This window comes from Hemicordylus capensis, chromosome 3 (genome assembly GCF_027244095.1).
Source record: "Hemicordylus capensis ecotype Gifberg chromosome 3, rHemCap1.1.pri, whole genome shotgun sequence".
Classification (NCBI taxonomy): Eukaryota; Metazoa; Chordata; class Lepidosauria; order Squamata; family Cordylidae; genus Hemicordylus; species Hemicordylus capensis.
In genome coordinates, this window is record NC_069659.1 from 264,524,500 (window position 1) to 264,812,857 (window position 288,358).

The 288,358-nt window shown below is 41.4% G+C and overlaps 1 protein-coding gene and 1 long non-coding RNA gene across 8 annotated transcripts; both read left to right on the plus strand.

Moving 5' to 3' along the window:
- The first annotated feature begins 465 nt into the window (after nucleotides 1–465).
- FGFR2 (fibroblast growth factor receptor 2) lies at nucleotides 466–180,405 on the plus strand. Of its 7 annotated transcripts, none has more exons than XM_053307770.1 (18): nucleotides 466–546; nucleotides 45,733–45,990; nucleotides 75,324–75,590; nucleotides 76,587–76,661; nucleotides 86,910–87,079; nucleotides 105,331–105,454; nucleotides 127,751–127,941; nucleotides 130,690–130,834; nucleotides 133,726–133,928; nucleotides 151,381–151,532; nucleotides 157,117–157,238; nucleotides 158,880–158,990; nucleotides 159,783–159,973; nucleotides 169,891–170,013; nucleotides 172,005–172,075; nucleotides 173,561–173,698; nucleotides 175,793–175,898; nucleotides 178,603–180,405. In XM_053307770.1, exons 2-18 carry the CDS (start codon nucleotides 45,816–45,818, stop codon nucleotides 178,765–178,767), a joined length of 2,529 nt encoding a protein of 842 aa, XP_053163745.1. In that variant the 5' UTR covers nucleotides 466–546; nucleotides 45,733–45,815; the 3' UTR covers nucleotides 178,768–180,405. The 7 variants fall into 7 exon arrangements, with proteins under 7 accessions (XP_053163745.1, XP_053163744.1, XP_053163746.1 ...); XM_053307769.1 differs by lacking the exon at nucleotides 466–546 and adding an exon at nucleotides 35,513–36,072; XM_053307771.1 differs by lacking the exon at nucleotides 466–546 and adding an exon at nucleotides 35,513–36,072 and having other exon boundaries at nucleotides 133,726–133,922.
- Nucleotides 180,406–186,906: 6,501 nt separating this feature from the next.
- LOC128350095 (uncharacterized) lies at nucleotides 186,907–187,657 on the plus strand. Its single transcript, XR_008319148.1, has 2 exons — nucleotides 186,907–187,003; nucleotides 187,340–187,657. It is a non-coding gene; the product is annotated as an uncharacterized LOC128350095 (long non-coding RNA).
- The last annotated feature ends 100,701 nt before the right edge of the window (nucleotides 187,658–288,358 follow it).

Genomic DNA, 288,358 nt, shown 5'->3' on the forward strand with positions numbered 1-288,358 from the left:
AGATGATGGTTAGAATTGTGTCTCTTTCTCACTACTGCATCATTTGCATTTAAGGCAACACTGAATGCAAGCACATTCTGCACAAGAATCATAATAGCGATGGTTTTGTAATCTGAAGAAAGAGTTGTATTTTCTGCAGTAGAGATGATTGCATGTTGACGGTTCATAAAATACAATAGATGCATACCAGAAGCGTATATTTAGGAAGACTCTGAGATCTCATAGGCTAAATGAGTAACAACTGTGCATTTATTGTGGGCGGGGGGGGCCCACAGATTATGAGAGAATGTCGTTAGTCTCTGTGATATGCTTTTGCTCTGTGCGTCTTAAGGCACTCAGTGAGTTAACTTTGCATTGTGATATCGTTTTCTGAGTTACAAGTCTCTGCCTCTTTATAAGAATGCCACCCACATGATAGGGGAAAGCTGTCAAGCTGCAACATGCAGGAGGTACTTAGACACACCTATTCAAGCACTGCTTTGCCTACCCTAGTAGTATCTCGTGTTCCTGAATCCTCTGCGTCTTGAGTGTGGAAACAGAGATCAGGTACTGTAGAGTTTATTTTCACATTGTATATAAATGGACTTTCTGTTGCATTCTCTAATGGGCCTCTGGCAGAGCATCTTGACTGAAAAATTCCCTGTGTTTTCTTAGTGGCATTCAGGGAAGGGTGGCGAGAGTGGAGGGAATCATGCATTTGGATGGAACAGAAACAGCTGCTGGCAATCATATGCTGCCGGATGCTTTTGTATTTGGATTCAGTGTTTTAATGTAGAATTGCTGCTTTTTCTGTATACTTGATGTTGTTTACTGAGAAGTGATTAGTGTGAGAATCATGTGGATTTCCCACTGAGCTGGCTGTGTAAGATACTAAGGAAAAGATCCATGTCCAAACACAGGGGTTTGGACATGGAATGGAAGCTCAAAGTATCTAGTTCTCATCCTGGCTTGCTTAGTGCTTATACTTGTTTGGGATATGCCGTTTCTTCTTTATATACTGTAATGTGAGTGAACTCTGGTCTGGTCTGGTGGAGTCAGGACGGAGACTTAGTTGAAGGCTCTATAAAGGCAAAAACTGTGGAGGCCGAGGGCAGCCAGTCACTGCCAACCTTTTACACTCCAGAAACGAGCAATTCAGTTCGGAGCCAAGGCATGGGCTGCCCCTGATAACAGCCAGCAACTAGTCTGCCAACACGCACAGACTAGCAAAGCATGTCTGAAAAATGTCTCACTGAATGTGTTACAGTTCTAAATAAACAGAGTGAATTAGGTGGCAGGATCCTCCCAATGTTTGCTGGAGTATCTCAGGGTTTATTTGACCTTTTAAATCTTGCTTTGGAGAACTCTTTCTCACTGATGAGACAGAGGCCTGAATCTTTGTAATGGGGAAAATAAAACATGCCATTCTAATGAGGATGAGCTTCCTAACCTGGAGTTTATCATGGACCCCTTACTGTATTATAATAGTCACTCTTTCCACGTGGATCCCAGGGTGGAGAACTTACTCAGGTTTCCGTGCTCCAGAAGGAACTGATCTCTGGTTGGCATTTAGCATAAACAAAAACAGTTGATGAATGGCTTTCCTTTATTGAAATTGGATTAACAAGGTCTAACTGAGAGTTGATAAAAATTGATGAGATATATATCCCGTTTAAAAAAAATATATGGATTTTTAAAATTTAATTAAAAAAATTAAATTGATTAAAAAAACAGTTCACAAAGAACCTAGGTCAAAGATATAATCATTAATATTTATCATAACTTCTAATTATATTCTGTGAACATGTTAGCAGCAGTATATGGGGATGAGAGATAACAGACCAAATCAGTCCTGTTCTGCAGGTGGTGTACATGCAGCACAAACACACACACACATACACACACACACACACACACACACACACACACACACAGAGAGTCAAACTCCCCCCACAAAGTGCAAAGACAAACGTCAATGAATGAATAGTGGATTTGGGAGGATGTAGTAGATCCGAGCGAGGAGGAGGAGTTTGGATATAAATGCACGGGATAGGTGGAGAATAGAAAGTAAAACCAAAAGTGAACAGGACATATTCATGCAGTGCTGAGGAAACAGTTTCTGAGTGCATCATCCATTGTAGAAGTCCATAAAGAGACCCCATTTGGGAATATTTTAATGAAGTTCCTGTATCTGTGGATAAGAAAGGCACGTGTGATGCAAACAGTGGAACAAAAAAAAAATGCAAGGCCTGGTTGCCTGAATGAAACAGCATTATGAGAAGTGTGTACCTATCTTCTATAAATGAAACCTACATCTCTCTAAATATGTATTAAGGTTATATTAGACAACAAGAACATACTTTTATAGAAAATGATGATTAAATAGAATCTTCCTGACTAGTGATTTAAATCATTACAATTGAGTCCTTCTGTGAAGCGATTTACATTGTTTAAATTATCCCTAGCCTAATACAGATCAGTACACTTACAACTTCACCCTATCTCACTGCACACCATGACCAGACAGTCCTAAACCACACCCAAAGAGAGAGAAAACTGGACTATTCCATTGCAGACCCTTTAATGGTACATTCAGTATACAACAAGTGTAAGCCTGATTTGGGCTTTAAGAATGTTGTGTGAGCACATGGTTTGAGGCAAAGCCATAACATGCTTTTCAGGCGAATAATCACCATCTCCAGCAGTAGGATCTTGGATAGCCAAGTTTTGAACTATCTTTGCTGAGACCTTGGAGACCCCATTGAAGTTAAGGCTGAGCATAACTCGGTTAACAGTCTGAATCTTTCTATAATCATCATATTTTACTAATAGATGCAGCTTGCATTTTTCTGCAATATTATCTAGATAGTACAGATCCTCCCTCCATGGACTGTTGAAGTATGGAAAGAGGAGCTCCCAAGCCTTCCATTCTGTTGCATGTATGGCTTGTCCCATATTCTGGCTTACGTTTTTGGCTTTCACTGCAGCTTTTCTACTATGGGTACCTGAAAGTTTTGAAACTGGTCATTAGGCTGCCAGTTATGTGGGCTGAGGAATTTTAAAACCTGGAAGCAGAATCAGGAGCTTAGCACCAAACAAAGCTCTGTTAGGGTTTCTTCAATAGGAAGCTTGAAAAGGATTACCATAAACAAGGTCTGCGTGACTTGGGACCAAACACAGCTATCCCTCATGTACTGTGACTTCCCAGATGATCAGTAACCTGCATGTTTTTGTAGTTCCAGGCAGGCAGCAAAACCACACATTTTTATTGAGCGTGTGTGTTGTGTGTGTGTGTGTGTGAGAGAGAGAGTGCAGTTGCATACATTAGAGTTTGTAGGGTCAAAAGTTTTCTAGGTCTGCCATAAACTGAATTTATACAGTGAATGTGATTGGCGAGAAGCTCTATCTAAGAATTTGTTTTCAGAAAAGACATCTTGGCCTGCTGATGACTGGCGAGCTCACACTGCTGAGCAAAGAACAGCAGGGTCAGATGACTGAGGCAACCTTTAGTGAAAACTTGTAATGCATTGTTTCCTTTGAGACTCCCTGAGCCTTTATTGCTCCCTTAAAATGGAATTTGCAGCCCTGAAAGGCAGAGGGATTTATTTTATTGTGAACATATTTTCCTACTGAAAGTGGCCCATATGTTTAAGCATTTGATGAATGCTACAGTACTTAATAGTATTTACTACAATTATCTTTTTTTCCCAGTGTGCAGGGACTGTGTGTGTGTGTGTAGCCACACGTATGCTTTCCATTGTCCAGATGTTAATACTCATGCTGACTGCCCCCAGATGAGGCTTTTCTCCAGAAGACAGGCACCCGCTTAACTATGATTGGGAGCACTGCATTTGTTTTTGCAATTAATTACGCTGCTTTCCGGCAGAGACGGAGATTATGGTAGGTTACATGTGGAAGATTTGGCATAGAGCAGTTGGTAGGGCTAAAAAAAGCCTGATTGTGCAACAGGCAACAATGAATGAAGAGTTAGAACTCTAGGAAGATGAAAGGAAGGAAACACAGGCTGCTGTTCTCCCAGTAGTGGACATCTCTACTGGGGGCAGGTAAAGCTTTAGTATTCAACATTTCGTATTCTCAGACTTTAGACAATCTGAGAAAACTGCCAATATGTGATTGCAGAATCTATGGGTGATACAAACTACTTTGCAATTGACTGTAATTCTGTCACTACTTTTGCCATGGGCCCCCTTCCACAAATGGGCAGTCAAAAGGTCTAGGTGATGCTTTCCAGTCTTCTTTGTTTGACTCTATTAGGTAGGATATTCCCTCCACATTAAGAAATGCCAATCTGAAATTCCCATTGGTCTGGAATAGGCATTGCTTGCCCTGATATACCGGTATTCTCAATGACACCATGGAGATTTTATTGTTGTAAATAATGCCTCTTCTTGGCTTTCTTGTCTAGAATGCCTAGATGGGAGCTTTGATTTTGCACAATGGTTCAGAGTTACCTTCATGGTTCAGGGCTGGAGTGTGTGTGTGTGTGTGGGGGGGGTGGATCTTCTCCCTGGACCTGAAGGTCCAAGGGTCCCTGAGACTGGGATGCAAGACCATTGCCATGAAGAAAAAATAGGGCTAAATTGTAGATCATGCTTGATGATGCTGATGCAATTTCCCCCCCTGTATCAGGCAGTTAAAGAAGCTAGACTCTTATGAGTCCTCCAGCTTTGTTGTGGAGGGAGCTTTTTGTGGACTGGGGAAAGGCCAGGAGTCTCCAGGTTTATACTGGACTTGGAGAAAATATGTTTGGATTGTGGCTTAACTAGTTAAAAATAGAGAGGATGGGTTTTAGCCATGCTAGTAATCATCAGCAATTCTGATGGTTCTACTGTTTGTAACTCTCATTTCTGGTCCTGGTGGCATTGAACTGAGAGTATCATTTTGAGAGACATTACCTATTTCTGACTAAACCACAATTATTGACTAACCACAATATTTTTGACTAACCACAATTACATCCAAAGGACTCTGTTAAAATAGGGACCATCGCACCCAGTTCATTACACAAAACCATACTGAGACAAACACAATTCCTATATATAGCCCAGTGTGCTTCACTGAAGTGTCCCACATAAAGTGTTTGGAGCCGTCCTTAGTCTATCCACAAGGACATGGTACTTAAAAAAAAAAAAAAAAGTGAAACCCACTTTTGCCCTAGTACATGTTGGGCTGGAATTTGAAAGGAATATCTAAGTTATTTTCCACATCAGTAACTGCTGCTTTATATTTTGATAGCTTGCTTCTTGGAGTATTGACTACCTTAATTAAACATAGTGTGTAGTTTGTACTCTGTTTTGTTCAAAAATATTTTTAGTACTTTTATTTATACCTGTAGACTAAACATGAAAAGAAAACAGTTGATTTAGACTGGGTAAGGTAGTCACTGCTGGATTATTAATGATAGTGCTGACTGAAAGACCACCTGAGTCATAAATTGTGAGATTTAATTGGACTGTATATCTGTGAGACTCTTGTTTGAGTGCCTTATGCCTAGGTGGCAAATAAATTGCTTTCTGCATAGTTGGTGCAATTTGTGGCCTACAAGCTGGATGTTGGTTTTTCTTTTCACAGCTTGTTTGATTCACCCACAAAATAATTGCCCTTAAATTTATACATTTCACACTGGCTGATGCTGTGGTTAAAATCAAATGTGAAGTACTATACACTGTAGCAACATGAGTATATAGAACCAGTATATGCTTGAAAAGTAAATTTGTGTGTGTGCTTATGATTTAAAGGATCATTACTGCTTACTATGGGATAACTTAGAAGAGTACTGGCCTCCAATATAACAGATACTTTGTAGAAACTTTTAATAAGTCCCTCTTCTATTACATACGAATACAACAAATATTTATATACCACTTTAAATAAATAAAAAAAATCCCTAGCGGTTTACAAAGATATAAATAAATAAAATGGCTCCCTGTCCCAAAAGGGCTCACAATCTAAAAAAGAAACATAAGATAGACACCAGCAATGCTGTGCTGGGGATGGATAGGGCCTGTTACTCTCCCCATGCTAAATAAAGACAATCACCACTTTAAATAGGTGCCTCTTTGCTCAGTTAGCAGGGGACATAGGCTACATAGGTCTGCAGCCCAGCCTGTCCAAAGCTCAGTTGCAGGACCCTCATTTTGGATCCTCTCCATCTGAGCGCCCATTGCCAATGAAGCAAAACTCACACAGAATAATATTTCAGAGCTTTATTAGCAATTCACCAATGCCAGCAGATAGTAGCAGATAGCAGAACAGCAAAGCAGCATACACAGTTGGCAACAGCAAGATTGAGTTGATCACGCACAGTGAAGTCAAAATACTGGTGGGTAGCCAAAGTCACACCCCAAACTAAGATTGGAAAATGGCAACCCTAACCAGCTCCAGAGGAGCCCTAAAATATTTTACTTAGCATAATAACTCTGCCTCATTTTTGGAAAGTGATTACTTCATCATCATTAAGAAATATCAATATTTATTTATTTATTTATTTATTTGAAACATTTAATATACCGCCCACTCCAAAGACTCTGGGTGGTGTACAATAAGGTAACATTAAAATTACAATCAAATTTTAAAAGATCTAAAGATAACAAGATCTTCTTCATCGTTAAGGAATAACAAGATCTAAAGTTCCCCACCAAAGACTCCTGAGTAAACTTAGCAGTGATGGAATAAGAGGACAGGTTCATGTGTGGATTGGTAACTGGTTGAAGGACAGGAAACAGCGAGGAAGAATAAATGGACAGTTTTCGCAATGGAGATAGGTAGGAAGTGGGGTCCCCAGGGATCATTACTGGGACCAGTGCTCTTTAACTTGTTTATAAATGATCTAGAAGTGGAGTGACCAGCAAAGTGGCCAGATTTGCAGATGACACTTAACTATGGGTAGTGAAATCCACAACGGATTGTGAGGAACTCCAAAAAGATTTCTCCAAACTGGGGTACTGGGCGACAAAATGGCAAATGTGGTTCAATGTAAGCAAGTGTAAAGTGATGCACATTAGGGCAAAAAACACCAACTTCACATATATGCTGATGGGATCTGAGCTGTCGGTGACAGACGAGGAGAGAGATCTTGGGGTCGTGGTGGACAGCTCATGGAAAGTGTCATCTCAGTGCACGGCAGCTGTGAAAAAAGCTAATTCCATGCTAGGAATCATTAGGAGGAAGATTGAAAATAAAAATGCTAATATTATAATGCCCTTATACAAATCTATGGTGCAGCCGCATCTGGAGTACTGTGTACAGCTTTGGTCACCATATCTTAAGAAGGATATTGTAGAACTGGAAAAGGTGCAGATAAGAAGAGGGCAACCAAAATGATCAGGGGCCTGGAGCACCTTCCTTGTGAGGCTAGGCTACAGTATCTGGGGCTCTTTACCTTGGAGAAGAGGTGACTAAGGGGAGACATGATTGAGATGTATAAAATTATCCATGGAGTGGAGAGGGTAGACAGAGAGAATTTTTTCTCCCTCTCTCACAACACCAGAACCAGGGATCACCCCATGAAACTGAAGGTTGGGAAATTTCAGGCCGACAAGCAGAAGTACTTATTCACACAGCACATAATTAATCTATGGAATTCCTTGCATGGGATGTGGTGATGGTCACCAGCTTGGAGAGCTTTAAAAGGGGTTTAGACAGATTCATGGAGGACAGTTCTATTAATGGCTACTAGTCTGATGGCTGTGGGCCATCTCCAGCCTCAGAGGCATGATGCCTCTCAATACCAGTTGCAGGGGAGCAACAGCAGGAGAGTGGACATGCACATACCTCTTGCCTGTGGGCTTCCCAGAGGCATCTGGTGGGCCACTGTGTGAAACAGGATGCTGGACTAGATGGGCCTTATGCCTGATCCAGCAGGGCTGTTCTTAAGTTATTTCTCTATTCTTTTAATGATAGGCGTTTATGCAAAACATGGTTCCATGCATGGTTCCATTCCATGTCTTCCAGATGGACTCTCCTTAGTCTTACCTACACTATATTATATCTATATCCTTACTATGGTATACCTATATTATACTGCCTATACTATAGCCTTGCTATATACAGTATAGCAACCTGGAACATAGGAACATAGGAAACTGCCATATACTGAGTCAGACCCTGGGTCTATCTAGCTCAGTATTGTCTTCACAGACTGGCAGCGGCCTCTCCAAGGTTGCAGGCAGGAATCTCTCTCAGCCCTATCTTGGAGAAGCCAGGGAGGGAACTTGAAACCTTCTGCTCTTCCCAGAGCAGCTTCATCCCCTGAGGGGAATATCTTACAGTGCTCACACATCAAGTCTCCCATTCATATGCAACCAGGGCAGACCCTGCTTAGCTATGGGGACAAGTCATGCTTGCTACCACAATACTAGCTCTCCTCTCTCAACCTGCAATATACAGTACTAGCTGGGCCGGGCTCAAAACATCTGCGCCTCTAGTTCTCCCCGCCTGGCCATTTCCTTCCTCCCCACCCACCTGCCTCCACCACAGTTTCCTCCCAGTCCCCACCCGCTTCCACCACCTACTTCCCACCTGCTTCTGCCGCCATTACCTCCTCTCTCTCCTGCCATCCAGCGCTGTCACCCAGCGCTGTCTCCGAACTCTCGCGAGAGCTGCCATGCATGGGATTAACGACGGGTACGTCTAAGATAGATAGATAGATAGATAGCAACCTTGAAGAAACCTGCACTGGATCCCTCAGAGTTAGCCACTTAGAGACCTGTCTTCAGTCTTCCATGGTTGGGAAAGGTGATTGAGAGAGTGGTGGTCTCTCAGCTCCAGGCAGAATTAGAGGAAACTGATTATCTAGACCCCTTTGAAACTCACTTTTGGCTGGGCTGTGGGGTTGAGACTGCCTTGGTTGGCCTTATAGATGATCTCCAATTGGCTATTGACAGAGGGAGTGTGATTCTGTTGATCCTTTTGGACCTCTCAGTGGCTTTTGATACCATTAACCATGGTATCCTTCTGGGTTGCCTGAGGGAGTTGGGATTGGGTGGCACTTTTTTATAGTGGTTCTTTTCTAGGGATGTACACGGATCATGATTTGTGCACAGATTTGAAGCTTAGCCAGGGCACCTTTTAAAAGTGAGGAGAGCAGGTCGCTACCTGTTCCTTAGCTGCTTGCCGCATCTTCCTGCTGTGGTGGCAGTGTGCCTCCCAGCAAGCCTTGTGTGGTGCTGTTGTGCTGGTACCATGCTGCTGCAGCAGGAAACTGTGGTGAGCAGCTGAGGATCAGGTACTGACCTCCTCTCCTCACTTTTAAAGGTGGCCTGGCTGAGCTTCAAATCTGTGCACAAATCACGATTCATACACATTAATCTCTCTCTGACAGATTCCAGATGGTGTCATTTGGAGACAGTTGCTCTGCAAAGCGAGAGTTAATGTATGGAGACCCACAAGGCTCCATACTGTCTCAAATGCTCTTTAACATCTGCATGATACCATTGGGAGAGATCATTAGGAGATTTGGTGCAGGATGTTATCAATATGCTGATGACACACAAATCTGTTTCTATGCTGATGACGCACAAATCTCCATGTCAGCTTCATCAGGAAATGGCATAACTTCCCCAAATGCCTGCCTGGAGGCGATATTGGGCTGGATGAGGGATAACAAAATGAAATTGAATCCAAATAAGGAGGAGGTACTGACTGTGGGGGATCAGAATTCAAGGGATGGTTTAGGTCTGCCTGTTATGGATGGGGTTATATTCCCCCAGAAAGAACAAGTATATAGTTTGGGAGTGCCCCTGGATCCAAAGCTCTCTTTGTTTTCTCGGGTTGAGGCAATGGCCCGGAGCACTTTTTATCAGCTTTGACTAAGTCAGCTATGCCAATTTCTGGACGACAATGACCTTAAAACGGTGGTACATATGCTGGTAACTTCCAGGCTTGATTACTGTAATGCACTATACGTACAGCTGCCATTGTATGTAGTCCGGAAACTACTTTTGGTGCAGAATGCAGCACCAAGACTGGTCTCTGGGATAACCCGAAGAGACCATACAACACGAATCTTAAAAGAACTTTGTTGGCTGCTGCTGAGTGAAATACAATTGTTGTATTACAATTGTTGGTTATTACCCACAAAGCCCTTAAAGCTTTGGTCCAGGGTATCTAGGAGAGTGCCTCCTTTGTCATGAACCCTCCTACCTATTAAGATCATTTGGGGAAATCCAGTTACAGCTACCACCAGCTTGTTTGGTGGCTACTTTGGACTAGACCTTTGCTCTGGCTGCCCCAGGGCTCTGGAATGTAGTTCCTGTTAAAATCAGGGTTTCTCCATCTCTGGCTGTTTTTAAAAAGACCCTTTTTAAAAGACACACATGTTTTCTCAGGCTTTTAATTAATCTGAATTGGTTTTATATTATAATTGTTTTAATAATTGTATCCTGGTTTTATATTTAACCCTGCTAACTTGGCAAAGAGGCACCTTTTAATGTGGTGATTCTCTTTATTTATCAGGGGGAGTAACTGGCCCTATCCACCCCCAGCACAGCATCCCTCCAGTGACTGTTGCTGGTGTGTGTCTTATGTTTCTTTTTAGATTGTGAGCCCTTTGGGGACAGGGAGCCATTTTGTTTATCTTATTTATTTGTTATGTCTCTGTGTGAACCGCCCTGAGCCATTTTTGGAAGGGTGGTATAGAAATTGAATGAATGAATGAATGAATAAATAAATAAATAAATATTGTATTTTAATTCATGTGCCTGTGCATCGCCTAGGGATGCACATGTCAGGTGGTATAGAGATATGATAAAATAAAATTAAAATGCTTCGGCCCTACTGCAGATGTTGGCCTGCAATTCCCATTGTCCCTGACTATTGGCCACTATGGCCAGGTATGATGGGAATTGTAGTCCAAAAACTGGGTTGATGTTTTGCAGCCCTGGCATATAGTGATACTACCAATACTTTAACTGCACTTATGCTATTCATATGAAGATCCCACATCCAACCACTCTATTTTAGCCTATCAAGTCCCCATAAGCACCCCCACCTAAACAACCCTACTTAACTATTCTTCAGCCTTAGTACTCCTATAGCTCCTAATATTTGGTAATAACTTTTTACAATGGGATTGCAGCTGAAGAACATCGCAGAACAAAAAAGACTATTAACCTTTCAAAGGGCACAAACTGTTTTGAGAGCCATTATGGCTACCCCAACTTCCTATGTTTAGAAAATGCACAGAACTTTCTAACATTCAGGAAGGGGCGTGGGTAATAAAAGTAGGTAAATTGGAGTTATGCTATTTTTATCAAACTACTTACATGAGCTGTAAAAATGCTGTAGGGTACTTTATTAATGCTTCAATAATCATCTCAGAGATCTGAAATTAGATTTCCCCAAATTAGAAATGAATCTCTACTAAGTATTTTCCAATGATTCACCTTCCTAGTGCAACTTTTGGCAACTATACCTTGAGTCTGAATGTAGTACACATCTATTACATAATGTTTGGGGCTCAAATTGATACTGTACAAAGAATGAACATTCAGTACAATTCAGTTTTCAGATTTTCACATTGAAATCAATTTTGGCTTTGTCAGTTAAGCTCACTTTTACTTTGTACAGAACAACATTTTAAGAACTGGATTTGCCTTTATTAGAGCGAAAATCAGTAAAGGTTATTTTGGAAATGTGATGAGTGGATCCTTCTGGCTTCCCTAACAAGAAGTATAATAAATGAATTGTTTATTTTACCCATGGCAAATATGGGATAGATTAACTTCCTTAATTCTATTGTAGCATTGGCCTCCTGCCAAAAACAAGGAGGACATGGATTTTGTAGGACTTTTTGTTGGGATTCTACTATTTAAAATAGCTCAATGGATCTGAATTGTATTTAGATTTAACATTTGCAGTTGTTTGTTTATAAAATATAGGATCCAAGCAGTGTCATAATAATGTCTCAAGGGCCTGTGTTCCATAACTGAAGATTGCTCCTCCCTTTTTTCTTACTGAATTCCTCTCCCCCCCCCATTTTCTTTTGATTGAGTTGCTCCTGCCTCCATCACCAGCAAGCCGCCCGCCTGCCCCCCATCCCCCACATACCTGTCTCCTCCCTCAGCACTATTAAAAAGGATCCATGGCCAGGGGAGCTGTCCGCTTGCCCTCTCAAAGCTGATGAGAGCTAATTACTTCAGCACCTGGTGATATGTGCTGGACAGTCACGACATTAACCCTCAATAATTTTGCCCAAACTAAGAGCAGGTGGATGGCTTCCCTAGCCCCTGATTCCATGCATGCTGATGATTTAATGGTGGTGACAGTGGGTGGTGACAGGTGAGTGGCCCTTGGTGGGCCCCTCTTCTTGCTGGGAGGGCATATTTTTAGAACAGGCTGTCCAATTACAATTATAGCAGTGTATCCAAGTTCTCCTAGTAGCATGTGGAGGCCTTGTGCTAAGAATAGTATGCTTTCAGCATAGCCTAGACTTTTGAAAGGGTGATAGCCAGTGGCTGAGCACATGCTTTGCATGAAGAAAGTTCCAGGTTTGATCCCTTGCATGTCCATGTAGGACTGGGAAAGATGCAGTGATCCCTTGCATGTTCATGTATGACAGTGAAACCCTGGAGAATCACTGCCAGCCAGTGTAGATATTATTGAATTAGATGGACCAATACAGGATGGGGATATAGTTAAGTGGTAGAGCTTCTGCTTTGCATTCAGAAAATCCCAGGTTCAATCCCTGGCATCTCCAGGTAGGGCTGGAGATGGAGAAGACTCCTTGAAAACTTGGAGAGCTGCCAATCAGTAGTCTGTACTGAGCTAGATGTACCAATGGTCTGACAGTATAATGCAGCTTCCCCGTGTTCCTATGGAACAGTCTAACTATTCCCATGTTGTGCCGTTGATTCAGTGTCGACTCCTGGCGACCACAGAGCCCAGTGGTTTTCTTTGGTAGAATACAGGAGGGGTTTACCATTGCCATCTTCCATGCAGTATGAGATTCAGCATCTTCCTATATCGCTGCTGCCTGATATAGGTGTTACCAGCAGGGATTCGATCCAGCGACCTCTTGCTCCCTAGGCAAGTTACTTACCTGCTGTGCTATTAGGTGGTAGGGCTGGGTTATTCCCAGGTAGGGCTCAGTTATTCCCAGTTAGGGCTGGGAATAACCCCTGTCTGAAACCTTGGAAAGCTGCTGCCATCAGTCTAGATCAGTGTTTCTTAACTTTGGGCCCCCAGATGTTGTTGGACTACAACTCCCAGAATCCCCAGACATGGCCTTGGTGGCTGGAGATTCTGTGAGTTGTAGTCCAACAACATCACCTAGACACCTAAACTTCTGTCACCTGATTACTTAAATAACTCTTGGAAAGCATTGTGTTTGAGTCTTTGAACATCAATATGGCAAAAGTGATAATGTGAGATGTGAGCAGACAAGTGGGGGATAAGCACACTCTGTGCACCATGGACTGTGCCTCTAACACACATTTGAAACATCTGGATGGATTATTAGCAGTGTGCTTTAATAGCAGGCCAGAAGGGGTTTTCTCTTGCAGATGTCTGTAGCCTGATATGGGAAAGGTTGATATCACTTGCCACCCAAGCAGTCCCTGTCCTCCATGGATAAGATGGAGTCAAATATCCCACTTGTCAAGATGTTTAATTGCACATTCCTAACTCCTGCAGCCTTGGGCTCTGTAAAGGCAAGGGCGTTTATCTAATCACTATCTAAACCACCACCATCAGATCCTCCTCTGCACACTTACTGTATGTGATTTAGCAGTCCCTTTGAAGCTTTGGAAAGGTTATCTGTGCTCTCTCCAGCAAACTTAGGGTGTGTCCCTGTGAAGGTGCATGTGACAGCAGAGCTGAGCTATGCAGGAATTTCTCCCAGAGGCCATGGTTGCCTCTGTGTTTGGTCTAGGTGCCAACAAGCATGATCACTGGATAAGCATCCAGAAGGGAATTGCAAAAGCCCGCAGACAAAGGACCAGAAACTGCTGCCTTTACTCATACCAATAGCAACATTAAGAATGGGGATTTGCAGTTAACATGGATGTGCTCTTGTGCTTATCATGAAAACTTACTTATGCTATTTTGTACATTCATTTTGGCTGTTGCTTCTTCCATGATAGCCACTGGAATGGACAGATGGCTATAATTGATGGCTCAGTTATGCTTGCATTGCCATTCTATTAGGCAGACAAACAGCTAGGATTGGCATAATGATCCCAAATGGGTACAAAGGCACTCCTGATTCTCTTCTTCTGGAGTAACCCTATTCTAATAATACAGCCTCCTCCTGCCACTCTGGTTCTGCCGTGCCATGCAGGGACACTTGCATGCATCTGGATGGGCCAGTTTACAGTAGCTCCCATACACAAAGAACTAAGTGCTGTTTATTTGGCTTGGAGAAATGAACCCGGTGTCTTGGAGAGTAAAAACTCACGTGCCTGCTAACCTTTCATGCTAATAGCCCCTGTAGTGCTGAATCAGAAGCACACTGGAAGTGTCTAGTATTGGAGAATATACTTTCCTCTCTCCTTTCACGCTCGAAAACCAATTATGCAGGCTGCACAACCTGTGCTGATAGACACAAAGCTTTTGTGGTATCGATTGCGATTCCCATCTATATGTACTGCTGATTTCGGAAGTACATTTTAAAGTGCACTTCTGAAGCTTTTCCAGATTTCCACGCAGGTGCATCCTGAACAGGTCAATCGCTTGCCTGATACTCCCTTGAGCAACTGTTGTCTTACAGCCACTGGAATGTAATTATAGGACTTTCCACCTTGTGCTGCTTGCTGTAAGCAAGTTGTGACTGGAGCTGCAAACTGTAATCAATCAATTGGTGCAGCTGGTGTTTTAATTAGCATTTTAATCAATAATGGCACTTCTCCTGATTAGTTAGTGGGACTTAGAGCAATCATAAACTTTGAAGTTAGTCATGACTATTTAAATTAGTGGTACTTAAGGTAGCAGCTCATGACTAGCTTATTGATTTCAGTAGTGCATAGCCATGACTATGGCTGCATTCACACATAACGCCAAACCACAGGTAGATGAGCTTGAGGTTAATTTTTTTATTCAGATAATGCAAACCAGGGTTATAAAATTTGTTTTTTAAAAAGCCCCACAAACAGTCACATAAAGAGTGGTAATGTGAATTGGCTCAGAATTGCTGGCATATCTTCCCTCTGGAGTTTTGCTCCGTTTCAGACTATGTTAGTGTAACCATCAAATGAATGGGAATGAAATATTGAGAAGCTGTTTAAAAGCTTCTAAAATGCAATTTGTCCGGAGGAAATGGGAGTGAGGGAGAGTCAACAACATCAGGAAGTTCTTGGCAAACCAGCTGTGGTCTACAGATCACAGGATGAGAACCAATAATTTAGAGCAAACAAATAAACAGATAAACCACAGGTTCACCACAGAAACCTCATCCACACCCCCTAGAGATATCAATGTGTCTTACTCTCTCCCTCCCTCCCGCCACTTTCTGCATTTTGTAATCCATACTACATACGTTATCCAGATAGTCTGCTCCATATCTATATAGGAATAAGCATTATAAAGAAAGAAGTATACAGACATGCCTGACAACTCAGAAGACGAAGCTAACATGTATTTCTGGGAATTATTTAATCTCTGTTATCCCTGTATGAAGAAAAGATAAGCCCACATCCATATTAACTGATAGTTTCCATGCTTTTCTATGGAGAAGTATGATGGTATATAGAAAGGATTTCAGAGGACGTCATTTTATCAAAATGGTTCTTTAGCTGAACTTGGAGCATCATGGGGAACCAAATAACGACATTTAGATGTTAAAAAGAGTAAACACATGGCAAGAACTGGATCAGTGGATCAAAAGTCACTGAATCTTGCCCAGTTTAAAAGGTGGCTGATTTTCTCTGAGTTGATAGACCGGTAGCTGAGTTGATGGACCAGTGGAAAACTGATTTGACTATCACTTGATCTTCATCTGCCTACTGACCTTGTAACCATCTGTAATGATGGCACAAAATAGAGAGAGAGAGGAAATGTTGGGAGAACAATCAGTAAAATTAATTTGAGTATGAACAGCACTGGCCAATGATTGTGTGATATGTTTTGAGTACCTACTGCTTATCCATTCTGAAACTAATGCTTCTCTTGTCCAAATTTGTGTTCCATGTGTGGGGGTGAGGAGTGAGTTGTATAACCTCGGTGTAGAACTCTTTGAAATACTTAACCTAACCCTGACTACCCCAGTATCCTTTAATGTTAATAGTTCATTCCTGCCAACTGAGCAAAGAAGCACCTTTTTAAAGTGGCGATTCTCTTTATTGAGCAGGGGGAGAGCAACTGGCCCCATCCAACCCCAGCACAGCATCCCTGGCCGTTGCTGGTGTCTTTCTTGTGTTTCTTTTTAGACTGTGAGCCCTTTGGGGACAGGGATCCATTTGATTGATTGATTAATTCATTAATTAATTTCTGCATGTAAAGCGTTTTGGGAACTTTAGTTGAAAAGTGGTTTATAAATATTCGTTGCATTGTATTGTAACAGTGCTCCCTTGTTTGGACAAAAGCTTCATGTCACCTTTTGTGTTGTGTCTCACTGACTGCTGTCACCTTTATCAGGTGTTTAAAGTTGACATATAATAGAAGATGTAAGTCTGTTTATTCACGAAACAGCTGCAAACTATTTCTTCTCTTCTCTGATGAAATATTCAGCTCTAACCCTCAGTGGACCATCCTATCTGAACTGAAATGTGCTGCAATGTTCTCACTTGGGTGTTACAGTAGTATATATCACATCATCCTGTTTGAAACGTGCAAATTTACTGCTTATTGCTTGGGTCCTGTTTGTTGTCCCTTTGGCATCCCTACCTTCCAGATCTATCCAAGAGAAGAATTATAACATTTAAAACCAGGAAATAATTCCTACCCCCCAGCCTACTTGTATAGTTGCATATTAAGTAACCACTTTGCTTTTCCTTTTTCTCTCTTGTTTTTCATTTCGCCCCTTGTGCTCTTCCTTTTAAGGAATTTGCCATTATGTTCTCCCCTACCTCCACATTGCAACCATTTCTGTTTAAGTCTTATGTCAGCTTCTCTGCTTTCGAGAATGTAATTGGCAGCTTGTTTCTACATGCTGAGTAGGTGGGAAAATTGATTGCTGAATGTAAAGCTTGAGGGAATAAAATTCACAAGCCAGAAATTGTCCTTTTCTCTGCTGCAGCTGCTTAGATTGTATACATGGTTAGTGTGCACCTCCATATTATTCATTTATCTATGTCTAGGACTTTTGGTGAAATACTTATGAGGTTCGCCAATTGCATTGTATCACATTTTATGTTACTTCCCTGTGTATTTTGATTAAATGTTGCATATGACAATATTTTTTCCTTGGAATGTTAACCAAGACATACTTTGCATTCTTGCTGCGGTTTCTTATTTAGAGATAACCGGGCTCTCTAGCCCAGTTTTTTTGTGTGTGAAATGTGCATGGTATTCATAAACATCAAGAAAGCCAGAAGTGCTGCCATAGTTTTGTAGTAGATTTGATATTTGTTTGTGATATAAGGGGCACCCTCTTTACTGAGCAGAGCAGAATACTTCTGTATGTTGACTGAAAATACTAGGGTTTTAAATATACTAACTAGATAGTGGCAGGGGGAGGGGACCCCAACATTCTCAAAGCAAACCACATCCTACACTCTCCTAGAAGATCCCCTGACTGGCAGGAGGAGCTTTTTAGAAAGCAGATGGATGCAATGGAGAGGAAAGGACAGATAGATCCTCCTGCACAAATTCCTTGTGCAAGTCAGGATCCAAGCTGGTGATTGGAGACCATGACTATTCTGTGGCTGTACGTGCTAAAGCTAAAGGCCACTTTGAGAAACACTCTCCCTAGATCCTTTCAGATAAGCATGGAATGAATGTGCATAGGAAGAAAGATGGCGTGGTAGACTCTGCCCTGACCTACACACATTCCGGGGTGCAGACAGGGAAAAAGCTTGAGGAGCAACTCGTAGCTTTCACATGTACTGCTGCTTAGCCAGGTCTTCCCCATCCTTGACTTGTGCATGTAATTTTTCTTACTCAAATTCAGGACTTTATGATTGTGATTATGATTATTTAACATATTTTTATACTGCCCAGAACTCGCGTCTCTGGGCGGTATACAACAGATAAAAACAAAGGTAAAACATTAGTTAAAAACAAAAATGAGAAATTAAAACACAGCAATTTTAAAAAAACAAAAAAACAATATTCTAAAACCAACATTAAAACAATTAAAACAATGAGGCTATTCACACGATGGGGCGAAATCGGGCTAGCGAAGGCTAGCCCGATTTCGCCCCACCGTGTGAACCACAGGGCTTGGTTGCGAGCCCGGTGATTCCTAGGCAGGTAACCCACCTCAGTACCCCTCCCCTAAAACCAGGTTTGCCGAGTGAGTGCTCTGCAAACCTTGTTTTAAAGATTGTGCGTAGCTGTGGTTACTCACGAGGAGACCCCCGGAGGCGAGGCGAAAAGCCACCTCCCGGCTCCGGGGGTCTCCCCAGTATGCCCTGCGCGCTCGCTCAGGGCATACTGGAGCTTCCGGGGGCCACGTGGCCCCCAAGCTCCCCAGCCCCTGCCGGCTCCATCACGGAGCTGGCAATCATGTGGGCAGCCGATCCGGCCACCCAGGGCTCCCTCCCTGCTTGTGTGAGGGAAGAGCGGGCTTAGCCTGCTCTCCCTGCGCACTCTCCAAAACTGGGTCTCACTGATTGTGCGACCTGGCTCAATATCAGTTAAAAGCCTGGGTGAACAGATGTGTCTTTAAAGACTTTTCAAAAAAATTGTCATTTCCTACTGCTGAGTCTGGCTCAATATTTAAACCAGATCAGACTGAGTCTTGGTTCTTTCTTTTTTAGCTACCCGCCACCTGAGCTTTGGGTAATCTGTAGATCCCATGAGCTTCCCCTCTGCTCCCTTGTCCAAGTCATTTATGGAAATGTTGAATAGTACAGGGTCCAGGGTAAGCCCTTTCCAGATATTCTAAACAGTGTAGACAGTGCACAGAGAGCAGATTGAAATTGCAGTGTCTGTCATGCTCCACCCCAATTATTACCTGTCGATCCACTTTGTGTGCCGGATCATGTAGGGTTCCTGATCATGTGTATGCCATCTGCTCTGTGAGCCATCCTCTGTAGGGCACCACAACATGCCTACACAGCCTACATGTGTACACTATAGCTTGTATGTGTGCAGAGCTGATCAAGTTATGGAAGATGGGTGAAATTCTCCATGTATTCATTTGACACAGATTACAATGTTTGATAACGACGGCTGTGTTACAGGGGTCACTGGAAGTGAAAATTGTTGGGAATTCTCTCTGGTAGGAGAAACCCTTTTTCATTATAGCAGAGTGCACAGAGGCATAACACAGTGGAATTTAGTTAGGCATGCATATATGCTGAGAGTAAAGTAACTTGGAACCAGTTCATAGTTTCAAATCAATATAAGTGGTATTTATTAGAGAACTCCATTCTAGACAGGAAAGTGAGGAGATGGGATCTCTAATCTGTCTAGCTCACTGGATGCAGATGGATTCTGCATCTCTGCACACATAGTGCAGGGGAGAGGAGCTTGCATGTTGCAAGGTAGATGGAAGGGAAGAGAAGGGAGAGAAGAAGGAAGTGGCTGGAAGGAAGTCCTTAAGATTAGAAATCTATATATCAAAGGGATAGTGTCAGAGCAGTAGAGAAGGGATGACCAATGTCTTGACCCTCTAGCCCTCTGACTTACTAGTCTGTCCTCCTATGTAATTGAGACAAGAGACAGCGCATAGTCCTTCACTTCCAACAAAAATTACCCACTTTCACCGAGTGAGTTCATGAGTGAACTTCTCTTCCAAGAATGTTACAATTTGTCAGATAATACAGTCCAGTATAATTTTTGCCTTTTGTTTATTTGTATGGCATAACTCCCATGCTCTGTTGGAAACTCCTGTTGAAAATATCTATCCACTACGAAACAGATTTCCTATTTGGGACTACTGTTTCAGAAACATGAATCCAGAGCTCCCATCGTTTTGTGGCACTAGTTTTAGGATTCTTTAGGTGGAGGGCCCTGAAAATTTGTGTGTCCAGTCTGGCCTGAGAGCCAAACGTAAGGTAGCTCAGTGGTGCTGCATCTGCTTTGCATGCAGAAGTTCCTAGATTCAGTCTCCTGACGTCTCTCCAGGTAGGGCTGGGAAAGACTCCTGCCTAAAACCATGGAGAGCTACTGCCAGTAAGGGTAGACGATGTTGAGCTAGATGGACCAATGGCTTGACTTGTTTCTATCACTTGCCCTTGTATTTTCTTTTATACAGAGCATTACAAAGGGCCTGATAAGGATCTGGACAATCTTGTGAAAGGGGTCTGGTTTTGTGGTAGCAAGCACTACTTTCCTAAGACCCTTTCCTAAGCAGGGTCTGCCCTGGTTGCATATGAATGGGAGAGTACATGTGTAAGCACTGTAAGATATTCCCCTTAGGAGATAGAGCTGCACTGGAAAGAACACCTGCATGCTTGTATGCAGAAGGTTCCAAGTTCCCTCCCTGGCATCTCCAAGATAGGGCTGAGAGAGACTCCTGCCTGCAACCTTGGAGAAGCCTCTGCCAGTCTGTACTGTAGACAATACTGAGCTGCAGACAATATATGGCAGCTTCCTATATAACCATTGGCTGCCATGCAACAGTCCAATAAAAATGGCCCCTTCTGAAGCTGCTATTAATCACAAGAGGGAAACTGCCATTGACACCATTGCAGTTTCCTTTTTTCGGAGATCTTGGCCACTAGTGAGTGAGCAGTTTTCATTGGGACTATTATGTGGAACAAAAGGTTAAGCCCCACTTTCCCCCTGGCCATGATTTCAATAATGATCTTCCCCACCCTTCTATGGCTGCTATTTATAATTTTAAAAAAGGGTGGAGATTTGATTAAAGGCATGCTTAGTTTGAATCTTGAGAAACAGCTAATAAAGAAGATTGCTACAGTGTCTCTTTAAACAAACCTGTCCTGTTCTGGTGATGGTTTTCATTCAAATTTTTACTTTCTGCAGGAGTCGTCCCCCCCCATTCTATAAAGCTTAGAAAAAGCTGAAATTATTTATTTTCTTTATTAAAAACTCTGTTTTATGTTATTTGACGTTATATCAATAAAAAAGTGTATAAGACAAGATGCTTATCTTAGCTGGGTAGCTTGTGAATATTCCTCAATATGCATATACAGTTTGCCAGTTTTTAAAAAAATCTACTTGGAGGACAAAGAATTAAAAGCAACAACCAATATAGACTTGATCACTGATGATATATATAGATATAGGCTTGGATTGTAGGTTGCTTGTGATGAATTTGAATACTACTGCAAGACCAACTTAAAATTACATGTTGAAGCCATTTTGGAAGTTGTGTGTTGGTACACCCAATGGGGCCATGAGATTAAGTTCTCATATGATGATCCACTTACCACTAGCAATCTGCAGTGTAGGCAAGGAAATCCGGTCCACCACAACCCACTGTGGGAATTGGCATCTAGTATTTTATGGTCAAAATTGTTATAACATAGTGAAGCTCTTCTCACAATCCGTAAGAAGAGCTTCTGTCGGGTCTGCAGTCCCCACACGACATGATGGAGCTGGCAGGGGCTGCAGGGATTGGGGGCTGCATGGTCCCCAGAAGTTCCAGGATGCCCCGCACAAGTGTGTGGTGAGACCCCTGAGCCCAGGAGGCTGGCTGCAGTTTCCCAGTCATGGGTCTACTAGTGTTTCACCATGCGCCACGGTGACACACGAGCAAATAAATAAGGTTAACGGAGTGCTCGCTCCGTTAACCTCATTTAAGGGGAGAAATATTAGGCAGGCTAGATGCCTTGGAAGCACCGGGCTCATCTGCGAGCCCGGTGGTTCCCACGATCACTGGGAAGCGGGCTTAGCTCCTTTAGCCCGCTTCCTAGTGATTGTGGGAATAGCCTCAGTAACTCTTTAAACAGCTTTGTCACAATTGCTCCAAATCATTTCCCCTCAAATATACCAGTGCTCCAAATCATTTTTCCTCACATATACAAGACTTGGTAATGCAGTACTCTTGCCTACAATGTTATGTTGTATCTCAAGTTGTCAGCTATAACAACCTTATAATACTCTTTTAAAACTGGCCAATGGCATAGATCCAAATGTGTACTTTTGTCATCTTGATCTTATCTGTTGACTAGACTACGGTTGCTGGATTCAGTGCTGGGCATTTTGCCACTAGCAACAGTGGGAAAGAGAACAATGCCTGTAAATTGATGTAAGCATTTTGTATGCCCCACAAATCTATTATAGATTCAGGGCTTGTATGACTCTGTCTTGTGACTTGGCAAGGTATTGGATAGGTTACCATTGGGAAATTCCTTAGTCACAGGCTCTGAACAACTGTTAATGTAGCCAGAAATTGATGCTCTTCTCTTCTGGCACTTGCTCTTTAGATGTAATGATTTACAAATGTAAAAATTACAATGTAAAGATTTTTTTTTTTTTTGGCAAGCGAATTTATATTAATTAGGACTTAAGCCATGTTACCGTCCAATACTGCTCCCTGTAGTCACCTACAGCTTCTACACTCATGAACTGCATTGTTTCTTCATGCTAGTCTAGTGATTAGCACCAAAATGTCTATACTGTATATATATTATCATGTAGAAGTACCAGGGTTTCTGAGAAGCAAGTGCCCGCACAGGGGCGTAGCAAGGTTGGAGTGGGCCCAAAGACAAGATTTTAAAATGTGCCCCCCACCCACTAAAGCTCAGCTCATGAAGTAAAGAAATCTTAAATGAGGCTGAATAGTGGTAACAAAAAGCATAGTAACACATCAGTTTCCGAGGATGAATACGACTGAAGGAAGCCCAGGCGGCTGCGCGGCTGGGGGAGTTAGTCATGTGACTTGCCTCTGGGGGGCCCCCAAGGCAGTGGGCCCCCAGACAACTTTCTCCCCTTGCCCTACTATAGTTACGCCCCTGTGCCCGCACATCCTTTTCACATTTATGCTTTGCTTGGGTCCTTGCTTTACTTAGATGCTTGGAGCCATTGGTGGCTCCTTCTGAGAGGACTTTGTCCCTCAAAGTGCAGGATGCAGTGGCAGCATCAGGTGGAGGGAAATGAGGGGGCACATGGGTTATGTGGGACCTGCATGTTAGATTTCCGAAACAGAAATAGGAGACAGTGAGGGGGCAGTGGACTTTCCTGAAGGGACGTTTGCATCCCATTGCCCCTTCTCTTGAGTCACTGTTGGCAGGATGAGATGTTAATTGGATAATTCCTCTCCTGATAATCCCATCAATGTAACATTACCAGATTTAAAAAGAGATAATATTTGGAACAAAGCAACAGGGGAAGAAAAACCACCCATTCTCCAATACAGTATGATACAATACGGAAAATACTGGGCTTGATTGTATCAGATGGGGCTATTAAGAAATTTGCATCAGCGATGATATAATGCAGAAATTAGACAATATGGGCTGTATCAAATCAGAAACAATTATTGTTTCAATTTGATGCACAGCCCTATAAATCAGATATATTTCAGCAATCAGAAGCAAATCTGACATATCCTTTCCACTAGAGGGCAATGGTATAAACTATTACTAACTGATGGATACTGGGAAGAATGAACACGTTCTACCAGTTTTGTGGCAACTACACTGGTTACCACTTAGCTATTGGGACCAGTATCAGATCCTGGTGTCTACTTCCTTCATGGTCTGGAACTTACATACCTTACAGACTGCCTCTGCCTTTATGCCACTTGCATTCATCAGGCAAGCTCTGCTTAAAGTGCTTTTGCTGGCTGAAGGAGTAGGGCTTTTTAGGAATGACTGCCCTGCTGCGGTTTGCAGCTACTGTTCCTTCTCAGTCTTCTATAAAAGATGTGAAACAGAAGACAATTGATCACTGACTTTGAATTCTCTGATCACAATGTTCTAATAGCTTTAAGCAGTTCACTTTTTATTGTATGTTTATACTCTTCATTTGATATGTATCGATGGATGCTGCTTCCAGCACAGAAAGAAGACTATAAATGTTCTAAAGATGTTTTAAAGAAGGCACAAAAATAAGACTATAAATGTTTTAAACATGTCCTTGCACAATCTCTTCTAAAGCTTTTTTTAACACAACCATCCTCCTAAGCAGAGTCTAATGAAACACATTTGCCTAATGTATCCTAATGTGATAATTGCCTAATCATTGACAAATGGGCCTCCAAATACAGCTCAGCTGCTGGTCTGTGTTATTGCAGGACAGCCCCAGAATTCTGGCACAAGATCTTCTTTACATCATTCCTTTCTCTGGGGTTTAATCTCACAAGACCAGCATGTCTGAACATTGGAATTACTCTTGTATAGATTTCTCTCAAAATCATTTTAGGAGAACCAACTCCACTACAAAATGTTTTCTTCCTATTTATTCTGACCATATCTCAGTTTGCTATTGCACTAGGACAGTGCAAATTAAGTGATCTTATTGTGGAGAAAATCACTATAGTAAACCAAGATGTATTGAATTTAAGTGACAATTTGGATGAAAGATGCAAATCCATGCAGACGTTTTACTTCCTTAATCCTTAGGACTGAGTTAAATGATAGTTCCTGGTATTTATTATTTATTTATTTATTTATTTATTTTTATTTTTACATTTCTATACCGCCTTTCGTTAAAAGAAAACCCCAAGGCGGTTTACAAAAATTAAAACATACAATAAAAAGCAATAAAAACATCAAGCTAAAAACATATAAAACAAGCATAAAAACAAGACAACAGATAAAAACACACAGAAGCAGCAGTAAAAATGATTATGTAAAAGCCTGGGTAAAAAGCCAAGTCTTTTAAAAGTTTCTTTTCTACAAAGAAATACATTATAAGAATGTAGCTTTTCTTATACAGTTTTACATAGTGAGAGAGTGCAAAGTGAGAGAGTGAGTTTTCTATACAGTACTTCTAAATGATCAGCTCAGGTGGCACAACAGGGAAGCAGCTTTCCTAGGGAGCACGAGGCTGTTATTTTGAATCCCTGATGGTGTGCTTCCCAGACTGTGCCTAGTAAATATATATATTTGTAGTCACCTATGTCAGGCAGCAGCAGTATAGGAAGGTGCTGGAGGTGGATGCTCACTTCAGTGACAACCACAAAGGCATCATCTCATACTGTGTGGGAGAAAGGCAATGGTAAACCTCTCCTGTATTCTACAAAGAAAACCACACGGCTCTGTGGTCACCAGGAGTCAACACCGATTCGATGGCACATTCTTTACTTCTAAATGAGAGAGTGGGTTTTGCCATACTTCTAAAGCTCTGCTGTCTCCTCTCTCTTTCATGGCCAAAGATATTTTTCTTAAATGGATTTGGTGTAGTTTTTAATCTACCTTCTTTCACCTGTGTTGCTTTCCATTGTTTCACTTACATTTACTCCCGGATAGGGCCATGGATATCTCAAATAAAATCCTACAATCAAGATTAATCTTTTTACTGACCTTCTCCTGATTTTCACATTTTTCTTCCATAAATTGAACATGGATGTTGCTTTGTTTCCTAGGATGGCAACCTTAAGATAATTCCAACTCCTCTCAAATCCTGTCACTTTTTCTAGAAAAGACTGTTTCTAAGGAATAACCTTTTCTCTCTACACACATTACTCAAATATTTGTCTGTGCTGTGGCTGGCATCTCTTAACTTGACTACTATAAGTTTGCCTTGCTACTCTTCTATCCTGCCATCTCTTTTTCCTGCAAAAATTATCTTTCTATCCTGTCACTATGATCATGTGTCACCCTTTTCATAGATCCCTTCAGTGGTTCTTAGTTAACCACTCTAGTTTCAACCTTCTAGTCTACATTTAAAGTTCTCCAGCTTTGAGTATGACCCAACTTGCATGAATATTTTAATATGGAAGAGTTCTTTAAGTAAAAGAAACTGCAGTCTGCCATGTCTTATTATTTTTGGAAGTGGCAAGCAGTGATTTTGCATAGGGTACATACACAAAACTGCTTTTATCTGGATCACCTTTCCCATACAAAATTGTCATTTTAATAGTTCTACTTATTTTTTATCATCTTTGAGAACTTTAATTTAATTTGCCTTGCTCTTTAGTTTTGAAATATGTGCATTTAATCATGTATTATTATCATGTGATCAAATAATTCCTTCATTCATGTCAGAATGTTTATTTCTGTATTTCAAATCCAGCATACGCAAGCAACGGTTTTGCCCCCAAAGTCTGCACAATCACAAAGCATCCTGATCTAGCCACCATTGGCAAATAGATCTTAAAACATGGGAGAATTCAGTTTTACTTGCTTTCTTTCAATCTCTGTCCCTTTCCCATTTAGTCCATATGCTGAGAGGCACCACTACTGGTTCTTTTGAAAGTTGTAGTGTGAAGGGATATTGGGCTCCTAATTTTCCTTCTTCCCTATTGATGTATCATTACCAGAATGAAAAAGGACGTCTCAAGAGCTTTTTTTAAACAGCGACTACTCAAGACATTTTATAAAGGGGGAAGAAACAGAAAGATAATGGAGCTCAGTTGGAGGTAGAAAGTTGCTGAATGCCTGCCTTGTCCGCCTTTTCTTTTGCTTGAAACCTGGAGCTGTTGTTCCTCTTTCAGTTCGAACTGTCACCTTTAGCTCTTGATGGCTTTACTGCCCTTGCTGCTGAACCTCAACAGATTGGGCTTATTTACCTATTCACACCACACTGTGGAACCTCATTAATAGGCTTATTAGCCACACCATTCACGTGCAGCAGAATTGACAAAAAAGAGCCACTTTTAGAAGGAAAGGGGAATAATAATAATAATTTTACGAAGTGGAGAGATTATTCTTTAATTCAGCATCCTAACAAGTGTGAAAGGCTCTCTGAGCTTCCTGAGATCACTTGAAGCCTAAATATGACACAGCATTATAGGATTTTTTGTTTTGTTTTTTTGTTTTAAATGCCAAGCATGTTTCTGCTGCTCTTCAACTGAGGGGGTTGTTGTGGCCAAGCTTGAAAATTGGCTCATTTAAATGAATAGGGTGCTATTGATAGATGTCTTTTCTTCATGCCAAAGAAAAAATTCTGAAGACTGCTTCCAGATATAAGAAATAAGTGTCCTTATTTTGTCATCTTTGTTGGAAGGTTTTCTTTTTATTTGTGGAGGCTGCAAAGTATTGATGAATAAAGAAAAGATATCGCTGCTTCCTGTGCTTGCCAGTAATTTATGTGAGAATGTGTTAACAATGTTTTCAATGGACAAGGGACACGCTTGAAACTGTGAAATCTGTATCTTGCTAGTGACATGTCAATTTCTGAATTAGAAGATTCAACTGCCTAGGATGTGCAATGGTAGGAAAAACTCCAAATCAAGTAAAAGTTGGTTTTATGATTTATAAAACAAGATGGACATAAAGTAGCTGAAGATAAAAAGCAATTAGAATTATGAATACTTGAAAATAAATGTATGGCACCAGTAAGTCTGCAAATATAGAAAGGCAGAGAATCTAGAATTGGCCTCACTAAAGTTAGTAGCAATTTGAACAGGCTTGAGATAGAGCCAGTGGGTGGGTTCAGATGGCAAGTGGAATCTCGGTTAAAGGTGAGACCTTACTCAGCCAGGGGCGTAGCTAGGGGAGAGGGGACCTGTGTTCACTCCTCTCCTCGGCAGCCTCTCTGAGTGAGGGAGAGAATGAAAAAGATAGGGAGGTGTGGAGCTGGGGGGGGGGCCTCAGGAGCTGGGGGGCCTGGGTTCTTTGAACCCATCCGCTCAATTATAGTTACACCCCTGTACTCAGCTCTGGGGGGGTGTGCTTCCCCTTCCATCCCTGTGTGAGTGCCTACTTCCTTTTTGGTTAGGATATACCAAGATTGGTTGCAATGTCCAAACTCGCCAATCTCTGCTTATTCTAACCTTGAGAAAATCCAAGCCCTGAAACTCACTTGAACATTGATTACCTGGATATATATTTGGTTAAGTGGTGGCAGATATTCAGATTCAAATGGCAGTGGTAAAGCTGGTGAACTTACTCCCATTCTTATGTTAAGCTAAATCTTAGTAAATAAATAAATAATAAATAAATAAACCTTAGTAATATCCTTGAGTAAGGGGTACATGAACTAGGGTTGCCATATTCAAGCTTCCCAAATCTGGGTGGCCTAATTTGCATATTATGCAAAATATTTGGAAACTAATTTGCATTTTATTTATTTATTTGACAGATTTGTATACTTCCCCCTCCTCCTCTGCCCTCCCATGTGATCGGATCCAGAGTAAAATCCGGGCAATCCGGGCGGCACATTCGAAATCTATGTAAATCTGGGTGGAATTTAGCAGCCAGGTGGAGGAGCCAAAATCCGGGGGCTACTCTAAATTCCGGGGGACATGGAAAGGTGAACATGAAAGGATTGTACTAAGCTAAAACAATGACAAAATATGATGGCTGCACGTTCATTTTGTAAGCAAAGATGCCAGTTAACGAACAGATGAATAGAAATGTGTGTTGCTTTATCTACACAAGTTGATACAGTCATTGTTTCTGGAGTGTGGACTTGTGGCTACTATATAGGATGTATAGGGCTTTCTAAGGATGTATACAGTATACATCCTTAGAGAGCCCTGGCAGGGCATGAGGCCCGGGGCAAATCAGCCAGTGAGGGGGCTCCCTTCCAGTTAATTCTAATGGGGGTTAAAAGAGTGGGGGCAGGGGTGGTTGCCCTGCTTGCCTGCAGAGGGATTTGGAAAGAGGTTCTGCAAGTCTTACATTCATGCTAGTTGTGGGCTTTTGCCCCTGCAAAATGTCCCTAATGTATTTCTTTCCCTCACTAGTACATTTTATTTATTTATTTGACATATATATATATATATATATATATATATATATATATATATATATATATACTGCGCCATATTTATATACCACCCACATCTCTGGATGGGTTACATCATTAAAAGGTATTAAAACAAGAATGAAAATGTTAAAGACCGTTTGAAAACAATCTATGCATTCCACATTGCATTTGCATGTGGAAGTTCTATTTCTGGAACATACAAAGCTGCCTTAAACCACTTCATGCCATTGGTCCATCTAGCTCAGTAGTGTCTGTCTGCAGAGGCTCTCTGGGAGTTCCAGGCAGGGTATTTTCCCAGCCTCATGTGGAGATTCCAGGGGTTGAACCGGCGACTTGCTTCATGAAAAGTACATGTTCTGTAACTGAGTGGGCTTCTCCCCCACACAAAGATGCTTATTTGCATCTATTCCAGTACAGTTCTAAGAGATTGGATATGTAAATAAAAAAAGAAATTGCACTGTATCAGTATTGCCCACATTAAATATTCCAACAAAGAAAGAAACGGACACCCCATTATTGTGGTTCACTTACCGTTCATCAAAACTTCTTTAACAAATCTGTCTAAACGTACCCTTCTGGTTAAGCTTCTGAATCTCAACTTGGATAATAGCCCCACAATATCTTTGAAGCCATGCATATTGGAATCTTTGAAAAAGATTCTATATTGGAAGATTTTAAATAGGTTAATAGACATGGTTCCAGAGAATATCTTAGTAAAACTGAAATCTTCACGACACCTTTCACTTAGAATTGAAGTAAACTTCTGAAATTGGGTGGACTGAAGTGGATTTGACAGCTTGTGCAAAAGTGTATTGGTGCAAATACTCCATACAAGCAATTAAAAACAAAAAGGGAAGAAAGGGATGGGTGCCCGGGTAAGAACCCAGAGCTAAAGCTGGGGCACCCCAAGAAAACAACTCTGAGATTTTACAGATACTTGAGGGACTGAAGTGGATTTGACAGCTTGTGCAAAAGCGTATTTGTGCATAAACATATTTAAGGGGAAAACAAGGAAGGCATGCCTGGGGGGAAACCCAGAGCTAAACCCCCCAAACAACCAAGATATATTTTCTTTTTAAAGTAGCATAAAATGAAATATTGCTTTAGAAACACTAGACTTCACTTCAGTAATGGCTTATATTCTGGAAACAACTGGGGGGAAGTATTCATCAAAATGCAATATGATTTAAACTGCTACTTGTTATGTGTATGGAGGGCCACTTGATACCTGTCATAGGAACATAGGAAGCTGCCATTTGCTTAGTCAGTCCATTGGACTATCTAGCTCAGTATTGTCTTCACAGACTGGCAGCAGCTTCTCCAAGTTTGCAGGCAGGAATCTCTCTCAGCCCTATCTTGGAGAAGCCAGGGAAGGAACTTGAGACCTTCTGCTCTTCCCAGAGTGGCTCCATACCCTGAGGGGAATATCTTACAGTGCTCACACTTCCACTCTCCCATTCATATGCAACCAGGGTGGACCCTGCTTAGCTAAGGGGACAAGTCATGTTTGCTACCAAAAGACCAGCACTCCTCAGAACTGACTCAGTGGCGGGGACAAGGAGTGGAGTTCTGCAACCTTGGTATTATTAAGAACGAGCTTAACCCTCGTTAAGCATCTGCACGCTAATACTTGATTGCTCCCCTCACCCCTTGCCACAGCCCCACTCACCTCAGAGATCTCTCCACCGTCACCTGAACCACACTCCTGCTCCTCTTTACCCATCCGGTTGCTTCCACCCACCCTCACCCCTCCTGCTCACTTGTCCATCCCCTTACTCCATCCACCTTACCCCTCTTGGTCACTGCTGTGGCATTGCTGGCGCCTCTTGTCCAAGCTGCAGACCCCTATCCCCAGAGACCTCCTCACCCTCACTGAGCCCCACTCCTGCTCCTCCCCAAAGGAGCAGCAGCAGCAGCAGTGGTTAACCGGGCCCTTCCTCTCTGACACCACCGCCATGGCCGCTTGTTCCCCTCAGGCTGCTGACAGCCCTGGGTCCATCCCTCACCTTTCCTTCTTTCTCTCTTCCCCTCTGTTCTTTCTCTTTCTCCCTCCTCCACTCACTCTTCCCCTGTCTTTCTTCCCCTCCCTCCCTCTCTCCCCCCCTTTCTGAGTTAACAGATTTTGTTCATCTTTTTTCCTCATCTAATTCACTCCTCCTCCTGAAGGGGCTCTCTTTCATCCCTCACATGACCCTTCTCTAGCAGACCCCTGCCCACTATCATTCCTATCTATCTATCTATCTATCTATCTATCTATCTATCTATCTATCTATCTATCTATCCCCCACCCCTCTCTTCTACAATCAAGAACATCTTCCGACCAGTAACAGTTGCATTCCAACTGACAGGCTCCTCTTCCCTCTCTGCATATGGAATCCCCACTGCTCAGTCACCACAGTGCTTCTGCTCATGAACTCTTGCAAGAGCTTCCACACACAGGATTAGCCGTGTGTGTGTTTTCAAGATCAGTTACATGCCCCTGCTAGTCATACCTTCCATAACCCTCCAGGTTATTCTCTCCATTTTGTTTCTCCCCCATCAACTTTGTGCTGTCACTCAGTTTTGGACTATTATTAACTCCTTTTGTATTTTGTAGTGAATTTGTAGTGAATGCCTAGCCTTTTCACTGCCTTAGTTTTTCTGCTATATTCTTCTCTTTCCTCTCCCCCCACCTTTTGAAAATAATTTTGCTTTTGCTTTGCTAGAATCTTACAAATTAACCTCTTCCTTTGTTAATATATTTCTACAAGATTAATTTCTGCTTCTCTTCACTCTTCTGTATGAACTTTCTGCATTGTTGTTAGCATTTTTCTCTGTTTGATAATATATTTTCAAATATCTCTTTGATTTATTTTAGAAACTCCTATGAGGATCCTCCCCCCCACCCTACACTTCTGATGTTAGTCTTGATTGAACTGATAATGATATGGTACATGGCAATTGACCTTTAAGTGAATACTGTTTCACCTCATTCTCACTGGGTTTGACTGCTTTTAGGTAAAGCATGCAGTCGAGTCAGTGTCGACTCCTGGGTCCCACAGAGCCCTGTGGTTGTCTTTGGTAGAATACAGGAGGGGGTTACCATTGCCATCTCCTGTGCAGTACGAGATGATGCCTTTCAGCATATTTCCTGTATTGCAATATAGATGTTACAAGCGGGGATTAGAACTGGCAACCTCTGGCTTGCTAGTCAAGTCATTTCCCCACTGTGCAATTAGGTGGCTTTTGACTGCCTTTGGAACAGGGTATATGAATACACTTTTATGCTGTTTTTAAAATATGGTTATCCCCTCCCCTTCATTTCTCTAAGTTTTGTTAATCTAAAACTCTGGCTTTTTCTTTTGTAAGCACAGTTTACAAAACCCTGAAAAGAGTTTATCCTTTTAAACTCACATTCCTAACCATTTATTTTCTAACTTCAAATAATTGTGCTCTCCAAAGTTGGACAACTTTGGTTTTTGAACTGCCAATCCAGTATCTTATTTTCTTTCTTTTCTGGTTATTTTTCGGTACCATCTTTTCACTTGGTTTTATAATTTTGCTTTCTCTCCCTTCCACCCCCAATGATCTTTTTAAAAAACACACAAAAAAAACCTTTCCTATGGGCTAGTGTCTGTCTCAAATCAGTGATACCTTTTCTCCTGAGTGTCAGATATGGGTCTTAGTTCAGTCTGCAACCGTCCTTTTTCTCACGAACAATCAGCTGCTTCTCAGACTGTCATTTCCAAACTGTAACCAACACTTTCTCTGCTCACCCCACTGCCTTACCCTTGTCTTGCCCAACTTTTATCATGTCAGAGCTTAACTATAACTCTGTTCCAAGGGGCAAGTATTGCTTATATGCAGCCATTGTCTGTTGCATTTTTGGTTCCCCCTCTTAATTAAAACCAAAACCAGAAAGGCTGTTCTCATGAGCAGCCAAGCCTGGGTTTGGCTGCCCATGAGAACTGCTGGGATCCATGTGCAGTGTCAAAACCCAAAATCCTGTGGCGCAAAACCCAGTGCTGAAGCCCAGCTCTTAGCTGAGGTTAAGGGTGCAAATGCGCCCTTAACCCAGCTGCCGGGATCGTGTGTCAGCACAGGCTTGCAGCTCATGCTGACACAGAGATGGGCACGTCAAGCGTCTGTCCCGCAGTTGTTGTCACCTGGGGGAATATCCCAGTGCACTGTGCTCAGTACACTGTTCACTGTGTGATATTCAGAGGCTGGGGTAACGAGTCCTGGCCTCTGTTGCGCCGCACTGTCAAGCAGTGATCCAAGCAGTGCCGGGGGAAGCAGTGCAGCAGCTCGGGTCGTGTGGGCGCATGTGGCTTGCCTTCTCCCAGATGACCGCCCATCCTCCCGCAGTCACATGGATAGCTCCAAAGTAATCTTATTTTGCATACCTGGGGAATTGCCTGCCCGATTATTCAGAAACTTGTCTGTGGGTAGCCCAGTGTTATGACATTCCTAGGTGGTACAGGGCCACCAAGTTTGCTACTGAAGGGAATGTTGACCTACTGCATGATGAGGGTTGGGGAAAGTATTATTTGTTTTTTTTCTTGCAAAACCTAGTCATGCAAGGTGATTAATGTCCTCTCTATGTATGCAAAGTTGGTTGTGACTCTGCAATTTATGGTGTAATCATCAGATTATAGGCTAACTCTGGAGTACTCCCATTTTATTCCAGTAGCACTCTGAACGATCTTGATCACAATCCAACAGCAAGTTGGACAAGTGTACTTATGACATAAGTGTACTTAAGAATGTTGGTAGATTAGTTCATAGGCCATCATCAGCAACAGCAGTTGTGGCATCAGGAACATCTGCTGGAATGGGCAGAGGACTCCTATATGTAACATTTGTCCCCAGTACCTCTGCCCCTTTTGCCACCAATGTCTTTGAGGGGGAGGAGAGCAGGAGCCACAGCAGTTGGACATAAATCCGGATGATAAAACTCACTCCCGGAGATATTGCAAAAAAATCTGGCTGCTAAACTTAAGTTTTGATAGCCTCAATACTCAATTGGAAAACCCACGATTGATGAGGAATGATTGTACAGCTTTTGTATGACATGCTTTTTTGAATTCCACAAATGTTCCCTAGAACTGGATGCCTTGTGTCTGGCTCCACATTAAAAAATAGCACTGAAAACAAAACAAAACAAAACAAAAAACCAATTTATTGCATGGACTTGTACAGAACAATAAATAGTTATTAACTTTCTGTGCTCAATTTCTTCTCTCATAAAGCAGTCTCTCTTTTCAGCCCCTCAGATATGTTAGAGACGAGAAGAATTTAGAAAAATGTTAGATTCAGTACTGTTTCAGTAGGTCTTGGATGACTGTTTATATACAGGTTGCCATTTGTTACATGGGATTCATAATTGTTTATTTATTTAAAACATTTATATACTGCCCAAAATGCAAGTCTCTGGGCAGTTTACAACAAAATAATAAAAACAGAGAAAAAGATTAAAACATTACAACAATTAAAATTTAAAATGTTAAAACTATTAAAAACACAATTAAAACAATATCTAATTTAAAGCCTAGGTGAACAAATGTGAATTGACTGCTTTTTAAAAAGTTGTAAGAGATGGGGAGGCTCTTATTTCAGCAGGAAGTATGTTCCAAAGCCTCGGGGCAGCAATGGACAAGACCCGTCCCTGAGTAGCCACCAGACAAGCCGGTGGTAAGTGCAGACGAACCTCTCCTGATGTTCTCAGTGGGTGGTGTCGTTCATAGCAAAGAAGGCGTTCTCTTAAATACCCAGGGCCCAAGCTTTTTAGGGCTTTATAGGTCATAACCAAAACCTTGTATTTTGCCCGGAAACTTATCGGCAACCACTGTACATCTTTTAAGATAGGAGTGATATGGTCTGTCCATGATGACCCAGAGACCAACCTGGCTGCTGCATTCTAGACCAACTGCAGTTTCCCGACTACATAAAAAAGCAGCCCCACATAGAGCGCATTGCAGTAATCAAGTCAATTGTTGCTACTGATCCTCTTGCGAAAGATAAAAAATAGTAACTCATGTCCCTTAGAACTCTACAAGATGAATTCCACAACTACACAGAATAGTTCTGTTGACCATTGGGTGAATGGGGGATAATACCACAGCATGAGTGGCTTCCAGTGGGCAATTCCCCGCCACTAGGGATATCCCCACTAGCTTGGGCAGAAATGTCCAAGGGATATCCCCATCAGTGGGCAGAAATGTCATCTGGCAAAAAGGGACTGATCAGCCTAAAAGAATGCTTCCATCCATCCAACTGTATGGGACTTTGGTTTTAGCATCTCCACCCCCTTCCTAGCCCACCAAGGCTGTGACAATCAGCAATATATTAATTGGCTGCAAGTATTAGGTGTAGATGATTATATTTTTGATCAAGTTGATTACTCAAAATTTATTATTGAAAAAAATTTATCAATTTATTATTTTATTTATTATATTAAATAAAATCAGAGCCAAAAACTTTTGCCTGCTGGTTTTGTGGTGCCGCTTGGAGGCGTTTTCCCCCTGAGTGCTTCAGTGAGGCAGCGGCAGGGAGAAAGAGAAGCCGGTCCTCCTACATGCATCTCTGAAGCAAGGGGAAGAGCCTGCGCTACGGAGTTCAACTATTGCTGAACTGCGCTGCTGTGATTGGCAGAGGAACTGTCCAGGAAATGGCTCAGGTTTCAACTTCGGGGGCGTGACCAGGGAAAGGAGGGGGGGGGAAGAGAGAGAAAGGGTTTGTAGAGTTGATAAAGCTTTAGAGTTTGGTTGCAACTGGGATTCTGAATGGATTGGATCTGGACTTCAGGCATCTGTTTATGCCCTGCTTTTTAAAAATATTGTTTTTGGATTTTCCTCTTTTCCCAAGCCTGGATCCTTCGTGATGTGGGGAGGGAAAAGTTTGTGATACACTGGTTTCCGTCTTTTCCCCCTTTTCCTTTTTAAAAGAAGCTTTCATTCCGCGCCGCCCCTCCGCCCCAAGTCTTTTGAACAATTTCACCCCACGTTCTGCAAAGCCTTTGGGGAAGAAAGTGTGGAGGCTGCGGTGATGGGGATCACGACCGCCGATTTCCCCCGTCCGGGTTTGGGGCTTTGGACCGACGTTTTTGAGCGCCTGAATATGGAATAAAGCAGGAGACGACTGTTTTGCTTTTGCAAAGCTGCTGCCCCCCTCCCCTCCTCCGGGGAGCCTGCCTTTGCTTCATCCCGTACACACGCCTGCTGCAAGGGAATAGCAGATCGTTTACTCGGAGCCCTTTCATACAAGGTAATTGGACCAGGCTTGGCTTGCAGTTGGGAGGCGCAGGGCGTGGGGAGGGGGCCTACGGGGGAAGAGAGATTAATCCCCAGCTTTAAAGAAGCTCCAAGATCTGAAAGCGGGAGCGTGCAGAGGTTCCCTGGGCCATCTCTGCCTCGTCTCTCGCCCCCACGGCCAGGCAAATGCTTTGTGCTTTTTGAAGCAACGTGTCCGCCTTGCACGATCAGATTTTGCAACAGTTTGCCGATCTTTGCTTTTCTCTTGTGAAGCTGTTTTCTGAAAACAAGGAGGCACATGGTGTGTGCTTTCTGGAGCCATGATGTCCTGCAACCAGGTACTTCTCCTTTTAAAGGAAGGAAGTTCACTTGGCTCTTAAGTGACATGTGGCCATCACAAAGGTGTCCTAAGCCTTGCCACTCAATATCCGCATGGGTCACATTAGCTAGACCAGGTGTTGTGCTCATAGGGGCCTTCCGTGGATTTAGCTGGTGCTCACGGCTGTGATCAGCCCAACGTGATGAGTTTGGGAGTTTCTTTTAAAAGTGGTTGAACAAGTCTTCACTCTTGTCCCATCTTTGGCACTGTTTTCCTCCTAGCAAACCGCATTTCATTTCTCCTTTAGCAATCCGTTTGGAGACATGATGGTGATGATGGTGTGGTTTATTTTGTGTGGATATCAATACTGCTAAAGGCACCGCGCTCCTTAGTAGATTTATCTGAAGTAAATTCACTTGGTTTCTGTGGAATTTACTTCTAGGTGCTGTGCTTAGGATGCACAACCTTAGTTGCCAACAGATCAAGTTGGGAATTTGGGAGCTTTTGTTTTACTGTTCAAGTAGGAAGCTAAGTTCTGAGCAGTTTAAAAAACAACACCACCACATCCAAGGTTTTAGCAGCCCTTGAATTTGAAAATCCATATATAAATGAACTTTGTCAACTTCAGTATCTTCAGAACAGGTAATGTGCATTTCATCCTCTCCTGTCAAGTATAGTGAAGCCTCTCATCCCAGTAGCCATAATTTGAGCAGACAACTCCTAAAATTGTTTCCAGTGCTAGGTTTAGCCATAAAACATTTGAAATAACAATACGCAAACTGCATTAAGCATGTGCAGAGTGCCTGTTCTTCATCACTGAGCAACCTTAAATGATAGTAGCTTCCAGGGTAGAGACTAGTGTGACTTCTGAACAGATCTGAACCTGACGTTTACACTGATTGCGCCCCTTCAATTATATTTCCAGATAAGACCACGGCCCAATGCCATAAAACAAAATCACCGAGGAATTTTATGGTTGTAACAGGACCCACGTTGTAGAGCTACGATTTAATTGGTGTGACATTAAAGGGCTTTTGTTTGAAGAGTTGGAAAATTTGGGGTGGAGAAGGGGATCTAGTTGCAGGAAGAGTGGAAATCGGGATTTATGAACGTTGATCATGTCAAAACCTGTGTCTGTGTAAATTCTTTCACTCAGAGGTCTATAGAAGGACCTGGTTAGTCAAAAAACAACACATGGAATCCTTTAGTGAATGTTGCAACAAACTCTGTGTATGAAAATAAATGATTTACATGGAGCTTAGTGGAAACGTGATGTAGAAGTAATGCAAACCAAAAGTACAAGACGTTCTTCATCTGGGGAGACATTGTTTGAAGGCTGCCTCTCTTTTTTGGCTGGTGAGTCATAAATTTCCCTCCAAAAAGAGAAATCAGAATAAAAATATATATTAGTATAACTTCCCTTTCAAACAGTGGCCCATTATGTGGTTGGTGTGAAGCGCCATCAACATTTCAAACCTCATTGTTTCCTTTGTACCAAATCCCTGTAAATCTTCTACTTGCCTTTACTCATTTTCATCTGAAAAGCCTGTTTGGTTTGAATAGACTGCAATAAGCAGCCTCTGTAGCTCTCTGGAATGTCAATTAAAATGCAGATTTTCTCTCCCTTCTCTCTCTCTCTCTCTCTCTCTCTCTCTCTCTCTCTCTCTCTCTCTCTCTCTCTCTCTCTTTCTCTGATCCACAGAAGACTTGGAGAAAAAACAGGCTAGTTGGGGGAAAACTGAATGAAAGAAGTTCAAACAATGCAAACTACTGATGCTGCCAGGCTGTTTTCCCGAAAAACCTTCCAGAATTAATGTTTAATTGCTGATCCCTTTGAAGATTGCAGTGTGAAGGAGAGAGGGTCTTTGCTTTCCTCCTGTGATCAGATCTAGTGTCCTGTCACTTAATTGCTATACAGCTAATTTTCTATAAGCTAGCAGAGGACATTGATCCACACTTGCACAGATTTCGCTGTACTCTAAATGCCTAGGGCGGATACGCAGGTCAGGGTATTGATTTGGATGACATAGTCTCTACAAATCACAACCTCCCTGGGGAGCAATAAACATTGTACAAATAACAATGAGGCTAGATTAAAATGAACACTTAGGATTGAATTTAATTACCACCACTCTAGAACAAGTACTACTTGTTTGCAATGTGCCTAAAAAAAATGTGGAGCTACAGCTTGAAGGAATTTGGTATGGCTCCCAACCCAGGCTGGGTTTCCCATGCTTGTCAGTTTGGCAAAGAAATTTGGGCAGGTATGTGAGGAGGTGAAAATTGACTTGATGAGCGGGTGGCAAGGCGAGCCATCAATCATGGAAGCCTGACAACTCCTCCCCAGTATAGGGCTGAGAAGAGAGACAGAGTTCCCTTTCAAGGGGAAAAATAAACACGATGTGTGGCTTTCACTGAGTCTGAGACTCCAGGAGGGATTATGCCATTGTAGTCAGGAAGCCAGTACTGTGAAGGCCAGAAAGCATGCTGGGGCTGTGTTCCAAACATTGCGATAGAGGTACATAATTACCCAGGGCAGGAGGTCTCTCTATAAGATAGTTTAGCAACAACTATAGCAAGTGAGATGGGCAAAGAATTTGGTTCTGGTCCCCCCCCCCCCGCCCGCCCCCGCCACTTTCTAGAGGAGTCTGTCTGCTTTGAGAGATGGGAATGGCAATCCTTCAGGCACAGGGATTCACATTCCTTTGGAAACCATGTAGCGAGGGCTGCTTAATTCAAAGGCTTCTCATTTGCTGATGACACGTAAGGCAAGCATTGTCTTGCTTCCCGTGACTTATGAAGAATAACTTTCTCTGTCAAAAATCAGAGAGTGAAGTTGGACTTGCAGATTACTTGCCTGTGCTCTTGTTGGGGTCAGGTGTATTTAGGTAAAGGTAAAGAGTGCTGTCAAGTCAGTGTCGATTCCTGGCTGCTTAATTCAAAGGCTTCTCATTTGCTGATGACACGTAAGGCAAGCATTGTCTTGCTTCCCGTGACTTATGAAGAATAACTTTCTCTGTCAAAAATCAGAGAGTGAAGTTGGACTTGCAGATTACTTGCCTGTGCTCTTGTTGGGGTCAGGTGTATTTAGGTAAAGGTAAAGAGTGCTGTCAAGTCAGTGTCGATTCCTGGCAACCACAGAGCCTTGTGGTTGTCCTTGGTGGAATACAGGAGGGGTTTACCATTGTCTCCTCCCGAGCAGTATGAAATGTTGCCTTTTAGCATCTTCCTATATCGCTGCTGCCCGATATAGGTGTTTCCTGAAACATATCAGCGGGGAAACATATCAACCGGCAACCTCTGGCTTGCTAATCAAGTCATTTCTCCGCTGCACCATTAGGTGACTGACCAGGTGTGTTTAGATATAGTATATTCATCCCACCTTCATTCATATCCATTGGCAGAACTCTTCATCTCCTGCCCCCAAAGCTTCTATTAGTCTTTGTTGACTGAGATACTTACAAATCATTTGTACCTTCGGAGAACATGTAGCCTGTGATGACCTGTATCATAGTCTGACACTGGTAGATGTGCTGAAGGGTTTATAAGTTCTTTGCAGTTTATGTGTAGGAGAAAGTGTAAACTCTGGCTCTTAGTTGTACACAGCTGTAGAAGTTAAAATAATTTAAAATGACCATATAACAGATATAAAAGTATGTCAATTTCTGGCCGTATATTTCGTCAGTTTCTTTACTATGTTTGTTAGGCCGTGTGATGTTGATTCAGTCTGATTTTCCAGCCTAAAGTACTGAATTAATGATAGACTATGCTAGAAAGTTGTGTTTAGAGCCTCGTGAACCTAATCTTGCTGGTTAAGGTTTAAAGGGAAGGTTTTTTGTGTTGCTTCTTGTTCAGTGTGTAGCATCCAGGATTAAGTGGTAGGCTGGGATGTTTTCTTTCTGCATTTTCTTGATTGTACATGGTGAAAACAGTTTTAATGATGATGCAGTTTTGGCATGGTTTTTCCTCAGATTTTGAATTTGGAAAAGCTGCAGTCTTTTGAATATGATTTCTAAGATTACCTTTCCACTATATGTTGAGATACCTAACATGGACTTCATGATGTGATGTATCACTTCTAGACCATTTTCCTTGAGCAAAGTGCCTTATGTGTGTATCCCACCCACATGTCCTTGTGAATCTATCATGGCATGAAATCTGTCAGACTGTGAGACAGTGACCTTTCTATAGTTCAACAATGAGAATCGGAGTAGGAAAGTAACATGGGTTCTCCAACATCCAAATTCACACAGAATGAAAAAATATTCTTAAAAGTTATCAATAATATGAAGGCAGAGAGCTGAAAAGACAAAAGGAGAATTACTGGATTTACTTTTCTTTCTCAACTGACAGGGCCCTCTACAACTTAGCTACTTAATACAATTAGAACCATCAGTGACTGCTTCAAATGGATAAGAATAATTGTTATGATTTATTTGTCCCCTGATATTTGGGTGCTTTGAAGAACAAAATAAATTTTTATTGGGATCAGTTCTCAAGATACTTCATGAAGGTGAATGCTGTCTACATCCAGGTGAATAGCAAAATTTATATATATTATATATTTACACACACACACACACACACACACACACACACAGTGTGTGTGTATATGATGGTACCTTATTCTATCAAAACACAAGAACGCTTACATACTCTCTTTCTCTATAATGAACACCCTTCATTATATTAATGATCCTGGCTATCCTGATTAAAGGTGGTTTAACCACAGCAGTTTGACCAAGATTGCCTGGGAAATCTACATTCTTTCAACCATCTCCATGGGACTTAGTAATCCTGGTTAAGTCTTAAGCCATGATTACCATGATTGGGTGAATACAACTTTTATTTTTGCAACAATCCTGTGAGATTAGCATGAAAGACATTGTGACTTGGCGAAGTGAGCTAATGACTGAGCAGAGATTTAGTCCAAGTCCAGCACTTTATCCAGTTCACTATACCGGGTCTCCAGAGTTCTCAAAGCATCTAATTATCTCAGTAGACCGTACAACTATACTGTAAGTTAAATCTGTATTAAAGGTAAAGTGTGCCATCAAATCGGTGTTGGCTCCTGGCAACTACAGATCCTGTGGTAGAATACAGGCGGGGTTGACCATTGCCTCCCCCTGCGCAGTATGAGATGATGCCTTTCAACATCTTCCTTTATCATTGCTGCCTGGTTTAGATGTTTCCCATAGTCTGGGAAACATACCAGTGGGGATTCAAACTGGCAACTTCTGGCTTGCTAATCAAGTCATTTCTCCACTGTGTCATTAGGTGGCTGTATTCCTGATTCCATATTACAGATGGCAGACCAAAGCTGAGTCTTGCCCAAGGACACATGTTGAGTTCGGGATTAAGGTCCTGCCTGTGCTTCCAAACATACATATATGTGTGTTTTACATGTAATGTAAATGATGTTAAAGGAACTCAATTTACCTGCTCTGCTCTGCAATCTGATTCTCTTTTATTTCATTTACAGTATTCATGTCAGTCCCTTCTTTCCTATTTTAGATTGTAAGCAGGAACTCTGTCCCTTGTATGGTCTGGGCAGAGCCCACCATATGAAGGTTAAGTCTAATCCAGAGTTAAGTCTAATCCAGCTGTACACTGTAGTCCATCAATTACATATTCCAGAACATCCAGTCTCATTCCAGAACAGAATGGTCCAGAGTTGAAGGCCTCAGACCTAATGCTCCTGAATTGGCCCTTTTTATACACTTACAAACCAAGCAAGGCTAATAGTCATTGGGCTGAGCATGGAGCTGCTCTGCCTTTATCTTTTGTTGCCTGAATGCATGTACCTTGATAAAGAGAAAGCCCGCTCTAATTAATTCTTGGCCTTGGGCCATGCAAACATGGAAGGATTTGTACAGTCCAAAAATAGAACTTGTTTAATGGCGGTAATTTTGTAAGCTGAATCATGATGGGCCTGTTCATGTACACAGTTACATTGTTTGTTTTAAGCAAGCATCATTGATTTTGTGATTAAAGTTGCTCCCTTTTAAACAATGATCAGGAAATCTCTTCAGCCTAAAATCTGCATGCAAAAGTTGTGTGTCATCATGGGTTTCAGTATTTTCTTTTTCTCACCCATTAATTATCTTCATTCTAGTCCCACTGCTGCCGCCTCCGCCTGCTCAGTCAAGAGTGCCATCACTGCCGCTGCCTTTTTCTTCCACCTCTCATGGTTATTTTTATTTATTTATTTATTTATTCGATTTCTATACTGCCCTTCCAAAAAAATGGCTCAGGGTGGTTTACACAGAGAAATAACAAACAAATAAGATGGATCCCTGTCCCCAAAGGGCTCACAATCTAAAAAGTAACATAAGATAGACACCAGCAACAGCCACTGGAAGGATGCTGTGCTGGGGGTGGATAGGGCCAGTTACTTTCCCCCTGCTAAATAAAGAGAATCACCACATTAAAAGGTGCCTCTTTACCAAGTTAGCAGGGGTTAGAATTGGCAGTTTTCCGAGAAGACCTAATTTTGGACTGGCCAATTACAGATACAGGTTTTTCGGGGGGGCGGGGTGGAAATAGAAAAATAAAAATAAAAAATATGGAACTATACAAAGAAGCCATCCAGATGTAAGACCAAATCATGTTTTAGCAATATGGGGACGAGCGGGCATGTGCCTTATTCTTGAATGTTTCCCCTCCCTTTCTCTTTCTCTCCCTCTGCTTGCACACGGATATAGAGGCTTTCAGCCACAGTTTGTGGCTAACCATAGTCTGCCATTTAATCAGAATCCAGAAAACTAAGATTTGCTTACAAATCGGTATTGTGGAATGTGGCTTGAACATGTGGAACCTAGATTTCAGGAATATGCACAAAGGGAGGAAGGAACATGCAAACATGAAATTTGTGCCTGCTTTAACACCAGTCATGGTATGACATTGCATCTGAATGGCTCCACAGTTTCATAGAACTACTGTTCAATAAATATAGAGCAAATATTTTGTACTTTTAAAGATAATATTAAAAACAGAGAAGCGGCTTGTCCATCTCCTAGATTAAAATAGGTATTTTGTAATAGAATGTAGCGTGGTTCTTTGGGCCGGACGGAAGAATCTGCAGGTCTTCATGCTTGATTAATGCTTCCTGATTAAACTCCACATTGTTGATGGTTGTTTAGCAGTGTTTGACTTTGGATTTTAGACTGAAAACTGGGATATCTTGTATATCTCCTTTAAGGAAAACAAGTACAATTAGAAGCCAAACATTTTTCTGGGCGTTTCAAATTTATTTAGGTAGTTGCATATTATATAGCTATCATATAGTTATCACTTATATTGAAAACTAAAAGCACGGAGTACTTTTACAGTCTGTTCTGTTCCCCTTCCATTCATAAGAACATAAGAAAAGTCCCTTTCTTTTCTGGAAAAGATGCAGAAGAGGGCAACCAAACTTAAAGTAATGTAAAGTGTGCCATTGAGTCACAACCACAGAGCTCTGTGGTTGTCTTTGGTAGAATACAGGAGGGGTTTACTATTGCCATTTCACTCACAGTATGAGATGATGCCTTTCTGCATCTTCCTATATCGCTGCTGCCCGATATAGGTGTACCAGGGGGGATTTGAACTGGCAACCTCTTGCTTGATAGTCAAGCATTTTCCTGCTGAGCCATTAGGTGGCTACAGCCAAACCTAACTGGCAACCAAAATGATCAGGGCACCTTCCTTATGAGGCAAGGCTATGACATCTGGGGCTTTTTAGTTTAGAAAAAATGTGACTAAGGGGAGCTATGATAGACGTCTATAAAATTATGCATAAAACCTTTCTCCCTCTCTCACAATGCTAGAACCAGAGGTCATCCCATGAAACTGATTGCCAGGAAATTTAGGACTAACAAATGAAGTACTTTTTCTACACAGCACATAACTAATCTATGGAATTCTCTGCCATGGGATGTGGTGATGGCCTATCAGTGGCTACTAGTCTTGATAGCCTTAGAGGTAGGATGCCTATGAATACCAGTTTCAGGGAAGCAACTGCAGGAGAGAAGATTGCTTCATCTCATGGTTGTGGGCTTCCCAGAGGCACTGGGTAGAACTATGTGAAAAAGGATGCTGGACTAGATCTGCCTTAGGTCTGATCCAGCAGGGCTGTTTTTGCTGGATCAGGCCCAAGGCTGATCCTTGTTTCCCATAGTGACCTTCCAGATGCCTCTAGGAAGCGCACAACCAGGAGAGAAAGGCATGCTCCTTCTCTTGCCGTGTCTCCGATGCAACTGGTATTTGAAGGTATCTGGTCAGGAGGTAGCCTATAGCCATTGAAACTTGTATCCATTGATAGACTTGCCCACCATGAATTTCTCTAAGACCTGCTTTAAGCCATCCAAGCATGTGGCCATCACCACATCCTGTGGCAGAGAATTCCATAAATCAGTTATGCACTATGTGAAGAAGTATTTCCTTTTGTTGGTCCTAAATTTCCTGGCAATCACAACCTCTGGAAAGCACATCCCTATTAACACTATTTTTCAGACTGGGAATTAAGGATGAAAGAGAGAAATGGGCTTTTCTACGCAGTACATTTATTCAAATATACAAGGTAGCAAATTTCTGGCTGGAGGTGCGCAATTGCATGCACTGCATGCCAAAAAAAAAAAAAAAAGCCTTTCTTTCTATACATGGAGTAGTATATGGGAAATCTAGCATATCAGGGCAAAGACTAGGTGGAAACTCTTTTCAGTGGCACCTCAGCTTTCCATGTACAGGAGTTCTATACATTCAGTTCCCTGCCCCATGCTAAAGTGGGGTCCACTAAGAAGTCCACTAGGGCTGTATTAAGGTGTTTCTGTAGGTTTGAGTTCATAGGTCAGTTGGATGGGACTTCATGTCAGATTCCAGTGCAGCTCATTACTTGGGATCATGTTGGCATTTATGTTAGCATTTATGTATTCATGTTGGCATTTATTTACTATTTAACAACTGCAACTGTATTTCTTGCCTTAGACAATCACATTAAAAGTGAACCTAAAACTTAGTTATGTGTAATTCATCACGGTCTCTGCCAGAATGAGGCATTTGTCATAGAAGATAAACTACCCCAATAAACATCACACCATCTTGCTCAGAACATCTTCCTGATGCATCTTTGGTTTCTCCAGCTTTCTTGCTTCACTCAGGCACAAACTCCAGTTCCTGGCCAACTCACTGCTCCTGTCATTTGCATCTCTAGACCAGTTTATGATTCCAGAAAACCCCTTATCTTGGGAGTTTTCAAAATGTGAAACAGGAGTAGCTTTCTCTGCATTGATGATGTAAACAATAACATGCTCAGGAGCTGTTTGAGAAGAACTTAATGTTCACAACATTGACGGTTGTCTTTCTCCTCTCTCTCAGGAGAACCAGTGACTGGGAGTAAGAAGCTACTTATCAAGGCTTAAGGTGCTACCTTCAGTCCATGCTTGAGTAGAGGAGCTCAGATGGGATTAAAGTCCACATGGGGATATGGAAAAGGACCGGGGACTGGCACTGAGAAGATGGTCAGTTGGAATTCATGTTGCCTTATCTGCCTGGTGGTAACCACCATGGCTGGATTTTCATTGGCTCGGCCATCGTACAATTTAGTTGGCGAAGACACCACTTTAGAACCTGAAGGTGAGTCATAGGTTTTGGGTTTAAAATCAGATCAGGTATTTCAGAGAACATTCAATGCTTACATTAAAAAAAACAACCATATATCACAAGCAGCAAAGTGAACTGGTATTGTTGTCATTTGTGTCCATGAGCAGATTTTTTGCTGAAAATATTTCAGCTATATTTTTTGCTGACTTTGGTGTTCTACTAATGGTAATAGAAAGATTATGGTTGTGAATGCATCATGTGCAGCTATTTTGTCTTTACTGCTATGATAGCAAACAGGGTTGAGAACATGATATGGGGGTGTTAATGCTAAGAAAAATCTGATTATGTATGTGACCAAGAATCAATACCTGCAGATATATCAGTGCATAATTGCTTATACACAAGTACTCTATTTTCATTTTAAGTAAGCTTATTCACATGGTTGTTAAGGAGCTATGTACATTGTTGCAAGATGGAGGGCTTAATTAGTTTGACAACTTAAGCCTACAAATAGCTTGATGTATTTTATTTGATCTAGGCTTTGATTCTGGAAGCCCTTCTTGCTCATGTGCTTAACCTTAAACATGAGATCAGTAACACTAATCAAGACTATGTGGGACTTACATTGGGTTATCCATTCTTAAACAATATATTTGTTTCTGTCCTTTTGAAAGAAGAGCAAGAATTTCTGAACCATAACATTTAACAGCTATCTGTTAGACCTTTTCCAAAGTTCAAAATTTCATAAATATAGCTTCTTATATTTTTTATAGCAATACAGTTACAAGTGTAATAAAATTAAAATGATTTTTTCTTGTTGTTTACTTTTAGTCATTTGTGCATATTAATTCTGGTTGGTGTTAGTTTATTAAAGAGGGTACATAACTCAAAATGTTTTGACAACCATTTTATTATTGTTAATGGTTAATGTGGGGTGAAATTTAATTATACCATGAGCTAAATATAGTGCATTTAATTTTAACCTATCTTTTTAAAAAAATGCTGCAATACCATTTTATTGGATTCATAGATGTTTGTGCGATTAGAATGCCCCTCCCCTTCCTTTCTCTCCGGAGTTTATTATTCATTTCCACTTCCTACAAAAATTCCGTAGGCTCTGTTCCTCTTAAGCCCTTAGCCTATTGCTCATGAGCCCATGCAGGTGGCAGGAGCCCAGTGTCCAGGAAAGTCCAGGCCTACTGCTTGACCCCAAGCAGGATCGTCACTGTGCAAAAGGGCTCATAGCTGTAGACTTTCTAGTGCTGCCCAAGACTGCATCTCAACATTCAGGAAGTTCTGCACAGACTTCATGAGTTCTCTGTAGGAGAACTTCATGAGTTCTCTGCCCTCCACCCTGTAAACCACATAACTGATGTATTGCACATGACAAAGGTGAAGGAAGCCTCTAGTGGGTACCACAGCCAGACATAGGGCCCAATTTTGCCCACACACTTACTGTTGTGTAGAGCAATTGCACTTTGTTCTTTTCTATTTGGGCATATGTTTGGTTCCTGCTAGTTTCCCAGTAACTTTCTCTTATTGTTTCAAAGTCACAGAAGACTCCTGCACTACAGGGGTGTGCTGAAATCCAAACAAAATCTGCATGCCTGTTCATGCCAAAGAAAATACAGAAGAATGACAACACTTTATCTTGCTATTATGTTTTGTGCAAATGTGGGTTTTTGCAGCCATAATCGTTTTGTGCTTACATTTTGAGCTGACGTCCGTTTAGGGACATCCCCACTCTCAAGTTCTTCCATCTGCAGTATTTATGAAATTTTGAAGCTATGTTTTTGATTACAGTAAATTTATTGGATGTAAGAATGTTTTTATTATGCTGCATAGAATACAGCCCACCCCCCATGTTCTCCTCCCACCCTCTGTGCCTCACAGTAAGGGGGCTGGTGCATTCTTAATATAGTTGCTGTTATCTTGTAATACAATGAGCTAACACATTTATATTAACTGAACTGTCAAAACAATCTTGTCAAGTGTAATGTTTATGAAACGTGTCCTCTCCCAGATGCTTTGTTAAGGGGATTTGGCCTCACTATATCGTAGAATAACTTGGCGTGTTTCCTCCCCGGCTCACCCCCCCAGTTAATTTGAATACATAATTGATTTTTTTTCTTACTCATTTATATATAAAACTTTCCCCAGAGGTTTATAATCAATTCTCAGTGTTATTTATGTTGATTATCAGGCTGAATTATGCATTCCTAGAAAACATAGAAGTTAAATGTAGTGAACTGACTTTGCTGAGCCATTAGAGCAGTGCTTAAAAAAATTGTGATATGAGATTAAAAGCAGCAGATCCTCATTATGTTTGTGAGGCATTCACTTGCTTGCTTGCTGTGTTGGGAATCTGGAGTCCAGCTCTTTTCAGAGAAGCTGCATTTATATGGCTGTCTCATTGGTTAAAGGAGGGAATTGGTTAAAGTTTTAGATCTAAGTTCTGCGATAAGGTCCAAAGGCAAAAGCTGTTGTTACAAGACAGGTGAGGCTACTGCTGAAAATGGCAGCTCTGTACCCCTCTTTGCTTTTGTAACACATAGTACAATGTAGTATAATTTCTGTGTCCTGAGAAAGGCTGCAGTCTCAGCCAAAGATGTTGACTAAGGTAGCAGTGTAAAAAAGAAGTGTGAAACTCCTCTAGTAGTAGAGGAGAAAGGTATGTGGCAACATCTGGTGTCCTTTAGAGTAGGGAGGGGATGACAAGATTGTGAAGAAATAACTTTATCACTGAGGAAAGCTATCCATCTAAGTTTATCCCTAGCTTGTTTTCAGGGTTTTTGCTGCATCTCCAAGGACTCTCTCTCTTGTAATTCTCATGAACTGAGCCTGCCGTCCTGTTCCCACATGATCAGAGCCCGATCAGGGATCTGCTGCCCGCACATCCACATGAGATGTGTGGTGCATTCACTACAACTCCCAGCATTCCTTTGGCCGGGGTTTATGGGAGTTGTAGTCAACAACATGTGGGAATCCCTGTTAGAGGGAACGCTGGCATAGTGGCGAGCCCAGTGGTGATCGGGCGAGGGGGGAGAAGGAAGCTAGGGACACCCTGTGAGCAGCATGGTGCATGGGAGGCTTCTCACTGCCTGGCTGCTCTTCCTCCTCCCTCTGGCTCTATGACAGAGATGGTTGCTGGCAGACCAGAAGCAGCTGCCAGCAGCGTAGAGCTCCACACAACCACTGAGTGAGGTGGGAGGCATGCGCTTGTCCTCCTACCTCAGTTCGAGCCTGAGCAGTGGATCAGGGCTCCCTAGGGGAGGAGCAGCAGGATCAGGAGCAGTTCTGGGGGTGCAGATGACCAGCTCTCCCTGGCTTGCCCTGTCCTACCCAGGTAGGGCTGGTCATGAGATTGAACTTTCTCTCTTTAAAAAGAGTGGGGAGCTTTAAAATATTGCGTGGAGTTCCTGCTTATGCCGTTTTATTTAATTATTTATTTTATTGTTGAATTGGTTTACCTCCTTCCATTAAAACAATCCCAAGGCAGTTCACACAGAAAAATTAAAACAAGACTATAAAAATTACACAATTAAAATATTAAGCTAGAATATAAAAACATAGATATGACTAAAAAGATTTAAAATACAAGCAGAAGATAACCATACAAAATACAAAGAAGCAGCAGTAGAGACTATCATACAAAAGCCTGGGTAAAAAGCCAAGACCACCTTAAGTGGCGCAGTGGGGAAATACTTGACTAACAGTCAGAAGGTTGCCAGTTCGAATCCCCACTGGTACTATATTGGGCAGCAGTGATATAGGAAGATGCTGAAAGGCATCATCTCATACTGTGCGGGAGCAGGCAATGGTAACCCCTTCCTGTATTCTACTAAAGACAACCACATGGCTCTGTGGATGCCAGGAGTCGAAATCGACTTGACGGCACACTTTACCTTAAAAAGCTAAGATTTAACACACTTATGTTTTTAGACAGCCTCACCTGTCTAAAAACTGTGATGGAGACCGAGGAGTGAATAGCCACTGGGAGAGAGTCTGTGGGCAGCAACAGAGAAGGCCCTGTCCATGTGCATGACAGCTGAGCCTCCCTCATTGTTGGCACTTGGAGCAGAGCACCCTCAGATGAACCCGTCAAGTGGGCAGCAACCCTTGGGAGCAGGTGGTCCCCCAGATATCCAGGGCCCAGACCATTAAGGACTTTAAAGGTCAAAACCAGCACCTTGAATTGGACCCCAAAACTATCATATTTTCTGTGACAGTGCTGCTCTTAGGTATTCTAAAGGTGGATACAGAGCACTCTGTACACTGGGAGTGTGCCACTTAAACATATTGCTCTGTAGCAATGTCCCTTGTTCTTCCTTGATTCAGTGTTTGTCTGCAGAGAGAGTTCCTTTCCATGTTTTGAAACTCTGGTTGTTCAGAGTTCCAGCACACAAGGAGAATGTTGGCCTGTTCATGCATTATGTTCAACACATATACAATCTGTGTACAGTATACACATGTACAGATCTGTAATTCACACATTCAGTGCATGCAGAGTACTAGCTTCTACCTGTACCCTACATTTGAGGGGAGTGGCATCCTGTTTCATTTTTTAAAGAAGAGGACACACTATACCCAGTTTCTTAATGCCTGAAAAAGATAGGCATGTTCCATATTCTGATCATAGGCTTAAAGCATTAGGGACTCCATGCAAAATTTTGTAGTAAAGAAGGAATTCAATCTTTGTGGTCATTAGTAGTATACATGGTTTTAGGGAGGGTTCATTTTGTGAATGGACCTTTTAGGATTGTTTGCTTTTAAAAACACCTTGCTTCTGGAATAAATATTCTGCATAGAATCTGGATCTTATCAACATGAAGTATTGCTGACCCCCCCCCCTCCCGTGGCAGAAATGTCATTTACATACATGAAACAATTTCAGATATGAGAACAGTGGAGAATTACTAGCAGAGAGAAAACAGGCTTCTAAAGCTAATGGTATAGTAAGAGCTTTCATGTAAGAGAAGAGAGGCAAAAGTATAGGATGATAATGAAACTTGTGAAAAACATCATTCTTTATGTACATTTGAAAGTACTACTTTTTCAGTACTTTTTCAGAGTTTTCATTGCTTGTTCTCAGTGGTATGTTGCTCTTTTCCGAGAAGGTTGGAACACCTCTCAACCTCCTCCTAAATCTTGCCTTTTTAGTCAAGAATAGGATGTAAAAATTAATTACCATAACTATTAAATAATCACTCAGATTTTAAAATGTGAATTTTCAAATTTCAAATGTGGTTTGGGTAATAAAAAAAATCACAATTCTTTCTTTATTGCTAAGATTATTTTTCCAGTGCAAATAATTTGTATGCATTACTTAGCTGATAATATATTAATTGAATATCCTCAAAAGTTCATGTAGGCAATACAGTACAGTGTATTGGCTCCAAAATGTATTAAAACAACTGAACATTGATGCACTATAGTGTAATGGTACTCTGTCTGCTAAAGTCAAGACCAGAATCTTGTGACCTTAACTTGTACCAGAATACTATCCACAGCTTTTTAATTGTGAAGCAAAAGCATTTATCAAAGCATACATAAAGGAGAGACTCAAAGAATGACAAGGGAGCCATTTAGCTATCATGTCTGCACACATCTTCAGGAACTTCGGAAAGATTTTCATTTAAAATACCTGACTGAATATGTACTTCCAGGCAGGAATTGTGTACACAGTCCAGTCAATCAGTCGGACGGTTTGATATAATGTTAAATCCTCTATGGCTCCTTATCATAGGACATAATTTTGGTGGGAGTAAATCTTTACACTGCTAAGTATGTTTTGCATGTGCTGATTGCTCCTTGTTCTTTGTTTGCTAGCTTTGACTAAAATTGTATTTTAGTTTTATTTGCACAGTAATTGATGAGACCCCAGACCTGAGAGCAGCCTTCAGGCGCTGTTGTTATACAAATAATAAATCATATTTGCACACTGGCATATGTTTATTGTAAGCATGCCATTGCATCTTGTAGTATCAACGTTGTTGCCAGGTGTACTCCACTACAGCAGCAGTACTATCAACACAGATTGCAGAACCGCAGCATTCTGTTGTGAAGTGCTACAAAGTAGCACGAGTAACTGCAGAGTTTGGTAACATATTGTCAACAAACACATTCCTTTTCGGACTCTACTGGCTATTATTAGAATCCTAAGAATCCAATCTCCATGGTCTCTTTAAAAAAAAAAAAGCTACATAAGCCTGCTTAATTTATTCCAGGTGAACAAGTATGGAAGTTTTAACCAAAGCTTATTTCATTAAGTATTTTTATAGCACTGCAACAATAATATATTGTTGTAATACTTATAGTAGCCTTGTTAGATCAGTGAGAGGCGGAGGTACACCTAGGTAATTTTGAAGCCTGAACCCAAAGGCCTTTGGATGCCCCCCCCCCCCAGTTAAATATCATTTTTCAAATGTAGGTTCTTGAAGGCACTAACCACACCAGCCAGGACAGATTAAAGAGGATTGGGGGGGGGCATGGGGTGTGGAGGCCCTGGACCTTAGCCCCGAAGTCCAGGGGTAAGAGCATCTCTGGTGAGAGGCATTATCTGCCTGTTGCATATTGCGGTCTGAAATTGAGAGTGCTTTACCATCTAATAAGTTCATGGTAAAAGTGAAACTTGAACTAGGGATTTTTTGATTTGTAGTTCCATCTCTTAGCTATTGCACTACTCTGTCTTAATTTTGGGCAACACATGCTTGGAAACAGCTTTTGAGTTTATACGTGTTTAGGACTGCAGAAAATAATCAAAATATGTGATGCCAACATGACCAAAGGATAAGGAATGCAAAGTATTCCTTTTTCCCAGTGCATTGTTGAGGATCATGTTTCTTATTTAGTGCCATGGGTCTATTTCATAATTTTATAATAAAAAAACACAACCCCAAACATTTAGGATTTTCTCTACCAAGAATATGGGTTATTCAGGTTGATCCAAAGAACTAGCTGATGAGAGAGAATTGTTCACATTCTTGCATTCCTAACTTTTTCTCCTGAACAAGCCAAAAGGTTAGATATAGGCAGAGACAACACATTATGTTTGTATGAATTGTCATCAGATTTGTAGAAGATGGCCATCACTGTTGAGAACTATTTTAATTGAGGTTTCTGAAGCATAGCTCTCGATGGAATTAATTGACCTGCATGGCTCATGAAGATTGATGAAAAAGAGAATCACTATTGCTGGAATGTTTCCAGTCTATCGATTGACTAGAATATCTGACCTTGAAGCTACATTCACTTATCCAAAGGAGAAGGGCAGGGTAGGAAAGAACACACTTATTGAGGCTATTCACACACGTGTGCAAAACTGGGTTGAGGGAGCCCAGCCCAGTTTTGCACGGGTGTGTGAACTGCCGGGATTGGACCGATCCCAGTGGCAACATGGCGGCAAACCTGCCTAATTAGCCACTCTCTAAAATGAGCTTAAGGGAGTGAGCGCTCCCTTAACCTCATTTTTTTTTTTGCTTGTGTGGCTGCCACAGCTGCCACACTGTGGGGATCCCCAGGATGCACCACACACTTGCACGATGCATTCTGGTAGTTCTGAGCAGGTCAGCAGCCCAACCCAGATCGCCTGCAGGTAAGGTGAGTGTAACCCACCTTCCCTGCAGCCCACTCTGGAGCCCTTCTTACTGGTTGTGAGGAGAGATTCACTGTCTCTCAGCTACATATGAAGTATGAATGCAGTCAAGTTGACTGCTGGCTGTTTAGGAAATGTTTTAGGGACTAGTTGCCTAACTTGTCCTATCAATTTCAATGGTACTACTTTGAATAATTATCTCCATCATGTCAACCACTAGTCCCTAAAATATTTCCTAAACAGCCAGCAGTCAACTTGATTTTCCATTCATGTCTAACTTGTCCTGTTAATTCCAATGGGACTGCTTTGAGTAATTTTCATGTCAACCACTACTTCTAAATAAAAATTGTATTAATGGCATCATTGGATACCTATATGTTCATCACTATAGCAAATTGCTATACTTGAACCTTGAAAGCCTACTAGTGGATGAACATTTGGCAGAGAAATTATCCTAAGCTTTTTGTTGTATCTTTTCAAGGCTATTGACTTCAAGGTCTGACTATGAGGTCTTTCCCGACCTATGAGACTGCAAACAACTAACAATGGATTCTATTTATTTTGCTTTTGATTTATAACTTCTAAGAATTCCCACAGCCATTTCCTTACTTAAACTAGCCTTGTTAGTAAGCCTCTGCAAACCAAACCAAACCAAACCTGCCCACCAAAAATGTATTTGCTTGTTTAAAAACAACAACAACAACAACAACAACAACAACATTTTTTTGCCTCATCAGCAGTTCTGTGTATTCCTGGTGTCTGGCTGATGCTGGTCATCATCTTGTTTTATTTATTTGTATTTATTTTATTTAATTTATTTATTTATTTATTTATTTATTTATTTTTACATTTCTATACCGCCTTTCATTAAAAGAAAACCCCAAGGCGGTTTACAAAAATTAAAACATACAATAAAAGCAATAAAAACACCAAGCAGTAAAAACACCAAGCTAAAAACATATCAAACAAGCATAAAAACAAGACAACAGATAAAAACACACAAAAGCAGCAGTAAAAAACGATTATGTAAAAGCCTGGGTAAAAAGCCAAGTCTTTAAAAGCTTTCTAAAAGCTGTGATGGAGTCCGAGGAACGAATGGCCACTGGGAGAGCATTCCAGAGTCTAGGAGCAGCAACAGAGAAGGCCCTGTCCCGAGTGCACGACAGCCGGGCCTCCCTCATTGTCGGCACCTGGAGCAGGGCCCCCCCAGATGTCCTAGTTTTAGGCTAGATTATGGCAGCAAATGACCCTGCATCACATCATAGAGTCATTTCCTGCTTTATTCTAACAAGAATAGATGACTGCTGGCACCAACTGGCTGCCAGAAATGCTGTTAAAGCTCCTGCTTCAATGAAAACTTAAAAGACTTCCACAAACACCACCAAATTTTCTTTGAAAATTTCCAGTTGTCATTGGTGACTGGGCAAGTGATTAGAAGCAAGACTGCACTAAACACAGATTTTTAATTCCTAAATCATACCAGTATGGTGAAACCATTTACCATATGCATAACCGAAGTAATGGTACTTTAGTAGGGGTGGAAACAGTGCTTGAATTATAGGGGTAAAGGTGGGCAAGCCTTCAATGAAATCCATAGGCTCCACCCAGTTTTCCCTCTAACAGGGATTCCCAGATGTTGACTACAACTCCCAGAATCCACAGCTGCAATGGCTTTTGTTTGGGGATTATGGGAGTTGTAGTCTACAACATCTGGGGATATCTGTTAGAGGGAACACTGGCTCCACCCCCGATTATCTCTAATTTTTACCAAATCATGCCATCCCCATAGCTGCCAAAGAACAGTAACTAAGGGGCTCTTCACAAAAGATAGGGTGGATACTTCCCCGACCACCTTCTAATTTGATTACTGACTGGAAATTATTTCAGATTCCTGGATGTCATTTCTTTTCAGTGCCTGGATGACCTAGGCATGCAAGATTTCCCCAAATCTTCACTTTTGCATATAGCCAAATACTGTGAGTCATAAAGAACAAACAGTGCACTCAGGGTGTGTACATTTCTTATATTGAACACATTGGTACACAGTCATTCTGTCCAATAGGAAAGTATGTTTTTTAATTCAATAGAAAAATGACCAAATTTTTATCATTTTTAAAAAACATGGAATAGATGTCAAGAGATTATTTTTTACTGTCACATTTGTGTATGAAATATTTCTTCTGAAGAGTTTTTAACATATAGAGAAAATTACTTTTCTTAGATGGCCAAATATTGATCAGACCACATGGGATTGTATTCTGTCATATTTGAATATAGGGAAAATCACTTTGTGGACTATTCCATATGGAGATGAGAATCCAGCTGTTCTCTAGTTATTTATCTAGTTATTTATCATCTCCTGTTATTTTCTGGAAGCAACAGTTGGTAAGTGGGATGCCTTATGTCTCAAGATAGGCTCCTAAACCTGATCTACATTCCTACCATAGAGTGAATCCTAATGAAGTTAACGCTTAATGATGGGAGGCTTGACTGTGCACACATTTGAAAAGCAACTTAGTTGAACTGAATAATTAGTTTAGACATACGTTTGATAAATAGCAAGCTCACTCTTGACCTCCTCTCACCCATGTTGTCTGTTAAGAAACCTGCTGGGCTAGTTAATTTGGTTTCTCTTTGGCATTAAGCACTCTTCTCTCTTTTCAGCTGATGTTCAGACAGCAGCCTGCCAATTTTTGGAAAATGTTATCAATATTTTAAACTTTTATATCATTTTTTCCCCATTTCCTTAAAAATCTCCCCTAGGGACAACTTAGGTTCCTGTCTTATTTACTAATTGTCTTATAACTTGGTTTCAAATTGACTGTTGCCTATTTTGAAAGAGGTAGTAGGTTTATGGTCTAAACTGAAGCATTCAGATGGTCCACAGTTTCTTGGACCTTCTCTCTTGGTGTTTACTTGTAAACGCTACAGAAATATACAAGAGCAAAGGGCAAGTATGAATTTGGAACTAGAAACAATTGTAAATTTAAAATATATTTAAGTGCATATTTTCTCCAGAACAATACTTGTGGATCAAATTTCAGGATTTTATTCAGTAGCTCTTCAAATACTTCTGGCATTTGAGTTCCTGTATGCAAGTTTAGATATTCTATACTACATTTTGAATATATTTATATATATTTTAAATTCAAATTTTGTTTGAGTTCAAGTGTTGAATTTAGGAAACAAGTTACATTCGGTAAATCTGGATGAAATTTGTTTCGAGTCTAACCTTGTTACCTTTATCTGCTGATAATGGCTTTAGATATCCCTAATGAGGGAGTATATCCTAATAACAAAGTTATCCGTAATGAAGGAATAGCCAATAAGGACATTGGCCAATATCTTACTAACTGATATTCACTGATGTCCCCTGGCAACTACGGGTAGGGCTGCCATATGGAAAACAGGATGGGTCTTCTGAACCTTGTAAGAGATGCACAGAAAAGGGGGATTTTAGCAGGTGAAACGTTTCTTTCCCCTAAATAACAAGCTGCACCTGCTGAAATTCTTTCTTCTGTCCTCTTCTTCCATATGGCAGCTTAACAATGGATAAAGGACTAGATCAAAAAAGTCTTCAGTCAAGTGAGCACAATGAGTATAAAACAACAAATGTCCATATAGGAATAGCTGTATGTGTTGTTAAGAAAGCAAAAGCTACTCTTTGGGGACAGCGGACTTGTCTGGCAAGATGCTTTCCTCTCTCTGGACCTGGTGGCCTGTGCTCAGCCTCTTTGGAACCCTTCACTCCTAGTTATTTCCCATGGGCAGGTGATTTAAAATGGGTGTTTTTCTAATTTTAAATAGTTTCTTGTGGCCTGAGAACTTGTAATTAAATTTTGGTCCCATAATAAACTTTTACAGGCAGCTTTAAACTACAAACTGAGAGAAGTAGAGTTTACCATGAAAATGCTAATAGAACCACAGCTTTAAGTGAATTTATGGTTCTATAATAGATGAGGCAATGAACAGTTAAAGTGCTACAGTAAGCACAGCATAACATCTAATATTTTGTAACCTAGTTTTTTAATTTTCCTAGAAATATTTTAATCCCCTTTCCGTACCTCATTTAACTTCAAAAATGTAGTATTTTCTTAAAATAAATGTTTTATTTGGAAATAGATTTATAAAGAGGATGCCTGTGCAACTTTATGTATTGTTAATAGAATTAAAATATCTGATGGGAAATTGCTGTTTGGAAAATGTTAAAGTTAGCAGGAAATGATTTCCAGTTTTGAGGATAGGAGAGCTGGTCTTGTGGTAGCAAGCATGATTTGTCCCCTTAGCCAAGCAAGGTCCACCCTGGTTGCATATGAATGGGAGATTTGATGTGAGAGCACTGTAAGATAATCTGCTCTGGAGCTGCTCTGGGAAGAGCAGAAGATTCCAAGTTCCCTCCCTGGCAGTATCTCCAAGATAGATCTGAGAGAGATTCCTGCCTGCAACCTCGGAGAAGCTGCTGCCAGTCTGTGAAGACAATGCCGAGCTAGATGGACCTATGGTCTGACTCAGTATATGGCAGCTTCCTATGCTCCTATGAATTGATACTGGAACACCCTTTTCATGGCTTGGGAAGTCTTCCAAGTTGTCATGAATTGGATTAATTAAAAGAAATTAGTTGAATGAATCTTGTATAGTGAAAGTTTCAATACAGTACATTCATACATGTTAATTTTGAACTACTTACTTTTTCCATATGTGACAGTACCCCTGAATAAGGAAGGAAGGAACTCTGCTTAGTTTTAAAGCAGCCTTGTCTTTATAATGTTTAGGTTGCATCATTTAAATTACTGGATAAGTGGTTCAATAAAAAAGCCCTTTTTCACAATCAGTAAGAAAGAGCTACAGGATGAGTGTGGCTGGTGGGGGCGGGAGCCTTGAAATGTTAGAAACCCCACAGATGATCTGGGCTGCTGGTCTGGGCGTGGAGATCACGCACCCAGATGTGCAACTGCCCCCTCAAGCAGTGCAGAGGGCCAGGAGCCAGGGAGCATGGCCCTGCCCCCAAGAATTCCCATAATGCACTGTGCAAGTGTGTGGTGCATTATGGGGATTCTTCCAACACCTGCCAGGTGTCCCACAGTCTCCTATCCCCAGCTGCCAGAACCTAAAACAGATGATCCTAAAATTGAGGTGAAGGGAGTGCTTGCTCCCTTAACCTCATTTTGGATGTAGGCTCCAGAGGCGGGCTTGCTGCTCCCAGTAGTTCTCACGTGCAGGAGAAATGGAGCTGGGCTTCCTTAGCCCAGTTTCCCCTGCACATGTGAACAGCCTCTTAGTTTCATAATTAGAAACTAATTTAAGGTTAACTCTGAACTTAGAGAGGTGCGTCTCACGATCGGTGAGACCTGCCTCCAGAGGGTTTGTGGGGAGAGTGGGCTAAGCCCACTCTCTCTGCAGACGATCATTAGCCCTTTCCCAGGCAGCCAGATTCACCACCAACATGACTGCTGGCTCCATTATGGAGCCAGTGGGGGCTAGGGAGTTCGGGGACCGTGTGGCCCTTGGGAGTTCCAACATGCTCTGCGCAAGCGTACAGAGCATGCTGGAGAGACCCCCAAGCCGGGAGGCTGCTTTTTAGTCTCCCGTTTGGGGGTCTCCTCATGAGTTGCCACGATACGGAGCTGTGCCACGGCAACACATGACTGCATAGCCCAAGTTAGCGGAGTGCTCACTCCGCTAACCTGGGCTAAGGGGATGGCTTCCTAAACGGGTAACCCAAGGTGAGGCAACCGGGCTCACCTGTGAGCCCGGTGTTCCTCATGGTCTGCTAAAATCGGGCTGGGCTCCCCTAGCCCGATTTTAGCCGATCGTGAGAATAGCCTCAGAGTCCACACAGTTTTTATACAGCTTCAGTTCGGTTCTCCAAAAGATTCAGCAGGTTTTTGAACAAGCTCAGGAACAAACCAAAAATGATGGTGGCTGAGTCCAGAATGGGCTGCACTGAATCTCTATAAAGTGAGGGTTGTGACAAGATTTAAAGCACAGCATGGCTGAACCTTTTCCTCCTAAAGCTTCATTTTAAAGTTTTGTTTTATTTGTTTTTGCCAACTGCAATGACTTATGATCATGGATCCCCACTGAGCAAACATGACTTTAAAAAGTGATTTTGGGGACAAAAGTACAATGTAAATGCACACACACACACACACACACACCCCTGACCATATAGGTGTGCTTCCCTCTCATCTAGATCTGTAGAGATTCAGCAGCAAACCTGATCCTGGTATGCAGGGGCGTAGCAAGATCGGAGTGGGCCCAGAGACAAGATTTTAAATGGGCCCCCCTTCACTGAAGCTCAGAAAGACATGCTGTTCTGGTAGCTCCAGGTCTTAACACCCACATCAATTTGGGAGGATGAATACAACTGAAGGAAGCCTGGGCGGGTGCACAACTGGGGGAGTCAGTCATGTGACATGCCTTTGGGGGGGGCCCAAGGCAGTAGGCCCCCAGACAACTGTCTCCCCTTGCCCTATTATAGTTACGCCCCTGCTGGTACCGTGGGTCTGCCACTGTCATGTCTGGTTTGGCTCTCAGCAAGGAATATTAATCAATCTTGAAAATCAAATACAGATTTTAGTGTAAATAGTTCCATCTGTAGCTAAGCTGTGGTTTTTGAACTTATCTTTGGCTTTTCTTGTCACTAGCCAGAGCAGTGCTGAACCGGAGAATATATGGACACATTCTGTAGGTTTAAGAATACCATAAACTGCAATAATGCATCCCAGTGTTGGGTAACTGTCTTTTTATTACTGAGTAGGACTCTATTATCATGTAGTTTATAAATACCATTAGCTTTCCGTGAGTTTGTGTACATATGTGGCATGATGGCTAGTACATTTTCAGATGGCTAGTACCTTTTCAGTACATTGAAGTTATGACTAACAGAACTCAGCATAGTAGAGCCATTCACACATTATGTTGTGTGCATGTATAGTATGTTTACAGTTTACATGGACTGTTGATCTGGACATGGAATATCATACACACATGTTCATCATGTGTCTGCAGTACACACAATCTGTACCTCAATTTGAGCAAAACATTATCAAGGTTCAGTTTTAAAATGTGTGCATGTACAGATAACTATATGCAAGTACTGTACAACATAATGAGGCTGTTCACACACAAAACCGAGAGCTGACTAAGGCAGCCAAGACCGCTCTTGGCTGCATTGTGGGAGAGGAGCAGCTCCCACTGTCAGTGAAGCAGCAAACCCACTTAGGAAACCCGCTGCTTAGTCAGGGTTAAGGGCGCCTAGGCATGGGCGCCCTTAAACCTGGGCTAAATTCTCGTGTGTCAGCGCCAGACGGCATAGACAAAGGAGCAGGTTCCCAAAATGCACCACATGCTTGTGCAATGCATTGTGGGAGTTCCAGGGCCCAAGACAACACATCCCAGCCCCCAAACCTCCACAGTTCTGGAGGGCTGTGTCTGACAGCCACAGATAGCCGGGGTCTGTGTCAGCATGGATTGAGGATCGACTGCAGGGAAGATACCAGCAGCCTTCCCCGCCTTCCACCTGGTAGCCCTCTCATTCAAACATGAGAATGGCTCAATATATGAATAGCTCTAGGGACTCTTTGAGGGTATTCTCACGATCACTGGAAAACGTGCTAAGGGAGCTTAGCTTGCTTTCCAGTCACCGTGAGAATCAGCTGGCTCGCAGGTGAGCCTGGTGGTTCCCTGGTGGCTAGCCCGCCAAAGTAGCCCTCCCCTTAGCCCAGGTTAGCGGAGTGAGCGTGGCTTCCTGATGGTGTATTGCCGTGGTGTGGTTACGAGCCGCGGCAACACATGAGGAGACCCATGGCCGGGAGGCTGCAAGCAGCCTCCCCAGGCTTGGGAGTCTCTCCAGCATGCTCCACGCGCTCATGTGGGGCATCCTGGAACCTCCGGGGCCACCTGGCCCCCAATCCCTGCAGCCCCTGCCAGCTCCATGATGGAGCCAGCAGTCATGTGGGTGGCCAATTGGATCCGCTGTCCCCACAGAACCCCCTCTGGTGGGTCTCACTGATTGTGAGACTCACCTCTTTGTTAACTACCTAGGAGGCAAATCTTATCAACATGGTGAATGAACATCTGTCCTTGGTCGTTAGTTTTGGAGAGTAATTGCCTGCATTGACAACAATCCTCCAGTCTTTGCATGGACAACATGACATAAAACCTTTGCAATGCTTTCAGTAGAGTGAATGAGGGTTGCTTTTGACTATGTGAAAATACCTTTATTTGATTCTGAAAGTTTATAGCAGCATTTTGAAGGTGTGTGTGAACATTGCTGTTGAATATAGCAGGTTGGTTGGCTGGGCAAAATATTCTGGGTAAAATATTAAGAGATTTTTGTCCATATTCAAGGAGAAGACATAGTTCTTCCACTAGCAGTGATCATTTTTGTAACCCCATTTGTAAACAGAACCGTAATGAAGGCCATCTACTCCTTTCAACCTCTATAATGTGGTAATGACTAGTAGATTTGTGCATATTGGTCAAGACAATTGGCATATATTTCTGTAGATACTCCCCTGGTTTCATTTGGAACTGGATATCTTCTTTTGTAGTTGCAGAATCTTCTTCTTCTTTTTCCACAATAGGAACTGTGTTGATTGATTTCTGTCCAGTGGGGGGAAAAAGACAACTGTCATTTAGCAGAGTGATCATACTTAGTATTTGTACAGAACCTTTGAGTGTTCAAAGCACTGAAGCACTGAAATACTATAAATAGTATTTTTGAACTGCAAATAGGGAGCTGAGCTGTGACTTACCTAAATCTGTCTAGTGAGGCAGGGTTAGAACTGCGTATTTCCTGATTCATAGCTTAGCGACTATGCTTCACCAGTGAAATAAATATATAAAGGCTGCATTCTCACAAGCAGCTTTGCGGAGCTCAGCAATCCTGGTTAAGTATTTTAACCAGGATCGTTGTGAAGGTAAGAAAACAGCCAATGTAAGCATTGTTGTTTCTATAATTACAATTTCCCCAGGTTATTTAGGATAATTTGTTACAGCTTTTCTGCTGTACATTATTTATCTTGAAGATGTAAATCAGTCAGGAAATAGTTAATGTATTATAATTTCATACTTTATGTTTATTCATAGCTTAAAAGAAATTCATTTTACTCTGGGACTATTAAATCCTATTTTTGCTTATATAATGGACCGGGTCTCATGATCCGTGAGACCCGGTTTTGGGAAGTGCGCGGGAAGAGCGGTCTAAGCCCTCTCTCCCTGCTCATTAGTGGGGAGGGAGCCCTGGGCGGCCAGATCGGCTGCCCACATGATGGCCGGCCCCAAGACGGAGACGGCAGGGGCTGGGGAGTTTGGGGGCTGCGTGGCCCCCGGAAGCCCCAGTATGCCCTGCGCGAGCATACTAGGGAGACCCCTGAGCTGGGAGGCTGCTTTTAAGCCTCCTGGCTGGGGGTCTACTCGCGAGTAGCCACGGTGCGGAGCCGCACCGCAGCTACTCACTAGCAGATAGCCCAGGTTTGCGGAGTGCTCGCTCCACAAACCCGGGCGAAGGGGTGGACTACAGGAGCGGGTTAGCCGCTCCAGAACCACCGGCCTCGTCTGTGAGCCGGGTGGTTCTTACGATCCCAAAAATCGGGCTAGGATTTTCCTAGCCCGATTTTTGGGATCATAAGAATAGCCCCATTGCCTTTAGACTTTCAAATGTTGTTATTCCTCCAGTTCTTCATAGCGAAATGTAAAATTCACCAGAAAACTATCTCTATCATTACTATAACATTTTACCTTTCTGAATATATGGTATTGTTTGCCTTTCGAGAATTAGTGTAGAATGTGACCTGCAGCCAGTACAAATGCCTGTTAGTATTGGCTAGTACAAACAGGCATTAGTAGACTAGGGGCAGAGAGGGATTGATGCAACTGGTGCCAGTCATGACTAGTGACTATAGTTCTGACATCCATAGCAATAGGAATTCACTTCTAGAAGTTCCTGGGCCAATTCAGACTGCATTACCTTTTCATTGATGTCCAATTGAAAATCATAATGGGGCTATTCTGATGATCAGCAAAAATCGGGCTCAGCTGTGAGCCCGGTGGTTCAGAAGTGGGCAACCCGCACAAGAACCCCTGTGTGCCTACTCATGAGTAGACCCCTGGAGGGGAGGTGAAAAGCCGCCTCCCTGCTCTGGGGGTCTCCCCTGTATGCCCTGCGTGCTTGCGCAAGGCATACTGGGGCTTCCGGGGGCCACACGGCCCCCGAGCTCCCCAGCGCCCACCAGCTCCGTCTCAGAGCTGGCAATCATGTGGGAGGCCAATCCGGCCGCCCAGGGCTCCCTCCCTGCTTGTGAGCGGGGCGAGCGGGCTTAGCCCGCTCTTCCTGCTCACCGCCCCAAACCGGGTCTCATGGATTGTGAGACCCGGTTTGTTGATTTCATATGTCAAGTTCCCCATGATAAGCTACGAACCTAGAAATGAAATGGAGGTAGTTCAGATATCATCCAGAGCCATGGTTAAAGCTTGATTCTGCATGATGTCCCCAAACTGCAGAAGCTTGTGCTCTCTGTTCTCTTCCCTACATGAGGTATTAAAGAATTCTAATTCCACTTGTAATTAAAACCAAACCAAGATTGGTTGTGATGTTCAGACCACTCAATCTTGGTTTATTCTAACCAACTTCCTTGAAATAAACCAATATCTGAAATCCCCTTCAAACCTTTGGCTCATATCTTGGTTTATTTCAAGAAAGTGATAAGTTAAAATTAGTCAGTTCTGAAGTCATGGCTGATTTTGCTTTATTTTTCACTGTAATTGGAAGAATTCTTCAATGCTTCATATAGGTGAGGGAGCAGGGAGCACATGTTCCCAAGGTTTGGGAACATCTGGCAGAACCAAGATTTAATCAGGGTTCTGCAGGATGATTGAACTGCCCCTGTTTTTTTGGGGGGGGGGGTTGTGGTTAGAGAGGAGGGAACATGTGCTTCTGAAGCTCAGAGATACACTGTGGGACCAAGGTTTTACTGTGGTTCCTTGTGACATCTGATCTGGCTCAGGATCTCCTACAGCTGGCTTCCTACTACCATCACTAGCAGTGACTGGCATGACTAGTGCTGATCTCCTTCCACTGCCCTGGTCTGGTAACCATGTTACTGAGTTCCGAATGCTGATGTCTGGCTTTTGATAGTTCAGCTTGCTAGCATATCATTGGGCTGGTTACCTACAAAAGCATCTTTATGAAAATACTGGTGCCAAGAACCACCCTTATAATACTAGAAAAAGAAGAGCCCCACTGAACGTATATCTTAGGGCTTGACAAATCCCAGATGCCAGGGAGCCATGGTGCCTAAAAATGTAACCCATGGTGCCTAGACTAGGATATTCAGAGGTTGAGTCATTTAATAAATATTTAATCGTCCCAGGCAGCCCTGTTTTTGTTCTGTTACTTGTAAAAGGGATAAAGAGAAACCCATTTAGCTCCCCTCCACAGTGTCCATGACAAAGTCAGGTAATTGTGTCAAGTGCCCCTTTCCTGGCTCCTAAATTTTGGGACTGTTTCCTAGACCCAAAGAAAATTTGCCAAGACCTGGTATATCTAGTCCATGTTTCCTGTAGTGGTCAAATGCTTCTAGATCTCCACAGCAGGTCATAAAAGCAACAGTCTCGCCATGCTGCTTGCCCTTGCCAGCAGCTGGTTTTCAGAGGAAAAGCACCTCTAAGGATGAAGGTCTCATATGACTAAGCCATTGAAACATTTGGTAGAAGCAATTTGCTATCTTTCTTCCTTTGCAAGACATATGGACTATGGACATTTCTTAGTTGGAGCGCTTGCTCATTTTTCCAGGGGCAAGCTATGTCAGTGTGGGCATCTTAAAATATGATGGTAAGAGATTATCATATCCTGTCCATTCTCTGACACAAGCATACACTGGTCATACTACACTGTGATCTTATCTTGCTACTTATATTGTTGGGACCTGAAGCAAAGCACTCCTTGTCCAGACTACAGCTGCATGTCTGGTGTGGGAGGAGATGCTCACTCTTTCCAGAAGGATCTGTTTATCCTTGTCAGTTACTTTATTTACCTGAATCCAAGACTAATTTTCCCCCAAGTTCTTTGATGTTGGAAATTGGGGGTGATGGTGTCATCTTAAATTTAGTTCCTCTTGGGTAAATATAGGTATAACCTGTATTTAACTGCTTATTTTTTTTAAAGGGAGTTGTCTTAAATTCAGAGTCATCTTCTGTTTCAGTAAATATGGTATGAGGAGTAAGTTATATGCTTGAAGCATACTATCTTAAACTAGTTCTACCTGATGGGCTTGATGTTTGATGGACCACATTATCTTTTCCCTTTGAAATTTTTGCAAATATAGCTGAGTACCAAATGTTTGAATTGAAATGAAGCTACCTAAAGCAGAATCTTAGATTGCCCTTTTTATCTAACTAATGATGCCCTGTGTTATCTATTCCTTATTTCTCGACTCGATGGCACACTTTACCTTTACTTTATTTCCCCATTCCCAGATTTAAGAAATTGATTATAAAGTGATGGAAAGTTTGCTTTTAGCTATCATCCTCAAAGTACAAGTAATGAAATAGTTTTGTTCCCAGGCTCTTTCCTCTTCTGTCCAGCACAAACAAGGATCTTGAATTTATCACACTTTCCTGCTTGTGATTATGATTAAAGTTCCCAGCATACAATTCTGGTATTTTGTCAAAGGAGTTTAAAAAGAGCCAAATTCTTTCCCCTTGCATTGTCCTGCTACTGAACTAAAGTGCTTTTTATTTAGAAGGAAAAACTGCTCACTGCCTTTTGTGGGCCTGTCCTTGGCAGCAGAGGATTCTTATCATCCAAGAGGATGTTTACGATGGGCTTACTGAATATTCATCAGCACAGCTGGAAAAGTGGATACTTTTGCAGAAAGTCCACACATATGGACAATGTGGTTTTGAAGTTTATACTGTGTGTACACACACACACACACACACACGAAAGAGAGCACACCCATTTTGCTAAACTATGCACGCAATGGTTTCTTTAAGATTTTCTTTTCAACTATCAAAGAGCCTGTCAGTGCAACCTGCAGGAAGGGAGAGCTCCAGCACCTCATCCCCACATTCTAGTTCGTTGCCTTTCTTTCCCCTCACCAGGAACCAGCTCCTTGCTACTGCTTTGCAGATTTCCCCTCGTTTAGTTCTGTCCCCCTTGCCTATCTGTTTCTCTTGGTGGGATCAATAGCTTTCTGCAAGTAGCAAGGAAATTTCCTCATTAGGCACCTGGGGCAACTGCTCCTCTTTCAAGCTACCTTGCTCCCTCCAAAGGCTATACGCTGAAGGATGGGAACTTGCCTTTCCCCCTAGGTATGGCATGGCAGCAAAATGTACACACTGAGTACCTGCAACCCTGCAGTTGCTAGGATTTAGCAGAACTGTTTTTCTGTAATGCACGAGAGGGTTTCATTAATGTCTTTCATTAGTGATGCTGCTGGCATCCTTAATTAAGCAAGGCAGGGGGTGTGCAGTTGCTTGTCAGTGCTGCCCCGAACAGGCCATGCATCTGTCTCTGAGTGTGCTGTATGCAGGTGTATGTTGCTTAGTGTGGTGGTTTCTGTCTATTGATCTGGCTAGAATATAACCAAACTATGCAGTTCCTTAACAGGAGTGGTAAACCTTTTTCCACAGTACAATCAATAGAACTGGGTTGTGGAAATCCAGCCTGGCAAGCAAATTTCCTTGATGTTGGTCAGTGAATTGAATTGATTTGAATTTTTTAATAGCCATAGGCCAGCAAATTGGTCAGGGGTGTAGTGAGCCCCCCAGGGGACAAGATCGTGGCAGGGGGTCCCCCTATCTCCCCCAGCCCTTCCCCTGCGTCTGATGTCAGATGCAAGGGGCAGGGCAACCTACATCTCCTGCCACTGCTCCTACCTCCAGGTGGCCACCCCCGATAATGCTGCTGACCCTGCCCCACCACCACTTCTTATCTTGGCCCCCATGGTGGCTGTGGCTGTTCATTTGACTATGACAACACGGGCATGCGACAACCATAGTCGAACTGTGTGGGCATGCAGTTCAGCCAGAGAGATGTGCAGGCCAGCTGGAGAGGCCCAACAGTCAGCGCCCACCGCCACCATGGGTGGTAAACCACAGGCTATCTTTCTCCCTTGAGTAATTTGAATTTTTGCCATAAGTTCAGGATAGAAATCACATGTAGAAGAAACCAGCATCGATAAATGAGATAAGCATAACTGCCAGTAGTGTTATTGCTGGTGTGGTCACTGACCACTGGTTTGGTCAAGGTAACCTGTTCATTTATATATAAATCCATATTTCCTTCCACTTCTTGTTGTTGTTTTTGGTGGGGCTTAAATTGCTTTCATGATGCATCTAGTTTCTGTTGTGAGCAACGCCCCAATTCACTCCTGACGTTGGTGGAAACAAGACTTGGTCACTAGCCAAACAGTGTTCTTTTTGTGATAGCCATGTACTCAGTTCTTTTTGTGATAGCCATGTAGGATTTGGAATCGAAAGGAAACACAACTACCTCTGAAATTCAAATGGACTTTATTAAGGCAATTGGTTACGTAGGCATGGATGAAAGTCAGTCAAGGCAAGCAAGGCAACCAATCAAATTCTCAAGTGTAGTGTAGTCAAATCATTTTGCAGGTAAAATCATTCGTCAGTTAACTTAGGTGTTGCATGCATGTTTTCTCAGTGATTATTCTGGCTAATACAAAACAGCAAAACTAGCTTGGAGAGAGAAAGGAAGGAAGGGGAAGGAAAGGGGGAGGAGGGAAAAACAGACGGAGGGGGATAGCAAAGTGCCGGTTAATAGGAGAGGCTGGGATCAAGGCAAGATTTGCTGTTGGAGAGTCATATAGTAGGTATTGGACATGGGTGGTGCTGGAGTGCGAGGTTGATGGTCAAAGCTCTTCTTATACCTTTTCCAGGTCTCTAATCTGGATCTCCTATCAGAGGGAGATGCTACCATCTTCCTCATGTGTCCAGGAATATCAACAACCTCTCATCACAGGATCTCTCTTATGCCATATATGGGTTGAGGATCCGGGGTGTGAGGGTCATATCTGACACTGTTTACTGGAACAAATAGAACTGTTACTTTCCCATTGTACTCAAAATATTCCTGTCTCCCCAAAAGTGACTGTTCTGTGGTCAGCTGTTTAAGCAGACTTGAGGCACCCTTTTAGTCCCAGGAAATTGTTAGTAAGATAAGATGCACAGAAATTGGCATTCACTTTCATGTGTATATATGATTTACCCCTAAAGTATTTAGGTACCATTACCTATGTGTTACTTCCTAAGGATATCACTTGGTATAACAAAAATGCATAAATATAGAGTGGAGATGGACAAGCTTCTCCCATTCGGTCAAGCCTTGAATAGAGAATAAACAATTTCATTCAGTTTCTTGTGCTCAGCATAGTTAAATTCACACTTCAGTTACTAATTTATCTTTCAATATAGTAGGGCCTATTTGTTGTAGTCCTATGTTCAGGAGCAACAGAGAACAAATCAACTCCTTTTGATGTTTGATTATTGTATCTCCCTTTAGTCTTCTGTACACCTTAAATGGTGCAGCAGGGAAATGCTTGACTAACAAGTAGATTGGAGAGAGAATCCCGCTGGTACTATATCAGGCAGCAGCAATATAGGAAGATGCTGAAAGTCATCATTTCGTACTGTGCAGGAGGAGGCAATGGTAAACCCCTCCTCTATTTTACCAAAAGCAAACCACAAGGCTCTGTGGGTGCCAGGTGTCAATATCAACTTGATGGAACACTTTACCTTAGGGTAGGATGGGTAGTGAGTAGGATGTTTCTGCATCACAGCACCACCATATTTTCAAACTGTACTTTTTTGGTTGCTTGGAATGTGTTGCCAGAAGGGACAGACCCAGGAAGGTAGCACTGCAGCAGCTGTTGCACAAACAAGATTCATATACCTCAAATTTCACTTCTTTCCCAGCCGTGTAATCCTACACAAATAGACTTTGCCTGAACCATGACAGGCCTCACCTACTAGTTTATTATATAAGAACAGAATTATTCTTTTAAATAAAAAAAGATAGAATTTCCTCAGTGTTTGAGATCTGTGTTTACAATATGGATTTTGTTACAACACACATAACATGGCTAGAGATATACGTTTTGGGAGGTATATAAATGTAATAAAATAAAATAAGGCAGCTGTAAATAGTAGCTGACTTCCCAACTAAAGAAGTGATGCTATAGTAGGAGGCAATTCCTAATGCAGGTGGAGGTTCTACTGGAGCCTGCATGAGGGTGAGTGATGATTTTAGCTGATCTTTCCTGTCTTTGGAAGTACTGCCTTTCTGTGCCTTCTGAAAATATACTTGAGGGCTGCATGACCTTCAGGGACATATTTCCAGAAGGTACAGGACACTTCCAAAGGCAGAGAAGTTCAGTTAAAATTGCTCCCCCCATTGCCATCTGCTCCAGTAGTTCGTTAGTTAGTTAGTTAGTTAGTTATTCGATTTCTATACCACCCTTCCAAAAATGGCTCAGGGCGGTTTACACAGAGAAATAATAAATAAAAATAAGATAGAACCCTGTCCCCAAAGGGCTCACAATCTAAAAGAAACATAAGACAGTCACCAGCAACAGTCACTGGAAGTACTGTGCTGGGGGTCGATAGGGCCAGATACTCTCCCCCTGCTAAATAAAGAGAATCACCGCATTAAAAGGTGCCTCTTTGCCAAGTTAGCAGGGGTTAGTAAGAGAGCACTCAATGCCATGGAGGCATCTTTCTGGAGTATCAGGATGTCAGCCCATGAGTGTTGTCTGGGGAACATCTACTGTTCGAGGAATGTTTAAAAGGAAGTTTCTGGTGGTAGACTATTCCTGAGAATGGGATGTTGATTTTCTTTCATTTAAAACATTATGTTCTATTTAAAACAATAGAGCATAATGGTTTATTAAGCCATGCTAAATTTAATCCTCAGAGTAATTTCTGTAGTATGTGACAAATATTTTATAGTCCACATATCATTCTGCAACCAATCTAAAATTCTATATCCAGCTCTGAGGCAACAGGCTTTGAAAACATCCTCCCAATTTCAGTATTTGAAGGAAGCTGGGCTAATCTTATCAGTTCTTGCACATTCTCAAAGGTGAGAAATTTTGCTTTGTGTAATATCATGTAAAATTGACACTTTAAAAAAAAACTTCAGCTATGTGTTCTAGTGTCCCTAAATTACACAGGCAATCCCTATATATTGTGATCTGATTTGGCATGTTTTGGTCTATATGTTTAGTAAATCAAACTAACAAATATTGTGTCTCAAAGTTTTTCAACTGAAATATTTGATTGGGGGAAAATAGTTCAATACAATTTAAACATTACCTAGAAACAAATTAAAAGGTTTATATGCATATTATCTTTACGTGAATACACAATAGATCAATAAAACATACAAGTGCAATTGCATACTCTATAGCATTAATCACATGAAAAACATTGATTACTGTTTTGAAATTGCAAGCTTGCCTAATATTGCATTGGCATCAGTGTAGATCCTAGATCAAAGGAAATTTGTGAAGGCCTAGCTTTATTATTATTGATGATTTTTCAGACAGGATGAACAATTTGAACAACCATTGTAAAAAAACCCCACACAATGTAAAAAACCCACCAAAATTGATAAACTGCTTTTTTCAACATAGTACAATACTTATCTGTTTCAACTTTATATAATAGGTAAATAAAGTAAGTAAAGTTGCACCATCGAGTTGGTGTCGACTCATGACAACCACAGAGCCCTGTGGTTGTCTTTGGTAGAATACAATATATGCCATCTCCTCTGCAGTATGAGATGATGCCTTTCAGCATCTTCCTATATCGCTGCTGCCTGATATAGGTGTTTCTCATAGTCTGGGAAACATATCAGTGGGGACTCAAACCGATAACCTCTTGCTTGCTAGGGCACAGCACTTGATCTGGGGAAGCAGGGATAATAATATTCTTTGCACTATATTTGACAGGACATTACAGATGACTGGCTTACCAAGTGCTTAGCCTCACTGTGGTAAGTCCCTGTTTGCTAGTTACAGCACAACTGAATAAAGAAAAGGATTTATTTGCTTCTTTGTAAGGAAGTGTTTCTATACTAATTCTGCCGTTTACCAGAAGCAGGTTTGGCTGAAGAGTCCAATTACACTTCACTGCTTAAAGAAGGAAGTTCCTTGTGAAGCACCACAGGCCCAGACTGAGGACTTGCTTGCCACAGTGTAAAACCTGGAACATGGGGAATAGACCTGGAAAAGAGGTCCTTTCGTTGATACAGGCAGGCAGGTTGCAAGGACTGCAGTGGTCCTTGTGAGTCACATGTTCTGGCCTCACTATGAGTCATGTGATCTTCTCTTGTGTACTGGGATGAGCACAATGAAGCACTGCATCTCCTTCGTTCAGTCTGAATTTTCCAGAAAAAGGAAGCAGCCAGTCTTTCTGTGCATAATGGGTACTGTGGGTCAGCGCGGGAGCTAATCTTTCATAGTTTTTGTGCTAGGTTTCATGTAAGCGTGTAAAATTATTTACTAGTTTGGCCCAGGACACCATGGTAGGAGAGGGGTTAATTCTGTAGAGCAGGGTAGTTTCCATGTTGGCTGGGAGTCTTAAGAGTTTAAGCCTGTGGGACTTTTCACATGAAAGAACTGGAGAGGATAATGCTGCAGTATCCCACCTGTTCTCTGTTTGCTTTTGGGCACACCGTCAAAAACTGCACTGGGAGAGTTTATAGGCAAACATTATAGAAAGTGACAGTCTTTAAGTGCTTCTAGATCTGAAATTGGCAAAGACTTACCTGAAATATTTCTTGATTTCCAAACATAACTTTTTCAAGTAATGAGAATTCTTGGTATCTTATTTGGCCTTGTCATGACATTCTCCATCACAGACAAATGCATTATATTGTGAGTTAGGCTGTACAGTACAATGCCCGAGGGGTCCTTTTATTTATTTTTTCGTTAGTATCCATTAGCAATTTATTTCCCAACTATGGTTAAAGCTGACTTTTAACTTATGTGTTAACCACTCATTTCCATTGGCATATAAACACTGCTTGAATGCATTGTGGACACATTGTGACTATGTTATACTCTCATCCTATCGTTTTCTAGAACAGTCAGTCAGTTTGTCGGAATAAGGTGATATATGTAAATTTGGTCTTTTGAAAAAAATAAAGTCAGTTTTAAGGATTCCTGTAAACTGTTGACCCCAACTAAACTCCGTAAACCAAATTTACTACACCAGATAGAGTTAGCTGCAATGGTTATGTTGAATGGCATTGGCTGTTCTGTAAAATAAACCAGTCTTGCTTGTTCTGAAGAGTCAGCAAACCTAAAATAAATCATTGGCTGTGACATTTTTGCTACATTTCTTGGACTTAACCTTTTACTGATATAAAATATATATGTAGAAAACAGCTATTCTCCATCTGGAGAATGCTTTCTTTTCTCCCTAATAACCCTCTGTTGGTGCAAAATGTAACACCTGTATAATGGATTGATAGATTCCATAATTACCCTAGCAAGTTTGTAAAAAAAAGTGTAAAAATGTATGAGAGCTCAGAGCTGACTTGCTTGCCAAAGAATTTTGAGCTGTTGAAAGTTCTAAGGCCCAGTTTTAAAATCCAAACATGGAAAGTGTTAATATTTGTATAAAAACATTATTTAGACTTCTATTTGAGTACTCACGAATTTTAGTCACCATCTTAAAATGTGAAAATGAAGAATTGCTTTTCCATGATGGTGCCAATAGAAGGAAAGGTTATGAGAGGAACATTTTTATGATGGAAACATAAACAGTGCTTCTGCACTGTTAATTTATAAAGGGGCCATTTATCTTCTTTTCTTCCACAATTATGCTCATCTTTAATTTTTTAAGACTAAGCTCTTTCTGTTTTCACTGGCGACCTTCTTTCACTTTGCATAAAGTGATAGTGTAGATGTGATGAGTTTTCTGTTTAAAAATGGGCAAAGTAGTACAAGTTGAATAACAGCTACCCCCAGGTATCAAACCTGTGATCTCTATAAGTGCTACATACTTATTGGCCCATGTAGTCCTCTGAGAGACGCATATCAATGGTTAGAGAACTCCTTACCACATTGCCTTTAGACTTGGCCATATCTACTTTTCTAAATAGTTAAAATTATATAAATGTATGATGAAAACTTCATCATTACTTTATAATTACTTTGTATGTGGTGTGTGCATGTTCTAGATCTGGTAATCTTGTTCTAGAACTGTTCTCCAACATGTTCCAGCATGTTCTATGTTCTAGTATGTTATAGAACTGGTAAGTTGAAGTTGAATCCAAATAAGACGGAGGTACTGACTGTGGGGGGCCAAGACGCGAGAGATGGTTTAGATCTGCCTGTTCTGGATGGGGTTACACTCTCCCTGAAAGATCAGGTACTTAGCTTGGGAGTGCACCTGGACCAAAAGCTCTCCCTGGTTTATCAGGTTGAGGCAGTGGCCAGGAACGCTTTTTATCAGCTTCGGCTGATATGTCAGCTACGTCCATTTCTAGATGTGAATGACCTTAAAACAGTAGTACATATGCTGGTAACTTCCAGGCTTGTCTACTGTAATGCGCTCTATGTGGGGCTGCCTTTGTATGTAGCCCTGAAACTACAACTGGTACAGAATGTGGCAGCCAGATTGGTCTCTGGGACAACACGAAGGGACCACATAACACTGGTTCTAAGATAACTGGACTGGCTGCTGATATGTTTCCGGCTGAAATACAAAGTGCTGGTTTTTACCTATGAAGCCCTTAACAGCTTGGGTCCAGGCTATTTGAGAGAGCGCCTCCTTTGTCATAATCCCTGCTGCCTGTTACAATCTTCTGGAGAGGTCCAGTTATGGTTACCACCGACTCGTTTGGTGGCTACCCGGGACCGGGCTTTCTCTGTGGCTGCCCCAGCACTTTGGAATAAGCTTCCTGCTAAAACAAGAGCATCTCCTTCTCCCCTTCCCCCATCAGGAATAACCTCAAGACCCTCCTGTTTTCTCAGGCTTTTAATGAGAATTCATTTTAATAATTTTAAAAACTTATTTTAATAATTTTATTATATTGTTTTTATTGTCATGTATTTTAATTTGTGACTTTTAAATATTTTAAATTTTGTACACTGCCTAGAGAGATGCATATCAGGCGGTATAAAAATATAAACAAGCAAACAAATAAATAAATCTGACTAGGTGTGATACTGAGGATCTGTTTTTATGCTCTTTCCTTACTGAGCAACAAAAGATGCTTCACTTAACAGCAAAGAAGGCACTGTGTCTGATAGCACCTTAAATGCTAACTTATTGCAGCCTGAACTTTTGTGGGCCCAGAACTTATTTCATCAGATGTAGTTATCAGCTTATCACCAGAGCTCTTGTGTGAAAAAACATACACTCCATGCTTTCTCTCCCTAGCATAGCCCCTTTACTTTACTTAGATGAGACATTTGTGGTTGCTTATCCAAAACTGCCCAATATATCTACCCTGCTATCTTATCTACTTTTATCCCTGTCTTGTTAGCTGGTGATAACAGCCACACTTCATGCATTAAATTTGTGTTGTCAGTGTTGTTTGCTGGGTTTTTTTTTGCCATTTTCTTGAGGTAGTAGAGTAGCTGGTCAGGATGATCTGTTTGTAAATGTTACAAAGAAGTATAATTCCTACCAATGAAAAGTTCTTCATTGACAGTTGTAAATTTTCTCTCCCCCACTTCCTTCCTTATACCTCTTCCCATTTTATGTATCAACCTATCTTCCACTTTTGCAGAGCCACCAACCAAATATCAAATCTCTCAGCCTGATGTATATTCTGTACTTCCGGGAGATCCTCTCAAGTTGCAGTGTCAACTGAAAGATGCCACCAAGATTAGTTGGACTAAAGATGGGGTCCATTTGGTGCCTAACAACCGAACATTCATCACTGGGGAATACTTGCAAATTAAAGATGTTACACCAAGAGATTCAGGCCTTTACGCTTGCACTTCTTTTAGGACTGTAGACAGTGATACCCTCTACTTCATTATAAATGTTACAGGTGAGTTTGTTAAAATGCAGATTTTACTATTTGCAGACTGTTATGATCCCAATTAAGACTAACAATTATATATGAATATAAAGTTATGTCCTATTTAAACTAATTAAAAATATGGACAATAACATGCTGGTTATATGGAATCTTTTAAAAACATTTTTTTACACTAAATTGTCAGCTTCACTGACTTTTGAGATTGGTTCTTTCCATCCTTGAACATGTATACAACATAAAACCTTATTTATCTATAAAACCTGAGGATCTTGACACATTTTCAATAACTGGAAATTCAAATGAACTGACATTTATGTGGCATATGTAGATGTATGTATGTTGGAGACAGAGTGAATGTTAAGATAATTAGATAAATGGCATTCAGTTGTATATTGCATATTGTATATTTGAACGATGTTCAAATAATATACTATAAATACATGTATGTATATGAGAAAAGAACATCAACTATTTGAACTTCAGTTTTCCAAGTCTTTAGATTGATCTGAGTGTAGACTTTTGCATTTCAAAGCTCAGTTTTCTAACTTGTGCATTCAAATCTCCAGACACACATACATGTCCCCTAAGCCATGCATGTTTTTTTCAGCAGACAAATAAAGCATCTTTTTGTTTAGTTCTGAGAAAGGAAGAGAGCTTTTAATATATACAACACTTTGTTTTGATCTATGGCCATGATCCAACAAGTCTATATGTGCATGCAGGAGAGAACAGCGCACACAGCTGGAGGTTCCTTAGCAGCAGAAACTTCAAAGACACCTCTGGCTGTGCATGCAGTTCTTCCCTACACAAATATAGAGCTTCATTGGATCACAGCCTGTATATTTTATAAGACATACTAGGAGAACACAGCAATAAAGTGTGTGGTACTGGTGCTCTTAAAGAAAATCTCTTCCAGATGTACCTTTTAAAATTCAGAGCACAGAGAAAAGGTGTGTTTGCTTACACTGTGTAGCAGGTGAACAATTTTACATTTTTGAACTTCAGATGTTCTTTCATCTGGAGATGATGAAGATGACAACGATGGCTCTGAGGATTTTGTGAATGACAATAACCAAATCAGTAAGTAACTCCTACTGCCAAAGGTGTCTGGCAGGAACCATATGGAAAGATTTGTTTTCCCTGACCCTTTGTACTCCTCAACTCCTTTATTTTTTGGCTGTTAACTGCACGCATGTTAAATGCTATCTGTTAATAACAGCTTTCCAATGGCTTTTTTCTTAACTGTGTACTTTATGCTTTTGAAATTTGGAAATAAACTACTATATTCTTGCCTGCTTGTTTATTCTTCCTATCTTATCTTAGTCACTATTAACTTTTTAACAGTTCTTTCTTAATTAAAAACTTAACTCAGTTTTCTGGGTAATGATGTTTTCTCCTCCATTTCTGGATCTAATTTGCAATATTCTCTAATAAAATGTCAGTGATAGTTATGAAGATGAATTAAATTCAACAGATTTTGTAGTGAAACTGAAATCTTATTAGAGATCATTTTAATGATCTGATACAAGGTCAGTCTTTCTAATGACAAGGGGCCAGTTCAAATGAATGCCACCTGCAATACGTGATCAGGATGGGGTCATGCCAAGAGTGTGTGTGCCCTTATGTCACAGGAGGATGCCCCAACACACTGTCCCATCATGTGAGGGGAGTGTTCATCTGAATTGTCCATCTATGCATGCTCTAAAACCATGCTTTAAAAGCTATTTTAACTGGGGGGAAACAATAGGATATTGTGCATATTCTCCCTCCATGTGATAAAGTGATGCACTAGGAAGACATCATGACAGCAACACTCTCAATGTGTCCTGTTCATAATTGTATGTGCCAAGAACTGTATCGTCCAAACCAGCCCATATGTTCATCACACATAGAGTAGTACACTTCCTATCTGTACACTGCATTTGAGAGGATCTGGACCCAGGTTCACTTTTAAAATGATTGCACATGGACTCATTTACACAAAAACCATGTACATGTGTACAGACACTTGTATGCACATAGAATGAATGGGCTGGATAATGTTGAGAACATTTTAATGGGCTAGAGAATGTTGAGAATGTTGTGTGGAAAGAAAAGGCAGTTAGTGTGTGTAAAGAAAGGCCACAGAAACCATAAATTGGGGACAATTTATCTCCAATAGGTAATGGTGCTCAGTTATATGTAGTAGTCACTGGTTTGAGCACTTGAAATCTTTAGATTAATATTGAGGGTTCTGGGAGGAATGAGGACCTTTTCTGATAATTGTAAGACTATTAATGAATATGACTGTTAGAAACGTGATCTTGTGATATTATTTCATTTTGCCTCACATGATACAAAGCCTTGACTTGTGTGATCTGTGGGTGGGCTTATTTTACTTGCAAATTAGAGCTATTTTTATTAATGAGGAATTGGGATGTTCATAGACTTAAGGACAAGCCAAATTACTTTTGTTTTTTCACATTTAGATGGCAGTTTTCATATTGTATGGGGTTGTTAACATTATGTGAAAAACTAGGAAAGGGCTTGACAATTTCTGTCCTGTTGCCTTAAAAATGTATAAATTTTATGGGTGTATATGTAAATGTGCACATGTCTTTATGCATGTACATATGTATAAATGTTAATGTCTTATATAAGTATGTGTGGATTTTCTTAGGTGTCATTTTGCAAAACGTTTATTTTATTGCAATTTTATAGTGAGACACATATGTATCAAATATATTATTAAAAAACCAGTCAGTGCACATATAATGTTGGGATCTGAGAGTCTTTGCCTGAGAACAGCTATTTTAACTGTGAGAAAACAATAGATTAGATTAATTCATGTAGGGTCCTGAATGGGCTTTTTATTACTTCCACCTATTGTTAACATACTTATTTTTACTAGGAGGTGCAAAGGTGACTACAACAGAAAATAAAGATCTCTGGTCATAAACTGGATTCAGGAAACACCTCATTGTCCTTTGTACCTTTCTCAAGTTTGGGTTTTAAGGCCAACATCCATATGTTAAATGCATACAGCCAGAAGCCAAGTCTTGGCCATCCTTAGTTTCTGATCTAGAGAATTTATAACAGATCCCTAATGCTTGGTCACACCACCAGTCACAAAGATGGACACTGAAGAGTCCATAACATGCCTTGTCCTTTGATGGGGTCTTGCCTTGTTTTTGATTTAAATGCTATTTGAGATTACTATAACCGGCTTTTGATTCTGTAGTACATGTCTGTGGTGATCAAGAGGGGAAAAATTAAATTCTTAATTTAATTTTCAGAATAGTTTAAAGTAATATTCATGATCTTTTCAGAATAGTATAAAGTAATATTCATGATCTTTTCAGAATAGTTGAAAGTAATATTCATGATCTTTTCAGAATAGTTGAAAGTAATATTCACGATCTGGAAGAAATTAAATAGATCAAATAGTTTTTAAGTGGTTCAACAGTAGTTGAGAGAGATCTGTCAGGAAATCCATTATTTGATGCATCATGAAGAATGCAGTTGGACCATTGTCCTTCTAGGGTCCTAGCTTGGATTTATGTATTATTTATTCTTATCTATAATTCTTCCTCTAAAACCTAGACCCAAGGTAGGTTATAGATTAATAAAACCAAATGAATACCAAATTATTTCTTGTTTACACAGTCAGACAGGTGTTATTGGCTGGTTTGTTTTATCCAGACATAGAGTCCTTCCCAAGGACCTGGGATGGCTGAATTTTATCATCAATACTGTTGGTTATTATAGATATCGTCGCAGAATATAGGCTGTTTGCAGTAAAGCTGCTTTTTGTAATTAGCTGATGGTGATTTCTGTGGCCCCGATGGTGTTGAGGTGCTCTTCAAGGTCTTTTGGAACTGCACCCAGGGCGCCAATTACCACTGGGATTATTTTGGTCTTTTTCTGCCACAGCCTTTCAATTTGAATTTGTAGATCTTTGTATTTGGTGATTTTTTCTATTTCTTTTTCTTCTATTCTGCTATCCCCTGGTATTGCTATGTTGATTATTTTAACTTGTTTTTCTTTCTTCTCAACTACAGTTATATCTGGTGTATTGTGTGGCAGATGTTTGTCTGTTTGTAGTCGGAAGTCCCATAATATTTTTACATCTTCATTTTCTTCAACTTTTTCAGTTTTATGGTCCCACCAATTTTTGGCTACAGGTAGCTTGTATTTTTTGCAGATGTTCTAGTGTATCATCCCTGCTACCTTGTCATGCCTTTGTTTGTAGTCAGTCTGTGTGATCTTTTTACAACAGCTGATGAGGTGGTCCACGGTTTCATCTGATTCTTTACAAAGGCGGCACTTGCTGTTTGTTGTGGATTTTTCTACTTTTGCTCTTATTGCATTTGTTCTTAGTGCCTGTTCTTGCACAGCCAGTATTAAACCCTCTGTTTCTTTCTTCAAGTTGCCATTCTTAAGCCATTGCCAGGTCTTGGTGATGTCTGATTTTCCACTTATATTGTGCAAATATTGACCTTGCAGGGGCTTATTTTTCCATTTTTCTGCTCGGTTCTTGACTTGTTCTTTCTTGTAGGCCTGCTTTGTTTCATTGGTGTTGAATAGTTTTGCATTATTGATCATTTGAAGTGCATCTTCTTCACTGTCCTTGATATATATAGGCCTCTTTTTTCCTCCTCTACTGTTTGATGGACTTGCAGCATTCCTCTTCCACCTGAGCTGTGAGGGAGGTATAGCCTATCAACATCACTGCGGGGGTGCAGAGCATGATTGATGGTCATGATTTTCCTGGTCTTACGATCCAGCGTCTCTAGCTCTGCCTGGGTCCAGTCTATTATTCCTGCACTGTATCTGATAACAGGTATAGCCCAGGTGTTTATGGCTTGTATGGTGTTCACGCCATTGAGTTTGGACTTGAGGATTTTTCTAACTCTCCTGATTTATTCACTTCCAATTTTTCTTTTAACTTCAGTGTGTGCAATGTTATCAGCCTGGAGAATGCCCAAGCATTTGTAAGGTTCTTTCTCTTCCAGGTTCTTGATCTTGCTTCCATTGGGCAGTTCTATTCCTTCTGTTTTTCTTATTTCCCCTCTGTTCATTATTAATGCAGCACACTTGTCTAGTCCAGACTCCATTGCTATATCGCTACTGAATATACGGACAGTGTTTAGCAGTGATTCGATTTCTGACTGGGACTTTCCATACAACTTCAGATCGTCCATGTACAGCAGATGGTTGATTTTTCTTGATGTTTTAGGTGTTTGGTATCCGATGCCTGTTTTGTTTAGTATTTGTGAAAGTGGGGTCATGGCGATTACAAACAACATCGGGGATAGTGAGTCCCCTTGGAAAATGCCTCTTCTTATGCTAACCTGTCCAAGTGTCACACCATTGATTGTTAACTATGTACTCCACATGTTCATTGCTTTTTAAATAAATATCTGAATGTTTTTGCTGACACCAGTTGTTTCTAAACATTTTAGTATCCATGTGTGAGGCAATGAATCGAAGGCTTTCTTGTAGTCAATCCATGCAACACTTAGATTTGTTTTTCTTCTCTTGCAGTTTTCTAAAATCATTTTGTCAATCAGCAGCTGGTCTTTTGTGCCTCTGGTGTTTGGGCAATTTCCTTTCTGTTCAACTGGAAACTGTTTGTTAGTTAATAAGTGTTGCATGACTTCATCTGCTATGATTCCAGTTAATAATTTGAACATGGTTGGTAGGCAGGTTATCGGTCTATAATTACTTGGAACTGCACCTTTTGCTGGGTCTTTCATTATGAGATGAGTTTTCCCAGTTGTTAGCTATTGTTCCACATCACCGCCTTGCAAAATGTGATTGAACTGTTTTGATAGTTGTTTATGAAGGCTTGTTAAGTGTTTAAGCCAAAAGACATGCAGTTCATCGTCGCCTGGCGCAGTCCAATTTTTAATTTTCTTTGCTCTTTCAGTTATTAATTCTGGTGTTATTATTAGATCTTGCATTTGTTGGTTACATTTTTTGACCTCTTTCATCCAGCGTGCTTTTTTATTATAATCTATTGGATTGTCCCATAATTTCCCCCAGAATTGCACTGTTTCTTCTTTATTTGGTGTTTCTAGGTTTCTTGCAGTTTCTCCTTCTATGCTTTGGTAGAAACGTCTCTGATTCGACTGGAATTGGAGATTCTGCCTGTGTTGTGTAATTCTGGCTTCATATCTGCTAATCTTCTTTGACACTGCTGTTATTTGCTGCTTTATTATTTCCAGGACTTCTCTAATTTTCCTTGAATCTAGGTGGTATTTTTGGATCAGATACTGTTTGGTGTTTTCATTCTTCAGCTTCTTGTCTTTCATATCTTTCAATTTACTAGCATCTGATCTAAGCCTGGAGATTTTATTTTCTAATCTAATCTTCCATTTAGGTGATGTACTGCTTTCTTTTTTTACAGGTCCACTGATCTTATATCCGAGCTCTTGTGTTGTTATTGTTGCTGCACTGTACATTAGTTGGTTTGTTTCTTGCAAATTCTTGGTTGTTATTTCTGCAAGTGCAGCATTGACATCTTTTAATGCCTGAGCAAGTTGTTTTTTGGCAACTGTTTTTAGAGCTGGAAGTCGAACTCTGGTGGTTGTTTGGTTCATGTGCTCAGTTATTTTTTGCTTTAGTTCTTGTTGCTTTTCTGTTAAATGGCATTCAGGTTTTTGAGGTGAAGGCAAAGGGGCGGTTGCCTGGTTTTGATTTTGAAACAGTTCAGCAACAGTGGCATTCTCAATTTCCAACACCTCCTCCACCTGCGCCTGAGCAACTTCTTCAGTTGGTGGTAATTCTTCTTCCATATCTTGAGCCTGTGTTGCTCTTTGCAGTTCTTCCAGCTCAACTCCTGTGAATACTTTATTTCTTATTATGAATCTTCTCTGGTCTGCTCGCCTTTGTTCTGTTATTTCTGTAACTGGATGCTTCTCTTTCCAAATGTGGTACATTCTTTTAAAATAACCTCTTCTAGTTGGACTAGACTTGTAATAGCAGATCATTATTTCCTTGTTGGCATTTTTCATTTTTTTTTCCTTCCGGTTAAGCGACGTTTCTTCCAGTGCCAGTAACTTTGCTGTCTTCAGCCCTGGTTGCTCAACAACTTCTTCTTCTTCTCCTCCTTCTCCTTCTCCTTCTCCTTCTATACCACCCTTCCTATAATGGCACAGAGAAATAATAAATAAATAAAATTAAACAATCATAATGTTCTATAACTACATGGTGAGCTTTAGGTCACAGAAAATTCCTTCCAAAAGAGGGAGGTCTTCATAAGAAACCAAGCAAGTGGAATATCTAGTTGCACAACTGTCACACCACAACGGGGAAAAAAAAGTCTGCCTTTTATAGCCACCAACCTAACCTCCAAATATGGTAGCACATGTAGAAGGGCATTCTCAGGAGATCTAAGAATACATGGTGGTTAATACTAGTTTAGCTCGAAGGCACCATTGTATGGTCTCCCAATTTTTCATAGAAAATTGATAACAAAAATAACTTGGAGGTATATGGTGTGTTAGAGTGCTTAAGGCCTTCACACTATCTCAGCATTCTACGCAATACCCCAATATTATTTGGGAGGAGGTGAATGCTGACAGATCATTGGCCAGTTTGGATGATACTCACTTGAGCATTGCTATACATTGATTCTAAGATTTAGAGTCTTTTTGGTTCTAGGAAAAGACCAGAGTGGATGAAGGCAGTATGTTGGACAGGCCCAGTAAACTAAAAATGTGGGGGGGAAATAACCCCACATTTTCCCCGTCTAAATGTGGATTGCTGATACTACAGATCACAAACTTGAAAAAATCATCACTTGTTACTGGGTTCATGTGGTTATAGCCTCTGTCAAGACTTCTTCACTCTAACCCTATTCTATTTGTGTACAACATGGGTTAACTTTATGAGAAATTTATCTGGAATTGTTCTCACAGTGTTGTCTGTTTTTTCTTAAAAAAACCACCCTATTTCGTGCAGCATATCTAATGCAAGATGAAAATGTACTTCTCATGTACTTGATAACATTCTTGTTAGATGAATTATTTTCTGTTGTCATTGTTATTTTGGCTTTCTAGTTTCCTCTATAGAAAGCATTGATGCAATTCTGTTCCTAGAAAATCATTTTAATGGCACTTCTTTCTCTATACCTTTGGGATAATTCACAATTCCTTGGTTCTGCAGTTTACTTTTAAATATTTATAACTTGCCTAGCATCATGCTTGCAACTACATGTTCAAATACTTATTGATTTTCTAGTTAATTAGTTTTCAAGACTTTAGACTGAAGCAAAATAGTCACGTATCCATTTTTAGAATAATTTTAAATTTACATGTTTTCTATGGGTGGAGAGGCTTGATAAAGAGTCTGTTGCTGTACTCTTCTCCAGCTATATTTTTATTTTTATTTGTGTGGTGGGGGGGGGAGTGGGGCATGTATTCTGATTTAAAGAACAGCTATGAATATTTGACGGAAGGAAGGGCTTGTTTGTTATGAGTGGTAGGCTGCTAATAAAGGAAATGAAGCACGGCTCAGAGAGGAACACTTACATTTTTAAATCCCTCTGGTCCTAAAAATTTCCATAGTAAAGTGATTTATGTCAGGAAGGATCTATTGTAAAATAATTAAATGTCCCCAGTTAAACAGATTTTTAGTCCTTAATTTTTAAACAGATAAATGAGTGAACTGAATTAAACATGGTCATGATATTACTGTGCAGTTAATCAAATTTCCATTTTCTCCAAGAAAAGGCTCAGATCTAGTTAGCGGCAGCAATGCTGGATAGACTTTGAAACCTCTACTTAGCCAGTGATTAGTAATTATGACTGAGTCAGAGTTGTTCCTGTGTTTTAAATTTTGTTTTCACTCTTCCTGTAATAGTTCTGTGTTTGGTTTATATATAACATCCACTTCAAAATACATTCACTTTTGCAAGTATAGATTTTTGCAGTTCCTCTTGGGTGTCTTAACATTCAGTGATATCACTCTGGGTGGTTTATTTTGGGCCATATTGACCAACATAGTTTGATTTCCTGAAGTGTAGAGGTGTCATGCATTGTCATTTTTTGTATAGTACTGAATTGGCCGTATATGTTCACATGATGATATTTATCAAGGATGATATTTATCATCATTATCACATGATGATAAATATCAAGGATATTTATCAATATCAAACAAGATGATATTTATCAAGCTAGATTATGGATGTGGGAGCAGCTGCACTCCAAAAGAAAAAAAAAAAAGGGGGGGGGGAGGAAAAGAAAAGAAAGAAAGTGATATGTGTGCTCCAGATTTTCAAATTATGGTGATCAATTTCACCACGTGTTTGCTTATTTTACATTTTAAAATGTAATGCAATTTTACCATGACACTTGGTAAAATAAAGAAATGCTTGACATATTACAGTCTTGTAATATGTAGATGATAACATGTAGATGTTATCATCTTAGCTAAAATGGTTGTAGCATAGGCCATGGCAAAAATGGTTGTAGCATAGGCCATGGCAAAAGTTAATAGTATTAATTTTCATTCTGAAATCTGGGCTTTCAACAACAGAGGTCCATATTTTAACACATTCATATAAGCACACAACCCCCAAAATAATGTTAACTGTGAAACTATTTGTTCTGTATATATTTGGTATTATTCTCCATATTTCCCGAATTCACGTATAATTTTCTCAGAACCTTTGACACGGAACAAGATATAAATTATTGACCTTGGTTATATCCCTCCCCCACCCCACCCCCATTACCTCTCTTAGTGTCCATGAATGTAACCATAAACGGCTTTGAGAAAGCAGATTGAAAGGCTATATATGTGTGTGTGTGTGTGTGTTCATTCATTCATTCATTCAACGTATTTATATACTGTCCCAACCCAAGGTCTCAGGGCGGTTCACAACAAAGCAATAAACAAAACATTAAAATAAATTAAAGTTCTAAAAACAATTTTAAACAAATCAATAAACAGTCTAAACTTTAAAAGTTAAAAAGCCTGGGTAAAAAGATGAGTCTTCAAACACTTTTTTAAAGCTGCTAGAGACGGGGATACTCTTATTCCCATGGGAAATGCGTCCCAAAGTCTTGGGGTGACAAGGCCCGTCCCTGGGTGGCCACCAAGCAACATGAAGGTAGCCACAGACAAGCCTCCCCTGATGTATGCAGTGGATGATTGGAATCATGCAGAAGAAGATGCTCTCAAGTACTGTGGGCCGTAGCTGTTTAGGGCTTTATAGGTTATAACCAGCACTTTGTATTTTGCCTGGAAACTTATTGGCAGCCAGTGCAACTTTTGTAATACAGGAGTTATATTGGCAGCCAGTGCAACTCATGCAATTAAGCAACTCCTGTAAATAAATAGATAGATAGATAGATAGATAGATAAATAATTTATCTTAATTATTGAAAACTGTTGTGTATAAACATGGGAGGTAAATAGTGTATAGTAGTAGAATAGGAGAAATTTGATCCTGACCTATTCCTGTAACTATCCTGGAGATATTTAATTACATGGAAGCAAAACATTTCTGAATCAGTCCATTCTCTTTCTCCTTGTGTCTTCACTGCCATCTTGCTCTGTCCTACGTCATCCTCATTAATGATTATTAACCACAAACATTTTCACCTCTCTTGCCCTATCATAGTCTTAGGTCTCTATTTTACCTTTGTAATGTAGACTGGTAAGCCTGTTGGAATGAAATTGTGGCACTTCTCTTCCTAGTGAAGTATTAGTGCTTTTGACAGTGAGAGTGGAGGAAAAACACTGAGCACTTAAATGGCTTTGGAATAGCTTCTTTGTGACCACTTATTTTTTCTAGAATTGACTCAAGATGTCTCTGAGATTCATTCCTGTAGCAAGAAATCATGGTTTCCCATTCTGAATGAATCTTTTTGTTTCACCCACATTTGATCTGACTCAATGAAAATGTACACAATGAAAGCAAGGCCAAAAGGTTTCTTTGTATTTTTAGTATAGTTTAATTTCTGTGCTTTTAAAGTAATTGTTACTTTACCCCAAGCCTTGGGGCTGAGCGGGGACATTCTTTTTAAGAATTCAGTTTTACCTTTTTGGTTGAATCACCTTGGCTACCTTAAGGCCAGTATCATAAGCAGTATTCCAGCTGAAAGAGGCCAGATTTTTCTTTCAAGGTACGCACTGCAGTTTCTGTGGTATTCAAGTTGAAAGATATGATTTGCCAAAGGTGACATAAATCAACAGTGTATAACATTAATGTGCCTTCTAAATGTGTTGTTTCTCATAGGAAATTTATTCAAATGACAAGATATTGGTCTTGAATCCAAGTTCCTTACGATATAGAGATTTTTTATTTTCTCTTGTGTGCATTTTTGGAAACAGAAGGACCTACATGGACGCAAATGGAAAAAATGGAGAAGCGATTACATGCAGTTCCAGCAGCGAACACCGTGAAATTCCGTTGTCCAGCTACAGGAAACCCAACACCAACCATGAGATGGTTAAAAAACGGGAAAGAATTTAAGCAAGAGCATCGCATTGGTGGATACAAGGTAAGAGGCCCCTTGTTGATATGCTTGCTTTAGTGGATGCAACATGAGGTAGCTGGGATTGGAATTGTAAAATTTAGATAGCTTTTTATGTCTGCAGAATAGGTATATAGTTCTTTCTTTCATACTGTTTTAGAGTAAGTAAGTTGTAGAAGTATCAGAGAACAGGAGATATCCTGTTTGACAGGAGGAACATGAAGGATCATATCAACAAGAAAGCCATAGTTCCATGTCACATGAGCTAGTAAAATATTTATGGTTTAATGTTCTGCCCTTCAGTTCCTGATCAGTGGGACTCCCCCTACTACTGTGGGCATTTTTCAAGCTCCCCGTTAGAGTGTCCTCAGTTTCCCTAAAGGAGGAAGAAATGAGAGATTGTGAGATGTCCATGGTGACAGATTTGAAACCCTACTTTTGAGCAGGGCATTACCTCTGTTGGGTATTTCTGACTCTGTGAAATCTGCTGCAGAGTTTTGAATATGAGTTGAAGCATGTTTAATAACTGAATCAGACTTTGGTTTCTCTTCACTCTTTTCTGTATTTTGTACCTGTTCTCTCTTTTTTGTTACTGAGTTTTTAAGGTGAGTTCATCAAAAGGTCAGGCTTAGTAAACAGGGTTCTTGCTGAGTTTAAGAGGTTAATGACAAAAAAAACACAAACCCAACAACACCCCACCATCACTTTACAATAACATTCTTTATAGATGTCCTTAACAGTCTGTGCTTTTGAGCTGTAACAGCCTGGAATATTCCAATATAATAGATATAATAGAACAATGCAAAACATGGTTCGGGTAGTGCAGCACGCTTAGTAAAAGAGCAGGAAGACTATTTTTATGAATTTTATGGTCTGTGAAATAGATACGGGAAGTAAATTTGAGGGAAAGCAATTGCAATTACTTAAATGATTTGCTTGAATTCCAAGTAGCATCAGATTAGTGAATTCTGTTTAAATAGCAAGTTACTGATTGATTAGTAAAAACATCTAGAGAGGTTAGCTAGTGTGCTACAATATTGAACATTCTACAGTAGATACATACTCGGGTTGTCAAGGAAGGAAACCAGAATTTTATTATTTTGTTTTTGCTCAGATATTTAAGCTACAACCTGACTGTATTCTCCATAAAAAATAAACCATCAAACATAACATCTCTCCTCAAAAAAATCTTCTCAACAGCAATCTCCATATGAAAGATTTAGCAAGCAGGAAAACAGTGTGTGTGGGGAAGACTTTCACAGAATAAAATACATACAAAATGGTATATGCATGCCTGATATACCAGACAATTATGTATGCTATTAGGTTTGCAGAGTTGTTAGTGAGCACAGCCTTCAGTTTAGGAGAGAATCAGTATTGGGAAACTTCCACATATAGAGCTATGTACATGTGAAGTATGTGTAATAGTGTTTCTGCTCTTTGTATTTTACAAAATATTAACATTTATGTATGTATGTATGTATGTATGTATTTATTTTCTCTGTGTAAACTGCCCTGAGCCATCCTGTCAATGTAATACATCCAGTTAAGGGACTGAATCACAATTTTTGAACCACTCAACCTCTTGTTTTCAAACTTCTTCCTTGTTTCTATAATTTCAGACTTACCTCTGTTTTTCACAATATACGTATTGGCTTTTTGCTTATTTTCCCGCTAAGTCCTCTAGCTGCAGTCCATCATTGACTCTGAGTTTTCCTTAAATAACCAGTCTTGCTCTATCACTTTCCCACTCTGTTCCTCTGGCCTGCTCAGTTACCCTTAAATGCGCTCTTTATTTCTTTCAGTTTAGTAAGGTTGTGTTCACTACTAGTTTCTTTGCCATCCAGTTTTCCATGTCTGATGGTTGACTTTTTTTAAAAATTAAAAAGCCATGCTCTGAGAATAACTACATGGGCTGATCTTGCTTACAGTTATTTAGTTAGTTAGTTAGATTTATATGTTGCCCTACACTCATAGGACTCAGGGCGGTTTACAAACAGACATATTTATATAAAGATAATTTATGTCACCATTCTGTATGGGAAGAACACACTCAAAGGAAATGTTTTATAACTTTCTGAATGGTGGATCAGGTTGGACATTCATGTAATATATCCACTACAGTGCACTATTTCTAGTAATATGTGTGTTTTCTCTCCAGTCATAGTGATACACATGTAAGGGAATAAGTGGTGATAACACAAATAGAAGGACCCAACCACGAAAGTGGGCCTGGAGGGGTAGCTTGTGAGCACACTATGACACTCATGCCTTAACAAGTATGGGTGTAGTTTATAGCAGGCATACACAGCAGGGGCTGTCCTTGAAAGTAAATAAACCAGCTGACCTACTAGGACAGCCTGGGTCAGTCAGAAGTACCCAGGTGTACACTGACGCAAAATTACAACAGCACAGACCAGGACTTAATCTTGGCTACTAGAGAGATCCCTAAGGAAACCAGCTTCTTTCAAGGATTATTGGTGAAGCCTATAACATTAATATCCTGAACTGCCTGTATGGACTTTCTATAGCCTTCAGTTGAGTTGTTTCTTATATAAATTCTGCAAATATGAATTCATGTATTTGTTCAAGTGCACAAACACCAAAGTTCACTTTGTAAATCTACAATGACCAATTTGTTTAAGCTGTTTACTGCCCTCCATGGTTTTATTATTAGGGGATGTTATAGACCTTTCCACAATGTGTGAATGAATAAACCCTCAAAATAAGCCTGCTGCAAATGCGAAAGAAGAGAGACTTTAAAATATTTTATGTCTTCCTCTCTAGCCATATTTTCTATGGAAAGTGTCATTTTTTCCAGAGAAAAAGGTGTCCAAATGTTCCAGATGAACATTAATTAATGAAGTAGACATTTCTAACTATATTTGCTTACCTCATAAAATATGAGAGTGCACCTGGCAACACCTCCTGACTTTCGTAATACCCCAAAGCACACATGAATTGGATGCCATTCAGTGTTGCACACTTGACTGAGGAGTGATAAAGTAAAGTGAAGCCATTTAAGAAGTCACTCTCATCTTGACTTTCACACTGCCCAGGATTCTTTATAAGACAAAATGAAAAGCAGCTGTATGGTGGGTGGTGTTCTAGATTATTCCCTCCACATTTATTGTGAATGCATGAAATAAATCATAGACTATTTATTAGGGATGCACATGAAATGATTTGTGCATGTCCCAGGGGTCCGGGAATGGTACCTTTAAAAGGAGGGAGGCAGGTCCTACCTGCTCCTCCAGTGAGCTGCCACCACCTGATCGCGGCGCTGTTTTAAAACTTGACTTAAAAGCAGCAGCCAAGCTGCTGTCCCCCTTAAAATGCCACGCAGATGGAATGCTGCTCCTAGCAGCCCTCATGCAGCATTGGCATGCAAATGGCTTCAATGCATGTGCTGCTGTCATTTGCATAGTCAGCATGGTGTTGCTGACTATGCAAATAGTGCCAACGCTATGTAAGGGCTGCTGGGAACAGCATCCCATTGGCGTGGCATTTTAAGTTAAGTTTTAAGCATGATAGCACCACAATGGGGTGGTAGGGGTGGTGGGGGTGGCGGCGGCTCATTGGAGGAGCAGGTAGGACCTGCCTGCCTCCTTTTAAAGGTACCCCTTGCCCCCGGGCCAAAATATTTGAGCTGCAGGAGCCCAAATTGTTTTGGCACCTCTCCAAAGAGGTACCAAAATGATGCAGGCACATCCCTACAATTTAAACTTTCAACACAAATGTTGGGATTCAAAGAATTCTGAATTTGGAATGTTTACTATCCCCATCCATGCCACATAGCAAACCAGCTTTGAAAGTGAGATGATTTGCAAAAGCAGTTGGAATAATGAACCCATTATACAATAATACATAGAAAAATGTTCAAAAATTAAAAACTGAAAGGCAGTTAGGTATGCCGAAGCCTTTGGATGCACACAAAGTAGATGGTTGGATTACTGATCAGCAGAATCAATCAAACAGTTCCTTTATTACAATCACAAACCAGCACAGTTTACAAACAGAAGTTCAACAAAAACCTACATAACCTACAGATGTATGTGGTCCCCTCTTGCATTAATAACCCTGGGGTATGAAAATGCCAGGGTCAAACTCAAAGAATATACGATATGGAGCATCAAATTGATCAGGGCTCAATTCCTGTTGGTGTCCATTTGGGCAACCAGGTTCTGAGTTTCAACCTTGCCAGATACCTAAACCAGATAATCGATCAGCAGAAGCTTACAGACTTCTTTTGCTTTCATCAGTATATATAATTACCCGATTCAGCACAGTGGTAGAAGACAAATAATGATACAGTTCCGAAATACCAAAGTGTGGATGTTTCAAGCAACTGCAAGGATGGAATGAGAGTGCATGTGCTATTATGTTGTTTTTGGCATTTTAGGGCAATTGTGCAAGAGCTCTAAATAATCTGGAGCTCTTCCAGTGATCCAGAAGTACTCTATAATGGCAGAAACCAAAGGCTCTTAGGTAAACTTAGCAGTCATGGGATAACGGGACAGATTCATGTGTGGATTGGTAACTGGTTGAAGGAAAGAAAACAGAGTGTAGGAATAATGGACTGTTTTCACAGTGGATGGAGGGAGGAAGTGGGGTCCCCTAGAGATCAGTACTGGGACCAGTGCTCTTTAACCTATTCATAAATGATCTAAAAGTTGGGAGTAATTAAAGTGGCCAAATTTGCAGATGACACTAAACATTTAGGGTAGTGAAATCCAAAACAAATTGTAAAGTGCGCCAAAATGATCTCTTCAAACTGGGTGAGTGGGTGACAAAATGGAAAATGCAGTTCAGTGTAAGCAAGTGTAAAGTGATGCATATTGAGCAAAAAACCCCAACTTCACATATACACTGATGGGATCTGAGCTGTCAGTGATTGACCAGGAGAGAGATCTTGGGTTTATGGTGGTCATCTCCTTAAAAGACTCAGTGTGTGGCAGCAATGAAAAAGGCAAATTCCATGCTAAAGATCATTAGGAAGGTGTTTGAAAACAAGAATGCAAGTATTATAATGCCCTTATACAAATCTATGGTGTTGACACATTTGGAGTACTATGTACTGTTCTGGTCACAGTAGCTTAAGGAGGATGTTGTAGAACTGGAGGCAGCCAAGATGATCAGGGGCCTGGGGCCTGGAGCATCTTCCTTATGAGGCAAGGCTACTGCATTTGCGGCTCTTTAGTTTGGAAAAGAGGTGACTACGGGGAGACATGATCGAGGTGTATAAAATTATGTATGGAGTAGAGAGAGTGGACAGAGATACATTTTCCTCCTTCTCTCACAACATTAGAACCGGGGCCATCCTATGAAACTGAAGGTTGGGAAATTTAGGACCAACAAAAGGAAGTCATTTTTCACACAGCACATAATTAATCTATGGAATTTTCTGCCACAGGATGTGGTGATGGCCACTAGCTTGGATGGCTTTAAAATGGGCTTAGGCAAATTAATTAATGGAGAACAGGTCTATCAATGGATACTACTCTGGTGGCTGTGGGCCACCTCCAGCCTCAGAGACACACTGCCTCTAAATACCAGTTGTAAGTGTACAACAGCATGAGAGAGGGCATGCCCTTTCCTCTTGCTTGTGGGCTTTCCAGAGGGATCTGGTGGCCACTTTGTGAAACAGGATGCTGGACCTCATAGGCCTTGGGCCTGATCCAGCAGGGCTGCTGTTATTTTCTTATCAGCCCTGACTATTGGGATTAATGCTTATAAAAATTCTCTTAATAGGCTATGTGTATCTAAACTAATAAACTAATCAAACTAATGTTTATTATCAATAACTAATGTTTTTGGAGAATTGTGTTTTGATAATTTATAGTGGGGGGGGATCCTTTTTGCTCGCTGATCAGTATTTAGCTTCCTAATGTTAAATTCTGTATGTAAGCAAGGAATTAAAAAATCATCTGTTGAATCATATTCAGAAAAACATTCCAAAAGCATGGGTTTTGTAAATCGGATTGTAGCAAGCTTTCCTGATTTTATAGCTATAGTATTTTTAAGAGACACATTCATGATTCAGATATCTACTAAAATATACAAGTCATCTAGAGTTACAGCAGTATATTGATACCTGCAACTTCAGTTGACATCCAAGTACACTGCGTTTGCTGTCTTGGAAACTCAGTCCCTTGTTCTGACACAGATAGTCAGCTAGCAGAAGGAAAATCCAAATGCCTTATGGCTCCTTGATTCATCTTAGTACTTGCTTTGCCTCTTGAATGGAGAAAAGTTACACCATTTTCATCATACAGTACTCAGATAGTTATGTACCATTTCAGTTTCTGTTCAAGATGAAGAGTGCAAATGATATCTGTGCTATAGGAAAATAAAATCTAGAAGTCTGGATTCTTCTGTAGTAAGTGACTGTTTTTTAAACATTTGGAAACTCTTACGTTTTGCAAGATATGCATAAAGAGCAGTTGCCTTATTATTTCTGTTCCAAGATGACTTGTGAGAGTTTCTGCCCCTGCCCCTCCTCACAGACATGGCTGTGGGTATTTTGAAGAATTTCTGTAATTTTTCAGAGTGTTTTGTAGCAAGATAATGCATGCCACGAGGAGTGAACAAGGTTCTTTACTTTCCTTCTCACCTCCCAGAAAGTAAATTGAGTCCTATCAGTTTTTACTGTTTTAAGTATTAAAGAGTGTTTGTTTCCACAGCTGTGTTTTGATAAGCTACATTACCACAGCCCTTTTTACACACGAAAGTTTAGCTTGGGTAAATATATGATAGTTTTCAATCTGTAGATGTAAATCTATGGGAGCCACGTACCCATTCATCTTGTTTTGTGACAATAAATATCTGCAAGCAGTGAACTTGTAAAAAGACACACTTAATTCTTTTCTGTACCATTTGTTTCGTTGGTTTCTGATAATATGCCATGTTCATTTCGTGGAATAAAAATTGCAAGGAGGGCTTAATTAACTCTTTATGCTAAACATGTGACAGAGGCTGTAGTTCTGTGTACATTTACTTGTGAGTATGGTTCATTGAACTCAGTGGGACATTTGAATACACTTAGGCATCTTTTGCAGAATTGTGTGCCTGCCAGTGTAGCTGGGTCTTTATGAGGAGTGGGTGGGCTGCTAGTGAACCTATTCTGTGTTGATCTTACTAAGTTCTTTAGAATCTCCCACAACTTAGAACATTGTGATCACTGTCCTGTCACATACAGAAGGGTAGTGGCCATGTTCTTGCTTGGCTCAGCTTGTAGAGAGGAAGTCTGTACAGCACTGTTATTTCTATGTGCTGTACAGAGGGTGATCCCAGGACCGGTCCAGCTCTGGAAATGTGTGACTTTTAGGAACTCTGTACCATATGGCTATTTCAGAACCTTGTTCTCATGCCTCACACCCTTCAAACCTACATGGCACACTTTATTACTCTTCAGTTTCTCACAAAACACACAGAGAAGCCCTTCTCATGATTGGTGAGAAGGTCGACCCTCTTTTGTGGGGAGGAAGCCCGAAAGTGCTTACTTCCCTGCAGACGATCACAGGGATGTTGCTGGGTGGGCAGACTGCTCTCCTGTGGGCAGACTGCTCTCCTGCACCTCGCTCAGCCGCTCCGGGGGTTGGGTTCAGGGAAGTGCCGCTGTGCGATGCTCTACCCCAGGAGCCCCAATAATGCACCTCACAAGTGCACTGTGGTGCAAGTGCACGGTGCATTATTGGGAGCCCTCCTCCCCCACCCGAGTGTGCCAGCCACAGCTGCAAAAAATGAGGCTAAGGGAGCACTCGCTCCCTTAACCTCATTTAAGAGGGTGACTATTTCGGCGGGCTTGCCACCATGGAGTCTTCCTCACCCTCAAGCCCGGTGGTTCTCACGAGCGTGCAAAACCAGGCTGGAATCCCTTAGCCCGGTTTTGCACGCTCATAAGAATAGCCTCAGAGAGTTAGTCGTTAAGGGTCTGTTCTCATGACTACCTGAGTGCATGTTGTCTGAGGAAAAACATCACCTCTTGGCCTCTTCCTTAATGACTTCCTCTATATTAGCCATTGCAGATGCAACTTTTCTTGATATTAGCCATGGTCGAGACAGACTAAAAACTCCACACCACTCCTTTCCCCCTTTCCACCGTTAACCAGTTGTAGCATTAAATTTGCACTTAGATTAACGCATTAACTATGGTTTGCTTTAAGTCAGAGATTGAATATGGGGTTTGAAGCTGATTCAGCACAAGTGAGCATTAACCCTGGTGCAAATGTAACACTATACTCGCAGTCTTTTTATTGTGGTACAGGGACTGACAAATGTTATGTCTACATTCAGTCTGTGTGCCTTATGACTACAGAAATAAGCACATTATACAAATCTGAGGGATGTGAGGACTCTTGAGTCCAGTTCTGCAGGGTCAAAAGCCTTGACTGAGCTGACATGGGCTTGAATACTGATTTGGCATGTGAATGTTTAGATTTAGATTTTATTATCCTGGAAATATTACTGGAAATATTCCATACATTTTTATGGTAGCTTATTAGTTCCTAGTTTGATTTGTCACACTTGTCCAGTTATTATTAGAAACAAATATGTTTAAATAGTTTAACAGGACCTTTCAGCTGAAGAAAGCCTAAGCACTTTAAAGTAGAAGTGAAGCAAATAAGTGCATCAGAGTTTTTTCTGTTCCAATGGCCTGGATCCTTATAAGAATGTTCTCTTGTTTGTATGAATGTTGAAAGCAAAGTTATTTTATGATTTGCTGAAAAAAGAATCCAAAAAAGAATTCAATATGCACCCCTTTAGGTATATTCTGATTGGTGTTATCTTGTATTATCTAATGACTAGGTCATTCTGTTCTGCAGTCAAAGACAAGCAAAATACAATCAGAGGAGATATTGAGAGAAGCAATTGTACACTCAAACTTGTCATAATATTTGGCAATGTAAATATTGTTTGCAAACTGAAAACATCCCATTAGCCAAGGTTCTAGTTGTTATAAAGTGTTCCTACTTAGTGCTCTGTCTATTCTAACCCTGAGATGGATTGTATTCAGAACTTGTCAAAACCTGCTTAGGGAGTTGGGTATATTTTGCTTTACTTTTTAATTAAACAACATTTGTCTGTCATCCCAGTCTAGCAGGCACAGGGCAGATGTCATGCTGCAATAATATGAGGGCAGGGCTGACTTTGTGCACATGTGAATTGAGCTGTCATAGCATGATTTTTCTCTAGTCCATTTAAGCTTGGCCCACAGGCTGACGCCTAAGAGATGGTTTTTATTGTAGTGAAGCCCAGTACCTTCCCTACACTTGTGGTCTGATGCACAGTTTTTTTAAATTGTGGCTCAGCAAATAGACACACAAGGTTTTTCTAAGCAGAACTGATGAAGCTGCTTGAACTTCCAGCAGGAGTACTTACTCAGATTTGATATGGCAGCCTGTGAAAAGCCTGTTTAAAACTAGGATAGAATACATAGGTTCAAGGCAGTATACCACAAAACTGGTGTTTGTGTTGGCTATGAGATACTACAAAGGTCAGCACTGGGATTTCCCTTTTTATCAGTGGTTTTGCACAATAAATTTGTCAGAACTGGAGTGAATGCTAAAGCCATTCCTTCCATCATCTTTGGTTGCCTCTATATCTGTAACAGCACTTACGTGAGATTTTGTGTCTTGAAGCAGCATGCACCTTTTCAATGTATGTATGATAGTATAGAAGTCAAGGATAATAGATTTTATGGATTGGGCTGTAGAATCAGATGTTTTAGAATAATGTTTATAATTATGTACAATCAAAACAGAGCACAGACAATTTGGTTTGGCCATTACCCTGCATGTAAAGGAGAGCAAGGCATGGAACAGTTCACACAGGGCTTCAGTATAAGCTGTCTATCTTACAGTATTGTTTCCATACCTGTTGTACTGCTGCTGTTCTGTGTATGCAGCTGAGATTCACCTGCACCAGTGCTCACTTTTTCCACAGGGCCTGGAATATACATTATATACAGTAGCACAGCAGTGACCAAATGTAGAGGCAGCATGGTGGTAGAAGGGAGGCTGAGTCCATTATAAACTGTTCTGATCTCTGCTGGCTGTGTGCACAGAGTGAATTCACAATGCTTATTTTCAGATTCAGGTACAATGTCCTTCCCTTTTCCAACACTGTTGATGCATAATCAATTTGCTTTCTATAAAAAATGGCCTACATATATGTTTATGAAATGGTTTTTCTCTGGGGAAAACAGTTTCTCTAGAAGGCCTGACTAAACCAATGATGATTATGCAAACTGGAAACTGCTGATTAGGATGAGTTTATGTCTCTGTTTATATCATGTATATATTATTATTATATCATGTGTATTATTATGTATGCTTTAAATTTTGGTCTATGACCGTAAATAAACATGACTGACTGACCAATGATGATGTTAATATTTTGCATGAATGTGTTTTGCCATTTGGGTTCCACTAAACACTTTTCTAAGTAATGCAGAGCACATATGGATTTTAATCCTTGGAACTAGTTTAATAAAGACAAAAAGGGTTTTCTTTCTTTCCTTTTACATTACAAGCTGTCAGTTCTGAGTGACAATTTGCCTTGGTGAATGGATGCTAGAATCAAGGATTGATCCATTGGATACCATCTTGATTTAGTGATCTCCAAGCAGCTAACAGCAGCTAACAGTGGGGGGAAAAGATAGATCTTGTTAAGTTTTTGCTTTGTCAGCAAGATTAATAACTTGAAAAGTTATAAATGTAATTTCTTGACATGTTGTCATAAATGCTTTGTGCAAGTAAAGTGATTATTTGGCATGACGTAAGTAGGCTTAAGTTGTGGACTAGAATATCAATCTCACTTAGAATTTTAGATGAAAATTGTCAAGAGTAGCAGGTTTTTCTTCAAACTGGCAAGAGCCACATGTTCATGTAATGCAACTGATGGTGTTATCTTCCCAAATTAGTTATTGGAATGGCTGCTTTTTCAGACAGCAGTGTCTTTCTTATTTTCAGACCAGATAGGGTAAAGAGACGAGGTTTATCTTGGCTAATTATCAAATAATGTATCTTGGAATGAAGAAATGCATGAAGTACTTTTTTCTGTGATGAATAAATGCTCATGAAGAAGTAGGTGTGCAAAATGTGGGCAGCTGAGACTAATAGTGCTGTTATTAAAACATTGTATTTGGAACTGGGTTCAAGTTCCTGTTCAGGAATGTCTAGGGAGACTGTCTGGAGAGTCTGAGGAAAATCATTGTCTCTTAGGACTTTTATACACGTTACAGAAAGTATAAAAAGGGGAAGCAGAAGTTAGTCAGTCCGTTTGTACTTCAGCTTTGACATGTGAAGGCACTTATCCTATGTGAGGTTCATGGGTATAGATACAGATGAGCAGATACATCTGCCACATATTAGGATGGAACTACAAGCGTAAATTACTTAGTCTTTCATCATTTTCTGTGACTAACCCCCAATCTTTATACCTTCATTAATAAAATGAGAATAATAGTGGGGAAATGACTGGATTAGCAAGCCAGAAGTTGCCAGTTTGAATCCCCACTGGTATGTTTCCCAGACAATGGGAAACACTTATATCGGGCAGCAGCAATATAGGAAGATGCTGAAAGGCATCATCTCACATTGTGCGGGAGATGGCAATGGTAAACCCCTCCTGTATTCTATCAAATACAACCTCAGGGCTCTGTGGGCGCCAGGAGTCGACACCGACTCGATGGCACACTTTACTTTACTTTACACCGGAGTGATTGTAAGGGCATGCAGGTAAATTATTAATTTTAATAATTTGTTTTAATAATTGTTTTATACTACTGTTTTTATTTCTGTTTTATGCTACTGTTTTAATTGTTTCTTGTATTTTAATCTGTGCTGATTTTTAAATATTGTTTTAAATTTTGTACACCACCTAGAGATATATATAACAGGCAGTATAAAAATATGATAGATAAATAAATAAATAAAATAAAGACTCTTTTAATACACTGAACTTTAAAATGCTATATAAGCACTAAGTAAGTTGTACAAATTATTATTGGTTACTGCAACAATTTTATTTTGAAAACGTTCTTGAGCAGCAGGTGTTACGAAAGCTATTTGCTCTATTAAACTGAAATGGAATTGTTGTGTGTGTATGTGTGTGTGCACACAGTGAAAACATTGTAGAGCAGCTCTTAGCCTTAGTTATAAGGTTAAAAATAAATCTATACAAATAGGAAAGTTGTTCTGCTAAATATGTAGACTGTACTATTAATTTCCATAGGGAAGCACAAACTCTGTCCACAAACTACTGGTTGTTACAGTGCAGAATAAGCTGAGAGGACTTTCCTTGGAAAAGCCGTGCATTATTTATATTTTTATATGTTGCTTTTTGTTAAAAACCACAACGTGACTTGCCTAAAACAAATACAATAATTTACTTACTTATTTTACTTACATTTTTAAAACATCATTGCATCAGTGCCCAATGCAGTTTTGGGATCATTCCACACTAGGGGCAAGCAGTGTTTCCTCTAACAGGGAGTCTCAGATGTTGCTGACTTCAGCTCCCAGAATCCCCAGGTGCAATGGCTTTTGCTTGGGGATTATGGGAGTTGTAGTCAACAACATCTGGGAATCCCTGTTAGAGAGAACACTGAGCGCAAGAAGTATTTTAAATACAAAGGTTAGTATTGAGAAACTGATATGTAAAGTCGCAATCTAAAGAGTTGTCAAAGGTGAAGAGACAATGGTAGTGATATGATGTTTAGCAGATGAAATGACTGGCATTGAGCTATCACAATAGAGGAGTAAATCCTCTTCTCTGCATACTATAGAGCTGGATTAGTTCTCTCTGAGCTGATTCTTATATTTGAATTTACGTTTTGTACATTTGTTCAAAGGATCTCTGTAGTGTGCAACATACACTGAAGCAGTCATATGATTGTTTCAGAATGTGTCCAACTTGCAATGCAACCTCTATTTTATGTATAACATAAAGGGGCTGAACATATATTAATGGAAGCACAGTATATGGGAACTGAGTACTTTCTAGGCAGTGTTCCCTGTAACAGGGATTTCCAGCTGTTGTTGACTACAGCTCCCAGAATCCCTAGCTGCAGTGGCTTTTACTTGGGGATTATGGGAATTGTAGTTAACAATATCTGGGAATCCCTTTAGAGGGAACATTGTTTCTAGGTCCACCAAACAACTGCCAAGTCCAGCAAAAACTGTGCTTTATGGGTCCACTCAGTTCACATTCACAGTTTGAGGTAAATCCTGAGAATTTGCTTGAAGAATTATTGGCCTGGTTCATACAATCAATTGTATCTGGGTTACCAGTATTGACATGGGTTCACATAGTCATACTAATGTTGAAAACCCACTTTAAACCTAGATTCAAACAACTATGTGGACCAGGCCAGAGCATGGGGAGTGATTTGCTTTAAATATCATATAGGATCAAAATGTGTATATTGTGTGCCCTGCAAATATGTTAGAACACTTTTTATTCATTCAGCCTCTTATACCCATTCCTCCTGTTATCCTGCATCTTACCTCTTCTAATTTCCTGCACACCTTGCACAAATCCTGCTTGAACCACAGTCACAGTGAAAAATAAAATGGCCGTCTGCAGAAATGGTGCTTGTTAAAACTGAGCTCTTGTTTCTTCCAGTGAGTTTTTCCTGGTGCCTATTAACTAGCTGAATGTATAAAGCATACTGAACATTTCATTATAGAACAGATCATTATCTTATATCAAATGCTTGACCCAGAGGTCATTATTACCACATAAATGTGAAAAGGCAAGAGATGAAAAGGAAAAATTGAATTTCCTTTCATATGCTTTAAAGTTCAAAGCCTGCACACATAACATTACGGCCCAGTATGAAATGTACAGGTGCCTTCCTGGCTAATAAGTCTACCGGGAAATCAGGAGATTGTATGCTAATAATGCAACTGTGACCAATATTCATGTAAAGGCAGGGGCTGACATAAGGACAGTTACTCAAAGTAGTCCCTAACTTGTCCTTTTAATTTGTGTGGCTACTCTCACTGAAATTTTCCTCATGTCAGTCAGTACATTTCCTGATGTCCAAATTCCTCATGAAATTTTCTTCATGTCTGCCAGTACACAGCCAGTGTTCTCTCTAATTTTTTTCATCTGTGTTCGGAATGAATTTTGTTCTGAGCGGCAGTATCATGACAATATGTGAGCACACGCATTCAGAATGAGGCCTTCCTGATTCAACCTGGGTGGGATCAAATATTAACTGAGCGGACATGAAAAAACCTGTGAGCGCACGCACATGCGCACACCGTAGAGCGAACACTGTACACAGCTATGTATGCACTGTATGAGAGAAATTTTGGCACTAGCAATAACTGTGGTGAAAATACCAAGCTCTGTACACATTTATCATCATGCAGTATGTGCATGCCATGCATTTGGATCTACAGCCACAGTATACTTGAAAGAGAGCTATGACGTTGTAAACATGAGATGAGAATAATAATATTTTGGAGCAGGTGGAAGCTCAAATGAATCTTTCGCTATAAAGACAAAATGTAAAAATACAAGAAGAATCCCAAACCTTGTATATAAAAACGAAACATCAGGGAGAAGGGTTCTAGAGCGCCAGTGTGGTGTAGTGGTTAGAGTGTTGGATCAGGACTAGGGAGATCCAGGTTCAGATCCCTGCTCAGCCATGAAGCTCACTGGATGATTCCAGACAAGTCACTTCTCTCTCAGCCAAACCTACTTCACAGGGTTATTGTGAGGATAAACATAAGCAGAGTATGGGCTCCTTGGAGGAAGAGCGGGATATAGATGCAAAAAATAAATAACCTAGTTCCCACCCCCCCCAGCATGCTAGTTTTGTGTGTGCTGAGAGGTGCTTGTATGTATGTGAGTATGACTGCTTGAATGAATGAATGAATGCATCGTGTATTTCGATAATTGATCAGAAAGCAGAAAGTCAAACATAAAACAAAATTATACAATTCCCAATAAAAGAAACAAAAGGGGAAAAATAATTTTAAATCCATAATACAGTTAGAGGTGTAACTAATAATAACACCACCACTCAAACCAAAAATTCATACTGATGAAGCGACCAGCTTCTGATGAACGTTCCAAGCTATTGAACAAAACTTGGCAACATTTATAAAGAAATTTCATCAGATGTATAAACTAAAAACAAATTTAGATTAAAATTATCTGAATGCCCCAGAAATACTTTTATGAAGGGTAACAAATAGTAATCACAAATATCCCTATAAAAATTACAATATAGCAGAACATGTGCAATTGTTTCTATACTCCCGCTGTTACAGGGGTAAAGTCTCTCAGCATAAGGTTTTTTATTGTACCGCCCTTCTAGGACTGCTGTTTGAAGCGCGTTGATATGAGCTAGTGTTAGAGCTTTGCAATACTTGGGAATAGTTATTATACCAAGATATCTAGCTGGTTTATTAATGACACCTTGGTTTTCCAAGATAATGCCTCTAGGTATTTGACTAAGCTCTATCTGCTTCTCCATATCTAATACATGTTGCTTAACTACCAAATTGATTTTTGAGAAAGCCATAGATTTTAAATAACCTGGGGATAGCCCATGGTGCAACAACTTTTTCAACATAGCTTGTTTCCAATAAGATTGAAAACCATCTGTGAGTAACAGTTCAGTCAGACCTGAAGGATGGAAATTTAATTTTAACCATAGATCAAAGATACTTAGCCATTGCTGTGTCTTGATTTTGGAAATCCTTGCCTCCAGATGAAGTGCCATATTGGACACACACCATGGTGCCTGAAAGATTCTCCATAAAAATTTGGGTTGAAGGGCTTCTAATTTAATAATTTTTTTGGTGGTCTGATCTGAGCTTCATAGAGGAACTGCAAAGAAGATGTCACTAAAAATAACTTAATTGTGGCAGGTATAAATTGGGCACCTTTGGAACAAAAAAATAAATAAATAGAGAAAATAGCCCTTGTAGATCTCTGAGCATTTAGCAGCTCATAATTTAAATTAGCATTCTGCTGCCTGATGCTTCAAAAACTGTGCCTAGATATTTAAAGCAAACAACTTGTTCAATTTTATTATTATTATTTATCTTCCAATTTCTTACTTTGTTCCTTTTGGAGAACACCAGTACCTTAGTCTTGTTATAATTTATTTCTAAATCATGATCCTTGTAATAAGAAGAAAGGGCATTTCAAGTGTGTCTGAGTCCAATTGGTGTTTGAGAAAGAAGAGCAACGTCATCTGCATATAGTAATACTGACACATGTCTGTCAGCTAACTTAGGTAGATGATTATTAGAATTGTTAATATAAGTAAGGTATATTAAGGGAATTAATATACAAATTAAAAAGAGTTGGCGCTAAAATACAGCCCCGTCTTACTCCTTCTTCTGTACGATGACCTTGTATACTGCATTGGACATTTAAACTAGTATCCTCCTGCATCTTGTATATTAGTAAGAATAGGTGATGGTCAGTTGTGGAACACATCAGTTTTTGCCATAACTTTCTCTTAGAAATTGAATCAAAGGTGTTTCTAAAATCAACAAAAGCCACATACAGAGCTTTGTTTGGCTTTGATATATATTTTTCAGCCAAGTGTTGAAGTATCAGAGTTTGATCCACCGTTGAACTAGCCTGTTCGTCTGCTAGCATATTTTCCTCTTCTAACCAATCCAATAATTTCTCATGAAGGTGTTTAGCATAAATTTTACTAACCACATTAAGTAAACAGTTACTTAGTCGATAATTTACAGGCAAATCTCATTTGCCCTTCTTGTAAAGTGGAATAATTAGGACTATACCCCAATCCTTAGGTTCAGATGCAGTAGCATCTATGTCCGAAAATAGTGAGGCAAGTACATACTGCTTGTATGTATGTGTGCATCACCTTCACATGAGTTTGAAGTGGTACAGAAACAGATTTACTATCTCACTGCTGTTAGTAAAAGCCAGACCTGTGATACATTACTCAAATTAAGAAATATATTTCTCCTCAACATATCCAGTTTCCAGGATTAACTGAAATGGACTATTTAAATTTAATTTTAAAGGATTGTAAAGGGGAGAATTTATTCAATGTTGCTAAATTTTGTTATATTTGTGGTGTTATTCGGAATGAAGTTGTCAATTCTAAATGATTTTATTCTTGTAATTCCGGCCATTGGCTGTATTAATAAAGAGTATGTCACTCACAGTGTCTTTATGAGAATTCTGATGTGCATTGAGACAGCTGGCCTATGGCTGCCTTGTCCTCTCTTTTATGTCAGAAAATCCTGTGTGTTAATGCAGATGCAAATTGTTCTCCAACATGTTGTAGGCCATCATGATGCAGAACACCATGTTTGCATTGGAATTCTGCAGAGCCTTCTGAAAGTTCAGTAACCAATGTGGGTGGATAGGGTTTTTTGTCATTTGGAAAGTATGGCTTTTGTGCCCAGCAGGCCTTTCTCCTTAACTCCTGTTGCCTGTCGCTCTGTTCCTGCTACACCCAGCTCACATATACTTTTCAGAATGTATATCACACAATGTAAAATCACAAATTTTCAGAATTCTGAAAATGTGAAATCACAAATGCTATGGTTAGAATATATTATTCCAGATAACCACATTCATGCAAAATTGTACAATTTGTATAATTTATTTACAATCTCTTTAAAGCCGAGGGCTTACCAGCCCCTTTAACACGTAGGAGAGCAGGTCCATCCCTGCTTCTCCTCCATTTACCGCCATTGCAGTAATCCCGGCGCTTCCCCCAGCTATGCCTTCGTGCTGGCGGTGCTCTCCCCCAGCAGCCTGAGTGTGACGCTGGCAAGCATATGTCCTCCATGCATGCTGGCGTCAAGCACAGGTTGCTGGGGGGAGAGCACTGCCGGTGTATTGGCATAGCTGGGGAGAGTGCCAGGATTACTGAAATGGTGGCGATTGGAGGAGTAGGGATGGACCTGCTGTCCTCCATATTAAAGGGGTTGGGTAAGCCCTTTATTTTAACGGGATTGTGCCGTGATTCTGGAATGTGTTATGGCACATCCCTAATTCTGAATGCAAAATTGGGTTTTCTTACAGTTGAATTTAGACTTTTGTGACACCCCTGCCATGTCAGATCTGCCTTGCTGAGACTATGATGTAATCACTTTATTATTTAGAGTTCTGATTATTGGAGCACTTAGCTTTACCTCCAATGGCATTCAACTTTAAAAAGATATTACAAATTAAAATGCATCATATTTGTTTTTTATGGTAGAGAATGAAGATTGTGGTGTCCACTGTTCAGAATTTCATTTTTTAAATTCTGTTAGGTACGAAGTCAGCACTGGAGTCTTATCATGGAGAGTGTTGTCCCATCAGACAAAGGAAATTATACCTGTATAGTGGAGAATATACATGGATCCATCAATCATACATACCACCTTGATGTTGTCGGTGAGTACATGTCTAGTGCTAGGAGATGTTTTTTGATGCCTTAGTTTATTTGTTTTGCTATTTTAGAATAGACAACTTGAAATGAACTTGGAATAAATATTATTTCTTTCAGGATAGTTCTTTTAAATGACATAAGGTGTTCTGAAAATGGCATGTTTGAAAATCTCTCCCTATTTTTAATAGCTTCAGTAGCCTTAATTTGCAAGCAGGGCTGCTGAGTTAAGATCCAAGGAAGTGTTGAATGCTGTAGAGCCGCAGATACATTTTTTCATAAGCTCTCTATTCAGCTGAGGTGCACTAACCTGGAGACTAAACCATTTTTGTTTGAACACTTGTTTAAACAATGTTTATTGAAGGTGCAGCTCCAACGGCTGCCAGGAATTGTAGTAAATTGCGTTCCACATGACTCCATCCTGTACAGCCCAGCTGCTCAAAGGGTGCAGCTGAATGTTTACCCGCCAAGGAGTAGGTGTGTCCACAACATCGAGCAAAGAAGGAAGGAGAGGGAATATTTATATAGTTATCCCCTAAGAATATTTTCCCTTCCTGTTTTGTGGGTTCAGGTCTTCAGGAGCTTGCAGAAAGGGAGAAGAGAGTGAGGAGAAAGTAACTGCTTTTAAAATTTCAGGAATTAAATGAGCCCAAAAGACACTGTCTTAAAACCCCCAACAAATGTACAGTTTTACTCTGTGAGGATTTTCACCAATTTTTTGTAACCTAAGTGAATATTTACTAGAAGACCCTCACCTCTTCTTCCTTGTTGAGACTTTTCAATGCCTTGCATTCAGGAATATTCTGCACAGTTTATTTTTCCTGGCAGAAAATATTAGTGACTTGCATGAATGAATGGAATGGTAATGAGAGTTATGTCATTTATTGCTATGTCTGCTACTTTCATAGAGAGAACCATAAAAGTAAATAGTAAGGCCAAGATTTTCCATCATGATTAGTGGTTTCTGAGTGCTAAGCTGCCATCATGGGGCCTCTGTTTTTTTCCCCCCTGAGGGTCCAGAAATACATTAAACAAATATCAGTCCCCATTCCTCAAGAAAACTATAACAGGTCAAACCCTAATGTGCTTTAGGGTATGTGGAATTTGTTCATCCATTGTACTCCTTATGTTTGGTGCCATTGCATTAGAGAATTTGGTCTTTTTTTCTTTTTTTTAAAGAGTTGAAGCATTTGGTATTAGAGACCTGTTGATCTCTATTGGAATCATGATGGAACTTGTACTGCTGCATTCTAGAAGAACACAAGACAATATATTATTGAAAAGAAATATATATATAAGAACACAAATATATGTGTGTGTGTGTGTGTGTGTGTGTGTGTTTATTTATTTATTTTCAGGGTTTTACATAAAAAACAGCCAGAATGAATAGAAAATAGGCTTGAACATCAGCTTAATGTCCAGATCCACCCTAGCCTATAAGTTCTAACCATGGATGATCTTTCAGAGCTCAAATCCACACTCAGAACTATCATGTAGTACTGTGCTTCCTGGACTATAACCATTTCAGAGTGCAGTTGAAGAGCTGCAGAAGAAGGTGGCTCATCTCAATGTGTCAATGAAATGATTTATAGCATAGCATTCTTTCTGACTTGCTAGTTTTCTATTATGTGCAGTGTTTTTTTGTCTTGTAACATGGAAGAGCAATGCTTCAAGCACCGAGTTCCCCACCTGCTGTCTCAAGAGGCTTGACTTTGTTTCTTTGGCAGATATTCTTCTATGATCATTATCTGAATGGTCTGTATGGTAGGCCTGTGCAAAGGTTTGGCTATGAAGCATCAAAGCTGAATCATTTGCACCTTGATCCTGGCCCTAGAGCAGGGCTGCTCAGCTTAGGCCCCCCAGCTGTTTTTGAATTACAATTCCCATAATCCCTGGCCACAGGGGCTAATAGCCAGGGATTATGGGAATTGTAGGCCAACATCTACAGGAGGGCCAAAGTTGAGCAGCCCTGCCCTAGAGGGTGACAGCAACTTGCAGTGCTTATCTCCATGCAAAGCAGTCCTGTTCACTGGGGAGAGACATTAAAGGGATGCAGAGTTGCAGGAAGCCCAAATAATGGAAGTCACTTAGGGTGGTGCATGAGGAAATGTCTTTGCCCTTGGAGCCCCCAAATGAAGACAGGACACACGTGTTTGGAATAAAACAGGGCCACACTTTAATTAGCAATAAAGGATAAGCAACAAGATAACAATTGACTAGAGTGTGGGCCCCTCCAACCCCCTCAAGGGGCATTCAGCCTCCTATCGAGAACTGCCTGCCCCCTTGAGCTTTTGGGTGAAGCAACCGGGCCTCAAAGAGGCCAGCAGTGACCACTGCATAGCTTCATCCAGCCACACAGTTTACTGTGCTGAGGTGGCAACCACCCAGGTCACACACCCCTTAAGCCCCAACGCTCTGAGTGGGTGAGCCAAGCAGCTAGCAAAAAGTGACCCATTCTCAGACAACCCGAGGCCACAAAACCCTGAGGTGATGTTCCATGGAGCCACCCTTCATCTACAACAGGTGCCTCTGGTTGCAACCCATTGATTCTTTACCTGACCCTGCCCACACTCACCTGCCATAGAAAGGAGGGCAAACCTCATTCCAGCTCCCCTTTCCCAACCTGCCGAAAACAGCTTTGCGCAGGCCTTGTTGCAAATCCGTCAAGACAACATCATTGCCCTGATCTGACAAATGAACCCTGTCTGCCCTATACAACTGTGAACAGCTATGCCTAATTTCTCCAAGAGGAATGACTATTCCATCAACAAAATGGCTCTTCCCACTTCGCGGTTGACCTTTTTGTGAACATGATCTAGAAAGCAGGGGTCACCCTCCCCCCTGCAACATGGTTGTGGTATTAAACATGACCACAACAGCAGCAACTGGGGCTAACGTGCCAACAAAGCTCGCAGGTCAAAGATCGCCTGTAAAATTAGAGCCTTCCCCTTAAGCAAACCCAAATCGCCCCCCACCCCGAAATGCAAGCTCAAAACATGCAGGCCAGGACACCCACTGAAGCCCATCCAGGAGTAGCATCAAATGACTCCAGATCATGCCTCGATGACTAAGCTACTCCACACATGTGGAAGTGCCACATCCCAGTGGTATTCCAAAATGGTGGCTCATGCCAGTTGACTGGCTCAGAAAACAAAACGATGGCCACAGATCAACACCCAAACAGGGCCCATCATCTCAACAGAATCTGAAAAAGAAGCAATTGTTACTATATGATAATTAGCTAATGAGGCCCTTTAAATGGCAGTACATTACCATTATAGGCAGAAGTACTCCACCGGCCAATCCTTTGAATCACAGGAGGAGGCAGGTCCAGCTGGGCAGCCATGGAAGCCGCTCCTATACGGAAGGAATGTGTGCCAAATACATTGGCCAGCATTCCTTCCCTGCTCAACACCTGCCTGACAACTGACCAGCATTGATAATGTGTGAGCGGCAGCAAATTCAAATGCCGGAAAAGAACACCCTGTCCATCCCTTCTAACCTGACAATACTGCTGCATCGCTACACAAGGACAGAGCGTTGTATCCATGCTGCAGGGCAGTTGGATAATCAACCCTCACTGCCTTTGGCCAGTTTTTGAAAAGTGAAGCTTTAACAACACACCCTTCCCCAAGAACTGCATACCCCCCCTTCCAGTGCTCTACCTGAACTATTGGTCTTAGAAGCTGCTAATCACTCGCTAATACGGAAGGCACTGAAAAAGGCCACTAAAGCTGTGGCCCTAATCAGTGTAGTCTCAAACGCAGAGTCACATAATTCACTAAAGTGACATAAGTTGATGCCCTGGTGGAGAATTGGAACAACAAACTCACCAGGGCAGTAGACATGATTGCTCCTAAGCGTCCTCTCCGACCCACGTCAAAACTGGCCCCTTGGTATACGGAAGATCTGTGGGGGCTGAAGTGGCAAGGTAGGCGACTGGAACACAAGTGGAGAAAGACTCGGCTTGAATCTGACAGATTGCAACATAGAGCTCATTTGAAAACCTATGCTCAGGCGATACGTGCGACAAAGAAGCGATTCTTTTCTGCCCATGTTGCATCCGCAAGTTCATGTCTGGCGGAGTTGTTCAGGGTTTTGAGAGTGCTAGTATGTGCCCCTCCTCCCTTGAATCAGAATCTGGAACCCTTGGTTACCCGCTTTGATGTGTTTAATGAATTCTTTGTGGGGGGAAATCTCTCATATTCGGGCCAACTTAGACTCGGTCTCCACAATTACTTCAGTATCTGATGTGGAGGTGTCCAGCGACTCCTCTTGTGTGATTAGGTTGGATCAGTTCCAATTTGTGACTCCCGAGGATGTGGACAAGCTGATTGGAACAGTGCGGCCTACCACCTGTTCTCTTGACCCATGCCCGAAATGGCTTATATTATCTGGCGGGGGTTGTTGTAGAAGGCCTGGTAGAGATTATAAATGCGTCCCTGAGGGAAGGTAGGATGCTTCCTTGTCTTAAAGAGGCAATTGTGTGGTTAAATTCTTTCTACATGACTGAGGATACAATGGCAGGCAGTGCTGACTGGTTTGGACTGGTCATTCACCAGGTGAATGACCAGACCGCATAGATCCAGTTCAAGGGTGGGCTGGAAAGAGAGCGAGCAAGCTGGGCAAGGCAGGACGAGAGAGAGAGATGTAGCCATGGCCCATTTGAACCTGCCAGCCCCACCCCAGAGCTTCCCAGCTCTGCCACTTGGAGGATAATATAGATGACTAGGGTTAGAGCTCATTCAAGTGTAGTTAAACATCTGGATAGGGAAGGGGCATCTGATCAAAACAGATTAGTGAGAATATCTCTTATCTGCTCCTCTTCAAAATTCACCACTGGTTAGGGCCATATCAGATATGAAAAACACAGAGTAGATAAACTGTGTGAAGTTAAGGGGAAAAAACCTGTTTCAAATTATTTGAAACCCTTAAATTTTGAAATAATCAGAAACATAACCAAATTTGTAAAGAGATACTGTACATGAATAACCCAGTTACAGAATTTGAGTTTGTGATCAGAGTTTGGTTGTTTATCATAGAAGTCAAAACTTTGGCTGTGCTTTAATCTTCTCTTCTTCTATACACCCTTTTCATCTTTTATGGAGCAACAGTAGAAGGGGGGTAGTATTCAGTTTGAGCATCGATCACTCAGAATGAATGAACACAGGCTAGAGCCCATATTATGGCCTACTCTATGGAGGTGAAGGCGGCGATGAAATCCTACTTCTCTGCCACCATCGCGTCAGCTCAGTGTCGTCCAGTGGAGCTTTTTCGAGTGGTTTCAGGGCCTCCTAGGCGAGGACCTCAAAAACCATCAAACAGAACTCTCAGAATCCCACTGTAACCAATTTGCTTTACATTTTGCAGATCAAATCACTCATATCCATTCTGACTTGGATGCTAAAATTTTTATGGCACCATAACTGGATGTTGGCAATGCACCATCTGCTCTTGTTATATTGGATGGTTTTCAGACTGTGTTGCCTGAGGAGGTGTACAGGCTGCTTGGAAGGTTGAGGCCTACCATGTGTGTCCTCGACCCTTGCCCTTCATGGTTGGTGAAGGCTTCTAGGGAGGGGCTGGGTCCATGAGTGGAGGGGGTGGCGAATGCCTCTCTAGAGCTGGGGGTGGTCCCCCCTTGCTGAAAGAAGCTGTTATTAGGCCCCTCTTTAAAAAACCCTCATTGGACTCAGATGACTTAAATAACTTTTAACCAGTTTCAAACCTCCCCTTCTTGGGTAAGATGTTGGAGAGAGTTGTGGCGTCTCAGCTCCAGGCAGTCCTGGATGAATCTGAATCAGATCATTCCCAGTCTGGCTTCCGACCTGGATATGAGACTGAAACTGCCTTGGCCACCCTGGTGGACGACCTATGTCAGAGATAGGCAGAGGGAGTGTGACTCTGTTGATCCTCCTGGACCTTTTCAGCGACTTCTGATAGCATCGACCATGGTATCTTTCTGAGATGTCTCTCTGGGTTAGGACTTGGAGGCACGGTTATATGGTGGCTCTGCTCTTACCTGGAGGGTTGTACTCAGAAGTTGGTGCTGTGGGATGCCTGCTCCACCCCTCGACCTTTGGCATAGGGGGTGTGACGGGGATCTATTCTGTTCCCCATGCTGTTTAACATTTACATGAAACCCCTGGAAGAGGTCATCCATGGGTGTGGGCTGCAGTGCCATCAGTAAGCTGGTGACACCCAGCTCTACCTATCTTTTAGGTCAGCAGACACCAAGGAGACAATAGATGCTCTGAACCAGGGCTTGGAGTCTGTTCTGGACTGGATGGGAGCAAACAAGCTGTAACTTAATCCAGATAAGTCGGAAGTGCTCTGGGTTGGTAGAACTGATCATCCGAGTAATGAGTTAAATCTGGTCTTGGACAGAGTCACACTCCCACTGAAAGACAAAGTTCACAGCTTGGGAGTGTTACTGGACCCAACGTTGTCCTTGGAAGTGCAGGTGGCATCATCGTGCAGAAGTGCCTTTTACCAACTATGGCTGGTACACCAGCTGCGACCCTACTTGGAGAAGTTGGACCTGACCTCTGCCACTCATGCTTTGGTAACATCGAGATTAGACTACTGCAATGCGCTCTATGTGGGGCTGCCCTTGAAGACAGTTCGGAAGCTTCAACTTGTTCAGAATGCTGCTGCAAGGATGCTTGTGGGTGCAAGTCATTTCATGAGTATCACACCCATCCTGAGGCAGCTTCATTGTTCCACTTCCAGGCTAGATTCAAGGTGCTGGTCTTGACCTTTAAAGCTCTACACGGCTTGAGGCTAGAGTACCTGTCAGACTGCATTTGCCCATATAAATCTGCCAGGGTCCTCCATCATCTCAGGCCCTGCTCATGTCCTTGCCACTAACAGATATCTGTTTGTGGGGGCTAGAGACAGGGCCTTTTTGGTTGTTGCCCTTGGCTTTGGGATACCCTCCCTGAAGAGCTTCACAATGTTCCCTCCCTCATTATTTTTAAAAAACAACTGAAGACACACCTTTTTAAGGAGGCTTTTTAATGCTCCATCTTTGGTTATATCTGGTAGCTTCTTTAGTTTTTATAATTTTCAGCGTTTAGCTTTTTAATATAACTTTTAAAGTGAACTTAAAACTGATTGTGGTTTTAAACCTGATTTTTAACATGTTTACTCCATTTGGTTAATTTTATTACTTGTATATTGCATCTATTTTATTGTTGTGAGCCGCTCCAAGTAGTAGTGTACTGGAGGGGTGGGGTATAAATATTTTAAATAAATAATACATTCATAATGGCTGATTGGCGAGCAAGAATATAGATTGTTGAAAAAGGAGCCTCTCAAAAGAGGTTTCTTTTTTGTTGTTGTTCTGTTGGCTAAGCTGTTTATCCAAAATATTCAACATCTTGTCAACTAAACTTTTCACTTTCTTTTAAAATTGCTTTTATCATGGTTTTGCTGGTTTCAGAGCAGACTTGTTTGATATTAATAGTAACGAATGATGTTAAAATATGGCACTGTATTATACTAATGTGTCTGTCTATATGTCGTACTGTACTGAAACCTCTTATGATGTCACAGATTCTGGAGTTTTCCCAGCAAAATTCTTGCCAAATAATGACACAATGCTAGTTGGGAATAGCATTATTAACTTGTCTGTAATAACGTTCCAAAGCCTGAAACTTTCATCATGTGTGCTGTAATAGCTAGCAGAATATGAGGGTTTTAAGTCCAAGTATATATCCTAAATATTCTCAGCTGTTAGTTTGGATTTGTGAATGTAGCAAATACATCACAATCTTATACTGCTAGAAATTTAGAAAAAAGTGCTGAAATAAAAGCAGAAAAATATGAGCAGTACTCACAGCAGTAAGCTTTAGGGTCATCAGTAGTGATAATTGGGGAACGTTCTGCTTCAGGTGGATATTTTGATAATTCCTCCATTTTCCGGTTGGTTGTGCTGAAGTTTTGCCATCTAGTTGTGTGCCTGTGTGGTGTTTTTTTGTTTGTTTGTTTGTTTTACCACACAGAAGAGAATTTCTGGCTTATGGTTTCTCTGGCTCATGGTTGGCCAATAAAATAATAAAAGAGTACTGTGAAGCTAAAAAGGTTAGAAACAAACTCATTGTCTTGCTGTTTTGCTCTTGATTGTGTGACCATGCAAAGAGGGTACTTCTGTAAACTCTAGAGGTGGACACTGCAAATAATAGTGGGGATTGTTTAAAAAGTTGAGACTGGTGAGGAATAATGTTGAAATGTTGCTTTGTAGATCACAAAAATCATGAAAAACAAGTTTTAGCCACCTAAGCAATATCATTTATTTTCAATTTTATAGCAAATAAACATGAGGCCCATCTTGCAAGTATCTTGGCTTCAGAGGTACATATGCCTGGCTTCCTGAGGATTTTGACCATAGCACAAGACAACAATGAAATATTTTTCTGTTCATTTCCAGTTTTAAAAAATCATTTTCAGATATTTCAGGATGCACAAAAGCTCTTTGCCCTGGCTATCTCAGCAGAAGCCAGTTAATATTCCTTAATTTAAATGCTCTTTTGTAAGATTAGTGCTGGTTGAATTCTACTGCTTAAGTCCAAACAGATTAAAATATAGGATCATAGGAAACTGCCATATACGAGTCAGAATATTGGTCTATCTAGCTCAGTATTGTCTTCAAAGACTGGCAATGGCTTCTCCAAGGTGTGATAGGCAATTATCATGTGCTTACTTACATATATCAGCAGACCTCTTTCTCAGAAGATTCACTGAGGTATCTTAACTAATGAAACATCTTTCTTCCTTTTGTCTTCTGGAAGTAATTAAAGGTAGTCTTGTCACACCACTAAGAATATCACATAAGGTACCTGTTACATCCATGCAATGTTCCACACTGCAGTCATAGTAGAGAAGAGAGTTTGCATGCAGAACGAGGGTTATGATTTGCATTTTCTTGTGATACAAATTATTTAAGTTTGTATCCTGGGAATATGAAATATTGCCACTATAAATGTCCAAACATGAGGAAATACAGTACACAACATTTTTTTATTTATCATATTAATATACCTGCTGAAATATACATTTCTAGCCTTGTACACAATCCAAATTACAATATAAAAACAAAAACAAACAATTAAAACACTTTCACAGAAAAAAAACAATTAAAAACAATTCACAGAGTGAAACAATTAAAATAATTTTACAGGATAAAAGCAAACAGTTTAAAATTAATTTTAATTAAAAGCCTGAGGAAACAGGTGTGTTTTAAGAGTCTTTTTAAAAGTTATTGGAGATAGAGGAGCTCTTATTTTGATAGAGAGTGTATTCTAAAGCCCTGGGGCAGCCACGGAGAAGGCCTGGCCCCAAATAGCCCCCAGACGAGCTAGGGGCAACTGTAGCCGGACCTCCCCCATGATCTTAATAGGTGACAAGTGACAAAGAAAGCAGTCTTTTAGATACCATGGACCTAAGCCATTCAGGCCTTTATAGGTAATGACCAAGCTTTTGTATTTTGCTCAGAAACATATCGGCAGCCAGAGGAATTTTTTTCAGAATTGGTGTTATATGTCCCCTTCATGTTCTCCCAGAGACCAACCTGGATGCTGCATTATGTGCCAGTTATAGTTTCCGAACTATGTACAAAGGCAACCTCACATAGAGTGCATTACAGTAGTCAAGTCTGGAGGTCACCAGCATATGTACCACCTTTAAGGTCATTCACCTCCAGAAATTGGCATATCTGGCGTTTCAGCCAAAGCTGATAAAAAGTGCTCCTGGCCAGTGTCTCAACCTGAGAAACCCAAGAGAGTTTTGGATCCAGGAGCTCTCCCAAGCTACATTTATCATTTTAATGAACAGATAAAATGTCAGTGTTTGTACTTCAGGTCAGACAAAAACATTCCCCCCCCCCCTTTTTTGCGGTTGGGGTGGGGGGAGATCATTTACTCCTAAGGGAAACCATAGTAGTCCTGTTCATGCAACCAAATCTGTGGAAGCAGGAAGTAGGGAGGGGAGCAGCTCGTACTCATGTGTTCCAAAGGTGAGATTACAGTGCAGCCTAAATGTTCCAAGGTGTGTCTGTCCATAGGATTGGAAACTGAAAAATGCAGGGTCTCTGATCAGATGGAAAGACCCTACCTAGGTCAAGTTTCCACTTTTGCTTTAGGAGTTCAGATTTTGAAAGGAAACTCATTAGGTTTTTCCTCAGATAAGTTGTGCGATCATAGAATTTTCAAGTTGACACATACCTTGGAGGTTGTCTAGTCCAACTTTCTTTGGAGCAGGAAACTGCTACAGCTTCCCTAACAGATGATTCTCCAGCATTTGTTAAAAGACCTCCAGCAAAGGAAATCCCACCACTGTGCAAGGCAGACTGTTTCACTGTCGAACAGCTCTTCCAGTTAGGAAGTTTCTCCTAATGTCTTGCCAAATGTCTAGCCTGAAGTTGAAGTGTGCTAAATTTTTCATAGCAAAGCCCATCCTAATTTTTTTAAAAAATGTATGACTGATTTGTCAGTCTTCTTCCTTGATCAGTTTTTAAAAAGAATCTAAAAGCCCTCTTCTTCTTCTTCTTTTTTAAAGAAGCATTTAAAATTGGATTTAATTGGGTTTTCAGTTTTAGTTTGGTCTGCCGCTTTATTCCATTGCTGGTTTCTTTTTATGCATCTTCTGTTATTATTTCTTGTTTTATTGTAAGCTGCCACAAGCAGCAGAGTGCAGGTCGGGGGCTAGAAATATTTTAAATGGACATTACCATGATATATACATTCACGTTATTGTTTACACCTAAATATTATTACATTCTGATCTGACTACAATGTATCTAAAGTTTTAAAATGGTAACAAGAAAGAAACTCCATTTTACATGTAAATTAAAAATGGGACATCAGTTAATTTCTTGCAAGAGTTAAATGCATGCAGCGTGGCCAAGTCTAAACTTGCAACCTGGCAGCAGCCTATGCTGCTGTTGACTAACTCCTTACAAGAGTGACGATAAGCCTGACATACTTACCTGAACACTTGAGGTCTGGGGCATGCTGAGACAGGGGCGAAGGCAGGCAGGAATCCATGCTGGTGCTTGCCCCCAGGTATTTGGATACAGTGAGAAGGAAGAAACTATCTTTCAAGGCAGTGAAAAACCTGACTGTAGACCTTACACCTGGCATTGGGCTTTTGGCAATACAGTACATGTACGACTTCTGCAGGGGGGGAAAACATACACAAATTGTTTAGAGCTAGAGGCCATGTGCTTTGCTGTTAGAAACTGACTCTCATGATTCATCAAAGGCTTAAAAAAAAAGATCCAAGTGCAGTTACTTCATTTGGATGAATACTGGTCTGATATATTTGCAATGCACCTTTTTGGCCATGTGACTCCCACTAGCTTCCTCCCCCACCCCTGCATGCCCATTTGTTCTCCAGTATCTCAACTAATGGCTTTGTCATTTCCTATTGTTGTCCCATTTCTTTCTCACACACTCTTTGTCAAATCCAGCAACCTGAAGTTCACTTGAAGAATACATTCTGCATGTTGAGCAAGTTTATGAGCGCTCTGGGATATAATTCTTTGTTTCATAGTAGTGGAGAAAAAACCTGTGGCCATTAGAGCTAGCAGTCAGAATGGGAAAATGTATAGTTCAGAGTGGCCATTATTTTAAATTTTTATTATGTTCTTTAGTAGCTAGAAACAGACTTTAGACATTTTGGAGGGTAGACAACCTTTTAGTCTTATTCAAAAGTCAACTACTTTGCAGTAAATATGACTGATTAGGACTCGTTGACCTCCCGTGTTCAGCTTCTGCCGCGGACCCCTGATAGCCACGCCCCCACATCTGACATCAGATGCGGGGCATGATCTCCCTGCCAAACAGGGATGCCGACAAGGGGGCCATTTGGCCCGGTTTGGGAGGGAGATTGACCCGTGCTGTGTTGGGCAGTGGGGGCCGGAGCAACTCTCCCTGCCTTTAAAGGCAGGAAGAGTCACTCTGGCTGCGCTGCCGATTTTGGTTCCAAATGGGGCTGCATGGATCTGATGCAGAGTTGCCAGAACCTAAGGGGTATACTCGTGGGTCAAATGGGCCATAAGCCAGAATTTGGCTTTTAAAAAGCCAAATCTGGCCACCTAGATCTGATGTCATATGCGTGGGGCATGTCTGGGGCCATGAGGCGTGGCACTTGGGGGTGGTTCCACCCCTGGGCAGTAGTAAGGGTGTGGAGCAGAAATGGCTGTGAATCAGCTTTGGAGTGTATAAATGTCTGTATAGAATCAGAGGTGTATTTTAACCTATGATCTAAGCCAGTCCCTTGCTGGATGGCGACTTGCCTGTTCCTTTTACCTGCCATAGTGATGACACAGTCTGTCCAACTCCCTTTGCTAATATCAGTTCTGGCATTTCAATGTTGTGGTTCAAACTGCAGTTGGCAAGCTCTTTCATCATTACTGTGGCAAGGCTATGTACGGTTGGATTTGGGTATAAAATTTTCACCTCCTAATGTTCTAAATGTTAGGGAGTTTAAAAAACAAAAACAAAAAAGTGGCAATTTTTCCTTCATTGTTCCAGCCTCGTTTGGGAGAAATGGAATCTTGCATTTCACATTCCAGTGCAGAGTAGTTCTGTTTTATTCTTTTACAAAAAGTTGTTTTTTTAAAAGCCCTTCACTCAAACTATTCATTGGCATGTTTCTAATAGTCTCCTTTACCAAAGCAAAGCTTTTTCTTGTTTGCTCAGATGTTTGAAAGCTTTGGCTTTTGCCTTTGCCACATTAGGGATCACATCGGTTAACTCCAAGATTAGCAGAGTAGACACTATAGCCTGTTTTGAGTAGAGACACATTTTGCTCTGGGGAAGCTGATGAAATGCACACTGTGGCAGCCTAACAATAGGTTTTTCTGCACAAAGGACAGACTGGTATTAAGACCATTAGGCAGTGATGACAACTGGCATTTCAAAACAAGAATATTCATGTTGCCTGCTGCAATTTCTGACTGTCTGGTGCTTCATTGTTTCTCTCTCAAACCACCATAATAAATACAGCTTTAAAGAACATCTTTTGATGGTGGTTTGATGAAACTAGGTGCAGAGTTTACTCAGGGAGCTTAATTTTTGCCTTACTATGCCAGTGTAACTCCCATTGAGGAGAATGTGACTGACATTGGTAGAATAGCTTGAGGACTGCGACCTAAATCTTCTGGGAATGGCTTTTAAAAAATCTGATAGCTGTAGGAATTGTGCATGGACCTCTGGATCATAGCCATGTCCAACATACTTGAAAAATTGGTCAAGATATAGATATCTGGATGTTGTTAAGGAATAAATCAGTGATGAAAACAGAAACAGAGGTACAAGTTGAACTTGCCAGGCAAATTTCTTTAACGATTAAACAATGCTGTCATTTTTAAGTCTATCCTAGATAAAGATACTTTGATGTTTTAGGCATCAAGCTTTAGCAGAAGTAGGAGAAGTTGTAAATGTTTTATTGCACACACACACACTAGTTCAAACACTTGTAACTTCTTTGGCTCCTCCGATAATTGTAAAGCTGAATTAGACGGGCATTTTGTGGCATATTTTGAGGCCTAGTCCACAAGTGCTGCCCTCATACAAGCTCCAAACATGGGAAGTGTTCTTGATAGAGTTCAGATCAGTTATGCCTGCTTTTTCTACTGAGGTCACGGGGAATAATGCCCATCAAAATGTATTTTATTTCAGTAAATAGCCATAATCCTCACTTGTATTTGCATAAAATCCATTGATCTGGGCCATTTTTAAAAGGGGGTTTAAGTAGAGTTTATTTAGTAGTCTCTTTTCTGGCAGAATGTGCATGGAAACTATTAATCTGCAGTGAATTAGAGGCGCAGCGGGGAAATGCTTGACTAACAAACAGAAGGTTGCCAGTTTGAATCCCCGCTACTGCTGCTACTATATCGGGCAGCAGTGCTATAGGAAGATGCTGAAAGGCATTATCTCGTACTGTATGGGAGGAGGCAATGGTAAACCCCTCCTGTATTCTGTCAAAGAAAACTACAGGGCTCTGTGGGCACCAGGAGTCGAAATCGACTTGACGGCACACTTTACACAAATTGTATCTGCACTTTACCCTTAAAAGAAAGCCACAGGTGAAAACATGGATTAAATCCTCAGTATTGTAGCCCTGTATAACTCCCTCCTAGTAGCCTGAAAGGAAATATGTCTGCTGTAAGTCAAGATGTGTGGTCCCTGAAGCCTCCAAATTATAGTGATAGTTAATCTTGATACAGAAATTTCTTTGCCTGCAAGCTTCATCTGCTTTATACCTATGTTAAATACAGCACTAGCTAGACAAAATAATGAAGCCCAGCAGTCATGGGTTGGAACTTCTCCCTAGCAAGATAACTTTCATATAGGAATTTCCCCTTTTTATATTCCTTATCTAGCATTGCCCTTAGTTACACTCAGAGCCAACTGACTTGATGTCTCCTTAGATGAAATGACTGCGTTATATGAAGCGCCTGTAGGTCAGCTGACCACCTGAGTCACCTGATACTTCAGGTTTTCTAATTCTAATTTCCGAGACCAAAAATGGTAAAGGATCGCCGCCCCTCCGTGAAATATTTTTAAAAGACAGTGAAAATATAATGGTTATTTTGAATTCCAGATATGCAGAGCATACTTCTGTGTAGAATGGAAGCTGGTCTAATTGACTGTGCTCTCTCAGAAGAGACTTCTCCTTCCCTTGTTTTCCATTTTGCATGTGACATGATACTGATTCACATAGACTCCTTGCTTACACCTGTTTCTTCCCAAAACAGCACTCAGAACTCAACTTTACCTCTCCATATCATTGAACAAATACAATGGAATTAGTAATGTTTAACTCCTTTCATACCCTTAGCACAGGCCTCATCAGTCATTTAGTCTTTGAGAGTTGATGTGGTGTGAGAAAGCAGACAAATTCAAAACACTTCAGATGACCAGAAAGTATACACAGCTTCTCAGAAAAAGGAATGGAAACTATGCTTGAGGTTGAGAGGTGGTGTAAAGAGAGAAAGAAGATGGCATCTTAGATGTGGATCTAGATACAACAAGGTTGATAAATAGAGATGGGCCCCAGCTCCCCCCATCTTCTTCGTCAGAGAGGCATGAGTGGGAAAGCAAAGAACAACCTGTCACCCAGCTGGTGGTGCCCAGGGATATTTGTCCCACCTTGTTTAATTGTAGCCATGCCTCTGAGAACAGGCATCCATTTTATATAGCGCCCTGCCCTCAGGTCAGGAATGTACAGTGACAAATCATAGACAGCTCAAAACTGAGGTTCCAGACACTACCAGCTGTCTTTATATTTCGCTCTTCCTTTATAATATAGCCATAATCCTGGATTACCCATTGAATTTGATATTTAACTGAATTCCATGGAGTTCTGACTAGTGTATATGAATAATGTATTTTACTTCAGTGATGTCAATGGGACTTAGCCAGTAAATAGTTCACAGATTACATTGTCCAGTATTCTTTTGAACGTAAAAGCTATTTTCCTTATTACAGGAGATTCTGTTGCTGAGTTTTATGCAAACAAGTCATGTAAATGGTCAAAATGGAAAGGTATAAAGTTTCAATGTTCAATTAGTAAAGATTTATTTCCCAAGTGCCCGTTTGACCTCATGGTGCAGGAGTAAATAAAAGAATATACTGAAAGCTGATGTATTTACAGCGCTGGGAAACCAAAGGCTCTGAAGTTATTTTTTATGCTAACATTTTATAGCTTTGAATGAAAAATTAATAACAATTCACTTTAACTGTTTTCATATGCAGAATCTAGCTATAATTGGTCCTCAAAAAGCCCATATATTTATTTTAGCATACATTAGCACCACTTCATATTTCAGAGCTAGCTTTTGTCTTTGAGAGAGACTTTCTTAAACACAGTTTTTATTCTTCTTCAGGAATGTGTCAGAGTCTCTTATCACCATCCATTGCTTGCCCATATAGCAATAGCTGCACAACAGTGTAGTGTTTAATGTTTTAAATGACCATATTTAGTCAGAATGCTTAGGCGAGAATATACTGAAGAAGTATATACTGAAGGAGTATTTGAAGAGCCAAGAGCTCCAGCAGATCTTACATTTTAATACACCGCGTTGTGCAGGAGTTGAAAAGAGCTTGTTCTCAACAAGAGATTTATAAAAAAGAAAAGAAGCAATGTGGAGCCACTGAGCTACATGATGCACATTCTCCCACTGATGATATGAATGCAGAATTTCAAAGGTGGCCATGACAGTTTAGCAATAGGGCTGCTGTGCACTGAAGTCAAAGCATTTCTGGGCAGCAGTGCAACACTCCTTTCCATTGCAAAAAAATCACATTATTGTTAGGCCTGCCTTTGAAGTTGCACAGCAGTCTTAGTGCATCATTAGTATCAACGGAACTCTGCACATTATGTAGCCCATGGTTCCAGTTCTATCAGTGTTCACCCCTCCCCCCAGCCATACCCTGCTTAGCATCTTAGTAAATTTGTTGAAATGATACTTGTAATTAAAGCTCCTGGGTCAGTGGCGGCTCTGAATTTGGACTCAAGCAATAGAGAATAGCTTCAAAGTGAACCTGGAACAAAATTAGGTACATCTAATGACATAGATAATAAGCTTCTCATCACTGGTTTATTTAAAGCACTGTTCCCCCAGCGCAGATTTCATATTCCAGAAAACAGAATCAAAACTTTAGGTCATCAGAGCTGCATATTTTAAATGTAATTTATAAATGTAAAATTCATCTGTTTCTGAGATCACCAGGTGCTTGAAATTTTTCCACCCTTGCCCACACCCATCCCAAATGGTAGATACTAACTCAGTTTATGTGTTTTTATTTTTTCACTTTGAACCAGTATCCACCCAGCCCAGAGGTGGGCAAACCTTGAGCTGGAGGGCCACATACTTGCAATAATTTGAATGTTGGGTGGCAGCTGCCACCCCTATTATCTTCCTATTCCTCTTATCAGGCGACGGCCTCCTCCTTCTGCTGCCACTGCTGCTTTTTGCCTGTGTGCCTGCTTCTGCAACTTCTGGCTATGGCTTTTAATAATGCCACGATGCAGGTGGCCTCATTATAATCCACTGCGGCAGTTAGACACCTAGCCGCACAGGCAGAAGGCAATGGAAGAGGAGGAGGAGGCGGCGGTAGTGGTGGGGAAGCAACAGAGCAGGTGGTGGCAGCCAGGTGACGCAGGCTAGAGGGAAAGGGCCTGAGGATCACATCCGTAATTTGTAATTTGCTCACCCTAGCTACTAATATTAACTTAGGGCATGGGCTTATCTGCTGGTTCTCCTAGATATCACGGAATGTTCACATCAGTGTCAGTTTCTGCTAAGAAAGTGTGGCATTAGTATGGCAGTTCTCCATGCAATCTGCAACAGCCGGTATAATTTAACAGCAATGAGATGGATGAGACACCATCAGAATACTGTCCTCTTTTCATATATAGCTCTTGCCATACTGCAGGATCAGGAAAGCCTCATAAGGCAGTGTTATACAGCAGGTCTTAATAAATCCCTGACACCAGGGAGGCATGGTGCCTATAAATTTAACTGTGGCACCAAGACAAGGATATTCAGAGCTATAGTTATTTAAGAAAATCTGTATTTGTCCCAGGCAGCCCCGCTTCTGTTCTGTTACTTGTACGTGGTATAAAAGGAAGCCCATTTACCCTCCCCCTCCACTGTGTCTGCCATGAAGTCTGGTAATTTTGTGAAGTGTTCACTGAATGGCTTCTAAATTTTGGGATTGGCTTCTAGAGTCAAAGACAATTTGTCATGCCCTGTTATACACTGAGCCTGGTTTTCTGTGAAGTAGTGTACACAACCAGATTGTCATGGATAGTGGATTGAAATCTAGTTTGGATTTTAACGTTTCATCCAAGTGGAGACATCTGTTGTTAGATGAAGTATCTGAACAAGTCCAGCTGCTTCTATACAATTTGCTTCTAAAACTATCTAAATATCTAAAATGTTGGCAACATTTTCTATTTTTAATCATTCACAATCAGTGCCTTATATGCACATAAGCATGCACACATTTTCTTCCTTGAAAACTTCAGAACTGAAAGCCCCGACATCAGTTTAATGGCTATATCTCTTATATTGTAGGTGAACACTCTTATATTTTAGGCACACATGGAATACAAGTTTAATTGTTTTCAGTGAGATAAACAAAATGTATTATGTGTGTTAATGTTAGTATAGTGGCATTTCCCCCCTATACTATTTCAGAACCATGTTTTAGGGCTTATATAAGGGCAAGAAGTAAGGTCACAAAGGAAATCAAACCCTGATGTGAATAAATGAAACATGAGGCCTACTGACTTTCTAAAAACATTTTTAAATAATATTCTCTAAGGTTTCATTTTATACTGAAGGCCACTGTAATATGTTTTGGAAGATGGTGTAAGGTTTCCATTAAAGGGAGATCGTACTTGCTAGTTTCTGTACCCAAAGAGGAGTAGGGGAGATGGAATTAGAGCTTATTTAACAAAGGGTGGAACACAGTTTATATATTTTATCCAGTACTATAAAATAGTAACTTGTACATTAAACTTTTATTTTAAACTTACACTCTTCCTACTTCTGACAAGGAAAACCACAGAGTGGCTTTAGATGTTAATCACATATACAGATAGAAGCACGTAGAGATAGAGTCACTGGGTGACTCTGGGCCGGTCATGTATCTCTCAGCCTAACCTACCTCACAGGGTGTCCCTCCCTAAACCGAGTCAGTTCCACTGAATTCAATGGGGTTTACTCCTAGATAAGTGATTATAGGATTGCAGGCTACCCCCGGGGCCCGGAAAAAGCCATGTGGACAACCAGTAATTCTTTGTATTGTGTGTTTTCTGCATTTTTTAAAAAGAAAAGCCAGTTTTTCCTGTCTGATGATGTAACAAGTTAACAATAATACCTGCTAGGTAGTAGTATTGTGGTAGGATATGTGTTAGCTAGCACACAGCTTACTTATCTCAAATGCTTTTGCCAGTGTGTTAGGTGGAGGCCATCTTTTAAGCTTCTGTTGGAACTATGATATCCGTGGATTCAGCTGTAATGTGGAACCAGAGTTTATTTCATTTAACTATTTATGTGTTTATTTTAATAAATTTGTATGCCGCCCACTACTAAGATATCTAGATGGTAACTATGGTTACTTTTACCATCCAAACCTGTGACATATCACTAATCACAGTTTATTTGGGCGCTCTAACCAAGTTACTTTATTAATTGTGGCTAGTCTAAACATAGTCAGGACTTTTGTCTAAGCCTGGAATCTTGGCTTGTTTGACTCCTTCCTCACAGGAGTGATGCTTACAGAGATGCTAGCCCAGAGCAGCTGTGAATGGCTGCTCCAGGCTGCTAATGCTTTTTGCTGCTTCAGAGCCAAATGCAGTCATGCCTAGGTCATCCATTTGTTCTCTTCCTAGTAACATTTGCTTAGATAAGACCACTCTTCCCTTAAAGTGCCATTACCCCTTGCTATGGCAATTAAAGGAGTCTAGCTAACACCCATGCAGAAACAAATTCAGATAGATTACAGTCATCCTTTCCTTCTTTGTGCCCTACAGCTAATCACAAGGGAAAGAAATAAAGGGTCCAAACAAAGTAATTTTATTTGAAATTATATTATTCTTTCTGAATTATTTTACACAGTTATATCACAGTGCTCCCACTCTAATAGTTGCATTTCACAGAAGTTAATCACTTGCAAAGTAAATATAGAGGTGTTCTCATCAATGAAGTAGTCTGATGACTATCTTTCAGGACAATAGGTGTTCACCACCACTCAGTTATGCAGGAGCCACTGCTCTCCTCCAGGGTGGAAAAGAGTGACCATAGCAATCCGTATTATGTTTCATTAACAGAATAGATCCCCTCAGAGCTTCTGGGGCTATCTATATAGGACACATATAACACAACAAGTTCCTTATACTTTAGTTGCCTTCAGTACTGAGCCATACACATCTATCTGCTCTGCCTAGCATGGCATTGCAGAAATGGCTGTCTACCATGGCTTCGCGAGGTCTCTTTCTTTCCCTTGATGAATCATGGGACTTCCAGGCAGGGGCATAACTATAATAGGGCAAGGGGAGACAGTTGTCTGGGGGCCCACTGCCTTGGGGGCCCCCCCTGAGGCAAATCATATGACTGACTCCCCCAGCCATGAACCCACTAGGGATGGGCCCGGACCGGTCCGGAGGCCATTGAAAAGGTCTCCGGACCAGTCCGGACCTGAGTGGTTCAGTTCGGGGGTGAGGGGTAGCTTTAAGAGCGGTGGGAGGGTTTACTTACCCTTCCCGCCGCTTTCCCGCTCTGGTGCCGTAAAGTTACGAGTAATTGGGGCAGCAGGATACCTCCCTGCCGCCCCTTCCCCGATGTTGCTCTAAAAAAACCTCCCAGTAGTCCTTTGCGCGCGTGCACGTCAGAGACGCAAAGGACTACTGGGAGGTTTTTTTAGAGCAGCATCGGGGAAGGGGCGGCAGGGAGGTCTCCTGCCGCCCCAATTACTCATAACATTACGGCGCCAGAGCGGGAAAGCGGCGGGAGGGGTAAGTAAACCCTCCCGCCGCTCTTAAAGCTACCCCCCACCCCAGTGCCGGACCGCAGTGTGGCGGTTCCGTGCACACCCCTAGCACCCACCCGGGCTTCCTTCAGTTGTATCCATCCTCCAAAATTGATGTGAGTGTTAAGACCTGGAGCTACCAGAACAGCATGGCTTTCTCTAGTACTATTAAATGACTTGCATCATCCACAATTTACAAAACCTTAAAAAAATTAATTTAGGATGATGGTATATTGTGGAGGAGGGGGCCCATTTTAAAATCTTGTCTCTGGGCCCACTCCAACCTTGCTACGCCCCTGCTTGCAGGAGCACCCTCTCTGCCTCTAAAACTCAGGCAAAGTATTGGGCTGACTCTCAGTCAGGAGTACTCTAACCTATAGAGCACGTATAGGAGAAACTACAGAACGAGTTATCTGTAGACAGTCTAGCAGAAGAGAGTCAATACCCTGTGTATTGGAGGTGGGGAGTGTGATCCTGGAAGTCCCATGATTCATTTCTAAGGAGATGGTAAAGTAAAGGCATGACCGCACTGGTAGGAGAGGAAGCCAAGAAGAATAGGTTTGATTTTTGTTGTGGAGTTTAATGGAAAGCATAGATACAAAATACTATATTGTGCATATATATTGCCATGAAGGCTGTGGGAAATTAAAACGTTGACTAGTGTCCTTTGTTATAACCACAGTATACCGATAACACCGTATTGGTTTGTTCTGTTCATAGAAGTACTGAGCTCTACTGAACCATTAACATAGTGAGCATCCATTTTTCAGGATGCATGAATTGATGCAGCTCATCACATTTGACTCGAATGATCTTTCAAACAATGCTTAATTCTATCTGATAACATTATGCATTTGTTCTTTCATTTTGTCCCTTGCTCTTTCTGCCTTTAGTGTTTATATTGTGTCTAATTTTGATTACTTGTTCGGTAAGGATTAGCTTTATTCCATCTTACAACGTTGTGTATGGATATGGTATTGTATTCATTAAAAACAATAAGCACAAGTCTGTCTATCCAAAGGGTTTGAAAATAGATGACCTTAGCACAGTGCTCGAATTATGGGAGTGGAGGTGGAGGGGGTCCTGGCCCCTTATTTTTTGTGATCTTCCTCTTAGGTACTATTTTAGAAGACTGTACGGGCCTGTGATTTACCTAAAATTGAGGAGAGTTATAGTCTGTGGATTTCTTTGCAGGCCCCTCCCCCGCCCTTTTCTTTCATAATTTGAGCATTGCTTTAGCAGCATTTATTTGGGCTTCAAATTTAGAGCATAGTTTTCCTCTTTAAAAACTCACAGTATATTATGGATTGCACTCCCCCCCCCGTATGGCATTAATTGCAAAAAATGAAAAAACAACTGAAATTTTAAAAAATGATTTTCCTTCTTCCTTTATTTAGTCAGTGACAATCCTCATGGGCTATGTTCTTGTGTTAATGACGATAAAAGGAATGTTTCTGTGATGATATTTTTAAAAAGAAAAAAAGAATGAATTGTGCCCTAAACATTCTCTCCATAAAACTGCACAAAGTTTTTTTTAAAAAAAAATTAATGTAGCCTTTATACAACACTCCTACTGTAGTATTAAAGCATTTCCTTTGAACTGCAGTTTTTGTTCTACATTTTGGTTACAGTGCTATTTCAGTGAAGTCAGCCAACAGGCTTACAGGGCTTTTTGGCCCATGTCCACTCACAGTTTTGTTGGCAGCTCTACTTAGTTCTGCCTCTCTCTCTCCACTTCACCTCTGCTTCTGACAGAACGATCACCACACAGGCCTATCCTACAAGCCGGCTTACCAGCAAATACTTCTGCAATTGTTGGGGGAGATGCAGAGTTCGTCTGCAAAGTCTACAGTGATGCTCAACCTCACATCCAGTGGATAAAACACACAGAAAAGAATGGAAGTAAATATGGACCAGATGGATTACCGTATCTGACAGTTTTAAAGGTGAGCCTTTGTTGTTGTTTTATTTTTTTAGACAATGACTAATACATTTTAGAACATTAAGAAGATTGTTGAGTAAGGCCAAGAGTTTTGAAACTGGGAAACATTTTTTTAAATGATCTAGAAGCTTTTGTCCTTGCCAACGCATAAATATGCTGGAATATATAGTTGGTTTAAACAAAAGCAAAAATTATTTCTGCCTTTCAGCTTCCAGAAAGTCTTTTACTCTGCTGCAGATTGTTTGTTTATTTTTCAGACATCATGGTAGTTTATTAAGAGAACTCTGATGCCACTATCTTGACATCACTTGAGATTTATTAACTGGCAAAGAGAGTCCAAAATAAACTAAAGAAAGTCTACTTTGTCTTTGATGTTAAGAGGCTGGGAAAACATTAAAGGTCTTTCTGTAATGACCATATTTGCTGCCAAAGAATTGGCAGTGCTGGCTTTTCTGTATGTCAGAGATAGCAAGATGTCAGCTTTTCGCCACCCTAGTGTGAAATGTCTACAGGGCAATTATTTTTAGGATTGGCAGCCATTTTAAAGAGTGTCTTATTTGCCTGATTTCATTACAAAGAAGCAGCTCATTTTAAAGTAGTGTTCTCCTGCAAAGCTAAGTGGTAAAGCCAAGAATCCAGTGAGTTGGCATCCTCAGCTGTTTGCTCAATTAGTTCCATCTGTTCAGAGCATTCTCCATCTCAGTTTTGTAAGAAATAATTTTTTAAAAAACTTAAAAGTAGGTGTAGTGTTTTAAATACTAGTGTTTATCCTGGCTGACATCCAGACTAAATTACTCATGAGTAGCAGTCCCACTTAAATGAATGAAAGAACTCATCATTTAATTTTGGCAGTGCTAGTTATGAGCTATTTAATCTAGATGTACCTACAAGACTTCTTCAGGTGTGTTGGTGGAGGGACCATGTTGGTGTCTACATGTGGGGCAGTAGTTACATTGTTCTCCTATGTTATTGGTCTGTTCTAGCATTCGGGGATAAATAGTTCCAATGCTGAAGTGCTGAAACTGTACAATGTGACAGAGGAGGATGCTGGAGAATATGTTTGTAAGGTCTCCAATTATATAGGGCAGGCCAACCAGTCTGCCTGGCTCACGGTTCTGCCAGATAAAGGTAACAATGTCTATTAAAGAAAACTGGATGTAGAAGCTGGAAAAAATTGGTGCTTTGGGACTCTGCAGGCAGCTTGTAGGATAACTCCGTGACCTTGGTGTATTTGTAATCCTTTCTTGGAGATGCAACTGGTGTTACTCCAGTAGCCATGGAAAAATTCCCACAAATACTGTGTGTGTGTGTTTATTAATCTGTTCTAAAGCCTTTTTGTGTGTTTTCTGTTTTTCTTCAAGGTTTACATTTTTATTCACATATATTTCTTGTTAGCATAATCTTTAGGATTATTATTTGACCAGTATGAGTCTCCTTCAGCTTTGCACTGTTGATTTATTAGTCTTTGATTTATCACCTTATTTCTCATGAGGTGTTAGTCTGGAAGTCATAGCCGCCAGTTGGAACTGGAACAGATCCTGAGTTGTAATTGCATGTTCAACATGTTCTGGATTTCTTCCCTGCTGGTAGCAGACTGAATATGAATTCATATCGATCCAGTATTACATATCTATGACCACCAGATTTATACAAACACTTTACCAATTATTTGCGGTCTTTCATGGACCTTGCTAATAATGTGGTACATTGTAGCTACGTGTTAAAATAATCACATTAAAACCCCTTTCAGATTGCAAAGCAAAACTTATATTTGATAGATAAGTTAATTTGTTCCCATTTTTCTCAGTTATTTGGCATGCATCTTCAGTTTTATAGATGTCTTATTGCTTTAAATTATGTTACAAGACAGAGTTAAAAGCTGCTGTGCTGACTGCTCCAGGCAGATATTGTTCCATTTCCTTGTTTTTGTCCTCTAAATGAGTTAAGTCATGCTATGTTCATCACAGAGTAACCATACCCAAAGGTGTGCACAATCAGCTCCCATGAGAGTTTGTGTAGCATTATATCTTACTGGTCTGGGTAGTCTATTTCAACCTGTCACGTTTAAAAAACAATGTAAAGTGTTTAGACCCAGTTTTCCCTGTGCAAAGTTTTGCACACCCTGATCACCCTACCTTATGAATCACACTCACTAGGATCCACATGTTGATTACAAGTGGACAAACCCAGAAAATAATGTAACCTCATGTTCGATCCACACAATCTCCTGAGGGTAGTAGAGGCTTGTTTTCTCCTCAGGCCTAGTCATCATTAAATGTAATTTAGTAGAAGATAAATTCTTGGGTCAGTGTTTCATCCAGGGTCCAATGAGCACATTTCAAAGTTTTCTCTGTTAAGTTTCATCTCTTCACTGTATATTTCTAAAATTCCCTTTTCTTAATTTCAAGGACATTTTAAGTAACATTGCAAACTCGCCTTTTTGTGTTCTTAATCTTTCTCTATGTTTATACTTCTTTTTTATTCAAACATTTTGTGGATGAATTTTTCCATGTTGTTTGATTGCATGCGTATTTAGGTGGTGAGTCTAGGTTTGGTGAAGGGTGTTGATGATTCATTCTTTTCTGAGGTGAACTGTTGGTAATTGTCCTTTGGTTGAGGGCTTTGTGGATGGGATCTCCCCACGGCTGTGGATTGTTGTTTCTTCTGAAGTGCCAAACTGCCCGTGGTTTCATTTCCCATCCACAAGAATTCCTAAAATGTCTAGCTTTTCTCTTGCTTCCCTTTTTTCTAGGCTGCCGGTGTTAACACCACGGACAAAGAAATTGAGGTTCTCTATTTACGGAATGTAACTTTTGAGGATGCTGGGGAGTATACATGCTTGGCGGGTAATTCTATTGGGATATCCTTTCACTCTGCATGGTTGACAGTTCTGCCAGGTATATACTGCTATCTTTCAATGGTCCCCCCCAACCCTGCTTCATTGTTGATTGCTGCCAAATTAGCACAGCTTCTGATTCAGATATGGGCTTGAAATCTCCTTTAAGAGAGTTTTTCCAAATAATGCTGCACTTTAGCTTTTAAAGTTGAGCTAAAGTGCTTTCAAAATTCATTTAAACATTCTTTATCTGTTTTATTTATTACATTTCTGTACCGCCGTATCCAAACGCTCTGGTCGGTGTACAACAAAAAACAAACTACCATTTAAATTTATTACATTTCTATACCACCCTATCCAAAGGCTCTGGGTGGTGTTTCAATGGTCATTATCATCTGAAATATTGTAAAAGGCTTTCTAATGACATTTAATGAGACACCTAGTGTCAATAATCATAAACTTCTCACTAAGAAAGAATTTAGAATTCCGCTGGGAAGTTTAGGATTTTTAAGGTTTTTAAAGTAACGTGTTATAAAAAGCCTCAACCCAGTCAAATTACCTGGGCTTACTTTTGTATCTATGAGAATTTGCTGCACTGAAATCTGAATACAGAAGCAGGTTTTTTTAAAAAAATATATTTTTAAATCAACTTGGTGAATCCTTAAATACTGCATGTTCTAAGCACATGGCTAGCTAATTTGCTTTTTCTTCTGCAAAGCATGTCTTGCCATGCTCAGATTGATGTTGTTTCTGTTTTTAGCAGAAATACACATTAATGTGTTTAATTGCCTGAAAATGTGTCAGAACATAGTTTTAGATGTCTGCACTAACAAAGCTTTCTTGCTTCATAACTCTTTATCCTAATGCAACTGCCTTGATTGTGTCTGTGTGTTGTGTGTGTTTGAGAAAACTTGGACAGTTATAACTTGCTGGTTGATATATGTTAACCCTTTTTAAAGGAAAATGTTTGATACATGCATGTGTACATTGCAAAATTATATTGTCCACTGAGTACTGTATTGCTCTCTATGAATTGTATAATGATTTCTAGGTCACTCCTATCTCTTCATGTATGAGACAACACACATTTACTGCCTTCCTCCTTAACTATTAACTCTTGAGGCTTCCAAGATGCATTCATCACTAAACGTGTAGACAGTGATTAAAATTCCTGTTGCTTCTGCTTGCAGTGTTTTTTTCCGGTTTTGCAAGTACTTAAGGACCACTCTTAATCAATTTGCTTGAATGACATTTTTGATTAACACAAGATGAGATATAAGAACAAATTTCAATCTGCACCTCTTGAAAAGTGACCAGTATTGTTGCAGAATGCTGATTATTATTATTATTATTATTATTATTATTATTATTATTATTATTAATATTAACAGTTTAAAGACATACTATGCAGAATAATAATCCCGATAGTGCTTTGCCATAACTTTATCTCTCTTGCTAGTAAATAAATATATATTTAAATGAGCGGACTAAAACTCTTTATTGCAGTGTAAAAATAATGTAATAATAAATAATAAAAGTAATGTTGATATTACTCGTCAATTTTTTAAATTCAGCAATAAGCAAGGGACTGTGCATTGCATCAAACTGATAATTGGGTTTGAGCAGTGCAAGCAGTATTGGAGCATTTTTCTCCAGAAACAATTCCAGTGAAAAATACCTCTGATATCGGAAACCTACTTTATATCACACCACATCATATTTGTGTGGTATCAAATAGGTTTAGAGAGTAAGGGCTTACTTTTAGAAAAAAAACGTCATATGCAAGTAGAAATGTGTATCCAGGGAGTTTAAAAGCCTTATTTAGAATTTTGTTTAGAAAGACATACATTTTTGCTGCTATCATAAAACCTTGCATCTAAAAAGCCTGTTCTGATCCCGTGTTATCCTAGCAGTTCCTAATCTACCTTCTGCATACCCTTATTCTGTTTGACGGGCTAAGTGATTCGTGTAGTTTATCACATTCCTAGATCCAACACACATTTGGCCAAAATGGAAGCCGTAAACAAAAATCAGATTTGCCATTCTGTAATTTCTCAAAGGGTAAAACATATTAACACACCCAAGCTCAAGGTTACTTGACATGTGACTGCTATAATGATGTGAACATAGCCATGGGAATCCACTCTCATTCTACAGTTTTAAAAGGAACTCAAGGATAATTTGACACTATAGTCTCACTGATTTTTAATGAGAATTTGGCACCTAATACGTGTAGTCACTTTTGAGAATTCTGACCCAAATGAGTGAGAATACTTGCAATATAAGACTATTCCAGTCGGATTCTCAGTAGAAGTATTTGGATGCCTAAGCCAGCTAGTTCATACCTAAACTTTGTTATGCTTTGGCATCCCATAAGCCTTGCTTTTCATCTAGCTAATTCAGTGCTTGTTTGCCTTTCATTGTGTGTTCAGGTGGCTCACAGAGTTAACTACAATGCTCTTGAAAAATTATTTTACTAAACCTGTCATTTGCTGCAGGCCAAAGATTGGGAGATTGGGATAAATATTTATTCATCTGGAGTGAATTATGTGCCCATTTTCCTGTCTCGAGCAGCTTGGCTAAAAGGAAAATTAGAATGAGGAAAAAAGTTAACACAGGGATAATTCAAAGGTGCAGTCCTTAATTTAAAGTTAAATAGGATCCGCGATTAACACCTCAGTGATTGTGTGCAGAGGTATCTTGAAGGGTATACTTAGTCAGGTTAAACAATTTCTCTGAAAAAATGGTTGCATTGAGATGACTTCAACAGGTCTGCCAATGCAACCATTTCCACGCTGTGAAAATCTTCAGCATTCTGTATGTTGTATCTTTTTTCTCATTTTTTTAACTTCATGCTGTACTTTGTTGTTTGATATGCTGTGCTGGTGATTTGATTTTTGCTGCATCCTATATCTCTGTTATGACTGTTCCTCCTTCAAAATTGTGCTCTAGCTCCTATAGAAGACAGACCATACCCAACACCCCCAGACTACCTGGAGATAGGCATTTACTGTGTAGGGGTCTTCCTAATTGTCTGTATGGTGATACCCGTCATCATGTGTCGCATGAGATCCACCACCAAGAAGCCGGACTTCAGTGGCCAACCTGCCGTGCACAAGTTGACCAAACGCATTCCTCTGCGCAGACAGGTAACAGAAAGTAGATAAAGAGTTTAAAAAACCTATTACCCTTCCCATGGAAAAGCCAGCCAGTAAATACATTTGTAGAAGTGTTTCGGGGTCAGTTCAAGTGGCATTTGATGGGTAAAAAAGATGCCCACCAACTGTGAGTATACTTCTCCCTGATTTGGAAGCTCTGAGCTTTGGGCCAAAAAGAATCATGTAGTGATTGAATAGAGAGGGGAGGGATCTCTGCACATGAAATGCAGAACAAGGCTATTCCATTTAATATACAATCAAGAGGATTCAGGTTGTGTTGTTGCAGAACCTGGCATAGATTCCTGAAATGGATCCTGGGTTGCAATACCAATAGCTAACCACTCAAGCAAAGTGCTGCCTTCAGGGCTTCCATAAATTATTTAATGTTGGAACATAAACTGTTGAAGTTGAAAAGTTGAGGAAGACATATGTACCTTTTAGTGTGAAGTAAAAGTAGTCTTGGTCGTATAGTAGAGTACTTAAAAAGTAGAACAGTCAAACCATAACATTTGCAGGTGACTTTCTTTGAGCCATAGACGATAAGATTAGTTGCTGCCACAGGCATAGGAGTGGAGGGAGTGGCACATATTCTTCATTTGACTAGAAATAATCCAGTTTGCTAAAGAATCTAGATATAGCAACAGGTGCTGCAGGGAGGAAGATTCCATATATCAACAGCTGTTTATGCATTATTTCAAATGATTATATATTGTTTTATTTATAAGGATCGCCATGTTATGCAGCATTATGAAGATGGAGCAAAAGCTTTTTGCCTCATAGTATGCATGGAGGAGGGGATGGAGAGGCAACTTTCACTCCTTTTCCCTCCCTACAAAAGTCCTTTTCATTGCTATGAATGTCCCTGACAAAACCCCCAAGGGCTTTTGTAGGCAGGGGAGAGGAGCAAAAATCACCTCCCCACCCCCTCTCCACATGTAGCAAGGCAAACCTCATGTGCAGCTAGTTTTTAGGTTCCTTGCCTGAACAGAACCCCTGCTCCTCCCTTGTAAGGCTGTGTAACATGTCTGCCAAGGAGCCATCTTTTCCATCACTACCACAGTGATAGAAAAAGGATGTCCCTTTGTGTGTTGCATTTTCTGTAGAGTGTGAGAGAGAGACAAACAGGTGGTCTCAAAGAAATTGTTATTTTTATGGAGGGAGTATCAGGCAGAATACTTTCAGTAAACTATAATATATTTTCTTTTAATTTTCTTTCTTAATACTTTTCTTTTGTCTTTTAATTGGAAATACATTCTTGAAAAAGAGGATGTTTGTTAGTTGTCACTTATATTGGGGTTTTTAAATTTTATTCAATACAACATTATTCAGGTCCCTAGTATGTGACTCAAAGAAGCCCTTTGATGAATGTACTAGATACAATGGAAATATGTCACCCAAAATGATAGTTTGAAAAATATGATATGAAATATGATAACTTTTCACTTTGACTCATTGTTGAAAAAGTGAAGATTTTGGAGAACACACCAGGAACTACAGAACAGTTAAGCAAGTAACCATGTCTTTGTCATAGATCATCACTTACCAAATAGCACTTTTCCCCAAATGCTATCCATGCTTAAGTTGAAAGTTGCACGTTGAACATTCTATGCCATAAGTAGTTAAAAGGGGTGTCTAAGAAAACAAACTTAATAATCAATTTGTGGTGCCTCAGTTAGAACTCTTTGCAGATTTTCTATCTGAATTTTGCATTTCAGAATTTAGGAATGTTTGGGGAAAGTGAGGGATATAGTTTAGAACGGTGGTTTATGTACAAAGATGATTTTGACATGTTAAACAGATCCCTCTAAAAGTACACACAGTATATCCACTGCAAACAGGATTTTCAAGAGTTGAATGTATCCCATTAGTAGGCACATGATTTCTGGACATTTTACTGACACTGGTGGGATTTTTTGGAAGATTTAAATTTTCAAGCATGCTTCGTGCTATATTTTTATCCTTTCTTCCCCTCTCAGGCACTGTATTTTTTACTGTATTTTTGATTTTATGATGCTGAATTTTAATTATGTTTTATATTGGTTTTATTGCAACCCACTCTGAGACCTTTGGGTATAGGGCAGGCTAGAAATGTAAATAAATAAATACAAATATATATCTGAAAATGAAAACTACCAAAATGAGCAATATTAGAAAAGAAATGTGAACTAAAAAATGCTGGGGCAGACTGCTTTTGTATTCTTCCAGGTTATTTTCTACTAATAAGAATACTCAATTTTCCATGTTTAATTAGCCATTTTAAAATGCAGTTCAAAATATCTTACATGAGGAGATATTCTTAGTGGGTATACTGTGAGTAATACCAATTAACTACCGAGCCTTTGAAGTTTTATTGAGTAATGATAACTCTCTGGTCATCAGGTATCTGCGTATATGTATATCTATATGCACATAAACATTGTCCATATTTGCTTGATGAAATGTGTTCTTTCATTAGTATTTTGTTCATCATGTGGGTGTTGTTAAATCCTTTGCAATTAGATGGTGAGAATCAGGCGCGTAACAACGATCGGGCAAGGGGAGACAGTTGTCTGGGGGCCCCACTGCCTGGAGGGGCCCCCCAGAGGCACCTCACATGACTCCCCATTGCCCCCTGCCCAGCCCCAAGGCCCCTCAGCCACTTGCCCTGTTCGCCGTCTCTCCTGCTTGTTCTGCTGGCCGGCAATTGAGCAGCAGACAAGCTGCAAAGAGCTCCTTTTCTCCCGCCTCTCAGCTGATCGGCGGGTGGGCGGGGCTTCCACGGAGGTCTGGTGTAGGCCTCTGTGAAGCCTGAACTCCAGTAGGGCCCAAGCCAGCCAGGAAGGAGGAGGCAGCCAGAGAGGCCTCCACTGTTCTCTGCAGCAGAAGACCCCCTGCTGCCAGGTAGAGTGTGAACTCCTTTTTGTGGTTACCTTCCCCGCCCCCCCGGATATATAGGGATCTGCTTGCCATAGGGCTTTGATATGGGGGGGGAGGGACTGAGAAGTCTCTGACTATTTATTTTTAAACAGCTTGGAAAATTTGCTGGCTTAAAAAAAACTATCTAAAAAGTCCTATAAGTGGCTTGTTTCATGGCAGAAAATTACAAAAACTTCTGGAAGAAACAGTATTATATTTATTTTATTCATTCATTTATAAATGCACTTATGTTCAAGTTGTTTTGCAACCCAGAAGGTCTGAGTGAGAACTGTGAAGCATGTCTTCTGCTTTTATTTTATTTTATTTTTCTTGTGTGTGAACTGCTCCCCAATTACTTGCAGGGACTTCAGGGTAAATCTGGCCAACATGTGAATGCAGCACCTCTATTCCAGAGGAGAGGTGTGTTAAAGGGCTTTAAAAGCCTCCTGTGAAAAACCTCCTGCAATCAAACTTGACTGAATTTGTTCAGAATTCTGAGAAAACAAACATAGGTTCACCCTGCATGGTTGAAAGTCTCCTTTGCTAATCTGCAGCGAGGGGCCCATTTTAATCATTCATCTTTCTAGTGTGTTCTAGGCATTAAAAGTAAAACAAATGTATAGTACTCAATGTATATAACTATATATTGTGACGTGTGCGTGTGTGTATTCAGTGAAATGTATTTCCAGGCAGCATACTTATTTTGGAATATCAGACTTAAATCCTTGGGGGCCTGGGGTGTGCAGAGGCCCTGGACTTTGAGTGGGGGGGCCCCATTTTAAAATCTTGTCTCTGGGCCCACTCCAACCTTGCTACGCCCCTGGTGAGAATTATGTGTAAAATTCCTAGGATGGTGAATTTCACCAGTTCGGTTGCATTGACTAAGTAAGGTTCTCTAGTGCTAAGGGTGAACGACTATTTATGTTCTCTTCCTATCAGTCTTCCCTCTAATAGGGATGTCCAGATATTATTGACTACAACTCCTAGAATCCTTAGCTGCAATGTCTTTTGCTTGGGGATTATGGGAGTTGTTGTCCATAACATCTGGGAATCCCTGTTAGAGGGAACACTGCTTCCTATTCTTTGCCCCTTTCTCTTCAGAGATTGTTGCAACCAGAGGTATAAAGTTGACTCAAATAATATTTCTTTTTGAAGATTTAAGGGTTGTGCTTTGCTCATGCTAAACATCTGAATAATCACCATATGAGGTCAGAGAGGAATTTTCTACCAGATCAAATTGGCTGCTCCTTGCTGACCAGCCATCTTTTAGCTGCGTCTCCATTTCTGCTTCTGGAAAATTGACAGCTAGACTGTGCAGTTTAAAGTGCTGGTCCTGCCTTTTAGGAGTGAACTGGACTCAATGGACTTACAGTTCCTTCCACTTCTGTGATTCTGTGACCAAACAGATAGCTTATTTATATATAGAAAAATATGTGTAAGAGAAAGACAGAAAGATTTATATATAGATATAATACTAAGAGTGTGCACACATGTAAAATTTTGCATTTCCTTATGCAGGAATTATTGTTTGTGGACAGTTTAAATTCAGATATATTAAGGACCTCAAAACTGAGTCAAACTCTCTTCAGTTGTCCCCAAGCTGTATTGCCTGTTGTGATACCAGAGCAGCTCACTAATGCCCTTATAACGTTGAGGTGGTATCACCGTGACATCAAAAAGAAGTGTGGCTGTATGACCAATAGGAAGTGGGAAAGAGAAATCAAATAGATATATAAAATATGCAAGAATTCCTTGCATCCCATAAGAGCTTTTAGGGAAGCCGTCTTGCATGTGCCTCCCCCTTCCCCGGGAGAATTGGATGATGGCCACATAAGGGAGGACTTCCTTCAAGGGAGCCCTGCCCTGTGGAACTTCTTTCCCTGGGAGATTCAGATGTTTAGTATTTTGCTGCCTTGCCTAGACAGCTTTGTTTAGGCTAGCCTTTTGCCCTCTTCTGCTTTATTATTATGCTGTTTACACACAATCTACCAGATGTCATTGATTGGATTTGGTACTTTAATTATCGGGCCTTTCGAAGTAGACCCTTTTACAAAAATTAAAGATATCATCGTAGTATTCGTGCTGTCTTGAGTAGTGTGGCCTTCTGTAGTTGATGTGTTGTAATTATATTGATGCCCAAATGGTAAAGATGGTATTAAAGTTATTTGGTACTGCACCAAGGGCACCAACATCTATTGGCAGCACTATTGTTTTCTTTTTCCAGAACCACTCAATTTCAGTCTGAAAGTCCTGTATTTAGTTATTTTCTCCCATTGTTTTTTGTTGACTTGTCTATCCCCTGGGATTGCAATATCAGTTATCAGAACCTGATTCTTCTTGATGACTGTCAGATCAGGCGTATTGTGTGATAAATGCCTATCAGTTTGTATTCAAAAATCCCAAGGGATTTTCTGTGACTACTACTATTACTACTACTACTATTTATTTATTTACACAGTCAGACTGGTATTATTGACTGGTTTGTTTTATCCAGGCATCGATTCCTTCCCAAGGACCTGGGATGGCTGAATTTTATTATCAGTGTTGTTGCTGTTATTATAGATATCATCGCAGAATATAGGCTGTTCTCAGTAAAGTTGCATTTTGTAATTGGCTGGTGGTGATTTCTGTGGCACCTATGGTGTTGAGGTGTTCTTCAAGTTGTTTTGGGATTATTATTATTATTATTATTATTATTATTATTATTATTATTATTATTGCTTTTGTTACTGATCTGGCCTCTTTTAAATTTTTAAAATTGTATTTGTTTTAGTTGTTGTAAGGTGACTTGGATCTGTAAAAAGAAAAGTGGGATATACATTTTAAAACAAACAGACTTTCAAAAGGGAGGAACATAGGAACATAGGAAGCTGCCATATACTGAGTCAGACCATTGGTCCATCTAGCTCAGTATTGTCTTCACAATAGGTTTGCTGACATGGCACCCAAAGGATAGCTAGCTTTTTAAAATACACCCAAATACACTCATCCCTTGCCAACCACGAGAGTTCCATTCCTGGAGAACCCTGTGGTTGGCAAATTTGTGGATTGCATTAAAACCAATGGGAAATGGGTTTAGGGGCAGCGCGATCATGAAAATACCTAAAAATAAAGGACCCCCCCAATTGACAAAAATCCTTTAAAATCGCCAAGTCAGCAAGAGTGAGCAGATATTTTTGAACCCCCCCCAAATAACTAAAAGCCACTTTTGAACTGACCCCCCCCCAATAACTCAAAGACACTTTAAATCATGAGGAGTTGGCAGGGTCAGCAAAAGGAATGAGCGGATTAAACCTCTGAATGCCCAAAATTTCAGAAACCACCCCCACCCCCCAAATCACTAAAAAAAAATCTCACCAAACTGCAGATATTTAGGTTGCAGTTGGTGAGACCGGTCACAATTTCCCAGTTGCAGATATTGAAAACCACGATTGGGAAAACCGTGATTGGCAAGGGGTGACTGTATACATTGAATAGATACTCCAATTCTAAATAAGGAAGGAAGGGATGTCTAACAATTAAGCGGTATGGTTGTTAAATATCCCTTCCTTATTTAGAATTGGGGTATATATTAAATGTATATTTGGTGTATTAAAAAGTGTGTATATGTTTAATGCACATGCATACACACACATATAGAAAAACCTGAATGTCCCATTCTCTACTGAAAAGAATTTTTAGTCCAAGCCCACTTAGAAAGAGAGATGTGTATCAGTTACTGAATAAAAGAAGATTATTTGACTGTGGCTGGAATGAAAACATCACGATGACCTGATCATGTGGTGATGACAGAGAAAATACCATTGGTATATAATACATCTGTCAGTAGTCAGACTAAGGATCATCATAAATTCAACATTTTCCAAAGGGCAGTTATCCAGACTGTTGGTGTGTTAAATTCTCTTTCATCAATTGTCTCTTCCTTTGCCAACAGCCTCACTTTGCAAGCCTCACTTTCATCATGTATTTTACGGTTCTATAATGTGGAACTACTATAGACTGTATTTTAGAAGACATTTAAAACAGTGCATGCGGCAAGCTTAAATTAAACTTGAAACATAATTTCCCATGAACTAGATTTGCCAAGCAGATTGTATTTCAGTTTTCTTACTTCTTAAAAATATAAAATATTCTTCAATATGATCATCCATAATTTTTCAGCTGATAGCTTCTAGAATGTTTCTGTGTTACTTCATGTTTTTAGGTCTATCACTGCTAAATTCTGATTTGTGAAAATATCTACTGTAAGCATTGTCAGAAAATATGCTCCTGTTTTTATAGTTTTGATGAACATTATGCTAAAAACCATCCCTCAAGAGCAGTAGGTGTTCTTTTTTTTTTTTTAAGAATGGTTTCTAGAAGCCAAGATTACTTATATTTTCAGTTTTTCTACATCTAAAAGTAACAGTTTAGTTTTTCTGCATTGGCTATATTTTCTGTTGTAAATCTGAAAGAGTTAGAAAAACAGAGAATGTTTTGTTTAACAGGCATGTGTTGCTAGATTAGTTGAATGGACCATTTTTGTTGGGACATACCACATTTTTTCCAAGGCTTAGTTGTAGTGTCCTTCCACACACCCGTTAGAAGAATTTGGCAGGAGTTTAGTAAAGGAGTTTATCATTCAGTTTAGTACAGAGTGGAGAACATTCTTCCTTGCTTTTTCATTCTGTAGGTATAAAGGAATAAATAATGAGGCTTTTCTCACAATCGCCCAAAAGTGGGCTAAGGTAACCTAGCCCGCTTTTGGGCGATTGTGTTCTGCAACGGGAGCCGCACGGGTCCCGGAAGCAAACTTCACTAGGTACCCCTCCCCTTAGATGAGGTTAACAGAGTGAGTGCTCTGTTAACCTCATCTGTTTGCTCTTGTGTTGCCACTGCGTGTGGCAACACACAAGTAGACCCCTGACTGGGAGGCTGCAAGCAGCCTCCCAGGCTTTGGGGTTTCTCCAGGATGCCCTGCGCGTTCGCATGGGGCATCTTGGAACTTCCAGGGGCCACGCAGCCCCCAATCCCTGCAGCCCCCGCTGGCTCTGTGATGGAGCCAGCAGTCATGTGGGCAGCCGATCCGACCACCCAGGGCGGTCTTTGGATCCTCTGCAGGGAGAGCGGGCTAATCCCCTTATGGCTCTTCACACTAATTGTGTGAAGAGCCTCAATGTGATTCTATGTGATTCTCTTTGAATAGGGTTTATGGAAGTGTTATATCAGGTTAAATTTAGATTTTGTGACAGATTGAGGTTATGTTAAATATAAGAAACAGAAGATAATTTGTGCTGCACTTTTAGGCTTTCATGATGTAACATAGACAGGAGATCATTTGTGACATTCAGATTCCCTGGTGTGATTTAGGTGTCAAAATAAAATTTGTACTGAAATAAAAGGAAGTGGGTCTTCATTTACGATATACAGTATGGCTTTACTGAGTATCATAGGTTTTTACTTTGTAATATGGAAACAAATTTAGAGGAAATAAAACATCCAGCAAATATGTAACATTTACAAGGACAGATTACAGTGTTGTACCTTTTTGTTGATTTAAATATGCACTTACTAGAATTTTTAAAATATAGTTCCACCTGAAAATGTTGGCTACTGCTACATAAAATTAGCATACAAAAAGTGAAATGTTGTAGGTTTTTATTTTTCTCCTGACACTTTTGTAACGACTTTGCATGACATTGCAAAAGTCAAGCTGTTACATCCTAGAGTCGGTTGTGGCGTCTGAACCCACCAGTGTCAGCATTTTCTGCAACCAACTTCAAATCTTGGTTACGGATGTCAGGTTTGGAACTGCAAGTAGGACAGCATATGCTGACATTGGCAGGTTGGCATATTCCCAGCACTACCACAGACTCTGCTGCCTAGCTCTAAGAACTGGCTATTTGGCCTTTTTTGTGTCATGTGAAGCTGTCCTTAGAATATATTTTCCAACCCTGATAAGTCATACATGTTGGTTTAATTCAGAATAATATAATTAAAGATTCCAAAACATCTTTTCTAAAGGGCTTAAGGTTTTGTTTTTTGTTTTTTTAATAAGGTTTAGGCTTGTGACTCTTTACTCAGGTTGGTGTGTGAAATGGTACTTACTAGAGTTGGCTATAAACAATTAGGTCTAGTTCCTGTAACCCCTGAATGGAAGGTTACAAAAAATCAGATTTATGAGAAAGAGGCTGATGACAGTGTAGCCTGGAAGTGGTCCCTGAGACCTCAATGCCCACTAGTTTCTGATATTGAAGAACATGGACTTAACCTTGCCACAGAATTTGCCTTTGCAGAGGGTTCTCTTGAATCCAATGAAAGGTTAGGGGGTTATTCTGACTCAGTTTGATCCATGCCTGACAACAGAACAATTCATGTTCTGGTCTGTCAGAAGAAGAGATAATTACAGACTACCCTTGCTAAAATCAGTAGATTTCCTTGACTCCCCTGCATATCTAGACCCTTGTTCCTACTTGACATCTGAATTATTGGGCAAACAGTGTGAGTTGATGAATAAGTTATCCTCTCTTTAATTAAACAATATACCTATGATAAAGACATTCCTAGCTGAGTGCAAAGAACTCCTGACCACCATGACAGAATTGGTACTGGGTACAATTAAAGAAAGAATGGCTGACTCTGAAAAAGTCAAAGATAAAAAGTTGCCTCAAGAACCCAAACCTTAGGCCTGGACAAAACTGAGATCAAACCAATCATCCATGTAAAATCCAAAAGGAAGATAGGCAAAAGTGCTGATAGAGAAAAGTAAAAACATAAAAACCTCTGCCACTCAGATTACTTCTAATATGAACTTTAACAGACCGTTTAATCTTTGAGCTCAGGGATTTCCAATGGGATACTAGTACCCCTAAGGGTACTTGAAGGCCTCCTAGGGGGCCCTCAGGGCCCTCCGGCCTTCCTACATTGCAGATACACTATTTGGTCCACAAATGAGGATCACCGGTTTAAAGCTGATGTGTCTGCTGCAGAAGGAGTTCTCTGCTCCTGATTGGCTGGCTATGTTCTGAAGCTTAGAGTACCCCTCCCCTCAGTGCTAATTTTCTGAAGTTTGTGAATCAGTCTGAGTACTCCTTTTAGATTAACAGGACAAGTAAACTTATCTCATTAATTTCAATGGAAGGACTCAAGAATAAGTCTGGATGTAAGCCAGTGATTGGATTAGCCTGTCCCATAACTGTAATATTTAAATTTGGTTGTTCATGTGCACACACAATTAAAATCTTTATGGGGTACCTGAGCTGAATGATTTGTGTCAGAAGCGGGGGTACACTTGTTAAAAAACGGTTTGGGAACTGCTGTTTTAGATAAGGAGAAGGGGCTGAGGAAGAAAAATGTTAAGAGGCTGAAGAAGGAGGAGACAATCAAGGGAAAAGAAGCCTCAGATCCAACAAATAACCCTGCAATCCAACAAGTGATTAAAGAAGGAAACCCAGAAGGAGTTGGGGTTCCCCAGGTTGAGACCTGGCAGCCACATAGAGTTATGCCCACCTCCTCCAAACTGTTAAATCCCAATTGTAGCCTGGTTGATAAACCTTGGCATTTACAGCTAGTAAAACAAACAAACAAAAAAGCTTTTGTAAACTAGCCAAAGCCAAAGAGTCTGCAAACTCAGCTGGAAAATAAATTGCATGTGTAGGATTTGCACATGGACCTAGTGCTTTTTCTACATTTATCTTTAATTGCAGAAGAGAGCTGGTCTTGTGGTAGCAAGTGACTTGTCCTATAAGCTAAGCAGGGTCTGCCCTGGTTGCATTTGAATGGGAGACCACATGTGAACACTGTAAGGTATTCCCCTCAGGGGATGGAACCGCTCTGGGAAGAGCAGAAGGTATCAAGTTCTGTCCCTGGCTTCTCCAAGATAGGGCTGAGATAGATTCCTGCCTGCAATCTTGGAGAAGCCACTGCCAGTCTGTGTAGACAATACTGAGCTAGATAGACCAATGGTCTGACTCCGTATATGGCAGCTTCCTATGTTCCTAATCCTTCCCCTCCCTTCCACTGTATCTCATACTGAATTCCAGACTGAACTTTGGTATTGGGTTTGGGACTTGGGTATGTATTTTGCCCTTAAACTTCAAGTTAAGAGTTAGCAATTATTTGAGGGAATGCTTTCCACCGCATGACAACCACCCCTGCACCCCAGAATTGAAATCAGGTTCAGGAACCTTGTTCCAGGCTTCACCACTGCTGAAAGCAAATTTATCATGTACAAGGAATAGGCTTTTCAAGTGGCAGCCCACAACCCATAGAATTTCCTCCTGAGGGCCATTTGTTCTTTTATTCATTGTTAAAATACTCCCATTTCACTAGGCCTTTGATTTGTAAACTGCTGACCTATGAGTAGTCAGATGTTTTATGGATCTATCTTATTTTATATAGTTATGACTAATTATCTTACCACCGAATTTGCGTTTCATTTATTTTGTAGCTTTATTTTTTTATAATTGTTCTATAAGGCCCATTAGTCACAAGAGGGATACAAAAGAAAGGAGCAACAACAGCTTAAAGAACTGAACCCTGAGCAAATGAGGACCTACTAGATGAGGAACAGTTTTGGTAATGTGAAAATTTCAGTGCATTCCATCTGCTCATATGAACTGTGCCATTAGAACTGTGCCTTTAAGGATAGACACACATGTTATATTTAAGAGAACATCTTCTTTGTTATGAGCCCTGCTGCCCACTGAGATCATTCAGAGAGGTCCATCTCTAGTTGCCACCAGTTTATCTGGTGGCTACTTAGGGACGGGCCTTCTCTGTTGTGGTCCTGAGCCTTTGGAATGCGCTCCCTGCTGAAAAAAGAGCCTCCTCATCTTTGACAGCTTTTAAAAGTACTCTTAGGACGCATTGACTCACGAAGCTTTTTAACTAGAATTGTGGTTTTAAACTGTTTTAATTTTTTAATTTGTTTTATGTTTGTTGGAAACTACCCAGAGATATAGGTTTGGGGCGGTGTACAAATAAACTTAAATTCTCAGGTATGAATTAACAGGTATGAATTAATTTCAAACTGGTTTTTGGGTGGGCTGTTGAGTGGAGACTGCCCTAGTCAGCCTGATGGGTAATCTCCAGTTGGGAATCAACAGAGGGAGTGTGACTCTGTTGGTCCTTTTGGATCTCTTGGCGGTTTCAGGAATGTCAGAGGGGGTTAGGAATGGGAGGCACTGTGTTGTGGTGGTTCTGCTCCTACATCTCAGGAAGATTCCAGATGGTGTCCCTTGGAGACTGTTGTTCTTCAAAATCTGAACTTTCATATGGTGTCCTTCAGGGCTTCATATTGTCTCCAGTGTTGTTTAACATCTTCCTGAAACCGCTGGGAGATATCATCAGGAGATTTGGTGAAGGGTGTTATCAATATGCTGATAACACCCAAATCTATTTCTGCATGTCAGCATCATTGGAAGAAGGCATAACCTACCTAAATGCCTTCCTGGAGATGGTAATGGGCTGAATGAGGGATAACAAACTGAGACTGAATCCAGATAAGATGGAGGTACTTATTGATTGAACTCAGGAGATGATTTTGATCTGCCTGTTCTGGATGGGGTCACACTTCTCCAGAAGGAACAGGTACACAGTCTCTCGGTGCTTCTGGATCCAAACCTCTTTCTGTTGTCCCAGGTTGAAGCGGTGGCCAGAGGTGCTTTCTTTGCCAACTGTGCCCATTTCTTGAGATAAACAACCTCAGAACAGTGGTACATATGCTGGTAACCTCAGACCTGACTACTGCAGTGTGCTCTATGTGGGACTGCCTTTGAGCATAGTCTGAAAACTGCAGTTGGTACAGAGTGCGGCAGCCAGGTTGTTCTCTGGGTCATCTTGGAGAGACCACATTGCTCCTGTATTGAAAGAGCTACACTGGCTGCCGATAAGTTTCCGAGCAAAATACAAGGTGCTGGTGATAACCTATAAGGCCCTAAACAATTTATGCCCAGGGAATTTAACAGAACGTCTTCTTCACCACGATCCCCACCACCCATTAAGATCACCCGGAGAGGTATATCTACAGTTGATACCAGCCTGTCTGGTGGCTACTCAGATGCGCCTTCTCCATTGTTGCCCTAAGGTTTTGGAATGTGCTTCCTGTTGAAATAAGAGCCTTCCCATCTCTGACAACTTTTAAAAGGTCAGACAAGACACATCTGTTCACCCAGGCTTTTAATTAGATTTACAGTTTTAATAGTTAACACTAACATGTTTTAAATTCTAAATAGTTTTAATGTTTTGATTTTGTTCTAATGGTATTTTTATTGTAAACTGCCCAGGGATGTGATTTTTGGGCAGTATAGAAAGTTATTTTATAAATAAATACAAATAAACAAGTACAAAATGCAGTTGCTTATTGTCACTTCTGATCAGGTCCTCTACTTCTGAACATTTTAAAGAGATACACCACATTTTACATATTGGTCCTTCAGAACTGACAAAAAATGCATGTATTTTGTGCTTTGGCAGTCTTACTAGGGTACAGTGTACAAAGTAAAAATCAGACTTCAATTGACTTGCTGATATTTAGTTCAACCTTGTGTCAGATTCCAATTTCCCCTCCATTAGTGGAATATCCTTAGGAAAATGGGCATCCCAGAACATCTCATTGTTCTCATGAGAAACCTATACACAGGACAGGAAGTCACAGTCCAGACGGAACATGATGAAACAGACTGGTTCTAGATCGGCAAAGGAGTAAGACAAGGCTGTATACTTTCTCCTTATTTATTCAATTTATATGCTGAACATATACTGAGAGAAGTTGGATTGGAAGAAGATGAGTGTGGTTTTAAAGTTGGAGGAAGAAACATCAATAACCTGTTCTACGCTGCTGACACTACTCTGATAGCTGAGAATGTGGATAATCTGCAAGCTCTAGTAATGAAAGTCAAGGAGCACAGTGAAAAAATGACACTATGACTAAATGTAAAGAAGACTAAATTAACGACAACAGGTACAGCAACCAGCCTCAGAACTGATAATGAAGACATTGAAGTGGTAAATAGATTCTGCCCTTTATGATCGACCATCAACAGTAAAGGATCCAGAAGTCAAGAAATATGCTACAGACTAGCACTTGGTAGGGTTGCAATGAAGGCCTTGGAAAAGATATTTAGATGCCATGACATGTCTCTACCTACAAAGATTATAATTGTTCAGACAGTGGTTTTCCCTATGACACTCTATGGATGTGAAAGCTGGACTTTGAAGAAGCAAGATGGAAAAAGTATTGACGCTTTTGAACTTTGGTGCTGGAGAAGACTTTTGAGGATACCATGGATAACCAGAAAACCAAACAAATGGATCATAGAACAAATCAATTCCGGATTTTCACTTGAGGCACAAATGACCAGGCTCAAACTATCATAGTTTGGACACATTATGCAAAAATCCAGCTCCCTTGAGAAGTCCATAATGCTGGGAAAAGTTGAAGGAAAGAGAAGAAGAGGACAACCAGCAGCAAGGCAGATGGACTCGATCATGATAGCAATGAACACACCACCGGGACCTTAAACGTCAAGTTGAAGACAGATCATCCTGGAGAGAATCTATCTATGTGGTTGCTAAGAGTCGACACTGACTTGATGGCACTTGATCAATCAATCTCAATCAGTGGTCCAAAAACTACAGTCTTATGACATCTGACAAGATGAGATGCACTGGTTGCCAGTTTGTTTGTGGTGCAGTTCAAGTTCCTGTTGATTCTTTAAAGCTGTACATAGTTGGATTCTGAATAGATGAAGGACTGTCTTAACATAGGAACATAAGAAGCTGCCATATACCGAGTCAGATCATTGGTCCATCTAGTTCAGTCTTATCTACACAGACTGGCAGTGGCTTCTCCAAGGTTACAGGCAGGAATCTCTCTCAGTCCTATCTTGAAGATGTCATGGAGAGAACATGGAACCTTCTGCATGCAAGCATTCAGGTGCTCTCCCAGAGTGGCCCATCCCCAGTAACATCTTACAGCACTCACATGTAGTCTCCCATTCAAATGCAATACAGGGTGGACCCTGCTTAGCAAAGGGAACAATTCATTCTTGCTACCACAAGACAAGATCGTCTTCCATATGAATCTGACTGGGCCATAAGATCTGACAGGGCAGGCCTCCCAAATGTCCTGTTGCCATCTGAGGTCCATCTGGCCCATGTTTGCCATCTGGGTCGTGTTTGTTATAGTGTACTCTGTGGTGGCATTCGTTTTTATTGTGTTTATATCTTAAACTTTGTAAATCACTTTGGGAATTTGCATGATAGGGTTAGAACACAATCAAACAAACAAATATGTAGAAACTTTTAAAAGATCTATAATAGCCAATCCTCTTATACCATTTAGTAGAACTGCCAGAGATTTGGGAGTAGAGACTAAGCAGAAACTAAGCCACCAGAGCATGTCTAAATCTGGCAGATGGTCTGCTTAATAGCACATGTTCCAGATGCAGTTGTACACAAGCTGCATGTACAGTTCTTCTCCAAGCTTTTGCTATAGCAAATGCCCTTCACATCTCCTTAATTAAGGGCTTTTGCCTCTTTTCTCCACTAACAGTAATGTCACATCATTGGAGCAGATGTTTTCTACACTCTTAACATATGGGCCATTTCTTGGGAAGGTTTCCAATTATGGAAGAGGTTGACAGTATCTTGGACAGAAGATCTGTGCAGACGGACGATAGGTGCACACATATGTAATGTAACATGGAAGCACCATAGAGGAAAAGAAACAAGTCTGACATGATGTGCCTTCATTTTTGTTTGCAGACAAATACTTTTCTATCCTTATAATATTATTATAAGAAATAATCTATACGTGAAACTGAGAAGATTTTTCTTTCTGTTTCTCAGTGGAAAAAGAACCTTTTTTCTCCTTAGCAAAGCTGGCCCCAGAAGGCCTCCTTGGATCCTGGGCCAACTTGCATTGCTATAGTTTTTTCTCCTTCCTATGGACAGACTTTAATAGTCCTTCAGCTTCCATAATATTGTGCTCTGTTCCAATGAATCAATCAAGAATACATTACCTGTGAGACTGGCCTATTCCTTTATTCCTAGCTAATGCTCCCTATTCCCTATAGAATTGAGAGAGAGAGAGAGAGAGAGAGAGAGAGAGAGAGAGAGAGAGAGAGATGTAGCTTTTTAATATTTTTTTTGTACAAAAGATTTGGTCAGTTTGTGTGAACAAAACATTTGGATTCTGGAGAGAGAGAGAGAGAGAGAGAGAGGAATTGGCAAGTATTCGCCCTAACCTTTCTCATATTATTATTACATGTAACATAGTGTAGGTATGGGTTTACAATTTATTTATTCATTCTTTAGCTAGTAAAATGGCAAACTATTATGTTTAGGAAAACAAATGATAGAATTTTTAAGATAAATATTGATAGATATTGGTGATAAAATGAACAACTTTCAGATCCTTGTCCAAAGTGTATGAGGTATCAGATAAGAAATCTGTATTTGCTCCGAAACAGTCAGAGGTCAGTACTCTTAAGAACAATAGCTGGCTTTGGCAAACTAACATCATTCTGTAGTAGTCCAAATTGCTGATTCCCTCACTCAACAGGGAACAGGCTTGGCCTGATTTTGTCGGAGGTAGTGCTGTGCTGAACTGATGCCAGGTTTGGATTCATATTCAAAATTCTCATGCATTTTTTCACTTTTTGAGAGACATTGGACTTTAACCACAACAATTTCACTCATGCTTTGTCCTCTCCTTATCCACAAGAGTTTGCAGTGAGTCTATATTTTGTTTGCATATTGCTTGTTATTCCTATCATACATGCTCTTTCTTTCAGTCATTGTGAGATCTAAACATAGTTTAAAACAGGAGAGAGAGAGAGAGAGAGAGAGAGAGAGAGAGAGAGAGAGAGAGAGAATGAATTAACTGAAGGATGAAAGCAATTTTTTACTGTTAATATTAATGCCCCTGGCATGTTTCATGTACAGAACGTGTATTTTTAAAAATGAAAAAGGTAGAACTAGTGCTCAAGGCCAGTGATGTGCTTACTCTGTGATTATCTAAGGAGAAAATGCTTTCAAACATCCAACATGATTGATGTTTATTTGAGTTTCATGCTTGCTTAGTCTGTGAATGTTTGAATTCATCTTTGATTGGTTTTTTTGGTAGCCACTCAAAAAACAATGTAGGGTTGTCTTGGCAAGCTCTGTGTTACAGTGAGCAGATTATTTCAATAGCAACTATAGGGTAACTGGGAACTGTATAAGATGCTTTAAAATATCAAGCCCAAATTGCTACTGGTGAAATATTTTCTATTTCAAGCGCCTGGGGTGGGATAAGGAAGTCATTGGGTTCTATTCTGTGCAGATCCCTTGTTGATGGTAGCTGGGGCTGCCGCACAACTTCAAAGGCAGCCCCAATGGTGTTGTGATGAAATAATCGGACATGTATACATGAATAATATGTATTCATGTCTGTATGGAATGTATCCATTAGCTTTTTCAGCAGCAGAGTACCATTTATTAGCTGGCTTGGTTACTGTGTACTGCCAGTCTGAAATAAATGGGCCAAGATTACATCTCCTTCTTTTTGCATCTTGTATTGTAAAAACAGGTTTCTGCGGACTCTAGTTCCTCTATGAATTCCAACACACCTTTGGTGCGAATAACTACTCGTCTCTCTTCCAATGCTGATGCTCCAATGTTGGCAGGAGTTTCAGAGTATGAACTGCCAGAAGATCCAAAATGGGAATTTCAAAGAGATAAGTAAGTGAAATAATCTAATTAGAAGCATTTCATTAGCACGGCTTACTATGGAACAAGAAGACCTCCATCCATTCTTTCCAAACTCTTTTCAGTATTAATACTCTCCACTTTATCCATGCCTGATGAGCTATCATAGCAGTGAACTATTGAGTCAGTAGTGCTTTTCTCAAGATCCGTGAGTAGAGCTCGCATGCAGTCTGTGGGGAAGGAGGATTTAACATACCTTCCCTGCAGAGAATCTCCTGTAAGTCCCTGGGTGGGTGGATCGCCCTCCCAGACGAGCAGTGGCTCCTGCTGCAGCTTCTGGGGTCGGGGTGCCAGGATGTGCCGTCATGTGCTGCCCCACTTCCAGAGCCCAAATAATGCACAGGGCAAGTGTGCAATGCATTACTGGGATACCCCCTCCCTCCCGAGTGTGCAAGACGATAATTTTATTTTATTTTTAAATGTGGTTAAGGGAGTACTTCATTTAACTGAGAGGCTTCACAGGTAGGTTTGCCTCCATGTAGTCACTAGGATCAGGTGCAATCCCAGTGCTTCACATGAGCATGCAAAATCAGGCGGGGCTCCCTTAGCCCGGTTTTGCATGCTTGTGTGAATAGCCTTGCTGTCAACTATTTTAAAGTTTAGACTTTTTTTCCTGTTACAAAACTAAAAATGTAGAATTTCCCTTGTGAAAAATGTGCAATTCCACTCATTTCTGCTGATAGGAGAGACCGTTTTTGAGATATCTGTCTCCAGATTCCAGCCTATTTATTTGTTTGAATGATAAGCCATCACTCAAGAATTTAAGGAAGGAATATGTATTTTTGAATGACAACTGATCACTGATTAACCTTTTGTTTAACAAAAAGGTTATCCATTTTATAAGACTTTTATTCAGTGAAAAAACCTCTTTTGCTCAGTCGAAAAACCTCACATAGAAAGATTATATTTATTCCCAGAAATTGCCCAATACCATTTTCATCACATCGACTTGGGCATTTACCAGATCATATTATTTATTTCCAGAAGCCATAAAAAACTAGGAGGTAAAGTAGTAGTGTACAACACTGTAGGCCATCAAGCAGCAGTACAAGTAAACTTTTATTCAAGAAACCTGTTACAGAGCACAATCCCAAAAAGACTAGGTTTCATTTTAAAATAAAAAGATGGACAGTTATACAGAGGCAGTGTGCACCCCAGGCCCCTGTGGCAGGATCAGGCTATGAGGGGAATGCTGCTTGTGCAACCACGCATCGGCAGCACCATCCTTGTAGCCTTCTGGTTCCACAGTAGTGGTACTGTGGTGCACACTGTGTCTGTAAAGGCATATATAATGTTGACTGGTATTTCTGGGATTCTGCTATGTATCAGGTCGCTTGAATAAAATAATTTGTTGGGCGCTACTACTTTAAACTAGTATTTACATCTGTTTAGAGGGGTGGTTTGGATGGACTACCCTCCTCCTGGTACTTATGGCACAGTTCTGTCCCAAGTCCTAGAGGGCGGTATAGGAGAGTATAGTCTAAATCAGCCCAAAATCTCTTATTAATAGGCCATACTTTGGTTTTAAACAGTGGAGTAATTTATATTACAAGTAAGAAAGTCTGTTCTTATAACCATTTTAGTGCATGGAAGCACATGAACAGATTTGCCAGTGTTGGCTGAAGGCTGATTCAGTCTATGGCAAGCCAGTCATGTGCACATACTGTAACATGTTGAATGCCACTTTAGAATCCCACTGCAAAGGCTAAAAAGGTGGTACATGCACAGGACTTGAGGGTTGTCTCAATGGTACTGTAGTTGTGGTATCCTAAAGGAATGTTGAGGCAGACTTAGTGTTGCATATATCAGGAAACTGAGTGTTCACACAGTAAAGTAGAATGCACATTAAAATCAGAATTAATGTTAGAATAATGCTACTTTTCTAAAACTTTAAATTATTTGTCCTGTAAATTTTCACTTTGTTTTTATTAATGAAAAAAATGCCTTTTCCATGCATTTATGAAAACGTTCTTAAGTACGTGGATGAAAGTGGTGCCATACATTTCACTTGCCACCTGCAAGATTCTAGTCAACAGTGGGGGTCTGTATACTTAATTCTGTTAGCTCTTTCCCTTAGGGGAAACACTAATGCGGAAAATCTTAGAGCATTAAACATTTAAAAACAGCATTCAGCATAAATGTGGGTGGAGTGGGTTTGTAATGAAAGAAGGCTATTTAAGAGTAGTTTATTAGATTGGGGGACTGCAGGCGCACAATGACAGGATTGTTATGCTCATACTAGAAGTGCAAGTGCACATATATTATCCATTTTCCAATGCAAATGTTTGCTTTCTGCCAAGATCTTAAATTCAATTTTAGTTTCAGAGAAAATGCACCATGATCTCAGCACAAAACATATAACTCTGCGTCTTTGTGTATTGTCAAAGGTAGCATAGACTTCATAACAGATAGGGCCCAACATATACATTCATATTAGCATGATTAAACTGAAAGCTTTTTTCAATTAAAAGCCTATTTAAATCCATCCACTTTTAGTTTTAATGGTGGCATTTTGCCCAAACCACTTAATTTTCTACAGCAGAGAATACACTATTTCTGCGCTTCTCATATACCAGACACATGTTTATAGCTATTGTATTATATAGACAGTAGGCTCTGTTATTAATTCAAAAATTGTCCCTAACTTAATTCCTTATCTGAGATTTTACTAGCAGTAACATCTATCTTCTTCTGTGAAAGATTGGAACAACAATAGTAATCACAGATGCAAAACAATTATGAAAGCGTAAAAGGAGCTGTATAGGAAAAGGCTATAAATATCCTTTATTCCAGACACATTTCAAGATAAACTTTTCTCGAAGGAACTTGTCTTTCACAATTAGGTACGGCTGTTGGACCTGTTTACTCATAATTTGTATGGCCAAGAAGCTCTCTCTTTTAATGTCACTCTGAAGATAAAAGTAGCAGACTGATACAAACCCTCTTCTAAAACCATGAAAAACTGTTGGAAAATATACTTCTGATGAAATTACATTAATGGAGGAAATTTCCGAGCCATTAATATTGGTGCCTAATGGTGAAGATAATTTTCCTTGAGACACTGCATGCCTTGAACTGCCTTAAGTTTTAAGGATGCTGCATCCTTCTAAACTGTTGTGGAAGTCCTAAATACAGGGGCTGAAAAAAAGATACTCTGTTTGTTCTCCCCAACATTCTCCCGAAATTGTTGGGAACAGAGCAGTGCCCTCCTGATGTGGAGTTCTCTATGTTTACCATTCTGATTCAGAGTTTTGAATCATGCATGCAATTAGTATTCGTATAATTCTTTTAAAAATGTAACCAGTTAGAAACTGAAGAATAACAAGGAATATATGCTAAATAAATGTATTATGTCGTGTTGTTCTGTAAAATTCAGTTAGTCCCCAGTAACACCACTTCTATGATCTTTTCTGAAATATTTGGGTCCAGCCTTCTTGGAACCCTTTTGATAGTTGATCCTGAGTGTTGATCCTGTGTGGGTTTGTGATATGGTCCTACTCCTATGCTAATTTCTTTTGATATTAAGCCTTCAGAAAGGAAAACAAATTAGTAAGGAGAATAATACCATTCATTCAGAAGTAATTTTTTAAACACCTATTTTTCTAGCCCTAGTCAGACATTGAAGCTATTCTCATGATTAGGAGAAATTGGGCAAAGGGAGCCTAGCCCAATTTCTCCTGGGCATCTGCTGCCATTGGCTCCCGGCAGTAAACCAGCAAAAGTACCCCTCCCCTTAAATGAGGTTAGCGTTGCTAGTGCTACGCTACCCCCGTTTGGTTGATTGTATGCTGCTGCGGTGCGGCTCCACACTGTGGCAACACATGAAGAGAACACCACCCCCCGGGGTCTCTCCAGGATGCCCCGCATGCTCACACAGTGCATCCTGGGACTTCAGGGTCCAGCGTGGCCCGTCATACCATGCCTGCTCCATGATGGAGCTGGCAGTCATGTATCCGGCCAATCCGATCCTGCTCTCCCCGCAGACCCGACAGAAACTCTTCCCATGGATCCTACGAAGAGCTTCATTATGTTGTACATTTGAACAGGTTTCTGTACACCTGCACATGCATGCATTTTAAAAGTGAATCTCCCTAGTTGCCTCCTGAAATGTAATAGTACAGATAGCAAGTGTACTACTGTATATGTGTTGAACGTAACGTGTGAAAAACTGGACATGCATACCGATCTATAATTGCATACATTCTGTACAGATTGTATGTGTGTTGAATGTTACACTCTAGAATCTGTTAATACTTAAAAGTTCCCATGAAGGTTGCCATCATCCTTTAAAGTACAAATCATGCCAACTTTCTGTTAATAAAAATGAAGTAAAGCAAAACATATACAAACAAACTTTCAGAGTTCTTTGTGCCTAACTGAAAAAAGAAAGAGAAAAAACAACTATAACCCATGGGTAGTTTTGGATTCCAGGAGTGGGGTGCGGGAAATTAAGTGGGTACAAGGTTTACAACATATTTGTTAGATAGCAGTAGCAGGATTACAATCCCTGTTTTAAATTGCTGTGCTCTGGAGCATGGAACAGCCATTTAAAGATAGAATAGCCAGTGAAGGTGCCTCTCCTCTCAAATAGCAGCAGCTGTGATTATCGTTCAAAAGCTTGATTGTTTGTTTGTTTGTTTGTTTGTTTGTTTGTTTGTAAGGTGTTCTTGCACAAGAACACCTTCTTAAGTATTAAGAAGGTTTTAGGTAACAATCTCAATTGCAGGATATTATTATTATTATTAATAATAATAATAATGTATTTTGGTTTGACAAAAAAGGTGTTCTTGTGCAGAAATGTATTTTGGCAAACCAAAAAGATGTTATTGCACAAGAACACCTTGTCAGACCAAAAAAAGATTCCAGACTATTCAACAAGGTGTTCTTGTGCACCTATGCTACTGCAAAGACACCTTGCCAAACAAACAAACTTCCACATATGATAATGGCAGCTGCTGTTTTGTTTTGTTTTGTTGGTTTGACAAGATGTTCTTGCACCTTGTCAGACAAACAAACAAGCAGTTTTGGGGAGGGAAATAAAGGCAGCGCCTGCTATTTGCAGAGTGTGGACCGTACAAGGGTGCAGGCTATACAATAACTTTTTACATAAGCAACAATCAGCTGCGAGTTATACTTGCATGCAGGTTGTACTCATGATAGGTTATATTTGGGAAAATAAGGTAATCAAGTTTTATAGCAATGTGATCGTAAAAGTTAAGGGTAGCTTTTAGGTGTGTTAGTTTTTGTTGCTATTTCATTACTTGGAGTAGCTCTCTGCATTTAGAAAGCCTGGTATAGCTTAACTAAGAATCAAGTTTATGTTACTGCAGGGGAGGTTCTAGCATGCAAACATTAACCAAGTATAGAATTTGTCCCTCAGAAGAGTGACAAGAGTGTCACAACCCCTGGACTGAACTAATAGCTTGGTTGGTTTTATACGACAAATGTCTCAGTCAAAAAGCTTTGCTGAAAGAATCTTTTAGTTTTAGCTCTTTGGTTTCACTGACTTCATCCCTTCATCAAACGTTGTGTGATAATCCCCTGTTTACATCCCTAGGTTGACGCTAGGGAAGCCCCTTGGGGAAGGATGCTTTGGTCAAGTTGTCATGGCGGAAGCAGTGGGGATTGACAAAGACAGGCCAAAAGAAGCGGTTACTGTGGCAGTGAAAATGCTGAAAGGTAATATGGGAGAAGAAACTGTGCGAAGTGAAGGCCAAAGTTCACTCAGCTAACCTCAGATTTCAGCAGTTTGCAGTAAAAACTCTAGGTCTTTGACAGCCTATTTATCTTTAGCAGTGGGTATTTCCAAGCATGTCAAAGTCTTGTTATGATTGTTTATGCCTTGTCTCTTGTTTTCCCCACAAGGGAGTCCATATGCACTAATCTGGTTGGTTAAAAGTTATTCAAAGGCATTTGTAGCATAAACACATTGGGAAATTAATGATTGAACCTGACCCACACTCTCCTGACAAATGTTTTTGAAAAAGGGAGAGAGGCACCAAATTAAGTAAACAGAATGTTGAGTTCTATACTGATCGTAATTTCAACAAAATATATTTATGACTTTATCTGAATAATGTCCACACAGAATTATCAGTATGGATATTATACGTTATAAACCTACATCTGTCCATCTGAACTTGCAGACAGAAGCATGTTTATAATGTATAATGTCCATACTGAAACAGGGCATTTAGTCTTATCTTGAATAGTTCATACAGTTCCAATATATATATGTAGTTTGTTATATAATCTGTTATGCAGTTAATATTAATGTTGTACAATCATGAACTGAAATTGCTGCCAAGATTTGCTAAAACTTCTGTTCTGAAGTAGAATTGTCAAATATTCAAATCGTCAAATACTCAAAGTATTTGAAATTGTCAAATGCTTCAAATATTTATAACATGTGGGTTATAGATTAAAATTAATGCACACCATCAAAATTAGAATTAATACACACCCTTAAAATTAATGCACACCATCAAAATTGTGCTCTCCAATTAACAGAGAATAGGAGTGAAATATGTCAGTGAAGCTAACTGTTTATTTTGAAAGTAATATCCTGTGAATTAAAGGTAAAGGGTGTTAGGACATTGCTAAGATACAAATTATTTGGCCAAACCATGGTTTGGGGAAGTAAGTTTGTACGGATTTTTTAAAAAAACAGTTTTTTAATTATATAGGACACAGTATATATCATACATATATAGGAAGCACTTCTGTGCTTAGAGTTTTTGTGAAGTACTTTACATATAAATACATTACAAGTTAAAACTGACAGGGGAAGATTTACATATTTTAAGGGTCTTGTAGCTCCTTTAAAAAGTCTTTCAAAATAGGACTGATCACTGGAACTGAAGATATCATTCAGTTGGTCTTTAGGAATTTACCTCTTTGCATTATATGTACTGTATTGTTGTCATCGTCATCCCTTTGAGGTAGGTGTGCATGTGTATGTATGTATATGTATCAAACACACAAAGCATCCTTTTTTAATTCTTGCTCACATTCGTGTTTTCCCCCATTCTTCTTGTTTGTTTGTTTTTCCCCTCATGGAGCTTAACTGAAATAGAAGCAGGACTAGACAACACAAGACAAAGAGTAATTGCTCACTTTTGAGTCTTGACAGTTTTAGGGAATGTGTTTTAGGGAATCAATGATGCTCATATGTAGGGGTCTGAATTTATTTCCATAATGTATTGGTCTTAAAATTACATCTTAGCAGTGATTTGTTCTAGGATTAATCAATACAACAGTTAATGAAGAAAAGTGAGACACTAGATAAAACTGTGGCGGGATTTGTTTTCTTTTGTGCAGATGATGCTACAGAAAAAGACCTATCTGACCTGGTGTCCGAAATGGAAATGATGAAAATGATTGGGAAACACAAAAATATCATCAATCTCCTTGGGGCTTGCACTCAGGACGGTGAGTGTCATTTTGCTTTTGCTTATGAAATTATGTAGTTATGTAATATAGTTTCCTAATGTAACCTACAGGAGTGGTTAATTATGTGAAAGTTAAATGAAGAAAGACAGGAGTGTGCTTTAAATTTTGGGGTGGCATGGGGTGAGGAGCAGCAGATGGATGTCATACTTTGTTTTGAAACACTCTAGGATGTAGCACATGGGTGGAAAGGACGGAGATAGCCATGGTTGGGCTCTGCATTTTCTGCTTCAGTGTGATGGATGCTGAAGTGATACAGTATTGGACGTATCACTTCCTGTGGTCTTTGTATCACACAAATGTCCAGAACCACTCTCAGTGTGGTGGAAGACTGAAAAAGAGAATGTTTCCTCACTTTTCTGTATATATGTATCACTAAAGAGGAATTCTAACTGAAAATGTGGAAGTGTGGTTTAAAAGTGTTGCCGGGCGCTTAGTCTGCTATTATGCATTCTCGTATATGCTTGTTGAGTAGGGTAGTGAATATATTGTATGTATGTAGCATGTACATATGGAGAAAGAGAGAAAATGTGTGTACATAGACATTTTGACTAGAATTGCATGTGTGTCAAAGATCTGCAGGTGAGGCTTTGGCAATTACTACCATTCATATTGCACTAAATGTGCTACTGGGATGAATTTGGTAGTTAGAGTTCCTTGTTGAAGGTTATCCATGAATCAGACACTGTGTGTTCTACCGTTCATTTTGTGGTCAATAGTCAATTTGGTTCCAAAATGTTTTCGTTCTCATGTTGTGTATCTGCTTACTTAAAGGTCCACTATACGTGCTTGTTGAATATGCTTCCAAAGGGAATTTGCGAGAATACCTGCGAGCACGGCGGCCACCAGGAATGGAATATTCATTTGATATTAACCGGGTGCCCGAAGAGCAGATGACGTTCAAAGATTTAGTGTCCTGTACATACCAGTTGGCAAGAGGCATGGAATATTTAGCATCACAAAAAGTAAGCCAATGCTATATGAAAATTTTCCTTAGCTTTGTAATGTGGAGAAAGGCAATAGATAGCTTGAAGGCCATAACAGATGGCCAAGACAGTTTTTAAGCTCTCCTTTCCATGTACAGATCTGTATTCTTAAAAAAAACCCCAAATCTTATGAATGAAGTCAGCATCCTGTCCAGAGATGTAGCAAGGAGAGGAGAGCTGGTCTTATGGTAGCAAACACGACTTGTCCCCTTAGCTAAGCAGGGTCTACACCCTGGTTGTATTTGAATGGGAGACTGCATGTGAGCACTGTAAGTTATTCCCCTTTGGGGATGGAGCCACTCTGAGAAGAGCATCTAGGTTCCAAGTTCCCTCCCTGGCATCTCCAAAATAGGGCTGAGAGAGATTCCTGCCTGCAACCTTGTAGAAGCCGCTGCCAGTCTGTGTAGACAATACTGAGCTAGATGGACCTATGGTCTGACTCAGTATATGGCAGTTGCCTATGTTCCTAAGGTTGGAGGAGATCCTGGGACAAAAAGTGAAGATGGGCCCTTCCAGGTTCTTCTTTGGAGAAGTGGGAGGGTTTGAGCGGGAAGGAAGATGTTGCTCCTCTTCCCCAGGGGCCCAGGGACATCCTTTCACATACGCCCCATTCAGTAACAGCTACCCCTCTGATCCTGACCCACAGCCATCTTTGCTCTGTGATGTACAGAGCTCATGCATTTGAAGACTTCCTCATTTATTTGAGTTGCAATGCATGTGTGGATATGCTCTATCTGTTGAAGTGGAGTGGGGAAGCCTTTGTTAGATATAAGAGCTCTGTTAAAAAATCCACATATTTTTAGCAAATCACCAGATTAGAATAGTTGACTGGGAAGTTATTTTTGCACAGAGAAGTGGACTAGAACAGTGGTTCCCAACCTCTGGTCTACCAGATGTTGTTGAACTATAACTCCCATTATCCTCAGCCACAATAAATAGTAGCCGCAGATTATGGGAGTGGTAGTTCAGCAACATCAGGAGGACTACAGATTGGGAATGACTGGATTAGGATCTATTATATTAATTCTCCTGGGTGTGCCTTGGGATGTGCGTCCCAGAGCCCAGCTGATTGGCTGGGCGGTGGACGAGCTTGATTGCCTGAGGCGCACACAGGAGGATTGGTTGCCGCGGTGGTGGCCCAGCTGTGGAGGCCAGAGGTGGTGGGCCTGGCTGTGGAGGCAAGGCCCAGGATGGGGGAAAGAAAGTGGGGGGGGGGGCAGAAGTGGCAGTGGGGAGGAGAGGTAGCTGGGCCTGGAAGCAGAGACTGGGGCAGAAGGGGGGGAGAGGTAACCACCAGCCTCAAAGAGCGCACAGATGCTCTGTGCATGGTCGGCTAGTATAGCTTATTTGTAGTCAAGGAATGGGACCATACAATTCTCTGCCTCTCGGTCTGCTGGAGCATGCACTGTATATAATTTTTTATTTATTATTATTTTTACATTTTATATCCCGCTCTTCCTCCAAGGAGCCCAGAGCAGTGTACTACATACTTAAGTTTCTCCTCACAACAACCCTGTGAAGTAGGTTAGGCTGAGAGAGAACTGACTGGCCCAGAGTCACCCACCTAGTATCATGGCTGAATGCAGATTTTCAGGTCTCCCCGGTCCTAGTCCAGCACTCTAACCACTACACCACGCTGGCTCAGTGCACAGGATGCACAGTGGAATAGGGTCTAACCTCATAGATTCAACTGTGCTGCGCATAAGATCTGAGCCACAAAATTTGGTAGGTTCTAGCAGGTAGGTTCTATTCTTGTGTAACATCAAACGTGAGCATTTGGTAGGCCTAGAGGCATGCTTCACTGCTGAGGCAGTCAGGCATGAATGATATCACTCCCCTACTGGACATAGTTTCTCAGGGCCTTAGAAATGAATAATAATGGCAGAAATAAAGCAAATTTGGGCTCTTCCTGGTTGTAGGATAATATTTGATTATCTGATTAAAGATGGGAGGAGAGCTGGTCTTGTGGTAGCAAGCATGACTTGTCCCCTCAGCTAAGCAGGGTCCGCCCTGCTTGCATATGAATGGGAGACTAGTGTGAGTGAATGTGTGAGCACTGTAAAAGAATGTGTGAGCACTGTAAGATATTCCCCTTAGGGGATGGAGCCGCTCTGGGAAGATCATCTAGGTTCCACGTTCCCTCCCTGGCATCTCCAAGACAGGGCTGAGAGGGATTCCTGTCTGTAACCTTGGAGAAGCCCCTGCCAATCTGTGTAGTCAATACTGAGCTAGATGGACCAATGGTCTGACTCAGTATATGGCAGCTTCCTATGATTCATTCAAAGGCAACAAGGTTGTGAAATCCTTAGTTTGGAAGAAAGACATTTTCAGCCATGTAAATGCCAGGCAAGGGCCAGAACCAAATATGTTTTCATGTGGTGTTACTGATGATTTCTAGATGTGGCTGACAACAATCATATTTATAGCAACATTTTGCAAGTTATGTTCAATCGCCCTACGTGCTGAACAAATTGTCCACCCCTGCTTTGCAGTTTTCAGCTATTCCAGTTGGTGGTTTCAGATTTTGTTTTGTATTAATAAGCATTTTTACTAGCAGGATTGTTCATAAAAGATTCCACTCAAGCACTGCATTTGGTAACAAATATATGTACATGTAATCAAACTCCAGGATATGCTTGTTCAAGATGGAGTCAGGGGAACAAAATCAGTCTTTGGCAAATAATTTCACATAATGAACTTAGGGATTCATAAGTTCAAATATTCATGTGGATAAAGCAAGAGCTGCTTAATTAAGCAGGCAACAAACTCATAACCTTTAGACTCAGCTTATTTTGGGGGGGTGGGATTTTATTTTATTTTCAACAAATACAGCACATGTGTAAAAACTGCAGCAGTGGAAAAGAACAAACAATAAAAACTTGGAGACTTGCCTTATTAAACTAAGCCTGCAATATGCTGTTCACTTATAGAATATGAAGGCGAGAGCAAGCATTCATTTCCCTAGAGGCTTCAAGAGAATTATATATGCCACTATTGGATAGGTGCTGAATAGAAGTGAATCTATATCTAGGGAGGAATCTTTGAACAAATTAGTCATTTGTCTGCATTTAAACATTTACCTGCTGAGAAAAATTGCTGAAAAAACATAATTTCAATATTCACTCCTTGGAGAACTGGATCTGTTCACAGTCAAGCAATAATTAAGAAAACCTTAAATTTTCCTGCAGTAACTAGGGCTGTAAACACATCACACTCTTCTACTTAATAGACTGGGGAAGTGCAAGGCCAGCTCTGTTATTGCTGACTCAAGCAGAACATAAGTGGCTTTGTTGCTGATGTGACCACAATATCATAAGGGGGCATGTGGGTGGGAGAAAGGATTTGCTACCAAGTAGCTTATTTCACAAATAGTGCTGACCTTAGTAATCAAGGTGCCGATGTGTGTTGCTGATGACAGTAGAAGTCATGATATTTTCCCAGTATAATGGACTCTAACTGAATTTCAGACAGGATGAAAAAGATGTGTTGCATTTAGATGTTGTTTTTATTAAAGACCCAATTAATGAACATTAAACCAACAGTTTTAAATTTTCTGAGGGGCCGAAACACTTTTATCCCAGTCCACTGAGAGGTGATCTGCGTGCCTGAACCAGTCCCCCTCCCCTCCCCATGCAGAAGACTGCCATGAATATTTGTGTCCTGTAAATGCAGCCTCTGAATCTGTACATGCAGCATTTACCTTGGTTTAGAGAGCAATGCACATGACAGAAATCTCTGCATCTATCAGTGGCAGGCAGTGCATATGTTGGGTGGAGGTGACAGTCTGAAGGTAGTATGTGCAGCGGCTGTTACTGAGCAGGGCCCCAAGAGAGGAGCCTGCATCCTTCCCAGCAGGCATCACTTGGCAGGCGGTGGATGTAGAGCTGACTGGCACTGCATGGTGTGATAACACAGCTGTTGAATGTGATGCCTGAAGTTTAATTGAGAGCTATTGCTTTCACATGAAATACCATAACTTCCAGCCCCCTAATGGTGCAGTGGGGTTTGACTTTACTAGCAAGCCAGAGGTTGCCCGTTTGAATCCCTGCTGGTTTGTTTCCCAGACTATAGGAAACACCAATATTGGGCAGCAGCAAAATACAAAAATTCTGAAAAGCATCATTTCATACAGCAAGGGTAGAGGCAATGGTATTCTACTAAAGACAACCCCAGGGCTCTGTGGTCGCTAAGAGTCGACACCGACTCAATGGCACACTTTACCTTTACCATAACTCCAGTTTATATAACTGTATCTGAGGACATATAATCCCGAATTTATTTTATTGCAGTTTGAATGAGAATTTGCACTAATCTTTTTTTTTAAAAGATAAGAGCTATGATGTGTTTGAAGCATTTTCTAGATGTCATAAATGAAATGAAAATGGGTCATTAAGAGAAAAATGTACCATTTTCAGAGCATATTTTGCAGCTTGTGCTCTTTGCGGTGGGGAGGGTTCACACCATCTCTTTGTGGCTCCAGACATTTGTAAAGTGAATTTACTGCTGTCTTTCTGTGAATACAGGGTTGCTGCACAGCATACAATAGTGGTTATAGGCAGCCATTTTGTCAGTTATTATTATTAGTGTAGTCATAGTCTATTTGGGATTAGACAGCTATATTTCATCTTTGTGGCCAGTCATTTCTCAGGCTAATGAGAATTGCCAAGAATTAAGTTTGGTTGGCAATCCCCAGCATTTGTGATGGCACTAGTTGTTCAGTAGAGAGGGCAAGAAAGAATCTACCTTAAGAAGATAAATCATGCCTCTGGATTACATTCACATGGTCTCCTTCTGTGAAGTGCCTCCTCCGGTGAGTAATGGCAACCTTGAATGAGTGCTTGAAAGAACTGAACTAGTGGCATGGAAGATTTGACAGAAGTCAGGGCATTCCACAGAGAAGGTAGACAGTAGCCACAAATGCGAGACAAAACAAAAGAGAATCATGGGGACTGCACATTCCAGTTCTTCAAAAAACTCAGTATTTGTATTTCACTAGCTTCCCCCCCCCCTCCTCTGGGGAACTATTTATTAAGCACAAATAATAAGAGAGTTGATATTCTCAGAGTGTTTCCACCATGCAGGAACTAAAATACCATGAGAAGATCAGCTTGCCTAACTATTTTCTACAGAACAAATAAGTGAGGCTCCATAAAACATCATGAAAAATTCAAATATGACAGATTTTCAGGCAGTTCATCCAGTTACCAGTTTACGCTTGTAATAAAATCATGTTTATACCCTTTGTGTTAAAAACCATATAACTGTGCAACCTAGAAAAAAGGTAGATGCTACAACATCTACCTGCTGTTTTTTCTTACCTGCTTTCTTACCAGTAGTATTGTTGCCCTGTTGTTTATGCTTGACAGGGGGCTGATTTAAACATTCTGACCCATGTCACTGAAATGCACTTAGCTGTATTGATGCCACATGGAAATGTGGTAGGCATAATATTTCAAAAGGGACTCACACATGTGCTTATCCCAGACACATAACAATATTTACAGGCCCAAGGACCCAGGAACTGCTGCATACAACACTGGTGTGCAGCTGCTGTGCACATAGAGGATGCACATTAGGTTTAAAATAAAAATGTTGTGTTGTTGTTTTGAAATGTATTTTAATTGGTTTTAAATGGTTTTAATTGTTTTTCTATTGTTTTTAGCACTGTGTTTTGTAGTACACTGCCCAGAGCCTCTGGATGGGGCAGTTTATAAATGTAATAAATAAATAATAAATAATAATAAATACCATATACAACTTACTTAAGCACTTTTAAATCCTCCACGTGGAAGCTGTAGTCTTTCCATTGGCCTTCAGAAACAGGCTGCAGTTTCTGAAGCTGACGCATGAAGCTGACCCAACTCTCTGACTTGGCCTTTGTACACCAATTCTTTGGCTTGGTCTTTGGCTCTCTCTATGGAAGTTTCCTTTGGTTCTTGGAGCTGACTGGAACAACTTTCTTCTTAACTTCCTTCCTTCTTCTTGAAGCCACTCTTCAGGGCATCCATCTTTAAATGAGTCCTCTGCCCTGCTGGCCTACCCTTATCAGTGCCTCCACTACTTCTAATTCTTCCTCACAACATATCATCCCACGTTTGTCAGTCTCTAACCTCTCTGCTTGTTTTAATGTGGATGTGGGCACTCTCTGTAAAAGGACTATGTCATCTCTGAGTTCTGAGTGAGTCTTCTGTACAAGCACAAAGAGATATTGTTGAGGAGAAGGAGACACAGGTTAAGGAGAAGAGATTTCTTATGTTTCTTCCAGCCATGCCCATACTTCTGCTCCCAAACCTGATCATATTTGCTAGCAAACCCAGCTCTTTTCAAGCACTGTATTTGTAAATCCATGCAAGTTGTAGTGTTTCTGAGTCCCGGGTTATATAGAACCATCTCTGTATATTTGTGTACATTGTGTTAGCAGTCATGTGGCACAGGATGGTGCATAATGCAACTATTGCTAGGGCAGAGAAGAGTATTTCTGAACTTACTGAAGTGAAACAAGTGCTGCAATAAGAATTAATATAATTTGTTTTGGGCGGAGTCGTAGAGCATATGCTTGGTAGTGCACGTGTTTCTTTTGTATGTTAAAAGGCCTCCGCTTCAGTCCCTGGCATCTTCAGATGATACTGGGAAACAGCTTTGTCTGAACTCCAGAGAAACACTGCCAGTTAGTACACACAATGCTGAGCTCACTGGCTAGTGGTCTGACTGAGGACTAATATTTGCTATATGTCAAGAGGTTAAAAATGTGGAAGGTTTTGAGTTTTTTTGAGCAAACGTGAATTTTTGGTAGTATGAGTCTCTGGAAAGCTGCCAGAGACTGAGGTATGCAGAAGAAGCAGGTTTCCTTGTGAATTTTTAATTGTGGTGTTTTGAATTCACCTTTGTATTTGCATTAGCATTAAAATTTAAATTTTTAGTCAGTCAGATGGTCTAAACAGAGAGTCCTGTGTAGCTTTGATACTAGCTCAAGTATCTATCTATACAGTGGAGGAAATGTGAGAGATGCAGTCGGAATGAGGCACACTTAACTGTCATGCATCCCATCCCTCATATTTTCAAAGTCATCTTTGCTGACTCAGAATTGCGGACTCATGTGTAGCAGAGTGCTGCATATTATTACTACCGAGCATTTGTAGTATTTTGGACTAGTCAAATCATATTATATATACACTATCTCAGTAATGAATTGAGACCAAGAGCTAATTTTGTACACTGCCTAGAGACGTACATATCAGGTGGTATAAAAATATGACAAACGAAAAACAAACAAACAAATAAAGGCTTGCCAAAGCCACTGGTGAGCATGTTGGATGCAATATTTGAAACATCTATGTTCTACTTATAGATTACCACTATGCGACATCAGCATGCTGATAGCTGTTAGCCAGATGCTCTGCGCCACGGTTTCATAACCTTGGGCCCCCTAGATGTTGATGGACTACTACTCCCATCATCCAAGCCACAATGGACATGGTGGGGGATGATGGGAGTTGTAGTCCATCAACATCTGAGGGCCCAAAGTTAAGAAATCCTGCCCTGTGCTATTAGTTTGGGTTGTATTGACAACTTGTTTAGAAGGGGCTAGGGCAAGGCTGCACAATTTCTGCTCTCAAGCTGTTGTTTCACTATATCCCCTTGTCATGTTGTTGAACTATGGTTTAGGATTAATTAATTAATTAAAACTGGATCTGAGTCTTGTGGATAGGGTCAGATTAAAACAAATGCAACAATAAAGCATAATTTTAAATTTAAAAGCACATCAATAAGAACACACATTTTCATCCCAAAGAAGCAGACTATCCTGGACAAAAATCCCATAGAATGTTTCAAAGCATCTTTCTCCTGCTGCCTTTTATTACTCATGACAGAAGTGCTTAAACTAAGCTGTGGTTTCCATCAGCAGGCAGGACTTCCTTTCTGAGTCAAGAAAGGTCAATTGCACATTTTCAAAAAGGTGCTGACGTGAAGAAAAACACGGTTAAGAGCAGGAGACTACTTTGAAATTGCATTAACATTCTCCAAAAGCAAGAAAATAGCACCTCGATATTTTGTGTTTCTATATGAAGTTGTTTTGTTCTTTCAAAAAACACACACAAACAAACCAGTAAACAAGGAACACAGATATGCCATATATCAGTCTTTATAAATGGCATTGTGTGCTTTCATTTGTTGTCAGTAGTATAATTGGCTTTATTTTTATGTGTTTCTATGAACAGTAGCTACCCTGAACCGGTATGTTAGCTTGGAACTCTCTGAGGCCACTGTAATTTAAAAGCTAAATGCATTAAACACATACTCATGTGAGATTTATAGTGGAAATATCTGAGAAACTATTTCAGTTGCAGACTTTGATACAGTATAGTACATAGCTATGAATGAACTGTGCAACATTTGATTCAGTTGAAGGAAGGCCTCTTGTTTCTGCATAGATTTGAGCTGTAAGTGTCAAATGCTGTTTATAAGAGATTTCTTAGCAGTCATGAAGGAAAGGAATTGATTGCAATCTTCATTTTAAAAAAAGTCTGATAAAGAAGGGAGAAAATAATTATTTGCTACCGCTGCAAACAATAGTCTGTGTTTCAGTGGAAAGAGATAATAATCAAAGAAGGGGCAGGAGTATTGGTTCTGAGAAAAAAATGTTGATCCCCCCCCCCTCTTTTAAACGGTTGGCACACATTACTTAGGAACTTTTAGGATTGTACAATCATTTTCCTATGAAGCCCTAACACAGGGGTAGGCAACCTTGGCTCTCCTGATGTTGTTGAACTACAAGTCCTATCATCCCCAGCCACAATAAATTCATCCCCATAAATCCCCCAGCCACATAAAGCTGGAGAACCGAGGTTGCCTACCCTTGCTCTGACATGTCGATTGTCTCCTAACAGATATGGTTTCAGTACAGATTGCATTGTATTGTTAAACCAGATTATCCTCGTGTTCTGTTCCCTAATCACTGTATAATTGTATGTTTCTAGAACTGGATATCCACTGACTACCTTCTATTGATACATCTATTCATGTATTGTCCAATGACTGTTGATCGGTTCACATGAGCACTGGGCATGTAGTAAATTTTGAAAATCCTGCACATACTGGCTTCCAGTCTCTGGTCAGTTGGGCATAATATGTGTCTGCTTCCTGATATGGGTGGGATTCAGTGTATTGCCACAAATGTTACTTTTTAAGCATCAGCTGACTGATGCTCTATGCTGAGCCCTACACATGAATGTGATTCTATACATACAGCCGTTTGTGGGCCTGGAAACTGGCAAATACAGCTGGTTGTCCTGTAGCTACAGCATGGCCAATGGTTATTGAATCAGGTCTGTCATCCCTGCAGTGGCTGTGTTCCAGAACGCTTCCTGTTCAGGGGCATCCTGTGCTCGTGAGAAATGAAACATTAGCATGTGCAGCAAATGGAAAGCCCATGGACATACTCGGTGGCTTCACATGACATGGCAAGTCTGGTTCCACCAACCACCACTTCCCTGCAAGCAAGCACTGGGTGGTGGAAGGAAGTGCTCTTCGGCAACCCACAGTTGGTGGGTTCAGACTTCATGAAAATATGATAAACTTGCAGCTTGTGCTGGGAATGCATGGTCAAGCTAGCAGTTGGCAGAACTGTACTCACCACTATGTGGTGTGAAGCCACCCACTGTGAAACCTTAAATCATTTGAAGAATGGCAATTATTCTGTATCTTAATTGTCCAGAGCATGGTGACAAAATTCAAGATGAGTGCTTTTTTTACATTGGATTACACAGGTATGAATATAACTGAGTGAAGCTGTGTTCATTTAGGTAACTAGCTGTTTTTAGTAACTGAGAATCAGGTTACAAGTGGCTGGTGTGCATTAATTTCTGCAAATTTATATTTTAATTTTTCCTTTTCAGTGCATCCATCGAGATTTAGCAGCGAGGAATGTTTTGGTAACTGAAAACAACGTCATGAAAATAGCTGACTTTGGGTTGGCCAGAGACATCAACAATATAGATTATTATAAAAAGACTACTAATGTAAGTGGATGGCAGTCTTATCACTTGATCCAGTATCTTCTTTCAGTGGTGCATTTAAGTATGGCAAATGTATTCCTAATGGACTTCTTGTACAGCAGCCTAACTTTTAATCAAAGAAATGAAAATAATAGGCAAGTGTGTAAGGATTCCTAACCCCTTTTTACTAGGAAAGGAAGGTTATCTGCTTACACAGCTTGGGAGAGTACGTGTTACATGATGCTTTCTAAAGGATAAGGTTTAGCGTTTGCTTTTTATAGTCTCCATGAAACTCGTAGCACATTCTTTTACTGTTAGCGAGATACTGAATATAAATATAACTGTGCCTTTTTGTAATCAATGGATGATTTTGTGAAATGCATCCATTATGTAATTACTAGCATTTGGTTTTAGTTTGCAGAGGCTTTTTATTACCCACAACTCAGTTTGGAGTCAGTAGATGTTTTATGATGTACTTGACAATCCATTGGTTAAAATATAAATGCTCCTTATTTACACTGTATGACCTTCCTATGGGCAGATGCTTATAACAATCAAAAAAGTAGTATCTGTTTGACACAGAATAATGCTGCATCATGCGGCCTAAGTTGAAGATTGAACTGGCTCAGTTTGGAAGTAATGGTAATCCATGGTTTGTCATTATGAACAAAAACCTTAGGGTGTCTTGTGCTAACATGATCCCCCCTCTCCTTCCCTCTTTCTTCATGCAACATGAACCATATTTTGTCAGGCTCATCCACAAAGTACACTTTGATCCTGGCTTGGCATCCTGGTTCGTGCAAACCTGGTTTGTTTTGGCCGGTTTGGGGGAAACTGGTCCCTAGCCTTTTCATACCTAGCCTTTTCATCCTCACATAGTCACATAAGAGAGGGACCATCTGAACTGACCCTGGTCATGCAGTTAAAATATTTTGTTCAAACTGAATTTTAACCATGTGATCGGGGTGCTTCAGAGATTCAGTCCTCACATGCAAGGACAGAATGACATACTGGGGAAATGAAGTGTACACACTTCCTCTCACACAGTTGGGCAGCCATTTGGACAATACCGTTTGGAGTCAGTTCATAGTTTGCTGCATTTGGACAAAATGGCCAGCTGTGGTTTGCTGCAAATGAGAAGCAGAAGTTTCAAATCTCCTCCCCTTGAGCATGAAGGAGAGGGCTTCCCTGGATGGCTACTGCTGCAGCAGTGGGTCTCCCCCCCACCCAAATATCTCTGGTTCATCATTCGATAAGGCCGTGCTGGGTCATTTAGAACACTGCATTTCTGCTGGTCCTGCTAAGTTGAAAATATTTATGGACATCCAGGACTGAAATAGATTCTGAGTGTCTGGCTGGTGGCATTCTATGTAAAGACATTCTCCTCTTCCAAGGCCAAGGGCAGTCTTTTCTCAAATTATTATTTCCTTCCTTCTGTGTATATTTGAATTACACAATTAAAACTCTCTCATCTAGGTGAGTGCTATGCAAGGCTGATGTTTGGAGAACTGTGCCTTGGGATGGGTGGGGATTTGTGTTGATGACCTTTTGATCCCTTCAATCCTAATAATGATTCAGTAGAAGTTAATAAGAATTACAGCTGTATCAAAGAGCCAAGAGACCTAATAAAAGGAAACTTACTTCATTATATTACAGAAAATGAAGTATTGATTTACCATTGTACTTTTAATATAGCAGTTTGAATTAATATTTAGCAATAGCAATAACACTTACATTTATATACCGCTCTATAGCCGGAGCTCTCTAAGTGGTTTACAATGATTTTAGCATATTGCCCCCAACATTCTGGGTACTCATTTTACCGACCTCAGAAGGATGGAAGGCTGAGTCAACCTTGAGCCCCTGGTCAGGATCGAACTTGTAACCTCCTGGTTACAGGGCGGCAGTTTTACCACTGTGCCACCAGGGGCTCTTTACCAAATTCATTGTTGAAATTGAGGAGTGAATGGTAGGCCTTTTCTTAACCCAGTTTTGCTTTTCTATTTTACGAGTAGGGCCGACTGCCTGTAAAGTGGATGGCACCAGAAGCTCTATTTGACAGAGTTTACACACATCAAAGTGATGTGTAAGTAACTTGATTTTCGAACCTTCCTTTATCTTCCATAATTAATCTACAGCTTCTTCCAGGGAAACAGAATTATATGTAATAGAAATATATTCAGCAGACTAACGTTTGTCTCACAACCTTTCTCTCGAACGTTGATCCATCACAGGAAATTAAGGTAGTGCAAGGTAGACATCTTTATTCTGGCTGGCTAAAAAGTTGCAATCGGTTTTCTTGTTGTCCTTTAACACTTTTCTCATTTGTTAAAGTGTTCTTTCCATTTATTGTATTAGTTTTTGTAACCAACGGAAACTGTGGCTATTTTCAACATCATTCCTATTTCATAGACTCATTTTCTTAGTAGCATTGTGGATCTTGCTTATGGGTCTGCTAGATTTTTGTTTATTTTCTCCTCTCCTTGCCTTTCTGAAACTCGTGGTTGCTGTTTCATTCCCCAGTCACAGAAAGCATACAAGCTGGCTTTAGAAAGTGAGGATTTTCTGGAAGACTGCAAACCAGTGCTGTGTCACTAATCTGGCTGGCTTCAAAGCACATGAAAGGTGGAAAATGTTGGCTTCCTTTGTCAGTGCGGAAGTCCTTGAATCTTTTTACAGATTTGCATCTCCTAAGCATCATTTTAAATGGTTTAACTGGGAGCATCTTCTGATCCAAAGTATACTGGAGTTTCTCCTTCTTCAGTTGTGAAGCCTAAAAGGCTGCTGTTATTTTTCAAAATGTATAGTTAACTTGGTTACTTAAAGTATGTTTCTTTGGGGCAAGAAAATTTTGTAGGCTCTTACACATAGCGTATACATAATCCTCAGTAATATCTTCCCACCATCATATTTCAGCATCCTATGCAAATGTCTGATGTGTATTCTGCCTCCTTCATGATTACAGTCTATCCTGAATCACTTCTCACCTATCAGACTTGTATAATTATAACACAACAGCTTCTAAAATCCATGAAAAAGAGTAATATTAGAACCAAACAATATCCAGATATCTTTGTCCTACCTATCCTGAATAGCTGAGTAAACTAGAGTGATTTACTTGCAGACAAATGTGGTCAAGATTGTGATCTATATGCTTGCATATATCTAGGACAAATTCTGCCAGCCCTTATTCATTTTTGAGTCTATTTTTCCAGTAATATAACATATGTATTATTATTAGGCACTTAGAGCCATTTATATATGGCTCCCAGGCAGTGTACAGGCCCAGATTTGCTGTGATGCTTTTCATCAACCACGGGGAAATTGTTGTTTCTCATAGGATGTGTGAGAAATGCTTAGGTCAGGTAATGACATCTGTCACTGCATACATGAAGCTGCAGCTTGAAACGGGGAAAGCGCCATGTGGCCAATAAATGTGTGTCCTTTTATGTGAACAAATAAACTGGTGAGGTTGGAAGTACCTGTGGTTTGTGCAGGTCGATTTAGATTTATCATTGCTGTTCTTGGTAAATCTGGTTTGCCTAAATTTTCTCCTTTTTGTATTCCTCAGATGGTCATTTGGTGTGCTAATGTGGGAGATCTTCACTTTAGGAGGGTCACCGTACCCAGGAATTCCAGTGGAAGAGCTTTTCAAACTACTCAAAGAGGGGCACAGAATGGACAAGCCTGCCAATTGCACCAATGAACTGTAAGAACTCTTTCTTACTGGGCTATGGAATGGGCAGGGTATAGCAGTATGATACAGGTTTCCTGGGACAGGTGTCATTGATTTCAACAATGCTGGCTATATACTCATTCACAGAATGCTACCCCCCACCCTTTTCTTTGTCCCAGTGGCTGTGTGTTGTGATGCATATTTTTTTAAAAGGGACAACTTTAGAATGGTTAATAAGAAGTGTCCAAATTATGACAGTTTTAATTAAGTAACATGTTAACTTGATGAAAACACACCTCAAATTAAATTTTGGTTTAGGTGCATTTAAACTTGACCTAACCTCTACGTAATGGAGTAGAAAACTCGAAGTCTTCAAGTTTAAATTTTGTTCAATGTTGCCTGTCCCTGATCCATGAAAGGCTGTTTTCATGAGCAGCCAAGTCTGGGCTTGGCTGCCCTTGAGAACTGCCAAACCCAACGCCAAAACATGGCTCTTAACCAAGGTTAAGGGCACATTTCACCAGTCTAAGAATGCTCAGCTGGGGGAAACACAAGGTTTGCAAAGCCTTTCCCCTGCCCACCCACCTGATAGCTCGTGAGAACAGCCTCATAGGCTTTAACACATTTAAGCAATAGTCAGGGCCAGCCTAGGGATCAGCCGTGCCCCAGACAAAGCCTGGCTTTGACACTCCTCCACCTACTTCACCTGGGGCCCTGATACTTGGGTTTCTATTGATTGATAGTTGTCCAATAGTGATGTGCATGGTCCGGAGCAGTCCGGACCAGCACCAAAGGGGAGCCTATCTTTTAGGGCGGGGAGGGCTTGTTTACCCCTCCCGCGCCTCTTTGCCCCCGCCAGTGGCCGTAATCTACTGTAAAATTGGGGCGCTGGAAACCAGCCGCCCCAGCCGCCGCTTCCGCCGCGCCCCCCCCGCGAGCAAATTAGAGATAAAAAAGGCTACTGCCTACAAGGAAAGGCTACTGCCGCCCTGCCGCCCCCCCACCTGCCACCCGCCACCCCCCCACGAGTGCTCACCAAGTTAGAAGAAGTTAGAGAGGAGCTCGCGAACAGAGCTCCTCTCTTATCGAAGCCTCCGGCCCAACTGGGGCCTTGGGCGCGTGCGCACGCGCACTAGAGCTCTTTATCCTATAGAGCTTTTGCCGGAGGCCCGGTCTACCCGCCGGGAAGAAGCCAGGTAGACCGGGCCTCCGGCAGGGCGGCAGTAGCCTTTCCTTGTAGGCAGTAGCCTTTTTTATCTCTAATTTGCTCGCGGGGGGGGGGCGGAAGGGGCGGCTGGTTTCCAGCGCCCCAATTTTACAGTAGATTACGGCCACTGGCGGGGGCAAAGAGGCGCGGGAGGGGTAAACAAGCCCTCCCGCCCTTAAAGCAATACCCCCCCCACCCGGACCCGGACCAACCAGGGCAGAACCGGTCCGGCAGTTCGGCCATTCTATAGAATGGCCGCCGGACCGGTTCGGACACACGCCTATTGTCCAACTTCTTATTTAATTTTTCCCTCTAAGCTTGATCATCATTAGTACTGTTTATTAATAAGAATATATTATTAAGGGAAGAGAGCTGGTCTTGTGGTAGTGAGCATGAATTGTCCCTTTTGCTAAGCAGGATCCAGCCTGGTTTGCATTTGAATGGGAGACTACATGTGGGCACTGTAAGATATTTCCCTTAGGAGATGGGGGTGCTCTGGGAAGAGCACCTGCATGCTTGCATGGAGAGGTTCCAAATTCCCTCCCTGGCATCTCCTAAGATAGGACTAAGAGAGACTCCTGCCTGTAACCTTGGAGAAGCTGCTGCCAGTCTGTGTAGACAATACTGAGTTAGATGGACCAATGGTCTGACTCAGTATAAGACAGCTTCCTATGTTCCTAATTATAAAGTTGCTAATAGTTATAGTAAAGTACAAAGCCATGTTGGAAATGAGAACTACCACAATTCACCCCAAATACCCTAGTCCGAAGGAATGTTGTCTCAAATAAATTGTACTCCAATGAGTAGATTCGAATACACCCTGACTTTTAGCTGAACAGCCGAGAAGTACTGTGAATATAGAAGTTGCATGTCATAGACACATTGAGTTAATTAACACAGTGAAATGCTGGTTTCCACAGCTACATGATGATGAGAGATTGTTGGCATGCAGTACCTTCTCAGAGACCTACTTTTAAGCAGCTTGTGGAAGATTTGGATCGAATCCTCACTCTTACAACTAATGAGGTGAGTAAAGTACCTCGTCTTCAGTTATCATTTAGACTGAATGGCTTGTGTGGTAAATATAATTAATGACAATATGAAACACTGATGTCCCTAACAGTTACATATCTTAGTTTCACTGCAAACACTCACAGTTAAACTTTATAAAAGTACAGTTTTACCTTTAAAATATAACTGGCACACCTGAATGCATACAAAACCAATACACATATTTAAATCAGAGTACATGTAATTCCTCATCGTAAAACCTCATAAAACATAGAAACCTGTAAAAGAGTGAGAGCGAGGCAGTTGGCTAAGATATGTCTGTGAGGGTAAGGAATTAAAGGCTTATGTGGGAGAATATTAAAGTTCATGGTCTTTTTGTTTTACGAATTCAGTTTGGCTCTCCGCTCTAGGAGGAAGCCAAGATACAGCAACATTGTGAAAGCAGCACACCAGATTTCCAACCAACAAATAAATTAAGTATTCTTTCAAGGGACCATTGAGATGGGGAGGGGTCCCTTTATCCCTTTCTGGATGTCGTATATGCCATGGGAGAGCTTGCATATTGCAAGGGCCTTTAGGAGTCTTTACACTGGTACCCTGTACTTGCCTTCAGAGACAAACCACATAGTTCTAAGAGCAGGATGCATGGTTTGTCTTCACAAATGTGCCCCTACTTTTGTGTCCTTTATAAAAGTGTTCCCAAGGGCAGCAATTTACTGTTCTCCATAGGAATGAATTACAACTTTTGTGATTGTATAAAGGAATGCACAATACCACAACAGAAGGGGTGGTGTAGGGGAGGCACTAAACCTTTTGGCTGCCCATGATGATGCCAGCTACTGACAATCAAGCCAGCTTCTCTGCAGCTTGGACTGTATTTCTTGGTTGTACTAAAGAGGGAGCAGAATGTCCTAAATTGGTTTTTAGATATGAAGGTATGTAGATTCATTGGAGTCTGGTTACAACCCCAGGCTTAGTTAACTATTGTGGTTGGAAAAAAGTATTTGGGGGTCAAAGTAGATGGCCACAAGTGATAAGACTCTCATACTCATTTCATTTGAAGTGTGGTTTCTCCACACTTGCTGATGCTTACTTCAGAAATATAACACATTTGTACTAATTTACATTGCCACTTTTGTATGCCACTTTCCCTTCTAAAGGAAAGACATGCTAAAATGTGACATGAAAGATGAGCTATGTGAACCCACAGTAAAGGCTTCCCCAAATCCTAGTGTTACTTTTTTTTAATCACAGAAAACTCTATAAGATTAGTAGATAATTTTTGATGATATGAATAGCCCCTGAGTGATATATAGATTGGTTGAATCTACTTTAATCACATGGTTATACTCTATATTTGGGTGTTTTAATAGCTTCCTCTCTCCATTTCTGCCAGAAATTTCATGTTCTATCATGTTCCTAAAAGCTGTCATGCTAATTTATATTGAGGAAATGATAACTTCTTTTGAAGTCAATAGAGATTTGTTCTTGATGATAGAGGCACCACCATTTTACCCTGTGCACATAGATAGATACATATTGTGTCTGTCTCTGGATAGACACAGAGATCACAGACACCAGACATGAAAAATTCTTATGAGATATGGAAGTAATGTTAGATCAAAAGTGTCCTCTGACTGTTTTTTGTTGGGGTTTTTTTTTTTTTTTTGGCTGCGTGTCGCATTCCTGTTTATTTTACACTGAATTCATCATCATTGTCTTCCTAGGGGAGCATTCTTTATTTTGTAGAGTTAATCGGGAAATTTGTAAAACCCAGGTTTATTTAATTGATTTTTCTCATCTTATAATCATAATGTGGTTTAGAAAAAGAAGAAATTGCATTTAAATGAATACAGCTGCTCTGCAGAAGTTGAAAGAGAAGCATTTCAAGGAGAAAAGAACTTTATTCTCCTGCCAAAACAGTTGTTTCTAGAACTTCTTTAGCCCTAGCTTTGAATTCAGCTGATACTACTCTAATAAAGGCCCTTTTTTCATGGTCCATTAAAAAGCAGTGGGCACAACCTATGGGGAAGTTGTCTTGGGCAACAACCATTGAAATGAACAGGACCTGCCCAAGAGCACTATCAGACTTTACACGACTTCCATTGATTTCAATAGGGCTTACACAGCAGTACTGCCAAGTTGATTGTACAGATTATTGGTGCACAAATAGTGATTCAAATTGATATAGTGAGCAAACATATAGTGTGCTGCAGGAAAGTCATTTATTAGTTTAATAATATTTGAGGTGCTAAGTTCAAAAGATGTTTGTGTATAGTAACATTGAAATACGATATAAAATACAAAATAGTCAACTTGAACTTAAATGGAACTTGGAATGAATCTTTGCAAATCATTTCCATGTGCTGGACAAAAATAGTTCTATGTAGGGTAAAATTTCATTTTTATTCTAAGCAAAAAGCTTGCTTTTGATGTGGCTTATGTATACGTTTCAACTGCTATGGCTAAAATTGATGTTGGAACTGACACGTCTGCCTCAGAAGTCCTTTGTTGCTCTTTTTTTACACTCTTCTCATGACTTCTGGTTTTTATGAGTTGTGTAAGACAGTCTGTTCTAAAAATGACTCATCTTTATCAATGTGGATGCTCTCAGGATACTTTTTTCTTATCTATGAAACGTATATGTAGCAAATGTCACAGTGAAATCATAAAGTAATGTGGCCCATATTTACATGGTTGTTTTGGGGTTGTTTTACAGGAATATCTAGAGCTCAGTGGACCATTGGAACAATATTCACCTAGCTACCCTGACACTAGGAGTTCTTGTTCTTCAGGCGACGACTCTGTTTTTTCTCCTGATCCAATGCCTTATGAACCTTGCCTTCCTAAGTACCAACACATAAATGGCAGTGTTAAAACATGAAAATAACCTTTTATTATATAAAGGAATAAGGAACCAAGAATGTCTTTCTACCCACCATGTGAAGAGAATCTTTCTTCAGGCACACGTGGTTTTTGTTTGTACATATGAAATGTAGGGACCAAAACAAAACAAAAAATTGGAAAATGTGCTCTGCACACACAGAAATAATTTTGTACTTTGGACCTCCAAACAATTTTCAGAAGAATTTTATGGGCCACATGTGGACACAAGTTGCCGGATTACAGCTTGGGCCTGGACAGGTTTTTGACATTTGATGGACCAGTTGGAACTTGAGGCAAACACTGGGTCAGCCTTCCTTGTTTATTTTGTAATATTTGGAGAAAATATATGTTGACACACAATTACAGAGCACAAATGCAGTATATAGGTGCTGGATGTATGTAAATATAATCAAATATGTATAAATATATATTATATATTTACAATGAATTATTTTTTGTATTGATTTTAAAAAAATGGATGTCCCACTTTACCAAGCAAATTAGTCTTTCGTTAAAAAAACAAACCAGCGACTTGTAATTGTTCATACACACAGACTTTTCTAAAAAATAAAAATTTCACCATACAGAGGTGGAAAATACCTTGCTTTCAGGGAAAATGGTATATCATTAATTTATTAATTAATTGGTAATGTACAAAACAATTAATCGTTTATCGGATTGTGTTATTTTGTAATTTAAATGGCATTTCTATGCAGGCAGCACAGAGAACTAGTTGATATATTGCTCGAACATTACTAGTTGTCAGATTTTTTTTTTTTAAGAGAGAAATATTTACAGTATATAACTAATATTGGGAATTAAAGTTTTGATTAATTTGGGTTTTTAAAGTTCAATGAGAGGTTACTGCTCTAACTAAAACCAAAACTCTCATGAATAAAAAAAAAGTGTCCTTTAACAAGAAAGCATGTTGCTCCCTGTCTCTTCAGTCATACAGCTATTTTGATTATCACACATTAGAACCCTCAAGGGGCAGAACACTAATATTTAGCCATCTATAAAGCACTCTTTCTGGGCAATTCCTATTCATTTTGCTGGACCTGCTCAATGCAAAGCACCCACATTCAGTGGCAATAGAAAAGAGATTCCATAGGCTTCTGAAGTGAGGAAAGATTCTAACTTGCTTAAATGCGTGCTACAATTCAAAACGCCCTAAATCTCAGTATTTACTCCTTACTGTAATACATCAGATTGGCCAACACTGTTCAATGAATTTTCAATAATGCTAACAAGACATTTTTATCTAGCTTTCAAGGATTCTCTGGAACTGTTACTGCCCTTAATGAGAGAGCTGGGGTTGTCATAGTGGCAATTATAGAAATTCTCATTGGAATTCTGCCATCTTTTAAAGGGGTGATACTGTTCTAATTCCAACACAGCTTTCCAAGTCATTCCATAGTGCCAGGCATAAGCTTGCCTTTCAGAAAAGTGTTATGTGTTCACCTTCAAACCATCATTCAGACTGGTGTAGCCATGCAATATGAATGCAATTCGTACTGACTTTACATATTTAAAAATGGGGGAGGGGCAAAAGTATTAATTTTTTTGTACTGACAATAAAAATCTTTCTACAGATATTAATGTTAACATTACGAAATAAATGTCACGTATCTCTTTTTTTGATGATTTGAGTCTTATAGAATAGTTTACAGGGTCTCTTTATAATCAAATATTTTATTGATAAAAAATTGAATTAGGTTGTCTCAGCAAGCCCTTATATAGTGCATGATGGTGGTTTATATGTGCCCCCCCATCAAATACTGTTCAATGCAACTCCAGTTTATTTCAGTAGGGTTTGAAGGGAGGGGGACACTTGAGGTGTTGCATCCATTAATTAAGGTAAAGCAGGCTTCTGTGCTGGATGAGAAACCATGGTGATGAGTGTGGGTTCTGGTGCTGTCTATGCAGTGGAGCTACGTTATCAGGTCCAGACACTGAAACTGTAAAAGGGTATTGTACCTGTACCCTGTACCTCTGGTTCCCAGAGTTGTGTTAATGATTTCAGCACTTAGAGCTGCAGTATCAGTTCCCAGCAGCAGACTGAGTTCAGCAGCAAACCCGAATATGTCCTTTTCACAAGTTACTCTTCCATACATTCATTGAATGTGTGGAGATGGACATACCTGTTGGCCCAGCACTGATATCAGCATACTTGCTGGTTCTGCTCCCCAGTCTCAGCATATTTCATGAAAGGTTTGAAATAAGAGTCTACATGGTATGCACTTCATGCAGTTTGGAACCCTGCACAATCAGGTGAAGATCTGTAAAGATGCCCTTTCCACATTGTTCTACTGAATGGATGGACATTGGGGTCAATTCACACATTCAGTGAATGCATGGAGGGTGTTTAGCATCTATATGAAACTGCTGGGAGAGGTCATCAGGGGGTTTGGGCTGTAGGGTCATCAGTATGCAGATGACTCTTAGTTTTATTTCACTTTGTCATCTGATCCTACAAAGGTGAGGAATACTGAACCAGGGGTCAGGGTTGTGATGGATGGGATGTGGGCTAGCAAATGGCAATTGGATCCAGACAGGACGAAGGTGCTGTTGGTCTGTAGGAGAGCCTATCAGGTTGAGAGGATTCAAACAGCTCTGAATTGGATACATGACCCTTGAAATAGCCGGTGTGGAGCTTGGAGGCACTGCTGGACCCAGCTCAGCTTTTGGATGCTCAGATGGTGGTCGTAGTCAGGGATGCCTTTACACCCTTTTCTTGAGACAGCAGATCTGGCTACAGTTACCCATGTCTTAGTCATCTCATGTTACACACTCTACATGGAGCTGGCCTTGAAGAATATTCAGAACTTCCGCTGGTGCAAAATGGGTTCTGTCCGGAGCTGCTCACTGGGAGCATATCATGCCCACTTTGAAAGAGCTGCATTAGTTGCCAATTTGTTTCTGGATCCAATTCAAGGTGGTGGTGATTACCTTTAAAGCCCTTAATAGTTTGAGACCTGGATACTTGGAAGGACCACCTGCTCCCACATAGTTCTGCCCAGTCAACAAGGTCATAGGGAGGAGCTTTGTTCCATGTGCTGACACGGACATGTTGCCCTACACAGGACCTTCTCTGTTTCTGCCTACTAGCTTTGGAATGCTATCTTGGTGGATGTCCATTCCCTGATCTTCTTGGCTGCCTTCAAAAAGCAACAAAACACCTTGTTCATCCAGGCATTTGCTCCTTAGGGACACCTGGTTTCTCTGTTCTGCTACTTTTGTCTTTGTTCTATGGTTCCTATGCTGTTTTCTCAATCATTTGTATTGTTTTAATGTTCTTTTATTGTGGCTTTTATGGATTTATTGTATTTTAACTTATATAAATCAACTTGGGATAAATTTATGAAAGGTGATATAGAAATCAACAAATAAATACATGGACTATTGTCAGCTCTCAGCTTTGAGAGTGCAGGTTATCTTTTGCTTGGACTGGTGAATGGATGAACTCAGACTCTGCAGCTTTGAAGAGGTGATTGGTGCTGTCAGAAGTACAGAGCAGCAACCATCTGTTAAGTGGCTTGGAAACGCACCACAGTGCCTAAAATCTGGTATTGGTGATGCAGTTTACCATTGGTTTTGTGTAGGAACAGAAGGCTCTGCTTCTAGAAACAAGGAATTGAGAATAAAGTTCATATTGTATAGGAACTTAGTATGAAATATTTCACTTTAGGCTACCGGCTGTTTGTTTATTTATTTATTTATTTATTTATTTATTTATAAATAATAAATAAATATGCAGCTGTTTTGCAAGTGGAAGCTGTATGCATATGGAGGTTTGCAAAACACCAAAGGGAAAACCCCCTCAAACAGCTCAGGTGGACCTGGTAAGCAAATTGGCCTTATTTCCACATGCATTGTGTACACACCCCCTAATGGTAAGCCCTACATCTCAGCCAACATTTTCCTCTCAAGACTGGTGATGAATGTGCTTAAGTATAGTTCTGTTGATATTGACTCCCACTTGCAATATGCAGCTGGTTTGCAGAAATGAAATATTTTGGTTCTATCTGGAACTTTGCTCTTGACTATTAGGAACATTCATGATAAGCAAAAGGGAAGGACAAAATTTAGAGACAGTACAAAAACCAAGGGACTACCCCAACAGCAACGAAATAGATGACATAGTACTAAAGACATTAGCCCTGTTCCCAATTAAACCTGAACACGTTGTGTTAAATGCATGTGAAATCTGTGTAGCATGTTCATACATACAGATCCTGTACACATGTACAGCTAACTCATACATTATGAGCCAATTCAGAAGATATTTTGGCCAGCCCACCACAAGCGATTACATGTACACCTCACGGGTGTGCATGTCCTTCCCCGTTTCCCAATATGCAGGGTCACCTGTGCTAGTTTACTAATATTTCTTTTATGTGTAGAGGAATTATTCAGATGAACTGCACCCCCATGAATTTAGGGAAAGGTACTTGGGTGCACCAGGAGAGAAGAACATTCTTACAGTGTGTGACAGCCTGGGCAGATGTAGTATCATTCCAACTGGCCCTTTGTTCAGAGCACACACAGTGGTACCGTTCCTATCTGTACTCTAGATTTGAGGGGGCCTGTAATTGCTTTAAAAGAAAACGCATGTACAGACATTCACATAAAAACATGTATGTGAACATAGCAGCCCTGCTGGATTAGGCTCAAGGATCATCTAGTCCAGCATCCTGCCCATCAGATGCCTCCGAGAAGCCCACAGGCAGGGGATGAGGACTTGACTCAGCCCCTGCCATTGCTCCCCTGCAACTGGAATTTAGTGGCATCTTGCCTCTGAGATTGAAGGTGACCTATAGCCACCAGACTAGTGGCCATTGATGTCCTCCATGACTTTGAGCCTCTTTTAAAGCCTATACATTCATTCATTCATTCATTCATTCATTCATTCATTCGATTTCTATACCGCCCTTCCAAAAATGGCTCAGGGAGGTTTACACAGAGAAATAACAAATAAATAAGATGGATCCCTGTCTCCAAAGGGCTCACAATCTAAAAAGAAACATAAGATAGACACCAGCAACAGTCACTGGAAGTACTGTGCTGGGGGTGGATAGGGCCAGTTACTCTCCTCCTGCTAAATAAAGAGAATCACCACGTTAAAAGGTGCCTCTTTGCCAAGTTAGCAGGGGTAACTTCCAGACCTCTGTATATATGTACAACATAATGTTTGAATAAGGCTTGTGAATAGAATATTTCACACTGGAATACTTCAGAGATTATTTCCATGCTCTCTAGAGCTGATGGTTAGTTTGTTTTTTTATCTTGATGATATGAAGGGACTAGAGCAGTGACAAGCAGCAGAGAAAAAATGTCCTATTTCAGATGCCCCCTTTTAAAAATGAAACCGGTGAGTCAAACTTCTTTTGAGCAACAAGAAGTAAGAACTTATGGAAAAACCCATTCTGCCAAGAACCATGCCTTAATTTCAAAGAAGCTGGTAGCCAAGCTACAATATTTCGTCTAGACATTTCTTGCTGGCATAGTTTAATCATTTTCGGTCTATATTCCGTAGAATATAGTACTTCCTTTTCCAAATTCAGTTACCACAGAGATGTACAAACTGGAAACTAAATATTGCACTGAGAACACCTGGGAATGTGACATCTATGCTATTGTTTGCCATTCCCTTAGACTGCCACTCTGGCACTAGAGTAAATACACTCAGAGACCTGTTAAGTGAATAGTGTCGTCTTATGCTGAGAATGGCATGCTGGGAATTAATATGTCATGAGCCAAATATGATGCAGTACATTTTATACAAAAGTCATAAAGTACTGTTGATTCTACCTCTTGAACCTATAAAAGCAAAATCGGGAATGTGGTTTGGAAAAAGACTCACTTGGGAAATCTGCACTGATGGCCCTAAGATCTTCAGTTTAAAGACCATTTTGATCATATACAGAACAATACAGTTAGTCTTCAAAATTAGTAGTAGGATGTACTGTGATTTATCTCACATACCGTTAGAATCAGCAGCCCCAAATAGACAGTGAACTTCATAACTGATCCAGGTTCAAATTCCTATTAACCACCAAGTTCACTGTATGAGCATAGTACAGTATAAGGCAGCTTCATATGTTTACATATATCAGTCTAACTGATCTTACACGGTTGCTGTAGAGAAAGAACCATGTATGTAATGAGCATCTTCAATTAGGGATAACATCAAAATAAAGTAATTCTAGTGCAATCAATATATTACTGCTTATAATTGACAATACAAAGTAAGGAAACTTATTAAACATAACCAGCAGTATCTTGTATGTTGGTAAAAGAAGAAAAACCAAACTTGTGTGATTTCATTTGGAAATTAGAACATTTTTAAAAACAAGGATGCAAGCAACATTTGGCAGAGTTTTGTTTTGTCCTGCTGCCTCCTGGGGCACTGTTGTTTATTTGGGCTTTGGCTGAAAGATCAAAGGAGAGTTCTGTAGCCAAGCCTAATTCCACTTTGGAGAAGTTGTGCAGACGGATGTTATGCATGTTTCCAGAGAAATAAAATTTTCTGACTTCAACAGGGTTTACTCCCAAGGAAGTGTGCATAGGATTGAAAACTTACAGTTACTGTGAACACTCACCTTCATTTTGCGTGTGAACATCTCTACACGGTAAGGTTATTGCTTATCCACACCAAGGACTGCTGAAATCATGCAGTCCAATGCCTCCTTAAAAGTAAATTAAATGTCAATAAAAGTCAAATCAACTTAAGTTCTCATTCCCCCAATGCATTATTTGTACCCAGATATGAGCCTTCCAATAGCTGCCTCATTAAAATAGGCATACCTGTTTCAAATGATGTAAAAGTAAGCATCACGGATTTATTTATTTATTTTTACACTTCTATCCACTCTGAAAAGCCCCGAATAGTGTACATGGTTATGTCATTTATTCTCAAAACATTCCTGTGATGCAGGTTAGACTGAGAGATAAGTGAATGTCTGAGACACACCCAGTGAGTTTCATGACTGGATGGAAATTTGAATTTGGGTCTTCCCAGTTCTAGTCCAACACTAGAACATGCTTTTCTCTGGCTGGGTTTCTGTTAAGACCAATAGACCAAACCATCTCTTTCTGAAATTAGCCAAGATAATCACCTAGACTAGGTCTACTCAATGTAGCACCCCCACCAGCTCTTTTTGGACTACAATTCTCATAATCCCCAGCCACAGTGGCCAGTAGCCGGAGATTATGGGAGTTGTAGGTCAACATCTGATGAAGGGCTGAATTGAGCATCTTTGACCTAGCCTAAGACAGATATTTTGTATTGCACCATTATCCATTAGATATCTTCCTATGGTAGGGTCTTGGGATATTGTTGGGAGGGTTGTGAGTATAAGATTAAATGCTGTCTAGCTGATAGAAAAGGAGGGTAGACCTGTGCCCATTACAACCAATATGAAAGTAGTAAAGGGCAAGTTTATTTTGATTTTCCAAGTATTATTTTCTAGACTCACTGCCAAGTATGAAGAAGGGAGAAGGTATGGCAGTCACCTCTGCCAGCAGATTACTGGGTGCCAGCAAGGTAGCAAGATGCCCTCTTGCCTGCCCTCTCCCCATTTGAAAAAAAGGGAAGGAGGGGGAGGTGGGTGCATGCAAACAGGCTGGCATTTGCCTCAGGTGCACAAAAGTCTTGAGCCGCCACTCCTGATACCTGGTAGAGCTTCTAAGATTTCAGTCATCAAAACACTTTGTATCACATTGGGTATCATGCATCAGCACTTATTACTTATTTCCAAATGTACATGGAGTTCTCTGCTGGCTGCTAGCAACTCAGGTACTGTTTAGCGTAACTATCTATATATTTATTTCTCTAAGACATACCCATCAGGAGTGTAACTACCATTAGGCAGGGGGAGGCAGTCGTCTCGGGGCCCCACTGCCTTGAGGGGCCCCCCAGAGACACCTCACATGACTCCCCATTGCCCCCTGCCCAGCCCCAAGACCCTTCAGCCACTTGCCCTGTTTGCCCTCTCTCCTGCTTGTTGTCCTGGTCGGAAATCAAAGCAGCAGGAAAGCTGCTTTTCTCCCTGGCGCCTCTCAGCTGATCGGCGGGTGGGCGGGGCTTCCAGGGAGGCCTCCGTGTAGGCCTCCGTGAAGCCTGAATTCGAGTAGGCTGGCAAGCCCCAGGAAGAAGGCTGGCAGTCAGAGTGGCCACTACAGTTTTCTGCAGCAGACCCTCTTCCCAGGCCAGACAGCTCAGCCTTTGCCAGGTAGAATATGAATTCCTTTTTGTGGTTACACTCCCCCCACCCCCTATATAGGGATCTGCTTGCCATAGGGCTTTGATGGTGGGGGGGAGAGACTGAGAAGTCTCTGAATATTTAATTTAAAACTGATTGGAAAATTTGCTGGCTTAAAAAAAACCCTCTAAAAAGTCCTATAAGTGGCTTGTTTCATGGCAGGAAATTACAAAAACTTCTGGAACAAATTTATTTATGTATTAATTAATTAATTAATTAATACACTTCTGTTCAAGTTGTTTTGCAACCCAGGTCTGAGTGAGAACTGTGACGCATGTGTTCTGCTTTTATATTTTTTCCCTTTAGGGTAAATCTGGCCAACATGTGACTGCAGCACCTCCATTCCAGAGGAGAAGTGTGTTAAAGGGCTTTAAAAGCCTCTTGTGAAAAACCTCCTGGAATCAAACTTTACTGAATTGGTTCAGAATTCTGAGAAAACAAACACAGGCTCACCCTGCATGGTTGAAAGTCTCCTTTGCTAATCTGCAGCAAGGGGCCCATTTTAATAATTAGTGTTTCTAGTGTCTTCTCATTTGCTCAATTTTGTACATCTGTTTTTTGTATGTTTTGAATGAGGACAGAAATGTCAGAATAAAAGTCCCCTGCTAACTGGGCAAAGAGGCACCTTTTTCTCTTTGTAAACCGTCCTGAGCCATTTTTGGAAGGGCGGTACAGAAATCGAATTATTATTATTATTATTAAAAAATTTCTCGGCGGGGGGGCCCATTTAAGAATCTTGTCTCATGGCCCACTCCAACCTAGTTACGCCCCTGATACCCATGGCTAATCCCATGCATGGCAGCTCTTGCGAGATTTCACGAGCAGCTGCCGATTAGCCATGGGAACAGGGGAGAAAATGGCGACGGTGGCAGCTGCTGGCAGAGAGGGTAGCACAGCCTCCCGCTCTGGCCCACCTGCTGCCCCCAAATCAGGAGCGCTGGGGGGGGGAAATGGCATCTAGCGGGTGGGCAGGCAGCGGAGACGGCAGCGCAGCCTCCCTCTCTGACCACCTGCTGGCCAAAAGGCAGGAGGGCAGCGGGGAGGGCGTGCAGCTTCCCTCTCTGGCTCGCCTGCTGGCCAAAAGGCAGGACCTCCGGTGATGGGGGGGAGAGAAGACGATGGCGCTGGGTGGGCAGGGGAGAGGGTGGCTCAGCCTCTCTCTCCAGCCTCCCTGCTGGCCAATGGGGGCAGGGGAATGGGGAAGGATTAGAGGTGCAGATGCTCTGCACCTGGCCCAGTTAGGATTGTATAAATCATAATAGTACAAGTTAGTGGCAAAGATATCCATGAAAATAAAACCAGTAATATTATGCATGCCAGGGAGGAGAGAGAAAAATGTTAGGGAACAGGAGCACCCTGGGCTCCCTGTGTCGAGCACAGTGTGAGAGACTGAATCTGGAGCAGCAGAAATCCCAGGTCATGTGGAATGCTGAGATCTGTGCATTCTCACCCAGCCTGACACCACTCCTCTGCCCTCTTCTTAGTCGAGGTTAAGGGAGCAAATGCTCCTGTAACCTGGCTGCTGTGCTCGGGTGTCTCCTCGGCTCCATGCCTAGAGCACCTGCCCTATGGGGGAATCCCTCAAGGCACCATGAGCATTGTGCAGTGCCTTGTGGGATATGTGGATGCCAGGAAAATGAGTCCCAGCCTCTGTTGCTTGGCACTGCGCAACATCCCTCCCAACAGCACAGGTCATGTGGGCATGTGGCTTGTGCACCACAGAGGCTAAACACAATCATCTGGAGGAAGGTCGGTTGAATCCTGACTCCCTGTAGCTTGCATTTAAGGAAGCCCGTTAACCTTTTGAGTGAATGTACGTATAGTCATTCATACAAAAACATATATAGATAGATGTCTGCACATACATATGAAATAATGTCTGAATAGGGCTTCTGTGTACAATGGATGCACTGCACAACTCTATGCATGTTCACACGTGCTGACATGTACAGCAGTACAATTACCAGGGGTGCAGATCCCCCTAAGCATTTGAGGCATTCCCTTCTCATTTTACTGAACTCCCCAGCCAAACCTAATAACTCATATAGCAATCCTCAAAACATAATTTTCTCCCTACCAAAGGTGCCTCCCCCCCAAAAAAAATTAAGTGAGGAGTTGCTCATTAAGCTTTCCCTGCCCTTCACTTTTAAAATGAATAGCTGTACAGTCATTCACACAAAAATATGTACATCTGTATAGACAACTGCATGCATAAGGCTGGATTGGCCTAGCGTGTTTGCTTTCCTTTTTATTGTGCTGTATCTGTTATCAAGGGTCTTCCTCCTCCCAAACCTGTTGGCCTTGTGAGTCTCCTTGTCCCAGCCAGCACGCAGCAGCATCAGTAGTTGAAAAGGATGTGTCCTGAAAGGCTTTCATGTCTTCATGATTGCTTTGTAACTCTAACTGCAGGCAGCAGTTGCCCTCGTTAATCACCCTGTTCTTCATGACAATTGGTAGATTTACGGTATAGCATTTATGAAACACAGAATGCAATTAAATGTCTTCAATCAGCTTGGCTATCATTTCCAGAGCCTCTTGAAGCCATTTCAAACTTCAGGGTGGCTTGAGAGGGGCTTCCGGACAGGTTCTTGGCAAGGGTTTTGATTTTCAATGTTACTTTCTTCAGACATTCCAACAATGATCTTTTCAAGATAATAAAGATAATACCCAGAATCACCATGCAGTTTCTTCACTTGTAGTTTTGTTTCTGTAGGGAACAGGAACTAAAATATGATGACAAAAAACATCTTCAAAGCTATAGTGACTAGAATAGATTTGATGCTGCCTCTTCAGTTGGAATGAAACAGCAATTACCACAAAGTTCTGTGGAGGAAGAAACAGATTCCTATTAATTCATTCCAAGAAAACCACATTTTGAAAGTTCTGAAAAAGCCACAGGGCTGAACATATTAAAAATGGTGCTCTTTTTTAAATTTTTTAGAGCACATCTTTTGTTATCTTGATTGCAACAGCCTTCCCTCCATGGAAATGTATGTGTTTATATCTGTGTGTCTGTGCTAAGCAAAGGGATAGAGAACTCTGTTCTCTGACATCTGAAGGAATACAGGGATATCCATCATCTGGTGGCTGCAGCAATTGATATTGGCTTTGGGACTTCTAGTAAGCCTGCAAGAAAATATTATGTTTATTGTTTTTATAAAGGGAAGATGTCATCCTTCATGGTTTATGAAGACATTCTGGAAACATGAGTTTTGCAAAATAAAAGAAATATAAAATGTTGGGTTTCTAGGAAATTCAGCCTTGTTAAGCGTACAGAGGCTGGCATTTCCTTGCCCACCACAGCTAGTTGTCTGAGATGAAATCTGTCTACTGCAGCTTCTGCGTCAGTCTTGGTCTGCTATTCTCAAAATTAATCTACTTCATTTACGTCCAACCTCAGTCTTCCCTCTTATTAGGCTCTCAGTCATCTGGCCTTGCTCCATTCTGGTTATTTTCCTAATCCTGCATCCCATTACCCACCAACCTGGAATCCTAATTTGTTGGATTTGATCCTGTTTCAGCTGTGTTTGTAACTTTGCCTCTGAAAGCGGTCACTTGTTTTGACAGTGCTGAAATCACGTTTCTCTTGTTTACGAATTGTGCACTGTTTGGGGTCCTACTTCTGTATGAATTCAGCTCCACCCACTCTAATTTCAATACTGCAAAGACTGTCCATGAATAAGTTTACTCTAGTCTAGTTATCTGAATCATATCAGTCAGTCAACATTGCTGTTGCTCCCTAATAAAATTTGTTTAACTTACTTGGCAGTGTATGTTGAAGTCTATAGTCTTTAGAAACATAATTCTAAATATCTGGATATAATTGAAGTATTCAAGTATCATTTTTAAAACTAAGCTAATTTTCAAGAGTTCAGGAGTTCAGGCTCACAATTCTTCCATACTGGGCTATGAGGAACTTCTCAATGCACTTGCCCTCAGAAAAAGAGGATGGTACCTTACTGTTACATTCTCTCTCTCTCTCTCTCTCTCTCTCTCTCTCACACACACACACACACACACACACTCCAGAAGCACTTCCTAAGAAAATAAGTCCCTTTTAAAAAGTCAGTTAACTTATTGGGAGAAAAAAAAAGATTTACAATCCTGCACTGCAGATTTAACAGGGCAGTTAGATAGCTCTAAATGCTTTTATGAATAATAAAATACATCGGCCTTGATCCTAAAGTGCAATCATAGGTCATTGATGGAGAAAAAGCATCCCAATACCTGGTTTTGCCAGTTATCATCCATTGGTATCTAAACATAAGAACATCCCTGCCAGATCAGGCCTAAGGCCCATCTAGTCCAGCATCCTATTTTACACAGTGGCCCACCAGATGCCACTGGGAGTTTACTAGTGCTACTACTACTACTACGGATATTTCACTTTTTAACAAAAGTTCTCAAAGCAGTTTACACAGAAAGATAAACAATCAATAAATATGATGGTTCCCAAAGGGCTTGCAACAGCCACTGGAGGATAGGGTTGTGAGAGTCAGCTCGAAATGAGGCCTGCTGAAGCTCGAACTGGTTTGGCTTGAAGGCTAAACCTTGAGCTGAGCCGAGCTCAGGTCCATTCAATGCTGAGCTGAACTGGCCAAGCCGATTCAGGCCCAGTTTGAGGGTGGTGGTGGGTGATAAAATTGAGTTTAAAAAGTAATGACTTACTGCCACCGAGAGCTGTGGTGGCCGTCAGGGAGGGGTCTCTGGTGGCTGCCCTTCCTGCCAAGTCTCCCTGAGCCGGTTTGGCCCATTTTGGTCCTCTGTGCACATGTGGCAGCCATATTTTTTTTGCTGCCTGACATGTGCACTGGCCATTTGTGTGACCCAGGTCATGCAAATGGCCAGTGTGCATGTGTGGTGGCTCAAAACATGACTGCCGCTCATAGGCAGAGGGCCAAAATGACCCCCAAAGGCCCCCAAAATATCCAAACGAGCCCAGGGAGACTCTGGGGGATGCCGGTGGGGGGAGGGGGAGCCACCTAAGACACCACTGCGGCCATTGTAGGAATCTCCACAGTTGGCGCAACCCTCGGTGGTAAGTCATTCCTTTTTAGAATAAATTTTATTTATTTTATTTATCTATTGTTAAGTTTGTATACCACCTTTAATTAAAACAACTCCAAGGCGGTTCACACAGAAAAATTAAAGCAAGACTAATATTAAGCTAGAATATAAAAACATAGATCTGACTAAAACGATTTAAAATACAAGCACAATATAACCATACAAAACACAAATAAGCAGCAGTAGAGACAATCATATAAAACCCTGGGTAAAAAGGCAAGATTTCACATGCTTCCACATTGACTCCGACCACCCTCGAACCGGCTCAAATTTGAACTGAACTGGGCCCGGCTCAAGGGGGTGCCAAAACTGAACATGGCCAGTCTGTTTCAAATCCGGTTTTGATTTGAACCGAACCAGACAAAGTGATTCTTTGCACATCCTACTGGAGGCTTGCTGTGTGTGCTGTCTCTGGAGAGGACACATTGTTCTCACTTTGTTAAATCTAAGAGAATCAAAACTTTAAAGGCTGCCTCTTTGCTCAGTTAGTATGATGATAAGACCTGATCTTTGCCATTTGTCTTGAGTAAGATCTTGCACTGGTTTTCTGGATTTCAGGCACTATCAGTCAGAGCAGAATGTACTAAGACAAGTGGACCAGTGAGCTGACTCAGTCTAAGACAAATTTGTATAGTCATATATGTTCAGAACCCTGTAAAAAAAGCTGAACTTGCACTACTTGTTGTTTAGATTCAGTTTCCTACCACGCTTTAGCTTTCCTACCAAATGGTTAATTGGTGTGATTCCAATTTCTTTTTATGGGCTGTGCATGTATAGCCCTAGCCTCTGGGTCTGGCCAAGGAATCATGCACACAGCACCTTGAAAACAAGCAGCCCTAATTTGAACGCAGTGAGACTAGTATTTCATTCCAGAACTGAACGTTTATCCAAGAGAGTTTCTTTTTCCTTTTGTAGCAAATTATTCTGAAACAGGACAAGCGTTTATCTGACACACTGTCCCTGTTCAGGCATTATGTTGTACCTGCATTCAGGTGTCTGTACACATGTACAGGTTTTTTTTGTGAATTATTGTATGTTAGTTCACTTTAAAGATGAACCTAGGTACAGGGTCCTTGAAATGATGGACACTGTGTGTTGAATGTAACAACACACAGAGGTTGTTCACAAGACCAGGCAGGTGAGGTGGTGGGCTGGGGGTGGGGTGAGGCTGGTTTTACACACCTTCCCCCGTCCCCCAGACGAGTGATAGTATGTCTCTGGGAGAATGAACCGTGCTCCCATTCAAGCAGTGCTGCCTGGTGCAGTGCACAGCTCTGGAGGCTGGGATGATATATACCAGCCTCTGGAGATCCCACAATGCACCATGTCACATGCACGATGCTATGGGGGATTCCCCCAGGAGATGGACACTCTAGGTACCCATCTCTGTGTGTGGCCAGGCTGGAAACAGCCCGGCTCGCATATGAGCAGCAAGCCCAGGTTAAGGGAGTGCTTATTCCCTTAACCTTGGCTAAAAGCCAAGCTGAAAAGCTGGGCTAGGTGGTGCTGGCTTGCTGGGATGTGGCCCAATCCTGGCAGTTCTCACATGCAACCTAACCCAGGCTGGGTTAGACTGCGCATGAGAGCAGCCTCACAGTATACTCTTGTGTGTTGTAACAATCATGTGCATACAGATTTGTACACATGTGTCCTGCAGACAGATATGTTGAATAGGGTTGTAATCATTGCAAACATCAGCACTGTCCATGTTAAAACCACCTCATTTATGCAACAGATCTCATCTTTGCTTCCTTGATGTGTGCTGTCTCCCTCTTCTTGGCTAGCTCAATCAGCGAGATTGAATCTATGGGGGATTGCTATCATGTGTTCGTACCACAAGTATGATGAGCATTTGACTATAACCTCTTTTTGTGGTTTAGCCTCAGACAAAAGCAGTGTGTTGACCTCCTTAATTGCTCATCCACCCCTATGAAAACATAGCCCTAACAGCTGCTTGGCTGAGCACTGGAATTGTAGCAGGTGTGCCAGTTATTGCCTAAGTGTTGCACGCATGGAGGCTGAGGTAAGCAGGGCTGGGCGGGACTGTGAGCACCATTTTAAATAACTGGCATGATACAAAATTGGCAAGTAGGGCTCAAATCATTCCTGAATTGTTGACATGAAGAATTCTAATCTGGTCATGTTTGGAGGGTCTGGGGAATTGTATAGCCTGAGAAGCATGGCATAATGGACTGTATTACAGAAACTGGTAGCATTCACATAAATCAGGGATTCTAAACGTATTGCTTTTACAAGCCTGTCTCTGCACTTAGTAGTAACCATGACTGTGAGACTCTTTTTTATATATATAAAGAAATCAAGGGGTATGCGGGTGGTGGTGGTGGTGGTATTGTGCTAAATCCTAAGCCTAACTTATCTTCTCATAATGTTGGGCATTTTAACAGTTATGTGTTTTTGTTATACTCTGGGTATCACCTTGGGCATTACTCGAAAACAGGTTGGGGAAAAGCATGGGTGTGCCAGTCTGCTCTTCACCTGGTACATTGCCATTTGTGTGTGTGTGTGTGTGTGTGTGTGAGAGAGAGAGAGAGAGAGAGAGAGAGAGAGAGAGAGAGAGAGAGAGAGAGAGAGAGAGAGATGGACTAATTAGAAAAAAAGAGAAACTTCATGGCAAGCCATGTGCAGAGATCGTGCAAAATAAAATCAAAACAGAGATTGTTAAATTTTGGTATCTGGAATCAACTTTTGATGGACGCCATGATTCTTCTGCTACAAGCAGGGCCAGCACAGGAGTCAGCATTTTTGGGCAGCTGCCAAGGGCCCAAGACTTTCAGATGGGACCACAATGATCTCTAAAACCTCTGTGCCCATAACCTTTGTGATCGCTGTGCCCACATATTTCATATGGTAGCGGTGGAGTGATTATCTCAGGGCCCACCCAGGTAGGAAGGGGTTAATGGAGGCCATTTTGTTCAGGATCTTCTGAAACCCTGAACCAGCAACAGCTGGTAGGGTGATGAGGTTCCCTGGACTTCCGGATCTTTTGTTTTTGTGGCGGGGCTATCAGCTTTGCACTAGTCATCACACTTCTTTGCCTATTGCTCTTCTATGTTGAATGAAAGTTTGGTTCTACTGACCCACATTGTCAGATTCCAGTTCATATAAGATGTCTATCTAGTTTCCAAGTTTAATGAGCTACCAGATATACCGGCTTGCTTGATCTTCCCCACCTCTTGCCCACAGTGTCCCAGTTTTCATATTACAGGACTGCCTTTCCAAGGCTTTGTCTTGGGTCCTTAGAAGAAAGAAAGAAAGAAAGAAAGAAAGAAAGAAAGAAAGAAAGAAAGAAAGAAAGAAAGAAAGAAAGAAAGAAAGAAAAAGATGGAACAAAACCAAATCCAAATTCTCCAGACTGTTCTTCAAATGCTGCAGGAAGAACACAACAAAATGCAGCAAATATATGTGCTGCTAGAAAATAGCAACTACACATGACGATTAAGGCATAAAAATGGTTTTAGGGTATAATTCAGGTTCCACTGGTTTTCATTTTAAATGAGGCATTGATATAATTATTGCAGCCACTAATTATTTATATTACAAGGAAGATGAAAGAAAAAGGTGGAGCCAATGAGAAATACAAGGGAGATAATTCCATGGTAATGTATTACTCCTTGCTGTGTCTAATCATTCTGCTCAATAATGGCAGGAGTGTTCCGAATGATTTGTTCCTTAGTGCACCTCAGCCGGAATGTCAAGAGGCATCATGCATATTATTGGGTCAACAAATCCCAAAGTGAACCAAGGTGATATATGCACAAAATGATGGCTGTGAATGGGATTGTAGCTCAGAGGTAGAGCATCTGCTTTGCATGCAGAAAGTCCTAGGTTCAATTCCCTGGGATCTCCAGGAGCATTTACACGCAGGGCTTCTACCCCGAATCTCCTTCAGAAGAGAGTGTGCACCACCAAACTTACCTCGAAGTCCCTTCAAGATTCTTGGACCCACTCCACACACAAACTGGGCATTGTGATGTGAATTCTAGCTTATTTCGATGTATGTCCGGGTTTTTAGAATGCTACCTTTTCTGAAAACGCTAGAGTCTCTCACAGAGAATCATTAGCATGATAAGAGACATGCTCTCTTTACAAATGCAGATCTATCTCTGTAGGGATCTCTCCCCCCTCCCCCCACAATTGGCTAGAAGGAAAACACTGATGCCTGCATGTGGACTTGTTTCAAAAGAAAAGCGAGAACAGAGGGGAGGGGCTGCTTCCCTCAATGCCGCAAGTGTACTTCGAAGTGGCTTCGCTCAACGTTTTCCCCAAAGCCTGAAGCCAAGTGCGAATAACTCCTGCATGACGTTGGAAAAGACTCCTGCTTGAAACCTTGGAGAGCTGCTGCTGGTCAGCGCAGAAAATACTGAGCTTGATGGTCTAATCAGTATGAGGCAACTTCCTATGCTCTGAAATATGCAGTGGGTGGTGCTTTGGGAAGATTGTTTAATCAATCCAATGGCAATATGATTGATGATATTACATATCTGTATATGCTTAAGATAGTCCTATTGTGCATTCTGGATGACATTCCACTGACAAAGCAGGGAGATCCCTTGTTACAATAGGATGGCATACTGTTAACATTTGCTGCCATAATTCATGTATTTTATCACTGTTATTCCCAAATTAGTGGTTTAGGTGATACTGCCCCGTGGAATGGCCTTGCAGCTCTTAACTTAATTCTGTGCACACTTTGTCCACATATGGCAGAAACTAGATACGAGTGGTCCAACATCAGGAATATTCACACGTTATATGTACTATGGATTGAGAATCGTTTTCAAATTGATAGAAATGAAATGAATGCTTACAGTAATTTACCCCATGATATGTCTCTTAGGTCATCCTGTAATATGTTCTTGGTAGTAAAATGAAGATATGTAGTAAAAACTTTAGTAATATATTTTTAAGTGGTTGTAACTGTGTCCAAATAAAATAGTCTAGTATTGTGAAGATCTTTTTATGCCAATTTCTATATGCTGAAAGATATGAAAGGTATGAAGTTCATTCACGTACTGGAGCACAACTACCTAAAGAATAGGTATCATACGTACATTTGACTCTGGTCAAATCTGGTTCAAGGGACATCATGCAAAAGGCTCTGGGAACAAAACCCCATGTTTAATGTTTGTTTCCTTCAGTCCTTATCACTACCATTCCTTTTAAAATCATGCCAGATTGGCACTAGGAGTGGTATTTTTTCGCCTACTTCTCACTGAGTCCTTTAGGTTTTGGGTCATAGGTAGACACTGAAGGTAACTGGTCCTGTGTTGGGTAGGTAGATTAACGGTGTTCGGCTGGAGGGTCATTTGGGGTGGGGGTGGGGGTGGAGCAAGGACCAGCCCTTGAGGGTTTTTGTAGCCCGTAGGGTTGGGAAGGGCCTCTGCTCGGGGGGTGCCTCGACTCACCAGTTCAGAGTTTTGGTGGCTTGAGTTGGGGATGGGTCGGGTTGCCCCTCCTTCAGCGGGGTGAAGCCTCATGGTGAGAGGAAGTTAGGACCTGGCACCTGACAAAATCAGAACCTGGCCCTTTGCCTGGTGTGGGACAGTCCTCCCTAGGAAGCGGTCCCACACGGGAGGAGTACCCACATTCTGGTTAGTTAGATACCTCATTGCAAGTCTTATTCTGCTGTACATTAATAAATTGGCCCTATTTTACTCCAGCTAAGCATGTCATGTCTCCATTGGGGCTGGGGGTTCGTATGTTTCTGAACAACAGTCCATGAATTACCCTTCAGTTCAGAGGATTTTTAAAGCTTTTTTTCAGGTAGTGTTATCTCTAATTTCTCCCCTATCCCCAAATCTTATACTGCTCCCCTTCAGCCTCACACAGTTACCTCTCAGGAAAATCCGCAAATTTTTGACTACCAAGCCAAACTGAAGTAACAACCCTGCTTATTCTGCTTTATCTGGCCTGTGTAATCCCCATTCCTGTTTTCCAGGTTACCTACACAAAGTCAAAGTCAGCAACCCTTCTCAGTCTCCTTCACTCTTTCTTGCGCAGTCCTTGTTAAACTTCTTATGTCACAGAGTTTTGTATTTCCTAGTTTACAATTTTGAATCTGGCAGACTCAGATATGATGCAAGCATTATGCCCTGAAGGTTGTTCTTTGGCTTGGATTTTAAACCTATATTTCTCAGACGCCCACATAGTTTGCAGTCATAGCTGTGTACCAGGGGCCAGCAGAGAGGGAGAAAAAGACACATTCCTTCCTTCCTTCCTCTCCTCTGTTTCACTCTTGCTGGAGCAGCAAGGAAATATTGATTGGGTTGTTTGGAAAGGAGAGAAGGTTTAGAAGAAGGGCAGATGAGCATGTGAGAAGCAAGCTGAGTGAGGGTCAATAATTGAACTCGAAATAATTTAAGCTATTTCCCGAGTTTTGGGGGGAATGGTTTGGCTTTTTGACTCCAGATTTGAGCCTAATTTAAATTTGAGTTGTGAAATTATTCCGGTCTGCAAATGAATTACTAACATTCTAATCTTGCTGGAAACATGACTATGGCCTGGGCCTCAATAAGTGTAGATAATGCTGAAGGATGTTTATTGGAAGTTATTTTGATATCCAGCTCTTGAAAGCTGGTCTTGTGGTAAAGGTAAAGTGTGCCATTGAGTTGGTGTTGACTCCTGGCAACCACAAACCCTGTGGTTGTCTTTGGTAGAATACAGGAGGGGTTAACCATTGCCTCCTCCCTCACGGTATGAGATGATGCCTTTCAGCATCTTCCTATATTGCTGCTGCCCCATATAGGTGTTTCCCATAGTCTGGGAAACATACCAGTGGGGATTTGAATCAGCAATTCAGCAAGTATGAACTGTTTCTTTTGCTATGCAGGGTCTGCCCTGGTTGCATTTGAATGGGAGATTACATGTAAGCACAGTAAGATATTCCCCTCAGGGGATGCAGCCACCCATCAGAAGGTTCCAAGTTCCCTCCTTGGCATCTCCAAGATACGGCTGAGTGAGACTTCTGCCTCCAACCTTGGAGAAGCCCCTGCCAGTCTGTGTAGAAAATACTGAGCTAGATGGACCAATGGTCTGACTCAGTATATGGCAGCTTACTATATTCCTAAGATCTTAGGCAGGTTTGGATGAACTGCAGTCCTCTCTCACCCAGGAGGTTTTCTGAACCAGACCCTTGAGACATTTGTCAGATGCAACTGGAAGCAGACAGAACAAGCAACAACAGTCAGAAGAGGCCATCCTCTGGGGGGTGGGTGGGGAGACAGAGGTCTTCTTCATACTTTATTCTTAACATTCAATCTGAATGCAGGAACAGAGCCATACCAGCTAACTATAACCCCATGCCGCCAACAGTGATATGCTCTATAGTCATTTCCCAGCTCTTCCACATTCTGCCTTTGTCTGCAGAGGCAACAGCTGGACTCTGGGGAAATTATCCTCATGTTGTAGAATACTCTGGCTGTGGAATAGCTGGCTTGTCTAGATTCTAGAATGCAGGGAAAGTTTCTCCCATGCATTCACTGAAATCCCACGAGCCGTCTAATCCAGGCTAGGGCAGCCCAGCCTAGGCTAGCCTGCTTGTGTTGAGGCTGTCTGCCCTGCCTAACCCTACTTTTTGCTCTGGCCTTTAGCCAGGGTTAAGGACACAAGCGCACCTTTAACCCCGGCACTGGGGTCGTGTATAAGATCGGGATGCATGCACCCCAAGTATGTATGCTCGGGCTGGCACTGTGTATTAAGGCATGCTGGAGGACTTCCTCCTCCGGCTTCCCGCTCTGTCACTCGCCACGGCACCGCTTGTGTGCCATGACGAGCAGCATAATGAAGTGGGGAGAGAGATCATGTTTGGTGAGGCAGTAAGGATTGTCTGCCCGGGAAGAGGTCATGTGTATGACGAGCTCTGCATGAGCTCTACACGAGCTAGACACGAGCTCTACACATGAGCCTAGCCGTATGGAGCCTAACCGGGCTCAGTGGGGAGAGCAGAGGGCTGTCCCTGGATGCCGGATTGGCTGCCCACAAGACTACCAGCTCCGTCATGGAGTTGGTAAGGGGGGTGGGGATCGGGTCCCCAGAAATCCCAGGATGCCCCGTGCACTCATGCAGGGCATTCTGGGGAGACCCCCGAGGCCGGGAGGCTTGTTTTAGCCTCCTGGTTGGGGATCTACTCATATGTCGCCCCAGTGCAGCAGCACACAATCAGTGAAATGAAGTGAGTGCTCCGCTAGCCTCGTTTGAGGGGAGGGGTTCTTAGGTGGGCTAGCTGCCATTGAAGCACCAGGCTCGCCTGCAAGCCTGGTGATTCTCACAATGGAGGGAAACTGGGCTGGGCTCGCTTAGTCTCATTTCTCTCCATTGTGAAAATAGCCTCGTTGAATGCATGGAGCGATGTAGCTAGCCAGCACACTCCAATCCCCCCCTCCACCAGTTCAAGCTTGAATTCATTCATTCATTCATTCATTCAATTTATATATCACCCTTCCTGAAGTGGCTCAGGGCAGTTTACATTAAAATAAAAAACACAGAGGGGCTATTCTCACGATCAGGCAAAATCGGGCTAGGAGAGCCTAGCCCGATTTTGCCTGATTGTGGGAGCCACTGGGCTCCCAGGCGAGCCTGGTGGCCTCCAGGCAGTTATCCTGCCTAAGCAGCCCATCCCTAAAACCGGGTTTGTGGAGCGAGTACTCCGCAAACCCAGGTTTTTTAATTGTGTGTAGCCGTGGCGCGGCTCTGCACTGCGGCTACTCATGAGGAGACCCCCGGAGGGGAGGTGAAAAGCTGCCTCCTGGCTCCTGGCTCCTGGCTCCTGCGCGCTCGCACAGGGCATGCTGGAGCTTCCGGGGGCCAATCAGCCCCCACTCCCCCCAGCCCCAGCCGGCTCCGTCATGGAGCTGGCAATCGTGTGGGCGGCCGATCCAGCCACCCAGGGCTCCCTCCCTGCTCGTGTGTGGGGAGAGCGGGCTTAGCCCGCACTCCCCACTCACCTGCAAAAACCTGGTCTCACTGATCGTGAGACCCAGCTCAGAATAAAACAATTATATCAAGACACATTTAAACTAGATTAAATCTCCAGTAGATATTGTTAAAAGCCAGACTGAAAAGATGGGTCTTTAAGAATACCTGAAGAATGCTAAAGAGAGAAAGTGCACATTTATGGGAAACTTGTAGTTTGAAAAACAGGAAAAACAGAAAAGCATGCAGTTCGTACCCTTCAGGTATGGGTAGTTAACTGGGAGACGGTCTGGCTCATCCACCCACCACAAGGCTGGCCCTGATTGAGTTCAATGTATGCCCTAGTAAATTTGTTTAGGTTTGCAGTCTAAGCACAGTCCCTGTTCAAACAGAACCTCAGTCCTTCAGACAAGCCACTGCTTTCTCACCCTCCGCCTCAAGGTGCAACAGATCCTTTTCAAAAGACTGTTATCAGGATAACTGTAATGCTTGAGCAGTCCAAAAGTACTATGCATTATTATGAATAATGGTAGCTACTTCTATTGGCTTTCCAGAAATCTGTCAGTGATCAGCATCAGCATCAGGACTGCTGATTCTTAAAAACTTTTTGAATTATTCTAAACATAACGGATGTCCATATTATACTGTTAATATATGTCTAAGGAGTTGGAACTGGGGTTAGATTTGAGCACACACACACATACACTGAAGGAGAGGTTTTAGCTCTCAACTAATTAGAACCTGTTAAACATTCTTGAGTAAGCATGTAAACTCATAGATAAAATATTATTTTAAAAACTAAGTAGCTGTTGAGGATGGGAGAAAAGCAAGACCTCACACATAGCATTTTGAGTCAGCTTTCTTTACTGTTTTCATGCAACCAGAATACCAAGTCACATCATTTGCACTTATGTCCCTTGGGAATCTCAGGCATTTAGCTTACAAGTTTAATTGGTTATGTATTACTTTCCATGTTAATCATTTATTTCAAATGGGTCTCATTTATCTCATGGCTGAATTGGTCTAGTTGAAGCATATGGAAATAGCAGTTTGCATGCACTATCTCTCATGCTGATGCATGCTCAAAAGAGATAATAACACCACAGGTAAGCTGTTTGCTAAGCTATATGTTTGCATCATTAAAAGGGATCAGATTTGAGTGGGTATACTGTTTCCTAGATTAGCAGGAGGCTAATACAGGAGCATAGACCATTGGGTATCAAATCTATATTATCAAGCATCTACGCAACAGCAGTCACAATCCAGAATAAAAACCATGGTATCCGCTCAATGGGCTAAAGACACATTTTAAAACATCATCCCTGAAATGACTAAATATGGACTAATGACATTGTAGGAAATTTCAGTGGAAGGAAAAGTTTAATTTGCAGCGTAAGAACTTGGAAAGCAGAGCTGTTCTTGAGTGGCAAACATGAATCTTCCCCTTTACTAAGCAGGGTCCACCCAGATTTGCATGTGAATGGGAGACTACATGTGTGAGCACTGGAAGATATTCTCCTTAGGGGATGGGGCCCCTCAGGGAAGACCATGGTCTATGTGCATGCTTGCATGAATAAGGTTCTAAATTCCTGCCCCGGCTTCTCCAAGATAGGGCTGAGAGAGACTCCTGCTTGTAACCTTGGAGAAGCCGCTCCCCATCTGAGTAGACAATACTGAGCTAGATGGACCAATGGTCTGATTTGGTATAAGGCAGCTTCCTATGTTCCTATGTTTTGTTCCACAAACTTATGTTGCAGTGGAAATAGCAGTGGAGAAACTTCATTTCCATTACCTGTACATGTCAAGAGCTATTTGGGGGTGACCTCAGAAATTAAATCATTTGGTTTTCATTCAAGAAACTGTCTTGACACCAGTTCCCAGCCAGTTACTGCTTTGACTGTAACTTAAGCATTTTGGAAAGGGAGAGGTTATTGACTAGCCTTGTTATATTTATATTATATACCAGCCACCAAAACCCCCACAAAAATCAATGAAATTATGTGTCCTACTGTAGTCTGTGGGCCTTCAGCAGTCCAATGATATTCCCCCTCACACCGGCCAAAGTCCTAATTTTTCTGTAACAAAGTGTGTGTGTGTAGAATGCTATTTTAAATCAAAATGAGCCACAAAATGGCTCCTCCTCATAAAATGGTGTCTGGAACAAAGGTTCATGCAGTGGTTCGGTGCCAAACCAGTTTAGCGCTGCAGGGGAGGGGAGCTGCAAGCAGTATCTTTGAAAAAGAGGAAAGCAAATCCTCTTTTTAAAAAAGGACCTGCTTTTTAAAAAGAGGAGCACAGATCCAAGGTTCATGTACCACTTTGGTGCTGCGGGGAGGGGAGCAGTGAGCAGTGAGCAGGATCTTTTTAAAAGAGGAGAGCAGGTCCTTACCTGCTCTCTGCTGCCACATAGAGCTTCCTATTGCAACAGTGCTACCCCCAAGAACCTATGTGTGGTGCTGGCATGCACAGGTTCTTGGGGGAAGCACTGTTGCAGCAGGAAGTGGTATGTGGTGGTAGAGCACAGGTAGCACCTGCTCTCTTTTTAAAAGATTCCACTCACCACTCCCCTCCCCATGGTACTGAACCAGTGAACAAACCTCGGTTCAAGCACATCCCGAACTCCAACTTGCAGATATGTGAAATTAATCTCTTTTTGGTCATTTCCCCTCCTGTGTATGCTGAGGACTGGATGTTCTGTTTATTTCTTGTATGAGTGCACTGCCAACTCCCTGGCACCTTTCACTGCAAAATCAAACGGGAACTCGAAACTGCTAGGTGAAATCTTGCAAAGATCTGGTCTAGTTGCTAGGCTGAAGCAACTCATATCTGATGGTCTATTTTACAGGATCAGATACTTCATTGTTACATACTCAATGTACTCAAGGTCTTTGCTGGAATCTTTATGCAGGTACGCTGACTGAAGCAGACTGTGAATAAATATGTAGGAGATTAGATTTAGATTAGATTAGATTGCATTCAATCTAAAATGGCCTTAAAGAGGCGGTGATGTGGCCCCTCCCTAGACCCAGAAGTATTGAATAACTATCACTCAGTTGCTAATATACCCTTCCTTGGCAAGGTACTGGAGAAGGTGGTGGTGACTCAGCTTCAGGCATACTTGGAGGAAGCTGATTATTTGGATCCCTTCCAGTCTGGCTTCAGGCCTGGTCATGGCACCAAAATGGCCTTGGTCACCCTGGTTGATGACCTTTACCCGGAGAGGGAGAGAGGCAGTGCTACCCTTCTGGTTTTTCTCAATCTCTCAGCAGCTTTTGATACTGTTGACCATGGTATCCTTTTGGATAGGCTTTGGGAGTTGGGGGTTGGAGGCACTGCATTGCGGTGGTTTCGCTCCCATCTCCAGGGTCAATATCAAAGAGTTGCCATGGGGGAATTTTGTTCAGCCCACTGGGAGTTGACCTGTGGGGTTCCTCGATTTTATCCCCTATGCTTTTTAACATCTATATCAAGCTGCTGGGAGAGGTCATTAGGCGGTTTGGAGTGAGGTACCACCAATATGCTGATGACACCCAGCTCTATCTCTCTATTCCATCTCAATCAGGGGAGATGGTTGAGGTGCTTGACTTTTGCCTGGAGGACGTAATGAGGATGTGGACCAATAAATTGGAACTGAATCCAGATAAGTTGGAGGTGCTGTGTGTCGGGGCTCTTGAGTCCATGAAGTGAGGAGATATCCTGTTCTTGAGGGGGTGGTAGTACCCCAGAAGGAACAGGTGTGTAGATTGGGGGCACTCCTGGATTTTTTGCTGTCACTGGAGGCCCAGGTGGCAGCAATGGCCAGGAGTACCTACTTTCAACTTAGGCTTGTTCGCCAACTATGGCCCTTTCTGAATAGAGATAGTCTGGCCACAGCTATCCATGCTCTGGTAACTTCCAGACTGGACTATTGTAATGCACTTTATGTGGGGCTGCCCCTGAAGATGGTTCGGAGGCTACAACTAGTGCAGAATGCAGTAGCAAGACTTCTGATGGGCACTTCTAGCCAGATGCACATCACACAGGCCTTAAAGGAACTGCACTGGTTGCCAATTTGCCACCAAGCCCAATTCAAGGTTTTAACACTGACTTGTAAAGCCCTGAACAAGCTGGCCCCCAAATACCTGAAGGAATGCCTTCTCCCATATATGCCTGTCAGTTAAGATCTGTAGGAGAGGCCCTCTTGGTAGTGCCACCATTGTCAGCATTTAAAGGGGTAGGGGCACGTGAGAAGGCTTTCTCTGTGGTGGCCCCAAGGCTATAGAATGCCCTCCCCTCTGAGGTGCACCAAGCTCCAACATTGTGTACATTCAGGAGAATAGTGAAGACACACTTCTTTACCCTGGCCTTTGACTAGAGTTGTAGTGGTTCTTCCCCTCTCAGGCACTGTATTTTTTACTGTCTTTTTGGTTGTATGATGCTGAATTTTAATTATGTTTTATATTGGTTTTATTGTAACCCACTCTGAAACCTTTGGGTATAGGGAAGGCTAGAAATGAATGAATGAACGAATAAATTTATATACCACTTTTCAGTCAAACCTCAAAAAGTGATTTATATAAAAGGATTAAAGACTAAATGATCAGTTTTTAAAACTAGACAAGAAGATGTTTAAGAGCTAGATATTTACAGTTTATTTATTTTTATTTATTTATTTATTTATTTTCACATTTATATCCCACTCTTCCTCCAAGGAGCCCAGAGTGGTGTACTACATACTTGAGTTTCTCCTCACAACAACCCTGTGAAGTAGGTTAGGCTGAGAGAGAAGTGACTGGCCCAGAGTCACCCAGCTAGTATCATGGCTGAATGGGGATTTGAACTCGGGTCTCCCCGGTCCTAGTCCAGCACTCTAACCACTACACCACGCTGGCTCTTTACATGTTGTCTCTTCTGTTATTCCCTCAGAACAAGATGGCTCATAAGCAGATCTGTGGTGGCAGTTAGGGTTGTACCTGGGATGGGTTTGTCTGGTCCAGCTCAAATATGGACCGAATTCAATTGTGGTCGAGTGAACCCCCTGGGCCTGTTCAGGCTGTTGGAGGCTTTACCTTGTGTTGGTATGGGAGTTTACTTTTACCAGATGGATTAAACTATGCTTGGATACCCAGGAGCGCTCCTATTTTTTGTTCCTATGGAGAGACTCCTTTCCTAGCCCTTGGTTGTCATATGTTAACAACAAAATAATGCAAATTGGCCTATCTCCCTCTGAAATTCTACTCATGGGAATTGAGAAGGCGAAGGTTACACTTATACAACACCTTCATGATATTGAGCACTAAAATCTTGTCTCCAGGGGAAACAGGACCTGTTCTCCCCTATTTTTCGGCATCATGCCCCCTTTGGGGAATAGAGGTGCCAAGTATTTAGCTTCCCTACACTTTCCCAAATTTAGGATAGCTTTTACTAAGGCCTGTATGAATGTGTTGCCTTCAGCCCTTCTAGAAAAAAGATTTCATAAGGGATCTTCAGATTATGGCCTATGCCCTTTGGTGTAGGCCTACCTGAAACTGTTTTGCATGTGCTGTTCTATTGCTCCCTGTATTCTGATACCAGAAAAGAACTTATATTTCCTCTATTGGAGCATTTCCCAGGAAGAGCTGACCACTTTTATTTGAATTTCTGTCTGGAAGATCAAGACAATGAGATTACCAAGGTGGTGGCAAAATTCTTCTATGTTGCTATTAGATTAAGATCTAGTTTAAGGTCCAAATTTTAGGAGCTATTGTTCATTATTATGTACCATACTACTGCTGGTATATTCTGTTTTTAATTTTCTTTAAGTTTTTAATTTTTTTAAGTTTTTAATTTTCTTTAATTTTTGTATGTTTTCTGTATGGCCTACGGCCGCAATAATAAATTGATTGATTGATTGATTGATTGATTGTAAAATGTTGGTACCACTGCCAGATCCTCGGGGGTGCTGATACAGCTGTGTGGGGGAGGTCTGTTGTGGTTCCCTCTAGCCCTCTGGCCTCTCCCCAGTCTAAAAGGACCAGTTCGGCCCATTTTGGGGTTGTTTCAGTCCTTTCTGCACTTCTGGTGGCATTTTAGAGGTTGCAGCACATGGCAATGGTCATGTGTGTGGCTGGGTGACCAGGCCATGCAAATAGGCAGTGTGCATGTCTGGAGGCCTCCCAAATGGCCACAGCCAGTGCAGAAAGGGCCAAAATGGCCCTTTAAAGACCGGGGGAGCCGGTGGGGGGAGGGGAGGGGGAGCCACCGGAGACCCCTCCCCATGGCAGCACCCTCCAAGGGCCCGGCCGTGATGAGTACCATTTTTTTTAATGAAAAAAGAAGTCCCTGGCACCCCTGAACTGTCCCGAACTAGTTCTAAATTGAACTCAGCTGGGCCCCAGTTCCAGATGCCATAGCTGAACATGCGTGGTTCATTTCAAATCTAGCTCAAGCTTCGAACCAAACTGGGCAGACCGGTTTTGTGCACACCCCTACTGTACATAAGTCCAGTTATTGGAAGTCCAGAAATAACTTCCAATAAGAATAGTATAGAATACTAGCCAATAAATTCCTATCAAATAACTTAACTTCCCATAAGGATAGTATACATTTCCTAGACATAAAAATTGAGATAGCCAATGGTAGATTAATTACAGATGTATATAGAAAACCCACAGATGCCAATTCCTTCTTAAAATATGATAGTCGTCATTCAATCCATTTGAAGATAAATCTCCCATACTCACTGATGATTAGCAGAAACTGCAGTATTATGTTGGCCTTTGTAATCCAGTCATGCATTCTGATGGGACAATTGTGTGATTGAGGATACCTAAATAAGATATTAAGACAGACATTCTACAAGACCAGGAATTTAGATAGGACACTTTTAACACTCAAAATGAAGAATGATAATATGAATAGAATGGTGATACCTTTAACTTTTGACACGCATTCCCATCTAGTGAAGAAGACCATAGGGAAACATTCGTATCTATTGGAAAATGTTCCAGGGTGTAAGGATAGTCCATTGTTTATTTATAAACATATCTGCGACATTCTGAAACTTATATTAATGCACAGTAAAGTGAGAAAGGATAAAGCCCTCGAGATAAGCACTATAGATGGGCTTCAGATCCAGGTGACAATACCCATGTGCAGATGTAATGTCTGCTCAAATTGTTTGAAATTAGATGTATTTCAGAACCCTAGGAATGAAAATAAAAAATCATGATTTCCTATAGGGGGAAAAAGTATGTTGTTTTTTTACTTGCAGCAGCAAGGGAGTTATATACCATATATAATGCCCATGCACATTCATAGATGTTGGAATGGCAACCAGAATGATTAAAATATATATAGGGGAACATAAATGGATCAGGAGAGGGAAGATTCAGGCACCCCTGGTCAGTTATTTTAAGGAATATGGTCATAGTGAAAAAGAACCGAAATATTGGTGTATAGAGAAGGTACAAGCCTCTGAAAATAACCTCTATAGGAAATTAGAGCAAAAAGAGGTGTATTGGATTTATCAGTTACAAACAGTCATGCCTTTTGGTCTAAATGAAGAGATTGATTGGATGGCAGCAATGTAGGAATGTTAAGATTAAACTATTTTATTTATTTTGGTTTACTTGCCATTGTGAATGATAATTTGGTAATATTTTATGTATCGTAATTTTTTAGCAATATGGATTGCATATTTGGTGATTATTATGTTGATCTTTATTGAAGTTTGAGATAACTTTGTAATTTATCATGTATTTTTGTATACAATTTTTAAATTTTGTAATGGTATTAACCATTTTAAAATAGTAATTTTGTATAATGGTGATTATTGACACATATTGGATTTTAATCATAGTCCATAATATAAGGTCTTAATAGTGCCTTCCCCTTTTAGAGAGTAAAAGAGCATGGCTCCTTTAAGAAACAAACATTTGGAGATAGTCATAATGTACTATACATGTCATAATCTACTATATAAGAAACAGCTGTAACGGCTTTAGAGTAAGGATAAAAGAAGATCTGGCTGGCTGGCTTTATTGACCTGAAGGCCTTTTGTAAGGAGTTTGAATTTTAAGCCTTTGATGGATGTCTACTATATTTTGATAAGTGGCTCTATAATTTTCTTTCTTTCTTTTTTTTTACAATAAGGGCTTAACATCTTATAAGAAAGGTGTTTGTAAGTTGATTGCTAAGAGGGACTTTGAAGAAACTGTGAAAACTTCTTTGGGCTAGAAGGGCAAGCTTGTTTCCCCTTATTTACTTTATAAAGAGATAGATATAGCAGTATAATGGAGGATGTAAGTAATTTTCACAGAATTTGGCTATTTATTTATACAGATTGGAGATGCATTGTCCTCATGAAAGCATTATATGCAGGGGCCACACTGACATCAGATATGCAGGAGGCATGGTCACATTTTCAAATGGGGCCGTGCACCCTGTTGGTGAGTAAATTACAGCCAGTGCCACATTTGCAGCTTGTAGAGGCAGGGAGACACATTCCCATCCAGGCTGGGAACCTAGCACTGGTTGAAGATTCTCAAAAACAGAGCTACAATGTTTTTAGAATATTTATCATCTTATGCATTAATAACCTTTAATAAGAACTAATGTTCTTTTTAAAAAGTCTGTAAATGATTCTCAAGTATTTATATGGATCAGTAGCATCAATCTTTATTATTAAAATATTCATTTATATATTCTCTCTCTGTGTGTATAATTAATTTAATATTATATTGTAGTTATAAACATGAAATCAATATGGGTAATTGTAAATTTTGCTGTGTTCATATTAGATCAGTCTTTGGTACCACAGATCATTAAGTGTTGGTGTTGCAGAACTGAGGCGCTTTCCAGACTGGACCCTACAATGGGGTCAGGATGTATCTCGGAAGTGTGCTTCCACACATCCTGTGTCGTGACACCGCAGTCCCTATGCAGACAGCAGGGTACCGTTCACATTTCCAATGCCTTGTTGCGAATTTAATCGCTGCAATATAGAGCAAGGATGTCGTATATCCGGCGTGAAAAAGTTGCTGTTTTTGCAGGTTGATAGTTGCTGTGAGATTGCTCCCCCTGCTGTTTATGTTCTAAATGCGACTTGCCCTAATGGAGGCAATTTGCTGCTGATGAGCAGCTAGTCTGGAAAGCGCCCAGGAAAACATTCATAGGATCACTATCAGGATATTCTGTTTATTTCTTGTATGGGTGTACTCCCAACTCCCTGGAATCATTCACTGCAAAATGAAACTGAAACTTGGAGCTGCTATGTGGAATCTTGCAAAGTTCTGGTGTGGTGCTTGTTTGAAAGCCTTCTAAACTAAGAGAATATGGGAGAGGAAGGGCATAGGGACATCCTTCCCTGATGGCCTCATGAGTGAAGGATGAGAAGAGAGCTGGTCTTGTGGTAGCAAGCATGACTTGTCCCCTTAGCTAAGCAGGATCTGCCCTGGTTGCATAAGAATGGGAGACTAGAAGTGTGAGCACTGTAAGATATTCCCCTCAGGGGATGGAGCTGCTCTGGGAAGAGCAGAAGGTTTCAAGTTCCCTCCCGGGCTTCTCCAAGATAGGGCTGAGAGAGATTCCTGCCTGCAACCTTGGAGAAGCTGCTGCCAGACTGTGAAGACAATACCAACCTAGATAGACCAATGGTCTGACTTGGTACATGGCAGCTTCCTATGTTCCTAAGGATGCTCATACATCCTTCCCCTCACTACATTGCACCACTTAAAAAAAAAAATTCAACCCTGACAGTATCTGCTTTTGTTGTCGTTCTCTCAACTATTGCAAGACAAATTGGGTAACCATTATAGCTACTACTTGCACCAGTGAAAATAAAACTAATGATGTGCTAAAATCTTGATTTTCTCTTTGGAGAGCTGCTTCCCAAACATCTCATTCTTGGAAACTGGTTTTAGAAAAACAGTAATATTTTGGATGGAGAGACATATTTTGCTTGACTTTGAACCCTTTTGAGCATTGTGAACTCAAATAGTAATCTTCATGGTTACAAAATTCACATCTACTAATAAAAATATTTCCTGACTGCAAGGCTCACTTGGTGGTGGAGAGATGTCCCACAGGAAGAGCTGAAACCACTATTATATGAATCATTTTAGAAGGTATGAATGTGTAAAATGTGTACTTCAAAGTCAAATCATGTATCAGAAAAGCCCTTTTCCCACTTACAATTATATGAGCAATATACTATGAGATGCTTCTTGGAACAGATTAACTGTAAGAACATTTTCCAGGCAGAGGTTCCAGAACTCAAGACCAGAAGTCAGTGTGGGTCAAATGACTTGCAAAGCAAAGTGCTGATTCAGGAGATGATGTTGGCTGTCAAGTTGTAATATTTGGCCACCTTTCTTTGAAAGGGGTGTGTGTGTGCATGTCTGTCTGTCCATCTGTTACTACTAGTCATCATCTCAATATACCTAATATAACGGTTGCATCAGGGGCGTAGCAAGGTTGGAGTGGGCCCAGAGACAAGATTTTAAAATGCTCCCCCCTTTCTGAAGCTCATCTCATGAAGAAATCATTTAATCTTAAGTCAGAAATCTTAAATGAGGCTGAGTAGTGGTAACAAAAAACACAATAAAATTTATTATATCTATATCTATATCTATATATCCCATGTGCCACAACAGGACATCATCCTAAATTATTTTTAAAAAGGTTTTGTAAATTGTGGACGCTGCAAGTCATTTAATGGTACTAGAGAAAGACATGCTGTTCTGGTAGCTCCAGGTCTTAACACTCCCATCCATTTCGGAGGATGAATACAACTGAAGGAAGCCCGGGTTGTTGCATGGCTGGGGGAGTCAGTCATGTGACTTGCCTCTGGGGGGCCCCCTAAGGCAGTGGGCCCCCAGACAACTGTCTCCCCTTGCCCTATTATAGTTACGCCCCTGGGTTGCATTATATGCTATCCCTAGTGATGGGTACTGCAAAGGCCTCCCTATTTTTTAGGGTTGTTCACTGTGAATGAGTTCAGATAACTAGTGATAATCTATATTGTAAAGGTAGAATTTATTTTAAAAACCCATAGGACTTGTTTGAATTTTTAGACATACTTATTTAATATAAAATAGACACCCCACCTTTGCTTTCCTTACAAAAATGTGACTAACTGCCCCCCTCGTTCAATGAGGTTAGTGGAGCAAATGCTGCGCTAACCCTGTTTACTTGATTGTGGGTCGCCATGGTGTGACTCCACACCATGGCAATTCACAAGGAGACCCCCAACTGGGAGTCTGCCAGTATGGGGGTCTCCTCAGAATGTCCTGCACAGTTGTCAGGCGACCCCTGATTCCCGCTACCTCTACCGGCTCCATTTTGGAGCTGGTAATTGTGTGGGCAGCTGATCTGGCTGCCCAGGGTGGGCTAGCCGCTCATGTGGGGAGAGCGGGCTTGATCCGTTCTCCCCACTGAAACCCTCCCGGCTCTACACACTGACCATGTGTTGAGCCTCTAAGGGTGATGGAACAAGCAATGGGGCTTCACTTTGATGATCTCAAGGTGGGGGAACAGGCACATCATATGGAAAGAGGCATACATAGCTCCATATGGCTGATACATATCACAGCGTAGTCATGGCCTCAAGTGCTGTAAAGACCCTAGAGCAACCCAAGATACCTTGAATCCCAAGCTTGCTATGCATCAATGAAGTGTCAAAGCATTCAGATTATCAGGCTTGCCAATCAGAAAAAATGATGATACAAACCAAACCCTCTTGAGTTGGGACTCAAGCCTACAGTGCTCTGGTAACCCAAGAAATGTCAAGTGAGGATTACAGTCTATGCTCAATTGCCCACCTCTGGCCAAGGTATTAAACTGCAGAAAGCCCAGCCACACAGAAAGGAAACCTTGTGGCACCAGTTGGCCAAAGCTGGTCAAGTAATACTCCCTGCCTGACTCCCTATAAAGGCTTCTAGTCCGCCATATAGCACAAGCTTACTTCCTAGTGGATGACTGCAGGAAACCACACTCTCCTTATTCAGAATGACCAGGCCTCAAAGACAAAGAGCACTGATTATTTTTATTATTTATTATTTATTCTATTTCTATACCACCCTTCCAAAAATGGCGCAGGCAGGTTTACACAGAGAAATAATAAATAAGACGGATCCCTGTCCCCAAAGGGCTCACAATCTAAAAAGAAACACAAGATAGACACCAGCAACAGTAACTGGAGGTATTGTGCTGGTGGTGGATAAGGCCAGTTACTCTCCCCCTGCTAAATAAAGAGAATCACCACATTAAAGGGTGCCTCTTTGCCAAGTTAGCAGGGGTTAGATGATGTCACAGCAGAGCCAATATGACTGCTGCCTGTCTTGGCCTGTTTAAATTCCAAGCTGGAATTTAAAGCCTTGATATCAGCTGCATAGGCGCAGATTTCAGCCTGCCTCCCCGCCACCCCCCACCAAACATACACACCAAGCCAGGTGACTTATAATTCCTTTTCAGTAAGAACTAAACAATCTTTTTTTAAGGCGACATCCTCATTCAAAGATGGAATCAAAACAAAAACATGCAGTCATAATAAAGAATAACTCAGTCAGCTATTCCAATGCAACAATACTTTAATGATGCATAAATCCAGATCCTACTGATGGATCAGGTTCCACACACTTCTAAAAAAGTTAACACTGGTCTGGGTCCATGTACAGTGAGTATTTATCACTTTGTTGACCATTGGGTGCATCAGGGCAAATGGGTATGATAGTTACTTTTCGTTTTTGGAAAAATCAAATAACGTTTATTGTCAAATAGAAACAAAGATCCTTTGAAAGGAACTGGCTCAAATAAATTGATATATTATTTCCACAGAGATGCTGTTGCTGATGTCAGTGAATAAACAATACATTCTTGTTTAGGTAATACCAATATATTGAACATCTTTTAGTGATGAAATGGAATGCTAATTTTGAGCTCTCTACTGCATTGCTTCAATAAAAAATGACAAGCCAACATGAAAATGGTGTAACCATAGTTAACCACATACCAAGTTAATTTATGGCTCATGCCCAACATACTGAGTAAGGGCTGCACATGGGAAACACTTCCACACATGCACAAAGGATGAGTTTCAGACATCTCCCCTTCCCTCTGCAGTAATCTGTTCCTCCTGCAAATACATCACAGAGAGTTCTGAAGTCTTCAGGGACATATTTTTTGGAGTTACACAAAGTTCTACACAGAATGGAAGCCACTGAATTTAATGGAAAATGCTGCCAAGTGGACATTAACTTGTAACCTATGACACGAAGCATGCTTCCCTAGAAATGAGTCTAATTGAAAGCAATGAATGTACTGTTGTGTGTGTTAGTTTCTATTTGTTACAGGCATTGACCATCATGTGCTTACTTATTTTTGTTTGCTTTTTAAATTTTTTTATTGGTTTTTACAATATCTTAACAATCCCATTACATCTAATTAAGTAAATATAGACTTCCCGCTCATCAATCTGCGCGATTCATTAACTATACAAATCAACCATTGCTATAGTAATTCAAAACATATATCCTACACATTGCAAACTCGATTTTGCTCTACCCAACCTGCTATTATTATTAAATTTCAAACCCTGCTGAAAGGTCCATATTAGAAAAATAGTTCTTTAGTAAGAAAAATAGTAAGAATGATTTCCAATATTCTTTAAAAGATTCCAGGTTTTCATCCCTTATCAGTACTGTAAGTTTTGCCATTTCAGCATATTCCAAAATTTTTATCAACCAATCTTCTTTTGAGAGCATTTTATTATCTTTCCATTTCTGTGCATATACTATTCTGGCCGCCGTGGTTGCATACATAAAAAATGTTAAGTTTCTTCTAGAAAACTCTCCTTGCGTTATGCCCAGCAGGAAGGATTCTGGCCTCTTAGGAAATGTCATTTTAAAATTTTTCTTCAACTCATTATATATCATATCCCAAAAGGCCTTTCCCTTCCCGCAAAACCACCACATATGAAAAAAAGTTCCTTCACAATGTCCACATTTCCAACATTTGTTTGGAACATTTTTATACATTACTTATAAGTAACTATACTTGGGATCAAGATGCCAGCATTTCTAAAATCTGAAGTTCAGATAACTGTTCGAGCAAATTTGCTGAATGAGTAATTAACTTCCAAGTTTTATATTTTCTACTTCTAATGAATCAATTTGCTCAATAGTGTGTAAGAACTTCTCATGCTTGTAACATGGTAAAAGTGTTGATTCAGTTCTGATGACTTTGCTGTTTTCCAAAGTCAGAAAGGCATTAAATTTGACAAAGACAAGATTCAGTTTTCAGTTGGTAGATATGGTACATGGACCATATCTTCTCTAAAGATGGGTCAAGCCAGATGAAGACAAAGTGGAAGCCATCAACAAATTACCACCACCGGAATAGTGGTGTGCACAGAACAGCACCTCCGTAGTTCGGCGCTGGGGTGTGTGTGGTTCTTTAAGGGTGGGGGTGCACGTAACCCTCCTGCCACTCCCCCCCCAACGCTGGCGCTCCTTTTTAAAAGCAGTTTTGGAAGAGGCAGCATACCTCCCTGCTGCCCCGCCCCTGTTTTTGGCTGGAATTGGCCAGAAGTACCGTGTACACGTCGCCCTTAAAGAACCACCCTGGCGGCAAACAACTGCCGAACTGCACCACGTTTGAACTGGTTTGGAGGCCTCTACAATGGCCTCCAGATGAAGACAAAAAGGGCCTACAAAGACTCCTAGGAATCATTCAGTATTTAGCACAATTTTACAAGTTTGTATCTGAACCTGTACCCTGCCTTGTAATAAACTTAAATACCATTTATACCTGTATTTACTCCAAAGAAAGATGACTCGGAATTTAAGATGGAACACCCCCGCTCCCGCCATTTAATAGGAAAGAACTGGGGGAGGGGACTTCATCTTGGATTTGTAAACTGGTAAATACAGCATGCAAGCATCATCATATTCATATTTTTAAAAACCCTCCTTAGTAAAAAGCTGTGATCTGATGGAATGGTGAAATTTCAGGTAGAGAGAATTGCTGATGGAAAACCCCAAGAATGGCATGTGAAAGAGAGAGATACGTCAGAGATCTTATATGACCTGTTGAATGTTAGAGATACAGCTCCAGAAGCATCAACTCATGGCAGGCGCCTTTTCCTATTAACCACCAGGGATATTAGGAATAGAGATAGTAAGTGTGTCTTCCACTTTGTTTCTCCTCTTGTTGTCTCTCTCTTTCTACTCTGGCTTCTGTGTCATGGACTGATACTCTCAGATACCTCCACTCCTCATCCTGCCTGCTTGTTGCATTTTATGCTCTCTTCCTTCCTTGTTCTGCACTTGCACTGTGGAAATATAGAGCTCAGGTACACACGATTCCCTATCCAATTATGTAACTTCCTTAATAAACCTTTGCAAGTATTTGGGACTTAAATGTCTGCCCTAAGATACTCTTAATCAGCTGCTATCTGGGACAGGCTGGGGGGGGGGGGCAAGGATGCTAGTTGCAAAAACCACATAGTGAATGTTACACTTGAGTAAGTCCATTGCTTCCAATGGGCCTACTCACAGTTAACAAATGCATTATTTGAGCCACTCAAATCTAACAGTAGTCAGCAGCACCCCAACACACACCCCAAAAGGGGAAAAAAACACCACAGCCCATGGTGGATAAAAGATAACTTACAGTGTCCATCCAGCAATGGGAGAAAAGAGGCAGCCAATCTGTTGGAAGGCAGGGGACTTCCTGCTTCCTTCTCCAGCTGCTACAGCTTCCTTCCCCGCTCTGCTACTGGAGGGAATAGCTTGCTAAACAAGGCAATTCCCTCACCTCATTGCTTTAGGCACTCTGTATCACTGCCTTCTCAGATTAGACATAAAAGGGCAAAAGAGACACATGTGCACTTGTCCCTTTTGCCCTTTTATGTTTAATCCGGGGAGGTGGTGATGCAGGGCACCCAAAGCAAGGATGTGAGGGAATAGCCTTGATTAGCAGGCTATTGCCTCCAGTCGCAGAGTTGGGGAGGAAGCTGAAGAAGCAGGACGTCTCCTGCCTCCCAGAAGATTGGCTGCCTCTTTCCTCCCCTGGCTGGTTGAACACTGGAAGTTTTGTTTTGTTTTTTAACTTCCCACAGGCTATGTTCTTTTTACTTTCTGTCCTTTTTTGGTGGTGGTGCACAGCCCCAACCCCCACCCTTACTGATTGGCTTAGGGTTGCCAACATTAAATTGCCTAAATGTGGGACACAAGTGTGTGCGTGTGTGTGTGGGGGGTGTCTTCGGAGGGTAATGGGGGGTCATCCCAGGGGTAATTAGAAGCCTGAGTAGCAATTTATTTGTTAAAAACAACAACAGCCCCATGATTTCAAAAAGCTCCTTGTTCACAAAGACCATCCCACTTAGACACGGAGCAAGTATCAGGTGAAAAATTAAGAGAATCCCCCACGTTTCCATACACACGCTACATTCCTGCTCCATCTTGCCGTGGCTGTCACTGAAAGCCTCACTGAAAGGCTGCTTTATCTGCTGAAAGTGGTGAGTCAGTTAGAGGGAGTCTGTGGGTCTAGTTACATTAGATAAGTAAACAATTAGCAACTTGCAAGATGCTTGTTTCTTTCACATTATAATATGGACTTCAAAGGTCTCAATGGAAATGCACTGAGGGATGAGGGAGAGCCCCAGGCGTGGGGGGTGGGGGGACAGCATCCTGTATGGGACAAGAGATTTTTGCCTCAGATATGGGACTTCCTGTGTAATACGGGACTGTTGGGAACTCTAGACTGGCTGCCACTGCTCTTAATGGGCTTGGTTCTTCGCACACACACACTGTATAATTCGGATCATTGAAATCCTTTCCCTACAACACTGAATTGTTAAGAGCTAGGCTAGCCTCAAACATGTTTGGACTTCTGTCAGTGAAGTTCTTCTGTGTCATCCCTCGTCCCTGGTTATGTTTATAATCCTGCTAACATGCCCTTCCTCATGCATCACTTGAATTTGCTTCATAGTACAAGCTTCTTCCAGCTTCCCTGAATCTAAAACCATAGTATAGAGCGAGACTAATTTTTGCTCTATACTGTACTATTTTTTGCTTAGTCTCTCTACTGCTGGATTGGATTCTCAGGCTTTTCAAAGAGTGAATCCAAGGTGTGCTTTCTCCTTTCCAGCAAAGCTGAGTCAGAAACCACCACAGCATCCAGATGCTGATCATCGCTCTTTCTTCGCATTCTGTATGCTTACAGCTGGTTTAAATTTTAGCCAGTAACCTCATACTATTCCATAAAACCCCCACTGAAGTTCTAGTTCCAATGCAATGTCCTCTATTGTACTCATGTGGTCATTTTGGGAAATGAAACACACACATATATGGAAAAGTCATGTTGGAATGGCATATTAGTTATTTTTAATTAATCTAATGATGATTAATCTGGATGCTTTGGTGGTTTTTGACTCAGCTTTGCTGGTAAAGAAAATAGCACCTTGGATTCACTCTTTGAAAAGCCTGAGAATCCAATCTAGCAGAAGAGAGGCTGAGCAAAAAAATAGTTAGTAGACCAACAGTTAGGTGTTCTATGGATGTTTCTATGAGGAATACACAAATAGGAATGACTTCCACAAGTCATAGCTGGAAAAAGATTCTATTGCAACTGACCTAAAACTGAGGATGGTCAAAGCAGTGTTGTTAGATGCCAAAGTAATATCTGATGGATAATGCATTTGGTAATATGTTACAATACAGCCATATATTCCATAGTGGCAGATTATTTATAATGGGCAATCTAATGTTTCTTCTTGAAGCAGAGTATTCAAAAGCTTAAAGTTACATTTGTGCTTCAGCCATCTGAATCCAACCTAGACTGAACTTGATTTGTCTTAGTGATATAATTGTATTGTAAGATCTGTGATAGAATTGTATTGTTATCCTGGTTGCACTAATGTGGTTTTTATGTTGATGTGAGCCACTATGTATATCATTTGATGGGAAAGTACCTAACAGATATATATTTTAAATAAATAGATTGCTCCCAGGTTTAATACCAGTCCCATCAAAGTCACTTTGTAAGCCCACACTGTTTGTGTAGAGTTTGGCATACAACTTGGATTGTCATAAAACAGAATACATGGCCCTTCCGACCCCACAGCTGCATTGCATAAATAGTAGCCGTCAATGATTTCTTTCATTCAAATATTCATTCAGTGGATTTTAAAAGAAATTATTCTGTTCAGAAACAGTGGTCATATAGAGTCAATGTTCTGTGTTTGTGATGGCGACTGATATCCTGCAATAACAAGAGTGAATGAATCCTTTAGAGTCTCTATAATATTTTGTTATGACTAGAAGCTGAAGACTGAATGAAATAAATCCTCTCCTTGTGAAAAATAGTTTAAGTATTATATACTTTTAACTGTTTCTGGCTGCTGATCTTTGAAGATACATTTTCTGTTCAATAGCTTTTCATGGGTGAAGCTGACCTAATGCTGGTGCAATAAAACTAGTGTTCTTGGAAAAATCAAATCCTCACATCTGGGGCAAAGTAGACAAAATGTGGGATATGTATGAACAATTATTCTGTTTCCCCCCCTCCTGTGACATACAGTTACAGAATTCCCCAAAAGAGAGACTGAAATTTGAATTTGTAGGAGGATTTATTCACATCTCTGCCTTCAACATCTTGGCAAGAAAGAGCAAATTCACATATTTGTGCTTATTTTCAAGACTAGCCCTGTTATTCTGTTTCTAATAATATAGTTGTCTCGGGGCCAAACTTTAAACATTCACTTTAAACATCTCGTGTTTAGGATTTTTGTCACATTTAATTTAACCAAAAACATCTTTGGGGAGATCTGGATTGGGGTCCTGATATGGAGAAGAGAGTTAACCCTTTGCCTTTGCCATTTTCCCCACTTAAAATCACCACCTCCAAAACTGCAAATAGCTACTCCATGAACAAATAGCAGCTTCAGGGGATACTTTCCAGCAATAAAACAGCACCAGGGAATTCTACACACAGCAGACTTTATCGCGGGTTTTTTGCGAGGTTTTACTGTGAACTCAAAGTTGTCCCAAAAAACCTGACACAAATAGCGGAATCTTTTACCCCAGATATAAATCAGGATGTTAGTCAAGCAGTGGGGAACTGCTTGACTAACAAGCAGAAGGTTAGCAGTTCAAATCCCTGCTGGTACTATATCAGGCAGCAGCGATATAGGAGGATGCTGAAAGGCATCATCTTATACTGCATGGGAGGAGGCAATGGTAAACCCCTCCTGTATTCTACCAAAGACAACCACAGGGCTCTGTGGGTGACAGGAGTCAAAATTGACTTGACGGCACAGTTTACCTTTACCTTTATAAATCAGGCTACATTCTAACATGCTGTGAAAAACCCAAAGTGTGTGTGAACTGCTCCCTGATAACTTGCAGAGCATTTGGGGTAAATCTGGTAGATATGTGAATGCAACCCCTCTATTCTGGAGGAGATGTGATTTAAAGGGCTTTAAAGGCCCTGTGTGAAAAACTTCCAAGGGTGGGAGAAGTGCTTACATCTCTCTCCATTGTCCTGATTTGGATTCCCCCTTATGCCCTGATGGGAGCTGTCCCAAGATGGAATTCACAGACACATAAAAAGTTAGGTCTAGTTGGATCCTAACACCCTTTCACCCTTTCAGACTATGTTACGAGTCAAGCAGTATGTGTATGCAGTCTTAAAAACAGTAATGTGGTGATTCTCTTTATTTAGCAGGGGGGAGCAACTGGCCCTATCCATCCCCAGCACAGCAACCCTCTAATGACTGTTGCTCATGTCTATCTTATGTTTCTTTTTAGATTGTGAGCCCTTTGGGGACAGGGATACATCCATCTTTCTTTCTTTCTTTCTTTCTTTCTTTCTTTCTTTCTTTCTTTCTTTCTTTCTTTCTTTCTTTCTATAGGTTCCTGAGGGCACAAACCACACCACCCAGGACAGACTAAAGAGGATTTGGGGGGCCCCAGGGGTTATGGAGACCCTGGACTTTGACCCTGAAGTCCAGAGGTAAGAACTATTCTAATCTTTGTAGGTATAGACAAATCATGGTGTGTGTATATATACTATATACTATATACTATATACTATATACCTGCTGTGGTGACAGTGAGACAGTACATCAAATTTGGCTCCTTTGATTAATGTCTGCTTAAAATCACTTCAGGACTGGTCTGACACACTAAGCATTTTGGATCATTTCCTTGCTCTTAGCAAATGGTCTTTTGGCTCATTTCTATGTTATAATTCTGTGAAGAACAGATGAGAACCCCCTTCTAAGATTAGTAATTATCAGACTGATTCTAAACAGTTACTTGGAAGTAATTTCTATGAGTACTACTGGAAATTACTTAAGCATGAACAAGCTATTCTGTTGTTTTTGGAAAAATTGGATATAAACATAGGAAGAAGTAAATATCTGCTTCACTTTTTGACTCTTCTTTCAAAGCTATGTTCTCTAGACTTCCTTTTAGGTCCAGGGGCATCATGGGGGGGCACCCATGGGTTACAGGTCCCCAATAAATTGCCCACAGCCCTGAATTTCATCAGTCACTTCCTTCCTCTATGACCTCTTCCAGAAAGGAAGTGCAGCAGTGAAGACACCTGCACAAAGCATGAGCTCCTAGCCTCATCTAACTCTCTGCTGCTTCCACCTTCATATTAGAGATTTCAAAAAACTGACTATAATAACAGATTTATTATATTATTACACATTATTATTCTTGGTGGGGGGATAATTGAGTTTATCAAAACAGATATTTGAAGTACCTGCCCAACCTGGTTTCCAAACATAAAACATACATATGTCCATGTGTTAACATTATTTTAGTAATTCTAATGGCAGATTTCCCTTCTTGTATCAGGCCACTGCTGTCAAGTTGTTGACATGTTATTTTATTTAGTATCCAAAAAACTATGCAAAGATTAGGTGTGTGTAAATATTAACATCCCACAGAGGATAAATCATGCAAGGAATCCTATATCTGTATGTTTAATCTATATTTGTTAGCACTGGCAAGAGAGAGGTCCTCTTGACTCCATGCCTGCTCCTGAAACTGGGACGCTGTTCAGAAATTATGGTTTCTGTATCCAGCTGTGTACATGTGTTCTGTTATCTAATACTTTCTTGCTAACAAAACAGTACTGGTAGAATGTATATTGTGCTGTGTCAATATTTGAGCTCACCTATTATTTGGGGGTTCAGATGCATTCCTTCTGAAGGGAGAGGCAAGAAACCTCAGTTATTTAATTGGGGTATCTGCTATGTGTATGCTGTTCCAATGTATCCAGTTGCATTTTTCACAGTGCCAGCATACACCATGAAACCAACTGTAGCTTCCTTGGCAATGGTGCTGAAATCAGGGCTACCAATTTGCAAAAATTACTCTGTTTCTCCAGCTTTTTGCTTTTTTCTCAGATGGATGGGTGACAATGGTTAATATCAGGCCATGTTTTGGGGACTCTGCCCTGTGATTTTACCACTGACAACCCGCCTAATAACAGATTATGCCCCCATTTTTCAAGGGTTGGCAGTCTTGTGACATCACTAGACCTCAGAAATTGCAGGATTTTGTATGCATCTGATCCTAACCTGGATATACCTAAATATAGCAGGATATAAAAGATTACATTTCAGTGTCTACAGAATGGCATTGGCCACACAAGGGCCAGGTGTTGTTGTGCCCTCCATGCTGGCAGCAGTTTGGTATTACCACCTCTCTTTCCTGATTATGCCTGCATTTGAGCTCAGGCTCAGGCTCAATCCTGGTGCTCCACCTGAGCAGCTCTGTAGAGCTGTGCAAGCCTGGGTAGGACTGCTCGTGTGAACAGCCTCAGTGTTTAAAATGAGGCCAATTTAGACAACTTGCCCAAATAATTTGTTCCGTTTGCAGAATGTAGGTTTTTCAGGTTGCAGAACCTGAACCTTCACCAAAACCTAAACCACATGCTTCCAGGGCTGAGTTATCCAAAACGCCTTTTCACTGTCCCATCTTCCCCATCACCATCTGTATCAAGTTGCATATATAATTAGCCCTATGATTCAGGGCTGCAGTCGCACAAGCCTGACCTCAGTACTAAGACAGAAGCCAAAAGTCTCAAGCATGGTTTGTTTGAGGTGGTTCCTGATTTAGTCCTTGTGTCATCTACTCATACTTTCTATATACTTATGAAACTTAAATATGGAAAACTGCTGTATGGCACTGCCAAATACTGTAGTAATGTACAATATCCTTGTCCTTTCCCAAAGCAGCTGGAACTCTTCCATGAATTCCAGTAGCCTAGTGAAGCATGATGTTTCCTTTTAAGAAATCCTGCTGGTTTTCTCTAATCAAGCTTTTCTTTCTAAGTGGGCTCTCTCATTTCATTCCTCAAAGTAGTCCCATAGACTTTTATCCCATAACGTATGGCGATCTGTCTTCTTTTTTTCTTCCAGTGTGCTTCTTCAGCACTTTTGAAATGAATTCCTTTCCCAGTTTCCAGATATCCTTTCCCTATACAGGTAGAACTTGTTGATAAATGGAAGTCTGTGTTAGAGCTGCCACTAAATTCCTTCCAAATGTTCATTAGAATGTTTCCAAGGACCAAATCCCTTGATGACTACTTATAGGTTTAACTGTTCTAAAGCTGTGGTCATGGTCTGTAACTTGAGGGCTACCTGTGGCCAAACCTTGCCAGAGCTCAATTTGTGTTGACATTCATGGAAGATGAGCTCTGTTTCCCACATAAAGGGTTGTCTGTGCCTTTCAGAGCCTCTGAAGAGGCATGCTGGGGAGGCAGGTGTTTCTAAGTTAAAACCCTCTCTCTTCATTCTAAGGTACCAATCTCAATTGCCTCTTGCCATAGCATAGAAGAAAAATTTAACCACGCCAGGGCCAATAACATTATTATTGCATTGGATAGTTTCACCCTGAGAGCTTGTTTCTTAGTAGATGAGGCATTTGCTGCTATCTCACAGGTGAAAGGTCACAGGTTCTCCAAAGACACAACTGACTACTTCCTCTCTATGCCAATGAAGCAATTATGTGGGACACACATCTCAGGAGTAGAGGAATTTATTTATTGCCAGGCGTGAAAACTGGTAATGGCCATGTTTCTTTCTAGGAGATATGTGAGCTCTCTCTATATTTCATGTCTCCTGATTTGTAAGGGGAGAGGAACATTGCATCATGGCATGAATAGTGGGACCAAGAGGTTCTAGGCATCCACTTTCCCCTGCATATTGCAACACTTGGTGCCATAATTTAACAAGAGTTGACCAGATAACCATCATTTGAAAAATTGATAATTGATAACTGGATAATTGATGTTGTCATCAAAGAGATGAAGCAATTAGGTCTTCAAGGTAAATGAGCAAACCTCAACTTTTTATTGGTTCTTAAAGTATGGGCTGGCAGAGAAATACATTCTCATATCTACACATGTGGTTAGAAGTGGGACCTGCCAAGAGCGCAGTTGTTGTGACATCAGCCATGGACATCCCAATAGACATGGATGAACAGCCCCCTCTGCAATAAAGAGACACACCTTGAGAACATCAGGACATCCATAGAAGACACCATGACAGGCATGCTCTCAATGTGTCCCTAATTGCATGGGCAGGGAATGCATTGACACTGGCCCTTTGATAGTCATAAATCCAGCCTTTCAAGACTAGTGTCCAGCCTTTCAAGACTGTGTCTAGGACAATCCTGGTACAATAGATTCCCACATCTAGCCTAGCAAAATAACACGCATTACATACTTTCCGGCATATTCTGAGTTCTTAAAGATATGAGCTACGTGTGCTCTGCCTTCACATATTATGTATCATTGATACTGAAAATATAGAACTGGCTCTAGGTCCAGATTTGGCCCAAAGTCAGATACCTCACCCATGTGATTGCTAAAAAGTGGCATCCAAATTAATCTTCCATCAGCAGAAACTTCTTCCTTGAATGGAAGGAGCACTTGCACTTGTCCAAAGACCCCTTGTATGAGTGCAATGCTCATTATACTCCTCAGAAGGCGTTTCTGCTGGCTGACGGCTTAGACTGCATGCCGCCCATTGAATATGAGCTCTTTAGATTGCCAGGTCAACTTTTCCATATTCTTGCATGTATACACATGCTTGGGATTTTAACTTAACCTCCTTTGCTTTCACTCACATTTTCTCTGCCTAATACAATTTGCATTCAACGAGATACAAGAATTGCTTGTTTATTTTCTCCATTCCCGGTCCAAAATGGTCTAGGGCATGATTTGGTACTGAACATAAATCAGAAAAGAAGACATTTGTCATAAATATCTAGAGTTATTTTCTCATTCAGATGCTGGAAGTCCCAGACAACAGCTCTGCCAGCCAGTTATAAAGTGCTCTTTGTTTGCTGCTTGGCTTATCTCGAAGCACAATACTATCTTAAAGCAACACACCCACTCCTTTCAGGTTTTTCTTGGTAGCCAGTAACATGTGCTGTAGAGTATTTATGAGCTTACATGTAAAACTGAACTGTATATTATAAATGCCGGGGGTGGCAGTCAAAATTATACTTAGACTGCACTTTAATGGGCATGGGAGACAGATTGCAAGCGGAGTTATAATGTTTTGTTATTCCAAATTGTATAGTGTTAGTCTCGGGCCACACCTAGCTAATGGGAAAGTTATGTGTTGCTTTTATTTGATGGATGTCTTTCTAAGGGCAGTTACACCTTGTATTACAAATAAATTGAACCCTTTAAAACCTTAGCAAGCAAACACTTTATATATGTAGCTGTGAATGATTGACTCCTGCGGACAGGATTCAGAAAAGCACGAGATAGCAGATATACATCTGTAACTGGGTTATGTTTCTTTCCCCCCTCACCAAAGCAGCCCAGATGTCACTTTTTAACCTGGACAAGTTTAAACAGTCAAATGAGCTCTCTTCAGATGTTATGAGCCCCAGTGGTACCGTGCTGCCACTGTCACTCACCACCTTGAGCCTGTCAATCTTGGGCTTTGTCATTTGGAAACACTGTAACCGTGATGGCCAGCTCTTCTGTGAGTGTCAATCGTGGGCTTTCCAGTTTGCTGCTCACAGAAGCGCTGGCCATCATGGTTACAGCACTTCCCCTTTCAGAGAAACAGAACTGTAACCATGAGTGGTGAGTGACAGCAGGGTGGGACTCTTCCCCGTTATCTGAGTTGTAAGCGTGAGTGCCATTGGTGATCATAATATCTGAATATGCCTGTGATGAGATATGGTAGTTGGGGGGAGACTGATGGGAAAAGAAAACAAAAGCAACTGAATGCAAAGATGCTTACTAAATGATGGCCTATATGTTTCCATGATTTCATATTTACAGCAAAGCTGAGGCATACTCCTGATTTAGAATAAGTATTTCCTATTTCCCTTGCCTTGCTCAGTATTATCCCTTTATCCTTTATCCTGTCCTGTCCTGTAAGGCAACTCACATTCCTTTAATGTGAGAGATAAGACTGATCCTGTACAGCAAAAGTGGAGCGTGTGTGCATGATTCAAAATGATTGGAGGGATAGGAGTATATTATGAAGATCTGGCCCTATATTAAAGAAAGTGGGTTGTTGCATAGTAGTCGGGACAAAGGTTAGATGGCTGAGAATTAATTTAAAGCAGATGCCCACACTCTCTGTTAACAATACAAATCTAATGCCAAACTAAACATGACTTTAATTACATCACTTGTCCTGGCCTATTTAATCCCCCCCCCCCCGTAAATATCACATGTAGGGTGCAGGAGGAAGGGATTTCATCCAGATTGGGACAATGGGAGAGATAATTAAAGCAACAGTACCCCCCCTTCCCCCGCAATGGACTGGTTCCCTAGCACATGCTATCTACAGGAGAAAACACAAACACACAGAGGCCAGTGACATTATTACAAACACACGTCTACTTTAGCCATAAAATAGGTAAGGTACATAAAATATGTAAGCTACATAAAATAACTGCTTTTGCTTTAAGATATGTGAGCTAAATAAACACACGTATTGAACAGCACTCCCCACCCCACAATTTCGCCTACCACAGGACTTGAAATCTTCAACATATCTTATTGGCAAACACTGAGCAAACACATACAAGAAACAGAAAGTGTGTGTGTGTTCAGAAGATTCAGATTTGGATTTGACCTGATTTGAATTTGACACTACTGGATTTGGATTCTATTGGCTCTGGCAATATTGAATATAAGATCGGATTCAGAATCTTACTAAATGATGGCCTATTCCGACTTAAATTTAGTCGCGCCCCCCCCCCCACAATAGTCATGGGGAAATAAAAAACAAATCACCAAATATCACTGGTTGGTCCTAGAGCCTTGAAACTTGCCATACATGTGGGGAAGAAGGTCAGGGCCACTTGGAGTGAATCTGGACAATCTCCTGATTTTTGGTACATTTATGAATTTTTTATTAAAAATAGGTTAAAATGATGAAATCAGTCTTGTTTCAAGCCAGAACTTTACAAAAACTTCTGAAACTAAAGTTTCCCCTTGAACCATAATCCCACCAGCATGTGGAGGAATCTGACTTTTGCCTTCATGTAAAGGGGTAACAGCATGCCCCTTTTGCCCCCCTTTTATATTTCCGGAATGGATGGGCATACAGTTATGAAATCTGGCAAATGTAAAGGCCACATTGGCAGGACACTGTATCGGTTCCCGCCAAAAAGCTATGGGTCAATCTCCTGATTTTTGGTGAACTTTTGGAAATTTTCTTTAAAAATGGTGAAATCTGGCTTGTTTCAAGCCAGAACTTTACAAAAAGATATGTATCTGAAGCCTCTCCCTGAACCATCATTCCACCTCCATGTGGAGGAAAAAGGACATTCTCTTTATTTTATCCCCCCCCCCCCTTCCCCATTGCTGGAACAGGCAGATCTTTAAAAAGGGATTAGAAGGACTTCACACCTTTTAATCCTTTAATGGATAGAAGAGAAAGTGAGAAATTATTTCTAACCACAAAACAGAAACATTCAAAGTATTTCAATCTTTACTGACTGTGTGCTTCTGTAATGGGGAAGACAATAATATGCAATCAAAGGAAAGTCCTTTTTGATCCACACAGGGATGGAATGATGGTCCAGGGAGTGGCTTCAGATCCAGAACTTTTTGTAAAGTTCTGGCTTGAAACAAGCCGGATTTAGTCCTTTCCCCTCATTTTTAGTTTTTTCCAAAATTTTCCCCCAAATCAGAGGAGTTACCCATAGCCTTTTAAAAAACAAAAAGTCCTTCTAATGTGAACTAAGTGTGTACAGATTTCATAACTGTATGCCCATCCATTCAGGAGATATAAAAGGGGGAGCAAAAGGGCATGCTGTTACTCCTTTCATGAAGAAATGTTACCCCTTTTCACGAATGATGGTCCAAGGAGGTTCTTCAGTTTTAGAAGTTTTTGTAAGGTTCTGGCTTGAAACAAGCCAGATTTCACCATTTTAAAAGAAATTTCAGAAATTCACTAAAAATCAGGAGATTGATCAATTATTTTCAAATGCAAGCCGATTGCAGCTGCTCTAGGCTGCGCGGCTCATTTGCCTCAGGCCCCTAGGAGGAGCACGTGATGCTGCGAGCTGACTCCCATTGGTCAGGCGTCCTCTTGGGGGCGGGGCTGGAGTAGGCCTACAGCCTGCATGCAGGCACCCGCCCAGTCCGTCTCTTGGAGCTGCAGAGAGCGGACTTGGGCGACTGTTTCTCCCAGGCCGGCTGCGCACGTGGGCGGGCCTGCGGGAGAAACTTGGCTGGGGGCTTCGGGCTTTTAGGCCCACCCCATCCCATTCAATATCGGGCAGCCGGGCCACAGCGGATCCTGGCCGCTGGCAATTCTCGGATGGCGGCACCCCCCCTTCAGCATCGGGCTGCCGTGCCGCGGTGGGGGCTTTGGGCTTTTAAGCCCACCCTGCCCATTCAAGGTTGGGCGGCCGGGCCACAATTTTCGGCCCACATTTCGGGCCTAGCCCGGCTGCAGCGATAGCATGGTGGTGGCGGCATAGGCAGGGGCCGGGCTTTTATGCCCACCTCCCGTAGACGTGTTCCCGGGCTTGGCAGGTGTGCTGCTGGGCCAGTGTGCCGCCAGGTGTGGTCTGAGGATCTGCGGGGGCGAGCACGAGCTTTTAAGCCCACTTGCCAGTAACAGTGAGCAGCTGGAGCAGCGGCCGGGTTCCATCCCGGCCCAAGGTATGTTCCTCGGGGATTGGTTTGGGGTGCTCCAGGGCATCCGCAACCTCGTGGCCGGGCCCTCAGGCCTCGGTCTGCATGGCGCTGGTGGAGGCAGGGGTCGAGCCTTCCAGCCAACCTGCTTCACCATGTTTCCAACTTTGCTTTGGGAACTTCATTTTGGCACTTTCACTTTGCTTCCAACTTCAGCCAGCGAGGAGTCTCTGTATGCTCATAAATTTGAACCCCTCGGTGGGTTTGGAAGGGCCGTGGGACTGGCTTCTGCACCATTGGGTACTCTACTCCTGCCCTCTCTCTAGCCTTGCTCTTAGGGCCTTATGTTCTCAGTGCTACCTTAGGAACATAGGAACATAGGAACCTGCCATATACTGATTCAGACCATTGGTCTATCTAGCTCAGTATTGTCTTCACAGACTGGCAGCGGTCCAAGGTCGCAGGCAGGAATCTCCAAGGTCGCAGGCAGGAATCTCAGCCCTATTTGGAGAAGCCAGGGAGGGAACTTGAAACCTTCTGTTCTTCCCAGAACTTGAAACCTCAGCATATGGTGGAGAGCGCACAGCGGTCTGGGGTGCGGATCTCAGCCATGTGGCTCGGAATGTGGAATGGAACACCAAATGGCCTGGGATGCGTGTCTCAGCAATATGGTGGAGAGCGCACAGTGGTCTGGACGCGGGTCTCAGCCACGTGGCTTGGAATGTACAATGGAACACCAATGGCTGGGTCTCAGCAATATGGTGGAGAGCACATGGTAGTCTGGACGCGGGTCTCAGCCATGTGGCTTGGAACATGGAATGGAACATGGAATGGCCTGGTACGTGGGCCTCAGCAATACAACGGGGAGCACACAGTGATCTGGGATGCGTGTCTCAGCCACGTGATGTCTCCAATGGAGCGGGCCAGAGTCCTCGTCTGGGGCCACGCTTTTGTTTGGAGTGTTCAAATGGGCGCAGGGCACCGAACCCAGAATGCAGGTGGGCCTGGGGCAGTGGGCCTCAGCGGAACGGCTTGGAGGAATGGGCATGCAGAGGGCCCAATTTCTGCCAATGCTGCGTGAATTCCTGCCGCTGCATTTCGGGGGCAATGACCTAGTCAGCCAGCCGGGATTCTTGCTGTCTCAGCAGACCATACCGGACCTGGAGGAGGTGCTGGCATGGTGCCCGGAGAGGGTTATACTCTTGTCTGACATCACGCAGTGTAGAGTATGGAGGGGGGCACGTAAGCAGAACAAGATCGATAGGGCTAGATGGAGAGTTAACGCGGCGATGACACGAGGGGCGGTTGCACACCGCACAATGACACACTCTTGTCGCAGCCCGCACTCTACAGGGGTGATGGGGTACACCTTTCACCTGAGGGGATGTGGCTACTCATTGATGACTGAAGCTGGGATTGGCAATGGTCCTGAAGGGCCTGTGGGGTGCGGGGCGTTAAGCTAGGCTAACGCCCACTGTGGCAGGTACAGTGCGGGTAAAAACTAGGAAATAACTGGTGCAGCGCCTTAGGTAAGCTTTTGGGCTTCAACTAGGAGGCGCTGATCCCCTGAGGCTTGACAGAGCGGGGATGCAGCTCAACCCCTACCCTGCTCTAGGCGGCTTCCTTCCGTATGGCTGTGCAGTGTCAGAGGGATAGTGCCGACAGCAGGGACCTAACATTAGGTCGGCTGAGAAGGGCGTTCCTGCTTGTCAGCGGTCAAACTGCCTCAAGCCAAGGTGCCAGCTCCCTAGGCCTTAGAGTAAGGCGGCCACACACGTGGCCGACCTGCAAGTGCCCACACTGAGGGGGTGGAGTGCCAATCCCAGCTGAATGCCTTAACAAGTCCACTGCAATTGGAATGTTAATAAAGAGGCCAGTTTCACCAAAAGTAACTGTGTCCGTGTCTCCTTGGGTCTGGGTGCAATCAGTACAGGGGGCCTTGACCTATCTCTGCAGTTCTGGCAAGTTTCAAGGTTCTAGGACCAACCAGTATTTTTTGGTGATTTTTTTTTTTTTTAAATCCCATTCACCTCCATGGAGAAAAATCCTATTCCATTTTTCTAATTTCAAAATTTTGAAGTATTTCTGAAATTAATTTGGATATTTCAGAATCAATTTTGACTTTACCAATCCAATCTTCACACACAACCCCCCTTCCCAAAAAACCAAACAGATTCAAATTGTATTGGTTTTTACCTATTTGGGGCAATTTCAGGAAAAATTTGAATGGTTGAATCCAAATCTGCAAGAGCCTAATAAATTTTATGACTTTATTTCTTGTTGGTAAAAGTCTGCATTAATGAATGAGGTTAACTACTGTTAAATGTATGTGGCTATGAAGAGTTCTTTCCATCAGGCTATGAAGTGCTTGAGCAAGACCAAACTGAATCCACTGTGCTTTTCAGCACAGTTCTGTAGTAATGTCTCTTTAATTGGTGGGTTTGCGGGGGAACAGGAAGAAGTTGGTAGTTTTCCAAAACTGTGTGCCTTTCACTTGGATTGCTTTCTTCCTTACTCTTTTTACTGTGTGCACTAAAGTTTTGAGAAAGACATAGTATGCTACCAGTCCTCTAAGAAATGTATAATAGATGACTATCTGTTAAATTAAATAGAATGCCAGCCTGCCTTGTCTGGGTCTTGAATTTCTTAACAGCATGAAACACACCCTTTCAAACAGTCTGAGACTTGTGGTTCCTTAGTCTTAATCTAGGCATTGATTAGTGTTTAATGAACCTTGAAAAGCGCCTTTATTTATCACTGCCACAGTTTGTTGTTGGCTAGATAACAGCCTCCAGTTTTCTATTTTGTCTTGATAGGATAGACATCATAATGGGGTGTAAATTTGGAAACTGCACGGCATACAAGCTACACTTCCTCCCCACCAATAAACCAAATTCATTTGTAAATGAAGTTCAATTGTAAATGAATTCAGTGTATGCTAAATACTGGAAATCATGCATTTGCTTAATCACAATACTAGTAGTACAATCCAGCATAATGCATGTGTTCCACAGAGCGTGTGAAAGTGACCAGACTTGCCCCAGGTTTCAGAACAATGAGGAATGGCTCTTTAGTGCACCCATCTTCTTAGAAGCATGCATGCTATGGCAAAACTTCACACATGGCCATTTCTATCTGTTTTTAAGCTTTTAAATTATTCATTATGCTGTGTGGTCCATTCTCTCTTATTTAGTTGGTCTCCGGAGACCAACTAAGGGTCTCCTCAGGGCCAAACTACTCATGGCAATGGCAGTGGGTCACATAACAGAAGGAAGTGTATGGAGAAATCCACACTTCCTTCCACTCCATGTCCTACCCCCTGTCTAGCAGGAAGTATGGAAGAGCAGTAAACCAACATGGGCACTATCACTACTGGTGGCAGTGGTAGCAGACCAGCAGAGGTACTTGATTCACTGTCGCCTCCAAGCTGATGCCTGAGGCAACTGCTTCACCATGGCTTGCCAAGCTTTTCTGGACCAATAAGTTCTTTCATATGTGGCAATATAACAACACTATGATGATGATAACATGCACAGTATATTTGGATGAACAGGGAGAACATACTATTGAAGGACAAAAAACCCACAAGAAAACCACAGGGCTCTAAGGGTGCCAGGAGTCGAAATTGACTTGACAGCACACTTTACTTTACTTTATACCCTTATATTAGAGTAAGGACCCACAGAAATAGCTCTGAGTTCCATTCATTGTGATTTTTTTTGCCAGGTATTTCCAAGAGCTCATGGTGAAACATAGCTTCAAAATGCAATTTTGAGGCTGAGATTAGAGCTGCTCCATCCTTGTTGGCTTTTAGGAAACAACTAAAGACACATCTCTTCAGCCAAGCTTTTTAGTTAGTTGGTGTGTTTTTATGGATATTTTAATCTGATCTGTATATGTTTTAACTGTTAAATTCTTGGTTTGTTTTATTCTTGGTTTGTTTTATGCTGTAACCCCCCGAGAGACCGGTAGTGGACAGTATACACATTAAATAAATAAATAAATAAATAAATAAATAAATTTACAGTTTTAGACATTAAAAGCTTCATCTTATGGCATTCCCCTACATAGTTCAAGCGCAGGAGAGAAAGTTCTTAGAGTAGCTGGTGCTATATTCTAACCAGTAATCTTTTGCAGTGTGTTTGGACGTTTCTCCCAAGGGGGATCTGGTAGAGAGTGTGGGGGTCAGAAAGGAAAAGGGAGGGAAAGAAAAAGAAGCAAATGGAGTTGTTGCTGAATAAATCTATATAAAATTTCCTTGTGTGTATGAGGGAAGCAGCTATAAAACATCTGGGGATGAGATTTTGAACCAGCTGGGTGAGCCTGAAAAGCTTGTGAATGATCCTACAACCTCATTTCATTGCATCACTGGGCCTACATTCCTGCACTGCTTTCTACTATCGCTGCTGCTGACTGTTTCTCCAGATTCCTGACCTGCACAACCCCTGAAGGTACTTTCCCCTTATCCTGGACTCTGTTTAACTGGATACCCTCTGTAGCATAGCTCATATCCCACCACCACCTTTTTTTCTTGTCCACCCGACCCCAGGAGAACCTGCTCTTCCCTTGAGACAATGGTGGTCCTGTTTCTGCAATTATCTCCTCACCACACAGAGCCCTGATTATACTCCAGTGAAGCAGAAGGCTATATTGCTTCACTGCCTGGGCCCTGAAGGCCAGAGAATATACCCACTTGCCAACTTGGAATGGGATGCCAATTCTTAGGAAGCTACTCTTCAAGCCTTAGATGCTCATTTCAACTCTACTTTGAATGCGATTGCTGAATGTTACAAGTTCTATTCTAGATCCCAACTGCCTGGAGAATCTATTGATCAGTATATCACAGCACTGTGTGCTTTAAGTGTAACCTGTAAGTTTGACAACTTTACTGATGAAATTATCAGGGATCAGATTGGTCTGAAAACAAACTGATCCAAACGGTGTGAAAACTGTGCTTGGAATGGAAACGAACCTTGGAAAAAGTTTTAGAGATGGCTAGGAGGATGGCAAGTGCTCTTCACTGTGCCAAATTGCTTCCTTTAGTACCCCAAACCCAACCTCCTGAGATCCAGGCTGTTTACTCTAAATGCTTCCAAACCCAGTCTTCTCACATGGCACTGCCTCAGAAAGTGGCAGCATAAGAAAAGAGGAGCTACAAATGTTACTGATGTGGAGACTCTGCTCACAAAGCAGATTTTGCTCACTGTCCTACATGGAAGGTTACTTGCAACAGGTGCAAGAAAATAGGACACTTTGTTAAGGTTTGCAAGTCTGCTGTCCACTCCATTACTAATTCACTATATGATAAAGATGAGGCAGATTAACCGCTTCCTGACAGCTTTTAAAGTGTTACTGACAGACTCAGAGCCTGCTTCTCCACACTGTCAAATAAAACTTATTGGCCATGAAGTGTGGACGATGGCTGATTCTGGTTCTCTGTACACAATCATTTCCCATATGTTTTACAAGAAACTCCCCACTACATCATATCTGCACATGCAGCCTTCAGACATCCACCCATGGGAATATGGAGGTTGCCCTATTACCATAAATGGACACTTCACTGCTGTCCTGGAATACAAAGGATGTAGTGCAGAAGGGAAAGTGCACGTGTCACAACAAGGAGTCTCAATATCGGGCTGTAAACATCAGAAAGATCTCCGGGTAGTGTTAAACCCAAACAGCGTGGAACCTGTATTAAAGATGATGGAGCAACCATATGCTAATATGATTGCTGATTTCTCCGACATTTTTGCTGATACTCCTGGCACTGCCATACATTTCAAAAATAAAATTCAGATGAAAGCAAATACAATACCTGTGCAACACAAAGTGAGGAACATACCCATAGTATTGCGTCAACCACGTAGAGAGGCACTCTTAAGACGACAGCATGCTGACATCATAGAACCTGTTGATTCATCAGAATGGGTTTTTTGTTTCATGTTCACAACTTTGGACTTGTCTCCTGCCTATCATCAAACTCATCTGCTCAAGAGCTCTCTCAAATGCACCGGTTCATTTTCCCAGAGGGTCTTTTTCAATGAAAAAGCCTGCCCTTTGGCAGCCTCTGCTTCGGTATTTCAACGAATGATGCATGCAATTTTTTTGCACTACGGATGGCATCACTTACTTTCAGGATGACTTTTTAGTGGATGGCAAAACCATTGAGGAGCATGATGATAAACCGACAGAAGTCTTAAGAAAACTTTGACAATATGTCAAAGTCTGTCTGTAGAGAAATGTCAGTTTTGCACACACCCAGTGACAAACTTAGGACACAAAATATCTCAGTGGCGTACATCCCAAAACGGACTTGATAAAAGCCACTCAGGGAGCACCAGAGCCACACCACAAGGATGCACTTTGATAATTTTTAGGGCTCTGTGAGTAAATTTGTTAAACATTTTGCCTCAAAAGTTGCTCCATTGTATCATCATTTTAAAAGAATGTAGCAATTACCTGGGATACATCCTGCAAGATTAGTTTTCAGACTGTCAAACTGACCACTACTGAAAGCCCTGTTCTCAATTCTTTTGACACCAATAGGCACACAATTGTAACCACTGATGCTTCTGAATATGGTTTGGGTGCTGTCTTGACTTAGTAAAAAGGAAACAGGGAAGTTACAGTTCCCTTTGCTTCCAGAGTGCTTACTGTTTCAGAGAAGATGCATTCGGTCACTGAAAAACAAGCTCTAGCATGTTTCTGGTCAGTAAGGTACTTCAAGACTTTCTTGTGGAGCAGAAAATTCACTTTAAGATCAGACCATACATCTCTATCTGCTCTATTTACTACTCAGGGGTCAAGTCAAGTAACCCCAAGAAGATCTAAATGGATCACCAGACATTTATTTATTTATTTATTACATGTATAAACCGCCCCATCCAGAGGCTCTGGGCGGCGTACAACAACTTTTAAAAAAGACATAAACCCCACAATTCAAACACAACGCTAAAAACAACATTAAAAATTCAAAAACGATTAAAACCATTTAAATCCAATTAACATACTTTTTAAAAACAACAACGCTTTACAAGCCTTGGAAGGCCAAGCCAAATAAATAGGTTTTTAGGGCTCTCTTAAAGGCCGACAGTGAGCCTAAACTGCGGATATCTCCCGGGAGTGCAGTGTATTCCATAGACCAGGAGCAGCTACAGAAAATGCCCGGTTCCGAGTCACCATCAGACGTACTGGTGGTAACTGGAGACTGACCTCTCCAGATGACCTCAAGGGGTGATGGGGATCATACTGAAGAAGGCTCTCTCTAAGGTAACCCAGACCCAAGCCGTTCAGAGCTTTAAAGGTAATAACCAGCACTTTGTATTTTGCCCAGAAACATATCAGCAGCCGGTGCAGCTGTTTTAAGACAGGCATAATATGGTCTCTCCGGGTTGCCTCAGAGACCAAGCTGGCTGCCACATTTTGAACTAACTGAAGTTTCCAAACTACGAGCAAAGGCAGCCCCATGTAGTGTGCATTGCAGTAGTTGAGCCTGGAGGTTACCAGCTGATGCACCACTGTTTTGAGATCGTTCTCTTCAAGGAATGGACGCAGCTGTCGAATCAGCTGAAGCTGATAGAAAACGCTCCTGGCCATAGCCTCCACCTGAGATACCATGGTGAGGCCTGGATCCAAGAGCACTCCTGAGCTATGTACAGGTGAAACTCGGAAAATTAGAATATCGTGCAAAAGTCCATTAATTTCAGTAATGCAAATTAAAAGGCGAAACTGATATATGAGACAGACGCATTACATGCAAAGCGAGATAAGTCAAGCCTTAATTTGTTAGAATTGTGATGATCATGGCGTACAGCTCATGAAAACCCCAAATCTACAATCTCAGAAAATTAGAATATTACATGGAACCAAGAAGACAAGGATTGAAGAATAGAACAATATTGGACCTCTGAAAAGTTTAAGCATGCATATGTATTCAGTACTTGGTTTGGGCCCCTTTTGCAGCAATTACTGCCTCAATGCGGCATGGCATGGATGCTATCAGCCTGTGGCACTGATGAGGTGTTATGGAAGACCAGGATGCTTCATTAGCGGCCTTCAGCAATTCTGCATTGTTTGGTCTCATGTCTCTCATCCTTCTCTTGGCAATGCCCCATAGATTCTCTATGGGGTCAGGTCAGGCGAGTTTGCTGGCCAATCAAGCACAGTACACTGTATACTTTACAGAGGTCCGATATTGTTCTATTCTTCAATCCTTGTCTTCTTGGTTCCATGTAATATTCTAATTTTCTGGGATTGTGGATTTGGGGTTTTCATGAGCTGTACGCCATGATCATCACAATTCTAACAAATTAAGGCTTGACTTATCTCGCTTTGCATGTAATGCGTCTCTCTCATATATCAGTTTCACCTTTTAATTTGCATTACTGAAATTAATGGACTTTTGCACAATATTCTAATTTTCCGAGTTTCACCTGTACCTGTTCCTTCTGGGGGAGTATAACCCCATCCAGCACAGACTTTGATTTCTAGGTAGAATATCTTTCAGGTCTTCATAACACAACTGCAGATTGTTTATCCCCACTTCAAGGCCAAAAGGAGATCTCAGAAGAAGAGGACGAAGGAGTCATAATTGCGCAAATAGCTTCATTCTCTCATGGAGTGATCACTGAATGGAAAGCAGCCCCAGTGCTGATTAAGTGCGTACTGAACTTAAACTGTATCTAACTAATGGATGACCATGCAAAAACAAGGTACCTGAAGATCTTCAACCATACATGCATGTAGTGAGTGAGCTGTCTCTTCTTAATGAGCTGGTGCTGAGGGCTAATCATTTGGTGGTGCCAACAAAGCAAAAGTGATCAAAATTGCCCATGAAGGTCACCTGGGCATGTGCTTGATTAAATGTTGAATCAGAGAAAGTTTCTGGTGACCAGGTATAGACAAACACATTGAAAATGTAATCTGGCACTGTATGGCTTGTGCTGTATCTGACAAATTAGAGAAGATTTTTACCACCTCCTTGACTCCAGCTGAGTATCCCAATGGTCCCTGGGGGAAACTTGGTCTGTATATAATGGAGTCTTTTGATAACTAACCTGCAAAACAAGATTTGTTATAGTGATGGTGGATTACTATTCCAGGTGGCTAGAAGTTTCATTTGCTGACAACATTACTACAGACAAGGTGATCCAGTTCATGGCTGCACTTTTTGTGAGGGAAGGTCTTCCTAAAGAACTAGTTACTGACAGTGGGACATAGCACACCTCATTTGAAATAGACCAATACTTGCATAACCATGGGATAAAACACAAGACTTTTTCTGTGTACCATCCTCAAGGGAATGGCTTAGTGTATAGAATGAACAGGTTAGTGCAGGGTTTCTTAACCTTGGGCCCCCAGATGTTTTTGTAGTCCAACAACATCTGGGGGCCCAAGGTTAAGTAATCCTGGGTTAGTGAAAGAAAGTTAATAACTGGCTACTGCATAACAACAACCCTGGAAAGAGGCAATCCATGAAACTCAACTTGCTTATCGCACTACTCCTCATTCTACTATGGGGAAATCACTTTTTGAACTACTGAGGGGTACAAATCTACCCCCAGGCTTACCTAATGGCAAGAACTGATAGGGCTTTCCATGCAAGCTCAACCTGAGGTTGCAGAGATTTGTGATTGGTTAAAGGAGAAGCAAGAAAAATATAAATTGTATGTAGATCAGTAACAGGGTGTGAAACAATGAACATTTCAGGTGGGGGACTTAGTCTAAGTATGTCTGCCTTATAAAGTGAGAAATGTATATTGCTGATATTCTGGACCAAAACAAATAATTGAACTCCAAGGAGATTCTGAGGCGGGTCTCACGATCAGTGAGACCCGCTTTTGCCAATTTTGCAGGGAGAGTGGGCTAAGCCCGTTCTCCCTGCAGATGAGCAGGGTGGGAGCCCTGGGTGGCTGGATCGGCTGCCCACATGGCTTCTAGCTCCATGATGGAGCTGGTGGGGGCTGGGGAGTTTGCGGGCCATGCAGCCCCCAGAAACTCCAGTATGCCCTGTGCAAGCTGGGGAGACCCCTGAGGAGACCCCTGAGCTGGGAGGCTGCTTTCTACAATTGTGTGAATAGCCTTTCTGTCATAATGGGTGATGGAAAGAAATGAACAGTGCAAGACTTACCAGCATACATACTAGATTGTAAACTGCCCAGGGACTTTTTTGTATCAGGCGGGTACATACATACATACATACATACATACATACATACATACATACAGTGAGGCAACAGGGAAGGGAGTCTGATCTCAAGAGAGGAACTGAAGAGGAATTTGATCATGCCTCCAGTTTGACTTCACATATAAGGCTGATGAAAGTGATGAATCCTCGGTACCAGAAGAACAAAGAGCTTCTGTTCCAGTGTGTGACAAGAGACCACCTAAAAGACCTAAAGACTTTGTCAGTGAATTTTAAATCAATCCAATTTTTGATTGTTATAAAGGGGAGGGATGTGTTGTATTCTAGCGAGTAATCTTTTGCAGTTTGTTTGTTTGGACATTTGTATTGGGGGGATCAGAAAGGAAAAGGGAGGGAAAAGAGAAGGAGAAAATGGATTTGCTGCTGAATAAAACTTTAGTTAAATCTATGTAAGATTTCCTTGTGTGTATGAAGGAAGCAGCTATAAAACAGTTGGTTCTGAAAAGAGCTTTACGAAGCCATGAGGCACAGAGAGTTCTGGGATATGCATCAGATCTGCTTTAGAGAAAACATTGCAGCTATTTCCACGATCAGTAGAAAGTGGGCTAAGGTTGCCTAGCCTGTTTTCTGTGGGGACCACCGGAAGCGTGGGTGAGCCCGGTGGGTCCAAGGTGACTAGCCCGCCTTATTCCCCCTCCACTTATATGAGGTTAACAGAGCGAGCGCTCCGCTAACCTCATTTTTTTTGGCTTATGTGTTGCCATGGAGCATGACATCACACAAGTAGACCCCTGACCGGGAGGCTGCAGCCAACCTACTGGCCTCGGGGGTCTCTCCAGAATGCCTCGTGTGCTTGCACGGGGCATCCTGGAACTTCTGGCACTCGATCCCTGCAGCCCCCACTGGCTCCGTGATGGTGCAGGTATGATCGTCTGCAGGGGAGAGCTGGCTAAGCCCGCTCACCCCGCAAAACACAGTAAGGCACTTCACACAAATCATGCAATGTACCTCATTGACAGAGCTAAGTGCTAGTTCCCACTATTCCTCTTCATACAGAAATCAAACAAGTTTTCAGAAAGACATTATAAACTATCAGTGGCCAATCTCTGAAAATAGCTAATATGTTGCCTTGTAAAATAAACAAAAAAAGCATTTAAACAATGAAAGATTGATTTGTAGGTGCTCATTTATTGATAATAGAATTGTCTCAAAGAATGAAAATAACTTTTTTTGTCCATTTCCAAATCTTGGCTTTCATGCTCACATAACCAATGTTAGTCATTATTATTAATATTTTCAAAGTGTTTATGTAGATTTTAAAGATAATTTTAGACTGAAATATATTTTCACCAACTCTCATCTCTGCCTTTACGACCATAACTAGGAGCATAATCCTTATCAGGCTAATATCCATCTGTTTCCTGAAAGATGATTTAATCTGCTAGGAGATTTATTCTGAATTGGCATGTTCCACTTCTAATCTTGGCACATAACTCCACATGGATAAGTATTCCAAAGCAAAATTATTCCTTTGGGTGCCTTTTCCCATCAGGACGTTAAGCACAATGTGGTGACAAGTAGAAATGGAACCCTGTTTCCAAATATGGCTAAAAGTAAGAGTGGAAATTGGGTTAGTATACATATTTCATAGTCTTTTTACTCTACGGTACATTAAAATAAATGTAAGCTTTTTTTTGTCCAGCCCTTTCCCACAGCAGAGGATTGCTATGTTCCAGTCCCCCAAATCTGGGCAGCCTAACTTATATTATGCAAATTATTAACAAATTATGGAAATTAAGCAAATCAAAAGTTGCATTGTCCAGTTGTGTTGTGTGCTTTGAGCTCTTCCAAATGACACAAGATGGGAAAGAATAAGTGGAAAGAACTTTTTCCCTTGACCATTTGCTCATTCCAGGATTTGCTTAGGTTTTCTTTTCAGACAGCAACAAAGCTTTTGGGGAAGAGATGTAGCAAGCTGCTAATGTCTGCTGTTTCTGATCTTGTTGCTCCAGCAGTACATGGAGTACTGCTCCACTGAGTATATTGAGTTGCACCAGCAGTACATGGAGTACTGCTCCACTGAGTATATTGAGTTGCTCCAGCAGTACTTGGAGTACTGCTCCATTGATTACATAATCAGAAGAGCCTGCAGGAGGATTATGAGTACTTGGAAAATGCAAGAGAGGCATAATGAAATTGCAGACTTTTTCTGAGCATGTATAGACTGTCTTAAGTACTGGCCACAGTATTCAATGTAAGCTTCCCCTTCTTCCCATAACAGAGCAACTTGGCAAATTCAGAAGGAGATTACCTAAGGCTACACCTTTAGGTTAAAGTATTTCATTGGACTGAATGGGATTTACTTCTGAACAAATATGCCTAGGATCATTCTGTACCCTCTAAGCCTTTTTTATGCTGCTACTTTTATGCTACTCAATCCAGACAAGATGGAAGTGCCATTGACAGGTAGTTTGTCTGTCCAGTTCAATCAATCAATCAATCAATCAATCATACAATCTTTATTATGATCCAAGACCAGAATAAGAGCAAAAAAGCATACAAGGGCATGAGCAAGGAAATAATATCACAAGCTAGAATATCACTATTATCCAATAACTGCCCTGCAATGGAACTATGATATATCTATAACTGCTAATACTATATAACAACGAACTACAGAATTTGCAAAGCCACTGTGTCTTATACAATGAGAGAAGCGCTGTAAGAAACATCACAATAAAGGATTAGAAGGTTAAAAGGCTAGATATCATAACATGGATGATTAAGAACACGGCAACCAAAACAAGTGTAAAATGGGATATGTATGACTGGTTACAAGAATAAAAACAAGTCATGAGGAATTAAGAATATACAGTGGGGCTATTCTCACGATCAGGCGAAATCGGGCTAGGGGAGCCTAGCCCAATATCGCCTGATCGTGGGAGCTACCAGGCTCACAGTTGAGCCTGATGGCTTCCTGGCGGTTAACCCGCCAAACTACCCCTCCCTTTAAACCGGGTTTGTGGAGTGAGCGCTCCGCAAACCCGATTTTTCTAATCGTGAGTAGCCGCAGCTACTCACAAGTAGTCTCCTAGCCAGGAGGCTTAAAAGCAGCCTCCCAGCTCAGGGGACTCTCCAGTATGCCCTGTTTTTATAGCAATAGCAATAGCAATAGCACTTACATTTATATACCGCTCTATAGCTGGAAGCTCTCTAAGCGGTTTACAATGATGTAGCATATTGCCCCCCAACATTCTTGGTACTCATTTTACCGACCTCGGAAGGATGGAAGGCTGAGTCAACCCTGAGCCCCTGGTCAGGATCGAACTTGTAACCTTCTGGTTACAGGGCAGCAGTTTTACCACTGCGCCACCAGGGGCGCAGTCTTTTAAAACTTTTTAAAACTTTTTAAACAAGTCTTTTTAAACTTGTTGTGCACTGCTCAAAGTCTTTGGATGGGGTGGTCTATAAATGCAATAGATAGATAGATAGATAGATAGATAGATAGATAGATAGATAGATACATTATTTACGGCCAATGGCCAAAACAAAAATACAACACAAACAATAAACATTATTCCAGCATTCAACATTAACTCAATCATTAACTTAAGCATCAATCAATGAACTACGAATTCTAATTGCAATGTAACAAAATTTTGCTACAACATGAGAGATGCAGAGTGCATTATCTTCGAGTAAAAACTTCACCAACAAATCATCCGATTGATGTTGAAACCTAGAAAGAAGCGGCAGAATCAAATGACATCTGATATTACTGTAGAATCTACAACGTTATAAAACAAACAAACAAACAAATTAAAAAAAAAATTTCCTTTCCTTTTCTCCCATTGATTTCTCTCAGCCCCACCTGAATTAATTTCATTTCTGTCTCTCCATTTTGCGTTCTATCATATTTCCACTTATTTCACATTCATTTCTACTATCCCTTCCTGTCAACCTTATTGATTTATTTACAACCTCCCCACATTGTTGTAGTACTTGTTTGCCATCACATTGGATGGTTGGACAGTAAATCTGACCAGCCCTGGTTGGATGTATTGAGTGACATGAGGTTGCCATCTTGGTTCCCTCCATGCCTTTCTACTTCAACTAATTATGTGGTGGAGGCTGCTTGTGTGAACCACTCCTAAATGTGGTATTAAATGCTTTAATGTGGTATATACATTGTATGTGAGAGGTGTTTCGTATTTACTCAAACTCAAAGTGAGTATGCAGCTGAAGGAGGGCACACTGGGAGATAATATGGAATGGGCATGCTCATGCTCTTCAGCACACAGTAGGAGGGGCAAATTAGACATATCATCTGAATTGCCCATTATTTAAGTTAAATATGGTTCCTAAAATGCAGCTGTGTGCTACAATCAGTTCAACATCTTGGATTCTCAATGCAAATTGTGTCACAACCAGTCTTCTATAGCAGGGATCCCCAGTCATTGTTGACTACAACTTCCATAACCCCCAGCTTCAATGACCTTTGGCTGCGGATTATGGCAGTTGTAGTCAACATCATCTGGGAATCCCTGTTACAGGGAACACTGGTCACAACATAAGATCACACCATGGTAAATAGTAGCAGAATAGCCCCGTTGCATAGCAATATCAGTGTGTGTTTCAGATGCCCATAGTGGGACGGGTGGTTCAGAACCTTCTGCCTTATGCTTTGGCACATATCAGCCAGTATTTGTACAACAGAAATGGTTGGAAAGTATTTTATGGAGGTAAAGTCAAGAAAACAACACAAATAGTACTTTAATATTTAGATAAAAATTATGCAAGAAGTGGAAGCATTGAGATGTTTTGTATTGCTATGCTTTATCTAAGCAGAGGATTTAAAATTTTACTCTCTAGTCTGAACTTTTGAATTTGTAACTCCTGAAGAGTCTGCTTGTAAAAAATATACAATTTGAGTTGTCTGGTAGCAGAGGCTTGGCATTTCTAAAATAACAGATGTTTTGCAGAGTTCTTTGATCATATTGCATTGAGAACAATGAACAGTCAATTTTAACACTTGAGTTAAAATTGGGACTGCCTGGCTACAACCTTTTACAATAATAAACAACTATTTATTTTATTAATTATTAGATATCTACCTATCTATCTATCTCAGTGAGGTAGCTGAATTATTATTATTATTTTATTATTTTTTACATTTATATCCCGCTCTTCCTCCAAGGAGCCCAGAGCAGTGTACTACATACTTGAGTTTCTCCTCACAACAACAACGCTGTGAAGTAGGCTGAGAGAGAAGTGACTGGCCCAGAGTCACCCAGCTAGTTTCATGGCTGAATGGGGATTTGAACTCAGGTCTCCCCGTTCTTAGTCCAGCACTCTAACCAGTATACCATGCTGGCTCCAGTCTGAATGGCAGACTATAGTCTGAATGGCAGACTATAACTTAACTTCATTCTGCTGCTGGGATATGGGCAGGTTGGATACTAGTCTGCACATCCCTCAACCCTAATCTGACTGGTCACAAGGTAAGCTACAGGTGAGGCAATCCCTGGGAGGGCAAAATAGAGGAGACCAGGGCAAAAGTCCAGCTGCTCAGCTGGGGTTTGTCCCAGCCCTTCAAGTCACAAGGGTGCTTTCCAGATTAAACCCTACAGCAGAGTCACTACGACATGCTAAGTGTGCTTCTGTAGTTCCTGGGTTTTGACACCGCAGTCCTTGCACTGACCGCAAGGTGCTGTTGACATTTCCGATGCCTAATTTTAGATTTTATCTTTGCATTAAAGTGCTACAACATTTCAAGACCATTGTAGAAAAGTAGCTGTATTTTCCAAATTGAAGGAGTTTGAGATTCTGGGGATTGTTTTCAATATGATCCTGCCAAGCTGAAGCATTTTACCCCTGTTGCAGAGTTTAAGCTGGAAAGCACCAAATGTTTGATTGGAGACCCCGCACAGTCACCAGCAAAGCATTATATTTAATATAAACTCTCCCTCTTTAAGGGAGGGCCTGATGCCCCTATGCCCAGTTCCTAACAACCCTGCTTTCTTCTGCCATTCTGCTAATCATACCACAAAGTTGTGACTAGTTAATAAAAGCCTCCATCCTGATGAGGGCAAAAATCCATCCACAAGGACCAATCAAGTTGGTAGGCAAAATTCCCTCATGGCCCCCATGAAAGGGCCAAAGCCAAAGCCATAAGACTAAAAGGAGGGTGGATGTGCCCACAGCCACATCAACTTTCCAAATTAAGAAGCATAAAATGGCCACCTAATAAAATACTTTGCTTTCCCACCTCTCACTGAGCCTCATGAGAAGGCAGGAACAACAGCCAATGGAATGGAAGAACTGCCTCTCCATGCCTCAATACAAATATCCCTCTCTTTGCATCCATGTCAAGAATGCCTCATTCTGCTTAGTGTAAGAAGTGAAATCTAACCTTGCAATATTAAAGCAAAACAGTTTTGCAATGCACTATCAATCTCGAAGAAGATTGCAGTGTTGCAACACACTAGTCAGCATGGGGAAGGGTTTGCTGTGTTGCATGGTGCTTTGCTTTGATCTAGAAACATCAACGCTTGCAAAAGTTTTATTGCCAATAACATCCTTGAGAAATATTCAGTGAAGGTGAAACTGACTTGAAACAAGTCAGAGATCAAATTTCAAACTGGAAAGGAAGTTCTATAATCAAATGTCTCCAGCTCAAACTGAGAAAATTGACAGGCTTGGTACTTTGCCAGTTTGGGATATTTTCCCCATCTAAACGTTTCTGACTCAGAAGACAGAGATGATCTCAATTGTCCTGGCAAAATCAGGACAACTGGAAACACAAAACTGAAAATTAGTAGCCATATAGTGAATTCTGATCAGTCATACTGTTAATCCAAAAAGGACCATCTCAAGAGTGCTCAGAAAGTACTAAGCTTTAAGCCACAATAATACAAACAAGAAGTGATAGTTTTTCTCCTATAGAGAGAATCAAATAATTAAATTCAATTAATATTTTTACTATTCAGAACACTAGCTTCAATACTGTCTTCTTATTTTGTGCATAATGGCAAATTTAGAAATTCTATATGAGCCATATTTATTTGGGTTAAAAGACAGAGAGGGTATTCTCATGATCAGTGGAAAGTGGGCTAAGGGAGCTTAGCCCACTTTCCATGGACTGTGGGAACCACCGGGCTCAAAGGTGAGCCCGGTTTCCCCATAGTGGGTAACCCGCTTAAATACCTGTCCCCTTAAATGGGGTTAGTGGAGCGAGTGCTCTGCTAACCCTATTTTTTGGATTGTGTATTGCCGTGGCACAGCTCCACAGCATGGCAACACATGAGGAGACCCCCGGCTGGGAAGCTGGGAGCAACCTCATGGGCTCAGGGGTCTCTCCAGCATGCCCCGTGCACTTGCGCGGGGCATCCTGGAACTTCTGGGGGCCGCATGGCCCCCAATCCCCGCAGCTCCCTTCAGCTTCGTGACGGAGCTGGCAGTCGTGTGGGCGCCTGATCCAGCCGCCCAGGGCTGCAATAGTAATCATCTAGGGGGAGAGTGGGCTAAGCCCGTTCTCCCCACAAACCCCCTTCCAGCGAGTCTCACTGATCGTGAGACTTGCCTCAGACTGTTCTAAACAGAATCTAGATCTCTGATGCTGGGGATCTTGCTTACAGATTCTCTATGATGATTTCCCTAGAAGTTGGATGTATGGAACTGTACAAAACACAGTGACAGATTTCCAGTTGAATTAGCTCCACAAATACACAACTGTTGTTCAAGTGGAATTTTGTGATAGCACTCCTCATGAAATTGGGAGAGTATTGTTTGCAATACTAGTGGTAACCAGGAATTCTGACATGCTGGGAATGGTAAATTGTAGAAGTTGCTCTCAAATACATGATCTCAAATATGGCTAAAGTCAATCAATCAATCAATCAATCAATCAATCAATCAATCTTTATTATGGTCAAAGACCAGCACAATGGTTTAGGTCCAATTTATCTTAGAGAGTGCTTTCTTCTGCATGATCCCCACCACACATTAAGGTCATCTGAGGAGGTCCACCTCCAGTTACTACTGGTATGTCTGGCGGCAACTAAAAAGTGGGCCTTCTTTGTAGCTGCTCCTGGGCTGTGGAATGTGCTCCCAGAAGAAAGCCATAATCTGAGTTCATTAATGGCCTTCAGGAGAGCCCTTAAAACCTATCTGTTTGGCCTGGCCTTCCAGGGTCGTAAATGGTTGTAAATGTTCGGCCTGGTTCTCCAGGGTTTTTAACTGCTTAAATGTTTTAACTGTTAATTGGTTTTATACTGTTTTTATACTTTTGATTTTAACTGTTAATTGATTTTAATTGTTTTTTATTTTGATGTAAACCACCCTGAGCTATTTTTGGAAGGGCGGTATATAAATCGAATGAATACATACATACATGTGATGCTTTGGAATTATGCTTGGAAGGTAAAAGCAGTGAGAGCCTAATTTCTTCCATGTACTGGGAAACAGATGACCTAATCTAATACTGAATGGGTTTTCATGGCCAGACTTAGTAGTAGGGACATCCAGCCAGACTCCAAGCCCCGTGTCTGCTCCTGAGAAAAAGTCATGTGTCAGCAAAAATCAAGACGGAAGAAGGGGAAAGGGATCACCAGCTAGCTGCAGTCTGCGTAGGAGAGTGCAGGGCATGCTTTTGTTCCACTGCCTATACAATTCTGCTCACAATGCTATATATGAGCTATGCAGTGCTGGATGTGGGTTGGCTGATGCCCTCCTACACAGACTATGGCTAGCAGACAATTTGTTCCTCCTCCTCCCCCACCGTCCTTGATTTTTGCTGACAGATGACCATTTCTCAGGAGCACGCATGGAGCTCGGAGCCTGACTGGATGCTCCTCCTACCCAAGTGAGGTCACGAGGATCAGCCTAATAAGTTTTTGCAGTTCCAAAAATCCTATTTCTAAAATTATAAGACTCAGCTCTGAGACTTCCAGTTGTTAACAGTGAGACTCCACTTGTCCTTAAGCAGTTCCAAAAACAAAGAATTTATTGGGCAGCGTGTCTTTCTCCCTCGTAAACAACTTAAAATAAGAGTTGAAAACTGTGAGAAGGATAAGTTATTAACAGGCACCAGACCTGCTTCTCTAATATGCATTACTGGAATTTCAGGAGGCACACCCCAAAAGACTTTTTTATTTTTCTTTACTTCCTCCTCTTCTCTCTTCTGCTTCCATCCATTACAGGCAGGCGTTACAGCTGCTGGGAGAGGCTAATAGACCAGAATGATCAGTTCTGTTTTCATCAATGGCATGACATGGTGTTCTGATACCTAGAAATATCTCTTCAGCTTCTGGAATGTGCGATCGAACAAAGCCTGGAGAAGGAGACTCTCCAGGAGATGGGATAGGGAGTGGAGAGAATAGCCAAAAGCCTGTTTACAGTTTGAAATCAAGACATAAACCTCCTCTTCACATATTATATTTAACATACATGCAATCTGCATACAGTGTATACACCTACAGAACTATATGTGTGTATAGTTATTTACACATTATGTTCAACGCAAATACTGTGGTGTACTTCTTAGCTGTAGCTTGTATCTGAGGGGGGCGGGCTGTATGCAGGTTTGCTTTTAAAATAAATGCACATGCAATTATCCACGTAAAAACATGCACATGCCACCTATAGGAACACACAACCTGACATCTAGAGTGGGCTTAGAAGAAAGGTTTTACCTGGAGTGAGCTGAAACTGCAGTGCAGGCTGCATACAGCTTTCTTTAAGGGACTAAGTATACAGCATCAGGGGCTTTGCTGCCTAATAGAGAAGCGCCTATTTGCTTCTAATCTATTCGGCGTGTATGTATTCTTGTATACAGCAAATATTTCAAAGACACAGTAGGTTTCAAGTGCTCTCTCATCTCAAAGAAATTAAACGGGAACAGTTCGCTGCTCAGAAATGGGGAGTGTGTGATAATGTAATACCATCATGGTTTGGAAACCCATGGATCTTATCTCTGCGGGTGTGTACTGACTCCCTAAGAGAGCAAACTCCTGTGACTTACTGAAAGATTGCTTCTCCTAGGCAGTCACAAGGTCACACATGATGTCTACCGGTAACTTATAATTTGTTTGGTGAAAGATCATCAAGGCTGAAAGGGAAAATGCCTCCCTGCATGTTTGCATTCCTCATTGCTGCCTTTTTGGCTGACAATTTCCTACACAGTGACGCCATCTTTAGTGAAGAAAGCAGAAGCTTGTGTTATTATGACTAGCTCTGAAGTGTTAGCAGCTCCCAATGATTTTAAAGCAAGGAGTCCCCAGGACAGAGCATGTCTCCTGTGTGCTAAATTGAAAGCTCTCATCAAACTGAAAGCTCTCACCCGACTGAGGTGCAGAGCCTGGGCAGCACAAGAGCTGTGTTAATAATAATAATAATAATTTTTTTTTAAAGGCCTCTGAAAATGAAAAACGAGCATGAGGTGGTGAAAGAGCTCGATTTTTATTTTGTTTTCACACATTAGGTTTTGCTTCAAGCAGACAAGTACCAGGGAGAGCCTTTTGAAAAGAGGCTTTGTATAGGAGCTGGAGTTCTATCCATCAGATTTGTCATTTCAGGAATGTAGCCAGATGTATTGACTTACTAGCAATTGCACTGGTGCCATCTGGCCTGCTGGAGGCTGTATTAGAGATGGAAAAAACTGAACAGAAGAAATGAAATTTGTTCATCATGCCATTGCCCTCGCTGCTTATTTTAAAGAGAGGAAAAAATGTTATATCTTGGCAGGGGGCATGAAAAGAAATAATATAAGGTTTGGAGGAGCAAAAGGTCCAAAACCCCAAACCAAACAATTATGTTTATACATAGGCTTGAAAGTTGGCCTCTGCTGTTGTCATTCTGTATACTTTCATTCTGAAAGGCGTTCAGCTCCTACTGTTCCAAGCATCAAAATAATATTTCTAGGTCCACCCCCCCCCCACCATATACTGAATCATTCTTGATTCTCTTTAACCAGATAATTACTTGCCTTTTGTTTTGTAGTAACCTTTTGCCCCCTAGCTTGGTTGCATTGTTTCTAATAATATCAACTGTTTAAATTTTGATTTGTATGTAATAATCTCATAAGTATGAAATACTGCTGTCTCCTTTTATTCTTAGTTATGTATTTTTAGTAGTACTTGCAGTACCTTGATCTATGTTCAGGAGGACTTTTTAAAATTTATTTGGTTTTATTGTTTGTAGTAGCAGTTTGATTGTCTTCTCTTCTACATTTGTTTTAATCTCATGCTGGTCACTGACCGAAATAAAGAGATTTGATCCTAATAGTATCATATTATAATTTGTATTAGGCAATGTTCTGCCTAGCTGTACATTTTACTTGCTAACTGGGCAAAGAGTAATTTTCTGAAGTGGTGGCTCTCATATTTAGAAGGGAGAGGGCCCAACATACAATCCTTCCCAGCAATACAATTCAGACGATCATATAATCCCTCCCAGAGACTGTTACTTGCTGGTGTTTCCCTTATGCTTCTTTTTCAACGGAGAGCCCTGTTGGCATACCCTCCTCCTCCAGCATTTAGTAATGCAGAGTCACACCATGCATGGAGGAACAATTTTTGGCAATCTCCTTGCCCACCATATGCACAAGAGGGGATTTCTGACAGTCACACAGCCCTCAGGAACCTACCTCTGGGCAAAGGTGCAGCTAGATAATTTTGGAGCCTGGACCTAAGGGTCTTTGGAGGCCCCCTCCCCTACGAACTAAGCATCATCATGCTTGTCCGGATGACCACACTACCTGGGACATACTAAATAGGATTTGGGGAACCCCGGGGGTTGTGAAGGCCCTGGACTTTGGCCCCAAAGTCCATGGGTAAGACCGCCACTGCCTCTGAGTCACAGGGAGCACTTCCAGGGGGAGGAGGATTGGTAAAAATTGGGCCCGTATGCTCACAATACAGCTCTGCATTACTAAAGCATTACTCTGCTACAGAAGGCCAGACTAATGACCCTTGGAATCCACTATCCTGTAATACAGTCCAAGTGGCCTATTGCAGCATCTGAAGCTAGGTGTCAAATGCTACCTTGTCCCATGCCGTGGAGATCAGCTGTCTTTCAAAACCAACTGTTGCGAGCTTTAAAACTAATGTGAGGGGCTGGAGGACAGAAGGTTGTCAGCAGCCTCCTCTTCGCGCCTTCTGCATCTTGGCAGCTTTGGCATGAGTGTGAGGTGAGGCCTTTTATGAGGCAGAGTGAGGCAGTTGCTTCAGGCATGGGCATGAGGAGGGGGCAGCCAGTGCTGGCCTCCTACCACCAAAGCACCACCCCATGGGCCTCCCTGCTGCTTCTGCCCTTCCTCACCTCACTGGAGACTGCTGTTCATTTTCCATTCCTTGCCCTGCTGAGGCACCCTGGAAATGCCCCTGCCACCCTTACTGGGCTTGATGGCATAGTCTGTTTTCACCTTACTGCTTCCTTGACAGCATGGCCTGAAAATGCTGAGTCCACAGATGGAAGGGTGTCATATTGTTCTTCAACTCAGGCAGCAAAATGCCTTGGGTCATCTCTAGGAGAGGTACTCCTTGCAAGGGTCAGATCAGTCCTGAAAAGCTGGTTCAGTGGCAGTAGTGGTGAGGCATCTTGCTGAACAGCTGGTGCTTCAACAACCTGCTGCCTGAGGCTGCCATTTCATCTCACCTTGTGAAAAGACCACTCCTGGATCTAGATTAGGGAAAGACTTTCTATGGCTGTATTTTAGCAAAAAAATAAAAAATAAAAAATCACAAACAAGGGCTAAACAAGATGTTTAAAGCCACTTCTGATTTGGCCTTTAGAAACCAAATTGGGCTGAGATGAAGGACCAGGGACACAAGTGGCAACTCTAATTGCTCCAGGTCTTCCCTTCTTCCTATGACCTCCAACCCAGCAGTATCTTTCTTGTCTCCTATGTCCTGCACTTCTGTGGCTCATTCTTCTCACATTCCCTCTGTCCAGAAAACAACCACCACCCAGGTATATTTCTGGGCAAAGTCAGGTTAAATTCAGTGTTTAATGCAGTTTTTCACCACATCTGCAAGGTATCTAATTCACCAGTGTACATCAGCCAGCATGGGGATTCACTCAGCAGTGTGGAGTCGCATTAGCTTTCAACTTCAAACTAGAGACATTCAAACAGAAAGTTGCAGAACTGTAGCTGGCTGCTAAGCCGTCATTTTGGCATAGCTGCAAATTGCCACAGCTTGCCTCGTGGACAGCTCCGGATATGTGAGACCAAAAGCAGCTGGGTTCAGACTGATTGGGATATTTTCTGAAGCAGAATCACTAGTCATATCATCTAACATGTAGGTGAAACATCGCTGCCCTGAATATGACATGAAGTCTTAGTTTGAGTTTTATTGTCTCACCTGTGAATGCTTCTGTGACTGCCATGTCTGCTGATGAAAGCAAGAGTTCCCATAAATATATTAATTAGAGAACACTGAACCTGTTAGTGGGAAATACAGATTTTCAACATGTCAAGTAATGGAACATCTGCTTTGCATGCAGAAGGTCCCAGGTTCGATCTCAGGCATCTCCAGGCAGGTGGATGCTGACTTATTTGAAACTGTGGAGAACCACAGCCAGTGCTGAATTAAACAGGCCAAAAGTCAGACTTGGTATATAGCATGTTCCTGTGTTCCAAAATGACATGCTTGTCACAAATCAAAGCACCCAGGATGCAATGCTCATCTAGCCAGGAATAAATACAAAACACCACCATAGAAACTAGATAGTGATGTAGAAGGAAAGGGATAAATATGCATTTTAGAATCAAATGCAAAGTGTCAGAAATATGGCAGGTGAGCACGAGGAGGAACATTTTCTGTTGTGGTTCCCAAAATTTGGAATGCCTGCCAAGGGAACCCTTATCTCTGCTTGCTTTTCAGTGGGAAGCTGTTATTTTCCAGTAGGCTTTATTTTGGATTCAGCCTTTCAAAAATGAGGTCTGACTGCTGCTGTTTTAAATCCTGATTAGGAATCATTGACCTGTTTTGGTTTAAGCTTTATATTTATTTAGGAGTTAAGTGTTATTGTTCTTTTGTATTTTATGATGCTGACATGCAGTGTTCCAGTTGTGCGGCAGCCCTGATGTGATTAAGAACAAGTGGTTGTGCAAGCGACACTGCTCTAGTTATTCTCATTGTGTGAGAAAGCTGTCAGCTTTCAGCCCCTGTTTCTTGCCTTGAGTATCCCAACAGAGAGATGCTTGAAATAAATGAGAACAAGATGAAGGATGAGAAGAACTAGATATCTATGGTGAAACACACACCACTGAATTCAGAACATTAGAACAGAAGTAAATACAAAAGTTCTATCTGGTGTTGTGAACTTTTTGAACTAATTCTGAATAGCCTCAGAATCAGGTTTTGCTTTTACTCTGAATGACTACCTTTCAGGATGGTTCAGGGTCCAAAATCTGGAGCAGGGAACCAGGACTGGGAAACAGAGCAGGGTCAGGAAGCAAGGCAAAAATCAGAGGCAAAGCCACAGGTTTAAACTATGAGGATCAACCCGGATCAAGAAGCAAGTTGAGAGAGTCAGTGCTCAAGCCAGGGGCCAAAGTGGAACTGACACAAGAGGAGCAAGGATCAGAAGGCAAGCCAAGAGTCACAGTCCAGCTGACACCAACTGAGATGACCTTGACACTAAGGCAAAGCTTTAGTTCAAACAGGAAGCCTTTATTTATCTCTTGGTCCAGCCACAAGGGTCAGACCATCTGAGCATGGCCAGTCCACTCCAGGGCTTCAGAGCTCTAGATTCTGGCTGCATTCATATGTAGCGTGAAACCGGAGGTTGCTGAACCCACAGTTAATTTTTCAAACTGTGAATCTCATCTCAGACATTTGTCCAGTCGTAGTCCGGAAACCTCCCTATTCAGAGCAGGGGAGGCCCTCCCTCTTCCTGGTCCACCAAAGCCACATCCCAGCAAGCTCCATAGTGCTCATGTTGCCAGACTGTGGGCAAGGCATCAGGGCATTTCCAGGGCGGCAGCCATTGGCCACGATCTTCTAGAGAGTGTGCCGAGCATGATTGTGCCTTTTCAGAAGGGTCCACCTGCCCTTGGCAGGGAAAGGGCATTTAAATCCCTATCAATGCCATGCCATGCAAGCCCTTCTTCTGACAGCGATTGTACTGCTGCCCTCGTAACAGCCCCAAAACAAAACCTTCTCACACAAGCACAATTTCTGGCAGCAGGGGGATGCTGATAATGATAGAGCTTTTACCCAGAAACCCCCTCCTCTCCAGGGAAGCCTTTGATGCAACCAAAGGAGATTTTGATGCTTCATGTGTCCAGGCACAGCTGGGTGGGCAGACTGGGGAAACACTGGGACCTGGTACATATCTTTACTCTCATTCAAATTTCCTATGTTTGGATGGGCATTGCCCAATATGCAGTTCTGCTGCTGCGGGGAATCATGGTATAAGAGAGCCCTGGTTGTCTGCAAGCCAGGAGATTTGGGTCACAGTTCAAGACAAAAATAAAGACAGACATATTCAAATGGACGGATGGGCTGGCAGAGGGCATGCTTTGACTGCATCTTAGTGGCAGTCACAAAGACAGAGAGAGGTGTTGCTGGAGTACCTGTTTCTGTGGCTTGCTTGTATGGATCAGCCAGTCTGGGCAGCATCTGCTGTCCAGCCTACATGCGTGTCTCCATGGCCTGACATTCTTGTGAGAAAGCGGTCCGTAAGAGAAGGGATGCCATCACTCACTATCACTGATTCTGCCTGACACCCTGTCCCCAGTTCTTCTCATCAGTTGTGAAGGGGTATCCCATGGCCTTACACTCTCACAAGTGAGTGGCCCACTCAGGAACAGCGTCTGTCATTATTAGACATGTTGAATCTCTCCTTTCACTGGAGGCAATGCTGGTCCTGCTTCCTGGTGCTTCTCATGAGGAAGCCTAGGTACTGCATGCATTCCCCCCGCCCTTCACCAACATACTTGTGCAAAAAATAGAGCAGAGCCATTCAAGAATTCCTCTTTGGGACTGCCCTTTCAACTCAATCCCATATGTTGCCATTCCAGTGATCTAATGGGCTTGCCCTGTTTATGTTGCCACCGTGACTGCATGTGCTTGTGAACATACATCTTTATTGCAGCATTTCCAAAGAGCTAAGCACATAGTGCCTATCTTGCGATCTTGTCCCCTTTCTCTTCTGACTGCCAGGAGTGGGTAACAAGGGATAGAGTGGGAAGAGGGCATGCCCCATGTGACTTTCCCATCTGACAGAGTTAGAGGCTTGGGATGGGATGTGGTGGCACTGCTGTTGCCGTGCTATTGGATCTGAGTCTGAGATGGGAGGGTGGGGCAAGTGCTCAGAGAGGCAGCCAGTGAGAAAACCACAGGCATCAAGCGTGTGCGATCCTGGGAAGGTCTGGGCCTCCCTCTCTATGATTATGGTTCCAGAAACTGCACAGAAGTGTGGTTATGGTGGCATCCATGTTCGGATGTAATGCTGCTGCCAAAAAACCTCAGGTTGCAGTGGCAAAACTCACTACAAACTGAAGGCTCAAATTGGAGTTTGGCGAGTCAAACCGCAGGTTGCTTTTGCTGCAAAACCACAGTTGCATGCATTTGGGCATTCACAAATTCAAATCTCTGGCCCATTTAACTGAGGTTTTGCATTTTACTTTAACAAGTAAAATATTGTGAAAGAATCTGAAAGGAGTTTGGAAAAATCTGCATGCTTGCTGAGGTAAACTCTAATAAAAAGAAGCACACTCCACCAGGAAGTTCTCTTGCACACATCCCATGCAATTAATGGTAGCTGCACAAGAACATGGTGATATCAGTGTGCTAGTGCAGTTTGCATTCTTTAAAATGGGGCTTGTGCAGAAGAACATCCAGATGGATTGTGACCAGGGACTTTTTCAAAATTTGTTGAGAAACAATAACATTCCATTCCTTCGCGTTACATTCCATCATCATTTAAATTCTGTTTGGGTTGTTTGCTATCATTAGAATTAAGCTGCCTTCTTTTGCAAATGAAATTCCATTGTTGCACTGGCATAAGTGATATTCTCACTTATGGTACTATAGAATGGTACTATAGAAGAGAATGGAACTATAAGCAATATTATGATATTTTTTAAACAGTACAAAATGCACAAATCAGAAGTATGAAATGTAAAAAAAAACAAACCCCTGTTAAATGCACACACCCCCTCTCTCCAGTTAATTGGTACCAAATGTTCTATTCCACCCCCGCCCCCCACCACCAAGGCCTTCTGTTGTGTTTATCACAGGGATGATGAGTTACCCAACTTAAATCTTTCAGAGAGATGATGAGTTACCCAACTTAAATCAGGCTCAGTTTGGCAGGCACTGGAGCCCTGAATTTATCTAACAGTTTGTACTATCATCCAGCACAGAGAAATACACATAAGCAGACTTTCAGATCTTGCTTGCCAATGGACTTCATATACAGAAGTGCATCCACATTAATCTGTGCAATCCAAATGCAAACGACATTAGTCTTCATGTTCTAAGTGCTGATAGGGACACATATTTCTATCTTCTTTCAGTGTGGGTGTTTACACACCTGCCCATCTGCTATTTAGGCCACTAGTGGTAAGAATTCTAGTGTTCTGGTACAACTTCTGCTTGTGCAATCACAGATTGCACACTATTTGCATTATTCCGAATGTAAGCAGTATGCAACCTGCAGTCATGCAAGAGTGAGTTGTACCAGCACAGTCCTCTTGCACAGCACGTGGTGTGCATGTTAGAGCCCTGCAGCATTGTGGGCGGTTCTGAATTGCCTATGTTATGCTCAGGGGCATGTCAGCTTCTTGATTATTTAGAACCATTTATTTATTTATTCATTCTATAATGGAACTTAAGGTGGTAGACATAGGACTCCTCAGAGATCTCCCATCCAAGTACAGAACTAGTTTAGACTGGGTGCATTTCCTAAACATCACAAGATGGAGAAACCAAGGAATAAAATGTACTGTCTCCCAATGGTATTAATTTCGCCACCAACTACATGATTGATATTTTTCTGTGTGTTTGATCATAAATTGGACCTGAGTGGGGCCAAATCTATCCACTTATGCAACAGACCTAATGAAATACTGTACTCAAACACCCAAATGTGAAACAGTAATGCTAAACAGTTTTTTTTAAAGCTTTGCAATTATATACCTTCATTGCCAGCACAGCATCATGGCACATGAAGTTGAGTTATGCTATAATGGGTGTACCTTTGAAGTATATTTGAACTCTAAACCTGGGGTGGGGTGAATGGACATCCTTTTGGACTTGTGGTTGATTGTTTGATTTAAGTGAGTGGAAGCAAGTTGTGCCTGGCCCTTATAGCCACAGAAATAGCTCTGGATCACTTTCAATAGAGGTGTTCCTGGTTAGGCAGCTTCCATAGAATGTCGGCCATTGGTCCATCTAGCCCAGTGCTGTTTGCATTGACTGGTAATGACTCTCCAAGGTTTCAGATTGAGGTCTTGCCCACTCTCTACCATCTGAGATTATTTTAGCTAGAGATCCTGGAGACTGAACCTGGGGCCTTATTAATGCAAAACATGTGGTCCACCACCAACCTCAGCTGTAGAGTCAAGATGCTTATATGAATCTGCTTCATAAGAGGTCTGTTAAGGTTTAAACCCATTTAAAATCCCAAAGTTACAGCAAAGAACAGCAACTTTGTGTATCAGGGATAAAAAGAAATGTATTAAGATTAAGCATGTACTATCTGATTTTTGTTTAAAGTGTATCGAATGCAGTGCCCTTGCAGTGTTCTCCTTAAAGCAGAGGCAGAATGAATGAAATGCTTATTGGTCTTTATTGCAGGTCAGATTTTTCAGTTGTACACCTGATTGTTCTTAGCAAGAGCCATAAAATATAATTTAGAAAATGGAAAAGATATTGGAGTCTTTCTTGGTACGGATATAGAACCTGACCTGAAATCAGTTAAATGGGAGATAAAACAGTATGAAAGTGACTCAGTGCTGTTATGCTTCGTAAACTCTAATCCTTATATTCAAGTCATAATCGCCCTACATTTTACAGTTAAGTTCATAGGATGCTTGTATGCACCTGCAAGCAAAAGCACACTCAAGCACTGTATGTTAGCTTACATTTAACTCACTACTCCATCGATAATTCTTATGTTACAAACACTACGATCTATCTCCGGTTACCCCCGGTAGGTGATAATAACTCTGCATTTTAGTAAACATGATACAGGAAAGCAATTTTACTAAACATGATACCTGAAAGCAATTTCCAAGCTATTTCCTGGTATCTGGAAGCATAATAATCCAAATGGCTAGATTATTTTTTTAATCCACTTTTCCGTTTCTTCTTTTAGTATTAACTCTTACTGTGTTCCATTACGTCAGCTCCTCCGATTCTCCATTCAGCACAAGTCTGGAAGGTAACCAAGGTGGCTTTTATTCTGTAGATGTTCTTTACATTCAGTATTTGTATGCAGGAGATCAGAGACTTACTGGTCTAACAGGTCCTAAAACTCCTAAGGTGGAATCTTAACTTTTCAGGGCATTCTCATGTGAGTCAGAATTTATGGTTTTCAAAGAATCCAGTGAGCAAGATGTGGCCATAGTACACTATTTGAACAGCTGATAAAACTATGTGCCCATACAAATGACACACAATTTTTATTTATTTATTTACATCTATGTAAACCACTTTGGGAACTTTTGTTGAAAAGCAGTATATAAATACAGGTGAAACTCGGAAAATTAGAATATCGTGCAAAAGTCCATTAATTTCAGTAATGCAAATTAAAAGGTGAAACTGATATATGAGACAGACGCATTACATGCAAAGCGAGATAAGTCAAGCCTTAATTTGTTAGAATTGTGATGATCATGGCGTACAGCTCATGAAAACCCCAAATCCACAATCCCAGAAAATTAGAATATTACATGGAACCAAGAAGACAAGGATTGTAGAATAGAACAATATTGGACCTCTGAAAAGTATAAGCATGCATATGTATTCAGTACTTGGTTTGGGCCCCTTTTGCAGCAATTACTGCCTCAATGCGGCGTGGCATGGATGCTATCAGCCTGTGGCACTGATGAGGTATTATGGAAGACCAGGATGCTTCATTAGCGGCCTTCAGCAATTCTGCATTGTTTGGTCTCATGTCTCTCATCCTTCTCTTGGCAATGCCCCATAGATTCTCTATGGGGTCAGGTCAGGCGAGTTTGCTGGCCAATCAAGCACAGTACACTGTATACTTTTCAGAGGTCCGATATTGTTCTATTCTTCAATCCTTGTCTTCTTGGTTCCATGTAATATTCTAATTTTCTGAGATTGTGGATTTGGGGTTTTCATGAGCTGTACGCCATGATCATCACAATTCTAACAAATTAAGGCTTGACTTATCTCGCTTTGCATGTAATGCGTCTGTCTCATATATCAGTTTCACCTTTTAATTTGCATTACTGAAATTAATGGACTTTTGCACGATATTCTAATTTTCCGAGTTTCACCTGTATTTGTTGTATTCGTTGTATTGTATTTCTCTTACTCTGAGGGAGCTTGGATATCTGTATTTTCTTGTCGTGTAGTAAGGAGGATTATTTACCAAACAAATGGTTGGCTGCATCCACTTAAATGGAAGGAAGAATATAGGGAAAATGTTAATACTGACTTATTACATAATGCGGGAAAATATCACTTGAAGGGAAAACTTGAAGGGGAATCCATTACCTCATTAATTCATCCCTTATTTGTTGTAACTGCCTACTTCAGAACCTGGACACTGGGACACTGTTGTACTCACTGTTGATTAAATAAATGTACCTCCAATAGGGTTGCCAACCTTCCAGGCCTGGAGTCCCCAGGAATTGGAATCAATCTCCAGGTGATGACGGAAAGCAATCTGCAGTTTTTAATGGCCTGATATTGTCAGGGTACAGTACAGGTTTTAATAACAATGTTAGCAGGTACAGAGAGAAGCTGAGCATTGTGGTACAGGGGAAGCACAAGAGTTCACATAGATGCTGTCCTCTCTCTCTGCTCTTCCACCAGAATGTTTATTTTCACAGTCTACTACAGTGGATTGTAGCCTGAAAGGAGCAGATCTCCATCCTGCTTGCTGATTCCCAGGATGGCTAAATACAGAAGCCTGTATAAATCCAGTACACTTAACCATCTTTCCAGATATTCGCTTTAATGGGCTCATAGTTCATTCTGGTTGGAACCCATGAATGTGCCACCAGCATTTTTAAAGGGAAATTCTTTTTCTGAACAAGTAATCTGACTTTCTTTTTTAGGTTCTCTTTTGGCTCCGGTTCAACAGAGACTTACAAATAATGGCTTACATTCTATTTCTGTTCAGGAAAAATAATAAATATTTGGTCCAGTTACAGGTTCAGCTGGACTCCCTCAGTGGGAGGCAGGAATCCAGGAATATTGACAATGCCCACAAGGATGAGGGGCACTGCTTCTGTCTCCTTGCTTCCGCTTCGGCACTCAGAAGAGTAGTCTGGCCTTTTATTTTAGAAATTACTGCTATATCAGACAGTAAGAAAGCGGCATTAGTATCGTTCTAAAAGACACATTTATATGCTCCTGACATAATGGCCGTAGACTATCAAAACCCCTTTCTTTAACTCTGCCAGGAAAATAATTGAAAACATATTGAGCTGTAGGAACATGGAAAACTAGAGGAATTCCATGAGCCTTGTGGTTAGTAAAAGACAAATACTGCGAGACATTGAAACCGGAGTTTGTATGAGGCATATGCTCATGTCACTGAAATAGAAGCAAATACCTCTCACAGTGGTATCCTTTTGAAAAACAACATTAAGACTGTTTTGGAATTGGTCTTATGTGGACAGGGGAGGGCTTTTGGCCACATTGGTAATCTTTTCTGCAGGGAAGCTTTACTCTAGTGGGAAGAGTTTGGGGATTTTAAAGGTTGGTTGCTTTTCTGACCACACTGAAAAGTTCCTCAGCAATTTTCCAGCTTGGTCAATGCCTTTATCCAAAAATGGGGCCTCTCCAAGTGTTGCAACTGATGTGAACTTTCCATTCACATCAAAGCAATTGAGGTCAGCTGTGTGTTATCACCTCAACAAAAATAAATAAAAGGCAGACAGATGTTAAGATAGCTGTCAACAGCAACTCTGTAGGCCTCATTTATCTGAATGAGAGCAGACAGCTGCCTATCAGTCTTTTGAAGGTTTTCTATCACCTAAAATCCCTCTGCATTTGAATAACTTCATTTTACTCATACTTTCTTTCTGCTCAGCTTAAATTACGTCAAAACATCTCCTGGTTTCCTAGAATGCTAGCAGTGGGCAGTTTGTCCATCTTGAAGAGCCTCATTTTTACATAGAATACAAAAGTCTGAAGGAATAGGTTGATGTAATAACAAAATCTTATATAACATTTCGTAGTGGGGAGTCAATGTAGTGCAGTGATTAGAATGCTGGGCTAGGAATGGGGAGACGCAGGTTCAAATCCTGTCTCAGCCATGAAACTCAGAAAACTTACTGGATATCCTTGGGCCAGTCACTTATATGTCAGCTTAACCTACGTCACTGGGTTGTTTTGAGGACAAAACTGAATGAGGATAGCCTTGTATGCAGCGAATAGTTCCCAATTCATTATTTATTTAATGGGTCACACAACTAATAATACTGCTCACTGGCTGTTCGTCATTCATTGGCTCAGTAGCTCGGCTGAGATACACATTGGGCTCATTCACATGTCCTAAACAGGGCTGGAGGAGTGCCTAAGGTAATTGGGGTAGGAGAGCCATTCATGCTCCTAATCATGTGAACTCTAAAAGCAAAATAGGAGGATAGTGATTATGTGAGAAGCGAGAACTGGGTGGGATGGCTTTTCATCCACCCTCAGTAAAATTCTGGGGGATGTATGTGTCTAGAGTACGCCCATCTTACCATCTTCCGCCTCTCACATAATCAGTCTCCTACCTTGCTTTTTAGAGTTCAGCTGTGTGTTATCACATCAAAAATAAAAAAATAAAAAAGGCAGATGGATGTTAAGATAGCTGTCAACAGCAACTCTGCAGGCCTCATTTATCCAAGAGAGAGCAGACAGCTTCCTATCAGTCTTTTGAAAGTTTTCTATCACCTAAAATCCCTCCACATTTGATAAACTTTTACTCATACTTTCTTTCTGCTCAGCTTAAACTACCATCGACTGACCGCAGACTGGGAGCACATAGGGCTCTCCTCCCCGGCTGGGCACTCCTCTGACCCTACTTAGGGTCATGTGAACAGCACTATGAACTCTTTCCCAATATCCTCTTGCATGTAGTGGGCCTCAGTCAGGATTATGGAGCTCATGTACACAAAAGCAGAACTTCCCCATTCTCTTAAGTAGAAACTGTACTATACAGATTTCTTGTTGAGTCTTGGATCTGTCAGATCTTGCTCAGGATCAGCATCCCAAGAGATAACAAGACCAGGGCCTCAAGATTGGGACAGATCAAGCCACTACACAAGTGGAAGCCAAAAGAAAATACAGGCAAATTTAGGCTCCAGAGATAGCAGCTAAAGAGCCAGGCAAATGAGCCAGGCAAACTGCATGGTTGAGACAGGCAAATGGCCAGGTTTGCCAAATGGCAGCTAGCAGGGAGATGGGCTTCCTGCACAGTCAGACAAACACTAAGGTACCAGGAATATCTACGTCTGCCTCTGCTGCGAAGATGGAAGCTGCAGAGCTCATTCTAGCAGAGACTTTGGCTAGGTGACAAGCTGTCCAGAGAGACGTGCAGGCCCCAGGGATGAGGGTTGAATCGAGCAAAGTGGAGCTTAATTGGCATCCTAGTCAGGTGACAAGGTGGTGCTGAGTTCACTGGCTGAGCTTCTCATGCTGCCTAGATGGTCTCTCTGGGTAACACAGTTCAGCCTGCAATTCTTTCAGCAGGCATTCTGCCTTGGGGGCTTTGGAGATAAGGTGCTGGAGCCTGGCTCCGAAGACCGTGGTGCCTTACATAGTCAGGTGAGGAATAGCAATAGCAATAGTAATAGCACTTACATTTATATACCGCTCTAGCTGGAAGCTCTCTAAGCGGTTTACAATGATTTAGCATATTGCCCCCTAACATTCTGGGTACTCATTTTACCGACCTCGGAAGGATGGAAGGCTGAGTCAACCTTGAGCCCCTGGTCAGGATCGAACTTGTAACCTTCTGGTTACAGGGCGGCAGTTTTACCACTGTGCCACCAGGGGCTCTTCTGAATGGTGGTCTTCCAGTCTGCTTTCACAAACTCTGTATACTAAGGAAATGGTATTGTAATAAACTTCAAGAACAATGCAAGTACACCCACGACGTCAAGGTGGGAGACGTTTTAGAACAGCATGAAAGGTATGTATGTATGTATGTATGTATGTATTTATTTATTTGATGAGAAATAACTGGAGACTTATATATCTTTGTGATATTTGCTTTATTTATAAACATACAAACATGCACTCTTTCAACTGTCAGAAGATTCTCAAAGATCCCTCCCAAGGCTGCACACCTAATCCCTGCTAACTCCAGCTAGAAAACCACTTGTGCTCTCTCATTCTCTCTGTTCAAACCGACAAAATATGTGTTTGCTGTTTCTGTGCCTGCTCCCTTAGGTGGATGGTGTCACTTTCTCCAAGCTCTGGTGTATATTCTAGGGATATGCACAGAACAGGATTTGTGTTACATTCTGAGCTTGGAACGAAACGCAAATGCCCAGAACATTCTGTCAGAACAACCAGTCGAGCCGGTTGTTCTGACGGAATGAGCTTGGAAGTTCCGAGTGTTTTGAGTACCATTTTGGAGGCATGTTCCCCCCTTGTTTACTGGTTCTGGCACTGGCTTCTGATTGGCTTGCAATTTTCTTACTTCTTGGTATGCTTGTTATCATACAAATCAACTTGATTTGTATTATAACAAGCCAACCAAGAATCAAGGAGATTGCAAGCCAATTGGAAGCCAAGGCCAAAATCAGTCAGCAAGGGGGGAACATGCCTCCAAAATGGCACTCAAAACACTCGGAACGTCTGAGCTCATTCCGTCAAAACAACCAGCTCGAAAAACACACCTCCAAAATAGTGCTCGGAACACTAGGAATGTTCCAATTTGAAATGGGGTCATTCTATTCTGAGTTCAGAACAGACCCTTCATTTGAAGGGCATTCTGTTTCAAACTCGAAGCATGCAAAACGGCCCATTTTGATTCAGAACATTTTGAGCTCATAACGTTCTGCACATGCCTAGTATAGTCTACTGAAATATTCAAGAAAGATCCCTTCTGCATCTCAGAGACAAAATCAGCATAGTGATTGTGCAGCTTTCTCAGGCAGCATAATCTGGTGCCACAACATGGCAGAATGCAATCCATTTTATAGGCAAGGATTCACATAAGTGATACATCCATATGGATGTATGGCAGAAACTTCCAAATCGTACTTGAAAAGTTGTAAAAATGTGCAACGGTGTACCAGCTCTCACACCCCCTGCTTAACCATGGTAGCACCTCCTCACTGTTCCTTTTGCTCCCAGCTACCCTCATCATAGCACCAGCCAACTCCTATGATAGTCAACTCAGCTCCCAGGCTGTTTGAGGCTTTCCTGCCTCCCCAGAGCTTGGAGGGCACATGTGTATGCATCAGTGGTGTAGCTGCCAATTCAGAAGTGCAGGCACCGCCCATGGCTATGCCAGAGAAGCCGAGAATTACCAGCACTGTTCCTGCACGTTTCCCCTTCACTACACTCCTGATGTGCATCCTCCATTTCCAGCTGGCTTCAGGGCTAACTGGAAAGCCCTCCCGGCCACCCTGGGAGCTGGCAGGCATGGCAGCATTGGGCAGGAGCCAGGAGCAAGAGTAACATAGGACGATGGAGAATTGGCAGTGGGGGTAGCAGCAAGGTGGTGCCACTGCAGTTACAGGAGGTACCCAAGTTCAGATTCTGAAGTGAGTACCAAACTATTTCTGCTTGTTCTTTCAGAACCTGATCTGATAAATTATGCGAACCTTTGTTTATAGGTGCACATATTATCTATCTATCTATCTATCTATCTATCTATCTATCTATCTATCTATCTATCTATCTATTTCTATTAGATTTATTTATTTATTTATTACAAGCTTGGAGTCTACTTGTTGTAAGTGGCCCCTTGCTATGGTTGCCACAAGGTAGTGCCTGGCCTTGGTCAGAATATGGGATTAGAGAAAAGAGATAATGTTCCTTTCTTAGTCAGGGTGCTTCCTTAGGGGAAGATTTCCCTGGAAGAAGGGAAAACCATTGAGGACTCATCCCTGCCAAGATTGTGCATGTAAGAACAAAGGACACGCAGTGCTCTCCCTAGACTGAATAGAGATAAAGAGAGTGAAAGCGGTCTGAAATCTGATAGAAGTCAGCATAGGGTACAGGGGTGTCTCTTTGGGAATCTGATGATCTGTTGATGACATACAGTAGACTACATATTGCTTACTTCTATCTAATACTCAGTTTGTGCATTTATAAATAAACCAAATGTTACAAATATACCCTTAGGTACCAATGAGCTCCCCCTTCATAGAAGCTAGAATCAGAGTTGTACTGCACTCTAGACATTTCACCATTTGGGTTAGCAGCGAGTGTGTATAATGATATACTATGTGGCAGGGTTTCTTAACCTCGAGCCCCCAGATGTTGTTGGACTACAACTTCCAGAATCCCCAGCCACAAAGGCCATGTCTGGGGATTATGGGAGCTGTAGTCCAACAACATCTGCGGGCTCAAGGTTAAGAAACCCTGCTATGTGGTATATATTTCTGCATGTAGGAGGGAAGGGGACATTTTGATTTTTTGCCTCAGAGATCAAAATGTATCAGGCTGGCCCTGCTCTTAGGCAAATCTTCACTGGTTCATCTGGAGATTTTCAGAAACAATCTGTGGCACGTCACTGAGGGGATTCGTAGGGACCTGTCAAGCAAATATCATGCTGAAAGACTCTAATTGCACAGTGACAGGGTTAAGCACTTATCTCCTCCTGCATGTATAAATGAAAGTGCCTTTGCTGTTTTTGGCAACAGGCATGCATTAAAACTGATGTTTCTGAATGTTTAAAGATAATGGAATGATGAGAAATGAAAAAGTGTTTTGTCTGAGGAAGTCAGAGAAGAGGTATGAAGCTGATAGTATTTATAAAATCCTGTTAGAGGTGGAGTGTATGCTAGAATTTGAAGAGGATTGGAAGTGATAACTGAGCTCAAGGGACTTTTAAAAAGGCAGTTTAAGAGCATGTCTAGTGCCAGAAATTTGTTGTTAAGGGAGATGAAATTTCACATTTTTCTGATCCCTGTATTTCACAGATACGTGTTAGTAGAAAAATCAAGATGGCATTACCATGTATATCAAGGGTTAAATTTGTGCTTTCTATTCAGTCAGCATAGTCATGGACATTGTTTTGTAGTTCCTTGGTCTTCTCTCAAAGTTAGAGGCTTGTATAAGAATTCTCACCTTATCTTTCTTATCCTAGGAAATGCCTCATATTTAGCAGGAGGAGAGCAACTGTCCCTATCTGCACAACATTCCTCCACTAGTTGTTGCTGGTGTCTACCTTACATTTATTTTTAGACCGTGAACCCATTTGGGATGATGGTGTTGCTGACCTTTTGGGATGATGGTATTGCTGACCACACAAATGGCCGCCGCACATGTGCAGAGGCCAGGAGAGTGTTGTAGGCTGAGCAGCCACCTTCTGGGATGCCAGACGGGGCACCACTGCTACGCACAGCTTCCAGGTGCCAGTGGTTTTGCTGGTAAGGACTTTTAAAGGTATCTCTAGCTGCCTCTCCCTGAGCCACCCTCACTGGCCGCCACTGGGCACAACGTCCACTTTGCATGCAGAAGGCCCCAGGTTCAATCTGTGGCAGCATCTCCAGGTAGGGCTGGGAAAGACTCCTGCCTAAAACGTCCTGCTTATCAGTACTGAGCTAGATGGACCAATAGTCTGACTTGGTATAAGGCAGCTTCCTATGTTTTTAACTTCCACAAAACGTCTAGTGTGCCTTGCTGATCACAGTTGTTGAATGGTAACAAAGATCACCAGGTGAACAAGCGGCTACCTTCCACTTAAGAATAGTTACGTGTTCTGTGGTATCCTATGGAGTTATGATGTACATTTTTAAATGATTGTGCATGCATTAATTTTAAAAGTGAACCTGGGTAGAGGCACCCTCAAAGGATACAAAAAGGAAGTATACTACTGTATGTCCATTGAACATAATGAGTACTGTACATCTGTATAGATCTGTCTGTGTATGCACTGTACACAGATGAGATTCAGAGCAGTACCAGACGTAGGTTAAATAAACTACACATTAAGCTAACTGAGTAAGCTACACATTATGAGGGGCTTCTGAATTTTTTAAAATACTAAATTTCAAGTTATTGGAAGATAACCATTGTTTTTGTTAGATTATTAGTTTTTCATTGCATCTTTGCTAAGTAAAAATAAAGCTTTATTATTTCTATTTCCATTGGCCATTATTTTTGTAATTCTATCAGACCTTTTCAGCTTGACATAGCTTAGCACCTTAGCATGTCTTGATCTGACCCCGATCTAGAGGCTCACTCCTTTCTGTTCCAGATCATTATATGATATTTAATGAAGAGGCAACGTTATTCACATGTGATGTTGCTACTGAAAATAACATGCAGATTGGTTTTACTTTATTAAATATAAGATAACTAGCTGGGCCGGGTGTAGCGCACCTGCGTCTCTTGTTTGGCCTAGCTATTTTCTCCTGTTCACCGCCGCTGCTGTTGTATTCTCACTGGTCGCCCACTGGCGCCTAGCTTCCCACCCACCCACCTGCCAGCCACCTCTGGCCGGCCTACCACCACCTCCTCTAGTTGGCTGGCTGCCTCCTTAGCTGCTCCTGCTGGTGTGGCTCCACTGGCCAGCCACCTCCTCCCGCTGGCGTGGCTCCACCGGCCAGCTACCGTTTCCTGCCAGTGCGACTTTGCCCACCAGTGCAGGTCCACCAGTGAGCTCCGGCTGTGAGCTCCAGCACGTGCAGCTCCACCAGCAGCCATGGCTGTTTTCTCCCCCTGTCCCCGTTGCTTATCCCCTGGCAGCTGCTCACAAACTCTCACGAGAGCTGCCACGCATGGGATTAGCGACGGGTACGTTTAAGAGAATTATATATAAAGATGGGCTGGAGCAGAGACCAGGTGAGCCTCTGACTATAGCAGTGTGCTCTAGAAAATCCTTGCTCCCCCTGTAGTGAAGAACTGCAGATATTGGGTAAAAGAAAAATGGTCAGAGAATCTGATGTCGTGTGCTTTGATTCTCTGTGCATGGATAGCATAGGAATGGAGATCTATAACCCTCTCTGATCATCCTCACTTTTGCAGTTAGTATAGAGAATATATGTTGATTGAAAGAAGTGCTAGTTGGTGTGATTATTTTACACAGTCATGAATTTGGGGTCTCTGATGACTTCATAGCCATACTTACGTGTTAAGACTAAACATTTTCATTATTCTAGGCTGGCAATGGAAATGTTTACTATCTGATACAGTGGTGTATATGCACATATATTAATATTGCATTGGCTGGATGCCAATTTGCATGTTTCTTTTATTAGGTGTGTCCTGCATTAAGCCTACCCTATTCACTTTATATGCTGTCTGAACTGTGTATTAGTAACTTATTTCCATTACTGTGTATTAAAATTTCACAGGTCATCTATCATCTAAATTATGGAACTGATTTAAAAGCCTTTTGAATATTTGCATGTGACCATGTTGTGTATATTAGTAGCCTAGCCACTCTTCATAAAGATGTTTTATATGTTTATTTCTGGGTTTTGTAGCTCACTGTAAAACAGAATAGTTAAAAAATTAATAAACAAGACAATAGATTGGATGCCAAGTATCTTTCTGTATGCAAAATGCATCTTCCACTAATGGGATCTCGGGACGTGGTCTGAGAGCACATGATGTAGCCACCTTGCTGAAACTAAGCAGTGCCTGAATGGGTGACCATTGAATGGGTACATCACCCTGAGCAAATATGGAATAATAATGTAATGAGAGCATGGAACATCTGTTTGTTGAACCTTTTTCAGAAGCGTAAGCAAGAGAACTGCTATTAAGCCTACCTACTACAACGCTATGTGAATCCTTGTATGAGGTTTTACATAAGTATTTGTAGAACTATGCTATTTGCAGAACTATGGCTATTTCATTTCATTTGTGATTCCTTAGATTCAGGGAATATGCCTGGAAAGGGCCAAAGATGCCCAAACTGGGTGAATTTTAAAGGAAGGAAGGTCGGCGGGGGCGAGGAAACCTCTGCAGACCCCCCTCACCACCTTGGAAAAGCCCCCTGGAGGAGGTAAGTTTTAAAAAATTCTTTTAAAAAGGCTAATTGAACCTCTGAACTGGGGCAGGGGTGGTTCGGTTTGCAGTTGAGTCAAACCTGGGGTGGGTGGGTAGGCTTGACCCCAAAACTTTGAACCAAACTGGTTCAACAGAGAACTGGTTCGGTTTCGAGCCTGTTTGCACACCCCTAATAGGGATGTGCAAATCAATTCGATTCAAATCATTTTGAGCTTGAAACAGGCCATTTTCAGTTATTTAAACTTGGATCAAATTGTCCTTGAAATAAAGGGACTGATTCGAGTTCACATCGAAACTACCCCAGTTTGAGCTTGAATAAATTTGAGTGATTCGAGCACCATTTTGAGTGCATGGACCATTTGCAGCAGTTCAACCCTAATTTGGACCAAATTGGCACTCGGTGAACCGGTTCAGTTAGACTGATGTACCAGTTCATACCGGTTCAAAGCAGTTTGCGACTGAACTGCTCGAATTGGCCTGGTTCACAGCGGACTGGTTTCACTGCCAACCAGTCTGTGCACACTCCTAATTTGTAGGATAGAAGGCAAGTGGTTGTAACCTCTCAGGTTGCTTCTGATTGTCTAACCATCATGGATGATAGGGCAGTATTACACCCCTCTCTCTCTCTCATTGTGCCTTCTCCGAATGGGAGGTTGGCAGCAAGCAAAAGCCATAGATTGCAGTCCTTAGAATTTTTAAATCTGTACAGGTCCTTTCTTTTTTTTTTTGTCAAGTACTGAACTGATTACTGCATTCAGTTCAATTTGTACTGCTGCTATGTATGTTTTTAGTTTAAATCCTTAGAACTGACCAGACAATAGAATGTTTTTTAATTGGTTGGCTTATTGTTTGTGTTTCAACTGGCTGTTGAGCATCTTTGAAGGCTCTATTGTTCTGTAAAATAAAGTACATTTTAATGGATATTAAACAACTTCATTTGAGGTTTTGCATAGGAATCTGCAGAACAATCCTTGCAGCCCATAAATGGACAGGGAGCCAGTGCTTCTTTTTGGCAAAGTATTCCCTCCACCCACCTAGCTGCCCTAATTTGTCCTAATTTGTCAAGGTCAGCCCCATGAAAAACACAATATTCCAAATGTGATGCTGGACTGTGGCTAGTGGTGTCAAGCTACTTCTATCCAGGAGAGGCCGTAACTGGTGTGCCAGCCTTACAGTGGCAGCACTAGAAAAAATGGGGGTGGGGGCAGAAGGGGCAAAGTGCATTTATGTTTGGGCGAACTGTGTCTCCCTTGCAGCCTGTTGGCAATTATAACTGTTTTGTTACACTGGACTGGTGTAATTTGTGGCAAATAAAAACGAGAGAGAAAGAGAGAGAGAGAGAATAATTGGTATAGGAATCCTCAAAAAGAGAAAGTTTGTGATGGACTGGTGAGGCAAAAGATTCAGGCTGTGAATGCTAAAATGAGGCAAAATTGGTATGTATGTTCCCATAGGCTGACTCTTAGTCAAGAATAATTCAGCCCAGTTATTGTACAATGTGTTTATATAAATATGAAGGTTCTGGCCTGTCAAAGTTCACAATGGGTCACTTTAGTTCCAAATAAAATATTAACTGACGTTGTTGGCTTTGGTTTTCAATAGTCAATGAAACAGAGTTGTTCTAATTCATATTGTGTATCTAGCTTGTCTTACAGTGCTTTCTTTATTGAAATGCATATAAAGCTTTCTTTAAGCAGAGTTTTGCACTGGAAAGCAACAAAAGTGTGTTTATACAGGACAATAGGTGAGCCTTCATTTACTTTGTGGGGTTGATTTTTAGCTTATGTAATGGACACAAAAGGAAGTGCAGAGCCCCATGCGGTATACCTTTTTTGTTCTGTGTAGGAAGTGTGGAGATTTGTTGTTTTAAAGCCTGAAACTTCATATGAGCTTAGGTTTTAATTTTGTGAACCACCAATTATAGGATGTGTACTGTGAATACAGGGACAATGATTTCCTTGTGTGTTGTTAAGATTAGTGTGAATGAATGCAGAGCAAGTCAGTTATCACCTTTTCTTGAAAACTGTCTGAAGTGAAAGACACCTTTAACAGCAGTTCCTGTTGCACAATACTCACACTTTCTTGGACTTTGCAGTCTCAAGGGGCCACCTCACATAAAACTAAACACTAGGGATGTGCAGAATGTTTCAAAAGCGAAACATTTTGAATTGAAATGAGCCATTTTGAGTGTTTCAAGCTCAAAACAGAACACCCCTTTTTTAAAGGGCCTGTTTTGAGCTTGGAGCAGAACAGCTCCCATTTTGATCAAAATGTTTCAAGGTTTTGAGTGCCATTTTGTAGGTCTGTTTTCCCTTGCTGATTGGTTTTCTGGAAATGGCTTCTGATTGGCTTGCAATTTCTTTGCTTCTTGGTTGGCTTGTTGTCATACAAATTGTGTTGTCATGGGCCCACATTGGCTGGGCCCTCATTGGCATACAAAAGGAGGGAATTAGAAATTCAAAATGTATTCAATGGGACAGGGAGGCAGAGAGAGCCCTTACAGTGTGCTTCTCTTGAAGGAGAGGATACATCAGGAGAGGAGAGGAAGAAGGCAGGCTTGATTGTATGGGTTTTTTCTCAGCACATAGTATAATATCCTGTGCTATTGCTGCTAGAACTATCTGGTTTTCCTGGATCTCAAATGCACAAAGGCAGAACTTGGGTGCCTGCCTTCCTTGAGTTGTGGTTGGTTTGTAAGACAGTGTTATGGTACAAAATGGACATTGACAGCTTTCTCAGTCAGTGGCAGCTTTCTGTGTGTAATATTTCTTGGCGATAGCTGAGCTCCATCCTCAGCCTTGACACTAACCTGTGCGTCAACTTTGCAATCTACATTGCAAAATGTACTCACTCAGTCAAAATGTGGCTGAAGACGCTGCTGTAGTTGAGGTTATGGCTATGCTTGCTGCTTAGTAAGGGTGCTGCTGTGGCAGCTGTTGTAATGCTAGGAAATAACTTAAGCAGTCATAATTGTGTGTGAGAGAGCAACTTATGCCAATGATGTTACCGCAGCACAGGCACTGTGGCTGTCGGTGGATTCTGAGTCTGTGATTCTTTTTTGGCCATTTTTGGACTGTGTTTGTAATATGTGTTCTTTGTTGGGAGGGACAGATTACCTTTTACTGTGCACTTCTGCTTGTGTGCACACTGTGTGCAGCTTGTCCCAACCATAGGGAACAATGGGGGAACTCAAAATACCCCATTATTTCCCATGGGTAGCTTATAGGGACACCAAGTGGGTTGTGAGGTGGGGCATGATGGGTGCTACCTACCACCCAACCCACAAAAGAAATGGGCAAGCAGGTGATTTTAAACAAATTTTAAAATATCCCCCAAACTCACCCACCCCCATAGAATGCAAGAGTTTGATATCTACTACTAACTAAACATAGGCCAAGAAAACAATAAAAAGACTAACAGTTTTGCAGAGAGAGGAAGACCTCTCAGGTTGAATTCAAGGCAACGTGAGGAGCAGACTCCAGAGTGGGCTGTGGGGAAGGTGGATTAAACCTACCTTCCCTGCAGACAATCATGGCAGCATTGCTGGGCGTGCTCCCCATGTGCCCAGATGATCATCCGTGCACCCAGGCAGGGGGGAGGGGTGGGGGCTGTGATGCATCATGGGGATACCCCCCTCCCCTCCATGGACTTCTTCTCTGCAAGCAGCCATGGCTGCCACATGATCAAAAATGTTGTTAAGTGAGTGCTCATTCTCTTAACCTCGTTTTAAAGGGTGGCTATTTAAGTGGTTTTGCCACCGTGGAACTGCCAGGATCAGCCCAATCCCAGCAGCACACACACGTGCAAAACTGGGCTAGGTTCCCTTAACCCGGTTTTGCACACACGTGTGAATGGCCTCTGTGACTCCATCCCCAAGCCAGTGTATAAATACATTCAAATAGAAAAGCATGCCCTGTATAAAGAATTGCAGCAATGTCTGTAGCAAATCCCAACACTGACACTCAAGTCTTGGTATTGTATAGACCAGATATAGATGTCAGAGGGCCTCTTGAGCAGATACATCCACCAGCTCCCTGTAGTATTCAGAGACTTTCTAACCAATCTTAATCAAGAAATAGAAGAAATAAATAGACAATATTTACTCAGCATGATAAATTAGTGACTTCTCAATAGAGCTCTTCTCACGATCCATGAGAAGAGCTCCGGGGTGGTCTGCAGGGAAGGAGGGTTCACCTTCCCTTCCCTGCAGGTGATCTCCTTCAAGTCCCTCGGCAGGTGAATTGCCTACCCAGACGACCAGTACATTACTAAGATGCCCCCTCCCCCCCAGTGTGTCAGCTGTGGCTGACACGTGATCAGGAAAACGAGTGCTTGCTCCCTTAACTTCGTTTAACTAGAAGGCTACTTAGGCAGATTTGCTGCCATGTAGCTAGCGGAATCAGGCATGCTCCATTAGCCCAGTTTTGCACGCTTGTGTGCGTAGCCTCTATATGTAGTAAATTTACGAGGCTCTTCACATGACTCGTATGAAGTGCCCAATGACTTAGCTCACTCTCCCCACACACTATCAAACCCCTAGGCCTGGGCAGCCGCTCACACCACTACCAGCTCCATCATGGAGCCGGTCGGGACTGCAGGGATCAGGGGCCACCCAGGCTCCAGAAGTCCCAGAATTCCCCATGCAAGCACGTGGGGCATTCTGGGGGATCTGCTTGTAGCCTTCCAGTCAGGGGTCTACTCATGTGTTGTCATGCGTCATGGTTGCAGATGATCAAAAGACCAAGGTTAACAGAGTGCTCACTCCATTAACCTCATTGAAGTGGAGGGGGAATTAGGCGTGCTAGCCCGCTCTCCCCGCAGGTGATCAAGTCAGCAGCCTTGTGCAGCTGAATCAGCCGCCCTCATGACTGCCAGCTCTGTCACAGGCCTGCGGGGGCTGCGGGGATTGGGGGGCCGTGTGGCCCCTGGAAGTTCCAAGATGACCTGTGTGCAGGGGGGGGGCATTCTGGAGAGACGCCCAAGCCCGGGAGGCTGCTAGCAGCCTCCTGGTTGGGGGTCTACTCGTGGGGTCTACTGTGCGCCACAGCAACACACTAACAAAGTCGTCTTAGGGGAGGGGTCATTAAGGTGGTTAGCTGCTGGGAACCACACAGCTCCCGTTGCAGCAAACGATTGCCCCAAAGCGGGCTAGGCTCCCTTTACCCGCTTTTGGGCGGTCGTGAGAATCACCTCTCCATGAGGCAAGTTTCATGACCGGTGAGACCTGCCTTTTGAAGGTTTGTGGGCAGAGCAGGTTTAGCCAGCTCTCTCTGCAGACGATCCCCAAACAGCCCAGGGCGGCCGGATCAGCCACCCACACGACTGCTGGCTCCTTGACGGAGCTGGCGGGAGCTGCGGGGATCGGGGGCCACACAGCCCCTGGAAGTTCCAGGATGCCCCACGCAAGTGTGTGAGGCATCCTGGAAAGACCCCCAGGACCAGGAGGCTTGTTTCAGCCTCCCAGCAGGGTCTCCTCGTGTGTTGCCGCGGTGCGGAGTTGCAGTGCAGCAGCACATGACCAAAAAGACGGTTGCTCTGCTAAACTTGGCTAAGGGGAGGGGGAGTTAGGAGAGTTTGCTGCCAGGAGCTGCACGGCTCTTTTAAGCACAAGTGGGCTAGGCTCCCTTTTTGCTGATCGTGAGAATCTCCTCCATGTCTTAGAAGAGGATACTCTGATGATTCTAAAACATGAATGAATGAATGAATAGCTTTATTACGATCATTGATCAGTTATATATACAAACAGATCATACTACATTCAGATAAGAAGTACATCATACAGAATACACCAACAGTGAAGCCTCACATAACAACATCTAAAAAGGAGGCCTGGAGGTTAGCTGTTGACCTTGCTATCACGCTAACACATGGCTTATAGGGCCTTGCACTAGGAAGGCTAGAATTACACACAAAAAGCTCTCTCAGGGTACAGAAAGTAGCTGAGACAACTTAAAAGAGAACAACTTTATTTATGTTGAATATATTCTTCTCATTCATGTATTGGTTCTTACTTAAACCCAGTTAAACTCATGCATTGTTGATCTTGTATGTCTTCTCTTATATTTTCACTTTGTTCAGAACACTGGTTGTGCTCAGTCAAATGGAATGGCTTGCACTGCACCATCATAAATCTGTGAAGGTCTCTGAATTAGATACACTTCTTTTAAGCACATTAGGGATTACAGTTAATTTAAAAAGAAATGCAGTTATTAACCTTTGCAATGCATAAATATTGTATCGATAAACTCTGACTTTTTGCTTACCAGGAGACTTTTCAGACAGCAGGCTTTACTGCGCGTTTACTGCGAGGCTTTATTGTGAGTTCAGGATAATGGATAGATAGTCCAATAGGCTTTACTGTGAGCATAATGGATAGGTAGTCCGATGCAAAAAGAGGTGGGTTTTTTTTACCCTGGACATAAATTGGGCTAGGTTCCAAAAACCTGAATTGTGTGTGAAATGCTCTCTGAAATATCGCAATGACTTTGGGGCAAATCTGCCTGATACGTGAACACACACACACCCCCTCCCAAAGTCAAGTCATGGTAAAGTGGCCGTTTGAAAAAGCTCCTGGTCTAAATGTCAATAGACTGTTCAAACTGCCCCTCCATCTGAAAAATCAAATAAACTACACATTTGTTGAAATTGTGCCAGTAACTATAAATGGTGACTCTGATTATTTTCCTGACTTGTGGATGCTTTTAGTTAAAAATTGGTTTCAAATGCTATATTTTAAAGATTTGCTATGCAAGTAAATAAGAAAAGTGCCTCACAAGGCAAATCCTATATAATGGTTTTCAAGATGAACCAAATCCCAGTGTTTATTCTGTCTAATGGAAATAAGGAATAAACCTGCTAATTTATCAAAATTGAGAATTGTAGAAAGAGCCCCCTCTGACAGGCAGTGAAAAAATAACATTTATGCCCCCTTCTCTTTCCCTACACACACACACACACACACACACACACACACACACACGTAAAATCCATATTTCATGTTGAAAAGCCAATAGGAGATTTCAGCCCAGCATTTTTATCACTACACTATCTTGATTTATATTCCATTTGAAGTTCCCAAAATGAAACTTTCACTCTATCCCTGGCTAAACATAAAATTATTTTCACTATCTGGAGATGGGGAGGGGGGGGGAGCTCAAAAGGCAATGCAAGAGTAATAAGCAACTCTGAATGCAGAATGCTCAACATTTTTCCTTGACCTCCTAGACTGCAATCATAGTACATCAGTACAATCCTTAAAGGCAGATGATGATCTATGAAATCACAAGCAAATTTTAAACTCCATGTTAATCTGTAATAAGGTTATCTCCAAGAAGAGCCTACAAATTTACAGCAGCTCCCCTGTCTTGGAGTTATGACTACCCTTCGAGCCTTCCAGAACCATTACATAAGCCCCTCTCAGGCATTGATTGGGTACAAGGAGCAGCACACTTGGGAAGGGAGGCTGACAGCCTCTGCCCCAATGTTCATCCATTCATTACATTGTCGTTAGGGAGCCAATCTAAGAATGGAAACTGAAGGAATTTCCAGCAGTACCTGAATGTGTGTTTCAACCCCACCCACACCCATCAAAAAGTATGATTTTGCAGGGATGGCCAGATAGAAAAGACTCATTGATAGACTCATTTTATGAATTATAGACACACAGAAGCTACTCACATGTGCATGCAAAACCAGGCTAAGGGAGCGCAGCCTGGTTTTGCACATGTGTATGTACCGCTGGGATTGGGACTGATCCTGGCTCTGCAGTGGAGGCAAACTGCCTCCAGGGCCACCCCCCAAAACAAGGTTAGGAGAGTGAGTGCTCTCCTAACCCCATTTCTGTGACTGTCTGCCAGCCATAGATGCTTGCACCCAGGGCTGGCTGACTGCAGGGCTCCTAGTCGACTTTGGGGAGGGGGATCCCCATAATGCACTGCACACTCATGTGGTGCATTATGGGAGCTCCGGGGGCGATGCGGGGTGATGTGTCTGGCCCCCCAACCTTTGGAGCTACCAGCAGCAACCGGTAATCATCTGGGTAGGCGCTCCGCAAAGGATAGAACCGAATTGTCTACGGAGAGGCAAGCTTTTAAAGGCTTCCTCTCTGCTAGCCCTCGTGCCCTTGCTCACTGCTCCTGAGAAAGGGCTCCTTGTGTCACAAAACCTAAGGAAAGGAATAGGGATGTGCATGGAACCATTTGGCGCTCCATTCTAGGAGAGCCGAACCGGTTCCATGGACCGGCATTCAAGCCGGTTTGGAGGATGGGGGAGTTTCTTTAAGGCGCAGGGGAGGCGCTGCCTACCTGTCAGCCCCTGCCCGGCCACTCCCCCCCCCCCGACACACTCGTAAAAAGTGGGCGTGTGGGACTGCAGTGTCCCTCCTTGTGCCCTGGTCAGAGTCATTTCCAGTTCCGTGCTCATCCCTAGAAAGAAATACTGAAAGCTATACATGAGTCATCATGGAATTGAGCTATGTAAAAGAAGGGCTTGAGAAGCGTATTGGTTAAGATGTGTGCTCACACTCAAGTCTTGGTATTGTATAGACCAGATATTGACGTCAGAGGGCCTCTTGAGCAGATACATCCACCAGCCTCTCCTAAACCCATGGGAGGAAGGAGAGTGGGTGTCCTCTGATGCCTAATGGAGTGGGAAAGGGTACATGCAAATTGCTCCAATAATATGAAATAAATATTACATGAATTTATTGAACGAATGCATCAGTTAATCTGTTTATTAAATACATACAGTTAGATGGCAGAAGAATGGTGGGCAGGTAGGGAGAGACGTGAGTGCCCATGTTTCTCTTCCACATGTTTGGAATGGGACAGTGGATGTGATGTCCAAACTGGCCCACTGTGATAAGAATATCTGTTAGATACTGGAAATAATAGTTTCTATTGAAAAGGGAAGATTCAGTGCTAGGAGAAGCCAAAATAATCCATGAGAAGATGCACTGGGGGAAGGACTCTGGTGAGCACCAGCAGGGAACTGAAATGTTGATCCGCAGCCATTCGGAGAGCAAGTAAGAGTTGCACAGTGTTAAGTTTGTTTGTTCCACACTTTAATCTCTTCTGGTATCATTTTATAAAGATATTGGTGAACAATATATAGTTTGCATTCTTATGTATCTGTAATGATAAATCAGGAACTTGTGGTACCATTTTAAGTCCTTGAGGTTTCAATAATCTACGAAAAAGTTGTAACTCTGTAAGGGGATACTCATGTCCAAACGAGCAGGTGGGCGGGGGGAGGGGAGGAGAAGGCAAGGCAGGGTTCCACTACCTTCCCCCATACGATTGTTTGCAAAATCTTTGGTGCACTGCAATGTGCCCAGACGATCCGCACTCAGTTTCCTGGCCTCTGGGAATTCCCCCAATGCACCACACAGTGAGTATGGTGCATTGGGGGATTCCCCTGGGAGTCGGGCACTCTAGGTGCCCAACTCTGTGTATGCTCGGGCTGCATGCAGCTTGAGCATTCACACAACCATTTACATGCACTCTCACCCTTCTCCTTGGGTAAAATATTGGGCACAAAGCCCGGGCTACCTGGGCGGGTGGTTCCAGGATCGAGGCCAATCCCAGTGTTGCACATAAGCGGCCCTAGCCAGGTAGGGCTTCCTAACCTGGGTAGCTCTGCTTGTGTGCATAGCCTTAGTGTATGACATGTATCTAATATTTCATGTGAGAGTGCTCCTTCTTAAAAATAGCAGAAAAACATAGGAGCCAAGAAAATTCTCATCTCACAAAGTACAGAATTAGCCTTTCTGAGGTGACTGCTGACAGGGAGAAAGAGAATGCTGCTGACACTCTGTCAGGGCCAAAGCAGCAATGACATGCAAGAACCATGATAGTATCTCTTTTCTTGTCTTTTTACTTTAAAGGGTGGAGGCAGCGCTATCTCTGACTCAGCCTCTCATTTGTCTATAAGGAGTCATCATAGTTCAAGGTGGTAGGGAGGAAGAAGCTGAGAGACAGAAGCTGAGAGACTTACCCCTTTATTCTTGCAACGAATGTGTGCATACAGACACAGATACAGACACAGAGACACACACGTGCCAACAACCATGGTTGTCTGCTGGACTTTTTCTGGGGGGGGAGGGGCAAAGGCTGTAATCCTATACCTACTTACCTGGGAGTAAGCCCCATTGAATTCAGTGAGACTGGCTTTATCCTCAGGGGGGATTGCTCTCTCTTGCTTCTCCTCTAGATGCCCATGCCACTAATGTGGATGAATTGCACAGACTAGTTGCTTAAGGAGGTGGAGCAAGGCAGGAGCTACTTCCCCATGAGACAAAGACCTCAGGGAGCAAGTGTGCCCCTAGATGGCAAATGCGGGCATCCTACCCTGTACTCCACCATGTTTGTCACCCTACCTTCCTGCTGCCACTATACCACCTCGCCTCCACTTCCCTGCAATCCCTTTGTTTCCGACTCCACTGTTACTGGGCCTGCCACTTCACTGGGCCCACCCTGCCTCTCTTGCAGGCGGCACCCTCTGCACTGGCCCTGGTGCTGTCCCCATACCCCCCAGGCCTGTCCCAACTTCCTGAACATGGCCCAGCCATTGCTTGGTGTCATAGGTTGCTGACACAGCAGCATGGACAGAGCTTGTATCCAGTAGTGGCCTCTCCCCCTCACTGTCTCCCCTCTTCCCTCCTCCCTCCACTCCAGCAACAAACCTGTCCATCTGTCCACACTGCCTTCCTTGCCACTGTCCTGCTTTCCTTGCCACTGACCTACAGCAGTTGGGGTCACACAACAACAAAAGCAACAGTTGTGGTGTGACCCCCAAAGGTGAGGCTGGCCTGGTGAGAGTGAAGAGGAGCACAGCTGGTGAGGAAGGTGGGGGCAGTGAGGGGCCATCAGCATCAGGGATAGGACAGGCTAGGTGAGGCAGGCAGAGCAACGGGGCAGAGCAAGTGTCTCATTGCTTGTTGCCTGACTACAGATATGGAATGCTGGATGATCTCATAAGCCTACTGGAAAGTAGATGTTAAAAAAAAAGAGTGTCTCATTGCTTGTTGCCTGACACAGATATGGAATGCTGGATGATCTCATAAGCCTACTGGAAAGTAGATGTTAAAAAAAAAAAGAGTATACAGCTTAAGTCCATAAGCTGGTGCTGGAGCAGAGATGGAAATATTTCCTTTGCCAACCCACTATTCTTATCCCCACATTACAGATGAGAGACTGGGTCAGAGATAGTGACCTTCCTTGGGCTACTCATTGAATCTCATCTGAGCTGAGATTTTAAGTTGGTTCTTCCCAGCTCATGCACTTAAGCTGTATACTCTTTTTTTTTAACATCTACTTTCCAGTAGGCTTATGAGATCATCCAGCATTCCATATCTGTGTGTGTCTGTGTGTCCATCCATGTGCCAATGTGTGTGCCTCCCCACTTCACAATGCCTGGACCAATATGAACCAAATCAGGTACAATTGCAAGGACACATAGGTAAACCTCAACGGCATAGTTTGTGATGATGTCATCCACCCTGATTCAATATTGTGGACGTATGAATGTTTGAGGCGTAAGAGAACAAACTTGTAAACTGTCTAACTGATTTGAACCAAATCTGCTACAACTGTAGGGACACCTCAACAGTGTGGTTTGTGACATTGTCATCCACCTCAATTTAAGATGGTGGATATGTACACGTTTGAGGTGCAATTGGGCTAACTTGTGAACTGCTTAACTGATTTGGACCAAATTTGGTACAGTTGTAGGGACACCTCAAAAGCATAGTTTGTGATGATGTCATCCACCCCAATTCAAGATGGTGGACATGTGAATGTTTGAGGCATGTGGGCTAACTTCTGAACTGCTCAACTGATTTGGACCAAATTTAGTCTAGTTGTAGGGACAGTGGAAGGAAAGTAGTCAGATTAGTTCTTACTAGAACGACTTGTTTTTTGTACACATAGGATTGATCTATTCCAAAAGAGCAATACTTGGGCAATCTTCTTTATGCATGACAATCACCATTGTGATAAATGTCAACTATGTGCTTAACATTACCAACCCCATTTTTTGCCTATTTCTAAGCACTAAGATATCTATTGAATTTAAGCCAGCAAATAGTTTAGTTTGTTTCTTTTAAAAAAACAACCCCAAAAAACCCCAATCCAAATAGATTTAATACATTTCTAGCTCATATATAAATATTTAATATTTAATCTGTTTTCTCAGAATATTTAAGTTTTTTTCTTCTTTTTCCACTCTGTTATCTGGGCTACCTAAGTCTGCACATAGTATTGCCTAAGTATAAACTTGGCTATCAAACCTGCTGAGTTAGGCACATGGAAGAAAGTGTAATGGCCTCTCCTGCTGCAGATTTTGCTTGAATGGGCTAGATGAAGTAAAAATATCTGGTAAGCCAAAGCAAATATTCTGATTCTCCTGAACTCATTAAGGGAAAATGTTTCCAGTTGAAGCAAACTCAGGTTCTTGCATCTATTAAAAAATGGCAACTATCACTATTTTTGTTCCTTTGCCAAATGAGAAAATATAATTTCTAAATGAGAGATTGAATACTATTGAATCCATATGAGAGAGAGAGAGAGAGAGAGAGAGAGAGAGTGTGTGTGTGTGTGTGTGAGAGAGAGAGAGAGAGAGAATTTATCTCAATCCAGTATTTTGGATCTCATATAAACTTCTGTAGCCAGCTTCTTATTTCACACCAAAACAGAAGTGACAGGAATCATTCAGCTTCCACAATAAGCAGAGGCATAGAGAGTATGTAGAAAGTCATATTAACATATCAGATTTCAGGTTAAAGCTAAAGAAACTTATAAGGATTGCTTCCCCCCCCTTCCTGTATTCTTCTTTTCATTTTTTGTGGAGTTAGCAGTATTCAGTCTCAATTAAGCTGCCAGAATCTTGAGATAATAACAGCAGGAAATTCTCCCAAGATAAATTCAAGATGGTAGCTACAACTTGACTATACCGTGGTGGATTAAAATGAGGCCATATTCTGAAGAATACATAAACTGAGGGTGAAACCTATTCAGCATTTATATAGAAACAGCAAAATATCTCATTTCACTACCCTGCCATAGCTAATATATATATTTTACCTCTAACATATTCTGTTTATAGTCTGCAAAGGAGAAGGTTTATTTGGATGGGGTGTGTTTTGAGTTCATGTGGGTTTTCTTCCTTGAACTGCAAAATATATTGTGCAATGTCTTGTGTCATTCTGCCCAACTTTTTCTGTCTGTAGCTGTGCCAAGGTTTATCACTGCGCACTTCTGGATAGTGTTAATGATGCGGTCACTTCCTGTCTGCAAAACAATTGTAACATTCACCAGATTTCACTGCATACTCCAGAGAAGTCAGGCAACACTATCTGAAAGGGTAAAAAGAAAAATGATAACAGTAATTATGGAGAAGTTTCATTATAATATACTGAACACACTTATGTCAAATAGATGAGAAGGGGAATAAAGCCATTGCTGCATAAATCTCCAGACTGTTATATACTGTAGATTTTCTTTCACTGTGTTGTGATTTTTGAATTTGTCATGGAAAGAGGCTTCCCGTTTTCATCACTTAGTGCAACATATTGTGTATATTAGTGGGAAATGGAAACCAAAAAAGAAGCTATGAAGTGATGAAGGGGGTCCCTGCAATCAGTTATCCCTACTCACCTTTGTGACTACACAAAGTACAAAATTAGAACAGACATCGTTTTCAGTGGAACATATGTTTAAAGTTCCCTTTTTTCCAGTACAAGAAGAAAGACTTCCTTTATGAATACGTTTGCTTAGAAAAAATGGGTAACAGAACACAGTGCTGGCTACTAATGCAGATGTAGGAAATGTGTTTAGATAAAGTCTGTGTATCTAAGCAATTCAGGATTGCTACTATGCTAATTCCAAATTCTTTTTTTGTGGTTGAACAGTCACAGGAAAGTGGCATACAAATGAAAGAATGAGTACATGAATCAAGTTGCTAGATCACAGAGACATAAGATTGGAACGAACCAGGAAGTTAGGAAGTCCAGTCTCTGCCGAAAGTTGAAGAGGTGGACTGGAGAGGTTCCATGTTTTCAGAGTTAAGTCACCAGAAGTTGAAGGTTGTATATGAGAAGGGCTATTTCTGCACTTTTTGCAAGAATTGGTTAAAAAAGAGAGACAACACTCACTTTTCTTCCAAAGACAATTGTGTGTGTGTGTGTGTGTGTGTGTGTGTGAGAGAGAGAGAGAGAGGGGGGGGGGGTGGTGGTGGTGGTGTTCCATTGGATACTACTAACCCAGTTGCATATGATTGCCCCTTGTATGTGGGATGCCATTGACCTTAAATTGATATAGGATGTCAGTTTCACACTACTATACAGATAGAGGATGTCATCTGCATTGTACATTGCAATACCAAGCAAGGGACATGTAAGCAAGTAGGGGTTTTTGGTTTTTTTGGCTGTTTCATCAATAATGTCTGGCTAAGCCCTCAGCCTCACATTTCCTTTGCTGTAAATATTGGCTATCAACCACCACTGGATGAGTTAAGTGAAGTCAGGAATTTGTACATCCTCTTGCTAAAAATAACTTTGTATACTAAAAAAGAATTTGGATTCCTCTTGTTCCCACCTGTTCTGATAAAATGGGCTGGCACGCTCAGAAGCTGATACACCTTTCTATCAGGTCAGCAGAGAATAGCCCCGTTCAGACGTTATAATAAAAGATGTTGTAGAGGAGGAGAGGACTTGCTGGCTCAGTCACCAAGGTATATTCTTCCTCTGCTGCTCTCTCTACAACCTCAGGGCTGCCCTGCACATACCTAGCCACCTATCTTCCCCTTTCCCTGTATGTGGCTGCCGGAAGATTACCACCACACCATAGGATCACATACTGAAGAAGAAGAAGAGGAGGAGGAGAAAGAGGAGGAGGAGGGAGGAGGAGGAGGGAGGAGGAGGAGGAGGAGGAGGAGGAGACCATTGTTTGATCTTTGGTTACACAATATTAATGATGTCTTGACTGTCTTGAGCCCCTACATTTCAAGGACCCCAGAGGAGAGGACGTAGGCTGACAGAGGTGTACAGAGGTATGTCTACCTAGTGGCATTTCATGCGCACAAGTTGTGCAACTACGCAAATCCCGCAAATACAAATATTGTGCAAATGACATCAAACAAAAGTAAGTCCATTATTTCCAAAGGCATTTGCAAAACTACAGATAGTCTGTTTACCAGAAACAAGGAGCCATTAGGTGGCATGTGTGCAGAACAAAAAACAATGGGGTCCACTTTCTGTTTCTTTCAACACGGTGAATCTCACAACACTTCTCAGAGGTGTCGTGGAATGGATTGCCATCTCTAGCCAGTGTGGTTGAGATTTAATATAATACTTACTTTAATGATAATAGTACTTAAATACAATATTGCCGATGTGCTCTGTATCAGACTGCAAACCAAGTTGTAAGGGGGTGGCACTAATAATGTGAGTGACCACCATCTTGTTTCAAGATGGTGGGTTGCAGTAGAAGTGCCCCTGCCAAGATACTCTGCGATCTCCTCTCATGTTCTATATATTTGGTTTGCTTTGAAATGTAAACACATGAGTTCTAAAGGGGTGGTGCCACTTCGTGCAGCCACCATTTTGCTTCGCATGGTAGATTGCAATAGAAATACTCTGTGAGAATTGCTTGAGACCCTCTACTATATACTGTAATTTTGGTTTTATTGGACCTGAAAAACATGAGTCTCAAAAGTGTGTTGCTTAAACTATGAGTGGCTACTATGAGTTTGCTTCTTTCAAAATGCCAGGTTGAAATAAGAATACCTCCATCTGAATTCACTGCCACCCACTCTCATGTGCTGAAAAGTGGTTTGTACCAGCTTTTTGACTGTAAACACAAACGTTATTAAGGATGAGCACTTCCACATATATGGAAATGGTAATTTCATTAGCTTTATTTCTCTCTTCAAAAAGTAGGCTAAAAATGGTAATCATGAAAAGGGTGTTTATGTGCACCCTTGGAGGCAAGAGTTTTGAACAATATATCTGGTGGCAGAGTAGGTATGACAGTTGACCACAATGATTTAGTCCTTCTATCAGCTGGTTTACATTGTGTACCTAGTTGACAATCTCAGTGGCGGCTTCAATATATTAATTCATCAGAAAGGATGCATAATAGTTCTTCTTCTTAAAGTTAGGAGTCATCTTAAAAAATCTAAAAAGATCAATAGCAGTTACTGGAATATCTTGTTCTGAAATGGCATTCCTAATAAAAATGAACACCATTTGGATCCTCTGTAAACTCCAGCCATAGCATTGTCTAAGGCTACCTTTATAGTGCAGATCTGACTTCTCTATAAATAACTGGAATGTGCATTTAACTTGTTAGACAATAGTTCAGAGTACCCTTTCAAAGGCCAGATACTGCCTTGATCATCATACTTTAGTTCCATCATAAATAATTAGATGTTGGTATTGTGTGTTTATTGTAATTATGAACAACAGGACAATTGTGGTTTCTGAGATGCTACCTTAGCATTAAAATATCATTTTTGTGGCTATTTCTCACAATTTATAAGCTTCAGTTATTCATAAACCCATTTCGGGATTACTACCATGTTTATTTCTATGAAATTGCAAATAGGTTCAATTTCACTTAGGTACTTTATAACTCCCAAACAAACAAACAAACAATCCAAAACCAAGTTTGTTACAACAAATCTTCCTAAGTGTTAAATTACAGCAAGTGATCTATTTGCTGATAGTCATTTGTTTTTCCTAACTGTCAAAACATAACTTGTAGCTATACACGGGGTTATCCATTTTTCTTTAATACTACAACATAATGGATATCTCCATAGACAGTGATAGATGTCTTAAATAAGAGCTTCAAACTCTCTCCTGGAAGGACCCTGTTAATCAGCAATCTGTCATGAATGCAGTTTCCATCTGTGCTCTTAGTTACTGCTTTCCTTTGTTTGAAATTTGGTGCCATCAAAGGAGACTCCAAAGTAGTTGGTGAACTTCAAGATGTCTCAAATCACTTTGTATGCTAGTATCTTTAAATTTTGTTGAGTTATTCATTTATATTCATTCATTCATGCTTCTGCATTTCAATTCGGGTACAAAATGTTTTCTGCCCGAAAATGGCAATTTCAGAGGTTTTGTAACCAAAACAAAATCAAGAATTAAAGAACCGAGATTTTTTGTTTCCAGATCGAAATGACAGAATGCTTTGTTCTTCAGAAAAGCATTGCAATTGAAATTGACTTTTCTGACTCTCTCCATTCCAGCTGAGGCAGCGATTTGCAGAAGATAAGATATGCAAAAAGCTGTTGAGCATGAATGGTTTAGTTAAGTATGTGTTGTATTCAGTGTGATTGAAATGCAAACTTACCTTGTAAAGGGATTTGGAAAATAGCATTTTGAGACAGAAATACCCAAATATCTTTGGGAGCTCAATGCAATTCCAAAGCTCTTGCTAAAAGCCATGGTATAAACTGTGTGGAGGAGCTTTTCGAGAAGCTGGTTAGGAAAGTTATGAAATCACACAGGTTTTTCTTTCCAAATGTTTAGGGGTCTTTTGAAGAGCTATTTTGTTTTTCTTCTGATTTTTATGAGTTATAGTGGTGTCTAAGTTTTGTTGCCCAAGTTGAGCAGTCTAATGTAATTTAGGCCACAATGTAATTTGGTGGGACATGATGTCTAAGCCAGTGGTTCACAACTTTTGCCATTGCAGGGACAGGTCATCCACATGGGACTACAGGAGGCAAAAGGAGGGGGGGTGGGGAATACCCTGTCAATCAATTGACATCCCCAGGAAACTTAGTTGCTTCACTCTTTCTTGTAAACATGATCCACGGTTTTGTACTTTCTTAAATGCAGTGATGATAAATCTCAACAATTCTGAACAGTAGGCTGATTTGTCTGGGCTATGGCTCACTCCACTTCAGTTAAATGAACATTTGAAGCTGTTCACTCCACTTCAGTTAAATGAACATTTGAAGCTGTGCCATAGTACCAAGGCAGTTCATTGGTCTATCTTGCTATCTCAAATGACCTGTGGTCACTGTTCCATGGGGAGGGAGTATTTTTATTGAAAGATTGCTTGAATCCACAAATGGTTTGTGCTGCTGTGCTAGTGCCACAGGGACAGGCTCCCACCCACTGCAAAATTCTCAAATAACCATGCCAAAAAATTAAGTGTCATTGTTGTTCATCATTGCCTTCACTCTTTCAACTTGTTTATGTGGGGCTTCAGGGGCAAAACAGTGGTTTGGGTGGCAAATGAGATTTTTAATGAAAAACCATGAATCCACTCTCATATGCTACTAGAGAATCTACTCTCAGAATACCTCTAGAACAACAAAACCCTGTACTTCATGGGTTGGCAACCCATGTGGGTGGTTGGAACCCTATGTGCACTACACCGCCACTTGCTCTGGGCCACCCCAGTGCCCCTCAAGTGGAGTTATGGGACTGCATAAACCTCCATTATACCCTACGAGGAAAATCTGAAATCTAATGTGTAACTTCATTAATTCTTTAAAAATCAGCCCTTTGCCAAGTTCCTCTGAAAAAATTGTAGTAGCTTCCTTGTACCAACTGGGCACTACCTCCAACCACACTCCACTCTGGGCCACCCCTCCCCCCTCCACACATGAAGCTATACTTTTCCTGAAACCTCCATCATACCCTATGGGGGAAATCTGAAAGATGTGCAAACTTCAAAAATTTGCCAAAAATCAGCCGTTTGCCCAATTCCTTTGAAATCT

Coding starts and splice junctions, on each gene's coding strand:
- FGFR2 (XM_053307770.1), top strand. CDS start 45,816: ATGGGATTAAAGTCCACATGGGGATATGGAAAAGGACCGGGGACTGGC. Junction 45,991..75,323: donor CACCACTTTAGAACCTGAAG/GTGAGTCATAGG, acceptor CCACTTTTGCAG/AGCCACCAACCAAATATCAA. Junction 157,239..158,879: donor GGCAGTGAAAATGCTGAAAG/GTAATATGGGAG, acceptor TCTTTTGTGCAG/ATGATGCTACAGAAAAAGAC.